At 51.8% G+C, this 228,056-nt stretch overlaps 4 protein-coding genes and 1 long non-coding RNA gene across 9 annotated transcripts; 2 read left to right on the forward strand and 3 right to left on the reverse strand.

Annotated features, from left to right (window-relative positions):
- Nucleotides 1–483: 483 nt before the first annotated feature.
- Nucleotides 484–115,820, reverse strand: TCF7L1 (transcription factor 7 like 1). Of its 2 annotated transcripts, XM_045004750.1 has the most exons (12): nt 115,507–115,818; nt 115,350–115,416; nt 114,594–114,724; nt 29,687–29,770; nt 25,796–25,928; nt 17,742–17,844; nt 11,378–11,461; nt 7,250–7,393; nt 5,864–6,023; nt 4,594–4,701; nt 2,765–2,825; nt 484–1,575 (listed from the first exon to the last, which is right to left on the reverse strand). In XM_045004750.1, the coding sequence occupies exons 1-12, from the start codon at nt 115,699–115,701 to the stop codon at nt 1,139–1,141; spliced, it is 1,707 nt and encodes a 568-aa protein (XP_044860685.1). In that variant the 5' UTR covers nt 115,702–115,818; the 3' UTR covers nt 484–1,138. The 2 variants fall into 2 exon arrangements, with proteins under 2 accessions (XP_044860685.1, XP_044860686.1); XM_045004751.1 differs by lacking the exon at nt 11,378–11,461 and having other exon boundaries at nt 115,507–115,820.
- A 20,176-nt stretch (nt 115,821–135,996) lies between these two features.
- On the reverse strand, nt 135,997–139,911 carry LOC123364482. Of its 2 annotated transcripts, XR_006577125.1 has the most exons (4): nt 138,850–139,911; nt 138,628–138,772; nt 136,922–137,105; nt 135,997–136,299 (listed from the first exon to the last, which is right to left on the reverse strand). It is a non-coding gene; the product is annotated as an uncharacterized LOC123364482 (long non-coding RNA). The 2 variants fall into 2 exon arrangements; XR_006577124.1 differs by having other exon boundaries at nt 138,628–139,911.
- Nucleotides 139,912–140,398: 487 nt separating this feature from the next.
- On the forward strand, nt 140,399–174,785 carry DBNL (drebrin like). Its single transcript, XM_045005072.1, has 14 exons — nt 140,399–140,547; nt 141,572–141,627; nt 147,950–148,062; nt 150,326–150,400; nt 151,420–151,566; nt 152,657–152,734; nt 156,770–156,921; nt 158,964–159,018; nt 159,524–159,598; nt 161,011–161,116; nt 163,604–163,756; nt 168,848–168,975; nt 171,518–171,623; nt 173,102–174,785. The coding sequence occupies exons 1-14, from the start codon at nt 140,465–140,467 to the stop codon at nt 173,239–173,241; spliced, it is 1,467 nt and encodes a 488-aa protein (XP_044861007.1). The 5' UTR covers nt 140,399–140,464; the 3' UTR covers nt 173,242–174,785.
- A 10,311-nt stretch (nt 174,786–185,096) lies between these two features.
- On the forward strand, nt 185,097–197,769 carry LOC123364961 (matrix metalloproteinase-17-like). The gene is made up of 11 exons (XM_045007518.1): nt 185,097–185,426; nt 187,031–187,413; nt 187,892–188,024; nt 188,799–188,964; nt 192,043–192,326; nt 192,426–192,602; nt 193,042–193,132; nt 194,664–194,746; nt 195,620–195,772; nt 196,114–196,371; nt 196,650–197,769. Exons 2-11 carry the CDS (start codon nt 187,228–187,230, stop codon nt 196,937–196,939), a joined length of 1,821 nt encoding a protein of 606 aa, XP_044863453.1. The 5' UTR covers nt 185,097–185,426; nt 187,031–187,227; the 3' UTR covers nt 196,940–197,769.
- Nucleotides 197,770–198,846: 1,077 nt separating this feature from the next.
- CAPG (capping actin protein, gelsolin like) lies at nt 198,847–207,256 on the reverse strand. Of its 3 annotated transcripts, none has more exons than XM_045007525.1 (10): nt 207,041–207,063; nt 205,642–205,676; nt 205,234–205,406; nt 203,943–204,097; nt 203,376–203,543; nt 202,556–202,705; nt 202,262–202,354; nt 201,710–201,842; nt 199,453–199,541; nt 198,847–199,033 (listed from the first exon to the last, which is right to left on the reverse strand). In XM_045007525.1, exons 2-10 carry the CDS (start codon nt 205,662–205,664, stop codon nt 198,968–198,970), a joined length of 1,050 nt encoding a protein of 349 aa, XP_044863460.1. In that variant the 5' UTR covers nt 205,665–205,676; nt 207,041–207,063; the 3' UTR covers nt 198,847–198,967. The 3 variants fall into 3 exon arrangements, with proteins under 3 accessions (XP_044863460.1, XP_044863458.1, XP_044863459.1); XM_045007523.1 differs by lacking the exon at nt 207,041–207,063 and adding an exon at nt 206,090–206,189; XM_045007524.1 differs by lacking the exon at nt 207,041–207,063 and adding an exon at nt 207,131–207,256 and having other exon boundaries at nt 198,848–199,033.
- Between the last annotated feature and the right edge of the window lie 20,800 nt (nt 207,257–228,056).

Raw genomic sequence — 228,056 nt, forward strand, 5'->3', positions numbered from 1 at the left:
CACCAGCAGCCTTCCTAAAAGTGTGCCCCTAACTCCCAGGTGTTTGGAGCATTACTGCCTGCAGATGCCTCCTTCCTAATCAGTGTCTTGTGAGGGGTTCACAGCTGGATTCTTCCTTCCTCCATCTCTGCCAGGCCCTAGAGCAATGGAAGCTTAGCCGGGCTCTTGTGTGGAGAAACCCACTCTAACAGGGTTTAAAGCAGCTGGAGATTGGGATGCAATTCAAGTCCCTAAAATGTCCCCTCTCTGCCAGATAACGAGACATCTATAGGCTGGAGAGGCAAAGATCTCCTGAGGATGGAGAGACTGAATCTCTCAATGTATTTAGTGCACCCTGAGATTCAGATAACCCCCTCGTCCACCTTTCCAAGACAGGTGCTGCTCTCTGTGTTACTGGCTCAAGGGGGAGAAATGCTGGCTGAGGGGATTTGTTTCCCCGGGGAAGGCTCCACATTGAACACGCTCACACAGCAAGTTGCAGCTGCAGTTTTATTTCCTTTGTAAAAACATGATTAGAGGGGGAAATTTCCCCAGAGACTTAACCCTCTCCGCTCCCCGCCCCCCACCAAATAATCATGGGAGGAAATGGGGCAGATTGTGCTGGCATCGTCCTGGCAAGTCACGCTCCCTGCAGGCTGGGGGCAGGAGTCTTGGCTCTCTCCAGGGTGGGGGATGTACGCTCCCTTGGAGGGGGAAGGGTAGCTGGCACTTTTCTGCAGCAGGGGTCCGGCGTTTCTATTTTGTTGCTGGGACTGAGACTCGCCGGGAATGGCTGTTAATGGGGCAGCCCTGCTGGCTGGCTGGTGTATGCTGCCCGGGTGGGCACCGCTCAGAGTTAGCGACAACCACCCTGCAAATGCCAGATAGAGAGGCTCCATCTTTACAAGTCCACGTGGCAGAAGCAGGAACAAACCGCTCGGCCTTGGCTCGCGCGGGGTTTTTGTTTGTTTTTAATAAAAACGGTCTTTAGATTGACTACTGGAAACAGCTCTGAGCATAAAGCACCTTCCTCCAGAGTCCACTTACAAAAGAGTTCAGAAAGGGTCAAATATTGACCAATAATGGTTTGGCTGCTTTTGAATCTCAATTGTGGCTTCAGCAATGTACAGCAGGGGTGGCTGGGGAGGGCAGCTCCTCCTTAGTCAGCTGGCTTGGTGACCAGGGAGAGCGGCTGGGCCTGCAGCACTGCCAGGGCAGCCTGTGGGGAAGGAATGGCAGCCGGAAAGGAAGGCGGCGAGGTCAAGAGAGCCGTGTGGGTCATTGTGGCAAACGGGATGGGTCTGGAGAGAAGAGGCGATGGGCTGCTAAGGCTGGAGGAGGAGGAGGCAGCCTTACTTGACAGAAAAGCAGCTGAATGGAGAGACAGCTGGGCCCTGGCTTCCGGTTTGGTGGTGAGTGAGAGGGGCTGAGCTTGTTCAGAGTGGGTGGCAGCTGGGGCAGCGGGCGATGCCAAGGCTGTTGATGGGGTGGCAGGCGAATCCAACATGCTGCCATGGGAGGAAGCAGGACTATCGCAGGGTTTCTCAATAGGCAGGTACTGCACATATGGCTTTTTACTCTTGGAGGCCAGAGAGCCTGTAAGGGGCAGAAAAGACACCGGTAAGCCACACTGCAAAGACCCTGTCAGCCGGTCCCCAGGGCCTGTGGTTAGGTTTTGTGGATTTGCCCAGGCTTGGAAAACAGCCGGTGGGTGCAAATCCCATCTGCGGTTGGAACCAGATTCATTAACAGACTGTTGTTGCTCATGGGCAATGCTAATTCAATAGCCTGCTCTTATCAGACTCAACATTACATGCGAAAGACCTGTGAATGCACAACACGGGTACAGTTTCACTGCGGGGTTAACTGGGGTGATTGGCACCTGGATGTGAGCAGCCACTCTGCAAAGCCCTGCCCAAGTTAAGTGTCCCCTCACTGGTGCAGCACTCCCCTGTGGGTGTTGCTAAGACGCCTGGGGACACGGGCCTGGTTCTTTGCACTGCGGTCAGCTGAACAGCTCTGTGATTCTGTCCCAGTGAATTGCAGAACGTGTCTGTTCTTCTGGGCACACGGGGAACTGGGGGAGGGCGATGGAGGGCTATCAGCACTAGTGATTTAGCCTGTGTCCTCACTACAAAGTAGGTGGGCTACCAGCCCGAGTGAAAGCCTCACTTAGGCTTAACCCCACGCCCCAGCTGAGCCAGCTAGCCCAGGCTGGAAGCACCACCACACTCAGGTGAGAGGGGTGGGGATGGGGATGGGAACAGGGTTGGGGGCAACCCCACCTAAGAGCCTGAGTTAACGCTGCAGGGAGGCCAGACCTTAAGGTACTTACAACTTGCAGGTTGTCGGGCACTGAACGGTCTGCTACCCAGTCGCACTAATACAGCCACTCTGAGCATGCTGACATGGGGCAAAGAGCAACGTCCTACTGCTACTGCTGACATTTAACATCAGCAGAGTGCAGGGGACCCAGGGGACTGTAACTGTGGCTTTAGTACTTCATACTGTGCACCTCAGTGTGCTTTCACCTAGGGCGTTAAGGTGCCATTTTCCCGAAGCATCTAAATGACTTAGGCTCCTGGATCCCATTGAATTTCAGGGCCATTGAGGCTCCTCAGTCAGTCAGGTGCTTTTGAAAATCATGCTCACTTTCCTGGGCTATAATTATCTAACTGGATGAGGCAGCTAAAGCTGTCAGGGATGGTTGGTGAATTCTCTGCTGGCCCTACGGCCTTTCCTCCCCTCCATATCAGACCACAGGAGGGGAGCAGGCTGTACTTACTCTCCGTGTCCTGGATCTGCTGCTGGGGCTGTTTCTCTCGCTTTCTCTTCTTCTTTTTCCCCTGAAAAAGACCATCCCACTTGCAGCTTTTGTCATTGACTCTCAGTAAACCCCTCAACCCTCTCCACCCTGATCCACGAGAACTCGCAGGGCTCAGGATAAGGACAGGGCACCAAGTGGAACAGCCCCCAGGGCCTGAGCACTGACCAAGCAGTGTGAGAAGCAGCAGGAGGAGGTGACACAATTCATGCAGTTATACCCCCCACTCCATCCACTCATGTCTCACCCACCTGGTGTGTTCTTTACACTAAGCTCCCTGGAGCGGGACCTGTCGTGTGTTATGTGTCTAGTGCAGCAGGGCTCACCCGAGCTGGCACTACTGCAACAGCAGTGTTAATAGACACTGAGGAACAAGACTTCTCTGGAGAAGGGGGCATGAGGCCATACTGCACTTCTGCATTAACCTGGGGCTTATCACTGGGGGCCCTTGAACTCCGAGCCAGGGTCAACCCCAGAAGAGCAGCTTGGTGAGGCTGCTAAATCAGACAGGGACAGGTCAGGAGACCTTGCCTTTGATATGTGCTACTTATTCTGCGTGTACTACTCTGCCCCACGGTACAGCACCAGCCCGGCCTAGATCCGCAGCGTGCACTGCCACAAGTCCCCTTCTGGGTCCTGCTGACCTCAGTCACACGGCTGGGGCAGGGAGAGGGAGGACCACCAAAGCAGGTTCACGGGCAGGATGCAATGGACGGCCCCTGGGGGCCAGTTTTGCCCACTCCAAGGGAAGAATGGGGGCTGCTCTTCTATTGCTAAGTCTGGCATCAGCATTCACAGACCCCTGGTTAGAGGCAGGTCACAGGCTCCCAACCGTGAACATTAGCAGACCCATTAGGTGCCATCTAGCACATCTGCCGGGGGCCAGTCCAGTCCAAGCGTCAATTGCAGCAAGTTTTCTGGCCTAGTGCTGCACAGTCCTTAACGTCACACCTCCCCACCCCAGAAGGGTCTCCCCGATCTGGCACCTGGGGCCAGCTCTAGACAATTCCTAGCTCTGGAGAAGCAGAGACGGGAGAGCTGATGCCTCACGCACAGTTGCACACGTAAGGAGGTCTGATTTCATTTCAACCTCTGTGCAAGAGACAGCAGCACCTCCCCGAAAACCCCACCAGGAGTGTGTCATCACTGTGCAGCTCCTCTAACGGCAGGGCCCTGCTCTGGGCAGTTTGTTCCACCCCTTCATTAAGGCATTTCCCATTTTCTCCTTAGTAGTCCCCTCTTTAGTCCTAGATGGTTATTGCCCATTTTCCCCCCAGCCCGCATTCCTATTAGCACGCTGTAGGTCTGAACAGCTCTCACAGGCCCTCTGTATGTCTAGCACCTGGAAAGAAACGCCTTGGTTTCCAGGAGCCTACTTCTCCCGCAACCCAGCCCTACGTCGGGTGTGCTGTCTTTGTATGAACTTCGACATCTGTTAGCAGGGCATTGCGAACCAAGGGCAGCTGCCTCCAGATGGGGTTACGCAACATCCAGGCGTGGCTCCCCCAAGACACCCAATGACCACCCTGAGACTGGCTAGGGGAGCAGCAGTGTCTCTCATTGCACTGGCCCCAAGTTTCCCATCTCTATTTGGAGACCCTTCGGACCAGATCCTGATTACAGATTCATACATAGACTGACAAGGGCAGGAGGGACCATTACGACCATCTAGTCTGACCACCTGCACAGCACAGTCCACAGACTGTCACCCAGCGAGACCTGCAGTGGAGGGGATAAGTCATTGTGTTGATCTCCCGTTCCTCCAGCAGCTACGTGAGGTGGTAACTTACATAGTTATCCCGCGCAGACCAAGTGGGGTAGAGCTGTGAGTGAAGCTGTCGCTCCTTCCGGGCTAGCTCGTAGTACTTGGCTTGTTCCTCACGTGACAGCGAATGCCACTAGGTAGGAGAAAAGGAGAGCCAGAGCTGAGACTCGCGGGAGGTTACTCCCCACCCTCTGACAAAGGGCTGAACTCACCAGTCTGGGTCCCTTGCCCAAAGCCCAGGTCCCAAAGCTGAGGAAGTGGTCGTTCTCCTCACCAGCTCCTCAGAATTGTGGCAGCAAGACAGTGAAGCTGCTGGGTCACTGTGCTGCACCTCTCAGGAGCAACAGCCCAGAACTGGGGCTCAGTGTGTAACTCAGAGCAGCCTTAGGGGTGTTCTAATGGATGGCAGCCGCCCACAGCCCAGAATAGCTGGGGCACAAGGTGCACTGGCCACGTCCTAGCAGGGCTGCCACCAAGCTGACAGTGCAGCCTACAGTGAGCTCCGTGGGATTCACAGGCAATAGGTGCCCAGGTGCTCAGGCTCCCTGTTTCAATGCTGCTCCCAACCAGGAGCCCCAATCCCTCCAGCTGGTGAGGTGAGAAAACATGCTACACACTGTCTCTATGGCTGGGATCACTCTAGGCAGGACATGGTGCCAGATTTTCCACGGTGTTTAGGTGACAGAGGACATCTGCTCCCCATTTCCCAGGCTGGCCTGGCTGCAGTTAGCTGAGTGGCTATAGCAGGGCTCTACATGGGAGACGCTCAGACACTACAGGGAGGGATGCCAGTAAGAGAACCTGGCTAGGTGGAAAATTGCAGAGAGCTAACAGTGACCCCCTATGGTGGGCCCCACTTACCCCCTTCACATGCTGCTTTTCCTTCTACACTCCCAGCCCCTCAGACTCAGAGGGGATGTGCAAGCGCATATAGGAAACACCTTGGGGGAAGCAGACGGGAGCCTGAGTCGAAGGGGGTTGTCTAATGAGCCCAAGGCCCTGTCTACATTCAAGAGATCTGCAGCAGTGTAGTTCTGGTGCAGCCCCTAGTGCAGACACGCTGCACAGGTCCAAAGCAGGCCCTCCTCCCACCCCAGCCGTACAGGCAGAGGGAGCCAGCCTACCTGACCTAGGTGCTGCGCACCGACTAGGGGTTTGCACTGGCATAATGACTTGGATGTGTTTGCCCCCAGCACTGATTTCTGCAGTGCAGACAGGGTCTGGACTCACCTCTGAATTGGGCCCATGGAGACTAGGGAATGGGGAAGAAAGGACAGAGGAGAAGGCGCCTTTACCCTTCGTCCCAGGATCTGGTTGATGGCCGCGCTCTCCTTCAGCGTACACTCCGCCACCACCTTGGCCCGCATCTCCTTCATGTACAACATGAACGCGTTGAGCGGCTTCTTTATGTGGGGCTTTTTCTCCTCCTCCTTCTTCACACTGCCGGGGGATTTCCTGGAACCATCACAAGGGCCAGTAAAACACCTGCAGCGCCCACTGTTGCCACGCTGCAGAAGAGCTTCCCCTTGCTACACAGCGTGCAGTAGTGTCTCTTTGTAATGACCGCCAGACACCTAGAGCTCTGGGGGACACATCTTATTGGAGAAGGTGACTGCAGACACCCCCCTCCATAGCCTGTCCAGACTATGTCACCCTCTGGTTTTATTCTTCCAGGTGGATTTTACAGCATGTCTTTCACACCGCAGGTAAGATGGAGAGGAGAGAGCGGGGCTGCTTATTGGGAGTGGAAACACAGGGCACATCCCAGGGGATGGCTAGGATTGCAAGGCTGGCAGAGCACAGTAAGGGGAGAAGCTGTATAACATCCCACTGGGCTGTAAGATGGGGAGTGGGAAGGAAAGGCGAATCTAAGAAGGAAGGAAAATGGTGGCAAGGGCAGCGATGGAAAGTCAAAGAAGCAGAAATCCAACAGACAAGGAGTAAGAGGCAAGCAGCTACAGCGTGATCAATGTACCTGTCAGTAATCCACTGGGGAGGGTGGGAACCAGCCACTTAGCAGTAACCAGGGGAACAACAAGGCTGCAAAGCAGTTGCTTAGTTGGTCATGGGTTAACTAGTGGGACATCGCAAAGGAGAGGGCCAGAGAGTTGGCATAAACTCAGCCCATAACCAGGCGTGAGCACAGCCAGGCAGTTACTGAAGAACTCTTCCTTGGCGCTTGCAATGAATTCACATGGAACATCTGCTTCCCAGAAAGTCTAGTGAACAAGCCTTTCTTGTTCCCGTCACCACAGAGCTTGCCTTGCCCAGCTATTGTGTTAAACCAGATGTATAGATTACAAGGGAAGAAGGACCCTCTGTGACCATCTAGTCTGACCTCCTGCATAGCACAGGTGATAGATAGGACTGCCCTGAATTAATTCCTGTTTGAACTAGAGCAGAGCTTTTAGAAAAACCTCCACATTCGTTAACAGGTGAGTTCCAACATAACCCCTAAGTCCTTCTCGCAGTCGTCATTTTCCAGGATGCAATGCCCCAGCCCATACGTGTGGCCTGCATTCTTTGTTCCTAGAAGTGTGACCTTGCTATTTTGAAACACATGTTGCTTGGCTGCATCCAGCTCACCAAGAGATCTAGGCCACTCAGGACACCCAGGACAGATCCCAGTCCCATTTGTCACCTGGCCCATCCAGCTGGAGCTGTGCTGCTCAGTTACTTACGAATTCCCTCCGGGGCTCATGCTGGCCTGCGTGGGCTCCTGTTTGACGATGGGCGAGACGATGGTGGGGTGTGGGATTCCCGAAGGGTGGAGGCCATGCGCGGCAGGCGGGACCATGTGGGGGGAAAACCGACTGGACATCAGACTGCAGCATGGGAAATAGAAAAGCAGGATGCAGATGTTACAAATAAAGGCAACAGCCCCAGCCACACAGTGCGAATCTCTCCCTGTACCCAGCTCCTCACACCCCACCCACAGGCACATGCCCTCCCCCAGGGACTCCTCAACGTCCTACCCCTTGGCCACACCCTTCCCGTGGCAGGAGGCAGATAACCCAGTGTCTACAGATGCTGGACTCCTGGGTGAGAAATGAGTCCAAATAAGACACAGTTAATGCTGGTAGTGCGTGAGACGGGCTGGTGAGGATTAAATCAGCCTCCCTCAATTTAGGGGTCCTGGGTCCCTGCCGGATTCTGAGAGCTTCTAGCTACCCCTGGTAGGATGAATGAAGGTGGTTTTTGGATGCAGAACCTTACCATGCGTACCCAGCCCAAGCCTGGATTATTGTAATGAGCTCTCCATGGGAACGTGCCATCGCTTCAATGCAGAGCACAGGCTCTCCCTCTGCCAACACACACTCCCTGGGAGCTACCAGGTGGGATTTTCATTTTTAAACCCCTAAATGGTTTCGGATCTGCTTACTGAAGATTTGCCTCTCCTCACAAACCATCCTGCCACAGCTGCTATCAGGAACAGAGCTCAAAGGGATTCAAACCATGTGACTACAGAGCACGTGGTGGAGCCCAGGAAAGCATAATTTAGAAAAGCATCAAAAAAAGACATATTGGAATTGGAAAAGGTTCAGAAAAGGGCAACAAAAATGATTAGGGACATGGAACAGCTTCTGTATGAGGACAGATAAATAAGACTGGGACTTTTCAGCTTGGAAAAAAGGGCTAAGGGGAGATGTGACTGAAGTCTATAAAATCATGACTGGTATAGAGAAAGTAGATAAGAAAGTGTTATTTACTACTTCTCATAACACAAGAACTAGGGTCACCAAATGAAATTAATAGGCAGCAGGTTTAAAACAAATAAAAGGAAGTATTTCTTCACACAACACAAAGTCAACCTGTGGAACTCCTTGCCGGAGGATATTGTGAAGGCCAAGACCATAAATGGGTTAAAAAAAGAACTAGATAAGTTCATGGAGGATAGGTCCATCAATGACTATTAGCCAGGATGGGCAGGGATGGTGTCCCTACCCTCTGTTTGCCAGAAGCTGGGAATGGGCGACAGGGGATGGATCACTTGTTGATTCCCTGTTCTCTTCATTCCCTCTGGGGCACCTGCCATTGGCCACTGTCAGCAGACAGGACACTGAGCTAGATGGATCTTTGGTCTGACCCAATATGGCCGTTCTTATGTTTTCCCAATTTGACCCTGCCCAAGCTGAACTATCAGATGTGGAGTAAGAGCCCCTCTGCCAGTGTTTTGCCCTGGGCTACAGCCTTGAAGGTCTGCCAGCTTGCTTGTGTAATAGTGGGGAGCAGTTTGCCCCACAGTGGGCAGTTAGAGTCACCCAGATTCCACCGTCCAGGATGATGTAGTATTGTTCTGTATAGGTTCTGGTACTGCCCTCATCCCCACAGTAACTGCACACCTCTCCGTCACATGAAGGTGTTGTGAAAAAGGCAAATATTGTTCTTGGATATATTAGCAGGAGTATGATATATAAGACACAGGATGTCATCCTTCTGCTCTACTTGGCATTTGTAAGGCCTCATCTGGAGTACTAGGCCCTGTTTTTGGCACTGCACTTTAAGAAAGACGTAGACAAATTGGAGAGAGGCCAGAGGAGAACAACAAAAATTTTTAAGTGATTTAGAAAACCTGATCGATGAGGGAAGCTTGAAAGAATTGGGAATGTTTAGCCTAGAGAAGAGGAGGCGGGACATGATAACTGTCTTCAAATACATAATAGGGTGCAAAGAGGGTGGCGATCAATTGTTCACTGAGGCAGGATAAGAAGTAATCGTCTTCGTTAGCAGCAACGGAGATTTAGGTTCAATATTAGGAAAAGGTTTCTAACTACATGGGGAGTTAGGCTCTGAAACAAGTTACCAAGGGAGGCTGTAGAATCCCCGTCACTGGAGGTTTTTGCAAACAGGTTGGCCAAACACCTGTCAACGATGGGGGTAGGTTTACTTGGTCCATCTCAGCGTGGGAGGAACTCTCAATTTCCCTTCCAGTCCTACAATTCTATGATTAATCAACACGACTAACATCTGTCACGTGAGGCTTGTGCATCCATGATCCAGCTTCTATGACAGCAAATAAAGGATTTCCTGCTCCAGGACTGGTCGGAAATGCTAACACTCATCAGGCCTCCTAGCAATTGCTTGGAGTGACACAAGTAGTGCCCAAAGGCCCCCTGCCTTTGTCTTGGAATTGCAAGTACATTGAATAACTCGTTAAATGGACAGGGACTGGACAGAGGACCGTAGGGCTGTCCAGCTTCTCAAACAAGGTAACAAACAAGCACCTGAAACTCTGACCAGGCACACTGATTCTGTCTGTCACCATCCCCTACTCTGGTTCCAGCTCCATCACGGAGACGTGGACAAAATCCAATGAATTCTCATCCTGCATTACAAGCTGCTGCTGTTTTACTCGTGACCACAAGTTGGAGAGAATCAGAGAGAAAGGTGCACAGGGAAATCAGCCCTTCTTTGTGGATGTGGAGCAGCCACTCACCTGATCCCAAAACATGTTGAGATGCTACAGATGGCCAGTATGGCCACATGAGCACAAAATCTTGTCTAGCCCAAAGTCTCGAGCTCATAGCTTGAATAGAGGATGAAGAAAGAACCAACCTCTTTGATGCTGAGTAAAAGGACTAAGAACCAGACGATCCCACTGGGGGATGTAGGCCTCTCCATATTTAAACTCTTGCGGATGGGATTTTCCAAAAGGCCCAAGTGACACTGACAATCCCACTGCAAAGACAGCAGACTGTTCAGAACACAGCATCACATCCAAGACGGATGATGGTGCTCAACTAGTAATTACGAGACCAAACACAGCGCAAGCTGGGAGCCAGAGCAGAGACGGGTAGGGGAGCAATTAATTTGTGTCGAAGTTCTGACACAAGGTAAGGTAAGGGCAGTGAGCCAACAGTGCCATAAGTGTCTAGTATAAAGTAAGGCAATCATCTTCCAGTGTGTAACATGGATCCAGCAATTTCTTGGCCTTGTTGTGGTGCTTCAGAGAAGGTCTGCAATGCACAGAAGGCAGGCTAGGCAGTCCTTCTCTCTTGGTGCTCTGGGACGGGGAGTGAAGGCCTCGTTCTTAAGGAGAACCCGAAGGCATCTTTCCCAGTTCCCCCAAATCCCAGGTTGGCAAAAAGGGAAGGTAGTGCTCCCCCTCAAAGAATAGCCTTCAGCTAGTCACGCAAGGTATAAATCGTGCTGGTCTTGTGTGCAGAGAGGCATATCTCAACCCCAACTAGTTGTAGGCTTCAGCCACAATGGCTTGAACACAACAAGGCTGGAAAACATGTATTCACTTTTCTTTTTTTCAGTGACACAAGAAACCCCCCACTGAAGCTGCTAAGAAGAAATACTGAGAAGTTTCATCCTGAGAACCTCCAACATGACACCCATCGACGGGCAGAGGAAAGGGGGGCCGCTTGCCACAGAGCAGAGATGCAACCCCTCCCACAGGTAACAGATTTCAGTGGTTTTGAGAGGCACATGGGAGCACTCCTGGCCTCTGAGAGTGGAGACAAATTCACAGGACCCGTCTCTGGGGCCTGCAGGAGCCACTGGACAGGGGCCTTCCCCATTCAGCTTGCGGGCCACAGGGATTCAAGCTGTTAGTTGTTAAGCAGAATTTCGCCTGTTTTCCCCAGCTCTTTGTTCTTCTGCGTTTGTGTCACAGACCTTCCCATTTGCTCAGCACAAATGTTCTTCCAGGAAGACCCCTATTACCACAACCCCTGCCTCTACAGGGAAGGGGGTTTGTCTGCTTGGCACTGGGGGTCTTGTTAAGCTTTTGCACTCTCTAATTCTAATCCCGACTTAACCCTACCCCTGCAAACATCCCTTCTGCTCCAATGTGGACTCACCTGGACATTGAGGCATTCATAGCTAGGGCAGGGTATGGGTGCCTGAATCCCCCAGGAGGAATGGAGTACACTGGCTGTCCTTGCCTAAAATGGACGAGCAAGGGGGAAAAAAAAGTCCTTACTAGAAGCACAAAAGGAAGAAAAACCATCACACACAGGGAAGCCACAAGAACCAGTTCCCCTCTGATTATGTTCTGAAGATGCCTGTCACAGCTCTGTACTTCAGGCTGACTTTTGTACTTAAAGCAGGAGCCCCCCTCTTTGTTAGGTATGCCAAATACAGCAGGTCCTGCACAAAATTAAAGCATTTACTCTTTGAACACAGAATATGTTCTCTGAGAATTTACAAGTAAATCCATTATTTTTTTGAGTTCAAAACAACTTTAAAATGGGTCCTTTAATAACTGAAGCTCCCTCAGTCCTTTTTGAGTGTCTCTTGAATTATCTTAACAATAGAACAACACAAGACTCTTCAAACCTCCCGCACAGTTAAAACTAACTGAAATCTTGTTCATAGGCTACATCTAAAGAATCTGTTTAGGGTTTCTGATCATTTTTTGCCATTATTCTCCACAACGGAAAGTTTCTTCTTAAGCAGAGGCTGCAGAATAATGTTCTACTTCATTCCATGAAGAACTGGCCTTTTGCAAAATGCTACCCATCTCTTACTGGTCTCAATGAGACGGAGAAAAAAGGCTGTCCCTGCTCTGAAAATGCCCTTCTACAAATGGCAACCATCTCCCATTGTTCCTATGGGACTGAGGCCACAGATTGCCCTTAGCAAAGATGACTCCTGTCTCTATCCACCTGTTCATTTCCTCCTCCTGACACCCACAACATAGGGGTTTTACTTTCTCCCCAAAGACACGTTGGCTTCACTCCTACCGGGAACAATGGGAAGTGGTATCTATTTTTAAAAGAGAGCATCTTAACTGAGGGCAACATGGGGCCTTGCTGCCGCTGAGAACAGCTGGATGTGGCCATTTCGAAAGGAAGTAATTCTTCAAGTGTGTGGGGGGTGGGGAGGAGAAGGGGGCCGGAATATATGAGAGAGACAGTTCTGTTCCTTCCCAGCTGCTCTTCATTGCTCTGGTGATGCAAAGCTGCCATAAAGCCAGCTGACCTGGCCTATATGCTCAGGTTGCTTTCTGCTGCTCCAGAACAGCCGAAGGCAGCAACAGCATCCCAGTGACTCTTCCCCTGAAAGTTTACTTATATATGGAAGGCTGATACTGTACATCTTCAAATCATTAGAAATATCACATGGAAATGTTATTTTGGGTTCCTGGCTAGGATTCAGGTATGCAATTTTTAATAAGTTTTTTAAAGACCAAGGAATACCCACAAAATTACATTAAGAGGGAGTCAAGGTTACTCATATCTGTTATTAGCAATTCAGGGTAAAATACATTACAGAGCTGATGTAATGATCACAAAAACAAGCACTCTAAACCCCCCAAAAGTCAAATGCAAGATTAAATTTAAAAGAAAACCAAACATTTTATGGAATAGAAATGCACAGGGATCCCAAACAACCGTATTCTGCCCTGTATGACACAATAAGGAAGAAAGAAAAAAATCTTGTGTCTTTAAATATCAATTTAATCCAATATGGAATCACAAATACTAAAATGCATCATCATAGATGTTACAGGAGGCAATATATAAGAAGGAGGGTTAAAATGGATTTCAAAAAGCAGAGCACTAAAGGTATAAAGATGAAATACTAGAAATTCTATAAGTAAATCAGAAGCAGAAAGCCTATGAGTGGACTGGTGGATCATCAGGGTTTAAAAAGCACAATTAAGGAAGATAAGGGCATTGTTGAGAAGCTAAATGACTTTTTTGCATCAGTGTTGAAGAGAGACCCATCCTGGTCCCGTTCTTGCCTGGTAATACGGATAAAGGTGCTATTAGTGACTGAGGTGTCAGAAGCAGAGGTGCTGAAATAAATTGATAGTTTAAGAAGCAATACGTCACCAGACCCAGATGGTCCATGCGAGAGCTCTGAAGGAGTTAAAGTATGAAGTGGCTGAGCTGCCAGCAAAGTTATGCAATCTCTCATTAAAAGCAGCTACTGTACCAGAGGATTGGAAGGCTGTAAATGTTATACCTGTATTTTAAAAAGGTTCTAAGGGTGATATCTGGGGAATAACAGACCTGTCAGCTGTACATCTGTACCTGGTATATTTGTTGAAACAATAATTAAAAACAGAATAATAAGACGTGGACGAGCATGACATGCTAGGGTCTAACCAACATGGTTTCTCTGAAATAAAATTGTGTCCCACCCACTAAAACTGCGTCTCACTCTTCTGTTGGAATTCTCTAAATGTGTCGATAAAGTAGGGGATAAAGGAGAAGATGACATTTATTTAAACTTTGAAAAAGGCTTCTGACAAAGTCTCTCAAGAGGCTACTACAGAAGCTAAATTGACATGCGGTGAGAGGTAGAACATCGTCATAGATCAAAAACTAGCAGGAGAATAAGCAGGAATAAATGGACCAAAAAAAGGTTAAAAGCAGGGGCGACAAGGCCCTGTATCAGGGCCAGTTTTGCTTAATATATTTATTAATGGCCAGGAAAAGGGGGTGAACAGTGAGGGGGTAAAATCTGTAGATGACAAAAGTATTTGGTTAAATCCAGACAGGACTGTGAGGAACTTCAGATTCAGGTGACTGGGCAACAAGATTTAGTTCAATATTGATAAATGCAAAGTAATACTCATTGAAAGAACACACTTTAATACACCTTACAGAATTCTGTATCAACTCAGAAAAAGACCCTGGGTTTCAGTGTGTGTAACGCAATGGAGAGCTCTGCTCCAGGTGCAGCTGCAGTCACACAAGTAACCAGGATGTTAGGCTGCATAAGGAACGGGATGGAGAATAATATAAAGCCATTACAGACACTAATGGGGCAGCCTCATCTGGATCCTGTGTGCAGCACTGGGCAACCATATGATAAAAGAAGTTGCGGAACTAGAAGGGTTCAGAGAAGGGTGATGAGAATGATTAATGACCTGGTAAAAGCTCTCCTATGAAGAGAAATGGAAATGATTGGCGTTGTTTCCCCACCTCATAACATAAGAACAAGGGGACAGTTCAATAAAACTGAAAGGTGGACAATTCAAAACTGAGGAAAGGGAATACTTTTTCCACATGTGATTAGCCTGTGGAACTCATTACCACGGAAGTCTTCAAGGCCAAGAATTTAGCAAGATAGAAAACGGGATAATTAATTATACAAACATCTTGGGAGGAATAGTAATCTTAGGCTTCAGTTTTAACCCGTTCTTTACAATTAGGGGCTACACTGGGTGGGGGTCAGGCTATCCCAAAACTGCCTACTGTGGGGTCTCTTGCACGTTCCCTGTAATGCATCTGGTGCTGGTCACATTAAAGGACAAGATGCTGGAGTAGATGGACACAAGGCTGATCCAGTTTGGCAACAGCTTTGTATAAAAATATTGCTTGCGCGTGCAGGGGTATAATCAGGAAGGCCAAGGCACAATTGGAGTTGCCGCTAGCCAGGGATGTTAAGAGTAACAAGAAGGGTTTCCTCAGGTATGTTAGCAACAAGAAGAAAGTCAAGGAAAGTGTGGGCCCCTTACTGAATGGGGGAGGCAACCGAGTGACAGAGGATGTGGAAAAAGCTGAAGTACTCAATGCTTTTTTTGCCTCTGTCTTCACAGACAAGGTCAGCTCCCAGACTGCTGCACTGGGCAGCACAGTATGGGGAGGAGGTGAGCAGCCCTCAGTGGTGAAAGAACAGGTTAAGGACTATTTAGAAACCTGGACATGCACAAGTCCATGGGGCCGGATCTAATGCATCCGAGGGTGCTGAGGGAGTTGGCTGATATGATTGCAAAGCCATTGGCTATTATCTTTGAAAACTCGTGGTGATTGGGGGAGGTCCCGGACGATTGGAAAAAGGCAAATATAGTGCCCATCATTAAAAAAGGGAAAAAGAATCTGGAGAACTACAGACCAGTCAGCCTCACCTCAGTCCCTGGAAAAATCAAGGAGCAGGTCCTCAAGGAATCCATTTTGAAGCACTTGGAGGAGAGCAAGATGATCAGGAACAGTCAACACGGATTCACCAAGAGCAAACCATGCCTGACCAACCTGACTGCCTTCTATGATAAGATAACTGGCTCTGTGGATATGGGGAAAGCAGTGGACGCAATATATCTTGACTTTAGCAAAGCTTTTGATACGGTCTCCCACAGTATTCTGGCCAGCAAGTTAAAAAAGTATGGATTGGATGAATGGACTATAAGGTGGATAGAAAGTTAGCTAGATTGTCAGGATCAACTGGTAGTGATCAACAGCTCGATTTCTAGTTGGCAGCCGGTATCAAGCAGAGTGCCCCAAGGGTCGGTGCTGGGGCCGGTTTTGTTTAATATTTTCATTAACGATCTGGAGGATGGTGTGGACTGCGCCCTTAGCAAGTTTGCAGATGACACTAAACTGGGAGGAGTGGTTGATACGCTGGAGGGTAGGGATAGGGTCCAGAGTGACCTAGACAAATCGGAGGATTGTGCCAAAAGAAATCTGATGAGGTTCAACAAAACAAGTGCAGAGTCCCGCACTTTGAATGAAAGAATCCCATGCAGTGCTACAGGCTGGGGACCGACTGGCTAAGCGGCAGTTCTGCAGAAAAGGACCTAGGGGTTACAGTGGACAAGAAGCTGGATATGAGTCAGCAGTGTGCCCTTGTTGCCAAGAAGGCTAATGGCATACTGGGCTGCATTAGTAGGAGCATTGCCAGCAGATCGAGGGATGTGATTATTCCCCTCTATTTGGCACTGGTGAAGCCACATCTGGAGTACTGCATCCAGTTTTGGGGGCCCCCCACTACAGAAAGGATGTGGACAAATTGGAGAGAGTCCAGCAGAGGGCAACGAAAATGATCAGGGGGCTGAAGTATGTGACTTACGAGGAGAGGCTGAGGGAACTGGGCTTATTTAGTCTGCAGAAGAGTGAGGGGGGATTTGATAGCAGCCTTCAACTACCTGAAGGGGGGTTCCAAAGAGGATGGAGCTCGGCTGTTCTCAGTGGTGGCAGATGACAGAACAAGAAGCAATGGTCTCAAGTTGCAGTGCAGGAGGTCTAGATTGGATATTAGGAAAACATTTCACTAGGAGGGTGGTGAAATTTCCATCCTTAGAGATTTTTAAGGCCCATCTTGACAAAGCCCTGGCTGGGATGATTTATTCATAGATTCTAGGACTGGAAGGGACCTCGAGAGGTCATCGAGTCCAGTCCCCTGTCCTCAGGGCAGGACCAAATACTGTCTAGACCATCCCTGATAGACATTTATCTAACTACTCTTAAATATCTCCAGAGATGGAGATTCCACAACCTCCCTAGGCAATTTATTCCAGTGTTTAACCACCCTGACAGTTAGGAACTTTTTCCTAATGTCCAACCTAAACCTCCCTTGCTGCAGTTTAAGCCCATTGCTTCTTGTTCTATCCTTAGAGGCTAAAGTGAACAAGTTTTCTCCCTCCTCTTCATGACACCCTTTTAGATACCTGAAAACTGCTATCATGTCCCCTCTCAGTCTTCTCTTTTCCAAACTAAACAAACCCAATTCTTTCAGCCTTCCTTCAAAGGTCATGTTCTCAATACCTTTAATCATTCTTGTTGCTCTTCTCTGGACCCTCTCCAATTTCTCCACATCTTTCTTGAAATGCGGTGCCCAGAACTGGACACAATACTCCAGTTGAGGCCTAACCACTGCAGAGTAGAGTGGACGAATGACTTCTCGTGTCTTGCTCACAACATTTAGTTGGGGTTGGTCCTGCTTTGAGCAAGAGGTTGGACTAGATGACCTCCTGGGGTCTCTTCCAACCCTAATCTTCTATGATTCTATCACATGGTGTCACTTCAGGGCAGAGTTAAGGTTGTTTGGATAGCCTATCTGCATTTCCAGACCTTATCATGCTTGGATTTCTTTTAAGTTAAAGTTAAACTTGGAATTTCCTGGGTTTCTCATGCTGGTCTGGAGGCTACCCACAAGAGCCCTGTAAGGTATTTGATCCTAAATGACTCGTGCTCTTCACTCTCCAACTATAGGTTAACATAGTTTTTGTTGGTAATATCTCAAAAAAATAGTGATTGTGGAGGTGAGAGGGAACTCAGTGGACACTCCAAGCTTGTGGAACCTGGTCCAATCCACGGCAGGCACAGGGAACAACAGCACGGAGCTGGGAATGGTCCAGCTGCAGCAGCAATTCCGATTCAGTCGGCTGGGAAGGTGCAGAATTCTACGCTTGCAGAGGGAAATCTGCCACTGTAGGTGAGAAGCAGGAGGCGCGAGGAAGGGAAAGGTTATAGGGTGAATCTTGATCCTTACTGTGGTACCAGCCAGCCCAACGCATGAGGGATTTGGCCAACAGCGCCAGGAGACAGCGGGTAATAAGGAGACAGTTCTGAAGGGTGAGGTGGTCGTGGAATTCCTATGATGGGGGAGAAAAAAAACAACAGGCATTAAATCACCGTAATGGCATCCCGGGGTCACAGCTGTCAAGCTAGGCTGCTCACACTCCTGCACTACCTCGCCAGTACACTGAATGCAGGAACCGTGCTCTGTAAAAGGGGGTGCATGCTCCCACACCATGGCGTGGTATTTCTTCCTGGCTAGTCCTGGTACTCTGAGCTGTTATCTCCTGGCAGTCTGCTCAACACAGGGAAATGTTCTTCCCAAAGGGGCCTTCCAGGCAGGATGGCTGAGCACAGAGCTCACTGCAGGAGGAGGAAAGACACCCCCCTACACACACACGTAACAACCTTTAATGCTGCCCAGCCAGGACCTGAGACTCAAAGCTAATACCCAGTTTGCCCCGCTCCCCGCACTGCCTGCCTTGTGCTGGTTACCAGGGAAAGCCAGGGGCATAGGAAGAACATTGGTTCACAGGGTGTGAGCTCTTCATATCAGTTTACTGCAGGACTTGCTGATTTCTACACAAACAAGAAGCCCCATGGCCACAGCCAGGTCTTTACAAGCCCTGCCCTGGACAAGATGCAGGATCAGGCTCCTCTAAGGTGTGGGCGAAGCAGGGAGGGTGAAGTACCCCATAATGGGCAAGCAAGCCTGATGTGTGGGTGAGATGGCAGCAGGGAAAATCCTACTGTCCTGGTTTTGCAGCTGTCAGAGGAGAGAGCACTTGTAGGCACTCCCACATCTGAAGTGTACTGCCGCTCTTCTGGTAAACAGACACGGGACCATCACTTGTCCACCAGAGAGTGCTTTGAGCTGAATGGCATATCCCCTTTGTACTGTCACCAGTGTTCTCTGTCACCTGGAAACAGGCCAGATGTTCGCCAAAGAGAACGGATAAGGGTCTGATGGTAAAAACCATCCCAGGCTGTCTGTTCCCTGTCCAATGCTAGCTGTGTGTTTCAGCCAACATCCTGCAGGCGGTTGGCCTGCATACTGGTGCTTCACTCAACTCCTTCGCTGGGAGTGTTTTCCGACAGGGCGGGGAGAAGCGGAGGAAAGCTGGGAGTGGAACCATGTGTACCACTTCTGGTAGAAAGGCTGTGTCAGGCCAAGCAATCTAGCCAAGGAATCGCCGAATTAACAGCTGGTCCCTCAAAAAGACGGTTACTCACCTGTAGTAACTGTTGTTCTTCGAGATGTGTTGCTCCAATCCATTCCAGTTAGGTGTGCGCGCCGCGCGTGCACAGCATCTCGGAACTTTTTTCCCTAGCAACCCCGGCGGGCCGGCTGGGCGCCCCCTGGAGTGGCGCCGCTATTGCGCTAAATATATACCCCAGCCGGCCCGTCCGCTCCTCAGTTCCTTCTTGCCGGCTACTCCGACAGTGGGGAAGGAGGGCGGGTCTGGAATGGATTGGAGCAACACATCTCGAAGAACAACAGTTACTACAGGTGAGTAACCGTCTTTTCTTCTTCGAGTGATTGCTCCAATGCATTCCAGTTAGGTGATTCCCAAGCCTTACCTAGGCGGTGGGGTCGGAGTGAGACGTGGCGGAGTGTAATACCGCAGAGCCGAAGGCTGCGTCGTCTCGAGACTGCTGCACCAACGCGTAGTGGGAGGCGAAGGTGTGCACCGAAGACCAGGTGGCTGCTCGACAGATGTCCTGGATTGGGACGTTGGCCAGGAAGGCCAGAGATGAGGCGTGTGCCCTCGTCGAGTGTGCAGTGACACGGCCTGGTGGTACACGAGCCAGCTCGTAGCAGGTCCGGATACACGCAGTGACCCAGGAGGAAATCCGCTGGGAGGATATCGCATCTCCCTTCATGCGGTCAGCCACCGCGACGAACAGCTGGGGCGAACGCCGGAAGGACTTAGTCCGCTCAATGTAGAAGGCGAGCGCCCTACGGACGTCGAGCGTATGTAGCTGCTGTTCCCGAGGCGAGGCATGCGGCTTCGGGAAGAATACCGGGAGGAAGATCTCCTGACTGAGATGGAATGCTGACACCACCTTCGGGAGAAAGGCCGGGTGAGGGCGCAGCTGCACCTTGTCCGTATGGAAGACCGTGTACGGCGGATTCGCCGTTAGGGCGCGAAACTCTGAAACTCGCCTCGCTGAAGTAATGGCCACGAGGAAAGCCGTTTTCCACGAGAGGTAGAGCAGGGAGCATGTGGCCAAGGGCTCGAACGGAGGACCCATCAGCTTGGTCAACACGAGGTTCAAGTCCCAGGTCGGGGCAGGGCGCCGCACCGGCGGGTACAAGCGGTCCAAGCCCTTGAGGAAACAGGAAACCATCTGGTTCGAGAAGATGGACCGACCTTCCACGGAGGGACGAAAGGCGGATACCGCTGCCAGATGGACTCTCAAGGAGGAGACCGCCAGACCTTGCTCCTTAAGGTTCCAGAGGTAGTCCAGAATGGTAGGGACCGGTACCAGGAAGGGATTAAGACCTCGGTGATCACACCAGAGAGCAAACCTCTTCCACTTCGCCAGGTAAGTGGAGCGAGTGGAAGGCTTTCTGCTCTCGAGCAGGACCTGTTGAACCGCTGCAGAGCAGTCCCTCTCCGTGTGGGTCAGCCACTCAGGTACCAAGCTGTAAGATGGAGGGACTGCAGGTTCGGATGGTGGAGTCTGCCGAAATCCTGGGTGATGAGGTCCGGCCACAACGGAAGAGGGATGGGCTCCCGAACGGAGAGCTCGAGCAGCAGGGTGTACCAATGCTGCCTCGGCCAGGCCGGCGCGATCAGAATGACGTGGGCCCGGTCTCTCTGAAGCTTCAGGAGCACTCGGTGCACGAGCGGAAAGGGAGGGAAGGCGTAGAGGAGGCGATCCCTCCAGTGATAAAGGAAGGCGTCCGACAGGGAGCCTGGCGAGCGACCCTGGAATGAGCAAAACCGGTGGCACTTCCTGTTGTCTTTGGAGGCGAAGAGGTCTACTTGGGGAAACCCCCACCTCCGGAAGATTGTGTGGACGACATCTGGACGGAGAGACCACTCGTGGGAGAGGAACGACCTGCTGAGATGATCGGCCAGCGCGTTCTGCACTCCCGGAAGAAAGGATGCTTCCAGGTGAATTGAGTGGGTCACGCAGAAGTCCCACAGGAGCATCGCTTCCTTGCAGAGGGGGGAGGAGCGGGCTCCGCCTTGCTTGTTCACATAGAACATCGCGGTGGTGTTGTCCGTGAATACTGTCACACAACGACCTTGGAGGCGGGCGCAGAAGGTGCGACAGGCCAGGCGGATGGCGCGTAGCTCGCGAACGTTGATGTGCAGGGCGAGCTCCTGGACCGACCACAGGCCCTGCGTGTGGAGATCGCCCAGGTGGGCCCCCCAACCGAGCGCTGAGGCGTCCGTGGTCAAAGTAGCGGACGGCCGAGGAGGGTGAAATGGGACTCCCGCACACACGACGTCCGGGTCGAGCCACCAGCGGAGGGACTCGAGGGTCGTCCTGGTGACCGTGACCACCATGTCGATGGGGTCTCGATGAGGGCGGTACACCGACGCGAGCCAAGACTGGAATGGGCGGAGGTGGAGCCGCGCGTATGCTGTGACATACGTGCACGAAGCCATGTGGCCCAGGAGGCGGAGGCAGGAGCGCACCGTCGTGGTTGGGAAGGCGACGAGGTCCCGGATGATGGAGACCATCGTGTGGTGCCGAGCGCGAGGGAGGCAGGCTCTGGCCGTCGTGGAGTCGAGGACCGCTCCGATGAACTCCACCCGCTGCGTTGGAATCAAAGTGGACTTCTCTGTGTTGATGAGAAGACCGAGCCGCTGAAAGAGAGACAGGATCTCTGCCACGTTGCCCATCACAAGTTGCCGGGACTGGCCTCGAACCAGCCAGTCGTCGAGATACGGATAAACGTGCATCTGACGACGTCGGAGGGCTGCGGCGACCACCGCCATGCATTTGGTAAACACCCTCGGGGCTGTGGACAGTCCGAACGGCAACACCGTGAACTGGTAGTGGGTGTCGTTGAGCACAAACCGAAGGTAACGACGATGCGGAGGATAGATCGCAACATGGAAGTAGGCGTCCTTCATGTCGAGGGCGGCAAACCAGTCTCCCGGATCCAGAGAGGGAATGATGGTCCCCAGAGTGACCATGCGAAACTTGGGCTTGAGCAGGTACTTGTTCAGCTCTCGAAGGTCCAGAATAGGACGTAGCCCGCCTTTCGCTTTGGGGATGAGAAAATAACGGGAGTAGAATCCCCTGCCCCTTCTGTCCTGAGGCACTGCCTCTATGGCACCCACGCTCAACAGAGTCTGGACCTCCTGTAGGAGGAATTGCTCGTGAGAGGGGTCCCTGAAGAGGGACAGGGAGGGTGGGTGGGAAGGCGGGGGCGAAACAAATTGCAGGCGGTATCCCGACTGGACTGTCTGGAGCACCCAGTTGTCCGACGTTAACTGGGACCACGCCGAAAAGAAATGGGAAAGGCGATTGTGAAACAGAGGGGAAGGATCCGGTTGGGAGAGTGATGGGCCGTCCTCGAGCGTCCCATCAAAAGGCCTGCTTGGCGCCCTGAGGGGCCTTTGAAGCGGCCTGGCCCTGGTTGCGGCGGTTGCCGGACGGTCGACGGCGATTTTGGGCCGGACGTCGGCTGTTGTAGGGCCGATACCGGGACTGGTAGGCCGGTCGGGAGGGCTGTGGTCTGAAGGGCCTACGCTGCGTCGCCGGCGTATGCATGCCTAACGTGCGTATCGCGATACGGTCGTCCTTTAAAGTTTGGATCCTAGAATCCGTCTTCTCAGAGAACAGCCCTTTAGTGTCAAAGGGGAGGTCCTGCAACGTGTATTGGACCTCCGGCGGCAGGGTGGAAGACTGCAGCCAGGCGATACGCCGCATCGTGACCCCGGAAGCCAAGGTCCTCGTCCCCGAGTCTGCAGCGTCGAGTGCGGCCGAAATAGAGGATCTGGACGATCTTCGTCCCTCCTCCAACATGGCCGCGAACTCCTGTCGGGAGGCTGACGGCAGGAGCTCGGTGAACTTCGCCAGGGATGTCAGGACGTCAAAGACGTACCTGGCGAGGAGGACCATCTGGTTGGCAATCCTCATTTGCAGGCCTCCTGCAGAATAGACCTTTCGGCCCAGCAGGTCCATACGCTTCGCGTCCTTTGACTTGGGCGCGGAAGCCGGTTGACCGTGCCGCTCCCTGTCATTAACCGACTGGACTACCAGGGAGTCCGGGGTCGGATGCATGTACAAGTATTCATAGCCCGTGGGAGGGACAGAGTACTTTCGCTCAACCCCACGGGCTGTAGGGGGCACGGATGCTGGTGTCTGCCAGATAGTGGTGGCGTTCTTTTGCACCGTCCGTACAAACGGAAGTGCAACCCTCACCGGCGTGTCGGCCTCAACCACATTGGTGATAGGGTCCTCGTCCTCGTGCACCTCCTCTATGGGCAAGGCCATTGCCGTCGCCACACGACGAAGGAGGTCTGGTGAGCTCTTACGTCAATTGGCGGAGGCTCCTTAGTTGTTGCACCGGCCACCGCCTCATCAGGCGAGGACGAGGAGGACAACCCTTGGACGACCGGTTCGTCAGAGGGGTTCACCACCTGCCCACCTGAGGGTGCGGGCTGTGTCTGGTCCTGGGATTCCGACGCCACAGCATCCGCTGCCTGTGGCGAAGGGGCCGGTCTGGAAATCGTCGCCTCTGGGGCTCTGCGCTCCGCCGTGGGGGGCCTAGGTGGAAAAGGCACCCCCTGGGCCTCGTACTGGGCCCATGGCACCCAAAAGCCCCACGGTTGTGCCCCTTGAGGATTGTCCCGTGGGGTGGGCGGCAGGAGTCCGTAGCCATGCGTGCCCGAAGCGACCGACTCGGGTCGAGAAGGCCAGGGCGGTGCCGAAGCACTCGCAGAGTGCGCTGCCGAATGGGGCAGTCCGTCCCCGGGAGGCAGAGAAGCGCGAGGTTGCTCCGGCCGGTACCGGGTAGGGGACCTGGAGTAGCGTCCGCCACGGTGCCGGGAGCTCGACCGGTGCCGGGAGCCCGACCGGTGCCGGGAGCCCGACCGGTGCCGGGAGCCCGACCGGTGCCGGGAGCTCGACCGGGATTGAGATCGACAGTGCCACGAACGTGCGCGCGAATCACGGTGCCGGGAGCGGTGCCGGGACGGCGATCTCTGATGGCGCCGACGCGATGGCGACCTGGATCTCGTGCGGCGTCGGGAGTACGACCGGTACCGCGATGACGAGCGGTACCGGGACTGCGACCGGCGTTTTGATGGCGACCGGTACCGCGAAGGTGAGCGGTGCCGAGATCGCGAGCGCCTGGATGGAGACCTGCCGCGGGACCGGGAACGAGACCGGGAGCGACGTCCATGCTGCCTGTCCAGGGACGGTGGCCGGGTCATCCTGGCCGGCTTCCCCGCCGACACGACAGCCCGCACCGGCGGTGCCGGGGGCCGGAGGCCTGGTGCCTCTATCAGCTGGATCAGGTCTCTTGCAGAGGCGAATGTCTCCGGCGTTGATGGTAGCCGGGGCTCAACCGCGGACGGTACCGGGGAGCGTGGCGGTGCCGGACTCGACGGGCCTTGCGGCGCCGGAGTCAAGGGTCCGGTGCACGGTCCGTGCACTGGCGCCGCAGGTGCCGCCGACTGCGCAACCTTTCTTGCAGAGTCCTCAGAGCGGGCCTGCGCTACTGCTTTCGACTGCCTGTGCTTCTTCTTCGGCGAAAGCGAGCGGTGCCGCGACTGCTTAGCCGCCTTCTGTATTGGCGGCGCCGCGGAGGTGGAGCGGCTCGGTGCCGCCGGTGCGCTCTGCACCGAGGCAGTTCGCGGTGCCGGCGCAGATGGTGCCGGTGGTCGAAGCGACGCTTCCATTAAGATCTGCTTTAGACGGATGTCCCGCTCCTTTCGGGTCCGCGGTTTAAAAGTCAGACAGATTGAACACTTGTCCGTTCTATGCCCTTCTCCCAGGCAACGGAGACAGGCGTCGTGCGGGTCTCCGATGGGCATGGGCTTCTGGCACGCCGCGCAGGGCTTAAAGCCCGGTGCCTTGGGCATGAGCCCGCACCGGGTGAGGTAAAAAGGGGAAACCCCCCTTTTTCACCTTATCTATACTAACCAACTATCTAAACTGTTAAACTAACTACAAAAACTAACTATATACAAGAGATACAAACGCTAGGGATCGTGGAGAACGAAGAGCACTCCACAGTTCCAACTGGCCGTCACGGGCGGTAAGAAGGAACTGAGGAGCGGACGGGCCGGCTGGGGTATATATTTAGCGCAATAGCGGCGCCACTCCAGGGGGCGCCCAGCCGGCCCGCCGGGGTTGCTAGGGAAAAAAGTTCCGAGATGCTGTGCACGCGCGGCGCGCACACCTAACTGGAATGCATTGGAGCAATCACTCGAAGAAGAACAGCAGGTTAAACACCCTCATGTGCACATTGGCTGATGAAGGCTGCCCATGCTGTGTCCCGTGAGGCATGGGCAGCCTTCCAGGAATGACATGACTAGGTGGATCCTCTCTGAATGGGAAGTGCTTGACCTAGAAATAAACACTGTATTGTGCCAGGATGGCTTGGTAACTTGCAATCTTCCTGGCTAACCCAGCCAACAGGTACATAGGTACATCCCCTACCAAGTATGTCCTAGCTTCTCTGCATCCTCAGACAAGCTGGGTCTTGCATCTCCCAAAGCCAACTGCTGCTTTAATGAAAGCACAGCCAGGACCACAGATCCCTTTTGAGTAGCTTGTGGGATTTGGTGGGTTTTCCTTTAAAATCTGATGCAGCATCAGTTCACTGTGGATGATGGTCCTTGAGTCAGACAGTTAGTACCAGATGGCATTGCAAGAGTTAGGAAAGTAAAAAAGCCTCTGCAGCAAAGTCACAAATCTGGAAGGGAAACCGCCCAAAGATTTCTATGGTCCTTGCTAGTATCCTAGTACTCTGCCTCATCTGTCCCTGTGTCTGACCGACTCACTCTGGGAACCCCCTTACATGCCAGCTTCTGTACCCCAACAGCTCACCCGTCTTTGGATCGATCTCTGGCGAGAGGTGGGAAGGAGGTGAGCCCGGAGAGAAATGGTCGCTGCTGTACGTGATGAGTGGGGTCAGCGGGTGCATGTGATGCGCGTGCTGCACCACGGGCACTTTGTTCGACTGCAAGAGAAAAGGAAGAAAGCATTTGTACTTGAAAAATAAATGCAGAATCCTCTGCAGAAGGAAACAAAAGAGCAGGGTAGAAAGGGACCCAAGTGACGTAGGAGTCCTCTGTCCAACAGCGATTTAGGGTAAAATTATCAAAGACGGCTAAGTCCCATTTTCAAAGTGAATTAGACATTTAGGGGTCTGAGTCCCATGGATCTTAGGTACTTTTGAAAGTTTTACCCTTGCTGACCTGTAGTTTAGCTGCAGGGATGACACATCCCAGAATTGCTGCCTCTACATCCACCACAATCCCTCGCTGCACCCAGACGGAGGGTTTCATCTCTACAGCACGTTTCCTTTCCTCATATGCTACTGGAATGTTCACTGTGTTTTTGTAAAAAGAGATACTGTGGGATGCTCTGGAGGTCACCTCCCTTCATAGACTCAGCTCTCTGGCATATCAGGTCCTCCATTTCTAAATTTATACCAACCCCAGCTTTCACATAGCCGGAGATCTCCTCCATAGTCTGGATATGCTGTGTCACCCACACAATCTTCACACCAGCAGGCGAGTCACCGAACAGTTCTCACCAACACCACGCTCCCAGCTGTCTGCATTCCTGATCCACTCCTCGATCACGCTGGCCTGTCTGCTTCTCCCAACATAACAACGGCCATACTGGGTCAGACCAAAGGTCCATCTAGCCCAGTATCCTGTCTACTGACAGTGGCCAATGCCAGGTGCCCCAGAGGGAATGAATAGAACTGGTAACCATCAAGTGATCCATCCCGTCACCCATTCCCAGCTTCTGACAGACAGAGGCAAGGGCCACCATCCCTGCCCATCCTGGCTAACAGCCATTGATGGGCCTAACCTCCATGAACTTATCTAGTTCCAACTGTGTCCCCCTGCCCTGAGCGACCCCTCGGTGTGTGAGGAATCATCAGCCTCCACCAGCGTGGTCACAAAGAGGTCCATCCCACCTAGATGCCCCTCCATCATGTGACTGGCTCCCTCAGGCGGAAGATCAGGGATGTTAATTCGGTGGCTTACTCCACAACGTCTTTCTATGCCTCCTCTGTAGACTGTTCCCTCTCTCTGCTCCTCCAGCTCACCAACTGTGCTCTCCAGCTGTTGCACTTGGGCCCTGCAGGCCAGGAGCTGCTCGCTCCGGGTGCATAGCCACTTGGCCACAAGGCAAACAGCTGTTCATTCTGTACTCTGTGCAATTCACTGCGGGCTGGTGGAGCTTACAAATTCAGATGCTTCATCCACAAAGCTTGCAAACACTCCATGAGCTGGCACATGCGCCCTAGCCCATCCTTTACTGCACATGCGCTGTATGTAGTTTTCAAGGGGGCATCTCTGTTAAATATAAAGCAATTCTTTTCAGCCTCGTCCTGCTCTATCTCACAGGAGATCTACATCCAGGCCAAGTTCTCAGGTTTCAGGCGTGACCCTTCCCCTGTAGCCTGCAGAAAAGTGTGACGTTAGTCAGTCTTCTAGAACTCAACACGCCTCGAGGGATTTTACTCAAACGTACAAGAATGAAAAATTCACTTTGGGCAGCGGCCAACCCTGGAAAACGTCAGGCCCAGAGGCAAATGCTTTGCAAAGCTCACAGCGAGTGGGAACCGGGGGTTATAATGACAGCAGTTTTGCAATCTTAGCGATAGAGGATGGAATAAATAAGGGCTGGCAGGGGATGGGGATGAGAAAGGGACCAGAGCAAACACTGCATGGGATGGGGGGAAGCTGACTGAAATACCAGAGTATCTAATCCCTCGTGTGCACTGAGGTTTCCCGTGACAGGTTTTGAATCATGAACTCTCACAGCACAGAGAGAACCAAACAGCCTCAGGAACTAGGTGAGTCTGTCCAGCTGCAGGATTGAAACAACCATCTCTTGAAGGAAGGGCTGGATGCTCCAGAACAAATGGAGACGGGTATTTCTGTATTCCCTCTTGGCTTCCTCCCTAAGAAAATTATTTTGAACACACCTTAAAAGATCACCCGCAAAGGAAAAAATTAACCAGGGCTTGGGTCCTTTTTAACTCCTTTACGATGGTTATAGAATGCCTGAAATGTATCTTTTTTTCCTGCTTGCTTTTTACATTGGAAATACAAGTCTTGTCTGCCCTGGAAGACTCGATGGCCACTGGAGAATTAGTGAAATTGCGACCTCGCAGAAGAAAGGAAACTGGAAGCCGACCAATTGAGAGGCATTAGGAAATACACATCTCATTTGCCTTTGGAGAATCCAATCCTTAGTCCAAGGGATCATGGCCTCAACCCTGCAGTTCCATTTTAGGTAGGCCCATTAAAACTCCTTTAAAACTTAATTTGTTTTTGTTAACCTCCACTTTGTTCCAATGCTTAATGAACAATTCAGGAGGAAAAACCATCTTTGTTAATTTCAGAACCCCGGCTTTCAACAAACAGGTGAGAGTTCACGAGAAAGATCTGATGCCTCACAACAAAATTCTCCAGCAAAACCGGGAGAGACCAAATCTGGTACAACGCTGAGTGTTTAAGAAACACCACCAAACCCTCCCAGGCATCTTCCTGCAGCAAAACCAAGAATAATTACAAAAAATTCCTTTGCAGCCACTAACAGTGATTATTAGTATTTGGCCTGGGCTTGGCAGCTACCTAACATGGAGGGACAGACACACAGAATGGGAGCCTTGCTAAGTGCTGGGAGATGCCGCAGAAAAGACTGTCTGGGAATGCAGTTTATGCCACTCCACCCCATCCCAAGCATGAGCACATGGGAACCCATCCGCCCACTATCCCCACGGGTCTAGGGGCACTGAGGGACCCGAGACCTTAGGCCAAAATGCTCATAACTGGGATGCCTGAAGTTAAGATGCCTTGAACTCATGCAGTACTTCAGCACCAGCATAAAACTGGCCTGATTCTCAAGGGGTTGGAGCACATACAGCCTCCATTAAAGGCAGTGGGAATTGTGCTCTCGCCAGATCTGAAAACCAGGCCTCTTACTTAGGTGCCTAATTTTAGGCCCACAGATTTGAAAACGTCATCCTTAATGTGTCATTGCAACCCTCTATCTGCCTTTATTTGTGACCCACGCTTATCACCTGATATCGCACCAGGTGTAGGCACCCACAGAAACCTCTTCTTTCTCTTCTTGTCTGAAGTCTTGTAGCCATGTTGGTCCCAGGATACAAGAGAGATAAGGTGGGTGTGGCCATATCTTTTATTGGACCAACTTCTGCTGGTGAAGCTCCACTTCGAGCTCCACAGAGCAGAAGAGACTTGTCTTGTCTCTCCTTTTCTCGTCACTCAGAATTGATGCTTACATTTTCACTTCCTGTTTGACATATTCACAGATTCTAAGACCAGAAGGGATTTTTACAGTCATCTGATCTGACCTCCCGTACAGCACAGGTCAAACAATGTCACCCAGCGATCCCGGCATCCAGCCCAAGAACTCCTGGCTGAACGAGAGCACCTCTTTTAGAAAGAGATTCCATATCCCTAGGTTATTGTTCCACTGCTTAATTACTCTCACATAAAACTTTGCTCTTTATGATGTGGTTTCCGGAAGGTGTATATGGTCTGGGGGATATAACAGGAGACACCAAGCTGGGGGAGAGCGTTGGGTGGAGATTCTGCCTGTGATTTGTGCCTGGTCAGGTGGACCAGGTGCAGCTACAGGAAGAAAAAGCAAGCTGTGCATGCAGGGAATCCTCCAGCCAAAGCTGTTCAGGAAAGTTAGTGTACAATCAAGCAGAGAAGCACTTACTAAGTGTGCAGGCGATGGAGATCTGCTGTCTTTCAACGTAGCACCAGCCGGAACGTCAAGAAGCGGCCACTTCATCTGCAGGTACTGGAAGAAACCCAGATTTAAAAGGATGAAACAACTACAACTCTGTAAGGAAAGGGGACTCCCCTAAGCCCAGCTGCTTTCACAAGAGGGAATTGTGTCAGAAGTTTGGCATTTAAAACAATTCTGATACCGCAGGGCCTGTCTCCCGGCTCTGGTCAGTCACTTCCAAGGTCAGTGGAGGGTTACAATAATATAGTAATGCCAAACTATAGTCACACAACAGCCAGCTTTAACCACAGCAGGCCTTGAGGAATTGTGAGTTTGTGAGCGTCTCTTAGCCAGCTCAGCTAGGAGCAGCTGGGAGGCATCAGCATTTTGCACTAGGGTGATACACTTGTCTCACTCAAACCCTCCTCGCCCCCACCAAACAGGCCAAGTCCTCCCAATCAATGACTCAGCCACCCTGTGGAAGGTATGGAAAGGGAGCATCTCTCTGCTGGTGAGCCATCTGCATGGTCCCAGTGCAGAGTGGCATGCACTTGGACATGGGAACTCTAAGCTGCACCCACACCACCTCCCCTTCGTTAATTACACAGCTTGCTCCCTTATCACAATCTACCAGCAACAAGCCCCCTATCCCCCCCAACTAGTTTCCCCTAGCGGATCATTCCACAACCTCCTGCTCTTAAGTAATAGGCTGTGATTAGCTAAGCTCTTGTCACCCTGGGGCTGACAGGATCTAAAGGTCAAGTGTGTATCACCCTACCAGTTATGTTCTCATGTACCATACTGGAGTCACAGGTCTCCACGCACCGTGGAGCTGTATACAACACAGACACCAATTCCCATGTCTGGGAAATTGTTTCACAATCCTCCCAATTACTCCATCTCCTTTAAAGACTGATGTATTTAAGGGCAGCCTGTAAAATCTGCACACAACCCTGCTCCCTGAAAATCTGGCTGGTGACCACGGAAGTGCACCCACTGACCCTCTGCTCAGCAGGCACACGACGCCCTTGGTTGAGTTCTGCAGGAGGCAGTACTACGTGAAGGCTCAGGCATCCTCCGGCAGGGCTGAGCTGAGATAGGGCTGAGCGAATGGTCAGGGAGATTGTGTTCCCGTGGGATCTTGCTGCACTGACTCCTCAAAGCACTGGCATTGTGTCTCGAGGAGTCAAGTAGAGTCCTCCACAGGACTATTTTTTTTAATCCCATTCTCACCCACTCCTGCATTGTTTCTTGCATTTTTATCCTGCTCTGACCCGCAAAGACCTTAAACCTCACAAACCTCACAAGAGAGAGAGTCCGCCATGCTACTAAAAAAACAAACCACCCCCAAAACGCTCAATTAATATACACACACACACAGAGAATTCAGACACAATTTTTACCACTAAAATAATAAAACAAATCTTGCTTAAACCATGTCAAAAACTACTTTAACTCCTGTTATAACAGACTCCAAATCTCTTCTGATCCCTCGCCTAAATTTAAGTATTAAAACCCTAATTTAAGAAAAGAAAAACTGGGGTTTCCAGAGGCAGAACAGGGAATGGAACCCAAGTCTCCTGAGTCCCAGCCCAGTGCTCTGTCCACTAGGCCACACCACCTCCAGCACAGCCAATCCCAAATTCTATAAAATCATGAGTCAGCAGCAGCCCCCCCCTCATGAGATTACCTTAAAAGCCATGAAATTTTAAGATAATGCATTTTAGGCTCTATTTATTTGCCTTCTGGGTGGGTGTTTTTTTGTTTTGTTTTTTGAATCTTAGGGTGCACTGGGGTCACATTTTCAAGCTTTTCTCACCAACCAGGAGAGCCAGAAACGTATTTCTCTTTAAAAAAAACTCCAACAACCTCAAAATGGAGATTCTTATGTATTCACGTGACTCCAGAAGTTGGGGCTTTAAGAAAAACACCAGTCATCATAAGAACTGCAACATGCTTTTTACAGCTGTGTCCAAGGACCAACCCAGAGTTGCTAGGCACTGTACAAACACAAAGTAGTAGATGAGAGTTAGCTACACACAGTTTTTATGAATGGACATGGGCTGTTCACCAGTGTTCCCTGGAGTAGTCACTATTCTGGCTGTGAGTCGTCACCTAGCTCTCATAGCAGCCCCCGGCGACTCGAGAGCCAAAACTATTTCCGGGATCACTTCCAAGTCCTAATAATAATTGCTGTTTGTGATGCTGCTGCTTGACCCTCTCCCCCCAGGGCTCTGGGGACTGATGGCAGCTGCCACTCTGCTGTGGCAGGCATCCAGCTGTTCTGGGTGGGTGTTCTGCCAAGCAGTGAAGACTGCAACATGACAGGTGCTTGTGGCATGAGTGTACAGGAGCAAACCTAGTGATTGTGTGTCTGCCGGAGCAACTGCTGGGCCAGCATTACCAACAGGAGGGTCAATGGCACCACGCCCCGTGCGGATTGGAAAAACACCGCCCTGCATGCTCTCCTGGCCGATGCCTTCCCTCGCTCTCTCTGGGTTTGTGGCCTTCAAGAGAAGGCAGCGTGCCTCGACCATGGGCCAGTCCTCCCAGCACAACCTGAAAAGTCCTCACTCACTTCAGGTAGGTTTACATTTACCTTCCGGGTCGACGCGGTGAGTTCGACTTCTCGGAGTTCGAACTATCGCGTCTGATCTAGACGCAATAGTTCGAACTCCGGAAGCGCTGCGGTCGACTCCGGGACTCCACCACTGCAAATGGCGGTGGCGGAGTCAATGGGGGAGCCGCGGAGTTCGACCCCGCCGCGTCTGGACGGGTGAGTAGGTCGAACTAGGGTACTTCGAATTCAGCTACGCTATTCACGTAGCTGAATTTGCGTACCCTAGTTCGACCCCCCTTCTTAGTGTAGACCAGGCCTTCAGCTGGTCTTAGGTGCCCGTGGTATTCTCACCTGTCACATGGCTCCGGCTCTCCCTGCAAAGCAGGCTCTCACCTGACATGCCTGATCACGTACACTGGAGTTGCATCACAGGCGCATTTAATTTACATGATTTTAACTATACGCGCTCGGCAAAACAAAAAACAAAAAAAGAGAAAAATAACTATTTAAATACTGTACCTGTAGTGCGGGCGACTCCGCCCGCCATTCCACTCAATGAGCGTTTGACTATACGCGATTTTTGCCTTACGCGCTGACTTGAGAACCTAACCCCCCACGTAAGATGCGACTCCCCTGTAAACCTCCATCCCCTGGACCCATGAGCCTAGGAAGCCGACTCCCTGCACAAACAACCCTGTGATCAATCTGCCTCTAGCGAGAAGGGCTAGGCTGATCTCTCACAAGGCCATCGGGTTCACACTCTGGAATGGGCTCTGGCATTCTCCACTTGTTTGGTTTAGCTGATAGAACACAGCTTGTCTCAGGGACGGCAGGGGAAGAGATCATAAATCCAAGTGCTCAGCCAGGGTCTCCCTCTTTTCAGTGCAGATGCCACTTCATTTCCAAGGAGGATGGCCTAATCGTCAGTGGCTATCCTAGGAGTTGAGAGACTCAGTGTCAAGTCTTTACTCTTCCACAGACTCCCTGGGTGACCATGGGCAAGTTACCTAATCTCTCTGTGCTTCAGTTCCCCACCTGCCCAATGGGAACAGCAATTCCCTAGCTCTCGGGGATGTTGTGAGGCTAGATCCATTAAAGGCTGTGAGGTGCTCTGATACTATGGTGACCGGACCAGATAAATACTTTAGGCAGATAGATTCTGATTGCTATAGCCCCAGTTTGATCTCTAACATGACCACAACCCTCCACCATCAGTTTGGTGGGACATGCACTTGAGCTACCAACATATGGAGTACGTTCCAAGGCATTCACTCCTACACACAACACCCTGCTTTCATAGAATATCAGGGTTGGAAGGGACCTCAGGAGGTATCTAGTCCAACCCCCTGCTCAAAGCAGGACCAATCCCTAAACAGATTTTTGCCTCAGATCCCTAAATGGCCCCCTCAAGGACTGAACTCTCAACCCTGGGTTTAGCAGGCCAATGCTCAAACCACTGAGCTATCCCTTCCCCCCTTCACCTTCCTTGACACCCACACATCTCCTCCCGCCTGTTCACAACCCTAGCTCCACCCACGTTGTAACAAGACAGATGAGCGCTGTCTATTGCTTTGCTCTGGTCTATACACGGGGGCTGGCGTCGGGCTGCAGCCTGTTGGTGGGACAGGGCGAGTGAGGAGAGGTTATTGCTGGGAATTTGTAAGCATGTGTCATAATGGCTGGAGAACGAACAGGAATAAGGGCGTGGTTTGCTCATGCCTGGGAAATTCCTTCAGTCACGAATTGATCAGTAGTGATTTTAGGGACATCTGCTGTGGGGTTAAGACAGCATGCCTGGGGTGACTATTGGGGAGAAGGCCTGTGTGGTTCCTGGGGGATGCGACATGGCCAGACAGGTACACTGGGGTGCAGTGTAGTGTGTAGGGTGAATTGTGTCGATAGTTGGTGAGATTTCATTGGTTTTCATCACGCCTGGGGCTAGGATGTGCCTCTGAACAGCCTTAACTGCAAGCTAACAACATTTTCTGGGCTGAATTTCCCAGTTTTTACAATAAGCACAACAGTATATCAACAGGGATGGCTATGCTTGGGGACAGAGCCCGGGGCGTGACCACGGCCCACCCACTTGCATCCAGGCCAACCCAAATCTGAGCAGGGGTGCAGTGCTTCCACAGCAGCCCCGAGCATCACTCGGGCACCTGAAATCCAGGACGGAGCTCTGCGCCCGCCCTTCAGAAAGCTACGCTCTGGCAGCTCTGCCTTGCCATGTTCTGAGCCGCCCCAGCTCGGCAGGTGAAGCCCTGTGCCTGGGGGCACCAGGCTAGGAAGTGGCGCTGGCGGAGAGGCTGAGCTAGCAGAGTCTGTCATTGCCCGTCCACCCGCAAGTCGAGGCCCACCCAAATTTCCACTCCTAGCTACACCACGTTCCACATGCCACCTTCCTGCCCCGTCCCCCACAGAGCTGCATTGCTCCTGAATGTCCCCTCCATTGCTCCATTCCTTAGCACACTCATCCCTGCCAACCTGCCAGACCCCTCCTTCCTCCTCTACAAAACACTCATCTATATATTGCTCCAGAACAGCGTTTCACAGGCGAAGATGGAGGGGGATTAGCCAGCATGGTGAGTGGTAGGGATGTACGGGGACTAGCAGTGCAGTGACAAGACATCCGGCTAATCTGGAGGGGAGAGCAGAATACAGTGCTCTATGTTGGGTGTGGTCTGGGGAACACAAGTGGGGGATTTTGACTTATACGTGGTGCAATAGGGAAGAAGTGCTGGGGGGCCTGGGAGAAGGAAAACACATGAGTTGTGCTCTGATGAGCCACCATAGTTCTCTGTGCTGATGTTCTTACATCCCACTCCTCCACCATGATGCACTCACAAAGCTGATCTCCCCCAAACCCCAATAATCCCCTGCCATCATCCTTTCTCTCTGCTTCTGCTGCCACCTGCTGTGAGGGTGATGGTAGAAACATGGGGTCCTTAGCATGGGATTTTGTGTGCTGAGGTGGGGCTGGGGCTGGCAGGGGCCCTGTGCCGCTTCATCGAGTTGTCAGCACTCAAACAGCATTCCTACACACACAACAGCACTGTCTTGGGGAGTTTTTCATGCCCTTGGGCCGGCTCAGCTGCCTAGGTGCTGGGACTCTGGTCTGTCACCCTTCCCCCAGGCTCCTGCGATGGAGCGAGTCAGCATGCACGCACCCGGTGCTTTGGAAGGGCCAATTTCACAAGCTGGAAACAATTATGAGCCAAATCAGATGGGAGAAAAAAATGTAAAGAGAAAAATGTCAGTGATAATTGGGAACTGCTTAAGAACATTTTTCTAAATGTCCCGAAAAGCCATAATCCCACAATCAAGAACGCTATGATGGTTTTGTTGTTGTTTTTTCAAATTGCCTGACTTAAAAGGGAAGCGAAAGCAGTAATAAAAAAAAAACACAATGCGTAACAAATAAAAAGGACAACAATGTCTGACAAAAGGGGAAGTTGATAGCAAGGAATATAAATTGGAAACTAGGAATTGTAGAAAATTGATAAGGGAAGAAAAAGACACAAAGAGAAATGTATGGTTAGCAGAGTTAAGGACAAAAAGGAGTTTTAAAAAATGTATCAGAAGCAAAAAGAACCCTAAAGATGGAAATGGTAGAATTGTGAATAATAATGTAAAAAAAGCAAAAGTGTTCAATAATATTTCTGTTCTGTATTTGGGGAAAAAACAAACCATGTATTTATTTCATATGATGATATATTTTCCATTCCAACAGTAGATAAGGAGGGTGTTAACAGTAGCTACTAAAGTTACACATTTTAAAATTGGTAGATTCAGATAACTTGCATCAAAGAGTTTAAAAGCGCTTCCCAAGGAGTGTTCTGGACCATTAATGATTTGTAATAAGTCTTGAAACACTGGGGAAGGTCCAGAAGACTGAAAGAGAGCTAATATTGGGCCAATATTTTCAAAGGGTAAATGCGATGATGACCTGGATAATTATAGGCCTGTCAGCCTAACACTGATCCTAGATTAAAATAATGGAGCAGCTGATATGGGACTCGATTAATAAAGAATGAAAGGAGGGTAATATAACTAATGCCAATCAACAATGGTTTATGGAAAACAGATTTTATCAACTAACTTGATTTTTTTAATGAGATTACATGATTTGTTGATAAAAGGAATAGTATTGATGTAATAGACTTTTGTAAGGCATTTGACATGGTATTGCGCAATCTTTTGATTAAGAAACTATAAGATACAAAATCATCCTGGCGCACATTAAATGGGTTAAAATTAGCTAACTGATAGGTCTCAAAAGGTAACTGTAAAAGGGGACTCAAGCAAGCAGTTTTTCTAGGGGCGTCCCCTGGGGATCAATTCTTAGCTCTATGCTATTTAACTTTTTTATCAATGATCTGGAAGAAAACAAAATCATGACTGACAAAGTTTGCAGATAACAAAGATTGGGGGAGTGGTAAATAATGAACAGGACAGCTCACTGATGCTGAGTCATCTGGATCACTTGCTAACCTGGGCACAAACAAATAATATGCTCTTAAATACAGCCAAGGAACAAAGTGTGCAGGCCATATTTACAGGATGGGGGACTCTAAGCTAGGAAGCAGTGACTCAGAGACTCATGGGTCATAGTGGATAATTAGCTGTACATGAGCTCCCAGTGCAAGGCTGTGGTTAAACAGGCTATCGCGATCCTTGGATGTATAAAGGTTATTTTACCCCTCTATTTGGCACTTGGGCAATGGCTACCACAATATTGTATCCAATTCTGGAGTCCACAAGTCAAGAAAGATTTTGATAAACTGCAGAGAGTTCAAAGAAGAGCCACGAGAATGACTAAAAGTGGGGAGGGAGAGCTCAGTGGTTTGAGCATTGGCCTGCTAAACCCAGGGTTGCAAGTTCATTTAGGGATCTGGGGCAAAAATCTGTCTGGGGACTGGTCCTGCTTTGAGCAGGGGGTTGGACTAGATGACCTCCTGAGGTCCCTTCCAACCCTGCTATTCTATAATTCTAAAAGACCAAAAAACCTGCCTTAACATGAGAGACTCAAGGAGCTCAATCTATTTAGCTTACCAAAGACAAGGTTAGAAGGGACTTGATCACAGTCTGCATGTATCTATCTACCTGGGGAACAGAAATGTGATAATCAAGGTCTCTTCAATCTAGTGGACAAAAGCTGGTAGTAATTAACCACTGGAACATCTCAACAAGGGTTGTGGTGGATTCTCCACCACTCTCAATTTTCAAACTTGGATTCTTCTAAAATATATGCTCTAGTTCAGTGATACTCAGGCCTCAGTGGTTCAGGAGCCAAATTAGCGGTCAGCGTTACCCAAAAGAGCCACAGTGGTGTGAATTCATTGTTTCATTTACTATAGTATCATTGATTCATATTTAAGCAGTCTGACAAGGAAAATATTTGGTTTGTTTATACATATAATTCTCAAAGCAAAATGACTGACCAAGTATTATCATTTTATCAACTACAATTGGTTAATAAAATAAGAAAAGCATCCTGACTGGTTAATAATGAAATCATGTTTGAATATCATGTGCTGCAAAGAACCGCAGGAGACACATTAAAGAGCCAGTTGTGGACCGGAAGCCTCAGTCTGAGTATCACTGATCTAGTTCAACCACAGCTATTGGCCTTGAAGCAGGAATGAAAGGAAATCCTATGGCCTGTGTTATGCAGGACACCAGACTAGACAATCACAAGGGTCCCTTCAGGTCTTGGAATCAAGGAAACTACTTCACCTGGCTCAGTCACTGCTCCCCCATCCACACACACAACCCATGTCCTGGCTCTGGTCACCCTGCACATCCCCATGCAACCTCCTCATACCACCCCAAACCCCACTCACCCCTGCTCCCCACATACCCATGTCTCCCCCCACAGTATGGCCCTCACCCTATTGGCTCCCCATCACTGCCTGTGGCACCTGAGAACTAGCAACGAGTCCTCCTTCTCCAGCCTTCCCCCTCAACACCGCCCCCCTTTACTGCTCCACTCTATGAGAGACCCATCTCACTCTCATTCCTTGCAAGAGACCACCTCTCCTCCTGGCTCTCCAGGGTCTCTGTGCTGAGCAGGGCAGGGGCAGCGGAGAACAGATGTGTGACAACTACCATTTTGGCCAACACACTAGGGACTGAACCAGGAACCTCTTAAGCTTAGAGCAGAAGCTGCTACAGCTTGAGCAAAGGACCCAATTTTCCCTAACCGGGGCTGGAAGAGAATTATATCCTCTGTAGTTCAGGCACAGAGGCGGGCCTGTAACATACACTCACCAGTAAGATACAGAGGCAGCTACATAAATACATCTGCTCTTCCTTGCAGAGAATCAATGGCTTACAATGAGTAAAGGGAAATCACCTCTTTTTTTCTTGTTAAACCTGAAAATTTCAAAAACAAAAAAAAACAAAAAAACAAAAACCATCAACCCCAACACCCCTATCTTGTCCCTGAGCTGTTCTGAACAACATGTGTGTGAGAAGCTTAGAGTTTCCAGAGACTGTGCTTCTTGGGCTAGAGAACACACAAAACACCAAAATACCCAGGGGAAATGGCTAAAAGGGGCCTGGACATTTTTGGATTGGCCCTTGAAATGGGAGTGTCTTAACTTTGGAACCTATACTCAACAACTGAAAAGTGAAACAGCAAGCATAAATTAAAATCCTTAAATACAAATCTCATGGCAACCTTTATTACAGAGTTCCCTATTTCCCTAATGTCTCAGCACCACTGGTTTCTGTTCTTTATGTCATGTACTGCTATGCTTGTCTTGCATACTTGGATATAGCTTGGAGACCAAATAAAGGTACATTGTATTGTATTTTTCAGTGGAAGGATAAGTTCGTTTCACCCCAAACAGTTGGATGGAGCATGTCCTGTGAAATACCAGGATTTGGGAATGTGGAGTGGATAAGTTGCAGCTGTGCACTGGAATTTCCCAAACATACAAATCTTCATGATGTAAAACAGCTGGGAGGAAATCCCAGCATGCCATGCTCAGAGACAGGACAACCAATAAGCTAAATGGAAGATTAACCCTCCAGCTTCTTCTTTTGATAGGCAGTGCTGCACAAAGTGCAAATGTATTGTACCATGAGCAGGTTCCACACAGAAATTGCCATGACATACTGAATCTCCTAAAAAGCTCAAGCTAGCAACTGCAAACCCACAGCACGAGCAGGATCAGAAAGATCAGCTTTGCCTCCTCAAATGAGCTGCATGCATCTCTCCACCAGGTCCAATCAGACTAGAACCGAGACTAAAGTGCTGTCCTTTGTCATCCCATCGAGCCCACTGTATGTGCAGCACTGCACACAGGAAAGGTAAGCCCCCGTCACCGACAAACCCCCAGGTAACTCGCCCCCATTTCCCTGACACCTCTCTATCTTTTTTAAGAGGGGTAACGAGGTAAAAGGGGCCTACTTGGTACAAAGAGGCTATTTATGAAAAATCCTCCCCGTTTATTTTTTGAATGATAAAAATTGCACCTTTTGCCCCCAGGGTGTAGGGACAAATATTAAAAGGCAACAATATCAACAATGTGTAAGCCCTCTTCAGCTAAACCACACCAAATACTTGTGTCCTGCCTCCAAGAGGGAACAGACATGCCCTGAAATGGCTCAGGTCCCTTCCAATCTCCCATAAGGACCCTTTGGGTTTAGTCTAACTCTTCTTCCTCCTCCTCCATCGCTCTCATCTGTGGAATCCCACAAGTCTCTATCCTCTCCCCCAAGTTACACACAACCTAGAGGAAGCCATCAGGGCCTGCTGAGACAACACAGGCTGACGCCGGCTTTGGTGAAAGCGTCATCCCAGCAGGACAAGGACAATTCCCAGTTCTGCACGCTCTCCTCGTCAAATGGGGTCTCCCCTTACTTTCAGTTCTGTTGCTCCGGGCAGAAGGGGAGCCCTGAGCCCCTTCCCTTCACACTGGTTCTGGATGGTGGCTTAGGCAGTCTGGAGCTCCCCTTAGGAGGGCAGCCTAGGAAGCTTCCCCACAGTTCACCTTCCTCCCACAGCTGCATCAGCCATGCCCCCTCACTGCCCCCACTTCCTCAAAAAAAACAAGGGAAACACACATCAGAAACACAGTTACCAGAGGGAATAGCGTGAATGCTCAGCACTGCCCTGTGCCCCTCGTGCCCTTCCATGCTGGAAGAGTTTAATTCCCAGAACTCAAGCACTGCCAGCCCAGAGAATGCCGAGTTAAGGGGACACTTCTTACCCAACACAGCCATACCCCCTTAACTCTGCCCCCAGCAAGATGGCAATAGGAATGGGGAATATAACAGCACCTCCCCTCTTCAGCTAAACCTGCCATTGTCCCTGTGCTCAGCACAGCTCCAGCTCAGCTCCCCTAGTCACTCAATCCAACGGGCTGTGCTCTGGTACTGCACTGTGGAGGGCACAAGAGGGAGAACAAACCACACATGACAATGCACCACTGGAAGGTGCTCAGGTACTACTCGGGTGAAAAGGGCAGTACTGGAGCCTGAACAGAACAGAGCTAATAATGTTCACTGCCCTTCTCTAAAGCACCCTCTAACTCTGCTCTCTCTTTTTCCTGAGCTAAGGTGACCACACCTGAACACGGTATTCCAGCTGGGGGCATACCACTGATTAATAATATAATGGCATTTTGATATTTTCAGTTAAAAAAAAAATGTTACGGCACTCCTTATACCCGAACACACTGCTTTTTGAGATTCAGAGGCACATTATTCCATGCAGAAAGCTATGTTGGAAGAACTCTGCTAAGGTTGCAAAGTCAAGTACTCAGAAGTTAGAAAACACCAGAGTTGAGAATAGCTGTGCAACCTTACTTCTGCCCCCTTGTGAGAATAACTTATGATACGGTCTTTAATTATATCACAAAAATTACAACCTACTTTTTCCACAGGAACCCTGGCCTCCTTGGGCACGTAAGATGGACGGTGCTCAGAGAAAGAGGCAATTGTTCAAGTGTTTCTTTTTCTCACATACTAGTAGCATGAGGAGGTGGGAAAAGGAGCAGGAACCCAGTGTCTCAAAGAGCAGTCCTGTGAGCCTAGAGAAGACCAAGTGAAGATCCCACAGGTACGGACTCCTGTCCTGCAGTGGGAAGTGTCTCTTGAGCCCTCTCAAGAATCTGACTGTCATGTCATGGGAAAACACTGTCTGTCCTTGGATCGGTGGGTGAAAAGCAGAGATGGCCACGGGATGCACTTTAATGGAAGTGTGCCAGGCCCTGGTTCCTCAAATGGAGCAGGTAGTCCAGGACAACCTGTATGGAAGAACGCAAGAAAGAGATGCCACGCTCGGATGCCGAGCAGGAAAACCTCGTCCACTTAGCCAGGTAAGTCAGTCTGGTTGAAGGCAATCACGATAATCTGCGCCTGGTCGCTCTTGATCTTTGCCAGGACCCTGCTGATGAGTGTAATCGGAGGGAACATGGACATCTGGCATCCTGATCGTGGCAGGAGCAAAGAGAGCCAAGAGCAAAACCAGTGGCATTTCCTGCTCTGTCTGGTAGCGAACAGGTCCACTTGGGGAGTTCCCAACCTTTGGAAGAGCATATAGGCTACCTCTGGATGGAGCGACCATTCGTGACAAAAAGAGACGTCCCGCAGGGACCTCTACTTCCATTGGTGGTCCAGCATCTTGCTCCCCTGGGTCCTCCTGAACCTGTGGGGTCTTATCCTCCGAAGCGTCGAGCACTGGAGGGGGATGGGATACTGAGGCTACTGGCCTCTCTGAGGCTCCCAACGCCGACCAGGCAGCCTGAGAGTGTTGGGTGAACACCCCCAAGGGTTCCACGGGTACCATGGCGCCGGCTACTGCGTCTGGGGCCATGGGACAGGTTTCAGTGCTGATGATATAGGTGGCACCGCAGGTACCGGGGCTTGTCCCGGAGTCAGGGAGCCTCGCTCCGTGCCGGAGGTATAAACAGAGCGGTCAGTACTGAGCGACCAGGATTGGTGGAGTGGTGGCTCTTGTCCGACCAGTGCCAGTCACTGCGTCCCAAAGCCGATCTATCCGAGCGACATGGGCATCTTGGTCAGGATCTCAGGGAACAACATCGTTCGGTGGATCTGCGTCAGAGACCAGGCGCATGTCTCAGACGTTCTGCGCCAATCTACCGGTGAGGTACACCCAGGGCCGGCTCCGGGGGTTTTTCCACCCCAAGAGCGATCTGCGGCAATTCAGCGGAAGGTCCTTCGCTCCTAGCGGGAGTGAGGGACCCTCCGCTGAATTGCCGAATCCCTGAAAGTGCCGTCCCACTCCTAAGTTGCCGCCCCAAGCACCTGCTTGATAAGCTGGTGCCTGGAGCTGGCACTGGGTACACCTCGAGTCCCTTGACTGGGGACCCCTGTGCGGCAACCAAAGAGGGCTCCGCTGATCCTGCCTCTCTAGTCCTGAGGTGTGATGGCTTCGGGCGGGCAAGCAATAGCAGGATGTCCCTCTCGATGGGGAACGGTGCCGCTGAGGCGGGGAACACACATAGGTGTGGGTTTTCTCCAAGACTGGGTACTGCTAGAACCGGTGTGGGCAGCACCAGTTCACCCAGCAGGCTAACTGCAGAGGGATAAGACACAGGTCTTCTGAGTCCAAGTGCAGTGCTCTATCCTGAGCTGCTTGTAAGGCTTCCGGCATCGATGGCACCTGAAGCTGGCTGAAGCCTGCGCCGCTATCCGGAATCACAGGCTAAGTGTGGGATAGGCTGCACCCGCTCGACTTGAGCTGGGGCCTGACTTCCCGAGGAGGGCGCTGAGCTGCCCGGCATGGGTTGTGGCTCACCCCCAGCCCTCTCCTGTCCCTTACGGTAGGAGACCTTCCCCTCACAGTCTTTTTCGGCTTCTTGACTGGAGCCGTGGAGGGGGACCGGTGTCAGCTCATGGACGGCGCCACTGGAGCGCTGCGCATGGAGGCCGCGGTGCCCGGTGCGGAGTCAGACCCCTGCTCCAGTGCCAGAGTGAGGGCCGACTCCATTGGGAGTGCTCTTAGACGGATATCGTGCTCCTTCTTCGTCCTAGGTTTAAAAGACTTACAGATATGGCATGTGTCACTTACGTATCCCTCTCCTAAGTACCTTAAGCAGCTGGTATGTGGATTGCTGACGGGCATAGGCCATTTGCAGCAATCGCAGGGCTTAAAGCCTGGGGACCGGGGCATGCTCCATCCCCCAGCTGAGTCCCGTTTGGGACTAACCAAGAGTTTGAGAACTACTACTAAGGGTTACTAAGGGTAACTAAGAAACTACTAACTATATACAATTATATTACAGGTTTTCAAAGTTCGCAAGAACAGAGAACAAAACAACGCTAGCCGAAGCAGCAGAAGTTCCAGCACCATCACTGGTGGCAAGAAGGAACTGTAGGTGGGGGAAGCCAGCGGCACCCCTTATACTGTGCCATGCAGGCACCACTCCAGGGGGCGCCACAGCCGGTCCCCTACGGAAACTGCTGAGGGAAAATCTTCTGGCACCAGTGCATGTAGCAAGTACACACCTAATATGGAATGGACATGAGCAAGTACTCCAAGAAGAACTGGTTTGCTCTACCCTTGCACCTTAAAAGAAGAGAAGCCACTTAGACACAGAAGAGAAGAGAGGCCCAATCCCAGACTGTATTTTCCAGGCAGCTAAAAATAATTGCATGGCCCTGAGAGGAAGCTAGAGATCTGCATGCAGGCTGGACTCGCCTGTTGTCCGACAACAATCTATTTGGAGAAGTGCATGTAGGCTCTTTGCAAGCAACAGCAGGACAAAGGGGAGCTCTGTATCAGCCCAGATGAAGCAGAGAAGCAGTGGCACTACCTCAGCGCTTCGTGTTCCCCCTGGAAGGAGCTGTTTGCAAACCCCCAGGCTGCATTCACATTCCTCCCTGGGTGCAGTGAGCAAACATTTTAAAATGTGCAGAGAGCGCTCTGCCAAGAGGAAAGCTCTGGAATCTGGGAGGTTCTGAATTTTTTTCTTCTCTGGGAGGAGGAGAAAGAGTTGGAAAGCGTCCCATGTATTCAGCAGCTTAGGAGAAAGGAAGCAGGGTTTGTGTATGTTCAGCATGGAACAGGAAGAGCGGTTATCTCATTCCTATAAAACACACAAACAGTCCAGAAGGAACCATGAGCAGAAAGTGCGGTGCTCTCCACGGCACACACTGCACGGAGGAGCTGTATGTGCTGCAGAGCTCCGAGCAGAACCCAGCCAAAACTAACAACTCCAGGGCAGACGGGAGTGGGAAAGGCACCAAAGCCCCTTGCAAGGTGACAGCCAAGGGGAACAGTCCATTGGGCAGAAAGGTGTCTGGACAACAGCGAGGATATGCCATTTGGTCCCCAAGTTAGGGGACCTCCCTGGGGATGGGAATGCCACTCCAGCTGCCAGAGCCAATGCGTCCGCATCAGCACCCTGCCCCTCACCAACCTCATCCCCAGAAACTGTGACTTCAGTGCTCCCAGCTCACTACACGCAGGGAGGGCAATGCTCCTCCTCCCCCGCCCCTGGACCTGTCTGGCACTCTCAGCACTCCCTCCATCAGCTCAGTGCTCTGGCTCCACTGGCCCAAGAGCGTGTGTGGCACAATCAGCCCCCCACGACCAAAGCGTGCAACATAAAATGTTCTCACAACACCCTGCACTCCAGAGTATGTAACGTGCAAGGTAGCAACAAGACAGCACCTCCCCCGTTACACATGTACTACTACACCACATCCCCACGGTGACACAAACACGCAACCCGTCACCCACGTGCTCCCCCCTCCAAAATCCCCAGTGACAAACACACAGCCCCAGTCACCCACACTCCCACCTAGCATCCCTGCAGTGACACAAACACACAGCCCCAGTCGCAAATGCTCTCCTGCCCTGAATTCCAGCAGTGACATGAATGTAAAACCCCAGTCTCTCTCTCTCTCTCTCACACACACTCCCATCTCAGATCGACATAAATTCAGGCCCTGGTCCACAGGCACTCCTCTGAATATCCCACATTCTCCGGGAATACCCCTCATACAGGAAAACTCTACACCCAGGTACAGAGCTGTTCTTCCAGCTCTGTGCCCAGAAGCAGGAGGTGTTCCAGCAATGAGGCAGATCTGCACCCTGGCGATTATGCACTCCTGCAAAGCCCGACTAGGACAAGGGCACAACTTAGGGCAGGCCTGAAGACTGGGCAGGCCTGCCCTAGGGGCAGCACCTGCCCACACAGCCTCTGAACTGGGGAAGTCCAAATTGCCTCCTCCTGTCCAATGCAGGGATGAACCTGACCCAAAAACTTCACCAAGCATACACCAGCTATGAGTTCATCCGTCCTGCCAGTCACACCAGCCAGCAGCCCTCACATCTCCCGCTGTGAAATGGTCATTTTGCCATGAAAGCAGCTGGACATGCTGCTTCACTTACTTGTCTAAGTTCCATCCCGCTTTTATAGCGAGAAATCCATTCACTGGGTGTTCAACTGAAGAGGTCCGGTAGGTTTGGCTGAGGCCACTAGATCACATTTCAGAGGGTTTGTTGCAGCACAGGTAACTTACCACATGAAACTAAAATCGGTTTAAGCATGATTTAAACCAGTTTAAGCGCAACCATGCAACTGGTGTAACTGGATCAATTTCAGTTACACTGGGGCAGATTGCCCAATACAGATATGGCCCTAAGTGAGAAAGTACAGCAGCAGTGCATTCAGTGTGCTGCCCACTCACAGCTGTAATGAGCCAGATTTTCTATGGCAAACACCCCCCATCCCAGACCCTTGAGAACAGTGAATGCCACCCCAAACCCTATTGAGAACAACTTAATACTTTTGAAAATCCGGCCCTGTATCTCTCTCTCACTTGACACACTCTAGGGTGACCAGACAGCAAGTGTGAAAAATCGGGATGGGAGGTGGGGGGTAATAGGAGCCTATATAAGAAAAAGACCCAAAAATCGGGACTGTCCCTATAAAATCGGGACATCTGGTCACCCTAACCCACTCATTGCTGATGAACCCAATGTCTGGCAGGGACTGGGGCAGGGATCTGAGCCAAACTCGCTGACGTTCCCTCTGGATAAGACAGAGGCAAGGCTGGTAGGTTGGAAGAGACAGCCTTTAGTTAAGGGTACGTGCCCAGCCTTTGCTCCTAGCACTTGCAGTCTGGGATCTGTGGATCTGCAGTGGCTGTCAGACCATCATGCAAGCGGAGGGAGCAAGGAAACCTTTTTCTAGCTTGAGCAAAAGCGGAGAATGCGACCACCTCTTTTGGAGGAGGGAACCTTCACACGGTTATCCGGGGGCAGCACCTCAAACTGGCACAGACCCTGGTGCTTGCCTGGAGCAGTGCCCCCAACCAGCCCAGAACTGTGAAGACATGAGGGAGGCATAAAGCCTCCGTTACCCCCTGCCCTTGGCAGTGCTGCACACAGTCTCACCCAGGCACAATTTTACAATGTATAGAGAGGGAGGCTTTGCCACCAGTGGATTACAGGGGAGAGAGCGGGGCCCCCAGAGCAGCTGTCTATAAGGGGCTTGTCAGTGAGGGATTCCTTATCCCCATTGTGAAGCCCTATGGGGAAGGACAATACAGCTGCACATTTGGGCCCTCCAGGGAGAGGCGGCCTGGGTTAAGTAGTGAATCCTTGTCCTTTATGTAGAATCAGGGCTGGGAATCTGTAACCAGATCTCACCCTGCAAAGCTCCTAAAAAGGCCAATTGTGGAGGAGGCAGGGAGCCAGGGTCGTCATCTGTACGAGGAGTATGTTTGGTATGCAGCTGGCCCCGTGACCCTGCACCAGCTCTCCGAGCACTGACCTGCAGTACACTCTATGCTCACACTAGAGTAGAAGTAGTTTCCTAAACTGCTGCTTTGATGTTCTCTCCAAACCCAGAGATCAAAGAAGCCGGGCTAGAGTGGGGAAGTCCCTGGATCTGGCTGCTGTACACATCCAATCTGTTTCAAAACATTGAGTGGTGATCTGAGTTCACTCTCCTTTACTGCAGAGTCATTTTAAAGGGAGACGCACAACACCCATCTCCCTGTGGCAGCAGTCACACATCCCACTGGTGAGTCAGCTTTTCGCTGGCAGTGGCTACAGCCGAAACGGCCGCGAACCCACGTGTCCAGAGAAGACATGCAGAAAGCTCTCCCTAGTTTGTCATTTTCCAGATGGTTTACTTACTGAGCTCCCCCCTCCCTTCCTTTCCCCCAGAACACTCCGATCACAAAGGGGGCTTTCTAATCTATTTGGTAAGTGGAGAAGCTGCTGGGGAATGGGGGACGGTGCCTCTAGGAAGGAGGTATAAAGGCTGCTTCTCATTTCAAACAATTTAGAAGGCCGGTGGGGGGAGGTGGTGGGGGGAGGGGAACCCTCTCAAAATATACAAAGAGGGGGATCTAGCTAATGGTTCAGTGGCAATGTGGAAAACTGAACTCCCCCCCGAGCAAGAGACAGTGCCTCTCAGACAGACACTCACTGTACAGCCATGTGCAAAAATGAGTTAATGGCATATTGAAGCTATAAAAGTTTCAAACTAGTTACATTCCAGAGAGATTAGAACAGGCCCTGGTTGCTCGTTACCACCTCCAACGCTCCCCTCCCCAAGGGGAGGGCGCTGAATAGGATTTTAACCATTTCTCTGCCCACATGCTGTTGCACCGCACACACAGCACAATGCACCCTGCTGTCTGCGCATTAACCTGCTATTCACCAGACAGCTTCCCCCTGGCTGGGGATTAACACTCACCAATTCAAACAACCGTCCCGTAGCCCTGCAATCCTGCTCTTGAACAATAGGATGCAGAGAACAGGCCTTGGCCTGCCCTGTGCTGTAATAATCACTCTGCCACTGGCAAGCCAGGCTCTTGCAGGGAGGAAGAGCTCACTGCAAACTTGGGGTGGATGGACACGCTACAGGATTTGTTAATGCCCAATTAGGAACTTTATCGGCCGGATTTCCTGCCCCTTCCGCACACAGGAACAGTGTGAAGTCTTTATCTCAACACAAGATGCTAGACAGACTTTAGCCAGTGCCCTAAAACCAGGAACTTCTCTGGCTCTTCCACAGGGGGAACAACTTTTTAATAGAGAGATCGCCTTGTGGATGTCTTACTCTCATTTGCCATTGGATAACCTCCCCAGGGCAATTACCTAGTGAAAAGTAACACTGAGAAGCATTTCTTGTATTTTTAACACCTTTTAATCTATTAGCAGTTGGAAACAAGTCAGTGCCATGCGACCAGCCAACTCTCTGCAGACCACCAGCAAGCACTGCTTTATACCATGCAAGCCACTCCTTCTGCCCACTTTCCTTCAGGGGCAGGGGCTGTCGCCTGTCAAATTCTAGCGGAACAAGCAAGCCCTTCACGAATAGCATCCATCCTGCACTACTAGCCCTGCGCCCATGGACCTTCCCTCCAAGGGTCGCTTCAAATCACTGACCAATTCCATTGCACACCCTGCTTTCGTTCAATAAAGGCAGCCTTCCAACCATATGCCCTCCCACTCACTTGCCTGCTCCTTCATTGTCTTTCCATTGCAGAACAGTATGGGCAGATTGAGTTACCAAGAGATCTTTGCCCTAGGTGCTGGAGAGGCTGAGCTAATTCTCACTGGAGGCAGGAAAACTTTGAAGGGGCAATAACAGAAATATAGGCAGGAGGTAGTGAGGATTCAAAATCCAAGGAACTTTAGACTAAAGATTAAATTACCATGTCACATTTTCATACTGGGGACCAGGCATATAAGTGTGTGTGGGGGGGGGGGGAGAGAATTACAGCTGGGGACCGATATGTCAACACAAAAGGAGTTTTTTTAGGGAACTTTGGTAAAATTCCATTGGGCTGTTACAAAGTGACTGGAACCGGAAGGTGGGGGAAGGGCTTTTCCATCTGTTTAAGTCCCTCTTTTGACACCCATTGCACACCAAGATCCCTGTAAACTCCCAGAACTCCTGTTTATTTTCAATGTGTATAAGGAGGAAAGTTATTACTGCTAATGATATGAATTGCGAGGATCTCCGCCTGGCATGGAGGCAGTTTTTATTCCCGCTCCTATCCATCTCGCCCCACAAAGCATCATCAAGACTGATGTGAGATAAACTTCCCCAGCCCTCTTTTCCACTGTGCAAGACAGAATTTTGTTTTCTTTTAGCTCGGCATAAAACCTGGATGCAAAATAGCTTTCTGGACTGTATAGTCATCGAGGTACTGGAGAAAGGTCCTAGTTTGCAAGGTTTGTATCATACACACAAAGCTGTAATGAGGGGAAAGATATAGTGATGCCTCTAGTGTGACGAAGTGGGATTTTTATAGTATTTTTTATGAATCCGATGTGTGCCTCGATTTCCCCTATACAGTGCATTTAGTATCCAGTGGGGGGGGGGGGGTGGAGAGAATGGGGGGATTAAGTTTGCTTTCAGGGCAGAGTGGGTGTCACCTCCCTGTTTGGGTGGAATGAAGAGTCATTAATGAGCAGGCTGAAACTGACACATATCAACAAAGAGGGCCAGAGAGACAACATAAGGTCCAATGACCCCTGGATTTCCCCACCTCTCAGGAGGGAAGCTGAGCAAAGACCCCAGTGTGAGAACAAAGGACTGGAGAGGTGTGAGGTGGGTGGTAACAGTTGGCTGCTGGAAGGAGTAGGGGCTCTCACCTGCAGGGATGTGATGAAGGTCAGACAGAGACAGAGCTTGAACAATGGGGTTCACTGCAGCCTGGCTGGGCTCTGGTCTAACAAAAATGGACTTGGGTTGTTCTTTAAACTTCCTTTCTCGAGTCTCCTGAGGGTTGTAATACTTGGGTTTAGTGTGTGGGTGCTGGGTAGTGTTGGTGGCCTGTGCTATACAGGAGATCAGACAAAGTGATCTGGTAGTCCCCTTTGGCCTTAAACCTACGACTTTTTCTTCTGGGGAAGCCCTGGTTTGTAGTTCCTCAGCATCATATGCTCCTCCAGGTTCCTGTGGAGCGAGGTGCTGTAGTTCAGGTTGGGAGAGCTCCCTTACTTTCCCTCTGTTTTTGATAAGTCTCCACCACACCATTTACCTTGCTTCCACTTTTTCGGAGCTTTTTCCACTTTTTCTCTCATTGGGCACATGGTTAGGGATTGCGTTGACCTTTAGATGAGAGGTTGATGTCATGTGTGGTTTGGCTGAACTTTTTGTTTAGGGACATCTCAGTCTGGTTGTCTATGTTGGGGATTTTTGGTGTTCCTTTGGGTTTTTCATTGCATACTTTTGTCCATATAATTCCTTTGGTCGTTGGTGGAGATTTCTGTGGTGTGTGGTTAGCTGATATGGTTTGTTCAGATGCAGGACGCTATGAGCTGACAGACATGGCTGTGGATTGACTGTTAGTGCATCTCATGTTCCTGGCAATGCTCATCATGCTGGTTACTCACGTGGTCTCCCTGGCTGTGTGGTCTGAACCACCAGAACTAAATCAAAGAAAAACAACTAGTAGCTAAGAACAAACACCCTGAATGCTGGTAAGAAAGTGCATCCCAAGAGCCATCCCACAAATGCACAGGGCTGCTCAGGAGCCTCTGAGCTTTTGCTACTGGCTTTGTCACTGTTCCTGCTTGACACCAAAACTGCTCAAGTAGCAAAAAATGCCTGCTTGACAAATGCCTGCTTCCCCTGCTCTCTGACACAGATCTGACCAAAATATTGCAACTGGTTCAACTCCTAGAGCAATGGTGCTCTGCACTGACTCTTTGGCCACTTTCAGACAGAGTTCGAGGTGCTGCAGATAATTCTCAAAGCTCTTAATAGAATGAGATCGAGCTCTCTCACTGACTGCTTACTCCTGGCCATGTCACAGCAACTACTATCAACAGGAACATGAGAACTGAAAACTTTCTTGATAGAGGGCTCTGGGCAGTGGAACTCCTTAATGCCAGCCAGCAGGATGTGTCTGAACTTTGACCACTATTAGAACACAGCAGAATCCCCATCTCTTTTCACAGGCCTCTCCAAGCGAGCTGCTAAATGCCCGGTACCATCCTCCAGAAAGACAGGCACCACTGAGCCCATGTAGGGTATCGGCTAAATTGAGGGAGGGCGGAGAGATTTTACCATTTGGGACAGAGCCAGTGAACCTCATATAGTGTCTGTGATGGCTCCTAGAGACTATGGAGAAAGATTAGTCAGACACTCCCTCCAAGACTACTTTTTAATGCAGCTGTACTTAGGTTGTTCATGTTTATGGCTGGCTGTGCCTAGAGTGATAGGAAAAGGGGGAAGAAGGAAAGGCGAGTGGCATGGGAAAGTGGGGACAGAAGAAACAGAGAAGTCAGAGAAAACAAAGAACATTTATCTGATAGCAATGACAGCACTTCCTGGTTGTGCATTTGTCAGCACTACATTTCACCTGCCATTATACTGCCTATTCAGAGGGACCTAACCAAGCCAGGTGAAATTCCCTTACAGTCCTCTCTGGATTTGACTAATCTGAACACTTAACTTTGTGTCATCTGTAAATGTTTCCACCTTACTGCTCATCCCTTTTTTCCAGATGATGAGTAAAAATACTAACCAAATCCAGCCCTGATACAGAACCTTGAGGCATTTAGCCCCATCTTTTTTCCCATTTATAGGAGTTAATCCCACTTTGACAATTTCTAAAATGAACCCTGTTGTTGCCAGTTGGGAAGGGTAAAGTCCAAAGTCTCCAACCAAAGGCCTTGGCTGTTCTATTCCTTATATTTTCAGTATATGAATTCTGGAATCTGGGTGCTTTAGAGTCACACAGAGTACGTCTATGAGGTGTGCTAGAAACCACAGCAACTCACACATTTTAATTAACATGTTGTTAAATAGCACCTAGTGTAGGTAAAGAGTAAAATTTCACTCAGAAGCCTAATCCTATTGAGTAGAGGAAGGTCTGGTCTACACACAGGCTATGTTACACTACTAGTGCTACAGCTATGCTGCTGTAGCACTGTAGTGTAGACATTTGCTACAGCAACGGAAAATCCCCTACCAATGCAGTAGTAAATCCACCCCCTTGAGAGGCGGTAGCTAGATCGATGGAAGAACTCTTACGTTGACCTAGCGGTGTCTATATGGGGGCTTAGGTCAGCTTAACTATGTCTCAGGTCTTGTCCACACTAGAACTTACTTTGGTATAATTTACGTCGCTCAGGGGTGTGAATAATCCACATCCCTGAGCGACGTCAATTATACCGACCTAAGCGCCGTTGTAGAGAGCACTATGTGGGCAGGAGAGCATCTCCCACCAACACAGCTACCGCCTCTTGTGGGAGGTGAAGTAATTAAACCACGGGGAAAGCTCTCTCATCTTCACCAATGCAGCTGTGCCCTTCCATCAACCTAGCACTGTCTAGACGAGGACTCAGATCGACACAGCTACATTGCTCAGGGGTGTAGATTTTTCACACCCCTGAGTGATGTAGCTGGATCAATCTAATTTTCTAGTGTAGACCTGCCCAATGCATCTTTACACTATTATAACTGCATCCACGGTGTGTGTGTGAGTGAGAGAGAGAGATACCATTGTAACCATATTCCTACAGTTAAAGTGGTACAACATTTGTGTGTAGACTAGGCCGTAGGCGCCCAAGTCACTTTAGGTGCTTTTGAAATTTTATCCCAAGAGAGTCATGTTTAAAAATGTATTAGCTGGTCTGTGGGGAGGGAAGGGCACTGCCTAGCTCAGGGGTCCCCAATGCGGTGCTCATGGGTGCCATGGCGCCCGCCAGGGCATCTGTGTGCACCTGCGTACTGGCCAGTGGCCAAGCATCCGCTGAAATGCTGCTGAAAAGCATCATCATCAAAGAGGCATTGCTGCTGAAATGCTGCTGATTTTCAGCGGGATTTCGGCGGCGACGCCTCTTGACGTTGCCGCTTCTCGCCAGCATTTTGACGGATGTTTGGCTGCCGGCCACGGTCCTCGGTGGCGCCCGCCACCTGGAAAAAGGTTGGGGACCACTGGCCTAGCTGATTAGCCCTTTACTGCTAAAAGCATAAATTGTCGGATCTACTGGGGAAGGCAGAGGGTCCCTTATGGGGCTGTTCCAAAAGAGCTGAGGATAAGATCAGTGTTGTTTGCATGGCAAGATGGGGACAATGCTGAGTGCTGTAGGTTGAGCTGGTCGGGAGGAGAGCTGATTGGGCTTGTCTCCACTAGACTTTTTTCACCTCGTTAAAGTGATTACTGGGTTTGTGGACACGCCCCAAACCTTTGTGCTTTACCTGCAGGATCCCCCCCATCTCAAATCCGCCTTGGCTCAATCTGGAGGAAAGCACATTGTGGTGTGTCTAAGTGCAAGCAAACCCAGAGAGTGGGGCAAAGCTAGAGGCTTCACTCATGGGCTATCTTAGACCTTCCCAACACGGAAGGAACTGCACGAGCATTTCTCTTATGGGAGTTACATGACAGAAGCTTGGGAGCCTAGCAGAGGACTGATAAGAGAGGCTTGCATGTGTACAAATTGGAGAGACCAGAGAAGAGCAACAAAAATGGTAATAAGTTTAGAAAAGCTGAAAAACTATAAGGAACAGTCAAAAAACAGCTGGGCATGTTTTAGTCCTGAGAAAAGAAGACTGAAGGGGCTAATAACAGTCTACAAATATGTAAAGGGCTGTTATATAGAGGACTCAGATCAATTGCTCTCCATGGCCACTGAAGGTAGGTCAAGAAGTAATGCACTTGATCTATAGCAAGGGAGATTTAGATTAGGTATTAGACAATATTTTCTAACTATGAGGATAATTAAGTATTGGAATTGATTATCAAGGGAGGTTTTTAAGACCAAGCTAGACAAAACAGCTGTCAGGGATGGTCTGGGTTTACTTGGTCCTGCCTCAGTGCAGGTGGCCGACCTCTCGAGGTCCCTTAAAGCCCTACATTTCTGTGATTCTGCAATAACCAATGGGGTAGGTGACAGCAAGTCTGGAAGCAAGATTAGAGCTACCTGACAGAGGAACTGCAGTTGTTGATGGACCTGAGAAGTGTTAAAGGAGAACCCTACTTTCAAAGGACACCCCCATTTGTACTGTGGTAGAAACACTGCTGAGGAGTGGGGGAGATCAGGGTTTGTTTGTTCTGTGAGGTTTGCAGGTTTGACTATCTATAGAATTAGGGACAGGTGAGGCAAAAGGAACAGAAGGGAGGGAGAAGAAAAAGAGAAATAAGCACCAACTGTCCCCTCAGGCAGGGGTGGGGGAGTTTGCACACAAACAGAAAACAAGTTGTAGCCCCTAGGCAGCATGTTTTCAAAGGAGAAGGTCTATAACTAGCAGACTCACTTCATACACCAGCTGCCTACCCATGTCTTGCCAGATTCCTAGAGATTACAAACTCCACACTGACAAGTCTGAACTGGCAGGAAAACCTGTCCCCAGTCCCCACTCACACCCCCCACACCCATTATGCATTAGGCTCTCCCACCCCCTCACCCCAACCCCCAGCCACCAGAAGCCTCTTCCCTCCTTTGTCTGTTTACACAGCTGTGAAATTAATTGACAGGTCACCCATTCCCCCTCCCCCATCCCAACTACTCCAAGCCAGAGAGCTACACCAGGTCCAGTCGGCTCTCTGCTAAACATTCCCATATTCCTGGAGGACTCGGCACTCAGGCACAGTCTGCAGTTTATTTGGGATGTAACACTGACAGAACACAGTTTTTTTTCTTTTCTTTTGCAAACACAAGATAACTGTGATTGTTTTACACTATCTACAGCTCCAGCGAGAGATTCTGCCCCCAGGACCCTACGCCACAAACCAAGAATCTGATTTAAAAAAACCCCAAGCAAACCGAAAAAGGGAAACCTTCTCCCAGCTGGACCATGTCCACGAGAATGCGAGCTTCCAAGGCAAAAGCAAAGTCACCAATGTTCCTGAGCAGCCAGATAGTGCTGAAAAGCTGCACCTCAGAGGCAGCTCTTCACCTCTGGTAACTTGTCTAGACTAGGATTTAAGGAGTGTTGTTAGCATGTTTCTGCTAACACAGGCTAACAAACGCATCTGAAAAGTCTAACGAAGACACTGTCTTTAGCATATACTAGGCTGGATGAGATTAAAGGATCGTCTACATGGGAAAATTATACTGGCATAAGCCAAGTTGTGAATGTAAACCTCTATGGTTATGCCAATATAACCTCTTGTGGCCACACATATTCTAGCATAAGGCCCTGTTTACACTTCACCTGCATCTACATTGTGGGTTAGAGTAGCGTAGCTACAGCACCATAGATATGCTGCTATAGCCATGTAGTGTAGACAAGCCCTTGCTGTGTCTTTTTTTGTTTAGTTTATGTAACTTGGGAAGGGGATTAAGCTAAATCCCCAAAAGCCTCTTTTATATAGGAATTAAGGAGTGTCCACATGGGCGGTTACACCAGTATAACTATATTAGCTTAACTTGTCACACTTTCCCATGTGGACAAGGCCTAAGCCTAGAGGGGGAGCCTAGATTTTAGCTAACACATGCTAACATCACACCTAGTCTAGACAATGCCTGAGACTGTAGGGGAGCGAAATAGATTTATTTAAATAGATATGCCCATATCTCCAAGTTCTCCAGAAAGTAGGTGTGCATCCCACCCCCAAGTGTTCTGTCACGGAGGGAACAGGCCCTTGCCCCATATTCATTCCCCCTTCTAGTTTTACAGAGCAGTGAAGAACCTGTATTTTTCCTTGGGTTGGATCAGGTGCAGGGGTTTTCCTGTTCAACCTCATTATTATTTTGAACAGTCCTTGTAGCTTGCGGTGCATTATTCATATACCCAAGCAGTCTGATACCCTACCCTGACCCCAGCACACATATACCGCCCTTTAGTACCGATCGTACTAACTCACCCTTTGCCAACCCCTCTGATCAGAGCTGCAAGCCATGCGACCCAGCAGACCTGTCTGGGCAGAGACAGCATGGCAGAGAAATGCTGCACCACAAGGCCAGAACAAACTCCAGCTAGCCACAACAAACAGGCTGTTACGCCTGCATGCAACACAGAGCCTTGGGAAGCTCGTGAAAGGCAGCTGGGCCTCTCGCCCCCATGGGAAAAGGGAATGAGACCGAACACTGGGGCTGCAAATCCAGGCATACCAGGGTTTAACAGGGTGGTGGCAACAAGTGGGTCAAAGGCCAGCCGGCCGGCCTGCTCTGGTTTCCATGGATATGTGGCCTATTCATACAGTGCACAGAGGGCTCTTCACAGCCACTTACATACAATTGAGCTATTACTCAAAACTCCACAGGGCTGTTTCTGGAGCACAAGACACTAGACAGGGGAGAGTTTAATGGAGTTGATTAAAATCGCTGTTGGGGAATTAGCACTGAACAGAATCAGTCCTAGAAGAGGTCGGGGGAGTCAGACTCACCTCGTCTTGGCATTCAGCAGCAGGGTAAATCCTAGAGCCTGCAGCTGCCCCCCTGCCCCAAAGAGAATCCTTGTCCCCACTGTCACCTCCCCTCCTCCCAAGGGTGATCCTAGATCAGGCCTGCACAACATGCGGCTCACTGTGCGGCCCGTGGGCAAATGGCAGGGTGGGGCTGCTGGGTTCGCCCTCCTCACAGCCCCACGCACCAACTGCCCTAATGGCCAGAACCGCACGTGTCTCCATCTCCTGCTCCCCCTGCCTGGCGTACAGCGGGTGCGTCACTTCCAGGCCCTCTGAGGCGGGAAGTGCTGGGCACGAGGCAGAGCCGGTAAGTGCCAAGGGAGGGGAGGCGCGCCCAGCCTGGGCTCGAGCCACAGCTGGGGGGTGGGGGGTGTGTGTGTGTTGCACCTGCCCTGCCCACTACCCCCTTCCCTGGTCCAGTGACCTTCCCCCTCCCTGGCCCCTATCACACTGCCCCCACCCCCCCGGGCTCCCTGCATCCCCTGTGTTTGTGTGTTGGACAGTCACATCCAGTCCCTTCACACTTCCCCCCTTCCCCCTCCCCTTAGTTCATACCCCCAGAAAATCCCTTCAAACTGTCCCCCTTTTCCCCTCCCCTTATTTCATGGGGGGGATGAGTTATTAAAAAAATTAAAATAATTTAAAAAAATTTGCTTTAATTGAAAAAATACTTAATAAAGTATCCCCTCCCCCAAAAAAACCTTCCTTTTCGGCCCACAGCTGTTTTGGCGGGGCAGCGCTGGGGAAGGAGGGTTTTTCCCGCAGGGCAGGCAGCGCTGGCGGGGGGGGAGAGGGTGTTTCGGCAGGGCTGGGCGGCGCTGGGGGGGTGTTTCAGCCCTCCCTCAGCTGTTTTCTTTGGAGTAATATGGCCCTCGCCGCTTTACGAGTTGCGCAGGCCTGTCCTAGATCATTCATATGCCTTCTCCACTTCCCCAAGTGAAACCCCACCCCTTCCTGGAGAGGTAGGTTCCAGAGCCTATGTCATCCCGAGATCCTTACCTCAGGCCACCATTCCCCAAACTCACCTCCCCAGACAGACTGCAGAGACTATGTCCCGTATGCCCCACCCGATCCCAGACCACTCCCCTCCCACATTCATTTCCTCTCACCTACTTTGCTGGAGAGATTCAACTGCCTGATTCAATCGCCTCTGTCAATCATCCATATCCCTGCCCTCCTAAGAGATTCCAAACCCTACAGCCTCCCACCTCCACCCCAGGGGTATGCCGAAAGGACTGCCATCTCCTTTCCTTTGCTGAGGTTTCACAAAGCCACTCAAAGCTGTGCAAATTTGGCTTGAAATGGGTGTGCTTATTGACAAGCCCGAAGATTCACAATGGTTTTGCATTTGAACAAGTCCACTTTCCCCCTGGCTGAATTTCATTGTGAATCCACAGGCAAAGATCAGGTTTGGCAGAACCAGCTGGGAACCCCTGGAGCAACAGAAATGTGATTGCAAGGCAACAAGTTTATTTTATATGACACAATCAAAGTGACACCAAGAATTAAGGCTGCCTAAGACTCTCCATTCTAAAGCATCAACTTAGTTAGTTGCATAAAGCTTTCTCCAAGCGATCCCTTTTCTGCTGAATTTGGCATGCCAGCTCTCAGCCAGCGTGTGATCTCTTCCTGGAAGTTTCATCAAGAAAGGATTCAAGCATGGAAGGAGTAGAGGGGGAAAAGGGTTTTGGTTTTGTTTTTAATTAAAAATAAAAACAGTTCTAACATCTCAGAGGGAGGGAGTGAAACCCTGACATTTGTCAGTGACATAAGCCATGATTCAGCAAAGTGGTTAAGCACACAGCTTGATTTCAGTAGGACTAATGTTAGGTAAGTCCCATTGAAGGTGAGCTCTTTGGCACAGGGGTCATCTTTTTGTTCTGTGTTTGTACAGCACCTGGCACTATGGGGTCCTGGTCTACAACTAGGGCTCCTGGGTGCTACTGCAACATAAATAATAAAGATAAATGCACATGCTTAAGTGCTTTGCTGGATCAGGGCCACAGTCCCTGGTTTGTAGCTATCCCTTTCAATGCCTGGAGGAAATTAGAATGTGTCTGGTAGAGCTGTATGATTTAAAACGTAACTATGAGCATAGGCACTGAATTATTATAAACAACAAAACTAATCATATCCCTCTATTCTGTTGGCATCACCCATGCCAGTGCATAGAAACAGGGAGAAAAATCTCCACTCAGTTAGACAATGCTTCAGGATTTCACTAGCTGGGCACATCTGCATAAGGAAGCAGTGTGAAATTTCATTTTAATAGGTATGGGATTATGGAATATGATCTGTGAAGGTTCATATGGAAGGAGGTATGGCTGTGAAGGAATCTTGTCTTGTTCCATAAGATGTATCTTTGTTCCTTCATTTTTCCATTCAAAAGAGTAGGAAATTCCATTACAAAACAATCACCATGCATTAGAACTATAGAGGAATGGCAAGGTCAGACAGACTGGTTTTCAAAGTGCTCTAAAATCCACACTCCTTTCAGATAGACCTGAAAATTTCTAGAAACATAGGAATTTCCAGAGTGGAATAGACCCAAGGTCCATCTAGCTCAGTATCCGGTTTCTGACAGTGGCAGCACCAGATGCTTCAGAGGAAGGTTTAAGAACCCCACAGTTAGCAGAACAGGAGTCAGCTGAGGACCCAGGGTAGAGTCTGTGGTGCAAAATTTGAGGTCTTTTGGTTCAGGTTACAAGGTACAACATTCAGACCAGCCTGAAATCTGGTATTCCAGCTAAGGACCTAGAGTACAGTTTGGGCAGTTCGTCTGGTCATGAGGTGTCTCATGATCAATTTTTAATTAACAAAATGCTCTAAAATGCACTTGCAAAGCCCGACTGGCGGACAGTTGTCTGTAGATGAACCATGGTAGCAAGTGGTGCAAATCTGGGCGATTCCCGAGAATAAGAGCCTGTCCTGCAATGACGTATGCTCTAGAGCAGGGGTAGGCAACTTATGGCATGGGTGCCGAAGTCGGCACATGAGCTGATTTTCAATGGCACTCACACTGCCCGGGTCCTGGCCACCGGTCCGGGGGGCTCTGCATTTTAATTTAATTTTAAATGAAGCTTCTTACACATTTAAAAAGCCTTATTTACTTTACATACAACAATAGTTTAGTTATGTTATAGACTTATAAAAAGAGCCCTTCTAAAAACGTTAAAATGTATTACTGGCACATGAAACCTTAAATTAGAGTGAATAAATGAAGATTCGGCACAGCACTTCTGAAAGGTTGCTGACCCCTGCTCTAGAGTCTGGCACTCAAAACTGCTCCGAAGCTCATCCAATATCGGCACCAAGAGCTCGTCTAAAACGCATGCATGAGCTGGGATCCCCTTTTCCTCCAGTGGTGTCACCTGAGTGAAATCCCGGGATCTTCTCCACAGCCTGACTTCTTCCCACAGCTGCCCCTCAGTCATGCCCCCACCTCCTAAAAAAAAAGGAAAATCCACCCCCTAAAAACATAATTACTGTGCAGTGAAGGTTATACAAGCGCTCAGCTCTGTCCTACACTCCCCATACCCTTCCCCAATGTGAGAGTTTAATTCCCAGAACTAAAAGGATGGCAATCAAAAAAACTGTGTTAACACACTTCGCACCCAGCACAGCCACACACCCTTTACTCTACACACACACACACACACACACACCAAAAGGAGGCGGGGGAGGGCTGGGATATAACAGCACCTTCCCTCCCTAAACAAACCTGCCATTGTCTCTCTGCTCAGCACAGCTCCAGCTCAGCTCTCCTCATCAAATAAGGCTATGCTCTGTGCAGCACGATGGATCTGGAAAGATCTTATTGGAGATTGACAGAGGCACAGAGATCCCCTTGAGGAACTTCTTAGGACAGGGATCAAAGATGGCAGAGTTAAGGGTGCATGGTTGTGTTGGGTGCAAAGTGTCACTGTAACGCCACATTTCCTGGTTTGCCAACATTTGAGTTCTGGGCATTAAATTCTCACACTGTGGAAGGGCATGAGGAGCACAGGCCAGCGCTGTGCACCTATGGTTACAGAAGATGTCTGCATATACTTAAATAGATATGGTGCCAGTAGATGGTGCTCCAGAATATGTTCCTAGATTTTGCAGGACAAATACATCATCATCTTCTTGCGCACTGTGCATTCCCCCCTTTGTGCAGCTCTTTACATCAGTTCTTAACACATTGCTAGACGTGAACAAGTTTTTACTGCTTTAATTTTTTGCTGTGGCTGACCTGAGGCATTGAGTCACTTCAGCCAGGGCTGTGAGCACATCTCACTCCATGTTGTGATGGAAGTGCACAAGGATCCCTGTGAAAACTGGAAATTCTTCAGGGCCTCATGGATCAACTGTGAGTGGCTGCAAAACTGGAAGCATGGCAGAGTGGGCACATTGAATACAGCATTGGGCAAGGATTGCTTCCTAGTTAGTCAGCTAACAGATGAAGAAAGAGATGCAATGTAATCTAGGAGAGGTGTATTTTTGATATGTCTGATCAAAATGAAAATGAAATTATCGGTATGCAATTGCAAAGAGGCTGTCCCAGTTAGCCTCTTAATGCAAATCTGCCATACTAACACATGAAATTTATTACAGCTCAAATAGTTTTACGCACCGAAGATAATGACGCCAAGAAACCATACGCTGTGACAGTCAAAGGTGGAACTTCAACGTGTTATTTTACCTACCACAGCGGTGTGCAAGCAAACAAAAACTGAAGGCATTAGAAGCAGTGGAAAAATTTGCATCACAGAGAAAGATAAAAGTGGACTTACTCAAGCAACAGGGCAGTGGTCTACAGAGAGAGGCAAGCACTGCATGTATTAAGGGAGAAACGGGAAAGGAAACAGCCCACATATGGTACCACATGAGCTTACTGAAAATAAATCATTTTGCAGAAGAGTTTGCAAACAGAAGCAACAGCCCACTGCAGCATCTCATCTCCCACTCCACATGGACTCTCCTGCTTTCAGCAAAAGACCTCTGAAGCCAGTAGTAGTGGAAAAGGTAACCGAACAAATTAAACAGCATTTAAAGTTTGTGGGGCCCAACTCATGATTTTTCAACATTTGTGGTTGGCAACAAAGGCATGTGTGCAGAGTAGCACTAAGGCTAGGGTGACCAGATCACAACAGTAAACTATTGGGACATTAGCGCCACCCACAGTCCACCCCTGCTCCTCCCAGGCTCCGCCCCCACTCTGCCCAGGTCCCACCCCCTCCCTGCTTGGTCCCCCCTGCCACCGCGCCCTTCCTCATCCTCTGGCCCGATGCTGGCTTGCTGCGTCCATCCTCAGTCCTGCACCCATTGCTCGCCTCTTCACTCTCGCCGCCCACTGCTTGCCTTTTCACCCCCACCCCCCTGCCTGCCACTCGCCCTACGGCACCAACTTCCCCTCTGCCCAGTGGGTGCTCGCCCACCCCCCATCTCTTCCCACCCCTGCACCACCCTCACCCCGCCCCCATTCCACCCCCTTCCCCACCCCGCCCCTGCCCTGCCTCTTCTCCGCCTCCTCCCCTGAGCACATCACGCCCCCACTCCTCCCCTTCCCTCCCAGAAAGTCCTAAGCGCCACCAAACAGCTGTTAGGTGGCAGGAAGCGCTGGGAGGGAGGGGGAGGAGCAGGGATGCAGCATGCTGGCGGGTGGAGCTTGGCTGCCAGTGGGTGCGGAGAACCCGCTAATTTTTCCCCATGAGTGCTCCAGCCCTGAAGCACCCACAGTCTGGAAGCAGGGGCAACATGAGGGGCGCCTGTATGGACATGTGCAGCAGCGACGTGTACCAATGCTGGCACGGCCACACTGGCGCTATCAATATGACGCAAGCATGATCCCTGTGTATCCTGAGGAGTACCCTGTGGACCATGGGGATTGGAGGGAAGGCGTAAAGCAGGCCGCCTTCCCACGAGAGGAGGAAGGCATCCATTAGAGACCTTGGACTGCGCCCCATGAGGGAGCAAAATCATCGACACTTCCTGTTGTCCTTCGAGGCAAACAGGTCTATCTGGGGATAACCCCAGAGACGGAAGATTAAGCGTGCCACGTCTCGACGAAGGGACCACTCGTGACCATGGAACGAGCGGCTGAGGGCATCCGCCAGGCTGTTCTGCACCCCCGGGAGGTAGGATGACATTAGGTGAATTGCGTTCTGTACGCAAAAGTCCCATAATGCGAGGGCTTCCCGGCACAGGGGAGAGGAGCGTGCACCCCTCTGTTTGTTGATATAGAACATTGCCGAGGTATTGTCCGTGAGGACTGCAACGCACCTGCCCGCCAAATCGAGATTTGAAAGTGAAGCAGGCAAGGCGAATACCCCGTAGCTCCCTGACGCTGATGTGTAGGGAGAGGTCCTATGGGGACCAAAGGCCTTGGGTCCTGAGATTCCCGAGATGCGCCCCCCACCCCAGATCCAACGCGTCTGTCACCAAGGAAAGGGATGGCTGAGGGCTGGTGAAGGGTACTCCCGCACAGACCACCCGCAGGTTGAGCCATCACTGGAGGGAATCCAGCACCGCTCCAGGAAGCGTCACCACCAAGTCCAGTGCATCCCTGGTTGGTCGGTACACAGTCGCTAACCAGGACTGAAGAGGGCGCAGCCTGAGCCTGGCGTGGCTCACCATGTAGTAGCACGCAGCCATATGTCTCAGCAACTTGAGACAGTTTCTCGCTGTGGTGGTCAGGAAATGGCGGAGACCGAGGATGATGTCGGACATGGACCGAAACCTGGCCTCCGGTAGTTATGCTCTGGCTTACGTCAAGTCCAGCCCTACCCCTATTAACTCTATCCATTGGACAGGAGACAGGTAGACTTGGCCTCGTTCAACAGGAGACCGACCTCGAGAAAGGTCTGTCTGATAAAGACCACCTGAGCCTCCACCTGTGCCTTGGAGCAGCCCTTGATGAGCCAATTGTCCAGTAGGGAAACACCTGAATTCCGTGCTTGTGCAGGAAAGCTGCTACAACTGCCATGCACTTTGTGAAGACTTTTGGGGCCACTGACAGGCCGAAAGGCAGGACTGCAAACTGGAGATGGGTGTTGCCCACTACGAACCTGAGATAACGTCCGTGCTGAGGGATTATTGCGATATGGAAGTACGCGTCCTTCAAGTCGAGAGCAGCGTACCAGTCTCCTGGATCCATAGAGGGGATGATGCAGGACAGGGAGACCATACGGAATTTGAGCTTCTTTACGAACTTGTTCAGACGCCTGTAATGTTATTGATATAATCTGGGGCCATACAGATCATTGTTGCAACCATGGTCCTGTAGTGGCACCAAATCTTGTATAATGGAGATCAAATGAGGTGTCTAAGACAAGGTTATGGTTTACTGGTTATGCTGTCTATATGGGTGTATCAATTTTGTAGTTGAAGTTATGAATATTGGCTCTATACTGTCTGTATTTCAAACTTATGCTATGCTTCTGGGAGACTTCCTACACAAGTTGGTGTTAGCTCTGCCTATCCTGCTTGATGGCCCATTAAGGACCATCAGCTATACAACTGACCCACTGAGAGAAAGCAAATACGCCTTGCAACCCAGCAAAGTATGCAGGGACTGGCCCATGTGACTCCAGACTCCATTTTGCTGTAATTTTCCACAGTAAGAACAAAGAGGTGTTCTTACACCTGGAAAAGACTATAAAAGGCTGATGCCTCTCCTCCATCTTGTCTTCAATCCTGTTTCTTACCTCTGGAGGGACTTTGCTACAAACTGAAGCTCTGAACAAAAGGACGGAATGACCCATCCCAGCTGGGGATGTTCCAGAGACTTGATTTGAACCTGCAGTTTATTCTATCACTGCTACAAGCCTGAACCAAGAACTTTGCCATTACTGTATGTAATTGATTCCATTTAACCAATTCTAACTCTCATCTCGATCTTTTTCCTTTTATGAATAAACCTTTAGATTCTAAAGGATTGGCAACAGCATGATTTGTGAGTAAGATCTGAGTTGTATATTGACCTGGGTCTGGGGCTTGATCCTTTGAGATCAAGAGAACCTTTTTTCTTTTACTGGGGTATTGGTTTTCATAACCATTTGTCCCCATAACGAGTGGCACTGGTGGTGATACTGGGAAACTGGAGTGTCTAAGGGAATTGCTTGTGTGACTTGTGGTTAGCCAGTGGGGTGAGACCAAAGTCCTTTTAGTCTGGCTCGCTTGGTTTGCCTTAGAGGTGGAAAAACCCCAGCCTTGGGCTGTAACTGCCCTGTTTAAGCAATTTGTCCTGAATTGGCACTCTCAGTTGGGTCCCGCCAGAACCAGCATCGTTACAACGCTGCAAGTCCAGAATGGGTCTGAGGCCTCCTTTCGCCTTTGGTATTAGGAAAAAACGGGAGTGAAAACCGCTGTCCCTGAGCTCCTGACGAACTTCCTCCACTGTCCCTACTACGAGGAGGAACTGCACTTACTGAATTAGAAGTTGCTCGTGAGAGGGGTCCCTGAAGAGGGATGGGGAGGGGGACTGGTGGGACAGGAGGGAGGAGAATTGGATAGAATATCCCCTCTCTACTATGCGGAGCACCCAACTGTCCAATGTGATTCGGGACCAGGCACGATAGAAGGGGGACAGACGTGACGAAAAGGTAGGGTTGGTAGTATCCAGAGTCCTGACTGGTAGGTCATCCTTGACCACACCATCAAATTTCGGGTCTAGGCCCCGACAGAGGCTGCGGCTGGCTGGACGACTGGCCTGAGGGCTGTTCTTGCCTCCTTCTGACATTTCTGCTTCGCATACGCAAGGGCTCCGGGGTGGTTCGGCCGTGGAGCTGGCTGCGGCCTGAATTGCCTGCGTTGGGTGGCTGGAGTGTGCAAGCCTAGCGAGTGTAAGGTAGCCCTTGAGTCCTTTAGGCTATGGAGCCTCTTGTCCGTCTTCTCGGAGAAGAGCATGGGCCCTTCAAAGGGGAAGTCCTGGATGGTCTGTTGGACCTCTTGTGGAAGGCCTGAGACCTGAAGCCAGATCTGGAAGGCCTGATACCTGAAGCCAGGCTCCCCGCTGCTTGATTAGCCCGGTTGCCAGCATGCGGGAGGCTGCATCCACCACATCCAGGGCCGCTTGGAGGGATACCCGGGAAATTAGCTTCCCCTCCTCTACCAGAGTGGAAAATTCTGTTTGCGATTCTTGGGGAAAGAGTTCAGCGAACTTGGACAAGGCTGAGCACGTGTTATGGCCATACCGGCTCACTATAGCCTGTTCGTTGGCTATACGTAGTTGCAGACGCCCCGTTGAGTACACCTTTCTACCAAAGGGATCCAACTTCTTGGCCTCCCTGTTCTTCGGTGTAGACCCTTGGAACCCCTGACGCTCCCTTTGGTTGGCCGCATCCACAACCAGAGAGTCTGGGGGAGGGTGGGTATATAGGTGCTCATGGCCCGTGGAAGGTACAAAGTAACGCCTCGCTGTCTTTTTGGCCATAGGGGCCAACAAAGCTGGCATCTGCCACAAGGTGTGTGACGTGTCAGCTATCATTTTGATCAATGGTAGGGCAACCCTAGACAGGCCCGAGGGGGCCAGGATGTCCACTATCGGATCTACATCCACATCGATTTCCTCTGCTTGGATCGCCAGGCTCTGAGTGGCACGCTTAAGTAGCTGGTGAAGCACCCAGTTGTCCTCTAGGGCCGGTGCTGCTGAAGATCCCGCAACCGCCTCATCTGGCGAAAAAGAGGAGGAGATCACCTGCAAAGGACCTTCCTCTGTTACCCTCAGCCTCTGCAGGGTTTTGCGGCACACAGTACTCTGGTTGTGTGGCCAGTGCGGATGTAGGATGCGGCACCGCAGCTGGTACCAGGGTCGATGCTGAATGACGAGGCATGCTGGGCGGTGCCTGCGGCGTCGGAAACATGGTCCCCATCGGTGCCGGTGTCTGACTAGATGGTGCCGGGTTCTGTTGTGGCACACTCCTGTTGGACAGCGGTGCCGGTGGTGGAGGCATTTGCGCCGGAGCCACCGACTTCAAGGAGACCTACGCAGACCTGGAGCACGGGCCATGCACCTGTCCCAGGGACTGATGGTAGGCCCAGGGAGTCCAGAACGGCCACTAGGAGGGTGGTTGCCACTGTTGTTGCCACTGCACCGGGTAAGGTCGTTGGCTTGCCTGAGAAGCAGACCTCCTGCTCCTCGATCTACTGGAGCTATAGGATTCCGCCTCTAAGTCTGAGGTCTCCGAATAGAAGGACCAAAGGAGAGCAGTACCCACTGTCGCCAGGGAATGGTGCCGCGAGGCTGGGGAGCGCTCTCTTTGCACCGGTGCGATATCATGGACGGCTTGCCCCTTGATTGGATCAGGGGTCGGGCAGTTTCTGGTGGCTCTTTCCACCGGCGCAGGGAGGCTAGCACTGGGAGGCTTAAGTCAGAGGCCACCTCGAACGCCTCTGGCGATGGGAGAGACACATCCTCGCTGAGGTCTGGGGATCTAGATCGGTCCAGACTTCACTACACCCCCACCGAGGCGGGAGTCAATGAGACGTTGGGAGGGTGCGGTTGTGGCTTGGCTTGTCCCACCGCAGTCGTGGACGCCGCCGGTCTTTTAAGGTTCTGGTGGGGTGATCAGTCCCTCACCAGCCTCTTCTTTTTCGCAGGCACCGGAGATGGTGATCGGTGCTGCACGGAGGCCGATTTTCTATGTCCTGATTCTTTCTGGTGCCGGGGCTTAGATGTCTTAGACTGGGCCTCCTGTCTTGTTAGTGGTGCCGGAGCGCTGCGCACCAAGGATGAGGTGCTGGGCGCCAGATCGGCAGGCTCAGGGTCCGAGTGTGGCTGTAAAGCTGCCTTCATCAGGAGCACTCTGAGTCTCTGCTCTCTGTCCTTAAGAGTCCTGGGACGGAATCCCCTACAGATACTGCAGCGGTCTCTTTGGTAGCTCTCCCCAAGGCACCTCAAGCAGGACAAGTGCGGGTCACTCTTCGGCATAAACTTCCCGCAGTCCGTGCAGAGTTTAAACCTTGGGGACCCAGGCATGCCCCAGCGGGGTGATGAGTACACTGGGTCGGAAGCCCCCCCAACAACTATTAACTATCTACAACTAACACTAACTCTAAACTATGAGAGAGGAAACAACTATATACACTTAGACGAGACACTGCTAGCCTTGCTGCAAGAGCGAGCAAAGTTCCAGCTAGCCGTCACTGGTGGTAAGAAGGAACTGAGAGGGTGGAGGTTTCGGTGGGCCCCTATATAGGGCGCCAAGGAGGTGCCACTCCAGGGGGCGCCAGGGCCGACCCTACGGACGCTGCTAAGGGAAAATCTTCCGGCTGGTGTGTACGCGGCGCACACACACCTGCTTGGAATGCTCATGAACAATCACTCGAAGAAGAATAAAGCTTGTCTGTGCAGAAGACTGAGTGTCCTCTGGGGCTGGTCCCAGACAGTGAAACAAACTCACACAGGAACTAAGGACCTCCTGCTTCAAATGCCAAGCGCGCTTCTCTGACATCAACACACAACAATGTGGCCATATACAACAACTGAAATTAAAACAACAACAAAAACTCTGTTCAAACAAAATGCTTCCACTGCACACACAATTCTTCCACAAGGAGAGGTTGAAAGAATGAACTAACGAGACAACAGATGTTAGTCATATTGCTTAATGCATGACTGAAAGGTACTCAGATGCTCCAGTGATGAGGGTGGTCTAAGAGCCTATATAGAATAGAATTGAAATTAGTCAGTTACCATGCATTAAAAGTAAATAGATACAGGGACAGTAGATGACACTCAAGAATACGTACCATAGTTCCTCAATTTTGTAGAATCGCTAAAACTTTTGTCGTGCAATGCAGTAGCTCTTAGCATATGATCCTCTCAAAGTCAGACCAGATAAGGGACTTGCTTAGTTTTACAGAGTAAGGTCAGCACTATATCTAGGTAGAGCATTTTTCATTAAATGTGTTTTCATCAAAGCCAAAACATTTTGGAGGCATGCTCGTTTGAAAGATTTTGCTTTTCCAATGAAGAAGGAAAATAAATTTCAAAACCTGAAAAGTTGTCACAAAACTGAATTGTTGTCTTCCAGTCACATCTATTCAATACAACAAATGATTCAAGAGATTATTTGATTGGTGTAATTCCCTTCCCTAGCCATAGCAATGCGAGTTCAAACCTCCATGCTTTGGAGCCAGTTCACAATGGGAGGTTACCGTCTTTGTTGACCTAATCCACAACTACAATGTGTGGTGCTTTCTGCACCCCTTTGTGGTGGATATATGCTTATGGCACATTCACAAGCGAAATCGCCCCATTTCAGTACCACAAAGCTCTGGGCAACCCTAATGTTCTTGTCTACCATCTTTATTTCACACATTAGGACCACTCACAGTCATACATTATCAACACTGGCTGCCTGAACTGCTCGCATAAACCCCACGTTCACACTTAAGCAAGTGGTGACCCCATTTCCTCCCATGGTTTGAGCAGCGAAATCTGAAATATGAGTTTTTGTATAAAACCCAAATCATTATTCAAGACTTGTGAAGTAACATCAGGCTTCCAACAACCTTCAAAACATGACGATTCACTCAGCATAACAGACTGTTGGGCTCAATTCTGGTGAGCAAAGATTTTATTTTGGGGGGAGGAAACATAGATAAACACACATGGAAATCTAAAGCTTGTTAAAGTGATGCCTGACTACACTATTCTTCTGAACACATTGTGGGGTATAATTGTGTTCTCATTTGTACATTCACTACAAAACTCAATGCTGCTGATGAACATACTCTATTCACATTTTAAAACATTTCTTCAAGCCTGCAAGCAGACGGACCCAGTAACCCTCCCCCAAGCAAGCTATTTAACATGGATCAACGAAGCACCAAGCGATGTAAATGTCACGTCGCCTCTTTGGGATCAACGTCAATATTTTGGGGAGGGGGAGGGAGGAACTCACCCTCCCTTTGTTTGAGTAACTCTCCATTCATCTCTTGCACGCTCTCCGTTCTAGGGCGATCCATCTCTCGGCATAGGACTGCGTGGGGAACTATTGCCCCAAAAGCTGACTCTGGGAATGAGCACAAAATAGAGATCGTCCACTTCAAACATTTCATTCTCTAGCTAGGCCTCAGAACCCTAATTTGACCACAAAAACCTGGCCTCTGGTGTTTCTGTTATGAGTATCAGATTCCTTCAGCTGGACTTGGCCGTTTACTGCCTGAACAAATTACATTAACAATGCATAGAAATGTATACAGGGCCTTAAATACACTATGGAGCTGGGACCAAAACAAAGGCCTTGGTGTCCTAGCAACTAGCTTTCCCCCCCTCCCCACAGGCTGGGCTTAGGCCCTAGCCATGAATTAAGAGCCATTGAGTTTCGCTCTTTTCTGCAAACAATTAGGGACGGAGAAGTCCCAATTACAGCTGGGATTTACAGCCAAAGAAACAATCTATAAATCACTGCACCCGTCCCCCCTCTTTCCAACCAAGTAATCTCATCCAGATGTTCAGCAGCAACTGCCGAAATGTGTGGTACATTGTTATCCAACAAGACTAAGATTTTCTCTGCAAAATGTCAGGGGCTGAAGCACTAGGACTTCATACAGGCAGAAGAGGCCTTGCCAGCCTCAAATGATCAACTACAACATGTGGCTATGATCAAGTATTTCCCAGCAGGACAGAAGAAGGGCTTGATTTACTTCCACAGGTCGCATCCAATACTCCTGCAGGGATGCACCTTGCTCCTGTTGTGAGGAGAACAGTCATTTATCTTGGTCTCACCAAAACATTCCTCTAATCTAATACCTAAAGATGGGAGCGTTTTGTCCTAATTCATTGATCTATGTTGTTTTGAAATACCAGCAGCCCCGTCTACCTTGAGCCATTCAGAGCAGTCCTCTGACCAATTTACGGCAGCTGCATTTTAGCTCCAGAGTACAGAGTTGGGTCAACTCATTTGAGGCTTTGAAAACCAGCTAACACATTCCGGACAGCTTTAACGGATTTTTGGTCAATTATTTGTTTAAGCTTACATACAGGTTTACATTGCTTTTCCCATCATTTCTGTTCCATAGATTCATAGGTTTAAGGCCAGAAGGGACCATATTATCATCTAGGCTGATCTCTTGCAGAGCCTGGTTCAGAGACCCTCACCCAGTGATTCCTGTATCAAACCCATAATTCCTGCTTAAGTTAGAGCATCTCTTCTAGAAAGAGACACCCAATCCTGATTTAAAGACTTCAAGTGATGGAAAATCCACCACATTGCTGGCTAAGTTGTTCCAATGGCTCATTATCCTCACTGTTAAAAACATGTACCTCTTTTCCAGTCCGAATTTAACTCGATCATCAAGGTATTTGGAGTAAACAAAACCATCTCCCTTTTAAAACAGCCTTCTCTTCCCACTTGTATCTTTCAGTGGTCAGAAACACTAGATTCTGATGTTACAATGAATTACACTGGAAAAAACTGATGTCATAAGCACACCCTACCCTACTTGCATAAAGCACCATGGGATCTTAAATGACCACAAGTCATCAGGACCTTGGCTTGTTAAGATGTCCACTCTGGCAGCAGAGCAGCCCCTTCCCCCAGATATCCTGAGGTATTGCAGTGGTTTAGGTAGACTCTGAGAAACCATCAGCCCCATTTCCTGTAGAATTTTGAAGGTCTCACATTGAAATAACTACACCAAACCTTCCCCCTTCCTACTCTGGTTAGCTTGGGCTAATGGATGACACTGAAAGAACTGGAGAATGGGAGGTGACTAGTGAGAAAAAAGAAAACTTCTGTTTAGCTATGATTATCTTCAGGAGAAAGGAAAACCCAGAGGTACACCCAGTTTCACAGGGTTTGGTAAGATATTTGCACATGGTGTGCTAGTGTGAGGCAGCGCCTTTTAAAACCCTTACTCTGCCCAACACAACAATCTGCATAGTATTACAGGCGCCTCTTACAGAAACAGATCTGGAAGCCGCATGCCCCAGAAATCCTTTCCCCTCCGCCCCTCCTCAAAAAAAGAGAGCCTTAATCCTTCCTTTAGGGACGTTTTCCAGATTGACTGGGCAATAGAGCCTGCTTTGCTGTAACATCCCTTGTCCTGGGACATGGAAAGCATGGGAGTGAGGGTGACAACAGCAAGACCCCGAGGTACCCCACAAAGAAAAGCAACAGCACACCTGCGGTGGAAAACTGGCTCCAGTGTCTTGAGATGATGATGACAACATTTGCCGACTCTTTTCTCCCCTCCCTATTCTAGTCCTTTCAGAGATATTGACCCAGTTTTAGACAAGCTTCAGGTAGATCAATGTTATTGTCTAAACTAGGTTTAAAGCCTTTGATATTGTTTAAACCCAAGCTGAGCCATTGGCTCATCTGGCCGTTAACCCCATGGCAGTGACACAAGAACCTCCTCTCCCACCCATACCTCTGAGCCCACATACCCAAGCAGACATACAGAGCCAGATCAAGGGCAGAAGCTTGGATCTGTGATGGGATGTTAGATGGGACGGGATCTGAGTTATTGCAGAGAATTCTTTCCTGGGTGCTGGCGGGTGAGTCTTGCCCACATGCTCAGGGTTTAACTGATCACCATATTTGGGGTCAGGAAGGAATCTTCCTCCAGGGCAGATTGGCAAAGGCCTTGGAGGTTTTTCGCCTTCCTCTGCAGCGTGGGGCATGAGTCGCTTGCTGGAGGATTCTCTGCAGCTTGAGGTCTTCAAACCACAATTTGGAGACTTCAATAACTCAGACATAGGTTAGGGGTTTGTTATAGAAGTGGATGGGTAGGATTCTGTGGCCTGAGTTGTGCAGGAGGTCAGACTAGATGATCATAATGGTCCCTTCTGACCTTAGAGTCTATGACTGCCTACTCAGAGGGGGCCCATCTGTTTATGAAAGAAGGCCATGCAAGACTTGGCTAAGAATAGGTGAGCCATGTGTCATTACATGCAAGAAGGTGCAACACTCCTTAGTGAGGGAACATTAACTCCAGGGGTCTGAAAATTCCAAGTGCCGTGGAGACAGAAGTATTTAAGAGATCTAGGCCCCAAACCATTTAGGTAATTATATGTCAAAACAAAAACACCTTAGTACTCAGCTGCTAGTGCAGAGCTCAGGTGTCATATGTGCTGCATGAAACAATTCTGCATTAGCTGCAACTCCTGAATGTTTACAGTTGAGAGTGCATTGCACTCATCCACCTGAAGGTGCCAAAACCTTGAGTAACCATGGAAGGGTGTTGCCACATCCACAAGATAATAAAAATACTCTTGGCAACAACTGCAGCCTTGACAATCCAACACCACTGGCATATCCAACAAAACTCCCAGCTGCAAATCTTTGAACTATTGACAAGCACACCCCCTCCCATCTGTGACACTGATACGCCCAGGCATTTCTTCCAGTTGCTTCCTCCACCAAAAAGCATTCTGGATTGAGTTTTATCCAGGCAGTCCCTACCCAACCAGGCTTAAGACACCAATGCCCAGATCCTCAAAGGTATTTAGATACTTAACTCCCATTGGGAGTTAGGCACCTACATACCTTTGAGGTCTGGGCCTAAGTCACTGCACTGTATCACCATGTTTGGGAGAGGTAGAAACATTGAACTGATCCAGCTAATGTCGTCAGCAGCACCACCACCACCAGGAAAAGATCAACCAACACCAGCAGAGCATTCTCCATGCTAGCCCCTGACCTAAAATCACACTGACTGGGGCAAGGATGCCAGAGGAGTCCAAGTACCACCAAAGCTGCTCTGCCACAGCCTTCTCAATAATTTCCCTAATGAGGCCCACTGGAACCAGGACAATAACTGGAAAGCATGTCAACCTCAGAGGATATAGTGCAGGGGGTCTCAAACACGCAGCCTGCGAAGTTATTTTCTGTGGCCCGCGAGATCCTTGCAGCCCCCCCGCTCTCCTCCAGCATTTACCTAGAGCGCCCTCCTCCAGCATTTACCTCCCTGCCTGCCCTGCCCCTGCACCGCTCCAGGAAGCGGACGGAAACTGTGGGAGGAGAGGCGCAGGGGTGTGTGTTCATGTTGCTTCAGGAACCGCCCCCAGCAGCTCCCATTGGCCGCAGTTCCCTGTTCCTGGCCAATGGGAGATGCTGGGAGCGGTGCCTGAAGCAACAGCAACACACACACACACACACCGTGCCCCTGCTCCCCCACGGTCCTGCCACTTCCTGGAGCGGCGCAGGGGCAGGGCGGGCAGGCAGGGAGTCTGCCCTGCCCCTGGTGTGCACCGGGCCAGAGCCCGCCACCCAAACCCTTCCTGCAGTCGAACCCCCTGCCCCAACCCCCTACCACACCCCTCCTGCACCCCAACCCACTGCCCTGAGCCCCCGCCGCACCCCAACGTCCGTCGTACCCTGCACCCTGACCCCCTGCCCTGAGCCCCCTGTTGCACCCCACATTCCTCCTGCACCCCAACCCCCTTCCTTGAGCCACCTGCCGCACCCCTCCTGCCCTGAGCCCCTGCCACACCCCACACCCCTCCTGCACCCCCTGGGGGCAGAGAGGAGACGGAGTTGGGGTGGGGATTTTGGGGAAGGGGTTGGAATGGGGGCAGGGCTTCATGGAAGGGGTGGAGTGGAGGCAGGGCCAAGGGCGATGGGTGGGAGGTGTCAGTAATGTGGTCCTTGGGCCAATGTACTAGTCCTCATGTGGCCCTCGTGGTCATTTGAGTTTGAGACTCCTGATATAGTGTCTTGGACGAGGTCCTGATGGTCCTTTCGAATAGGATGGGATTTGGGATCCACTGCCATTCAACTCCAATAAAGACCCCACATCTCTCTGCTGGTTTTCACTAGTGGCCCAGGTCTAATTCACAGCTGGTAGCATCCACATCCCCCAGCACCTCAGCAAGTATCACCAAAAATCTCAAGCAGAGAAGGTTCAGCATTTATCCCCTAGAACAAAGCATAAAAAATGGTGTCCACTGGAGGTGCAAGAGCGCTTTCGTGCGAGGGGGTCATCATCAGCTCTGTCTATGTAAGGGAGCACACGCTCTGCTCACCTCAGTTCCTTTCCCTAGCCCAGAGTTCTGAAATGAAAAAGGACTCTAAGGCAGACGGGGAGGTGGGTGACGCGGGTGGGCAGCGTCAATGAACAGGAGCAACTCTCAAAGAATGGTTACTGGGAAGTAACCCCTCTTTTCTTATTCCATGGCCTGTGCACATTCCCATTACTGTAGTACACAGACAGCTCAGTCCAGTCCAGAAAAAAAAAAACATGTCTGGATTCTTCACAACATCACCATGTAGCAAAATCACTTCCAGTAATGAGGATTTTGGGGATGCTGATTAAATTTTAAAAATGCAAAAATCCGGCCCGTTTCCTCCAGATGTAAATGTACAGTAAGTGTGTATTTCATTCAGCGTATGGGAGATCATCTTTAGGTATAAAGAGGGACAGTAGTTTAAAATGAGACCATGGGATATTTGTTTGTTCAAAAAGGATTCAATGCCAGAAGGGATTGTTTAATCTAAACATCAAATACTGGTTTTAGCAGAGCAGAGGGGAAAAAAATGAAAACTGAGACTTACTAAAGCCAAAGCTTTCTCATTTCTCTGCAGATGGAGCCAGCCACTAGTAAACTTCTGAATGACAATTATTCCAAGCGTACTTAGAGACTCTCCATTGCCCAACACGGTGTCATTATTTATACCTGTACAAAATAGGTGTAAAATGTTTCCATTCTAATTTAAGCCTTGCCTACCAGGGAAAAAATTTTCAGGATAGCCTAAGATGTGAAAGCAACCCAAGGACCACATCCCAGCCAAGCGCCAAACCTCAGACACTTACAGAGAGGAAAGGTTTTGGTTTTGGTTTTCCCATTGCAACTTAAAACCAGCTGAATGGGTTTTCTCAAACTCTAAAACACAAAAATGTCACCCTGGGAAAGAGACCTGGGAAACATTAATGTAAATGTTTTGGAGACTTCAGAGTCGTGAAAACAAGGAGTTAGAATGGAAACCACTTTGGAGACTCATTTATAGGGGGCACTTCTTGGCATAAATCACTGGGATGATTACATGATCCAAAGACATAATAAGCCACTTGTATCTTTTTTTGGAAGACCAAGAAACACCAGGTGGTGACCCTCAGCAACTACACCAAAGACAAGGCAGCGAGTTACACCCAACTACCCCTCAAGCACATACACCAAACCCTAGACACCAAACACCCCAACATATGGAGACACGGAAGGCTTTGGAACAACTGACTCAGCGAGTGATGAGAGCCTAGGCTGATCCCAGAACACTCGTCAACACTCCACACCAATCCCTTGACTGTCGGGGTTTTCTGGTGATGTGTCAAGCCATCTTTGATTAGCACAGTCATTAAAGGCGACGGCTGGTGTCAGGCCTTAAAGGCTAAGAAATGCAGAGTTCTGAGTTGGCCAGAGCATCCCAATTTGCCCCGTTCCCTTCCCACATCTACCCATCATTCCCCACAACTACCCGTCATTCCCACTGCTTTTCTTGGGCACAGGGGAACAGCATCCACTCAACGTTCCACTGCTCTTTGTCATTTGTCAGCTTCTCCTCGGCTACGGGCAAGTCCCCGCGCTGAAAGTTTTACTGACTGCCCAGTGGCTTTTGTCTGCAGCTTTCAGCTCCTGTCTGTCAACCTGAATGGCTCCATTCATACCCATTCATCCACAGTCAATATCCAAGCCAACTGGATACAATCAGTCGAGAGGGCTCTCCCCCTGCAAACGAAAATCCCACCAGCTCAGCCTGCCTTCAGAAGCCCTTGATTGTTCCCCTTCTCCCCCCCGAACCCTTCCCAGCCCCTGGTTAGCTAGACCAGAAAGGACGTGACATGGAATGACCATTTGGAGGCACAGTCACTTTACAAACCACGTAATGAGGATTTAAGAATGAAGGGCAAAAGGAGCCAGCTCATATTTAAAAACAAATCCAATCTAAGGACTGCTGGGGGGCCTGTGTCTAATGCAGGCCTAACTGGGGCAGGACTTGACCTGGCTGGAGAAATAAAGCAGGCACATTATCTCTCTCCTGCCAGTGCCAACCACCACAAATTTGGTTAAAAGTAGTTCCCAGACCCAAAAATATGTGAATACAAATAAAAATGTGAGAATTATTAGGATTAATTATTTGCACTACCCTAGGACCAAGGAGCCCCAGTCATGGACCAAGGTCCCATTGTGTTAGGAGCTGTACAAACACAGAACAGGAAGATGGTCCCTGCCCCAAGAAGCTTACAATCTAAGTATGAGATAAGAGACAAAAGATGGATGCAGACAGATGGGGAAGTACAAGGAAACAATGAGACAATACTGGTCAGCCTGATAGGCAGTGGGCTCTGTACTCCGGCAGCCTAGCCAAATGGTGTGGCTATTAAAAACACATGAAATTCCACATGGGAGGAGAGGTCGTGGTTCTCGTTTCCCTTGACCATCCATGTAGAAATCCATCCATGTCGACAGCCTGTAGGAATGCTAAGTGGATTATCGATACAGAGGCTACGTGGGTCACCTTCACTCACCTGTACTCTGTGACGATGTGCAGATTACATGCTTTTTTAATGCAACTCCCACTGTGCTATCTGGGTACCCTTTATATGATTTAAATTGGTTCCCGGTTATTCCAAATAAGAGCAACAAAAACACTTTGCCTCTGCCCCTTTAAGAGAGCAAAAGAGATCTGTCTAGCCCAGTGGCTAAATGTATGTCTACACAGCAAAAAAAAAACAAAAAACAAAAAACAAAAAACAAAAAAATCCAAAACCCGTGGCAGAGAGTCTCAGAGCCCAGTCAACTGACTCAGGCTCACGGGGCTCATGCTATAGGGCTAAAAATAGTGGTGTAGACATTTGGGCTTAGGCTGGAACCTGGGCTTTGAGACCCAGAGAGAGGAGAAGGACTCGGAGCACAGACTCCAGCTCAAGCAGGAATGTCTACACAACTATTTTTAGCCCCATAGCACAAGCCAGGTGACCCAAGCTTTGAGACTCACTGCAGCAGGTTTTTTGTTTGTTTGTTGTTGTGGCAAATTGCCAGCACTATTATGATGGGTCTCGCGCTTTCTCTTCTTTTGGGGGGGGCGGGTTCAGGGCGCCATTTCTTGCCCCTGAATTGGAATATTAACTACCCCACTAGTGTCCTAGAGAAGGGGAGTGGAGAGGGAGGGACCTGGGCCCGCCCTCTACTCCAGGTCCCAGCCTAGGGGCCCTAGGGATAGTGGTAAACCACTTGAACTGACGGTTCCTTCCCCTGGGCTACTTCCCTCTCCTGCTCTTCAGCTTGTGGGGGGTCTTCCTGCCCTCCCTCTGCACAAGCCAGGTGCCCCTTACCTAGGGTGTTGGACTTCTTAGCCCACCGCAGCACTTCTCCAAACTTTCCTCTGCTTCCCTTCAAACTGTTCTCTGCTCCAACTCCAATTCTTTGTGCTCCAACTCCTCCAAACTGTTCTCTGCTCCAACACCCATCCTTTCTGCTCCAACTCCCACTTCTGATTGAAGCAGGGGTTTTTATCATGTGACTGACTGCAGGTGCTCTAATTGGCTTCAGGTGCTCTAGTTAATCTATAGCAAACTTTCTTCCCCTTACAGGAAATAAGGCTCCCTTCTAACCCTCTCCTGCTGCCCTCTGGCCATGCTGTATCACACTGTGTAGACGTACCCAAAGAGTCCAGAACTTGGATGAGTTAAAAGCCTGGGCAAGGAGATGCATCTTGCAACTCCTTCTAAACCAGTGGTTCTCAAACTTTTGTACTGGTGACCCCTTTCACATAGCAAGCCTCTGAGTGCGACCCCCCCTTATAAATTAAAACCACTTTTTTATATATTTAACACCATTATAAATGCTGGAGGCAAAGCGGGGTTTGGGGTGGAGGCTAACAGGTCACGACCCCCATGTAATAACCTCGTGACCCCCTGAGGGGTCCCGACCCCCAGTTTGAGAACCCCTGTTCTAATCCATAGTCAGATATAAACTCAAGTATATGTCTGGTAGGAGCAAACTCAAGAGGTGCATGCCCGCTATGCAGAATGCTCCACTCCTACGCTTGGAACAGTCAGTTCCAGAGAAGCATGGATCATATAGCGAGTTGGAGATGAAACGGCAGCTCTTTTAGGGAACGTGTGCCAATTATCTAGGGGTTTGCATAGTGACCAGCACCTTGAATTTCAAACAGCAACCGGCGGAGGAAGCGAAGCCTGGATGTTCAAACCAAAGAGTGTGTGTAGAGTCCTGCTGCGTCAATATCCCTAGAACGTGCTGCAGGGGCATCATTTCCCAGAAAAGCCAGAGTGGCACCTGAACCCGCACCCATGATGCCCCCACTGCTAACAGGAGCAAGAGAGTCATTAAGTCTGCAAGGTGTCTAACTTGGGGTTCACCAGGGGCTGTGAGTGAGGCACCCATCTGAATAGCTCACAGACCATGCTCAGACCCAATGGAAAGATGTGGCGCAGAACTGAGCATGCCTGAATAAGTAACATGCAATGGGGAGGTTTTAAGTCCCAGGGCTAAGCAGCTTGCTGGGAACAGAAGCTCTGTAGCTCCCTCTAAAGGTGAAATGGGAAAATTGAGGGTGTGTTCCGACCTGCTGTCATGTATAATTTGCATATGCTTCAGTGTAGTTTCACAAATACTCAAAGCAGTCTTGTTAGGAGTTCCTTTATGTTCATCTTCAGAACAGTGTTAAAAGTGAGGTGTTACTGCATATATTTGAAAAGACATATTAATCTATAAAGGTTTTTGCAAAAGGAAAGTGGGTCACCCTGACTTTATACACTGTAAGCACAAACTGGGTAGCACAGCTAAAAACACAACAAGCTATAGAAAGGTCTCAGAATTTAGCATTATGTTACAGCTGAATGTGGTGAACTGGAGCCAGTCTGGTCAAGTAGCACCAGGGAACTGGACCTGGTTCTGACGTGGTTGAGAAGCAGCAATGCTTGAACTATAACTTGTAGCCATGGCCCAGAGGAGACTTGGGTAAGCAGGGACACACTGGTCAGAGCATACATCCTATGTTCTTGAGTGCAAGCTAAGCAGAACATTTACAGCCCCTGCACTGCAGCAGGGCCACACAGGAGTTGTGGTGAAGCACTGGAATAGGTTCCCTATAGAGGTGGTGGAATCTTCATCCTTAGAGGTTTTTAAGGCCTGGCTCGACAAAGCCTTGGCTGGGATGATTTAGTTGGGGACTGGTCCTGCTTTAAGCAGGAGGTTGGACTAGATGACCTCCTGAGGTCTCTTCCAATCCTAGTCTTCTATGATTCTATGATGTAGCTGAGACTTTGGTTTGGGGCTTTAGCAAACAGACCATCTGGGGGTTCTGAGTGAGATTGTTAGATGTGCTTTCTAGTGCCTGAAGATCACACTGATGGGTGAAGGAAGGTGCTCTACTGGCAGGGAGTTTCATGCCTGTAGCACTCAAAGCAGTAACTGGGGCAGGGCACAAACCACACTGGCTCAGCCAGACACAGCAACAGTTCTCAGGAGTGGGCACTTTAACCTTTCCTTACTCACCATCTGGCATGCCCTCTCTGAGCGGAGACTGTGTCCAATACTCAGCTGCTGAAAGCCCTGTGAGGGAGACTCCCGCCTGAATATTGCCCTGCCTGCCACACCCTGATGTATGGCAGTCTGAGCCCCACACACCACACCCAACAGGCAACAGCCACATGGATGCAGATGGCTCATGAGGTGGCAGGCTGGAAGCAGGCACCATGAAAGAGAAAATTCAATGAGGGGCCACACTCCATGAAAGCACCCAAGACCAATGCTGCCCTTAGCCCCCCTGACAAACCAACATGCTGGCTCTATTCTATCATCCCTTCCCCCCCTCCCATCCCAGTTGCCCTCCTGGCCACCCAGCCTAATCTAAAGTTAATGCACAGTGCCAACAACTTCCCCCCCCAACCCCAACTCCCCATCTACCCTTTTCATAGAATCACAGAATATCAGGGTTGGAAGAGACCTCAGGAGGTATCTAGTCCAACCCCCTGCTCAAAGCAGGACCAACCCCAACTAAATCATCCCAGCCAGGGCTTTGTCAAGCCTGACCTTAAAAACCTCTAAGAAAGGAGATTCCACCACCTCCCTAGGTAACCCATTCCAGTGCTTCACCACCCTCCTAGTGAAAAAGTTTTTCCTAATATCCAACCTAAACCTCCCTCACTGCAACTTGAGACCATTGCTCCTTGTTCTGTCATCTGCCACCACTGAGAACAGTCTAGATCCAGCCTCTTCAGAACCCCCCTTTCAGGTAGTTGAAAGCAGCTATCAAATCCCCCCTCATTCTTCTCTTCTGCAGACTAAACAATCCCAGTTCCCTCAGCCTCTCCTCGTAAGTCATGTGCTCCAGCCCCCTAATCATTTTTGTTGCCCTCCACTGAACTCTTTCCAATTTTTCCACATCCTTCTTGTAGTGTGGGGCCCAAAACTGGACTCAATACTCCAGATGAGGCCTCACCTATGTCGAATAGAGGGGAATGATCACATTCCTCAATCTGCTGGCAATGTTCCTACTTATACATCCCAAAATGCCGTCAGCCTTCTTGGCAACAAGGGCACACGGTCGACTCATATCCAGCTTTTCATCCACTGTAACCCCTAGGTCCTTTTCTGCAAACAGCTGCCTACAGTTACACTTTCACGGTTATGGGGCTGAATGGCTTATCCAAGTGCTCAGTCCATGTATGGGGGCTTAACACACCTGACCTAAATATGGTAGGGGAAAGGGCAACTTTTGAGACAATGCAGTGCAGTATTTGCATATTGTATGACCATCCAGGTGGTGTTTATATAAATATATCAATACATATTCATATAAAATATGCAAATCGCAGCATAGTATCATCTGCCTATGCGCTCCAGATTACCAAGACAGACCTCTGCAAGAGCAAAAGCAAAGCTCCCCTTATTTCCAGTGACAGGATACCACCCTAGGAGTTTGCATTGCTGTATGGAAAAAACCTGCAATAGAACTGATTGTGACAAACTTCCTGCACTGACCGGTGTCTCCTGTAGCACTGTAAGCATTCTCTGTGCTGATAGGCATCGGGGGTAACACAACACAGATAGTCACGTAGCCGGATTCAGCTTGTGGTCGCTCATGGAGAGTTAGAGTTTGTGGTGATTACTGCAATATGAGCTAGTACCTTGTTTGGGAAGTGCAACTTTAAGTCTTGTGGCCTAGGAGGCCTCAAAAGAGGAAGCGCGATACAGCAGACCTTAGGAGGTCAGCGACTGGGGAGGGTGGAGGGGAATGGATAATTCCCCTTCAATTTGCTAGCCACAAAGCCACCTGCTAACCTCAGTCCCCACCCATTGTTCTGTGGTATGGAGGCCCAATGCTATAAACCGGCTAAGGTCTACAAATGGGAGTCTGACTCATGCAAGCTTCTGCAGGTCTTTGGAGCTGAGCTCATGTCCTGGGAGGTGCTTAAGACGGAGGCTCCCCAGCTAAACTGGGCAGGAAGGGTCACTGGGAAGAGGCCTAGGGGTTAGCAAAGCAGGAGAATAAAACATCCCAGTCATTCCTGCTGCTCCCCACCTCCGAGTGTGTGTGTGTGGGGGGGTCCTGTGGAGAGTAACAAATCCCCTCCCTGCGCCCTCCACCTGTAAGCACTTAATCCTGTAACAGCTTCACAAATGCCCCCCCCACCCCCTCCTTATGAGACGCATTAGGCCTCTCCAGTGAGCCTTAGGTACATATTTCCCCCCCCCCCTTTCATAAGCATTAGTGCACAAGCCTGAATCCACAGCTGCCTATGTTCCCCAGGAGAGGCTAATCAGCAGCTTTCCCAGCTCTGAACCAGATGATCCAAAATACCCTAGGCTGTCCCAGCCATCCCACAGGGAATACAAAGCACCCATACTGCCTCTGCGCCGTGTTCAGAGCATAACCAGAGATCCCGAGGGGATTAGATGCCACCCCACAACTCTCAGGACACAGCGTGCTTAGACCAACCCAACCAATCCCTGCCTATAACACAGTCGACCTCAGACTGATTGCACCAAACTGCCCCTACACTCCCACCCGTGACAGAACTGCCTCAGAGCAGCCCCCCCCCCCCCCCGAGCATCCCCACAACACTGAGGGTACAACCTGTGCGCGCTGACTGGCTCAGAGCAAAGCAGACTGGCCGGCTCCCCGCTCCCAAGGCTGATGGATGTGGCTCCCACCCCACAGCAGAACAGTCAGGGAGCATCCATGATGCATCCCATTCTACTTTGCAGCTCCTCCTTCCCTGCTATCACCAGTGACTCCAAGGAGGAAACAACAGTTTAGTGACCTAATCAACAGCAGCTGCTCAGAATACCAGAAGGATGATGAATGCATGTTAAGTCCCCTTAACAAAACCAAGTCTTACCAGGGTTGCCTGGAGCACTTATTTCATTGCTTTAATTTGTGAATCGTGTTGGAAAAATGGGGTGGAGGGAACCTCCTGTAAGTCTCATTTAGCCAAAAACCTGGGGTAATTAGCCGAATAGCATAATTAAGGAGCCGGCATAAAGGGCCCATTGTGTTCAATGCCCCCAACAGCAAGGAGCACCTCCAAGCACTACACATTTCACTATTCTTTGCAGAGATCAGAGGTTCTGCCCTGGCCTGCCCAGCCAACACCCCCCTCTTCCCCATTCTCCTCTGCAGAGGAACAATGCCCAGGGAGAGAACTCAGAAAACTCCTTGACACAGATCCAGTCCAGGGCTCACACACTTTTCAAGACACACAAGGGCCTGAGGATTGAACAGATGAAAGACGGGCAGAAGGACCCCACTGCCCAGGAGCAACCTGCCTGTGAGGAAGCAAACACTACTTCCTCACACCTGGGTACTGTCCTGGATCCTTCCTGAAGATTTTACCTTATCATAGCAACAGTCAGCTGGTAGGTGTCAGATAAAATGTGACGCCCCACTCTGCCCCAAATCCCCTCTGGCTGCTAGAGGTTAGAAAGAATAGTCTCTTCCTCTACTCCCTGACCCCCGCCGCAACCTTCAGCTATACCATCCTCAATTTTTGATTCTTCTCCAAGGATTGTGAACTTCCATCCTCCAAAAATATTTACACGGACCCAGCAGATATCTGAACGTTTTGGGATACCAGAAACATTAGGCTCCCACTTCAATCAGTGACCGGACACTTAAGTCTTTTGAAAAGTTATGAGAGAAGCAGGGTCCTTCTAATGAAAATTAGGAAACAATATGAAAATTACCAAACCATCCAGAAGCCAAGAGGGGAATTGGAAGGGCTGGGGCCATCAGAGGGAAGAGCATAGATAGTGGGAAGCATCAACAGGCACTGGAGGTTGAAGATGAAGGAGTTGTGAACTGGTAAGGGAAGCTGGCTCGCCAGAGTTTTGAAACTTCTGGATGATGGGCAGGGCAGCTGAGCATGTGGTTCCATTCAAAGCTGGTGAGCTCAGCACATTTTTCAGTCTTTGCAGTGTAAAAAAAATAAACAAACTCCTAGCTCTTATCTAATGCTTTTCATCTATAGATCACAAAGCACTTCACAAAGATCAGCATCACCGTCTCCATATTACAGATGGGGAAACTGAGGCAAAGAGGCAGTGACTTGCCCAAGGTCACCTATTCCCCAGTTCCATTATAGGGCTCATGTCTCATTCTAATTACTAGATGTGAAAGCTGCACATGCATGATTAGTGGTCAGTGATTGCCAAATATCAGTGGTGAGTTTATCAGAATCAACAGGCCTTCATGAAGTTGTAGGAAGCAGCAACGGAATGGACTGAAATAAAGAAAATGGACAATTCTTCCAAAGCAGAATGCACACAACACTGACAGCTGTCAAGAAGTAAGACAGAAAGACTCATGCTCATGTCAAAAAGTGCAGAGAAATCCATTTAAGAATTTGCATAGAATGAAAAATGTATCTGCCCAACTGAAGTGGAAGAGCAGAACACAGCGTTTGAGGGTTTGCAGTCAGGGGACAGGGAAGGGGGGTGGATGGGGCAGAGGTCCCAGGGTGTGTGTGTCAAGGAACGCGGGAGGTTGGATGGGGCAAGAGTCCCGGGGGTGTAGGGGCGGGCCATGACCCCCTTGTGGGGTGAGGAGGGAACCGGTTGTTAAGATTTTGGCAGCTCATCACCGGCCAGGGGGGTGGGCGGCTGAGGAGGTGAGCAGGCGGGCAGTGGCGGGGGGTGAGTATGCGAGCCAAGGAGGGGGGGCTGAGAAGGCGAGCGGGGGGGGCAGGTGAGCTGGGGGAGTGGGGGTCTGAGGAGGCGAGCGGGCGGGGCAGTGGCGGGGGGGCAGGTGAGCCCGGGGGGGGGGGCTGAGGAGGCGAGCAGGGGAGCGGGTGAGCTGGCGGCGAGGGTTGGGGGGGCTGAGGAGGCGAGTGGGGGGCAGGTGAGCCGGCAGCGGGGGAGGGGAGCTGAGGAGAGGAGCTACCAGTCGGTGGCTGACCTGTTCTACTGATCTGGTCTGGCTCCCATCCTCTCTCCAAGGGTTGCAGCTGTCTGGAGGTGCTGCCTTCCAGGCCTTCCTCATTCACACCTCATTCATTCAACAGGGCAATTGATTACAAAGCGGGGGGGGGGGGGGGGGGAAGAGCTTGTAATACTTCTAGCAAGAAGACATTTTTCTTTTACCTTAATTATAATACCTTAGAGGCCCGCTATAACATATTACCAAGGTTTAATACCGCTGTTTCGGCGGGGCGGCGCTGGGGAAGGAGGGTTTGTTTCCGTGGGGCGGGTGGTGCTTGGGGGGGTGGGGCTGGGCGGCGCTGGAGGGGGTTGTTTTTGCAGGACAGGTGGTGCTGGGGGGGTTGTTTCAGGGGGCTGGGCAGTGCTGGGGGGTGTTTTGGAGGGGCTGGGGGGGTTCGGCCTTCAGCTGTTTTCTCTGGAGTAATATGGCCCTCGCCGCTTTATGAGTGTGCAGGCAGGGCTGCCCGGGGGGCGAGGGGGGGCGCAAGTGTGGCAATTTTCCCCGGGCCCCACTGGGGCCCCCATGAGAATATAGTATTCTATAGTAATGCAACTTTTTTTTATGGAAGGGGCCCCCAACATTTCTTTGCCCCAGGCCCCCTGAATCCTCAGGGTGGCCCTGTGTGCAGGCCTGCTGTAAACACTTCCAGGACAGGGACTTTGTTATAAGACGAGAGGCAACAGATGGATACAACACTTAGAGGATCCAGGCCCTCGCCTCTTTCCAAGTTTCAACCAAGCGGGTTAAAATCACACTTGTCTGCTCAATTGATTGGACAGGTGCAACTCTTCCAACCACTGACTGAAATCTGAATTCAGTTCAGTGATGCTATTTCCACAATTTTCTTCCACCTTAATGCTACAGATGTTGATGCAACTTTTTGACAAAACATAGATTTGGATTAGAAATCTGTATCTTCTACCCATGCTATAAGAGGAGAGAAGTCAGGATTACAGTCCATCAAGCACAGTTCAGCCTTTTCCTGTTCTCAGCTAAACCTGTGAACTTTCTGTTTGGGCTCAGTCATGTTGCCTAGGTAATGGAAAGTTTCCATAGATTCTCGTCCTTGGGTGGCTCCAGGCATCATTAATTAGATCAAGCCAGATTTCCAGCAAAACTTTGATGGCCATCTCTGCAGCCTGTAATCTGTCAAATTCCTGCAAAACTTTCTTCAATTGCTTCTGTTAATGTCTAATCTGCCTCTGTAGGGAAATTAAACCAAATTAACCAGAGATATGAATTTAAAGTGCACTAGGGCTTGTGTATACAGGGAAATTAATTTGGATTAAAATGGGGTGTGAATTTAAAACAGAACAGCTATTCCTGATTAATTATTCCTGATTCACTCTCTAAGTGGATGCTTTTATTCTGGAAATGAGAGTGACTTATTCTGAATTAGTTTAATCAAGGCACTTATTCCAGGATAAGAGCATCCACATAGGGAATGAATCAGGAATAGCCATGTTGGAATAACTCCCTGCATAGACAAGCCCTTAGAGTGCCTTAAACCCCTGTTTGGATGCTCTTATTCAGCAGGTGAACGAAGGCCATTCCACTTCTGAATGAGAGCATCCAGATGGAATTTAAGGAACTTTATTCACGTTCTTATTTAATTCAGCTTAACTATTCCTGAGTGTCCCCATTTAGACATGCTCTAAGTGTCATTTGAAAGCGGATTGTTTCCTTGCTTTTCATCAGTGAGGCTAATAGTGGTGGTTTGAAGTATTTCTGAGTTTCTGTAATGTGCATTTAGACCAGGAGTAGTCAGTTATGACAATGATCATGCCCATAGTAGTACAACTTGGTAGTCTTTGTTTTGTTTTGTTTTTTGTCAAGGTCCAAATTTCTTGATCAAGGTATAGTGAAGGCCCAGACTCCAGAGAAAATAATAATTATTATTATAAAAAAACAATGATAATAAGTAAATAAAAAGATTTTGGGGTCCGTTCAAAAGCATCTGGCAGTCCGCATTTGGCTGACGGTCCACTTACAGCAGTGGCTCTCAAACTTTTGTACTGGTGTCCCCTTTCACATAGCCAGCCTCTAAGTGCAACCCCCCCCCCCTTATAAATTAAAAATGCTTGTTTATATATTTAACACCATTATGAATGCTGGAGGCAAAGCGGGGTTTGGGGTGGAGGCTGACAGGTCACGACACCCCAGGTAATAACCTTGCGACCCCCTGAGGGGTCCCGACCCCCAGTTTGAGAACCCCTGACTTATAGACTACCCCTGGTTTAGACTTTTAGTTGTTACTACTTTGTCAGGAAGGTTTAAATAATGTGTTGACAGTCATACATCTGGAGTTTAGGGTGATTGGACCAGAGAATTCCTCGTCTTTGCTGTTACCTCAGACAGCAAAATAAAATAGGAGACACCTCCTCGTTATACTTTTCCCTGCAATCCTTGTTGACATCTTCAGCAAATTGTGACACAATTTTCTTGCAGACATAGAATCCACAGCATTACATAGGAATGCAGTTTTTTCCTGTATGGAGGCTCATAGCCATTGTCGGGTCATTTCTCATGGCTGACAAGTTCTTGCATTGTTGTCAATGTTCATTCTTTTCATTCTTCCTCTCTTACTACACTTGCAGTATCTAGTAGTGGACCTACAGGCCTAAATCTGTCTGGGAGGAGTTTATCAAGGGTGAATTGCTTCTGCTATCTCTCTAAATTGCTCATTTTGTGCTACATTGAGGGCAATGTTAGCATAAAAAGGTTGCATCTGGCTTATCAAGTTCAAGTCTTTACCTTTCAGTTGTTTTTTATGCCATAAGCAGAGTGATCTTTGCTATTTTTGGGTTAAAGATGCTTCAGAATGAAGCTGACATTGAAGTGTTGCAGAACGGGCGGGAACAGGAATTTAAATGGTCATTGTAGCTACTTTTTTGATGACAGCAAACCCACTCATTCCTGATGGCCCCCTGCCCTGGGACCCCTGCCCCATCCAATCCCCCCTTCTCGCTGTCCCCTGACTGCTCCTGGAACCCCAGTCCCTGACTGCCCCCTGCTGCCCCATCAAACCCCCCCTCCTTCTTGACTGCTCCCCTGAGACCCCTGCCCCTGTTCAACCCCCCTGTTCCCTGCCCTCTGACCACCCCGACCCCATCCACCTCCCCCCCAACCACCTCCCCTGCTCCCTGTCCAACTTCCCCCCGCCACTTACCGCGCTGCCTAGAGGTGGCTGGCGGCACTAGAGCCGCACCGCTTGGCTGGAGCCGGGCCACGCCACCGCTGTGCAGTGCCTAGAGCACTGAGTCAGGCCGAACTCGCAGCACCCCCGCTTCCCACGAATCAGCGGTTCGCATGGAAAGCCTGGGAGGGCTGAGAAGCAAGCGGTGGCTTCGCGCTCAGGCCCAGGGAGGCGGAGCGGAGGTGAGCTGGGGCGGGGAGTGGTTCCCTTGCGCTGCTGCTCCCCCCCCCGCCCTCCCCGGGTTACCTGCTGCGGCATGGTAGTATAAGGTCCCGAGTGCGAAGCCGCTGGGCCTGAGCGCAAAGCCGCCGCACCGCTTCTCTGCCCTCCCAGGCTTCCTGCGTGAACCGCTGATTCGCGGGAAGCGGGGGGGGAGAAGCGAGGCGGAGCGTTCAGGGGAGGAGGCGGAGCGGCGGTGAGCTGGGGCCAGCCGCTGGCTCACCTGCCCCCCTGCCACTGCCCATCCGCCTCTTCAGCCCCCCTCCCTCACCCGCCGCTTGCCTACTCCCCCTTTCCCCCCCACCCACCTCCCGCATATTGCGCAGGCCTGGTTTACAGTGTAAGTATATGTTTCTACAGTCCTAGCACAACAGGGCCCGAGCCTTCAGGTACTACTGCAGTACAAATAAATCGTAATGTCCACTTGGCTCCAATCCATCAAAGCATCTTCACATCTGCTTACCTTAACCAGGCAAACAGTCCCACTGAAGACAAAGGTAGAGACAAACTTGTGCTTCAGAGGCTGAACTCACTCAGAGTGGGACTCAACTATTTTCTTGTGTTTTACTAACAGAATTGCAAGCTTTCCATTTTGGATTGTGTGCACCTCTTTATGAAGTTCCCCTCGGCAACAAGGAATGGCAAAACAGGCAACGAGGGGGAATCATAAAGGGTGTTGAAAGAAGCCTACAGCTGAGCATCAGCAGCATTCAGAGAGCAAGGAGAGCTAAATGCAGTGAGGGGAGGAGGGAAAAGTAGCTAGCAAATGGCAAGGGACTGGGAATGCAGCCTTGTAGTATCTGAGGAGGTGTTAGGAGCCAGCAAAGAGAGAGAGCAGCTACCCAGGCAGGAGTAGAACCTTGCAACAAAGGTACCAGAGGGGCCCACATGGCAACCCGGGCAAAACAACTACTCATGCTGAACTGCTTTGCTGGATGGGGGCCTAAGAGAGGACAGGCTTGAGGTAAGGGCCCGCCTACTGAGCATCCTCTGTGGCTGACTCCTTCAAATCCTATCCCAGTGAAAAACAGACAAGGCATTCTTCTGAATACAAGTGTCATAATGGCGTGTGAGGAAGATGCATCTCTGAGATCAATGGTCTCAGTCCAGTTAGGCCTTTACAGATAGCAACCTGCAAAATGAATTGCCAGCCAGGTGTAATATGTTCCTATTGGTCTTTCCTGCCTAAGAGATAGCCACATTCTGACCCAGATGATGCATCCAATGGCCTTCTTGGATAGCCTTAGGTAGAGTACATTACATACTCTAGACATGAGTTGAGTAAAGTCAAGGGTAATTGTGGAGAGAGAAGGATATAGTCTTTTTGGCAGAAGAGATGAAAAATGTGCGAGTCTTCAATGAAGTTGCACAAATGAAAAATTCATCCCTATAACCTGGAATTTAGTTAACAATCCCATAAGAAAAACTGAGTTAAACGAACATTACGATTGTTTGGTTATGCAGGAAATGCCCAAATTAAGGATGAACAGTCAACCGTAACCCTGTTCCCTAGCGTGAATGTTGCATTATGATATGGGATACATTTTTCAAAAGCAACTTAGGCACTTAGAAGCCTAAATCTCATTCAAAGTCAATGGAACCTATGCTTCTAAACGTAAATCTCTTTCAAAAATAGGACTTTAGGAAATTTTACTGCTTGTCTAATTACATAATCCCATACTATTTCTCAAATACATTATATCATGGAACTTTTTCTACAATCTTACAAGTTCATGTTTCTTCTTGTAATATTCTGTTACGCTTACCCTAATTTTATTATCTAATAGTCTAGTATATAGGCATCCATTTGGAGCCAGATCTTGAGAGCTGTTGAGCATCTGAAAGTTCAATTAAATTCAATAGGAATTTGAGGTACTCTGCCCTTCTTTTGACAATTAAAACTTTTATAGAAGTTCTCTTCTCGCCCAGGTCTGCATTTTAAAAAAATGTCTTGGCAACCAGGAATGTATGTGTAAGAGGATATATTTTCTTTTGCAGACAGATACACTTTTATACAGAAGCAGTATGTCAATCTCATTCTCAGACAAATGTATCACTAGGGCAAAAATATGAAAATCTAATGTCATTTAATCTGGGACCACAAACACTAATATACATTAATTGTAACTGTATGGTTGCATGAAGAGGTTAAGCTGTTTGAGTGCCTTAAATGCATTCCCATCTCTTAGTAAGTTTAGATTTCTTTTTTAAAATGCATCTTAACTCTGAAATTCCTGGGATGGTAGTGCTTATTGTAGGGATAATTAAAACATCTTGGTTTTTTTACTCTAAATTTCTAATATGCACTCTCAAATTTACAGTAGAACCTCACAGTTACAAACACTCGAGAATGGAGGTTGTTCGTAACTCTGAACAAAACGTCACAGTTGTTCTTTCAAAAGTTTACAACTGAACATTGACTGAATACAGCTCTGAAACAGAAAAATGCTGCACTTTTTTTTTTTTTAGTAGTTTACATTTAACACAGTACTGTATTTGCTTGTGTGTGTCTCTCTCTGCTGCTGCCTGATTCCATACTTCCAGTTCCAAATGAGGTGTATGGTTAACTGGTCAGTTTGTAACTCTAATGTTCATAACTCTGGAGTTCTACTGTAACTCTATTTAAACACAGCTTTTGTCTGGGAATAGTAAGAGAGACTATCTACCTAGAAAGCTTACATTTACCATGAAGTTTAGATACTCTCTCCCCACACCCTCTCATCTGAAGAGTTAATTACTCAGAGAAAGAGAGAATTTAAGGATCATTCAGTTGAGTACAGCCTTAAAAGTTGTACCAGCATAGTTATGTTGGTTAGGGGGTGTGATTATTATTTTAAAAAAACCAACAACATAGTTACCCTAGTAAAATCCTTCGTGTAGATCAGGGGTCGGCAACCGATGGCTCGCGGCTCGCCAGGGTAAGCACCCTGGCGGGCCGGCCTGGTTTGTTTATCTGCCGCGTCGGCAAGTTCGGCCGATCGCGGCTCCCACTGGCCGCGGTTCGCGGTCCCAGGCCAATGCGGGAGGCAGGAAGCGGCGCGAGCCGAGGGATGTTCTGGCCGCGGCTTCCTGCCTCCCGCATTGGCCTGGGACCGCGAACCGCGGCCAGTGGGAGCCGCGATCGGCCGAACTTGCCGACATGGCAGATAAACAAACCGGGCCGGCCCGCCAGGGTGCTTACCCTGGCGAGCCGCGAGCCACCGGTTGCCGACCCCAGGTGTAGATGCAATTACCCCAGTACAACTATGCCTAGCTGTGAACCACCACAAGCTACACCAGTAGAAGCACTTTTATACTGATCTAACTGCACCTAAACAAGAGGGTTTTGTACGTATAGCTATAACAGCAAACCGTCAGAGTGTAGATAAGGCTCACTTCAAGTTCAGAACTTTAGGAACATTTCTATTTTTGTTAAAGAGACCTGTCCGCTGCACTTGGCCTCCCAAAATGTTTAGCGTGTGAAATTGCAGAGGAAGAAATCCAGACGGTTAGGTGATGGGATGAAACAGATACATTTTAGTCTTCTGGACCCTACATTCTAGTACACTGCTCTAGCCTTGTTTTCCCAAACTACTCAGAGACTCTTCCTTTGTAAAGAACCTATATGACTGTGTGAGAATGTGGGGAGGGAAGGAGGGCTTAAGTATTAGAGGCAGCATTACTGTATTCATCTCTGCCCTTAGCAGGAGAGCATTAAGAATTTCCAACCTAGTGCCCAGCATCCAAAGCAAACATCCCTGCAGCTTGTCTGCACTTCCCTCATCAGAAGGTGGCAAAGCAATGTCTGAGCGCAAAGGCATACGTAACAGAGAAGCAAGGAAATGAAGGCGTATATAACCAGGAAAATGAACACTAGGATTAGCTCCCCCAACTGCCACTCACTCTAGTCTCAACTTGTCCCCTGCAAAACAAGCATCTACTTTGTTCTCCACTTGGAATAAAACAGCAGGTGACGTCCATACTATTCATCACTTGGAGGAGTCCTGTCCTTATTCAGGGATATTGTTCCATTGACGTTGCCATGGCAAAACAAGCAGGCTAATCTATTTTAGCTGTTCAAAAACAAGGAGAGAAAATACCTGAACAATAGAAAAGGCTTTGGAGAGGATGTAACCTGAAGTAACACAAGATGTTAAGCTTGCCAAAGCACCTGGGCTCCTGTGCAGCAGACACCATCTTTCCTCACCAGCAAATGCTAGAGGACTGTACTGCTAAGATCTTCTGCATTCAAGTTACCATAGCCTTAATGTCTCAAAAAACACCACACAGCTATGGTGGGAAGATTTACAGCACTCTCAAAGAAAAACTTGCTACATTATTCCCCACTAAGAAAGCAGCAATGTTAGGCTTACAGAACACAAGCATGCAAAAGCTAGTGCAGGCTTCTGAGCTAAGTTAACCAGAATTAATATTCGCTAAGAACCTTAATTAGGAATTTCTAAACTCCACAGTGTTTCACTTTTATAACTGATGCACACGTATGGCTTTTTGTGAGCAAGCCATAATTTAACATGATGTTCACATTTTCCAGTCGGAAACTTCCTTTAATTACCTTGTCTTTACACCCGTGCATGACGAAGGGCAGTGTCGGGGAGGGAGGTTTCAGTGTGTGCACTGTGGCTCTGAAAGGGGTCTGAATGGGAAGAGAGGAAGGTGATTCCTGTGCTCTGCCACTGTTGTCTAAAGAGGGACTCTCCCTCTCCCATCTCTCTACCCTCTCTTCCCAAGGCCTGTGGCGTCATGTCCCCTCTAAGCTACCTGTGTGTGTTCTCATGACACAGTGCTGCATCCAATGCCCCTATTCACGGTTCTGGTCTCACCATTATTCCTCTGTCTTTAGTATCTTTTGTTTATTGTAAGTGAAGACGGCTGAGAAGCTTGTGGTAATACTGGAGTCCTCCACACCATCCCTGATCAAGACTTCAGGCCAGAGACTGCTGCCTCCCCAGCCCATGATCCGCTTTTGGCCACAGACAAAGATAACACATCAGTGCCAATTCCTTTAACTCCATCAACTGGGTTTGATGCTACTAACTTGCCTGTGAACCACGACAGAGACATGCTGAGTCATGAGCGTCCCTCTCTTCTTTCCTCTAGGAGAGGATCCATAAGGTAGGCTTTAATAACTGCTTCTATGTCCACGGATTCTGTTGCATAGGACACCAGTTTAGTTACCCCTTTGTATGAGAGGCCGAGATGGATTAGGTCAAAATTCTGGCAACACGCAGATCTGTGTTTCATCTGACCCAGGTGGTGCAGCTGATTGGCCTTCCTAGGATCTAGCTGAGACTAGAGCTTGGAGGAAAGCAAGCTGCTAAAACAGAGTTAAGCAGGCTGGTGAAACAATCAGCTGAAGTGATAACTGCCACTGGCTGACGTTCTCTGCCCAGTCCTCTCAACCCACCGCTGCAGGACACAGTGGATGACAGAGACTCTGCGGTACTACTGCAGAGACACTGTGGGATTTGCCCCTTTTTGTAAACAATCTTTGCTAGCCTCAAGATTTTTACTTTTTTTATGTAAGTTTTCAAAAAAATAAGTGAGAAGATGCCAAATTAGCATGGACGGCAGGGAAGTAGGAGGCACTGCAGGCCTCCGGCTTCACCCACCTTGCTTAGTCAAGCTCGCTGCTTGTGTGTCTTGGATCCACTGTCCTAACAGCAAGCAACCTAGATGGCTTCTCTGCCATATCCAACAAGGAGTTTGTAACCTTTCCCCTGAGACTGGAGCCCAACCCAGCTATCCTTGCCTTTATCACCATGGCTCCGTTACAGAGGCATGCTGAGATTACAGCTTAAAAATTCACTCAGAAACTTCAGAAACTGGTGCAGGAAGCGGCCACCCTGTCACATAGTGGTGCTTCTCGCAGGCAGCATGTTGTATAGCTGGGTTCCATGCACTAACTCATGTTCAGGGGCAGTACAATTGTGAATTATAAAACAGGAAAAGTTATATCTACAGAGTTTTTTGACATGTAGGAAGGAGAATTCTTGGGACCCATGACTACTTTCATTAAAAATGCACCTCAAGGGTCACTTCTCTTGATGGTGACCCATGATGATGGAAGCAGCAGGTAAGCAAGCATTTGTGTACCAGCCCAGTGCTAGAATAATAAATGGCTTACAACTCTTAGAGGAGAGGAAAGTGATCAGGAACAGTCAGCATGGATTCACCAAGGGCAAGTCATGCCTGACTAACCTAATTGCCTTCTATGATGAGATAACTGGCTCTGTGGATGTGTTGTTCCTTGACTTTAGCAAAGCTTTTGATATGGTCTCCCACAATATTCTTGCCAGCAAGTTAAAGAAGTATGGGCTGGATGAATGGGACTATAAGGTGGATAGAAAGATGGCTAGATAGTCAGGCGCAACAGGTAGTGATTAACGGCTCCATGTCTAGTTGGCAGCTGGTATCAAGTGGAGTGCCCCAAGGGTCGGTCCTGGGGCCGGTTTTGTTCAATATCTTCATTAATGATCTGGAGGATGGCATGGATTGCACCCTCAGCAAATTTGCAGATGACACTAAACTGGAAGGAGTAGTAGATACGCTGGAGGGTAGGGATAGGATACAGAGAGACCTAGACAAATTAGAGGATTGGGCCAAAAGAAATCTGATGAGGTTCAACAAGGACAAGTGCAGAATCCTGCACTTAGGATGGAAGAATCCCATGCACTGCTACAGACTAGGGACCGAATGGCTAGGAAGCAGTGCTGCAGAAAAGGACCTAGGGGTTACAGTGGACGAGAAGCTGGATATGAGTCGACAGTGTGCCCTAGTTGCCAAGAAGGCTAACGTCATTTTGGGCTGTATAAGTAGAGGCATTGCTAGCAGATCGAGGGACTTGATCATTCCCCTCTATTTGGCATTGGTGAGGCCTCATCTGGAATACTGTGTCCAGTTTTGGGCCCCTCACTGCAAGAAGGATGTGGAAAAATTGGGAAGAGTCCAGTGGAGGGCAACAAAAATTATTAGGGGGCTGGAACACATGACTTATGAGGAGAGGCTGAGGGGACTGGGATTCTTTAGTCTGGAGAAGAGAAGAATGAGGGGGGATTTGATAGCTGCTTTCAACTACCTGAAAGGGGGTTTCAAAGGGGCTGGATCTAGACTGTTCTCAGCAGTACCAGATGACAGAACAAGGAGTAATGGTCTCAAATTGCACTGGGGGAGGTTTAGGTTGGATATTAGGAAAATCTTTTTCACTAGGAGGGTGGTGGTGAAGCACTGGAATGGGTTACCTAGGGAGGTGGTGGAATCTCCTTCCTTAGGAGTTTTTAAGGTCAGGCTTGACAAAGCCCTGGCTGGGGCTGGTCCTGCTTTGAGCAGGGGGTTGGACTAGATGACCTCCTGAGGTCCCTTCCAACCCTGATATGCTATAATTCTAAGTGTTGGCTTTGATCTGCAAAACCCTTGTGGTTTGGGCCTCACGTAACTTAAAAGACTCACTACCTGGTTGCTGAATGCTACAGATGTCCAATCTAGATCGGTTCGCCCTGGCAGTGCATCCTCAGAGGAAGGCCTTTGACTCGAATTCACACCCTCATTTGGCCTGCATTTATCCCGCAAATGTAATGTAACACCCATCGGCATCATCCCTCATTTAATGTGTCACTATGATTTTTCCTAAAAAGCTTAACCTCTCCAATAAACCAAACAGATTGAACTTCTTTAGTCTCTCACTGTAAAGCAGATTTCCCAGACCACAAATCATTCTTGTAGCTCTTCTCTGAACCCGCTCCAGTTTATTATCCACGTCCTCACCAAGCCTGTATACAAAGGTAAGACCACCACCCTGATCCTACTCAACATCCTAGTCATCTATCTAAACATTGTACTGGTTCTCTTATGCACTACGTCACCCAGGAATCTCATTTTCAGTTATTTCTCCATCAGGACCCCTAAGTCCATGTCAGAGCCACTCTGTTCCAAAATACAGCTCCCCAACCTACAAGCATAAATGACATTCCTTGTTCCTAGAACTACAATCTTGCATTTAGTTCAATTGTTCAAATGAGCCCATCCTATGCCAAAGAGACCCAAATCATTCTGCAGAACTGACCCTTTTTTTTTAAACCATTCCACCAATGTATGTCATCTGCAAACACTGCCAGAAGTTTTATATTTTTTTCCAGGCACTGATCAAAGCCAAGAACAGACCCCTGCTCAACCCTCTAGAAACACCTCCTTAAGATGACGATTCTTTTTACATTTACTTTTTGAGATGTATAAATTAGCCAGTTTTTAACCTATTTAAAATTGCCTACACTGATTTTGTATAATGCTGGGGTTTTTTAATTAGAATCTCAAATGCCTTACAGAATATTATGTTAACAGACATTTTTACCAACCAAACTTGTAATCCCATACAATAATTATATCAAGTTCGACAAGACCTGTTTTCCAAAAAAACACATGGACTGACATGAATTATGCTTCCAACTTTTAACACTTTAGTGACTGATTTTGCCTGGGATCAGTGTCAGCCTATAGTTAACTGGGTCAATCCCACCTGCTGTTTTCAACACACAATTGGACACAAAATTAGCTTTTTTTCCCTCAGTCTTCTAGAATTTCCCCAGTATTCCAAGAAAATGGCATTGTGGGATTCTACATTTGCCAACTGGTGATTCTGCAGATGACGCACAAGGAGGAATGCAGAAGACAAACATCAGGGGGCTAAACTATAACAGAAACTACCAGTAATAAGCCAGGTCTGCACACAATGGAAGTTCCCTGAGGCAGGGACCCAGCTGTCTCTAGGCCTGCCCACTGCCAGAAAATTTGTGGTACTCACATTTATTGCAAAAAGCCACCTGGGGTTTTACACCAACAGTGTTTCCTACTGGGGGCTGAGTGACATGAGACACTCCACACTCACTGTCTGCAAATAATTCACACCACCTCAAGTGCAGCAAAGTGACTGGGGGAATCCACCCCCAACACCTTGGTCCTTCTCCAGAGAGGAAATTACGACACCATCTCAGCACACTGGTGTGCAGCAGGGGCTGTGCAACACCAGCACTAGGGGCCTTCAACAATCATGCCATACCTGGACACATTCCACCCAAAAATAACAGGAAAAACACACAGGAATGCCTTGGCCATCTCCAGGGAAAACACAAGCCTCTCACCCTCTACCCAGGTTTAGGCCTCAGGCACAATAGAGTAGAACCTCAAGTTACGAACACCTTGGGAATGGAAGTTGTTCGTAACTGTGACAGGGCCGCCCAGAGGGTGGGGCAAGTAGGGCAATTTGCCCCAGGCCCCGCAGGGGCCCCCACGAGAGTTTTTCAGGGTCCCTGGAGCAGGGTCCTTCACACGCTCCAGGGGCCCCGGAAAACTCTAGCGGGGCCCGGGCCTCTGGAGCTTCTTCCGCTCCGGGTCTTCGGCAGCAATTTGGCGGCGGGGGGGGGGGGCCTTTCGCTCCAGGACCTGCCGCCAAAGTGCCCCCAAGACCCGCGGCGGGGGGTCCTTCTGCCCCGGACCTGCCGCCGAAGTGTCGGGTCTTCGGCAGCAATTCGGCAGCGGTGGGGGGCCCTTCCGCTCCGAGATCCGCCGCCAAAATGAAGACCCCAGGCCCCCTGAATCCTCTGGGCAGCCCTGAACTGTGAACAAAATGTTATGGTGGTTCTTTTAAAAGTTTACAACTGAACATTGGCTTAATTCTACTTTGAAACTTTACTATGCGGAAGAAAAATGCTGCTTTTAACACTCCTTGGGGGAATTCTGCGCCAATGCACATGCGCAGAATTTATGTCCCCCACAGAAAAATGACTTTCTGACAGGGAAGCAAAGGGAAGCCACAAGAGTGGTCATGTGACCCTCCCCAGCAGTATGTTTCAGGTGCCAGGGCAGCTGGCAGAGAGGTAAATCACTATGGGGCAGGGGGCAGGACTGGGGAAGACCCGGCTCCCTGCCCTGCGCCGAGGCTCAGCTGCTAGTCCTGGCTGGGCTAGGGAGGATGGGACTTCCTCTTCCTCTGCACAGCATCCAGGGCTGGGTCAAACCCATCCCCAGATTTCTCCCCCAGATGCAGGAAGCTCTGCAAACTCTCTCCCCCCATACCCTGCTTCCTGCACCCATTGTTCCTCAGATGCAGGAGGAGGGATACCTGTACAGAGAGCTGCTCCCTCATCCACCTAACCCCCGTGCACCCAGACCTCCTCATACCCAGATCCTCCCACCAAGTTTCACCCCCCCCACCCCCTCTTGATGAGCTCTACTCCCCCAGCACTTGGACCCTCCAGTGAGCCCCCACCCACCCATACCCCCCTGCCAAGCTCTATCCCTCCCACATCCAGATCCCCCTGCTGAGCCCCAACCACCTTCACCTGGACCCCCTGCAGAATCCCATTACTGTTGCACCCAGAATCCTCCAACAAGCCCCTGCACATCCAGATCCCCCTGCGCCCGGATCCCCCACTGAGCCGCCCACACCTAGATTGCCCCACACAGAACACCCCACGCTAAGCCCCTCCACACTTGGATCCTGCCTTCCCACACCTAGTGCACCTGGCATGCAGGGCAAAGGGGGGTTCTGGGGCAGGCCCAGTCCTTGAGCTGTGTCAGGGTTGGGTGCAGCCTCCCCGTGTCCAGGGTGGGGGGAGCTGTACAGTGATCTCCCACCTCTGTGCAGCCAGTGGCCTGTGCTCCCCAACGCCAGGCTGGAACCTCCACATTTATTTATCAAATAAAATTTGCAGAATATTAAAATATTGTGTGCAAAAGTTTTAATATTTTGGCACAGAATTTTTAATTTTTTGGCACAGAATACCCCTCAGGGGTATTTTAACCATGTTAATTTAAATGAAACAAGAACAGAAATAGTTTCCTTACCTTGTCAAATCTTTCTTTTTAAACTTTCCCTTTTTTTTAGTAGTTTACATTTAACACAGTACCGTACCATATTTGCCTTTTTTGTGTGTTTCTGATGCTGCTGATTGCGTACTTCTGGTTCCAAATGAGGTGTGTGGTTGACGGGTCAGTTCGTAAAGCTGGTGTTCATAACTCTGAGGTTCTACTGTACTCTTCCCTATGCAAGCTGAGCGACACGCTAGACGTCCCATGCAGGTGCATGGTCCAGGAACCATAATTGGGGACCCAACATCCATTCACTTTTCCTCCATCTGAGGATTTCAGGAGAGCAGGACCTTCTAGTCTAACCATGGGCTATCCAAGACTAGACACTCAAAACCACTCCCGCACTTCCAGGGACTGGAGAGGTTCTTCTGAAGGCTACCATTTCCCTGGGCGTAGGGGTCTGGAATTCAGAAATACTTCTTTTCGACCTCATGGTTTACAACCCCTTTATAGCGGCTGACCTCAGTAATTGCTTCACACCCAGTTCTTGGAGAGAGATGAGCCTCTGCTGCATTGCACTGGAGAAACAAGAAAATGCTCCGTCGTCTTGGAACGCTTGTAGCGCTTTGACAGTTGTTCCTTCAAGTGGGCTGCTCTGTGAATCTCTTGCCAAAATAGAGGGAGAGTCTTGCCTAAAACATCTTGATTGGCAGAAGCAAGCATTCCAATCTAATAACTACTAAATAGACACCTTGTCATTGGTCCTTGCTAAATTCCACAGCCCGCTTAGAGGAGCCTGGCAACATAATGAAAAAGCAGCTTACGCTGAAAGCTAAACAAACAGTATATTCAGCCACAATCTGTATCTCTTTGCAGGACATTTTCAGGGTAGGGAGAAGTGTCCACTGTTTAAGAAAGTAAATGGGCCTTAAAACAATTACAAGTGGCCCATTAGCACAGCTTCCTCTTGTCATTGCAGCCTCTCAAGATGTCAAAAAAGTGCCCAGGGATAAAGGGCTGCTAAATCCACTAGCAGAAACCCCAGGCTGCAGACAGCAGAGTTCTAGTTAACCCGTTTCAAGTCTGGTTACTGCCTTCTTTGAACGCACTCTACAGAGCAGACTTCACGTTTGCTTACAGCTGCATGGAAGTTTGGTGGGAAATACCTGCACCCCAAACTCCACATCCTCAGCCCCGCCCCACCCCAGCGCCCGCACTCCCAGCCAGAGCCCTCACCCCAGGGCCGGCTCCAGGCAGCAGCGCAGCAAGCAGGTGCTTGGGGCGGCCAATGGAAAGGGGTGGCACGTCCAGGTCTTCGGTGGCAGGTCCCTCAGTCCCTCTCAGAGGGAAGGACCTGCTGCCAAAGAATGAAGCGGCGGCGGCAGAGTTGCTGCCGAAACACCGATCGTGGCTTTCTCACCCCCCACCCCATCGCTTGGGGCAGCAAAAAATGCTGGAGCCGGCCCTGCCTCACCCCACCATCTGCCCCAGCCCTGAGCCCTCTCTTACACCGTGAACCCCTCATCCCCCCCCACACCCCAATCCTCTGCCCTAGCCCAGAGCCCCTCCCACACCCCAAACCCCTCTTGCCCAGCCTTACCCCAGAACCCTCACCCCTAGCCAGAGCTCTCATTCCCCCCACTCCGTGCCGCCCAATTGTGCAATATAGGGAAACTGTTAAACACTTAGTGTTTCCAGTCCATTTTGACACTATTTTAAAATATATAGATATTGGCTTACAAGGGGTGGGGGGGAACCTGGATCCATTCTGGGCACCACCAAAAATTATATAAACTTGCCACCCCTGTGCATGGGGAAAAAGCCCCTCTCGCCCATTTCCTCCCACACCCAGCCAGCATGAGGCCTTTGGCAGGGAAAACGGACTGGCCTTCTCAGCAGAATCTAGTCTCACAGGGTGTGGGAGGAAACTGCAATACAGCTCCTCTTCTTCCAAAAAGGCACCGAAAGAAGCAGGCCAGATTTTTCCTCTCCCAGCAAGGAAACATCATGGTTCAATCATGCTGGAAAAATCCACTTCCCCGCTCACCCGCGGCGAGCAGGAATCCTTCCCAGGCAAGGCCAGCAGTTTCTGCAGAATCTCAGCTTACATTTAGGAAAAAACAAAAAAGAAAAAGAAAAAAAAAGTTCCATATCCAGCCCTCCTGGTTGTGAAGAAAACCTCCCAGCCGTGGCTGGAGAGGGTAGGCAATGCAGAGATGGCCGGCTAGTCTGCAGAGACACCCCTGTATTAAGGAATGGGCGGGTGGAGGGGGAAGGGCTGAAGAGCCTGGGGCCCAGCTGGAATGGTGAGTAATAGGTTGCCCTCCAAGGCAGACTGACATCCTTTTGCTATGGAGCAGATTATGAGGGGACCCCAATTACCCGGGCAGTGAGTGCGCGCAGCTGGAGGGGCCAGCCATCCCAGCAGAGGGCTCAGTGGGGAAGAGAGGCTGATTCACTGTTGGGGAGTCTGCCCAACGTTGATTTATTGTGGGGGTGATAGCATTAGTTGGTTTATTTAAGGGCTGCTGGAGGAGGAGGCAGCCCAGCATTAACTGATTTACTGGGAGGGTGTCACTGATTTATCAAGAGGTCTGGGGGAAGGCACCCATTCTCTCACCCCACGCTTCCACATGGTGGGCAGCTTCCACCACTCGACACAAGCTCGGGAGAGAAGCTGAGCAGACAGCCACGAAGTGACTAAGAGGACACTGTCAGCGGTGGATTGATTTGGGGGAATGGGGGACATTGTTCATTTCATCAGGCTACTGGGGTTTAACTGGGCTAGTGCATTTCTATGGGAATTTTACAATTCTAAGCAGTTATACAACTAGCAACATTATTTCTCGTGAAAAGCTCATCCTAGTCTTAACAAGGGCCAGCTGAATTCTGGGGAAGGTTGTCTAGCTACAGAAACCATCTATGAAATCTCGCCAGCATTTACTGACCAGTAAGTGTTCATGTTCCTGGCCTCCAGGTCTACTAAATTCATCACAAGGGACTAGGAAGACACCAACCTCAAGCATTTACTTTAGAGCCCATGAGTGGGCTGTTAAGCAGGGTGAGCTAGCGGACGTGACACTGGACTAGGGTGCAAGACACTTGGCTTCAGTTCCTGGCTCAGTCACAGACTCCCTTGAGGCAAGTTACTTGATCTGCCCTGTGCCTCGGTTCCAATTTGCACCATAGGGGTGGTACATCCCTACCTCACAGGGATATTTGAGAGGATAAAATCCATCATGCTTGCCAGGCACACAGATACTAGTGATGACAACCACAAAAGTATTTAGACAGAACAGTCCATCAGCCCACTGCTATCTTCCAGTCATGCTTTCCTTACACTGCAGGAATGCACTCATCCAGAAAGCAGCATACCCACACAATAGCATTGGCTGCTTTAGAGAGTCACTGGTTTAAGACCAGCTTCTTTCTTCACCTCCAGCCCGATGATGTCAATCATTCCTTGTCCATGCACAGGCATCCATGCACCCAAATCACATTCTTACAGTCTTTAGTAACATGGAAAAAAAGCCATCCCAGAGTTCACTCACTCCTCATAAACCATTACATGAGTTCTGTGCATTTATTAGGTAGAGAAGCAGCTGCAACTCATCCCATCGAGCACCGTTCCACTGCTGGTCTGAAGTCAGAATGTATCTCAAGAGTCAGGGGTTGAAGCAGCTACAGTAAATATGAGAACATAACAAAAGAGCAATCCAAAATATAAAACAGACTTTCAACCTAAGTTAGAAAAAAGAAGATACTCTGGAGACAAAAGAGGCAGGTTCCGGCCTTGTCAACGTCCACACAACTTTCAAAGAGCTGAATACATTACAAAAAAAGTTGAAGCAAGCAAATCCAGTTCTCCCAAACATACCAGGGAACCTAAACAGGGACTTAGTCAGTCCCTCAGCTAGGATCAGCTAGGCAGAATTGCTTGTGACTTTTGCAAAGGAACTTACCCTTGGAATGAACTTTTTCCTCTCTTTTCTTTTTAATTACTATTCATCCCAAGTCTGCCCAGAGCAAAGCTCAAATCTTCTCTATGCAGAGTCTTCTGGGAATTCCATAACATATTTTAACAGTAACAATTACACCTCCCCAATCGAAGGAGAAAGAAATAGCACCAGGATGGAAAAGGTACCACAACTCAGGACTACAACTGAGCAAATACCTGATTTTGCAGTTTGGCCTCTGAACCAAAAAGTCCAAAAAGATTGTTTCAAACCAAACTGCATTCTTTTTTTCAGTTTCACTTGTTCAGGTCGAGGTGAAACCACATTTCCAAAATGAAAAGTTTTGTTTAAAAATAAATTGTCCAAAACACAACCACCCATTCGACCTTTTTGGGGAAAAAAAAAACCCCACTTTCCTCATTTTTCATTTGGCTGAAGCTATTCGTCAGATTCAACCTGAATTCAAGAATAGTTTCAGTTGCCCTGACACTGCATTTTTTCAGCAAATTTACTAGTTGCCAAAAAAATTCCACACAGCTCTACTCGCCCTTTTGAGCCCCTCTCCACCTTCTTGTTCTAGGGAGCCTGATTCTAGCACTGCCTACAGGGGGAGGGATAGCTCAGTGGTTTGAGCATTGGCCTGATAAACCCAGTTCAATCCTTGAGGGGGCCACTTAGGGATCTGGGGCAAAAATTGGTCCTGCTAGTGAAGGCAGGGGGCTGGACTCGATGACCTTTCAAGGTCCCTTCCAGTTCTAGGCAATTGGTATATCTCCAATTATTACAAAAAAGCCAAATAAAAACAAAAAACAAGAACCTATTTTAAGAAAATGTTAGGGTTGTAAAGTCAAGCACTCCCAAGTCAGCAAATACTAGAATTACGATTGCCTGTCCAACATAAATTCAGCCCCCTGGTACATACGCATTATGATCCAGTCTTTCATTGCATGATCATATGCTATTTTTTCCACAGAACTTCTGCCTCACTGAGTGCTGAATGGTTAGTTATTTAATAGTCTTTATATCCTCACTGTTAACTGTGTGGCCTTAGGCCGTATTTACTGCACACCATCCAAAACCTGCACTGCATACAGAATTCATGTCCTCATGGGCTTTCCCATCATTGCCATATCTCAGTGCTTCACAAACATTCATCAATCTCCCTTCACAACACTCCTGTGAGAACACTTGGTATTATCCCCCATTTCATAGATGGCGATTGGCGGGCCAGAGACACTAAAGGCAAAATTAATAAAAGTTCCTGCTCATTTTGGGACACCTGTTTGTTTTTTAATATCCTCAGAATTTTTATAGCATGTTCCAAGCACAGCTCCCATTGACTTCAGATGCAGTTATAAGTATTCAAAATTTGTGCAAATCAGATCCAGGGGACTTTAGCTGAGCACCCAGAAAACAAGGTGACCACTAACTGTGCAAAGTTTGGTTTCAGCAACTTGCCCAGAATCACATAGAAACTTGATGGCAAAGGCAGGGATACAATCCAGCCTCCAAGGCAGTGTTCAATTGCCTTAACCATGAAACCATCCTCTCTTCCTGTAATCTCCTGCCTCATCCACCAAACATCTTCCAACTTATGCAACAAATGAGGCAGTGGTCCTACAGAAACACTCTCCTTAGCTGCACCTGTTTCATCCCCAGAACAGGTTCATCTATGCACTGAACAGAGGTCCTTTTCGCCCCCTTTGGGGATCCATCCAGAATATGGGGACCAAATAGATCTGTGCACTGAATGAGACAAAGATTCTATGGAAAAATAGTAGGGGATGAGGTATTTGAAGACTGGTCAAAATGTTAAGAACTAGGTGCAACCAGTGCCTAAACTAAGGCTTCTAAGTCTGGATTTAGGCACCCAAGGATAAGATTTAGAAGCCTACATTATTTAGGAGCATAAGTTTAATTGAAGTCAATGGGACTCGTGCCCCTAAGACACTTACCTGAAATGTGAAATTTTTCAAAAGCACCTAAAAATTTCAGACTGCATCACAAAACACACACACACACACACACACACACACACACACACACAGGGGAGGGTGGGACTTTAAACCTGGAATTTCCTGCATTTGTAGTACCTAATTTTGCTACCTTAATTTTCTTGTAAGTTTGTTTGTATGTAATTTCCTAGGTTTTTAACAAATTAAACTAAAAAGAAAGAAAGAAAGAAATCCTGTCTTGAGGAACAAATATTGATGAATCAACAGCAGCATTGGAAACTTCAGATCTGCAGCATTGGAAACTTCAGATCTGCAACACAGACCACTTTGCTTGAGTTAAAAGGATAACTGGTAACAGTAGTAGGCTGTTATCCTCGATGCTGGATGAGCCACTAGACAGGATGAGCCACGTTTTGCCAATGTGCTTCATAACTATTGGCTGACAGCAGAGGAATGCTGGCACTCAGGAGTCCCAAATTCTATTCCAAGTTCTGGAGAAGAGTGTTCTCTAGTAGCTTCAAACCCTTCTGCCCTGGCACCTCCTCCCCTCTGCTCCTATCCACCCATAAACCTGCCCCTGTCCTTATCCTTCTTTGCTCCTCAGCCCTCTGCATCCCTCCTTCTCTTCCACACTGCTTGGGCACCAGCAGGAGGGAGCACAGGAGAGTCTCCCTATTCTCAGCACCAGGGCTTGGTGCCACAGAGGGCCTCAGCAGGCAGGAGAAGCAACTGAAGGGAATGTCCTGCTCAGCCCCTTCTGCCCTAAAATAGAGCATGCTCAGTACACATGCAATGCTCTGAAAACATAGCTGCCAAACGCAGAGAACTCAGACAGATTTTGATGGAATTTCACAGGGACAGCATGAGGCGCTTCTGTGGCCCCAGGACAAGCCCTCTGTCAAAATTCAAGCCTCTTCCCCAAAGCACAGACACATCAGGGCTTCTCAATGAAACGGCTGAAAAACATTTTTTAGCACTCCCAACACAACATATTTTCCCAAATATCATTATCAGAAGCACCTGAAACATTTTTTAATGAAATTAAGAAAAAAAATCAGCCTGAGGCATGGAAAATTTCAGCTTGAATAATTAATATTTGGCTTATTAATTATAAAGCCTGCTTATAATTAAAAACAGGCTTTTACAATGGAAACCATGAGGAAACCTTAGCTCTAAAAGCTGCTGCCAGCTCTACCTATAATGCAAGGTCAGGCCACCTCACAGCACATGAGCTATTGAGTTTGAGCAAAAACTGGTGTAAAGCATTGCAATCAAATGAATGACTGTCTTTAACCATCAGTATGTCTCCTAAGGGTGACAATAACCTGGCTCAGCAATTACAATGCACTCTGCAATTACTTTTTTATTTAATTTAGATTTTTTAATTTTATTTAAATTACAATAAGTCTATCTTTTAAAAAATAAATCTGTTAAAAATTAAATCTGAATTTAAAACAAAATATGTTAAGGACTAAAAAATTATAATCTCTTACGACATCTAAATACAAAACGTTGAATCCATGAACTCTGTCAAGAGTTTTGAGTTAAAGGCTGCTTTTCTATATAAAGAATCAGGGGGAAAACATCTAACTTTTGAAGTCCAGCTTTACAAATATGGCACAATAGGTCATGCACTGTATTATGGGATTGTTCTGGTTAATAAAAATAAATTGTATACGCTGTTCTGTGTGTTTAGTTAAATTTAAAATCCTAATGCAGCCTGATACAAATCATGAGCAAAAAGTTAATTATCTAGTAAATAAGCAATATATCATTTGTCATTTTCTAACACACTAAAAATGTTTAATTAATAATCTGAAAACAATTATATAACTGCTTAAATAAATGTATATAGTTATAGCGTATCTTAAGCAGCAAAAAGATGTACCAAATCTAGTGTGAAGGCTCTATTTAGCTGCAAATCAACATTGCTTCAATGGTGATATCAACCAATGAGAATGCACCTTTCTTCGAAAATAACCGAAGTACAAACGGAAAAAGCTGATTACAACTGACGATTTAAATCAAGGCTCTGCACTTGTTGATTTAATCATGATTTAAATTGCTGATTTAAATCAATCCAGCCTGCCACACTGAAGGAGATATTTCGTTTTGGAAGTAACCAGCTACTGGTCTAGCTGGGCATCTTCCTGCAGAAAACCTCAAACTTGCCCTCTTCAGTGACTGGACATTTACGCCTGATCTACACAGGACTTTTCTGGGAACTCTCCCATTGATTCACTAACCCCTGTGCAGCTTCTGGTGGCATTATCAGAGAAACCAAGGCTTAGGAATTCATCTGTGTTTTTACACTAGTGCTGCCATTGTTCCGACCAATCGAGAAGTTGCACAAGTGATGGGTCTTTTTGCAATAGCATATTGAGTGATTTGTATATAATCACTGCCTAGAGAGAACATCCATACTCAGAGTCACATTGCACTGGTTCTCCCTATAACTGGATATTAGAAGACAACTCATCATACTTACCCAAGAAACTAGGCCTGTATTGGTAGCATGATGCACAGTAATATGACAGTTTCATATGCCACCATGTCTTTTATACAAACTGTATCCCAAAATATCTTAAAGTTAAATGCAGTTAGAAAGCAATATTAGAAACAGCACCAGCATAATTATGGCCCACATTGCACATGAAATATTTTCCAGTAGTGTGTGCATGACAATCCTGACAGAGACGTTGAACTCTCTCAACTCCTGATCTAAGAATCATGTACTATATAAGTATGCAAGGCAAAGTTATGGATGCCATTGGAAATATAGAGGAGGTATGTGATTAGCAGTAAGGGTTTTTTTCTGATGAATAAGTACATAATAGACATCGACCCAGGGTCAGAGTGAAAATGGTAGATAGAACCTTAACTCCAAGTTTCCTGGAGTTAAATGGAATAGCAGACAGACCCAGCTTTTTATCTTCTTATTTGTTAAATACAGCACATAAAATGATGTATCAGTAAGAGGCTGATTTTTCCTTCAGAAATAAAAATATCAGAAAGGTCAAATCTGTAAGGTTTAAAAAAAAAAAGGCAGGAGACGACAACCCCGCCACCCCAATTTTTTCCCCTTTGCAACCCCATGCTTAGAATGGAACTGAGAGGTTCTCTTAAATGTGAGTTCATTGAGGGGAGGGAAGTACCCAATGGAACTAAAATGTTAACAGGAGTGGAAGTCTGCATTCCAAATGCAGCTGCAATCATCAGCTGTCCTGTTTGGTACAAAATGAACTACGAGGCCTGAAAAAGGCATCCAACCTCCCAAGTACCACAGAGAGCAGAGATGTAAGAAAGCTAAGTCAAGTAGCGTACCCCCCAAGAACCTACCGAACTTTTACCTAAAGTATTACTAATCATGTTTATTACAGAAGGGCCTACAGGCCAACCAGAAATGGGGCCCCGCTGTTGTAGAATTTAACTATTCTAGTTTTAAAAGTGAGAAGTGATAGGTCTTCTACCCTCTCCCTGAGATGACTCCACAAGGCAGAACATCTTGTCAGGATGGCTTTCCTGATATTTGTTATGTTCATGGCATGTACATAGAGAGGTTAGATACAAACATCTAATGCTATTTCTGGAAGGTTGCAGTGTAACACGACTTCATTGGAATCCAGAACCTTAACATGAGAACAAAAACAGAGAGAAAGAAAGCAGGCTGCTCCCTAAAGCAGGTAGGCACAACTCCTCCCACCTTGCTCTAGGCTGTCGCTTTGCAGACTGATTGCACAAAACCCATATTGCATGCTTCTGCAGAGCCTCGAAGTCTGCAAGCAGGACCAGGAAATTCCTTACACTTAATATGACAGCTTGTCATTTAAAGTTTTCAGTGCATCACAGTATTCCTTTACTTAATTTCATACCATTGTTCCCAGTTCTGTTCTCTATGTATTGTCCTAAATAATTGCTCCCTATCCGCAGCAGGTTGGAGAGGAAATATTCATTGGCTCTTACACTCCTTAATTATCTCACAACCAACCTATACATATTTGGCTCTTTTAATCTCTACACAGTCAATCCCTCCAGCACCTAGATACCATCATTATAGGAATCATATAGAAACACAAGACAGACAGACCAATCCTGATCATTTTTGTGGCTCTTCTCTGATCCCCAACAAGTCCGTCAATATCTTTCTCATAATGTGATGCCTCAACAATGAATGTCATTCATATATGGGAGCTGCTAGTTCCCTATCTAGAGATAATGTCTCTGCAGCCACAGCCCAAAACTGCATTGCCGATACTTAGGGCTCTGGAAACTCATTTTTAATTTGCTGCCCATCATTACTCCAAGAATCTTTTTCTAGCATCTTCTTCCCATTGAGTATCTGTTTCCAAACTCCCACACCCACGCCACAGCCCAGAAAGATTAATTACATATTTCCAAGATGAATCTCAATTTGTCCCCATATGGATCCATTCAAAACAGCTGCTAAAACCTTAAGGGGCCTGATCGCATCACCCCTTCCATTCCATCCACTGTCCCCCACCCCTTCTGCATTGCATCCAATATAAGCTTCTTGTACTTATCTGTAAGTCCATTCCCAGTAGCCCTGCCCTACCTTTCCACACTGTTACCTTGCTGCTTTGTCAACCTTACACTCCATCAATAACAGTTAACCTCTATCATGCATGGGCCTGTTTCTCCCACAATCACCTTTGAGCACCCCTCCCCATGCTTCCCTTATACCTGGAACATCCTCTCTCTCTCAAAAAAAAAAATAAAATAAAATCCATAAAGCCCCACCCTCCTTCAAGTCTCATTTTAAGACTCATTTCTACTGTGATACCCACAAAACATCGACAGATGATAATGGTCAGTCAAGACTAGGGCTATCCCTTTATTTGTTTCAATTACTAAAACCCTCTCTACGCCAAAAGATGCTACTGTTCCTATTACCCTCTCCTCCATCTCCCTCCTTCCCATTTGCTCAGTTCACCTGTTGAATCTTGTCTTAAACTAAGCTTTTCAGGATGAGGACAGTGATAATCTGCCTGTACAGTGCCTAGCACAGTGGCTGGGGCCTCTAGGCAGTACTATAACAGTTTGGGATTTTAAGGCCAGAAGGAACCATTAAGATCACCTAGTCTGACCTCCTGCTTAACAACGGCCATCAAATTTCACCAAGTGGTTCCTGTACCAACTTCACAAGTTCTGACTGACCTGTAGCATATCTTTTAGAAAGACACTCAAACCTGATTTTAAGATGTCAAATGATACACAATCCACTACAACCCTAGGAAAACTGTTGCAAAACTAAGTTAGCATCACCCCTAAAAATGCACACTTTACCTCCTGTTTGAATTTGTCTAGCTTCTATTTCCTGCTGTTGGATTTTTTTTATGCTTTTGTCTGCTGGAATAACAAGTCCTCCACATATCCTCTCCTTGGATAGGTAATTTAGACTGCGATCAAATTGCTTCTTAACCTTCTGTTTGATAGGATAAATAGACTGAACTTCATAAGTCTCTCCATGTAAGGCAGATTGTCCAGTCCTTAGATCCTCTTGTAGCTCTTCCCTGAACACTCTCCAAATTTTCAGCACCTTCTTTGAAGTGTGGTTACCAGAACTGGACACAACACTCTAGTAATGATCTCACCTCTGGTGTATACATAGATACACCACCTCATTGTTCCCCTACTTATGCATCCCAGGATAGCATTAGCCCTCTCAGGCCTGGTCTACACTGGGGTGGAGGAATGGATCCAAGTTATGCAACTTCAGCTACGTCAAAAACATAGCTGAAGGTGACGTACTTACATCTACTTACCGTGGTGTCTTCACTGTGATAAGTCGACGGCTGACGCTCTCCCGTTGACTCCGCCTGCGCCTCTTGCCCTACTGGAGTATTGGAGTCGACGGGAGCGCACTCGGCGGTCGATTTATCGCATCTAGACAAGCTACAGCATCACACTGGGAGCTCAAGTTCATTTGGTGATTCACCATCACCCCAAGTCTGTTGCAGAATCACTGCTCTCTAAGATACAGTTCCCATCCTGTAAGCATGATGTACTTTCTTTGTCCCTAGATGTATGATCATGCATTTGGCTGAATTGTATTTGACTGTGTCAAGCTTATCAAAAAATCCAGATCACTCTGTATCAGTGGCCTGCCCTCATCATCATTTACTGCCCGCCAATATTAGTGACATTTGCAAACTTTACATGAAATTTTATATTTTCTTCCAGATATTTGAAAAAAATATCCTCAACCCAATCCTATATAAGTAGTCCCTCCTGAACCCCATCAGAATACCCCCATTCAATTATTATTCCCCATTAACAAATATGTCTTGAGATCCGTCAATCTGTTTTTAAACACATGTGTTGCACTGGTTTTGAACAATGCTAGTTTTCAAATGCCTAAAAGAAGGCCAAGCATATTACATCAACATAGTTACTGTTATCAACCACTTGTAGTCCCACTAAAAAATTTTTATCAAGTTAGCTGAATACCTCTTTTCCAAGTAGCCCTGTTTACCAGCCTTAGTTATGTGACCATCTCTTAGTTCTTTTTTGATTGAGTCACATTCCGCTGTTCCATTATTTTGTCTGAGATCGATGTCAGGCTAACAGGTCTATAATTACCCAGGTTATCCTGTTTACCCTTTTAAAAAATATGGACACATTAGCTCGCTTCTGGTCCTCTTGAATTTCCCCAGTATTCCAAGATATATTAAATAAAAATATTAATTTTATGCCTATGTTTCTAATCTTACTCGGTCCCTTTTAATTATTTCTTAGTCCTCGCTGGTATTTGCAATTCCGTCCAATCAAATATCATCTGTGAAATTTATTAATACAAATAACGGTGACAAACTGCAACTATAACCTTTACCCATCACACAACTGTCTGCCACATAGGCATATTTGTATAATCATGCCCTCGAGGCAAGTACAGTCTAGCTGTTAAGATCTAAACAAAAGGCCAAAAGTTCTAATGCCTAATTATCGGTAACTGTATAATTAAAATACAGTTATGTCATACGGCTGAATGCAGTATTGACCCGTGTTAATGAACAAACAACCAAATGGCTAATAATTCAAACATCATTTAACACTAAATGACTGTTCAAGCCAGCTGGTTTTAGATAACATATTTTAGAGATAGGTGTAAACAAGCTAGCATTAATTTAAGTCACAGCTTAAAGGAACTGTATCTTGTTCTATGTTCTCTTTGTAGGAATGCAAGTAAAATCCTCCTATCAATAATTTAGCAAAGGCAAGTGTGAATAATGGATTCATTAAAAACTGGCCAAACAGTGGACGTCACTAAAAGGATTTTGTTTCACAGCAATAAAACATACAAGAATCGAGAAGCCTTCCATGCTAACTAACCCTATTAGTTTAGAGCATTATTTGTACAAGTCCTCGTGCCAGTTGCTTTCAGGCATACAAGGAAACAAGCCATCCATGCCCCAGGTATGTTTTAATGCCACAAGTGAATAGAGCAGCTTCCAGTTGCTGAAAAGCACAATGACAGCAGAATTAACCAGTTCTGCTGGGAAAGTTTCTCAGGCTTTCCTTAATCATTATTAAGAGCCAATCAGGCATCACATTTATCTTGTTCAGGCCCTTCACCTTAAAAAGACAAAAGTTCCAGAATTAAATCAGAAGCCCCCAGGGGTCACTGATCATTGATAAGGTGTGCACCTCACCAAGGAAAGGAAAATAATAGGTTCCTGTTTGGGGATAAGCATGCAGACAGGGAACCTCTAATGGCCACCGGAACACAATGAGCTCCTGAGGGCAGTGGAGGATTTGGGGATGGGGCATTGGTTTGTGTTCTGGGGAATTCCAATTTGCTCTCATTTGCACTCTGTCTAACGCTTGGTCAATTTGCTTAATCACTTCTTTAAACGATGGAGAGACAGACAATGTCAGCCCATTAACAGCTTTAAAAAGTCTAAGAGATCCCTTTAAATGAGAAAAGCAGGGCAAACACAAGAAAACCATGGTCGGGTTTCAAAGGTTTACACATGTAACAGGGCTCCCCACTGGATTCTTTAATTTAGTTTTCATCCAGAATTTACATTCAAGTTTTAAACTACAGGAGTCAGAAATCAAACAGCTTGCACGTTTCTTTTGCATAGAACTTAAAGTTATTGCAGAATCGACTGCTCCACCCCAGCAGATAAGAGCTGTGGGTCTTGCTCTGAAACTAGTTAAGTAAAACAAATACACCACCAAGTGAGAATCTTGGATTTTCCCCTCAAATATCCATTAAAGAGATACTGTCAAGTCAAGTCTATCCCTTATTTTTTGTGCTGTGTGGTAAAAAAAATAAAAAGTTTTTACAAAACTCAGATCCAAGAAAAACGACTCCATGAAATTACAAAACACACACCATGGCCCTGACCCTGCAATTTGTCACACACAGGCAGACTGCTGTGTCCACATGGGCCGCCCCCATTAAATACAATGGGGGTCTGCGCAGGAAAACAAATCCATGTATGAGCAACAAATCGCAGCACTGGAGCCTTAATTAAAAAAAAAAAAAACGTTCCTGAGCAATGTTTGTAACCCAAGCATCAGAGCATAGTACTAATGCATTAACATTTGTATTACAATAGCCCCCAAGGGGCCCAAGCAGGACTGGGGCTTCTTAACATTGAGCAGGATACAGAGGCCCCAATCCTGCAATCAGCTCAGCACAGGATTCCCTGTGTCATCTCAGTGAAGTCACTAGGTCTCTGCACAGGCATATAGGTCTGCCCGTGCCCATTCAATTGGAGGATTGGGACCACAGAGTGAAAAAATGGGCCTCACCCGCAATGAAACCGTGAGCAAAACTGACTAGAAACTGCGTGTCAGCAAGTGAAAGGGGGCTTGTTTTCACCTTCCAAGTTGGGAGAAATGCAAAATGTGAACAAACAGCATCAAAGAACGAAAATTAGATTTGATATTCTGGAGTTCTAGTTTCATAATCTAAGGTGATATTAGTCAAACTAGGGTGTGTGTGTTTGTTTGAAACCCTACAAACAGAGCCTTTAGTGGGGTTCTACAAGGATATTACGGTCTGCCTGCATCAGCTTGAATGATCAACCCAGGAAGGAGAAAGAATGGATCAGGGAGCAAAACTCTGTCACTTTCCTCATCCCTGCCAATTCTTTGAGAGGTCTCGCTTTGCGAAGGGAAACAGATGAACCCCATGGAAAGGAATGAGGATCAGAAAAACCGCCCAACTCATCTCTTCAGCTTCCAAACAAAAAAAAATCTAACTTCACCACGGGGGCAGTTTTCCCCAGCACTCATATTATTAGATCCATAGGATGAAAATGCTGCCCCAAGCTAATTTACAAAAGATGGTTTTTATGCAATCAATGCCACAAACAAGAGTCAGAGCAGCCATTTCTACTCCGCAAGACAGCAAAAGTCCCCCGCTCCCTGACCACATACCATCAGGGGTCTCTCCTCAGCTAGGGTGAAAGGACAGCTGAACAGTGTCTGTGGGGAGAAAGGGGGTCTGGTGACAGCAGAGGGGCCAAACCAAAGTGAGCAGCACTTACTGTGCGAGCACCGCCAGGGGACAGGGCTCCGTTGGGCAGGTAGGGGCTGCCCAGCTCTGGGATCATCAGGAAGGGGTAACCTGGATATGGGGGCCCCTTAAAGAAACCTCCATCTTGCTGTCTTCTCACTACTGGGGAGAAAAGAAAAGGCTCAGCCAGGGGCATTCAGAGGGGTGGGTCTGGGAGCAGGCCAAGAGCAGTCCGGGAGTGGGAAGATGGTAGACGCGGCTGAAGTTGTTAACACAAGGGTGGAGAGACGGGGACTAGGTCTTCACTGCAGAGTTAACTCCAGTTAGCTACACTCAGGTTACTCCCCTAACTCAGGGAGCACGGGGTGGGAAAGCAGGGCGGCGGAGGAGAGGGTCTGAGGGCGGGCGGGCGGCGGCCACGGACGAAGAAAACAAAGAGGTTAAAAGTCTTGCTAAGCGCCTGCGAGTATCCGAAGGATGTAAACACCAAGGAGCGCTGCACGGCTGGGGGAGCCTCCAGGCCGGGACCGATCTGGGCAGGGATCTGAGGGACCCTTCCCGTCCCAGGCGAACTCCCAGGGGCGCCCCCGCCCCGAGAGGGGGATACGGGGGAAGGGAGAGGGGGCGGAGGGTGGCGCGCTGGGGGAGGCGGCGGTGAGGTGGAGGGAAGGGGCTCAAGCGGGCAGGGAGTGGGGGGCTGTGGGGCAGAAGGGAGCAGGAGGGGTGGGAAAGGGGCACCAGAAGGAAGCACCAGAGGGAGGCTTGGGGCTGGGGAAGGGGTCGGTACCTTCGGCGAGATAGTCCCGCGGCTTCTGGAAACTTTCGCGGGGCTGCGGCGGCGGCGGCCGCTCCGCCTGCGGGGGAGACACAAAGGGGAGAGGGGTGAGCGCTGCCCCGAGCCCCGGCCCGGCCCCTCACCTCCAGCCCCCGGCCCGGCCCCTCACCTCCGAGTCGGAGCCCGAGGCGCTGGCGCGGCGGTTCTCGGACTCGTGGACCAGCGAGGACTTGAGCTCGTCCAGGTCCCCGTGGGCCGAGCCGCGCCCCGCGCCCTTGTCCTGCTCGTCGCCCTCGTCCTGGAAGGGGATCAGCTCGTCCGGGGCGCCCAGGTCGTCGCCGCCCGCGGGCGGTAGCTGGGGCATGGTGCGCCCGGCCCGCCCAACTTCGACGCGCGGCGCCGGCCGAGTGCGGAGCGGGCTGCGGGCGGGCAGCGGGCGCGGCGCTGCTGCCTCCCTCCCCGCTCCCTCCGCCGGCGGGGCCGGCCCCTCGCTCGCTCGCTCGCTCCCCGCCGCCCGGGGAGGGTCGGGAGTGCGGGCGGGAGGGTGGAGCTCCCGCTGCAAGCTGACACCGGCCGGAGCGGGGCGGGCCGGGCCGGGCCCCCCAGCTCCCCTCACAGCCCCGCCCCCCCGGGCCGGGACCCCCCAGCTCCCCTCACAGCCCCCGGGCCAGGACCCCCCAGCTCCCCTCACAGCCCCGCCCCCCCTGGCCCGGGACGCCAGCGTCTCACAACCCCCGGGCCGGGACCCCCCCAGCTCCCCTCACAGAGCCCCGCCCCCCCCCGGGCCGGGACCCCCCCCAGCTCCCCTCACAGCCCCACCCCCCCGGGCCGGGACCCCAGCGCCTCACAGCCCCCGGGCCAGGACCCCCCAGCTCCCCTCACAGCCCCCCCCAGTCCCGCCCCCAGGCAGGACCCCAGCTCTTCACACAGCCCCACCCACCAGGGCTGGGACCCCCAGGTCCTCACATAGCCCCCCACAACCCTGGACCCTACGGCTGGGACTGGACCCTCGACTCCGCTTACAGCCCCCCACAGCCCAACCACACCTGGCTGGGACCCCCAGCTCCTAGCACAGCCCCGCACCCCTAGGGCTGGGACTCCAAGCTCCTCACAAAGCCCCCCACATCTCTGCTCCCTGCACTGCTCCCTCCAGTGGCCCCTGATACTAACACACACAGCCCTGCAAATTGTACCCCCCCACTGCCCTGTCCCCCCACACTGCTACCCACAACTCCTGCAAGTGCCCCTGTACTGCTACTGATCCCCCAGCATTGCTTCCCCCAAGTCCTACAAGTGCCTCCCCAACATTGCTACCACCACCCCCCATTCCTATAAGTGCCCTCCACCCAGCAGATTATCTTCTGCAAATGCCCCTTCTTGCCTGCACCAATTTAACCCTCCCTGCACACCTCCTCCCTCCCCCTGTCCTGCAGAGCTCCTGCAGCCAAGCATACTCATCCCAATCCCTGCACTCCTAGCTGCCTACAAATGTCTCCTCTCCCATGCCAGCTCCTCTTATTACTCCCCAAGACACCCCCTACCAGTGTTCTCTCCCTGCCCAGCTATCCCCCTCACATAGCCCCTGCGAGTGTCACCTTCTGGCTAGCACTTCTACCACTTTCCCCCCCACGCCACACACACACACAAAGCTCCTGCAAGTGTCCTTCCCCACACCTCACTACTACCCGCTGCTTGTGCCCCCTTTCCAGCACTTCTCTAGGTCTGTTCCTCCCCTGCACAACTCACACCTCTCAGATGTACTGGATTTTGCAGCATGTTCAACATTTAGGCTGAATCAGGCTGTCTCTGCCACAAAGGCAGGCCACCGCTCAACCTGTAACCTACCACAATGTACGCTGTGCTAGAACCCACGTATCCATGAATCCCAAACTATTGGGCGAAACAGTCGATGTGCTATAGCTTTTGACACAGTCCCACAAACCATTCTCATAAGCAAACTAGGGAAATACAGTCTAGAATAAATTACTATACGATGGGTGCACAACTGATTGAAAGACCATACTCAAAGAGCAGTTATCAATGGTTCGCTGTCAAACTGGGAAGGCATGGGGTTCCACAGGGATCAGTCCTGGGCCTAGTACTATTTAATATTTTAATTAATTACTTGGATAATGGTGTGGAGCGTATGCTTATAAAATATGCAGATGACACCACCCTGGGAGGGGTTGCAAGCACTTTGGAGGACAGGGATAGAACTGAAAAGAACCTTGATAAGTTGGAGAATTGGTCTGAATTCAACAAGATGAAATTAAATAAAGACAAGTGCACTTAGGAAGGGAAAATCAAATGCAGAACTATAAAATGGGGAATAACTGGCTAGGTGGTAGTATGGCTGGAAAGGATCGGGGGGGTTACAGTGGATCACAAATGGAATATGAGTCAGCAATCTGATGCAGCTGCAAAAGAGGCACATTATTCTGGGGTGTATTAACTGGAATGTAGCATGTAAGACATGGGAGGTAACTGTCCCACTCTTCTTGGCACGGGTGAGGGCTCAGCTGGAGTACGGTGTCCAATTCTGGGCACCACGCTTTGGGAAAATGTGGACAAATTGGAGAGAGTCCAGAGGAGGGCAACAAACATGATCTCATGTTTAGAAAATCTGACCTATGAGGAAAGGTTAAAAACACTGGGCATGTTTAGTTTTGAGGGACTCAGACTGATAACAGTCTTCAAATATGTTAAGGGCTATTATAAAGAGGACGGTGGCCAATGGTTCTATATGGCCACTGAAGGTAGGACAAAAGTCAGCAGCAAGAAAGGTTTAGGTTAGATAGTAGGAAAAAAATGTCTAAGAGTAGTTAAGCTCTGGAATAGGAAAGATGTTGCAGAAGGTAACTTCAGGCAGAGGTAGGACAAGAACCCAGGTCTGTAATAGGATAACTCCAAGATTTAGCCACGCAGTATTTAAATGTGCTTTGGTTACATAGCCATAGGAATTGCCAGACTGGATCAGACTCATGATCCATCTAGTCTAGTATCTTGGCTCTGACAGGGACCAGGACCATATTCTGCAGAGGAAAGTGCAAGGCACAGTTGAAAGATGTGGTGTAATCTGACCTCCAGGAAAGCCTGGTTCCTGATCTCCCAAAGCAATAGAGATGAGTTTGAACCTTGAAACATGAGGTTGGATATCTCTTCCAAAACTCTTAGTTTGCATTAACTGTTATAACTCTTGATGTTGTTATCCATATAAACGTCCAATCCACCTTTGAATCTTATTAAATTCTTGGCACCCATGATATCCTGTGTCAGTGAGTTCCACAGTCTAGTGATGGTTTGAGTGAAAAGTATTTGCTCAGTTTTTAATGTGTTGCCTTTCAGTGTCTATTGTTTCCCTCCAATGTGCATTACTTTTCATCTATCAACATAGAACTTCATCTGCCATCACGTTACCCATTCACCTAATTTGGTTTGGTCTCTCTGAATTTCCTGATTCTGACTAACCTAAATAACTTTGTGTCAGCTGCAGATTTTGCTACCTCACTTGCTAAATAATAAGTATATTAAACAAAACTGGACCTAATACAGTACCTTGTGGTCCCTGCTATTAACCTTTTGCCAGGATGAAAATTGGCCATTTGTTCCTACTCTTCGTTTCCTCTCTCCTAGCCAGTTTTTGATCCATGACAAAAGTTTTCTTTTCATCCCATGATGACATAGCCTCTTCTGAAGTACTTTGTCAAAGGTCTTTTGAAAGTCTAAATACATTACGTCAGTGGTTTTCCTTTACCTGACTTCTAACAGATTATTTATATCCCCATAGCGCCTAGATGCCCAGTCATGGACCATGGTGCCAGATGCTGGACCAGCACTGAACAAAAAAGCAGTCCCTGCTCCGAAGAGCTGACAATCTAAAAAAATTTCCCTTTACAGAAACCACATTGGTTAGACTCTATCATATCATAATCTTCCAGGTGTTTTATTCCTCTAATTTTAATTATAATTTCAGCAAGATTATCAGATACAGATATATGGTTTACTAGTCTGTCATTCCCCAGCTCCCCCCAGAGCCTTTTTTAAATACAGGGACAGTAGAACCTCAGAGTTACAAATACCAGAGTTACGAACTAACCAGTCAACCACACACCTCATTTGGAACCGGAAGTACGCAATCAGGCAGCAGCAGAGACGAAATAAAAAAAAAAAGCATATACAGTACAATACTGTGTTAAACACAAATTACTAAAAAAAAAAGGGAAAGCAGCATTTTTTTTCTGCATAGTAAAGTTTCAAAGCTGTATTAAGTCAACGTTCAATTGTAAACTTTTGAAAGGACCACCAGAACGTTTTCTTCAGAGTAATGAACATTTCAGAGCTATGAACAACCTCCATAACTCTGAGGTTCTACTGTACAACATTTACCATCCTCCAGTCCTCTGGTACAGTAGCTGTTTTTATGTGCTATCACATATCTTTGCTAGCAGCTCAGCCACTTCATACTTGAACTCCTTCAGACCGTACAGCTGGATCATCTGGGCCTGGTGATTTGTTACTTCAAAATAACAATTTGTTCCAGCACCACCTCTTCTTCTGACACTTCAATACAGCACCTCATCGAACCACTTCACTACTGTGCCAGAATCAGGGCTAGACTCTTGGAATCCTGATCTCCAAGATTATACTGCTGTCTAGCAAACAGTTCGATAATCCACTGGTAAAGTGTGTGTCAAGTCCACCTCTAGTGGCTGGTCCCCATAAATGACAATTACTCATGTATGAAGCAGTAGTGCATTGTGCTGGGGACTGGAAGCACAGAGCTCAAGGCCTGAAATAACCCATGGAGGGGAGCTGTCATAGTTGGCTAGACTATAAGTTGTTTTCCCAGTTTTCTTTTTTTAAAAGAAACAGGTTTATAATTGTCACAGGGAGAAGATATCCTTTAAAAACGGGGTTTATAATTAAAATAAAATTACAATCAGTTAATTAGGGCATGAGGACAACCAAACCCACGTGTTCCACCTATATTAGTTCCTTTTCATACATTACAATTGCTGGTGTCACATACTGGCAGGGTGGAAGGTTGAGAGGTATGCTCGGCCTCCCCCTACCACGGAAGTTAATGATGATCTCTGCATGGGTATTCCATAGTCCCATTGACCTATGCAAATTACCACCTCACTCTGTGCTTCAGCTCCCCAATCTGTAAATGAGGGATAATAACACCTCCCTACCTCACATGGGTATTGAGAGGATAAATACATTAAAAATTGCAAAGCATTTTGAGATCCACCGATGAAATGCATTATATGAGAGCTATATGCAGTGTTGTAGCCATGTCAGTCCTAGCACATTAGGAGACAAGAGGGTGGGGTGGGGGGGGTGAGGTAATATCTTCACCAACAGAAGTTGGTCTGTAGTGCAGTGGTCACCCCGCTCCTGCCCTGAAGGGCATAAAACATCCCTGGGAGAGGGCTGCAGTTGAGAAAAGCCAGACTGCCTGGGGGAAGCAGCCACAGGTGGGGCCACACCCCAATCAGACCACAGCTGGCCCTATAAGAGGGCTGAGGGCCAGAGCCTGAGATGGCCACTCTCTCTAGCTCCCTAGAAAGAGAAGGACCTGGCTGCCTGGGAAGCTGAGGTGGGTACCTAGGGTGGAGCAGTGCTGGGGAAGGGCAGAGGGAGCTGGGGAACTCCAGCCTAGAAAAGCTGCAGGCTGAGTTAAGGGCCCACAAAGGGTACTGGGGCTGCAGAGGGGCAGCCCAGAGACAGGCAGAGGCAGCTGGTCCAACCGCCCTTGCTGATGAGTGGTTTATAGCTGCTGTCTGCCCTAGGGAGCAGGGGCTAGATGGTGACTGGCAGTAGCCCCTGAGGCAAGGTAGGGAAAGAGGGTTGGGGGTTCCCTTAGGTGTGGAGACCCAGAATATAGGTTACTGTGGGAGGGTAGAATCTGGACAGAGAGGGGCACCGGGGTCTGGGAGGGACATGGGACCAGCGGCAGGTGAGACACTGGCCTGCAGAGGGTGCTCCAGGCTGGAAGAGCTAATTCCCAGGATGACCACCCGGAGGTTCTGTGCTGGTGAGTTGTCGTCCTGCCACATGGTCTAATAAAATAAATTACCGCACCCACTATGTCGCTCTATATAAGAGCTAGGCATTATTATTATTATTTATTTATAATTCTTAGACACTGCTGAGTTCCCTACACAAATGTCAGAACTAGTATTGGTCAATTTAAGGTAAATATATTTAATGGAAATTTTACAAAATGGTTTGTTCTACATTGTTCATTTCTTGACAAAAAAATTGAAATTAAATTTTTCAATAACATTAATTTTTATTTTGGTGGGAAATGTCCCACTTTCTCTATTTTTTTTCCTCCTTTTTTTACCCAGGTGAATAAAAGCAGTGTTGGGTTTTTAAAGTGAAAGGAAAGTGGATTTTCTCCCACAATCATGAAACAAAGAGTTTCAGATTTTTTTTTGCTTTGCTTCAAAATCTGAAAAAATTAACTTTTTTTTCCACAAAATGTTACTGAACCCTCAATGGAAAAAAATAATTGAAATAACTTCAACCAGTTCTCGTCATAATCAAAATAGACCAGTGGCCTAATTCTTCCTACTTCCCCAAATCAATGGGGACTTTGGCTTTTTTTCCCTCCTTCTCTCTTGTCTTCTCCTCTTTCTACTTTACTATTATCATTTTGTTATTTTAACTGGGGTAGTGCCTGTGAGCCAAGGTTGCCAGAACCTTTGTAGAAGTAGGGGGGAGGAGGCCAAGGCCAAAATGCCCCCTCCATCTCTGCACCTGGCTGCTCCAACGGTGAGCCGGTTGCCCTCTCTTCTGATGCCACAGTAGCCCCTAGTGGGTGAAAGGTGTAATTGCAGCGCCTCCCTGACAATGTATTATTCTGAAGGGGGCAGAGAGGAGTTTGCGGGGGACATTAATTCTGCACTAATGTTTTGTTTGTTAAAAAGGTGGGGCGTAGCTGAGCCCCACTTGTGGGTCAGGAGCCCATTGTGGTAGGCACTGTACAAACAGAACAAATAGATGGTCCTTGCCCCGAAGACCTGACAATGTAAATAGAAGAGAGAAAACACAAGAGGGACAGAGACAGATGCGTGAGTACAAGGAAACAATGAGACTATTGGTCACCATGCTAGACAGTGGTCTCAGTATTTGCCAGATTTCTACTCCTTGATTGCTGGTTCGATTGTGGTTGTGGAAGCTGAAGAAATAATTTAACACTTTGTTCTGAACACAGTGAGCTTGGTGGTCATCCCTCCCTCCTATGGGAGGGATTTCCAGCCTGTTGTGCAGTCATGCACCATTCTCCTTCAGAACGTACAGTTTCATAGTTTTGAGGAACTTGGCTCTCAAGAGGCGCAGCCATGGAAAAATGGAGGCTCTGTGAGGTATCTTGGGCTAATTCCACTAAGGATCTTGAAGAGTAATAAGAGATCTTGATCTATTATTCTATATTGAGCTGTCAGAGACAGCCAGTGCCAGGAGGATGCATTCTTTGTGGCTACAAATGACACTTGTATAACAGGGCTGGTTCAAGGTTGAAATAATTTTCCATTGGAAAATGCTGATTGGATGGAATCTAAACATTCTGCAGGGACATGTCAATTCCGCTCAAAATTTTGATGGAAAACAGGTAGGCAGACTGCCCAGCGCCACTAGCTGCCTGCCTCACAAGCTGTCTGGCTGCTCACCTGGTGCATGGGCGGGTGGGCTGCCCAACTCCACGAGCAGCTGGGCAGGTGGGCTGCCTTGTTCCCTGGCTGCCCAACCAGCTTGCCAGCTGCCAGTTAGGCTTCCTACCGGACTGGTTGGAAGCTAACTCAGAATCCCAGCTCTAATTCTGCAAAAAAATTAGAAATGTCTCATTTTTGTGCCTATTCTGGATAAAACAAAATTTACAATTTCAGATTTTTCTGTGGAACATGAATTCTGGGTCCTGACCAGCTCTGCTGTAGGAAGTCTGGGATCATGCCTAGGTGTAACCACTGAAAGAGTAATGTAGGCAGGAGGTCACAAAGGCTACATCTCTGAGGCTGGATTTCTGTGTGAAAAGATGGGGCACAGTTTGCTGTCCAGTTCCAAATGGAAAATGAAGTTTTAGCAGCTATGGCTATTGGCGCATCCAGCATCACTTAGATCCAGAACAATTCTTTGCACCAATCTGACCATCTGTGGGCAGGCACCCTGAGTAGAGGGTGAGGTGGTGGTGGTTTCTAAGTCCTCAAAACGTTAGTGGCAACTTCACCTCCAACTTTGCCCTGGTTCTGCATCAGTCCCTGTCTTTCAGCCTGGAGCTCAGCTAGACAGCTGGGAGATGGTGCTGTTTACTGTGGAGATGCCGGAGATGTAGAGTTGGATGTCATCTGCATTTGGGACCAAGACTTCACCCAAGTGCTTCATGTAGGTGGTTAGGACAGGCGGGAAAGAATTAAGCATGGTGGGGCTTTGGAGGTGAGCAGTAGAGGCAGAGAAGTAGTTACTTATCATCATTTCCTGAGAACACCCTTTGTCTCTGAAGCAGAAAAATAGGATGGCACAAGGAGACCCATGCTATACATATGGGCATCCTACCCTGACATACCTCACTGCCTTCTCCATTCACATAAACAGAATAGCCATGCATATCACATCAGCAAAGTTACTTTGGTCATCCCGACTTGTCCTGTGAAATAATTGTTTGTTTCACAAGAGCTATTTCCCAAGAGACTACCTAGATTGGAATTAGTTTGGTGAATATCAGAAAAAAAAAATTGTGGCCTTTGATGCCTTGATTTTTTTTCAGGAAAGTTTCATGATTTTTTGGGGGGTCTGACCATGATTTTTGAACTTTTGGGACTGACAGTTTTGTCAGTGACAGGGGGAAACTGGCTAGGTGTCCATCCCACTCTACCATCGGAAAGTCAAAGGGACTTAGAATCCAAGTCCTAGGTGCTTTTGAAATTTTGACCCATTGTGCCTATGGGCTATCTGCACCTGACTAAGGGAGAACCAGCAGAGATGCCATGATCATATTATGAGTTCCTGCAATCAGTAAAGTGGGTGGGGCTCACCTTGTGGGCAGAGTTCAGAAGAATACCACACTCACACTCACACACAGAAAGTCTAGTGGGAATTTTCTCATTCTTTATAAATATAAGATGCTCTGAAAGTTTAAATTGGCGTGGCACAGGAAACTCAGCGCAGGCCCATAAAGTTTACTGTGGTGCAAAAGCTTCTAGCAGTTTGGGTAGAAAATATTATGCACTGGCCAGATAAAGTTTGAGTTTTCACCAGCCTGGTAGGAGTTGGTGTAGGAAGCATCATGCAGTGTACAGGGAACTTTTCCCTTAGCAACTTTGCTGACAGGGCCTTCTAATTTGGACATTCCTCTCTGTCTCAGCCAAATCTGTGGGCGGGAAAGTAAAGAAAACTTGCTAACAGCAGAAAGAAGGTGACAAGGAGAACTAAGGCATTTTTTACCTGCAAAAGTCATGTTGGAATAGTTTGTCAATTTAAGTACAGCCATAAAACTGCACTGGCTGTGTGTTCACACTGACACATTTAAAACACTTGTATATGTAACCTTGTGTCAAATGGAGCCCGTTGCGCTGTTTCTAGGTATCCTCTCCCTAGCACCTGCTGCTGTCTCTGTACCCAGCACAACTCCAAATCAGAACTTGCCTACCCGACCCTCCCTGTGATCTGCAAAGCACTGTCAATGCAGGGAGCGATCGCTACTGGGGGCACAGACCACGCTGGACCAGAGATCTCTGACATGTAACATAAAGCTGGGGCTCCCGACCAAGCCAAAATGGGAGACTGAGGCATGGAGACTCACACCAACCAACCACAGGGGCCAGAGGAGAAAGAAACTCCAGGAGAAGTCAGCCCTTGACCAGGACTCCCATTTTCTTCAGTTTGGGCCCTGAACAATTTCTCCATCCCTGGCTAGTATTTTTCTTCAGCTGCCTCATTCCTTGCTTCCCTGTACATTCCATTCTGCCTGGCAGCAGGTGACTCCAGTCCTCCTGGAGACTCTGACTCCTGGGGTTGGCACTTGTTCCTGCCCCCTTCTACGTAGCAGCAGCCCCTAGGAGGAGGGGACCTCCTTATTTTCAGCTGCTTTTCCAGGCCTCCAGGCTCCTCTTTGCAGTGAAGAGCTCAGACACCTATAGAAGCAGTTGGAAATGAAACACCACACCCCTGGGTGAGTCGTCAATAGTGAACATTGAACCTGGGACCCCTGAATCTTAAAGAATGCTCCACTCCTGCCTGACCTGAAAGACACTGCTCTGGTACCCAAGGCTAAGGCAGGCTGCTCAACCTCTACCCATGTCAGTCACTTCTAGAGGGAGACACAGCGCCACAGGGAGTCAAGTGTCCGTTTCAGAAATTCAAGACAGCTCAGGGCAAGAGTTCCATGGCCCACCTATGGCACATGGGGCGATCATTTGGGAGCCATTGCTGCAATGGGATTTGATTGGGGTGCAGAGAAAGGTGAGGTGTTTCACAGCCATGTCAAAGAGGACCTGCCATATCTCTTTGTCCATTTTACCAATCAGCTTCAACAGCCAATACAATCTTGGTTAACAAACAGCACAGACAAAATTCAAAAGTAAACAATAATTCCCCCAAATGTCCTCTGATCACTTGGGCTCCTACATTAGAAAATCAGACAGTGACCCCCTATTCCTTAAAACAGTGGCAAAATAAAGCAACACCTTGAGTACAGAGGTGCAAGATGCATTCATGTTAATGCACAGTGAAATACCACAACACAGCATTATAGTGAAAATCAGGGGGGACAGACTCCACCATCTGATTGCCTAGACCCTCACCCCTCTGCCCTTTATTCACAATATTGTGATCCAAAAAAAGCTTGAGCTTCCATATCAAAGCAAACATTTTCTCGCCTGCAGTAGATATAGGTTTTGAAATGGAAAGTTCTGACCTAATGAAGCTGGCTGATCGAAAGCTCAAACTCTTTTTGTGTGCACCTATGTAGCTCAAGATATATCAGGGAAAATATATGTCGGGGGAGTGCCATGTAACTCCCATATTCATCATTTCTATATAATTGTGATATTTCACATAAAGCATGCCATGTGAGGTATTAGGGGAAAGGTTATGATCTGCTGAAAGCCATTGTTCTATCTAGATATGTGTATCATTAATGCATATGAAGTTATGAGATTGTGTTGTATGGCTGTCACTAAAATATGCTGTGGGTTTGGGAGGCGCCCAGATACTAGCTCTCCAGAGACAATGACAAGGGAGGTAACCAACACCCAGGTGGGTGCTGAACAGACATCACCAGCCATTGTCCAGCAAGGGAGCTACAATTTAGTGACTCACTGGGACAAGGCCACACCAGAGAAATTGCTCAACCTTTCCTGGGGACATAGCAATGTCCACCAGACATGCCTGCACTTTTGTTCTCCAAGCACAGGGTATAAAACATAACACAGTGGCCACGTGCTTTGCCTTTCTCCTGCCCCCACCTATGCTGACACTGAGAAGACTGAAGACTCCAACAGGAGACTGGCCCAGGTTTCAAGGGTGAAACCTGTGTACTATGAACTGGAATATCCGGTGGGGTAAGAAAACTGCTTAATCTAGATTGTGCCAAGTCTAATAGGGTTGAGAGTTTAGACTGCGTGCTTATATTTTCTTTTGGTAACTAACTCTGATTTTTTGCCTATCATTTATAATCACTTAAAATTTATCTTTTGTAGTCAAACTTGTTTTGCTGTTTATCTTTACCAATGAGTTTGCCTAAAGTGTTTGGTAAGCTGGTCTATATCCACTTTCCATTGATGAAGAAGTGGTGAACCAATTAATAAATCTGCATTGCTCGTCTTGAGCAGTGCAAGATGGTATATTCCTGAAGTACAAGGCTGGGAGCTGGGGGCGATTCGGGTGGTGCCCTTCTCTGTGATTCACGAGTGGCTCTGGGAGCAATCATGCAATCGAGCTGGGTGTGGGGCTCCACATATGGCTGTGCTGAGTGATCACAGCACCTGGAGGGGTTTGCTGCTTGTCACTAGCAAAGCATTGTGAGAGACAGCCCAGGCTGTGGAGTTAAGGGGGCACAGTGGTCCCACAGTCCCAGGCTGCATCCTGGGGATCCTGGCACAATAGTTTTTACTTAAATGTGATGGATGCTTCAGATGCTTCCCTGTTTTTATCAGTTACTGACACAAATGTAACTATCAGTGTTTGGCAGAAGGAGGCAGAAGCCACAGGTGAAAATGTACGTGGAATATGGAACACTGAAACAATCTTCAAAGATGGCTCACATTTTCTTCCCAAAATTATTTTCATCAATGAAAGATGTTTATCACAGAGATCCATCTCATTGGAACAAACCATCAAGGGAAGTGGTGGATTCGCCATTTTGTGATGTCCTCAAATCAGTGGGTGCCTTTCTGGAAGATGCTTTAGCCAGATAAAAGCTACTGGGCCCAATGCAGGGGTAACTCGGTGAAATTCTATAGCCTGGGCTATTCAGGAGGTCAGACTATGATCTCGGTCCCTTCTGGCCTTAAAATCTATCAATCTGAGTCCTCTAGACACTAAGAAAAGGTCCAACATACTAACATTACATGAGAAGAATACAGGAATTATCAGACTGGATCAGACCCAAGATCCATCTAGTGCACTATTCTGCCTCTGACACTCTGGCACTAGATCTTACAGACAAAGGTGCAGGGACAACCTGGTGCCTGGAAAATTGCTTCCCAACCCTTATTAGGGTTTAAATTCCTTCTAAAACTCTTGTTGCAGTTTGTAATCCTTCCTACTATAACTCTGAATAGTCTCATTAGCCATAGAAATGGCCATTTTAAAAATCCTATGAACTCTTGACCTCTGTGTTATCTTGTGGCAGTGAGTTCCGCAGTCTAATTTTGCATTGTGTGGAAAAAGTATTTCCTTTAACTAGTTTTGAACTAGACAGCTTTCCATTTCATTGACCATCCCCTTGTTCTTGTGTTATGAGTCAGGGAGATCTGGAGCACTTGATCTTCCTTCCCTAGATCTGCCATTATTTTGTATGTCTTTATCAGGTCTCTTCTTCTGTGCCTTCTCTCTAATGTTAACAGTCTCAATAATTTTCAGCATTCTTCAATAAGGTGTTTTTCCCATGATTAATTTCATAGATTTATATATTACAAAGTAAAGGGCCATTAAAACACTGGCACAATTTACCAAGGCCTGTGGTGGATTCTCCATCACTGGAAATCTTAAATCAAGATGGGGTGTTCTTCTCAAAGATCTGCTCTAGGTCAAACAGGAATTAATTCCAGGAAGTCCTACGGGTTGCGTTAGACAGGAGGTCAGACTTAATAATCATAATGATCCTTTTTGGTCTTAAAGGTACTTCCAAATGTTCTGGGAAGCCCAATCCTCGGCAGATGCTGGTTGTATTATAGCTTCCCCTGACAGATACCCAAAGTTTATTTCTCTTTTATACTTTGGAAATATTTGTCTCGTTTAGCAAGTCAATAAAATACTGTTGAATTGCATTGTTTGGAATCTCTCTCTCTTTCCAAGTCAGAATAGTGACCCTTCCTGTCCCTTCTCCATGGAGTGGATACTCCAGACCCACAATTCTGGAAGTCCTGAAGTCAAATGGCTCATAGATGCTGGGGAGAAGGTGTCATGTTTACAGGTTTTTCCCTTCCTGAGGTGTGAATCTGCTACTTGCTTACTGTATGTCTGAAACAGGGACACAACTAACACGCTTCATTTCATCCATCTCTGATCTGCCTGTGGATGGAAACTGTAGTCCCGCTGCCCTCCATTGTGCTCCACCCTGCATCAAGTATGTCCCCAGAATCTAGCTGTTAGGAGCTGGAGTTGCAGAGATTGCCTGGATTTGGGTTGGGACAGGTGTCCTCAGGTGAGCAGTGATGTGGAAACCTTTGGGGCTGCATGAAGCATGCCAGAGCTTGCAGAAAGAGTCATTCACAAATGCTGCAAACACAGCAGAGATCCAGAGCCAACGCATTGTAGCACCCTGGAGGAAAGCAGTGGTAGCAGGCTCCTGGCAGCTGGCTCACTCGCTGTCTCTCTGCTGGGACCACACCTGAAACAGGCGCCAGAGACATCCCAGAACATACGTGGCACTTCCCCAGGAGCGCTGGGGAGCTGGAGACATTAGGCTGGCCTCCTACACTGCAGTGCTCAGAGTGTGATGAAACAAGTCAGGGAATTCCTGGGACTTACAGCCAGGTCTGAGCGGGGAAGCAGAGCCCAGAGGAGATGGCAAAGCCTGAAGGGAAGTATAGCTGTTTCAGCACCGTCAAACCCAGCCATCCACAAATCATCTGTCAGGAGCAAGGGCCAGCAGCTAGCCTGGTTCCCTGCTTGCTTAACCTCCCAGACAGTTTAAGGAGGGCAGCTGGCCCCAATTTAGCCTCCTGAGTGGCCCAACCTCCTGATTGGCTGAAGGGATCAGCAGACCGGCTCTTAAGGCGAGCATCACAGTGCTGGCTGTTCAAAGCATTTGCCCATGGCTGTGATAGCTTCTGTGCCCGCTTTTTCCAGCCTTGGACCCAGCCCTGCTCCTGCCTGCCTCACTCCAGGTAACCTGGCTCTGGTTCCTGATTTCTGCCTCCAGTTCTCACCCTGATTCATGCTCCAGCCACTAGGCACGACTGCCCATGTCCCAGTCCTTGCAAAAGTTCCCCTGAAGGCCCCCCCACCACTAAAATGCCACCAAAGACCCGGACCGCTGCCAGGGCTCACAGGGCCTGGGGCAAATTGCCCCACTTGCGTGTGTTTTCCCCCCTGCAGCCCTGGCACATTCTAATTTTAAAAGTGATTACCTTTTAAGTAATAACATGTAAATGCTTATTTTGGCTTAAATTGGGGCATTAAATGACTGCTTGCAGACCCAGGCTTTCGTATTTAAAAACATAAGTCTCTAGAGAGAGACGTCCGCATATAACCCAATCAACTTTGGAGAAATCTTCCACCAAAATGGAAGTTGATCAGAAAAGCTGCTTGGCAGTTGAAGCAGATGAGAAAAAGAAGTGATCAGCCCAGATAGAAGGTGCCCTGAACCTTTTTGCCAGAATGTAGCTTGAGAACAGAGAGACGATGAGAATTCAGATTCCATGGGGTGGATTCAGCTGGTTGAGATGTGAAGCACACCCCAAATGCTGAACTTCACCATCAGGTTTTAAGTTATTAAATGCTAAAACAGGTTGGTACTTCAGGCTACCCTAAGGTCTTGGGAGTTCTGATCCTTGGGAAGTTCACAGAGGTGCTGAGAGTTTTCCTGCTCTGTGGCTCACCTAGTGTGCTCTATTACACCTGCCAGCACCTCTCCTATGCACAGTAAGGCCTTGGGAGTGGCACACTTCTCCTGGGGACTGTCTAACACATGCCCGGAATGCTGAGGGGGGTGAGGAGAGGACCCCCCAGTGACATTTCAGATGCACTTCTCCAGGCTCTTGCACTTCTGGCTGACAGACACACAGAGGGCATCAGGTTCTCTGTGCATGGAGCAGTACTTGGAACTTGGACAGTGGGAAGTCTTAGGGGAGCACACCCAAACGCACAGACAGATGTGCACATTCATAGATTTCAAGGCCAGAAGGGAGCACTGTGATCATATTGTCTGACCTCCTGTCTAGCATAGGTCAGAGACCTTCCCCCAAAGAATTCCTAGAACAGACCCTTTAGAAAATCAAAGAAGCACTTGGAGAGCCCTAGGCCTAACCTGGCGAGCCTTGTCTGGGACAAGCCTCATCCATCACAGCATTTCTGGTTGGTAACCCACCTGTTACGCTAGTGGCTGCACTTCCTGGCTTACACATGTCATAATTTCAAAGTGATTTGTTCCCCTTTCATTGTCATTTAACCCAATGGGATCCAGGCCACGGCCACCTTTTGCTCCTCTGCCCCCACATCTGCAGGTGCCAGTGTGCCCTTTGGGAAGCGTTGCCCTGAACCACTGCTTCTAGATGTCAGGAAAGGAGAGTGACGCAGGAGATGCCCTGAATCCTGACTATGCAGCAGAGCCAAGCACAGAGCCCTAACGCTGCCAGGCAGTGAATGAGACACCCCTGGGAAAGTTTCCTATCTGTTCCTCCAGAGATGGCCCACGTTCACCGAATGGAGCAGGAGATGCTCTGCAGTCAGGGGGGTTCATGCCTTGGCCAAGCCAATCATCAGCTCATGATTGTGACACGTTCCTGGACAGGCTGGGCTTCTTCCCTCTCCTGAGCTCATCTCTGATATTTTTTTTTTTCCGGGGTGGAGGGAGGATCATATTTTTAGCTGTTATTTGTCTCAGTCGCATCCAAACTCGAAGGTTGAAGCCATCAAGAAAAAGCATTTGGCGCTAGTGCTGGTGTCAGGAGCTGCTTTTGATTGACAAATGGGGGGTCCCTGTGGAGCTCATTAAACTCGACCTCAGCCCTCCCCCAGGAGGCCTCAACACAAGACTGATCAGCTTGAGTTTAGACCCCTGTTACTCTGCCATTAGAATACGCTCGCTCCTCCGCTGATGAGTTGACTGTGCCAGTGTTTTCTGCAGCATTAATTCCGTTTGGAGGCACAGATGCTTTTCCTGCTAATGATGAGCTGCAGCACAGGGTCAGCAGGAAGGTGGGTCAGTCAGCGCTGGAGGACCCCCCAGGCACCTGACAGCGTGATTATTCATGAAGGCCTTCCTGCCTGCAGACACTTTCCTGCCTCCTCTCTGCTCCCATCCCCAGTTACAGTTGTTTCCTCTGGCTTGCTTGGGCAGTCCTGGAAGAAAAGGCCGCTGCCACAAAGTGAAACTTGTTTTCTTCAGAGCCTACAACTTGCCTGTGCTGCAGAGATAGATCAAACACTGAGCGGGCCCAACGCCTGATGTTGGGGCTGGCAGGAGAGAGAGTGATGGGGCACGAGCCAAACGACAGGGGAAAGATCTGGGGACATGCCTAAAGATGGGGATGTGCAAATGGGCTGGATAGAAGCTGTGGCCATAGAGAGAGGGGCCCTTCGCCCATTTCCAGAGCGGAGAGTAGCCAGCTGAAGCACAGGCAGACAAGGTGTGGGCAGGGGCAGCCTGGGAGCCTCAAGTACAGCGCTCACAAATGCACACCCTCTCACATATGTATGCACACCACATGGGGTACAAGGGGGGACAGAAGGCATGTGGCAATTGGGTCCGGGTTTCAGACAGACCTTGGGGGCTCTGAGGGGAGTAATAAGCAGTATGTGGAGGGGGAGACCAAGGAAGAGGGAGCATTGCTCAACCTGCTTGTACTGAGACAGGCAGGTGAGGAAGGGACACAGCAAAGACATCGCTGGAATCAGTCTGTTGCCTCCACGTGCCTCTTCTCTAGCATAATGGGCACTGGTCAGTTTTAGGTGTGCAGTAGAAATTACCATATGTAAATGGTTCATTAGCACATGAATTGGGACAGGTGGCTTCATGGCCTTGCAGCCATGCACATGCTGTGCCTACAATCTCCCGAACCTCCTCTGCTATTGTAGATGCATTCCTGGGTGCCCCCAGATTCACTGCCAAAGCAGTGTCCACAAAACGTCTGGCTGAGAGCATGGAAAGCCAATTCCCAACCACAGCAGGGGCTGCTCCCCATCTATTCAGGTGAATAACGGCTAGATAAAGCCTTGTCTGTACTGGGATTGCTTGCACTGGGGTCACTGACCCAATGTCAGTGCAAATCCCTAACAAAGCCGCGCTGTTGTAATAATGATACCAGGCTTTTAGCTGCAGAGCTCAGATCATGGTTCAGAGGAGCTCCGTATCATCATTGCCATTTTACAGATTTGGGAACTGAGGCACAGAGAGGAGCTGTGACTAGCCCCTGATGACCCAGCAGGTCAGATGATGTCTCCATCCATGTTTGGGGGGCAGCTGAAGAAGAGAAATTGCTGCGATCTTCCAGACAGCACCAGAGATGCTGTCAGAGCCTCCTTCAAATGCAAGCAGCTATCGCATGGCACAGCTAAACCCTCTCAGAGGAGGAAGATACAGGGGAGAGTACTCAAGGAAATCCCCTTCCTCCACCCTTTTCCTGCAGCCCCTCTAAGAAAGCGCAGCGCTCTGACTCAAGGAAGCCTCTCCCACTCATCCATCAGTGGAGACAGATGCTAAGCAGGCCTTTATTCCATAAGCCTCAGGCCCAGCAGCCGTGGAAACAAAAGCTTTTGCACTCCCTCTAGATGTGAAGTGGAAGAACTGAGGGAGTCTCCTACCTGCTGCCTACACGGCTCTCTGGCACCCCTTGTGGGCCAATGGGGAAAACAGGGGTCCCTGTGCCTTGCGGGCAGGCGGGATTTGCATATACCCCATGGGACTTGCATAATGTACCCCAAACTGCACAATCCAGACCATCTCCTGGCCCAAGAGCTCAGGCTCTAGGCCTGCTGCTTCCAGCTCGTGCCCCGGCAGTAGGGGCTCTCCCAGCGTGCCATTCCCATCTTCCTATGAGAGGAGAGCTGCAAGTAAAGGTGGGATTTTCTGCCAATCGGGGCTCTGGCAGTGAACCAGCCAGCTCCTTCACTGGCCCAGCAGCAGAGCTGGGAAGGCTGGCCGTATGGAGTGGAGGACACACACCAGCAGGTACAAACAAATGTACACTTCCACTTCAATGGCCTCGTAGGTACAGTTTCTGGCAGCTCCTCCAGGGACGGGCACCAGGGCTCCTTGCTTCCTTCCTTAATAATATGTGAATAAACCCCACCCCATAGCAGCTGTCTCCGATTGTTCTGAAGCCACCACTGTCCCAGCGGGAGGAGGAGGAACTGCACTGGGAACCTCAGTCCCATTTCCAAGCTTGTCAGCAGAAAGAACGTGTCTTTTCATGCAGCCATCACAGCCAGCTTGTCTGGCACGGATTATGGCCTGGAAACATTCTCAAGCACCCCTGCCCTTTAGAGAACTTAGCCCCTTCTGCACAGAGATGGGGCTAGTTAGCCTGCTTTGGCACCACTCCTCCCACCTCAGGAGCCTGTGAAGGGCTCTTTGCTGAGCAAGGAAAGGGTGGGCAGTGGACAGGCCAGGGAGGAGTGGGCAGTTTGGGGGAAGGTGCAGGGTGATACTTCCAAAGACATCATCCCCTCCAAGGATCAAGGCATGGCATGGAGGCATAGGTTCTGGGCCTCCTAGGCCTTGAGTGGGATGCTTGGCTTATGACCTCATTCCCTAAAGGAATGAGGTAGACCTTTGGAACACAAAACCAGAAACATGTACTACACCAATTAGCCAGCAGGCACCATCCTTCCCCTTCAAAGCAATTGGTAAGTCAGGCACGAGGCAAGACTTAAAGGTATTCAACCTATCAGCCTCTGCAAGAGCAGGGGGAGGATTTGAACTCAGGACCTTCAGCATCCACAGCAAGGGTGAAACCTCAGCACCAGAAAGTTTCTTCCTGTCTAGCCCTTCCCCTCTCCTGTGGAGGAGCTTGTGCATTTTTAGGCAGGCAGCATAATTTCCCAAGTATAATTTTGCACAAGGGGCACGTGCCATCTCTAATACTTAAGCCAGACTCACTCACAGACACCGGTATTCGGAAAACAAACACCAGGTAAGAACAGGATCTGTGGGGGTCCAGCCTTCATGGCACCCACCATGAGCCCTTGAAGAAGGTATGGAGCAACCCCACCTCCATCATTAGCATTTGAGCCCTAAGCCTCCAGCATTCTAGCACAGCTTCTGCCGCTAAAGTAGCAAAGTTAGTGTGATCAGCTAGCCGCAGGAGAAAGCTTTACTCCTTCCCCAGCGGCTCTGCTCCCAAAAGTTCTTGTGCTGTTCCAGGAGATGGAAGAGCTTTTGCTCATAGTGATGATCTCAAAAAGGGATGTGGGCCATTGAAGCCACATGCTGATCTGTGCAGGGAGGAGCCCGGCTCCAGCGCTTCCTTGCCATCACAACTCCTCTAGCAGGAGTAGTGGACTGCCAGTGCACAGTATGCTGCAGAGAGGCGCTGGGACTGAGTGCATATACAGGGCTAGAATATTTGGGATGGGGCGGGGAGGCTGTTGTGATGCCCAAATCCAGCTATACTACCCAAGCCACAGATGAGAAACGGCAATTTTCAGCAGTTTATAACTTGGACAAATCTGAAGGGAGTTTCATGAGGCTAGCAGAATGTACCTCCCTGGCCCCAGGGCCATCCCTACTGAAGGTCAAAGGCCTGCTGCCAACAACAGAGCTGTACGACCTTTTAAATTTTTTTTTTTAAATTGCAATAATCTTGCATAACGAAAAGTGTTAGGCAGATTAAATATAGGGGCTGATGCCAGCTCCCCTTGTGTCTGTGAAGAGACTCACACACCACTGGCACTAAATAATAATAATTAATAGGTACTCACCAGGCCAGGCTTAATTAAGTTTCCCAATTCCTTATGAAACCCTGCATGGCATTATTGTGATACTGTTGCCACCTAGTGGCTACTCCGAACATTGCAACATTCGAATAATTAATACATAGCTATTATATAGTGCTTTGCATAAATAGATATAAAAACACTTTAGAAAGGTCAGTATCATTATCTCCGTTTTACAGATGGGGAAACTGAGGCATGGGAGAGTGAAGTGCTGTGTCTAAGGTTACCCAGTAGCAGGGCCAGGAACAGTTCCCGACTCCCAGATCAGTGCTGTAACCACTAAGCAACACTGTGGTGGCAAAGGAATGATACACAAATAATGTAAATACAAATATTATATTATATTATTATTATTATTTGAACCTCATTGTTCTAGGTGGTTACAAATCCAGAACAAAGAGACAGTCCCCTGGGACTAATGTTTAGAGCCAAAGTTTATGAAAAGTCCAAAGGGATACTGTCAAAACATAATACGTTGAACAGAGAGAAAGAAACAAGGCTGGGGGAAGGGAAATGGTTGGATATGAAAGCATCTTGATTTCCTGCCAGTACTATGCTTCCCGGCCTTGGTCTCTACAGCAGACAGTTACATGCCCCTTGGACAGCAGCGGGTTAGGATATTAACACACAGAATCAGCTGTGAAACAAAGCGAGACATGAGCAGGGTCACAACGCCCAAACATTCAAAAACCATGAGTTAGGCCCCAAAACTCATGAGATTGACTTAAAAATAACATTCTGATTATTTGCTTTCTGATTTTTGAACCTTCAGGTTCACATTTTCAAGCTTTTCTCGGCCACTACAGGGGATAGAAGCTTACTTGTTATGTAAATTAAGGCTGAGATTCTCATGTGATAACCTGACTCTAGGAGCTGGGGCTTTAAGAGAAACACAAGATATTTCAAGGTTCATGATAAAATCATGAGCTTGTAACACTGCAAGGAGCATTCTCTAAGTAGGGGCTGGTCCATGGGGAAGTTATTCCAGAACAAAGTGGGGGTGTGAATTTAAAGTGTAAAGAGCTATTCCAGAATACCTCCTTGTTGGATGTTCATATTCCAGAATAAGAGGTTCACATAGGGAGGTATTGCAGACTAGCGTACTCCACAATAGCTATTCAGGTCAATTTCCCCATGCAAACATTCCCTAAATTGGGAATGCTGAACATCTGGGGCAGATTGGCCGCTGGAGTCGGAAGATGATCTTTAATTGCATTGAGCTCATATTCTGGTGCAGCGGATGCGGGGAGGCAAGGTACCTGAGGGGAGGAGACCGTGAGGCAGGGGGTTGGAGCAAACATGATCAGCTCAGGACAGAGGTAGACCAGTCAAACTGTGGAAGATATTATCGGTGTTCATACTCCTGCAATTGCTCTGCAGCTTCAATTTTTGGTTGGCTCAGGCTGGCTCCTCTGTGCTGGTTCTTTCCCAAAGGCCATATAGCTGGAGATGGGAAGAAATGCTGCATGGGTCCTAGCGCTGCCAGAGGAGGGGTCTCCCCTGTACAGTTCTTCTTGGTAGGAGGGGTGGCCCTGACTGGGCTCCATTTTACCCTCCCATGCAGTAGTACTTGCTTAAGCTGCTCTGACAGCTTCAGTTTCTGGCTGGCTCCTCCCTGCGGTTTATTCTCCTAGCCCACATTGCTGGGGAGAGTGGAGGCACTGCAGGGCTCCCAATGCCCCCAGGGAGAAGGTCAATGAGATTTCTAGGCTATGTCTACACGGAATGCTACACCAGACTCTGAATCTGACTCAGGTTTGAGCCCGAGTCCCCCTTCTGTCCACACACAAATCAGACTGACTCAGGTCAGCAAGCACTCAGGACCTGGGTTCTAGGATGCTGCTAGGGGGTGGGTCAGAGCCTGAATCCTGCTATGACTTGGGTCCAGGCCCTGTCATTTTGCAGTGTGGACACAGCTCAAGCTGCAGACTTGAGTCAGAAGGTCTGTGTAGTGCACTACAGTTGAGTTAACATGGCCATGAGACCTGGGTCCAGCAATTGTAAGCCCAGGTTTACAATGCAGCGTGGATGCTCAAGCATGAGCTTGGAAACACGGAATCTCCAGACCCGGGTTTACAATGCAGTGTAGACATACCTGAAGAAGCCAGCCCCAAGCAACAGCAACCCCACACCTTTTCCAAATACTGATTTCAGAACCCGATGCACAAAAGCCTAAATAACAGGAGTGATTAAAACCAGACTTGCCAGCAGTTCTGATTTGGCCAGGACTTCCCCTTATATCCGTCCAGGACTGTCTCTTCCTGGGACAACACCCTGGTGCCCCTATGGGAGCACACAGGGGTCTGAGAGGGCAGGTGAGGCAGTGCGCTGAGGTGGTAGGGGAGCTGGGGCTGACGGGTGTTAGCCAGGTGTGTGTGGGGGAGCCTGAAAGGAAGCTAACTGGGGTGCATGGTGGGCAGGGCCGCCCAGAGGGGGGGCAACTGGGGCAATTTGCCCCGGGCCCCATAGGAGCCCTGCGAGCCCTGGCCTGGCAGCGGTCCGGGTCTTCGGCAGCATTTTGGCGGCGGGGGGCCCTTCAGTGCTGCCGAAGACGCGGAGCGACTGAAGGGCCCCCCGCCGCCGAAGACCCGGACCGCCGCCGGGTGAGTACAAGCGCCGCAGCTCCCCCGCTTTGCCCCAGGTCCCCTGAATCCTCTGGGCCAGGGCCGGCTCCGGGGTAAAAAAAAAAAAAAAAAAGCCGCGATCGCAATCAGTGGCAGCTCCACCGCGCCGCTTTGTTCTTCGGCAGTAATTCGGCGACAGGTCCTTCCCTCCGAGAGGGACCGAGGGACCTGCTGCCGAATTGCCGCTGAAGAGGCCGACGTGCCGCCCCTTCCCCTTGGCCGCCCTAAGCACCTGCTTGCTGAGCTGGTGCCTGGAGCCGGCCCTGCTCTGGGCGGCCCTGGTGGTAGGTCACAGAAGGCATTTGTTGGGAGGAGACTGGTGCCAGGACTGCATCCCTTACCTGAAAAAGGTGTTGCTGCTGCTCCTCTCTGCCTGGGATTCAGAGAAGTTGCCTGGCTTTTTTTCCTGCAGCCCCATGCAGACTGAAGGTGTAATTGTAGTTGTGTGCCCGCTGCCTTCCTGTGGCCCAGCTGGTTCAGGTGATACTAAAAGAAACCAAGCAAAGACATGTAATGAATAACCACAGCTTCCAGCAGTCACAGGTGGGCTGGGGTAATGTTACCGAGTTTGGATCCCTCGGCTGGGGTCAATGCCCTGTTGCTTTGGCGGCTCCAAGGTTCCTCACTCTCCACTCTCATTTCCCATCCAGAAAAGCAACGAATGGCTGCAGTGCGGTAAGGAAAGTCCAGCAGGGCTAGCTTGCAGGCATGTGGGTGCCAGGAGACAGCAAGCTGCTTATGAGCTAAGTCTGCTTCCCTCTCCTCTCCAGTCAAACAACCAGGAGTCCTGCCTATAAGGCCACATGCTAGTTCCTCAACTGGGGCGGCAGGAGAATCAGAGTGCTGAGGAGCCTGCGTACACGAGTGCTAAAGAAACTATATTATCACAGGGACTATGTGTCTGCCCGAGTCTGGGACAAAGATGTGACTCCATGTAGCAGACCTGCCAGCCCCAGGAGTCAGCCCCCAAAAAGCATGAGGGTTTTTTTTTTAAGTTATATTTTTTTGGTTTGTTTTTTGATTTCTTTTAACTCTCCCCTCTCCCCCGACTCCCCACCTCACCCTGGTGTGTGGGATGAGTAATTTTGCCAACTCCCTCAGTGTGGGGATACTGGCCCCCGAAGTAGGAGCTCTCCCAGCTGCCTGATAGCATGGAGCTTCCAGCTGCTCACCAACCCCAACATACTAATTCATCCCCCAGTACCCACATCAATCATGACCATCTCTCAGCCTCACCTCAGTTAGGGTTGGGGGTGTGGTGTTGTGGGTGTCTGGGAGATTGTTGTGGGTGTGTAGGGGGTGTCTGGGGGTATAGGAGTGAAGTGTCTGGGGATGGTGTAGGGGGTGTGGTGTTGGGGGTGACTGGAAGGTATAGGGGGTGTCTGTGGGGGGCAGGGGGATATTGAGGGGGTGTCAGGGGGTATAGGAATGAGGTGCCTGGGGATGGTGTGGGGGTTGTGGTGCTGGAGGATGTGTGGGTGTCTGGGGGTGTAGGAATGAGGTGTCTGGTGATGATATGGGGGTGTGGTGCAGGAGGTGTCTGTTGAGGGGCTGGGGGATGTTGCAGGGGTGTGGAGTTGGGGGATGTTGTGGAGGTGTAGGAATGAGGTGTCTGGGGATGGTGTTGGGGGCTGTTGCATGAGGTGTCTGGGGATGGTGTGTGGGGTCTAGGGGGTGTCTGTGGGGGGACAGAGGGATGTTTTGGGAGGGATGTAGGAATGAGGTATGTGGGGACGGATTGGGAGTATCTGTGGGGGATGTTGCAGGGGGTGTCTGTGGGGTGGATGTGGCAGGGGTGTCTGTGGGGGGATGTGATGGGGGCTGTCTGTGGGGTAATGTCTGGGCTGTCTGTGGGGGGGATGTGGCAGGGGTGTCTGTGGGGGGATGTGATGGGGGCTGTCTGTGGGGTAATGTCTGGGCTGTCTGTGGGGGGGATGTGACGGGGAGCTGAGGGGGGGTGTCTGGGGTGTGTGTGTGTGTCTGGGAGGTCTGTGGGGGGTGTCTGGGTGTGTGGGTGATGGGGAGCTGTGCGCGGGTGTCTGGGGGTTTCTGGGGGTGTGTGTGTGACGGGGGGTGTCTGGTTGCTCGGGGCCGCCCCGCGGCTTTGCCCGCCCCCCCGGCCCCTCCCCATCGCGGCGCGGCCGGGAGGAGCCGGAAGGCGGAGGTGGAGGCGGCTCCATGGCGCTGAACCTGAGCAGGAACGGGCCGGCGCTGCAGGAGGCCTATGGCCGGGTGGTGGCCGCGGGGAGCCCGACCGACTGGTGAGGGGCCGGGCCCCCTTCCCCTCTCCTCCCCCTCCCCCACTCTGCCCCCCCCGGGACCGGCCCCGCCCCCGCCCCCATCCACCCCCCCACGGCCCCCACTCTGCCCCCCCCCGGGACCGGCCCCGCCCCCATCCACCCCCACGCTGCCCCCTCCCCCTCCTCCTGCCGGGCCCCCCACTGCTGGGGACCGGCCCCACCCCCATTCACACCCTCCCCCCGCTGGGTCCCCTCCCCCACGGCCCCCACTCTGTCCCCCTCCCCGCCCCCACCCAGTCCGCCGGGTCTCCCTTCCCCCGCCAGCCCCCCCCCCTTCTCGGCTCTGTCCCTCCTTCTGTCCTCCATCCATCCCCACTGCTGGGGACTGGCTCTGCCCCCCAATCCAGCCCACTGCCCCCCGACTGGCTCTGTGCCACTCCCTCCTGGGCTCCCCCTCCCTGGGACCAGCCCTGTCCCCGCCGGGCCCCCCACTCTCGGGGACTGGGCCCGTCCCCTTGTACCATCCCCCCACCCCAGCAGGACTGGAACCTCCCCAGAAACCCTCCCCCCAGCTCAGAATGGTTCACTTCCTCTTCCCTTGCGGTAGGGCATGGGGTGAGGGTGATGGAGATGCAGATGGGGGGTGGGCTTGCTGGGGCAGGGTGTGGCTGTGGGGCCTCAGGGCAAGGGAGGCACGTGAGGGTCACATTAGCATAGATGGCACTGGGGCCATGCTGGTTGGGGTGGCCTGGCACCAGCTGTGGGTTAGTGGTTGGAGAAGGATTTGTGTTTGCGCAAGCAAGTGGGTTGGTGTAGGAGACGAGTGGTGGGGAAGTGGATGGCTGCCAGGATAACACAAGAGGGGATGGGATGTAGTGAGGAGTGTATGGCACCTGGGATGACATATGAAGAAGGGAGTGACACAGTCAGGATGGGGCTAGCATCTGCTCTGGGGAGATGGGAGAGGGGCTGCAGCAGGAGGCTAGGCTGGTGAGGAATAATGGTGCATTGGTTACTAAAATGTCACCCCTACGCTTTATTTCAGGGCTTTGTTTACCTACGAAGGCAACAGTAATGACCTGCGAGTGGCTGGCACTGGAGGTGAGTGCTGGGGCAGCTGTGCCTGTCTGGGGTCAGGATGGGTCCTTGGTTGCTGTGTGCGTGCATAGAGGGTGGTATGGTTTAGCTTGACATGGTCGTGATGTCTGTTCCGCTTCGTTACCCGGTGCTGGCTGTTGGTGTCCTGTGTTTGTATGGAATAGCTCTGGGGATGGAGATTCTGCCTCTTCTTTCACCCCAGTTGCTTAACAAAGGACATCCCTTTCTGGGGCTGTGATCTCAGCCCGTTACTGCTTGCTCGGACTCATGGAAGACGTTGTGAAGAGTCCTGGATTAGACCCCGGGACACATACTATGGGAGATAAGGTGAAAATGCACCTTAGCTTTTTCAGTGATCCAGTAACAGTGCCTGGTGGTGATGCTTTTTCAATGAAGAGGTGCAATGTAAAAGCAGAAAGAGTGGCGGTTGGTAGGGGACTGTGATGTCACGTGTAACATGAAGGGAAGTTTCAATCACTCTCAAAACAGCCTTGGCTCATTTTCTTTTCCTTCCCCTTTTGTGTGGGTTTTTCTGTTGTTTTTTTTTTGTTTTGTTTTTTTAAAAGCAACTTGAATTTTAACACAACTAGGGTTAATGCAACGGAAAGGTAGCACAGCCACACACCCTGAAGTCAAGGTGACTTGTGACAATAATTCTGACTTACTGTCCATATAGAGTATTTTCTGATTTGGGTTTCCCCTTTACATGTAACACTTAATATCTTGCTGATTTCCACATGAAAACATACTAATTTACAGCTGAGAGTGCTAAACTGTAGGTCCCACCAACACACATCTTAAAAGCAAGGAAATTAGTATTTGTATCATTTCGTCTGTTTTCCATTCATCAGTTTCCTTTCCCAACCTCATATTTTCCTTTCACATCCCCTGTATCACCACACACAGCAGCTAACAGGCACCCTTGAATGCCAACCATGTTCACTGGTTATACGTTTATGTGACTAACACAGGGTTGGTGTGACCTTGAGAAATTGTCTTGTACGTAGCTCTGTGTGTGGTTTTGAATTGGCGGCAAAATGAAGGGCAGTGTCGCTCTGCAAATGGTAGCTGAAGGATGGTTTTTTGGTCGTCTTCAGGAAACCCGTGAAGGGGTGATGTGTGGCTGTTCGTGATGGTTCCCGGTGTAGTATTTTTTTGTAGACATTGCAGAACTAAAATCTGCCTTGATGTCGTGTGTTTATGGTTAGCGTGAAGACTATATATGGCTGCCCAGGATGCGAGCGGAGGTATAAGGGCCATGGCGGTCAAAGAGAGGCATTTGAAGTTGAGAGTAAGTGGAGCGTAGATAGTGTGTTGAATGATAGAGCCGCTTATTTACCCTGCTTTTTAAAGTTCATGCAACTAGGAACCTTAATTCCAAATTAATAAGTATTTTTGTTTCAGGCATTGGACAGGTTTGTAATAAACATGTGTATCGTTGATAGTTATTCACATGGCTAACTAGCAACGTGGCCTCTGCTGATTGGGGCCTTGATATCTCCTATGCCCTCTGCAGAGCTGCGCTCCTTGCCTGTGTTTTCTCACACGGGCTCACCCCATGCAGCCCTGCTCCCTCCCATGCCACCCTACTTGTCTACCACAATCAGATTTTAAACATTGGCACATTAGATGCATTCACGCCCCTGAGGCCCTAGGAGATCCGTAGCAGTCCAGTCAAGCAAGCATCCTCCAGTCTGCCAAACTAGGACTCCCCTCTGGAGAACAGCAGATTTGTCTCAGGGAGAAACTGCTCAGCTGGTAACTGCAATTCTTCCTCTCCTTGTCCCTGCCTGGTCAGTGATAGCAATAGGGGCAGGAAGAGAGGGATACTTGTAGCTGGAGGTCCCGCAGTAGAGGAGCTAAGAGCTCTTCACTCAGCTTCTCCCACCCACAGCTGAGCTCCTGAGTGAGAGAAATCTTTCAGACTGGGAATCTCCTCCAGAGGTTTAACTGCTAGGGAGGGACATAGGTAAAGGAAGGAGCCAAGGAATTTGGCAGCAGGGCTGAGCTGCCAGGACACTCCTAGACCCCACTTTTCCAAGCCCGATTTTCGGATACCCTAATTTTAGGGGTCTCCCCATCCCATTAAATTGCCTTCCAGACAGAAGGATAATTATCTTCATTTCAGTGAGTGAAAATATTCGTAAGGCAAAGGACATAATGTTCTATTTGGAATGGGGCTAAGGGAGTAGGGCCTCCGGAACGGAGGACCTGGAAGGTCACTTCTTAGCCTGGCTCTCCCTCTCTGCTCTACAGCACCACTGCCAGCCTTTGTGCTTGGCTCCCGTCATGTCTCTGCCCCAACCCAAATAGCTGAATTTTTGGGCCTAGGCTGCACCCACATCTTCACTGATTTAGTTAGGCTCACAGTTGATGAACCCCAGGGTGCTCTCTGTAGCTCCTTCTTACTAACAAGGCTAAGATATGGTGGGAGAAGACGGAAGCTGAAATCCAGACTCGAGATTGGAACTCTCCTACAGAGGCAGCTTGACCCCTGTTGCTTTGAAAATGGAAGTTGCTGACGAAGCTGAGTGGCTCTGTTGGCTTTCCTTGCCTGATGACATAAGGTGGTTACAACTCGTACTTTTGATTTTTAAAAGGTCAGCGGTGTTCTGGATCTGAGATGTTATCAGAGTGTATGAAAAGTTTGGTGGTTGTGGGGACGAGGGTTGTGTGTCAAGAGGAAACCCCCCAGAAGTGAGATTGTCAAGACAGCTGCAAAAGGGAGAATTTCTAAACTTTTCTTCTGCACAAGCTAGTGAGTAAAAACATGTTCTGAAAACATCACATGGAAAATTTATTTGTCATCTTAAATGACTGGGCTAAATTTGGAGACTGAGTAGAACTATTTAATTGTGGGGAAAATAGGGATTTTAGTCCTGCTTCAAGTGCAAATCTAAATGCAACCTTCATTCTGGAATTGCTACCAATGCCTGATGATTAATATGCAACTCATACATTTTGTGGTGGCTAAATGTGGTTGAGTCAACACTGCAGGAGGAACCTTCGATGGTGAAATTTTACTGACATGTGAGCACTTGATTACTACTCCAGTATTAATGTTGTACTCATGCAGGGCTGTCCCGGGGGGGGGGGGGGGTCAAGTGGGGCAATTTGCCCCGGGCCCCACAGGAGCCCCCACGAGAATATAATAGTCTATAATATTGCAACTTTTTTTTATGGAAGGGGCCCCCTAAATTGCTTTGCCCCAGGTCCCCTGAATCCTCTGGGTGGCCCTGTACTCATGGTAGTTTTTAGCATTTAATTATAGGTGGAGAGGTATTGTGGGTAATGTTGCACTTTCTATTCTAAGTCCCTCTTGTCACACTCTCATCCCTTTCAACTTCCGGGCTGAGATATTCAAGGCTTGGCCACTGCCTGAGGGTGAATTTTCTTTTTCCTTTTAAAGTTTGAATATCAGCTGTTGGTGGGAGGGGGAATGCGCGTTCCCCATGATGTAACTTCTTGACAAGAATTTTTTTGAGGAGCCGTACACACGCAACAGCTAGGAGCGGGGAAACTGAAGTTGAAATTTGGCAGGGAAGGCCTTTGCGAGTCCTGTGAAAATGAGCTTTGAAAACCTTGTGCTGCACAAGCTCAGTTGAATTTCGCCCACATTCCTGCTAACCTCATAAAATGGGAAGTTGAAGAAGACCAGCCTGACCCCACATGTGCAGCTAAGTCAGCCCTGCATGTGGTCTTTGTAAGGTGAACAGGGAACAAGGGACAGTTCCAATGCATAGAAGGACGCCCTGCTTTGATGCACCTTAGGAGCTTTGGTGCTGAGAGGCTTCTTCCTGGTGGCCTCCGGTAAGCGTGTTGGGTGTTCTGCTGGGGTCTAGGCCAGTAGTTCGGATGCTCAAAATTCTCTTGAGGCTGGTGCCTGGATATTAAGATGCCAGATATTAAGTAGCACTGTTAATGAAGCAGGAAGGCTGCACGCAAAAGCCAGAAAAGGACAAAGTTAATGTTGCCCACGTAGTCTTAACTCCACCTCTTTGTGCGTAAACTGCATTCTGGCACTGTTCAGTTAGTCCAGACCATCTCTCAAATGATATAGCATAGGCTCATCCCATCTTTTTACTGCAACTGTGGGTCCATGTGTAACATCCGTAGCGCTGCTCTGTGTATGGCAGTCTGCAGTTTTTGGCAGTGTATGGCAGACATAGCAGTTTTTTATAGGAAAAGTACCTAGCAAACTCTTCTTACACAACAGAGTGACCATAGTAATGGTGAAAATCTGAAGTGTATAGAAACCACCTACGTTTGCATCGAATTTAACTGCATAGTGGAGTGTCTTGTGCCCTGTTACACCTACAAATCACACTGCTGTGGGTGCTGCTGGCTGACAAGAAACCGGTTGTGCTGACCAGACACCTGTGCAGGGAGCTTGGGGGAAGCTGGCTTTCCTGTTTGTGTGTGTGTGTGCATGTTCTCTTATTTTGAGCTTGCTGCTAAAATGAAATGGGAGGAAGGAACACGCAGCTGGAGACTTTGTCAAGCTGGTCTAGTTTCAGGTTACACAGGAGCCCCTTCAATAAGCCACATCCAAAGAGGTGACCAGTGTTCGTTCCTGAGCCTCTGTTCCTGCCACGTTTGCTTATGCATATTACTTTAAGGAATCTGGATCCCATTGGAATCAATGATAACTCCCATTGACTTTAATGGGACCAGGATGTGCCCATTACTGTTTCAATACAACTTCATGTACAAACTTGTGTGTAGAGTTTAGAGCCATCTGCTACTGCTTTGAAAACAGTCACTGTATTGAAATATTTAATTACAATGAAGTGCCTTGGAATATATGTCCATTTATGGTAAGAGTGGTTTTCATTTGACATACTTTTTATTTTAGACCCTGTAGGAATCTGGCCTCTTTCCAGGTGAAATGTGAAGGGATGTTTTTAAGGATGCCAGGGCTCTGAAGAGGTCCTGCCTCTTCCATATGATCCATAAAATTGCAAACTGTAGCAGAGCTGTGTGGATTTGTTGGTTTAGGTGGAGGCCTCTAACCAGGAGCTGAGTTTGTTCTGACTGCTCATGGCCAAGCAGTAGGAGACATCTCCCCATCTCTCCAAGGGCTGAGTTTCAGGAGTGGGGACTGTACACATCCACAGATAGGACTCTCATCGGGGGCTGTGCTTGATCTGTGTGTCCATGTGCGCTGATGGAGGACTCACACCGGCCGGTGATCTGTTCTCTTCAAGAGAGTAGGAAGTCTTGCCATAGTGTCTAGTGGAGATTGGGGCATGAACAAGAGTGAGCTGGCTGAAGCTGGGCCTGGACAGGACTGAGGTGAAGATGGTGGGTTGGGGGAATCAGCTGGAGGAGATGGTGGAAGTAATATCGGCCTCTTTGATTGGAGGAGTACTTCCGCCATTCATTAATGGTGTTTGCAGCTTAGGGGTGACTCTCGGCCCCAAGTTGCTGTTTGATGATTTCAGCAGTAACCCAGTCAGCTTTTTACCATCTGTGTTTGGCTAGGAGGTTGGTCCTTTTCTTTCTGATGTTGTTCAGGCCTTTGTCATCTTGGTGAGGCTATTATCGTGCGCGCTATGTGGGGCTGCACCTTAGAGCCATTCTGCTGGGAACAAGTGACAGCAGTGCTGTAGGGTCAGCTCTGGCTGCCCATTGGTCTTAGGGTGGCGCTCAAGATGTTGGTGATGACCGCTAAAGCTCTAAGTGGCCTGGAACTGGCCTCCCTGAGGAATCTCCCCTCTCCCAGGCCATACTGCCACAGCTGTGGTCAGCGGGAGTGCTCAAACTGGATCCCCCTCATTATAGAAGAGAGAGGTGGCTGGCAAGGTGTTCTCTGTGAGGGCTCCAGGACTCTGGAACTTGCTCTCCCGCCTTGGTCTGAAAAAGCCCAACTCTGACTTTCAGGGCACACTGCAAGAGACACCTGCTTGGCAAGGCTCTGGAGGAAAAGCTCAGGGTCTTCCTAGATGATGAAAGCTGGCTTCCCTCCCGAGTTCCTGTGGAACTGGTTTCAGCCTTGCTGAGGTTTAATTGTATTTGTTGCGTGGTTATGTTAGGGTGCCTGGGGCCTTGGGTATAGATGTCTTTAGTATTTTTTATAACCTCATTTGGTAGGAATAAGCAACAGAAGCAGACAAACTCTCAGGTCCCGTTTTCATGGACACATCACTGTTGATGAAGGCTGCTGACAATTGAGTTTTATTTTCTCAACAGTTTGTTTCTTAGTTGGATGTTTTTCTGTGGGGCGCTCACGGTAATTTTTCCTCTTCTCAAGACTGAGATGGTTGGATCAATCTCACTCTGCTTATCTCTCTCCCTTTCTCCCTCTGTGGAAATAACTGTACAGATGGCGGCCTGGAGGAGCTGGTGGAGGAGCTCAACAGTGGTAAGGTGATGTACGCTTTCTGTCGGGTAAAGGATCCCAACTCTGGCCTTCCCAAGTATGTCATCATCAATTGGGTAAGTAGAGATGGACTGTTTCTGTTAGAATGTGGAGCCTTAGGTACATGTTTGATTCTCTCTCTAGGTGGGAAAGGATACACCCTTGAACCAGAGCTGCCAGCATCTAGAAAGCTAAGGCTGCGATTATGTCATGGAATCCGTGACTTCCATTGACCTCTGTGACATCTCCTGCCCTGAGGCTGGAGCTCCCAGCCAACCCTCCTCCGCAGCTCCTGCCCTGCTGGGGGGGACCCTGCAGCTCTCCTGCTGCAGCAGGTGGCTGGGGAGACCCCACAGGCAGGGGGAACCCAGAGCTTCTACTCACTGCAGCGGTGGGGGGACCCGAGGGCCCCAGCAGCAGTGGGTGCTGAATCTGCCTCCCCATTTTGTCACGGATATTTTTAGTAATAAGTCAGGGACAGGTCACGGGCTTCTGTGAATTTTTGTTTATTGCCCGTGACCTGTCCCTGACTTATTACTAAAAATATCCGTGATACAAACTTTGCCTAATAGATAGCTAATGCTTGGAATGCCTTCGGGGCCAGAGTGACACTCCCTGAAAAACACATGCAAATCTCTAGTGCACTGCAAAATGCGAAGAATTCAGATGAACAAAATGGGGAGATGTTCCTAGGCCTTCTGAGGTGTTCTCTTCTTGTTAAGAGGATAAGAACTGACATACTAGGTCAAACCAATGGTCCTTTTAGCCCATTATCGTCTCTCCAACAGTGGCCAGTACCAGAGCTTCAGGGGGAGTGTACAGAACAGGGCAGTTGTCATGATCCACCCATCTTCCCCTCCCCATTTCTGGCAGTCAGAGATTTAGGGACATCCAGAACATGGGATGCATCTCTGACCTTCTTGGCTAATAGCCACTGATGGACCTGTCCTCCATGAACTTATCCAGTTCTTTTTTTAACACAGTTATACTTTGGTCGTCACGGCACAGTTCCACAGGTTAATTGTATGTTGTGTGAAAAAGTATTTCCTCTTTATTGTATTAAACCTGCTGCCTGCTAATTTCATGGGGTGACCTCTGTTTTTTGTATTTTGGGAAAGGGAAAATAACACTTCCCTATTCATTTTTTCCCCCACACCATTCATGATTTTATAGACCTTCTATCATTGCTCCCCCCTTAATTATCTCTCTTTAAGCTAAACAGTCCTAATATTTTTAGTGTCTCCTCGTATGGAAGCCGTTCCATACCCTCGATCATCTTTGTTGCCCTTCACTGAACCTTGTCCATTTCAACTATATCCTTTTGAGATGGGCTGACCAGAAGTGGACACAGTATTCAAGGTGTAGGCACATCATGGATTATTATGGTAGTTAAACTAGCAGTAAATATTATTGGGTTATTTAGGTTAAGGTTATTAAGGCTGTAAATATCTTGAAAATAACCTCTCTAGAGCGTTACAGCTAGAATAAAATGTTTGAAAGTGAGGAAAACTTGGAGTTGAGATTCCACAAACAGAGCATGCACGGCGCTGTTCTTTATTCTGTATAGGTTGTTGTACTGCGCTCGTATCTGAGCGCCTTCCAGCAGTACAGTGGAAGCCATGTGACGACATGTCTGCCACGTGTTGTTTGTTCTCTCAACCCTCTCGCCGGGGGAGAAGCCTGTGCAGTGGAGTGTCTTGTTTTGGGAGGGTTTTAGATTTTTTGAAATGTACGTGTTGCTTTGTATTGATGTTAGAAGGCCGGTCAAAGAAAGTGCCTGCGCTTGCAGCAGAAGGTGGTGAGTTTTGTGATGGTCTCTAGTGCAGATAAACCCACCAATCCGTGTGTGTTACAGGTCCCCTCTGGGCCTGATCCAGGGGAAGATGCAAGTCTGTTTCAGCCTCACCTTTGGCACCTTGGCTGTTGGACTCAAGCTGTAGCAGCTCCTGCTTTCAGCCGTTGAGGTTCTCAGTTCAATCCCTGGTGTGTCAGCTAAGAAGGCAGCCAGGTTTACAGGCCCAGTGTCCAGAAGTAGGATCCTGTTCTTGAGGAACCAGGCACTGGTGGCTCTTGAGAGGGTTAGCAGAGAGGGGATCTGCCACTTGGATGCTTACTTTACATTTATCTCTTACATTCCTCTCCTTCGCTTTAAGTAATGCTGCTAGAGCTTTGCCTTTGCAGCATCTCTTCCCCTCAGTCTGGCTCCACCTCACCCTAGCATGGGTGATAGCTGTGATGTCCTGTTTCAAGGAGCCATGTGGGGGAAGGAGCCCTTGTCTGAGTTGAGTGCTACACAGTCCTTGAGATGAGGTTCTAGGTACTGATGTTTTCTCTTTGCAGACTGGCGAAGGCGTGAATGATGTGAGAAAGGGAGCTTGTGCCAACCATGTCAGCACCATAGCAAACTTCTTAAAGGTACAGGCATGTTTTTATGATGGTCTCCCTCGACCCTCCCTTTGCTCTTGTTTGACCTCCCTATTATTCCAGATCTGCAACCCTGGCTTTTTGCCCTTCCTGCTGGGAAAGGCCCGAGGGAGGTACAGCAAGTATTTCAGGGTTCTGGCCACTCCATATTTACAGCCTGGGATCTTCCCAGGTGAGCATGGGCTTCTCCTGGAACAGAAACACAGCAGAATGCCACAGCAGGGTGTGTGTTAAAATGGTGATGGCACTCAGCTGAGTCCCCTTAACCACCTGTGAAGTGAACCTGTTGAGCATCCCGTAGGGGCTTGTTGCTGGTAGACACGTTCTTCTAAGTTTCTTTGAGAACCAATATGTTTTAGGGGGTTTTCCTGATGAAAAATAGTTCCTGATGGAAAAAGAGACCACACGGGAGGGGAGAGCTACAAACACCCTTTCTCTCTTACGTTGTGGATATTTACCTGTTAGATTAACAGTTCTCCCTCATATCTGGCAGCCCTTTGAGCTGCAATTTGTGGGCAAATGGCTTCTTTAGACCCTGCTTTCAGTGCAGTAACGTGTCATGACTCCTTCTGCCCTCTCTCTTTCAGTCCCTTGACCTTGGGGTTCCTTAATCCTTGCTGTTTTAGATTCAGTATTGAGTCCAGAAACTTGTGGCTCAGGTCTCTAAAGTGAAAGTTCAGGTCAGCCCAGCATCCTCTTCAGGAGCTCGAGGAGAATGGGTGACAGCAGCAGCCTGACCATGCCACTTCACACTCCATGAAGTGTGGGACCAGATCCTAATGACTCCCTTTGCCTCTCCCTTCCTTCCCCTCTGTGGGGGTCGTACAAAAGGCAGCCAGAGGGATTGGAGGCCTCTGTTCCCATAGGAAGTGTTTGCCCTGCACGTGCAGTGGTGAAATCAGGCCATTCTGCTCTCGGGCGGCAGTGTGTGTCTTTGGGCAGAAGGATGTCGTCCTTTAGCCCTTGGAGTCAAGTTTCTCCTAACTGTGCTGCTCTTTTTCTCTGCCCAGGGCGCCCATGTGACGATAAATGCTCGGGCGGAGGAGGATGTGGAACCTGACTCAATCATGGAGAAAGTTGCCAAGGCTTCCGGCGCAAACTACAACTTCCATAAAGAAAGTAGCAGGTTCCAGGATTCAGGCCCTCAGACGCCAGTGGTGAGTTCCTGGGACCTTTCTAAGTAACCTTTGCACCCCTGGGCTGCAGGGACAGCAGGGATCTAGCTACCAGTGTCTCAGCTATGCGGCAAGTAGGGCTGCTCAACTCTGATCCTGGTGTGCCGGCTGATCCTGGTGTGAAGGTGGACTTGTCCTGAAGCTAGCTGTGGTATTCTTCGTGGCCTCACCCTCTATATCTCAGAACTTCTTTCTCTGGAGCTGATGGCTAGTGCCGGGATGAAATGAGAGACCAGCCTCAGTGTATTGTCTGTAGTGACTCCAAAGCAACAACATTGGAATTTCTAAAGCACCCCTCCCAAGATGTTAGAGTTCACGTGTGTCAGCCCACAACAATTAGCGTAAGAGCAAATTCTTTTCAGTTTCAAACATCGATTTTTGTGCTCTCACTTTTCAAACACTGCACAGGCATCAGTTCATCTGAACACTAGAAAAGATCCACACTCAGTACGTCAGGGTCAGGTTGCTGACCGTCTCAGCTTGGTCACTGAATGGTATTTTCTTGATCATCTTTATCATCCGTGTCTTGGTGCTGTTTCATTGCTATTTGTGTCTGTCTTCCTTTCTCTTGTTATTGAAGATCCTTTGCTGATCTTGTGATGAGCTATCAGCTTCTTAGCTTCTGCCACATGGCGGGGGGTGGGGGAGGAAGGACCTATTCTTCAAATATCTATATATTTACCGCTGTCTTTTTCCTTTTGGGTAATTTCCCTCCCTTATCCTGCCAGTTTTGTCTGTCTCTAAAATGCAGCTCTCAGATTACAACTTCCTGTCTCTCTCTGGGCCAGACTTCAGGGTCTGGCTCATGTGGTGTCATAAACTGGCTTTCAACATTCCATTGGACTTTCCCTTTCCAGGGCCCTCTCCAAGGTTGGGGGAATGTGGAGACACATGGCCAATTGTACAGAAGCAGGCACTTAATGGTCCCGTTGAACAGTTCTGGGCGCACTATCCTGGGAGGGGAACCTGAAAGATGCTGGGCTGTATTGCCAGTCTGCTGCAATTTTCTGACAACTAGATCCTGATTATATACAGACTGCCTCAGCTGTGTGCTTCTCTTGTCCACCTCCAGAGTTCTGTCTACCAGAAGACAAACGCCATGTCTGAAATCAAGAGGGTCGGTAAAGATAACTTCTGGGCCAAAGCAGAGGTGAGTCCCCGAGTATTGGATTGGTGAGGGAGGCTTGATTTGGGTAAGGTGTTTAGATTTAACCTGAGCTTTTTTGTCACTAACTACCTCTTCCTCCCCTTCCTAAGGCTGGGTTTTGCTGACTACTGGATAATGGATTCGTGTCATGGGAAGGGTTTGTTCTGTTTTAGTGGGGGTGGCTGCTTCCAGCTGCTATAGAAGTGTCTGGAAAAAGTATTGGGGACAGTCCTGACTCTCGCATGTCCTGCCGGGTTTGTGAGCAGAAGTCCTGATATTTCTTCATGTACCCGAAATACAGGAGTGAGGGCTGGAAGGAAATTGTGCTTCAGGTGAAAATTAACTGGAGACATGTAAGTTTTCATATCTAGGCAGCTCATCTCTGTGTCACTGTCCCTCAGTGCCTGTGTAGATTCTTATTTGGTCCTCATCTCAGAACACCTGAAAGCTTCCAAAATAACAATAAGCTCTGTTCTTCTTTCCCAGCCTTTTGAATCATTGGCTTGAGGGGTGTGTGTGTGCGGGTGGGTGTATGTAAAGAACTTACTGAGGGGAAGCCGAATCAAGGAAGGGTTCTGAATATACCGAGTTCTGAATATACTGAGGTTTGTGGTCTTTTCCCTCTTGTTGCAGTGAGTTCCATAGTCTGGTCTAGCTCCGGCGAGAGTCTTGGCTCCTGCCCTCTTGAGACTCCCACTGATGATCGGCAGGTTCACGGTTGAAGTGGGGTGTAGCTGTTGTGGGAAGTCATGGCTGTGGAGGGGAAGGTGTCTCTCGGGGAAATAGGTCAGATCCCAAGAGGGCTGTGACTAGGGAACCGGTGTGCTGAGTGGAATGCTGCGGCAGGTTTGGTTAAGTAGTCAGGCCGCTGTGGTCCTTAACGGGTGTTTGACTCATCCCTGGATCTAAATCCTGAGCTGTGACAATGAAGCCTGCAGGCCCCGGATGAGAGCATTTCCGTGGCCAGGGCTGTGTTGATGGGACAGTCTCCCCGCCAGTCCCAGCAGGAAGTGGGCATGTTTTGTCCCACTGCCTGTTGGGGCATGCGGTAGCACAGAGGAGTCTGAAAGGAGCCCTAGGTCGCAGACCAAGCTAACAATCTGAGGGCAGGTGCCCTTGACAGCGGGTGATGTTACAAAGGAAGCAAGTTCTCCAGAGTGCTCCCCAATGCCCGGTCTGGCTTGGGCTCATCTTGGCCATCTGCTCTTTCGATTTTGACTAGGCACTGAGAGAGCAAGGCAGTGGTGCTGCTCTGTTTGACATGGAGAACGTCTGGAGCAGGGAGTTGTACTTGTCCTGCTGGCACTCAGGCCCATGTAATCTCAGCAGCCCCCCAATGGCTTCCTGTAGGTGGGGGAGAGGGCAAAGCCTTGTGGGGCTCCACTGATGAGGGTGTTGGAGGAAGGGTTCCCCATAAGGACCCTCTGAGTTCAGTCTGAGAGGAAGGACTGGAACCACTTCAGGTCATTTCCGTTCCCTCCTGCAGCCTCTTGGATACATGACAGGCGCATTTGGTGATGGATGCTATGAGATGCTGCGGAGATGCTATGAGATGCTGCGGAGAGGGGCAGCAGGATGTGAGGCTGGCTGTGGATAGGTTAGGCCATCTACCAGAGCAGCCAGTGCTGTCTCCGAGCCCCAGCCTGGAGGCATCCAGGGTACTGCCATGTAGGGTGGGGTTGCAAGTCTCTTGTGTATTAGCTGCTCAGGGCAGGTTTAGAAATCAGGCTAGTTAAATCTGCATGCATACCAAGTATAAACCAGCCATGAGCCTGCGCTGCCTAGGAGCAGGAGGTTAAACACTGGGGACAAGTGATGGTTTCTTCGGTCCTGGCCAGACAGAGGAAGGATGGTCCAATGGGTAGGCAATCGCACTAGGTCTTGAAGACCGCGCTTCCATTCCCTGCTCTGCCACAGACTTCTTTTGAGTGTCCCAAAGGAAATCACTTAGCCGCTGTGTGCCTCGTCTGTAGGATAGGGACTATAGCCCTGCCTTACCTCATGGGGGGGGTGGGGAGGGGGGAGAGAGAGAGAGGTTAAATGTATTGGAGGTTATCAGGTGTGCAGATAATGTGGTGATGGTGGCCGGATAAGTACCTGAGTGATTTAGTTAACAGGGTTGATGAGGTTAAAGGTTAGCCTCATGAAGGGAGGTGGTGATAATCTTTGTTGGGGGGGGGGGCGTGACTGTGACATGGACACTCTTGCAAACCTCCCACCATTATTAACTTCACCCACGTTCAGTGCTGGGAGCTCCGTGAGTTGTCAGCACCTGCAGATACTGTTAACACCACCTGCATTCAGCTGTTCTGAACAATGCTAATGGCTCCTATGGGTGTTGACAACCCATCTGCCCCAGAGAGCTTCCAGTGATACCTGTAGTGGGGTTGAGCCAGTGTTAGCAAAGGAAGGTTGGTTTGGGGGAATGTTCTCTAGTGTGGACACCCTGGAAGCAAGAGTCTGTTTCCCAATCCTTTTTAATAGTCAGTAGTACTTGTGTTGATGGCCAGTTGATCTGAAGGTAACAAGGTTCTTGTCCCAGAATCAGGCTACACAGAACTAAAATCAATGAGTTCAATATCACGTAGGGACACTCACACTGAGGGCAAAGCAAAGCCATGACAATTTTTATTAAAATAAGGAATAAAACCAGAAAAGCTCCAAGCCACAATAATAGATAGGAATAATCCAGTACTGGGGATATCTGTGGTATAATTTGTTGCATAAGCTCTTACATTTACATATTGCACCCTTCCGCGAGGACCTGCTGGTAAGAGACAAAGAACCAGCCCTGCCTCTGGCATGTCAAATGAGTCCGATGGTCCAGGTTCCTCAGTGCTCCAGACTGATGGTAGATAACAATAAATCCAAAGGGGCAAATGGAAAGCACTCTCCCTACACAGTAGTTTGCCCTATTATAGAGCTTGAGCACCATCATGAATATTCATGCTAATACTCAGCCTGCCATGCCCAAATCTAACTTTTTCACCCTCATCATATTGGGGTGCACTTATCCTATAGGTAAGGCTATGTTTTAGTCACAGGTATTTTTAGTAAAAGTCATGGACAGATCTCAGGCAATAAACAAAGAATCACGGCCCCGTGACCTATCCATGACTTTTACTAAAAATACCTGTGACTAAATCTCACCTGCTGGGAGGGGGGCGCTCCTGAAGACTGCTGCTGGGGGGAGGGGTGGGGGACGGTCCAGGGCCATGCGGCCACCACCGCTGGTCCCAGACCGCTGCTCCAGGGCAGCACCAAAATTCACGGAGGTCACGGAAAGTCATGGAAGCCATGATTTCCGTGACCTCCGTGAATGATTCGCAGCCTTACCGATAGGTTAACAAAATAATCCTTATTATCATACCTGTCCCTTTGTTCTCAAGCAGTTTTGTGATTATCACTTCCGTGTTCCTGTGGTTACTGGTTACCGTTAGGTTCCAACTCCTGCTATTTAGCCAGTTATTCCTAGTTCCCCAAAAGCTAAGAGTAATTGTCAGGCCATTTATCTATGACAAGGGTAATGGGCCTACTTTACTTGACTAGACTTATGCTAACTTGCTTATGCTAATGTCTTACAGGCCTCAGGCCTGTAGGTTCCTTGTGTTACAGCTGACTACGATAAAGGCTAAGCCAGCCCTCTGGGCTACAGGTCCCAGTTTCTGTTCTCTGTTCCCATCCGGAAGGGGAGGGCTCGGTCTCAGGGCATGGCCCTGATCACTGTCAGGGCTTCTGTGACTTGTGCTTACATGAGCAAGCAAGGTCTTTGAGGGAGGATTCTGTGTTTCCGGGTCTGCCCTCCATGTGGAGTCCGTGGAGCCCTCCCAGGAGTGTGCGAGGTGATGTTAGAGCAACCAGGGCTGCACACACTCCAACTGACGGTGCTCCCGGCTGTAGTGGACAACACAATAACCAGCTGTAAATCTCTCGTGATGGTTGGTGATTAAAGTACGAAGACATGATGAGAAGAGAGCTTTGGGGATTTTTCTCCGGTGCTGGCAGCTTTAACCAGACTTGGCACGCTCCTGTCCTTAGAAAGACGAGGAGAACCGCCGGCTGGAGGAGAAGAGGAGGGCGGACGAGGAGCGGCAGCGACTGGACAAAGAGCACCAGGAGCGGGAGCGGCAGGAAGCAGCCGGGCGTGAGCGAAGGTTTAAAGAGAGATCCAGTGAGATTGATGCTCAGAAGTGAGTCTCTTATTTGCACTGAGAAGCTCTAATAGCTTCCTTGCCTTATTCCAGGGTTCTGTCTGGTCTCCTTCCCTCTGACCCAGGGGCTGCTTTATTCTCTCCCTCCCCCCAGCACCACATGCCATCAGGCTAGCAATCCCACGCTGCAGAGCATAGGACCCAGGAGCAAGGACCTATGTAGGGAATGCTCCACCCTCACCTCAGAAGACCGTCCCAGTGCCCTTCCAGCCAGATCTCTGGCATCTCTCCTAAACGTCTCCTTCACTGCACCAGTCTCCCCATTCGTGTCAGCGGAGAGGGGAAGTGTGTGGCCCAGTGGGTTTCAGGGAGTGGCAGACTTGCTCTGTCTGCACACAACAACGTGAGCTCTCAGTTAAAGTTCCTTCAGCGCATTTCCAGGTGGAGAAGGTGCCTTCTCCACAGCCAAGCTACAAGCTCAGCTTGTTGAGCAACTTCAGCTGCCCCATCCCTTTGCCTTCTTCACCCTGGAACTGCCTCCTCCCTCAAACAACCCTCTCAGACTCGAGAGAGGAGCCCCAGCGAACAGACCTTGCCCAGTCCATTGGACCAGGGCTCCAATTGACGCAACCATAAGCCCAGCCTTAGAGGTGACTCTCTCTCATCTTTATATGTAACCTTACGGCCATCCATGGTATTGCGCAGCGCAGCACAACCACAGTGGTGTCTATGCCCAGGCTCTTTCTGTGTTGGTAGCTGGCAATACGTCTGCTGCTCCAGCACGCGTGCAGATCACAATTCTGTAGCTGCTGCCTGAAAACAAATGCTAGGTGTTGAAACCATGGCTGAAAACACAGCTCACCCGTTCACAGACGGTTTCCCGAATGCTACAGTAGCACCTCTTGCATCCATTTGCAGTCTGACACGGTCCCACATTTAGGGATGTTCCCCTCCCCTGCAAATACACTCACCTACAGCTCTAGGACATTGCAGTTTCTCAAGGCCACACGATATAAACAGCAAATGTGGCCGGAGCTGAAGGGTGCCTGTTGGTTGCAGTGCAGGGCAGACAAGGTAGCTGAGGGTTGAGATGGGGCTTAGGGGCTGTGGAGCAATGTAACTGCTTATTTCCACACTCTTTGGGGTCTGTGTTGGTGGATCCTGCAGTCTGGCAACCTTGACTATGTTAACACTTTTGGTGTGAGGCTGTAGTATGTTTGGGGGTGTTTTGTAGCTCCTCCTAACGAGAGCGAGCCTTGCCCCCTGCTTGGTGTATGACCGGGAGTCTCGTTGGTCCTGTGCCCCCAGCAGCTGTATGAGTAGCCACACCAGAGACACCCTAGAGCCAGCAAGGAGCATGATAGACTGGCAGGGAGCAAGCCCATCCCCAAAGCCATGCACTGATAGAGCCATGCACATGACAGAGCTGGGTGGGAGGAGGCAGGGGGGTGAACAGCCCCCCAGTTTGTCTGCCCAGCCCCTCTGGGCAGGGAGTTCTTTCCCCCACCTCTGAAGGGTGTGTTGGGGGGGAAGGGTCCCATGGTGATGCATGAAAAGTGATCAGAGAAGCTGGAGTGGCCACCTCTCCTTGCTACTGCCCCACAGTCCCCACCTACGTGACTCCGATAGTGGGGTGGAGCTGACACACCTATCCTGATCTCCACCCTCACCCCCGATATTAAGCCAGAACCTTGGGGAATGCTTCACCTTCCCTCCCACTCCTGGAGCTGGCCGTAGGGGCCCCTGCGCTGCAGTCTCTGTGCCCCACAGGCTCGGCTGCCAGGCGCTTGCTGCTGCCATGAGGAAGTCTGGGAATGGGTAGGTGGGAGTCCTTCCTTGTGAACGCTATGGCAAGGGTGGGGATTGTTCATATGACAGATGGGAGCCCCTAAAGCACCAATTTTAGGGGAAGGGGTGAGGGCAGCACCCTGTTGCAAGGTTGGCCTGTGCCAGGGCCCTATGCAGTTTGCAGCAGCAGAGAGCCAGGGAGCTCCGCCCAGCTGGGCTGCTTGGCACCAGGGGCAGAGCGAGCAACTCAGCCTGGTTATTATTTAACTCCAGTTTGTTATTTATAATGGCAGGAAATTCCAGCAGCAGCAGGATACCCAGAGCAGGGACAAGGAGAAGCAGCAATGGGTGAGTTTTGACAGTCGCCGTCCCTTCGACCTCTTATTCGTGACTCTTGCAGAAATCTGGGGAGGGGGCAGAGTCTCCTAGAATAGTGCAGTGTGGACTGCGTCTTGGGGAGCTCCAGACAGACAGATGCCCATGAGCAATGTTGTACCTAGACAGGCTAAAGCAGTGTCAGGGCTTTCCTTGTGGAATGTTTGTAGGGGTCAGGAATGACTTGTCCAACACCTGCAGAACTGTCCGTCTGGCCAGGTGCATTGGACAGAGAGTGGCTTTGTGAGAGCATCAGCTGTTGGCCCCTCTCATAGGCAGGTTCCAAAGCCTGGCAAACTGGGTGTGTCCAGAATTTTGTTGTCTGGCTCTGTAATGACCATCCTTCCAATGCTGCTTCTCATTCCTGTCCCCCTGGAGCCAGGGGAAGCCACGTTTCAGGGCGGGGTTTGGCATGGGGGCTGGGTGAGAGATCCTTGTCTCTGAGGCTGCGAGAGCAAAGGGTTGTCTTGTGCCACAGAAGGAGCAGGAAGAAGAGCATCAGGCCACCCAGCGGAGGGGCCTCCGGAGGAGTGAGTCTGTGGAGAAAGCTCAGGTACGTGCGAGGAGGAGCTCCCATGATCTGCTGCCAGCACCAATAGCCATGGCTGCGCCAGCCGGGCCCACGGGCATCCATGGCTGGGCAGTGCGCTCCTTTTCCTGCCGCTTCGAAGTGCACATGGAATGAACTGACCCTCGCGGTAACCCTTCCTTTGTTCCCTTCCCCTCAGAGGTGCTGGGGACGCGGCACGGACTATTCAGAGGCAGCAGTCGCATGTATTGCCTCGCCTGCCTGGTCCTTCAGCTGGGTGCTTGTCTCCTGGGGGCTTTGAGTTACTTTCTGAGGCCCACATGGCTGGCTGTGGGTCTCCTGAGAGCTGGTTGGCCTGTTCCCTGACTTGTTGTGGGCTGTGGGTCGTCTGAGGGGCGTGGACTCCTATCTGCCTCCACACACCTCATGGCCATGCTTCTCTTGGTGTCATGGGTGCTTGTCCCTGATGCTCTTGGGGGCTGAGGAGCTTTTGCTGCCCTCCCCCAGCCTAGCCTGTGGGTGCAGGGGCTTGCTCCAGGCCTCCAGTGATGGCTGCTGGTCTCCTGAGGGCTGTGGTTGTTTGTCCTAGTGGCTGGGTCTTGTTCTTCCCACAACTTCCCTGTATTTCTGTGAAGGGGAGGGAAAAAGAGGGTGAAATTTAGGCTTCCAAGTTTAGTTCCCAGTCATAAGTGAGGCCCATCTGTTGCTCCTGTGGAGCTCCCTAATAGAGGACTTCAACAGAACAAGTGAGAGGCTCCATGTGCCATGGTGGTGGTACCTTGTTCTCCAGCTGCCTGTTTCATGCAGGCAGAGGGCCGGTGCTGAGAAGGAATCACAGGGCAAAGTGGTAATGTAGGCCTTGGTGCCACCAGAGGGTTGTGACTACGTCCCATGATACCACCATATCCATTCTACCAGAGGCCTTGTCGAGTCCAAGTCCAGAAGAGGACCATTGTGATCACAGTCTGATCTGTGTCACACAGGCCAGAGAAGGTCCCCATAATAATTCCTAGAGCAGATCTGTTAGAAAAATATCCAGTCTTGATTTAATAACGTGCAGTGATGGAGACTCCACCACGACCCTGGGTAAATTGTTCCAGTGGTTAATTACTCTGTTGAAAACGCACACAGCACAGTAACAGCGATGAAATCCCAGCCCCTCTAGGACTTGGAGCTGATGAGTACAAGTGACCTCTCAGCACTGACTTGTAGGTACATCCTGAAGCGATTGAACAGAACCATTCTAAAGCTGTTCCAGGCAGGTGGGTGAGCGATATTCAGGGATCTAGGAAATGGGATGGGTTCTTACCTTGAAAACCAAACCATCTGCCAGCATTGTGTATTGCAGAGCCAGGTGACAGAATTGATTATCCAACCGTGGGAATAATGGCTTGTGTCTTATGTGGATGCGTGTGTGTGCTCTTTTTTCCTCACAGGAAGCGGCATCGCTGATAGCGCAAAGATCAGTGAACCCACGGGACATCTTCAAACAGAAGGAGAGGTCTATGCCCTCAGAAACAGCAGCCTTCGGTTCCCAACCAGGTATAAAGCAAGAGTGGAACATCGGCAGAGAGAACAGTGCTGGCTGATAGCCTGCTCAGGGGTTATAAAGCGCCTCAGGAAAGGCACTGTCAATGCCATGTTAACATACAGCTTACAGGTAAATACACAGGGAATGTGTGATATGAAGGTGTTCTCAGCATGTGTTTGGGATAGGCATGCTATTCCCCAGTGCCAGAGGCAGCAGTGCGTTACAGTGTTGATAAAACTCCTATCACACCACCATGTGATTTGCCTTATAGGTGGAGCAATGCCTAGAGATAAGTTTGTCAAACACTTCCTATTATAAGCCTCTCCTTTTCAGCAGCTAATAACTTCACCCAGCCGGTGAGGCTGAGATTTTCCATGCTTGTCTCTGCTGTCTCCTGGATTTTTTTTTAATGATTCAGCAAAAATAGGTTTGTGAATGTTAAGTCTAGAAGGTACCCTTGAGATCAGCTAGTCTGACTTCCATGATTTTCAGTAGTTTCATCACCTCAATTTGAACCAGGGACCTTCAGTGCAGGGGCAGCTCTAGCTTTTTGCCGCCCCAAGCATGGCAGGCAGGCTGCCTTCGGCGGCTTGCCTGCGGGAGGTCCGCCGGTCCCGCGGCTTTGGCATATGTGCCACCGAATTGCCACCGAATCCGTGGGACCAGCGGACCTCCCGCAGGCAAGCCGCCTAAAGCTGCCTGACTGCCGCCCTCGCAGGGACCGGCAGGGCACCCCCCTGCAGCTTGCCGCCCCAGGCACGTGCTTGGTGCGCTGGTGCCTGGAGCCGCCGCTGCTTCAGCGCCACATGGGAAGACCACTTAAAAGGAGGGATGGTGGTGTAAATAGGGTACTAGGATGGAAGAATTAGGTTCAATCCCTGCTTTGCCGCAGACTCCATGTATGGCCATGGGTAAATAAGCAAGCAGTAGCTTAGTGGAGCAGTGGAAAATGTCTTGCTTTGTGTTCCAAGGGGCTGAACGTTCAGAAATATTGCTGCTGTTTTTGAGCACAAGAGGCAGGAAAAACAGATGCTTCTGCCTATGGTTAGACATTTTCCATCTGATTCTTTGAACAACTCTGGCATCTCCAGGTTTTGCAGTAGGTACTTGAAATTTGACAGAAGATAGTCCTGATGTAAAAGAGGTGCCTTTGCTGTCCTAAAAATCAAGTTGGCCAAACCTGGTGATTAGTCCCAGGAAATTGTCATTTGCATATGCATGTTAGTATTGGCTCAAGACTTAATTTACTGAACATTCTGTCTGCACCGGGCATGCTCCAAAGCCTCGCTCAGTTAAACAGCGACTCGCTTGCACCCTCCCTGCAAAATACCCTTTAGCCTGACAGCGCGCTGTGTTGGAAGCCAGGCGAGTGGTAGTTCAAATCTCACCTCCCACTGACTGCTTTTATTGTTGCTTTGTGCTTCGCAACCCTTATTGTGGCCCACATGGTCATATCTGGCAGAGAAGGGAACAGAACCGAGGTCTCTTAACATGAGACCCGAGTCTTATTCACTTAGCCACACTGCCTCCCTCAAATAACATGGCTGTATACTTGACTAGGTTGTAACCTCCACCACTGCTGTAACATTTCCTTCCCAGAGCCAGGATTTGAACCTAAGACCCTTGATACTCCACGCTCCACTGCTGTCTAGCAGAATTGTGCACTGTGTCGGGCAGTGTGTGTAACATCCCCCTCTAGTGGTGGACACAGATGGTAACTGCTGCCTGTGGCTAGCTTCTATTCCTTTAGCTCAGGGGATAGAGGACTTTCCTACAGAACTGAGGGTCAAAGCCTGCTGATAACCTATGGCTGGAGTCTTTGTGGTTCCACACGAGGGCACTTTTGTTTTTGCAGTTTTCTCTTAGAACCTAGGAAACGTCATACGGAAAAATAAGCTAAAAGAACGTTCTTACCTTTGCCAAGTCGAGCACTCAGAAGTTAGACCGTGCCAGAATGGAGGTTGTCTGTGCATCCTTCATTTGGCCTCCTTGTGCATATGCATTATGGTAGTCATTCATTACTTGCACACATGCAATTTCTTCCAAAAGGACACCTGCCTCGTTTAGTGCACAGGATGGACAGCAGCTGAAGCAGGTTTGGGTAGTGAATCATGAGGCTGTTGTACATAAGATCCTCCTGCCTCGCATTCTGCCTTTTGCTGTAACAGTGTAGCAGGGGATATAGAAAGTGATAGGATGCTCTTGTGGCAGTCCCTGGACGGGGACTCAGGAATACTAGGCAATAAGACTGTGTCTCGGACAGTAAATCCCCCAGATCTCGGGGGCAGATCAGCTGAGCGAGAAGGTGCCGTTTCTCCCAAGTCACTTTTCAGAGCAGTGCCACACTGGAACAGTTGGTTCCGACTGCTATAGCCACTTCGAAAGGGGTGAGCGCAGAGATGGTGGAGCGAAGAGTAGGTACTTCCCATTTGTACTCTTCTCTGAACAGCTCGCTTGCTTGATGTGCCTAGTGTGTTTCTCGCTTCCGTCCTTCCTAGGCAAACTACGGAGCCCCTTCCTGCAGAAGGAGAGCAGCCCTGTCCACGCACCGGCCTCCCCAGTCCACTCAGCTGCCCAGGCCTTTCATCCACCCTCCCTTGTCCATCCCTCTGCTCGAGAGACGCCTCCAGCCTCTCCGGTTCCTGGCTCAGGTGTGTTGCTTTACCTTCCCCATCAGGTCACTAGGCAGGGGCTCTGGAACAATTTGTATAGTGGGGGTGCTGAGAGCCATTGAACCAAACTGTGAACCCTGTATAGGATGGAAACCACTTCAAGCCAGGGGGTGTGGAAGCCCCCCTAGTTCCACCAGGGGACAGCTTTCACTTTGGCTCTCGGAGCAGATCTGCCAGCTATTGTGGCTTCTGCAGTAGTTCAAGATATTTTTAAGGTTGTCATGGCTTAGTTTCATTCTGTCTTCACATGCCCATAACTTTGTGAAAAATTCTCCTTTGGGCCAGAAACTGTGCCTGCTGTATCTCAGGCCAGGAGTGACTTTGTTTGCTAAGTTTGAAGACGGTCCTTTCAGCTCTTGGTGTTGTTGGAGAGTGGGGAATAATCCAGCTTCTCAGCATTATGTCTTTTTTGCTCACCAATAACTCCAATGGCTGGACTCCAAACTGTGCATGTGAATGGCCTTTATGAGCCAGCAGGCTTTCGTGGGGAAGAGATGCATAAAAATCTAAAAGCAGGCATACTTGAGAGCGCTTGTCTGAACCTGCTCAGTTAGCAGGGCCCAGTTTATGTATTTAAGTGTGTTAGGTGCTTTTCAGATGCGCTAGATGTATCTCTGCACTGGAGAACTTGCAATGGAAGGGTCTAGTCCTGCAAATGCCACTAGACATCCACCAGCAGCCCCACAGGTCTTAGCAGCGAAGCTTAAAACAAGGAATTAAGTAAAAACATGCAGGTGGCTCCTTTTCCTTTATTTTCTTTTAAAAAGAAAACAAGGATACAACATGTTTTAAATCAACAGAAACACAACGTTTATGTTGCGTGTTCAGATACAAAATCGAGAGAATGCAAAAGGGAAGGATCTCTCACGGTAACGCAAACTCCCGTGCATTGCAGATATGTAAGATTATTGTTTTTATTTCTAGTTAGGCTATTTAATATGATCTAAATGTCACAGTACATTCAACATGGATGAGTTCTGTGTTTGTACAGCACCTTGCACACTGGGGTCATGGGCTATGATTTTGCTCTGCTTAATCTACCTGGGTTGTAGAGGTGCTGGTTGCAACTCCTTAATTAAAGTGACACCCAGGCTTATTATGACACCCTCTTCCCTCTCCAAATTATTTTTACTGTGGAGTACAACATTCCTTTTATTTCCTTTGTGTACTGTTACAAGGTTATGCTTCCTGGAGGACAGAGTGCTTAAAGGTTGAAGTGCTGAAATTCACCCATTTTTAATTTACTCGTGGAGAACGTCTTCTATTTTTTAAAGCTGAAAAAGGATACTTCTGGGTTTTCTTTCAAATTGTCCCAAAAACGCATTCTCTGGGACCCAGCATAGAAAGGTTCCATCCCAAGAGGTTCAAGGGGGGCTGGGGAACTTGGTATATCAGTATAACCACCTTGCAAAATTCATAAGAACATATTGGAAATGGAAAAGGTTCAGAAAAGGGCAACAAAAATGATTATGGTTATGGAACAGCTTCCATATGAGGAGAGATTAAAAAGACTGGGACTTTTCAGCCTGAAAAAGGGACAACTAAGAGGGGATATGACAGAGGTGTATAAAATCATGACTGGTGTGGAGACAGTCAATAAGGACGTCTGATTTACTCCTTCTCATAACACACAAACTAGGGGTCACCCAATGAAATTAATAGGCAGCAGGTTTAAAACAAACAAAAAGAAGTATTTTTTCACACAATGCACAGTCAACCTGTGGAACTCCCTGCCAGAGGACACTGTGAAGGCCAAGACTATAACAGGATTTTAAAAAGAACTAGATAAGTGCATGGAGGGTAGGTCCAACAATGGCTATTAGCCAGGATGGGCAGGGATGGTGTCCCTAGCCCCTGTTTGCCAGAAGCTGGGAATGGGCGACGGGATGGATCACTTGATGATTCCCTGTTCTGTTCATTCCCTCTGGGGCACCTGCCATTTGCCACTGTCAGAAGACAGGATACTGGGCTAGATGGACCTTTGGTCTGACCCAGTATGGCCGTTCTTATGTCCACTACTCCAAATGCTGTAATAAAATACAAGTCTCTGTGTGCTTGGTCTATGTGGCCTGTTGAATAGTGCACTGGGCTGGGACTTGAGAGATCTGGGTTCTATTCCCATCTCTACTACTTGTCTACTGTGTGAATGTGGGTATGTCACTGCCCTGTTCTGTGGCTCAGTTTCCCCATCTGTAAAATGGGGATAATAATATTGCCCCCCCCCCATGAACTTTGAGGTCTAGTGCTGGAAGAGTTCAGGTTTACTGTTGTTATTCTGCACCAGGGCTTTGGTGATAAGGAAGCAGACACTGGGCCTGATCCCTGGCTTACAGCAAAACTACCAGAGGCTTAATTTTCTGAGACATCACATCCCCTTTATAACAGTGTCCTCAGGAACCAAGTGTTTTGACTGTTCAGAGTGGTAGGGAAGCCTGGCAGTGTCCTTGCTGCAGAGAGCTTCCTACCAGGGGCAGCGTGGACATATAGGGCAAACTTATTCATGGATCCAGCCTTCTCTGACCCCGGTCCTGCTTTGTTTCTGGTTTCCGTGCACGCCTCTTTGAGTTGCAAATGGCCTTTCCTCCAACTAGCCGATGCTCTGCAGCAGTGAAGCAGCCCCTTCCCGGTGTGAGGTTCCATCTCCAGCGTGCTGCCCTGTCGCTGCTTGGCTCTGCTAAATATTCAGCAGCCACATTGCAGTGAAGTTCTCTTTGCTGCGTCTCTTCCTCTTCCAGTACCCGGTCCCAGCATCTGCTACCTTCACCCCATTTTCTCCCTTAGTTCTGAGAGGATTGGTGCCTTCTCACAGGCAGCCCTGCAGCGATTCAGTGGAGACATGGTTTGGATGGTGCCACTAGCCTAGGCTTAGGGCTGGTGACAGGTTCTCTCCGCCAGCTTCTTTCCTTTAGAAACAAACGTAAATGCACCCAGACACAAACCACCAGAGCCCCTGCAGGCGGGGCAGGCGCTGCACAAAGCAGGTCTAGCTCAGGTGGTTGGGTTTAGTGTGTGGGTGCGGGGTGGTGCTAGTGGCCTGTGCTAGACAGGAGGTCAGACTACATGATCTGCTGGTCCCTTCTGGGCTTAAACTCTATGACTCTAAAGCGACCAGCTTCTGTATTTCAAGGAACATGAGACCATAGCAGGTTCTGTACTACATCTCAGCTTTCTCCCTGCTAGAGGTGAAACCGGGTTGCAACTGGTTTGTATTCATGCATTCCCCACTAGGGGTCACTGTTGTGCTGAGGAGAGATTTAGACCTAACCCTAAACTTGGTCCGGCTCAGGGCTAACCTGCAAGCAGCGACATCCCACTAGCAATCCATCTCCTGGATTGTGTCGTTCCCATCTCTGTCTGGGATTGTAAGGGGAGGCAAGCAGTGTTGTCCTGGGCTCTGCATAGGAAAGGATAGTCCCTGACAAGCAGAAGGTGTGGGAAGAAGACAGACAAGGGGAATAGTGATGAGCGCAGGTGGCTACCTAGACTGGTTGTGTGCACAATCTGCAGGGTCGAGTGTGGGGGCTGGGTTGGTAATAAGATGTCTGGCCTTAGCCTGGCCATTGTGCATTGGTGATGTCCCATGGGCCCCAGGGGAGAAGTGCATCTCGGGAGGGTTTTGAAGGCGGACGCAGCCTTAGTTTGGGGAGGGAAGCCCAGTTAATGTCTCTGTGACCTCATCCTGTCCTTCCACCAGAGCAGCTGTAACATCCGTCATGTCTTATACTGCCTGCGTAGTTTCTCCGTTGCTGCTGACCCCTCTAGCAGGTGTCTCTTCCTATCTGAGTGCTCCCTAGCCTGTCAGCTTCCAATCAGCCTCTAGTTTAAATAAACCCCCTTGCCTCTTCCAGTGCCTGATTTGGTTAAGATGGAGCATGTCCCCTCTAAATAGGCTCTCCCCTCCCCCCCCCCAAAGTTCTTCATCCAATAAACTTAACCTCTCCTCTCAACATCGTCTTCCACCCCTTGAGATTCTGGAGCCCCCCGTCTAACTGGCCCTGCGTATGGAACCAGAATTATTTTGAGAAGGTCACAGCAGAGCACTTGAACTTTAAGCTGCCTCTGTAATCATCTAAACTTTGCTTCCAGGAGTTTTCTTGTCATTCCTTACATCGACACAGCCTTCTCCCTAGCACCCTCTAGAGCCTTGAAATGTCCCCCTAATGACCCTGTTTGCACGCAGTTTAGCTGTAGGAGCAGACAAGAACAAACCGTGTTCGGCAAACACGATTGCTGACAACCCCAGTACACCACACCTGCATTTCATCAGGTAGACTTGGCCTAAAGGTTTAGATGTCTCACGAGACCCACCACCCTTGTTCCTGGTGAGGAAGTCCCACAGTGGCTCTGACCATTTCCACTCTCCCAGCTGTCTAGGCAGACTGGATACAATAGTAGAAAATGCTGCGTAAGGGCCCATGCTTGCATGGCCCTGGGAGAGCGGCTGGAGGGTCTGATAAAGCTTGTCCATTCTCCATTGTCTCCAATCTACCAAAAAAAAAATTTGCTAAAATCATTACTCTCCTGCTGCTCCAGCTCCATCGCCCCTCTCCTCTAACTTCTCCTGGGCTCTAACGCAAGCTCCTTGTGTTCATCTCTGTGGCCCAATGTGATCTTACCCACCCATTCTCAGGTCTCCTCTCTTCCTTCTTGCTCCCTGTCTTCCTATTACTGGAGCTGGTTAGGAAGTGATCCCCCGCAGCCCCTTACAATTTTTTTTTGACAGTGTGGGATGAAAACTGGAAAATTTTGACAAATGGATTTTTTGGCAACATTTTCCATTGAGGGGGGAGCTGTTTTCCATAGCAAATAAGTGTTAACAGCTCAACCTCTCTCTTCAATACTCAGAGGGATGGAAGGAGCCCGTAGGCTGTCAACCCTGATGCACTGATCATTTCCTCCAGGTCCCCCCCTTCTGCATACCCACTTCTGATCGTGATCTGGTACCTCCTCAGCCTCTGACTGCGGGTCAGAGCTTGGTTCAGAAAGCTGTCCGGCACATGGCTCTGACGGGAGGGAGGGACCAGTGTGTGAGGGGATTGACACCGCAAGGTATTCTGGGTTTCTTTCCAGGTGACGCTGCTGTGCAGGACACCAGGTACAGTCCAGTCCCCCTGGTGTCCCAGCCGCAAGTGGAAGAGGATGCTCTGTATGAGGAACCCCCTGATGAGTCGGCTGTCTATGAAGAGCCCCCCACTCAGGTGGGTTTCGTTACGGAAACAGGGCTGTTTGGCTCAATCTGTTTAACACCAAGAAGATTGAGATGACTAGATCACGGCCTAAAAGTACCTACAGGGGGCTAAGTTCCCTCTAAGGCAGGGGTCGGCAACCGGTGGCTCGCGGCTCACCAGGGTAAGCACCCTGGCGGGCCGGCCCGGTTTGTTTATCTGCCGCGTCGGCAAGTTCGGCCGATCGCGGCTCCCACTGGCCGCGGTTCGCGGTCCCAGGCCAATGCGGGAGGCAGGAAGCCGCAACCAGAACATCCCTCGGCTCGCGCCGCTTCCTGCCTCCCGCATTGGCCTGGGACCGCGAACCGCGGCCAGTGGGAGCCGCGATCGGCCGAACTTGCCAACGCGGCAGATAAACAAACCGGGCCGGCCCGCCAGGGTGCTTACCCTGGCGAGCCGCGAGCCACCGGTTGCCGACCCCTGCTCTAAGGTGTGTGTCTGCGTGGCCGTGCAGGAGACCACCAAGGGCCACGCACCTATCTCCCCCAGCTCCGGGTCTGTGGCACAGCAAGGAGAGATGCCTCTCCCGCCCCCCCCTCTGCCCCAGCAGCGGGGAAAGGCCCCTCTCTCCTAGCCCCAGAGCTACTGTGGTGGGGGGAGAGAGCTGGAGGGAATCCTCTCTGCCTGCTGCCGCTCGGGGGCAGCCTGCACCCCAGACCCCTTGGCCAGAGCCCACATCTCCAGTTGGAGCCCTCACTCCCCTGCACTCCACCTCTCTGCCCAAGCCCTGAGCCCCCTCCCGCACCCTGAACCCCTCATCCCTGGCCCCACCTCAGACCCTGCACCCCCAGCCAGAGCCCTCACCTCCTGCACCCCAGCTCTGAGTCTCCTCCCACACGCCGAACCCTTTGGCCCCACCCCCGCCATCTCCATATTGGTGCACATAGCAAAATTCATTCCACACATGGATGGGAAAAATTGGAGGGAAGAGATCTGTCAGTAGAGAGCTCTGTAACCTAGCAGACAAAAGTCAAGTCTAGCAAGATCCCAGGGATGGGAGTTAAAACTTCAGATAAATAACTGGAAATATGGCACAAATGTTGTAATAGTGGGAGTAACAACCCACCTAGGGATGTGGTGGATTCTCCATCACCTCTGATCGTCAATCAAGAATAAATCCCTTTTTCTTAACACTCTTAAAGCTCAAGTCAGGAATCTCTTGGTGACATTCTCTGGTCTGTGATTTGCAAATCAGGTACCTGCTGGCCTGTAGAGTTACAAAAGTCACTTCTTAAAGGTTTTGTTATTTGTTTCTAAGCTTTTCTGGGTGGAGTCATGTATAAAGATTTGTTTTCTGTTGATTGGGGTTAAATTCTTTCCAGGCTTGGGTTTAGCAGCAGATGATTCCTAATTTGTGGTAGTTTTTCCACCCACATAGTGTGAATGTTTTTTAGTTTAAAGCATCAACCTGTAGTTGCACAGGGTGGGTTGATAAACGTTGCATAGATTAGTATCGACAAGCTTAGTGTATGAGGCTGGAGTGCTCTCCCCATGGGCAGTATCAGCCCAGATCAAACTTCCTTTTTCTTGTGTTGCAATCCCTCTTTGCACAGTTTGAATGTCTGTGCTTCTGATACTGCCCTTTAAACTGCAAGGGTCATCTCCTTTGCGTTTGGCACTAGTGCTTGTTTAGAAACATGGAGTCGATTTTTATGATTCCTGCATTATTTTTGGCATCTGGTCCATATTTTGTTGAGGTTTTTACAGATTTTGTAGTTCAGTGTAACCTAGTTTGATCTATCCAGGGTACTGCTCTGCCCTCCCGTGGGGTAGTATCTCAGCACCTCACAATCGCTACTGGATTTATCTATCCTGACAACACCCCGTGAGGTAGGGCAGTGCTATGATCCGTGTTGTCCAGGCCCACAATGAGACTCAGGGTCCCTTCCAGCCATGCAATTCTATAATTCTGTAACAAGTGACTTGTCCAGGGTCATGCTGGGAGTCTGATCTCTGACATCCCAGGCTAGTGCCCTAAACCCTGGGTCATGCTGCCTCTCTGATTTGTGTCAGGATGGGATAAAGCGGCTGTGGTCCAACAAGCATAGCCATCAGTGCCTTTCTGTTGTTGTCAGGTTGGTCATTGAGCAGTCAGTTACAATGCTGCCCTATGGGGAGGTGAAAGAAAATCTGCCTGTGGAGAACCCTCTTGTTCTTCTGTTGGGGAGACCAATATTTGAATGTTTGTGTGTGTGCTGTTCACACTGTTACAGGGGTGTTTGTTCGCATGGGGTGGTCTGGTCTGTGTCCTCGTAACACAGTCGTTATAACAGGACTGCAGTTCGTGAACAGACTGCTACCAACATTCCAATCGTGGACGAGAGAGGATCGTGGAAAGTGCCGAGTAAAGGATCTATGCGTGGTACGGGGTTGTTTGCCTTGTTTGGAATGGTGGAAAAGAGCTAGGTTGTGCCACATTGACAGAGGTCTTGACAGCTGGGTTTCCCATGGCACTCCAACAGCAAATGCAAACTCGTTCACGTTTAACACTGTCTATTTCCGTTTGCCTTCAAAGGAACAGCTTGAAGATGCCAAATATGAATATGCTGTTGAGTACCAGCAAAGGCCAGACTTGGAGGGGAAAGGGTTATGTGCCCGAGCGCTGTACGACTATCAGGCTGGTATGTGGCTCCTTTATTTCTCTGTAATCTTGGGAATTGACAGCCCTGTGGTCTCAATGTCACACACATTCCCACCCCAGTGCCTCTAAGTGTGCACATACTCACCTGAATTAAGGGGTAGCCCGGGAAAGTCCCCCCCGGCTCCTGTGCAGTGATGCAGATCCAGACGGGTGATCGAGCCTGGCGTACTTCAAAGAACAGCAGTGCAGCGAAGTAACTTCCTTTGGCGATCAGTCGCCATACACAGCTGTGAGTGCAGTGCAGCCTTGTTGTGCAACAGCATCTTTCATGCAGCCTGGATCAAAAAATGATGCAGTATTTGATGCCATCCCCTCCACTTCCTGGACTCCCTACCCCTCTTACCTTCCTGGGATCTCTCCTTTGGCTCCTTTCCCTCTGCCTCCAAGCACGCTGGACCAGATTCTCACCTTGTGTAAATCCTAGTAGCTTAGTGAAAGTCAATGAACTTATGACATTTTGATGATCTAACCCATCATTTTCTGCTACCCTTAAAATATGGTTCTGGTCTGAAAAGTGACTGTCAGGCTGGCACCATAACAAAGAGGAAAGCACCCAAAGGCTCCTAAGTGAGTCAGGTGCTTTTGAAAATGTTACCTCTAATCCCTGCTTTAAATACAAATCACCATGCAGCCATGGCAGCTTCACAGATACGGGGCTTCCAGATTCATTGACCACGGAAAGCAATTCTAGATAACATAGCAAGAGCAGGGAAAACGAATCCACAGTCAGTCTGCGTTTTGACAGCGGATTCCAAACAAAACCTCTGACGTGTTTCATAAAACTTTCAAGGCCCCTCATGACCTATCCGCACCTGACCTAGCGTCTCTTATTCAGTATCAAAAGGTTGGTTCCCACGTCCGGTCGGCCCTTGATCCCAGCCTCCATCGCCCACTGGTTACATTTTCAAACAAGCCCTGTGTGTGCCTTCTCCTACGCTGCCCCTCAGGTTGGGAGACGCTCCCCATAAACACAGGCAAAACTCCCTCATCCACCTTCAAATCCCTCCTTAAAATTCTGCTTTGCTGTTATGCCTGCTGAATACTTGACAATGGTTAAAGCTGCTGGTCTGCTAAGACTGCTGTTGGCCACATTGTCTCATTGTTTCCTTGTGCTTCCCATCAGTCGCCATCTGTGGTTTCCTGTCTTCTTATCGTTCGATAGTCAGCTCTTCAGGGCAGGGACTGTTATTATTCCGTCTGTACAGTGCCTAGCATGTTGGGATCCTGCTCCAGGACTAGGGCTCCGAGGAGCTACAGTAATACAAATAACAATGTTTCCCGCAGATGAATTTTGTGCAGGGCACCAAAAATGCCATTAAAGGGGAAGAGCAACCTTAGGCACCCAAGGGGTTTAGGGATGGAGAGCTTTCAGTTGTGACCAGGTGTCCCTGTCTCTTCCCCAATAGCTTGTGTGACATCAGCTAGCTTCTGACCTTCCCCTGCTCTGTCTCTTTCCAGCTGATGACACGGAGATCTCCTTTGACCCTGAGAACATCATCACCAACATCGAGATGATCGATGAAGGCTGGTGGCGTGGCAACGGCCCAGACGGCCACTTCGGCATGTTCCCTGCCAACTACGTGGAATTGATAGAATAAGCAGCCTCCGGGGGAAGGAGGATGGGGAGCAGTTACCCCTAAAAGTGGCTTGATGAAATCTGATTCTTCAACGTTTAAATGGTGTGGCTTTTAAGGTGTGACGTGCCATCGCCCTGCTCCCCTGGCCCCAGGGCAGAATCCAGCGGTGCTCTGTTGCCCTCTTCCCCTCCAGCTTAGCTGATACTTCTTGGTGAAGGTTTGAAATGAGCTGTGGCCATTTGCATAACTTACCTACACGTTTCACTCAACAGCTGAAACCTTTTAAGGGGGAGGAACGGATGACTCCTCCCTACCAGGCATTCAGGAAACAAGCCCCTCACTTCAGAACAGGTGTCTCTCATGGAGGAAAAGGGCCCCCTCGGCCAGATCCGCGAGGGAATGGTAATCAGACGGGCTCCGATTTAGCATTCCGTGTGGCTCAGTAACCAGCGTGGATCTGTCACTGCAGGGTTAATGCTGCAAAGACCGACACCAAGCAGTCGGGCAATGCCCAAGTTAGCCTTCTATTAGCAACACCGTCTCCCTGTGCATGCGCGATTAAATTATATGTCCTACAGTCTAGCCAGTGCGGCTGCACAGGTGGCCTGAGGTCCAGTTACCGTTGCTCATAGAATCCTGATTTTTGCATTACCTGCTATCTCTGGGGCTTCAGCTCGCAAACTGCCCATTGTACTGCAGTAAGGTTTGCATTTAGCTTCCACTACCTTTGAGGTGGGAATGAAAAGGATGAATCCCTGTGGCAACTGAACACTATGGAGCTGTGCAGCTGCATGTCATGCTGTTGCAGCATCTTGCACAGTTCCTTTGGAGCAGTGGTCAGTTATGGAACTCGGGTAAGGATATTTATCATGCATGCATATGACCAATATTTCATTTTCCAATAAGTCCTCTCAGCCTCTCCCGGAGGGTTTTCCTCACCGGGGATTAGCAATGGGTGCACAGTAACACTTTCTATTAGCCATGGGGACCCAGGGTGGCGTAGATTTCTTAAAGTACGCAAAGTTGTCTTTTCCCCAAAGGACAGTCTTCTGGGAAATTGAGCCAAGCAAACCTAGGGATTTGTAATGAACCCCATCTCCTTAATCACGGTGTTCCCTGCCTTATATATAATCCAGTAACTATCACTGTGCCCTGGAAACATGGGGATCCTAACTCAGCTATTCCTACCCTCCCTCTTTCCTACTACAAGTTTTCCTCCCTTATGTTGCTTTAACAAACAAACATGGTTCGAAAGATGCTGGAGCCCTTATTCCTCAGCTCTGACTTGCCCCCTTGCCAGCTGCTCCCTCTCCCTGCAGCTGCAGAGAGAATGTCCTGGCTTCTCCAGCCCCAACGCCTCCCACCCCAGGACCCTTCAGCTGCAGTGAGAACTACTCCAAGCCGTTTCTGTGCCGTGTGGGCGCCGAAAGCTGTGTGTTGCATTCCTTCCCGTCTGCTCATCCTGCCTCACCAGCCATGTGGGCTTGTGTCTGTGTGGACTTTCTCTCTCTCTCTCATCTTTTCCCTTTGGAGTGCTGATGGAAACAATAAAGGGCTTTTCTGTGGTGATGGCTGCAGTCGGTCACTGGGGGTGTCACTGACCTTTAGAGTTGGTGGTTTTGGGGTTCATCAGTGTGTTGGGGCTTCGATTGCACCCTCCCTTCTGTTCTGGTCAAAACCTCCAGCTGGACGGTGGAGGCTTTGCATTTGGATATGGGCGTGGGGCAGGCAGAGCCTGTGGTGTTTAATCAACAGAGTTTGAATCTTAAGAACTTGTGGCCATCTGAAATGCCTTGCTCTTGTCACGTAGCCTCCTGGGCTTGGCCCATCCTTGGAAATGTTTGTGCTGTCTGCCTCAGCCCCTGCTGTTTAGGCTGGACTCCGTAGAGCATCTCCAGCAGTGGGTGCATGCATTTGTACCCGCTTAGATTGCCAGCTGCTTGACTCTCAGGCTGTCTCGGAAATCCCTGACACAAACCATAATGATGTGACCGCCTGGGCCTATTGCAGCACCTTGCTCTTGTCCAGTATTTCTCTTACTTGCATAGAATAGCTCTGGGGAAAGGTGTCTCCCTCATCATCCTCTGCGGGGAAGACTGATGGAAAGAAGTCATTCAGCAGCAGTGTGGCCTAGGGGGATAGAGCACTGCATTGCACTGGGACTCAGCAGACCTGTGTCCTATTCCTGGCTCTGCAGGTAGCCTGCTGGGTGAACTTGGGAAGGCACTTCTCTGCTCCGTGCCTCAGTTTCCCCATGAACAAGGCATCAAGATTGGCATCTTTGCTCCAGGGGTTGGGGGAATGAGATGAGACAAAAGCTGCTCTGCAGGCTAGGGTGGAGATGGATGGTGCTTCAATGGGACTGGTGGTGCAATGGGAGAAGTGGCAAAGTGGAGGCGATTGTGGGATGGAGGGAGTTAATCCGAGGAAGGGAGGAGGAAAGGCTGCTGTGGATGGAGGTTATGAAAGGCCAGGGACGGTGAGCAGTGTAAAAGGGAACGGAATGGCTACCAAAAGGGAGGTCAGAGTTTCAGAGAGGTCTGTTGGCTTAACTTTTCATTTCTGTGGTTATGTGGCTTCAAATCAGGGTTGGTACATACATAATATGCCAGGTTGCTTCACAATGCATGGTGTGTGTGTGTTTCTATGCATACACCCAAAACAGCCAATTTCCCAAAGCCGAAAACAACTTTTGAGCAAAATCAATTGAGAGGAAAATGTTTGAACAACAAAGTTGAACAAGAATTGGGAATTAAAAAAATACTTGGCTAGTTGCTCAGAAGACCACAATTGCGTAATCCTGAAAGGTTTGTTTTGTTAAAAAATCATCCTGGGAAAGCACCAATAATAAGCTACATCTAACTAAACAAATGGAAAAAAGGGGAAACATTGCAGTGAACATAAATGAGCAGTTATTAAATGTATAACCCAAGTCATATGAGAAGCTGAAGCCACCTGTGAACAAGCTTGTGGCTGGCAGGGGTAGCACAAGAACATGGGACAGTCAATTAAACTGAAAGGTGGGAAATTCAAAACTAGTAAGAGGAAATACATTTTCAAGCTGCATGATTAGGCTGTGGAACTCACTGCCACAGGATGTTATTGGGTTCAAGAATTTAGCTGTATTTGGTAAGAGATTGGACATTTATATGGCTAATGGGAACAGGTAGAATGAATGCTAACTCGAGAAGTTCTTTGAGTAGTGTTCCTGTGGGTGCACCAGGGGCACATGTGCCTCAAGTCCTTGACTGGAGACTTTGTTAGCAGTGGCCATTGGGCCTGCGCATGCACTCTACAGCTTCATGCAATGCATTGAAGGCGTAGGATTGTGGGTGAACCGCCATCCTCAGTTCCTTCTCTACTGCTTTGGCAGGGGACAGAGCTCTATCGTGTCCCCCTTGTTTCGCTAGGTTCATGTTGGTTGTTTTTACTATAGAATTAGATAGTCGTGAGAGGATGATGGAGCATTCCCTTGCACCTACTTTGGAACTGTGTCAAGAGATCCCCTCGTACCTCTATCTCTGGACAGATCCAGTGCCTCTTCGACTCCAGCCCAGGTCTCCCGTAAGAAGGGGAAGGCTGCGAAGAAAAGGAGTTTGGTCTCCCACCACCAGGAGCTGGCTCTCCAAAGGCCCTAATCTCCTGCTATGGGGTCAGAGATGTTGACCTCTTGGGTTGGGACTGGGGAGGCACAAGACACTTCTTCCTCCGGTACCAGCAGAGCTGGGAGATCCTGGAGCGCTCTGGAGAAGCACGGCTCCAGCAGGCCCAGCACATACACTTGTCTAGAATGACGTTGTCTACATCAGACTTGCCATTGGTGCCTTCTCACTTGGCAGCTTCGGTACCAGGCAAATCAAAGCTCCACACACCTTTGTCCCCAGCACTGCCACACTCCAGATCGACGGTACCGCCCCCATGAGCTGCTGCATGGGTACTGCAGGAAGTCCCCTGCTTCAGGGTCTTAGACGAGCCGGACTCCTCACTGCTTATGGATACTGAACGAGTCTCAGCGCCGAGACCCCAGCCTCCAAATTACCACAGCTTCCTGGTGCCATAGGATTCTCTGCCTTTTTCTTCTAGGAACTCCCCGCCCCCTTCATTGAATGTCTTCTCCTCCTTCCTTGCCCTCCTCCAATCAATCTCCTCTATATCAGTGCAGGAGCCCATTACTTTGACAAGGATCCTCCTGCACAACAGGGATGGTGAGAGCAGCTCTGAGTGCCATCCCTCCTCCTATGTGGCACCCTCCCCCCAAAGGGCCAGACTGAGACCCTTGGGCTGCAGAGTCCCAGCCATTTGTCAGACCTCTGGCCCCATTGCAGAGAGGCTATAGGGTTGTGCAGTCCCCTCTACCAAACCCCCAGCATGAGGAGACCTTTGAAGAACAGCAGACTAGGGCGGCTAAAGAGGCCACCCCTCAAACCCATCTCGAAGAAGAGGTTTCTCAGACTGGGCAGTCACTGTACTTCGATGTGTCCCCCTCTGGGTGCTCCGCTCCCCACCCTCCTTCCCCCCTGCTTTAGACTGTTCTTCATGGGACGTCCGCCTGCAGAAGGACCTGAGCAAGTGGCCTGCGCAGCCCTGTCTTCCCTGAATGGACACTGCTAATGGAAGATCTCCCAGCCAGGGCTCAAGAGGTACATGCGCCCCGCAAAATAAATCACCCCCAGGGAGACCCATCTCAGAGAGTTACAGTTACTGCCCAGCGTGAGGAACCTCGTCATGGGGGGTGGGGCATTCTATTTTCATACTTCCCTGCTCCAAGTAATTTCTATTAGGGATCAGGATGAGACTGAGGTTGGGGGACAGATTATCCCCCATCTGCTATTCTGGTGTTTCCTGCACTTTTCTCTGAGGCATCTGATGGGCTGTGGTCAGGACACAGGCTGGGTGGTCCCTGGGCCGCTCCAGGCTGGTAACTCCCAGAGGAAAAGGCAATGCAAACAAAGTTTTTAAAACTATATTGGGAGCAAAACAAGCGCTGGCGGTAGGCTAGGTCCATGGCCAGAGGGAGAGAATAGAAATGCCGGTGAGTTCATGACAGAAGGCACCAGCCTGGTCTTTACACTGGGGTTGGCTGTGTCTTTCTAAGATCTCTGCTCTGACGCCACCAGGCATTATGGGTTCTGTGGCTGGTGGGATGCAGGGGGACTGGGTGGAGGTCCAGGATGCCCCCTTCTGGCCCTTATACTATCTAGGTGGATGGATCTGTGTTCCTATCTGGAATCAGCAGCGATCCAGGCAGCCCTCAACGTCTCTCCGTCAACATCTCCGCTCTGGCACCTGCTACGTGGCTGCTGCATCTCAATGTGGCTACTGCACCTACTCCTGGAGCTGCTGAGCAGGCAGCCCAGGCTGGCTCCCTCACCTTAGGGCAGGTGCCACTGTGGCTTCCTGCCCCTGGCAGCAACACCTGTCACCCTGGGGCAGAGTGGCCCTTGTGAACTGCCGGGAGAGACGGGGCAGAGGGGCTGGGGGACAAAGAGAAAACTGTGAAGCCAACAAGCAGGGAGAGAAAATGTTGCCTGCACACACGGGGAGGAGCAGCCTGTGGCCTATACCCAGATCTGGGCTCTGCCAGGCTTCCACTCCTGGCTCTGCCCCGGCTCACCCCCTGACCCTAGGCAAGTCACAACCCCACCTAGTGCCTCAGTTTCCCCTCCTTACTGGGGATAACACTGGGTGGGCTCCTGCGTGGGTGAGAGCAGGGTCAGGGGATGTGTTAGCAGGAATTGGGCTGAATGGGGCAGAGACGCTCGCTTGGCATCTGTGACGCAGACCCCAGTGGGAATCATAGTCTTCATCACACACACCCTCAGTCCCTTCCCCAGGGACCCACCAAGAAATGCCATTATCCTGGCATGACAGGACCCCCTGCCCTCAGCCCAGAGCCTCGTTATGGCTGCAGATTGCCAGAGTGATGGGGGGTTTCAGATCTGCGGCTGGGCAATTGCTCATTTATTCATTTCTCTCCCTTCCTCCCTCCCCCCTCCCATTACAGTCACTCTGCTGCCCCTCGCCCTGTGCTAGGCCCCAGCATGGCCTTCCTCCCCCCATGCTCCAGCCTGTGGCCGTGGGGCCGTAGGCAAGATTGGAAGCCGTTGGCCCCCCGGGCCTTTCAGCTAGACTCAGCCAAGGATGCGCAGGTGGGAGTGGGTCAGTCCCTGTGAGCTGGTACGCGGGGGTGGCAGCAGCTGGCGTGGGATTGAGTTAACGGGGTCAGGCAGACACAGCAGGGAGAGCAAGCGAGAGAGCAAGATGGATAATCGGATTGCGGCCTGGCCCTCCATTTCATTTCCTCCGCCCCAGCCCGGGTAGCCCTTCCCCAGGGACCCCCAGCCAGCCACAGAGAGGCCATTAGGTGAATAGCAGTGCTGGGGCTGGGCTCGGCTGTCTCTGCCCAGCCCCTCCTCCCCCTTTCATTACAGGGAATGCAATGCTGCTAGGAGTGTCCAGGCCTTAGCCCCAGAGGCCAACGCCCCCCCCCGTTTATCCCCAGGGGCCTGGCTCCTGGCCACCCTGAGAACGGGGCAATCAGCGCACTGGGGTTACGCAGCTCCCCAAGGCTGGGGACTGGCACGGCCCCACACAGCCCGAGGGCTGGCTTTCCCTGCTAGCTGGGAGGCTTGGGGGGTGGGTCTCAGGAACTCAGGGGTAGGATCTGGGCTAAGACAAAGGGGTGGCAGTGTGCCCCCCTCCTAGGCAGAGCCTGCGGGGCCCAGCACTGACTCCAGTGCCAGGTAGGACGGTCCGGCTCTGCCCCAATGGGCTCTGTGGGGCTTTGCAGGGGCATAGAGTCTGCCCTGGCCGTGCCCCCTCCAGGCCCTTCCTTCTGTCCCGCTCTGCTCCACCTCCTGTGCTCAGGGCTGCTGGAGCAGCAGTGTGGAGCTGGTGGGCTGGGCTCTGCCTGCCCAGCAGACGGTGTTTGCGCCTCCTGCCATCCCCGGCACAAAGGGGCCTCAGGGCAGCTCTCGGCCTGCACCCCCGGTTAGTGCTTCTCAGGCTGCCGGTGACCCTGCACCCTGTGGCCCTGACATGGGACCTCCCCCCATGCTTTGAGGGTGTGTGTGGGGGCGCCCAGGCTGCCTGGCTTGGCCTCCCCCACAGGGAGGGGCCCCCCTCAACCAGGCGGCCCCTAACGTGCTTCCAGCCACTGCGGGTGTCAGTTTGTGCTGCTGCAGGGTGGGCTGGCTGGCGCCCGCGCGGCCCCAATCCTCTTATAGGGATGAAATGGCATAATCCGGCAGGGGCATGGCGTCCCCCTCCCCCATGCAGGGGTTCAAACATCTGGAAAGCCACGGCACTCCCATAGCAAAGCCTGGGGGGATTCTCCTGGGCGGGGAGGGAGCTGGCAGCCTGGCTCCACCTCTGCTTCCCCTCCCGGCAAGGCACACTGGGCAGGAGCTGAGGCCAGACGCAGCTCGTTGCAGCCGTGGCCACTGCATCCTTGCAGGCAGAACCTGCCCAGCCAGGCACCCCCCAGCCCAACGTCTTTCTGACCAACAGCTGGTGGCTCTGCTGCTGGAGACTGCGGCCCCCCTGGGTCCCCACACATCCCTCTGCAGCATCCCCAAACCACCCACCAGAGATTTCTGGCCCCAAATCTCCTGCCCTGGGATGAACTCGGGGCTTGGAGCAGCTTTATCCAGTGGTGTTATTACTGTGTCCCCCGCCCCCACGGTAACCCTAGCCGGGATTTTCATCTGGCTTTCCTCATCCCAAACTGTCATAACCTTGCCTAATCGCCGTTACTGTTCAGCTCCCTGTCTGCCCACGCTGCCGCCCAGCCTGGCCCCGGCCCCGGCCCTGTTGGCCTTCACATACATCCAGTGCCCCCTCCTCTCCCTGCTGCTCCTCACGTATCCCTGCTGCCCCCTCATCTCCCTGTCACCCCCCATGTATTCCTGCCACCCCCTGCTCTCCCTGCCATCCCCTCCCGTATCCCTGCTGCCCCCTCCTCTCCCTGCCACCCCCATGTATTCCTGCCACCCCCTGCTCTCCCTGTTGCCCTTCCTCTCCCTGACACCCCCTCACATATCCCTGCTGCCCCCTCCTCTCCCTGCCGCCCCTCACCTATTCCTGCTGCCCCCTCCTCTCCCTGTCACCCCCTCACGTATCCCCACCACCCCCTCCTCTTCCTGCCCCCCTCACATAGCTCCAGTGCCCCCTTCTCTCCCTGCTGCCATATCACATATCCCTGCTGCCCCCTCCACTCCCTGCCACTCCTCACATGTCCCTGCTGCCCCCGTACCTCTCTCTCCTTGACATGACACCCCTCTGCCTTCCCCTCCCTTGTCTCCCTGCCATACCTGCTGCCTTTGCTCTACCTCCCCTCCACCCCATGCCCTCATACTTGCACCCCGGCCCCTTTCTCTCACCTCTCCCAGGAGACAATGGGGCCTGCTCCATCCCTTAGGTGCCACCTGCAACCACGCTAGCTAAACCACTCGCTACTGCGTGTGTGGACGGTTTGAAGCTGGCTCGGCTCCGTCCGGCTCACGTTGGTAACCTCCGGCAGGAGCAAAGCTCTGCAAGCAGGGTATCTGTGAGCGGTGTGTCTGTGCTAGGATATGCATTGCCCTAGCACCTGTGGGGTGGGGGTATCATAACAGGAGGGGGTGTATCGTAACTGGCGGGGGGATTGTACCAAGGGGCAGCGGGCCAAGGGGAAGAGGAGGAGAATGAGAAGCGTAGAGCAGGGAAAGAAAAAGAAAGCAAGGGAAAGAAGTGCCTGCTGGGAGATACAGCCCAGCAGCTGTTCTGGTCCAGGTCCAGGCTGCCACCCCCGCAAGCTCCCCCCACCCCATCCCCTTCTTTGTTCCTGGCGGCCTGGACATTTCGGATCAGTGCCAGTGCCAGGAGCAGCCTCAGAGCCAGATCGCTGACCTGCTGCTTTCAAATGGGTCACATGTAGGGATCTTCCATTTTGGGCCTCCATTAGCTCCCTCCGGAGCCCCCTGTCCAGGGGAAAACCCCTCACTGCTCCCCCATGAACCCCCTGTCCTGGGGAAAACCCACCCTGCTCCCCCCTGTGTCCCCTGCCCCAGGGAAAACCCACCCTGCCCTGGAGAGAACCCCCCCACTGCTCCCCCATGAGTCCCCTGCCCCGGGGAAAAACCCCTCACTGCTCCCCTATGAGCTCCCTGCCCTGGGGGAAAACCCCCACTGCTCTCCCCTGTGCCCCCTGTCCTGGGAAAACCCCTCACTGCTCCCCTATGAGCTCCCTGCCCTGGAGAAAACCCCTCACTGCTCCCCCCTGTGCCCCGTGCCCTGGGGAAATCCCCCCACTGCTCCCCCCTGTGCCCCCTGCCCCAGGAAACTCCCCCCACTGCCTCCCCCTGTGCCCCCTGCCCCAGGGAAAACCCCTCACTGCTCCCCCCCATGTCCCTTGCCCCGGGGAAACCCCCCACTGCTCCCCCCAGTGCCACCTGCCCCAGGGAAAACCCCCCACCGCTCCCCCATGAGCCCTCTGCCCTGGGGAAAAACCCCCACTGCTCTCCCCTGTGCCCCCTGCCCTGGGAAAACCCCTCACTGCTCCCCCCTGTGCCCCCTGCCCTGGGGAAATCCCCCCACTGCTCCCCCCTGTGCCCCCTGCCCCGGGGAAACCCCCCACTGCCTCCCCCTGTGCCCCCTGCCCCAGGGAAACCCCCCCACTGCTCCCCCATGAGCCCTCTGCCCTGGAGGGACCCCCCATTTTTCCTTGGTGGTGGCCTCCTCCCTGGAGAAACCCCCTATCCTGGATGGGGCAGGGAAGAGCCTTTTCCGGTTTCCATGACACTCAGTTGAGGTTGATTTTTTGTTGAGTTGTTTTTTACGGAAATCCCCAGCAAGACACAAGGCCCCCATAGTCCACGTAACCAGGGGAACGACCTCCAGCCCAGCTGGGCAGAAGGCGCCTGGGAGCAGATTAATGGCTGCATTGTTGGCTTCCTTTGTTCCTGTGCAGAAACTGGTGGGACTCCGCTCGACCCCCAGGGCCCAATATAGCAGCCCTGAAGCCTGGGCTTCCTGAGTCACAGGACCCCCGTGCAGCCTCTTGCAGGGTCCCCAAACGTTACAATTGCTGGGGTCCACTCAACAGGGCCGGAGAGGTGCCCCCATGGCGTGTGGGAGAAGCTATAGGGACTGTCCTCATTTCATCTGGGAGCTGGCATGGGAAGGGGAGGAGGAGGGCAGGGACCAGGCAGCCTGACAGTGCCAAGTGCAGAGACAAGGAATTGTTCAATCCTCTCCCAAGGGGGAATCCGTTCCCATTAGTGTAAGTAGCTGGGGGCTAGGGAGTTGCCATCACTCACAGCGGGAATGTGCCCTTGAGCACAGAGCAGGACAGAATCATCCCCACTCCCCAGCCATCTCCCCTTCAGATCAGGATCTCCGGGCTAGGATGGGTTCACACTTGGATCTGAGCGACACCACAACTGCTCTCTGTCCCAGCCAGCCCCAAATCGTGGGTCAGCCAGCAAAACTATCACTGGATTGGCTCAAAACACAGGCAACTTAAAAAAAATAATCACTACGTGTCGGTGTCTTTCTATTGGCTGTCGGGTTACGCACTTGTCGGGGTCAAACTTCCCTCTGCAATCCGGAGAGCTAGGAACTTCTTTTAAAAAAGGAAAGCTGAGATTCCCATGTGGCCACCTGACTCCAAGAGCTGGGGCTTGAAGAGAGTGAAACTGGCCATCAAATCAGGCAAGGCAGGAGCTCTGCCTCCTAGAGGGACAAGTGGATATTGTAGAGTTTCCCCAGCCCTCACTGGGATTCTCCAACAGCAACCTGCCTGGGCAGAGGTGGACGAATGCTTTCCAACCCCCACAGCCGTGTTTCTCCCCATTTCACAGATTTCCAGGCCAGCAGGGACCACTGAGATCATGCAGTTTGAGCTCCTGCATAACCCAGGCCGGAGACCCTCCCCAGTGGCTGCTGCATCTGACTCACCAACTCTTGGATGAGGTAGAGTGGCTCTTTTAGAAGGAGACCTCCAGTCTCGATACAAGCTCGGGGTCTGCGAGCTCTCTGAATAAGGAGGCCAGACTTTCCTGGGGCAGTGCCTCTCCTCACAGCTCAGAAGCCCAGCCAGAGAATCCTAGACTCCTGCGAATGGGAAGGGACCCCCAGTGGGACATGGGCAACCCCCCACAAGCACAGCATTGACTTTGTTGTCTCGTAACTCATCCCCGATCAAGAAGCTCCAGTCAGAGCCTTGTGTTTCCCCAGCGAGGCCAAATCCACCCCCTCCTTCGGGAACTTGTCCCCTCACACAAGGTGCAGTCAGAGCTGTTAAGATTTCTTAAGGCTCCAGCTAGATTTCCTCTGCTCGCTCTGGCAAAAGCTGGTGTCTCAGGTGAGACTCACTGCATCTTGCCAGCACAGGGCCCCCACTTCTCCCCAACAGGGACTCCCCACTGTCACCCTACAGCCTTCTCCAGGCCTAACTGAGGCCCCAGGACTGCTGGAGCAATTTGTAGAGTGGGGGTGCAGACAGCCACTGAACCCCACTGTAAACCCTGCCTATGACAAAAAGCACTTCAAGCCAGGGGGTGCTGCTGCACCCCTAGTTCTAGCATCTACGCCAGGACCCCACCCAGGCCTCCACTGCTCACTGCCCTGGGTTTCTGGGTGTTTAGACAGCTGTGTCTTCATGTCCTCGCCCTCCTGGCTAGTATCCAGATGTACCCACACCTGCACACACGATGGCTCCTCGCTGGGGTCTGCTGCAAGCAGGTGACCCGCCCTGGCTGGCCCCGTTGGGTGTGCAGCGGGTTTGGGCTAGGGGGCAGCCCCAGGCCCGGGAGCGGTGCCGCACGGAGAGAAGCCAGGGGGGAGTGTCCCTTTAAGCCGTTCCCGGACACTCCCTTCCTCCCAGCCGGCTCTCGCCCTCCCCCGCGCTGGCGAGTGGCTGGTGCGGGACAGAGAGTCCCGGGATGAGCCTCAGCCCCGGGGAGGGACGCAGCGCTGGGGCAGAGACCGGGCTCGGCCCGGGGCAATCCCAGCCGGAGCGGAGCTGAGAGGGGGAAGCCGAGCCCCTGGCAGCGGGGCGCGGACCGGTTCCAAACGCCGCCCGCGGGCGCAGGGGGCGCGGCCCCGGGGAAGGCGCCTGCGGGGCTTGGCCGATTGGGGAAGGGTAACCGCAGCAGGCAGCGAGCGGAGCGGGACCCTGCCCACGGGGGCGCCCCGGGGGAGCCCGGCTGCAGCCTCGGGACCAGGTGAGTGAGGGAGGGGAGGGCAGCGGGGCGAGGGGGGGGGAGGACACATGCCCAGGCACAGAGGGACCCTCCAACCCCTTCCCCACCCCGGCAGAGCGATACCCCCTGCGCCCCGCCTACGACCCTCCCTCCGTGGCAGTGACAGAGCAACCCTGCTCCCTATCTCTTGCTGCATGTCCGTACAGCGCCTGGCACAGCTCTGTAACAGGACAGTCTGTCATGAGACGTAGCAACTGAGAGTACGAAACTGTCCGCAAGCCCCCAACCTGAGAACCGCCATGTTAGCCAATGACCACACCCCCACATGTCCTTCCTTCCTTAGATGCAGCTGTGTCTGGGGTGGAGCCTCACAGCCCTTTCCCCATGTACAGCAGCGGGGGAGGTGTCAGAACTTCAGTTTTGGAAGCCGGCTCCTCCTGCAGCACCAGGAAGTGGGGGTGCCAGAACTAGGGGTGCTGCCACACCCCCTGCCTTGATGTGGTTTCCATCCTATACAGAGTTTACAGTTTGGATCAATGGCTCTAAGCCCCCCTGCCTCTACTCCCAGGCTGAAGGGCCTCCCCCCCTGCGGTGCAGCACCCCCCATCACTTTGTGGGGGCACTAGGGCCAGTGCTGACTCAGAGGGGAGAGCGCCAGCGCTATGTATTATTCCTAATGAGTCACCCGTGCCCCCTAGCCCAGCACTGTGGCAGTAGGGTCAGCGCCAACTCCAAGGGGAGAGTGCCCATTCCTGAGTCACCCCCACTGCTCCCCGGGAGTGAGGGACCAGCTCCCATTCCTGGACCAACACAACCCAGCCCTGCTGCATCTGGGATGCCCGGCACATCACTCGGCCCACGTTGCAGCGTGGGGTGGTGGGGTATGCCAGGAGCTGGGCAGGCAGGCCTGGTGGGCTGGAGGCTGAATGCAGGAATTGAGGCTGTCCTGGGATGACAAGCCGGCTTCCTGCCCAATTACAAGCTTGGGGTTTCTTCCTGTCAAAAGGGGGTAGAAAGCAAGGCCAGTTGTGGAGGTCTCTCAGCCTTGGAGGGGGGTGTCCCCAGCTCGGGGAAAGTGTCCTGGAGTTTGCAGAGGCGGGTGGCAGTAGGGAGGGGCCCTGGTGGAATGCAGCACCTGTTCTAGTTACACCCCATTTCCCCCCCATTCCAAACGGGCAAGTACCACGCTGGGGACGCTGGAGGTGGGGTGTCCCGTGTGCCGGCCTGTGGAGTCTCCCGCACCCTCTGCAGTGGCAGCTGCCTCTGTGGGCTGGTGTCACGTACTTGGCATCTCCCAGGCCTGGCTGTCAATGTGCAGCATGGCCCCGGACTAGCAATTCTACCTGTGCCAGCTCACTAGCCCCCCCGCTGGGCTGCTGCTGGTGCCACTCGCTGTCGTGGTGCCTGGCTGCGCTCTTGGTTTGGGGTCCCAGTGCCCTATTGCTTCCACGGGCTCATCATGTCTGGGCAAATCCCACACGGAGCCGGTCCTGACACCTGCGTTCCCCAGGGCTGGCTTTGCTGCCTACTCAATCTCACATCACTGGAGCTCAGGCATGGTCCCTGGACACTCCCTGGCTGAGCAGGGCTCTCAGCTGTGTCTTTCTGTGTCATCTCCGATGCAGGAGTGGAGGCCAGGCTGTAGCTGTAGAGATGTCGGTGTCCTGGATCCCGATGCCCATGCCGAGGCTCCAGGCAGCAGGGATTCCAGCTCCCCGGCCCAGACTCGGCAGATAAAGCTGCTGAGATTGGGAGCTTCAAGGATCCCCTGTTGCGGATCAGGGCTCTCTGCCCTGCAGACCAGGCCCGGTGCGGGAGGTGCATGGAGGCTGGAGAAGCGCCTCTGCCTGGCAAACACCCCATGGAGCAGCAGCGCCGCCCAGAGCTCAGGCGAGAGACGACAGCATCCCCCGTCTTGGCACAGGTGGTACTGATGCTCTTGCTGCTAGCACTGTCCACCAGTGCCCGTCCTGTGCCCACCCCAGCAGATGAGAGCGAGGAGGTTGTGGTGAGTCCCACATAGCCATGCGTATGGGACTGGGGGGGGCCTAATTTGTCCTCTTGATAACGTTCACTTGCCCTCTGCTTTCCCCCCCCTTCCCCAACCTCCAGCTACCCGAGCGGTGGGGGAGGAAAGGGGTGTGAAGGCCAGGATCTCTCCCATCCCGCCCCCACAGCTCTGCTGGTGCCCCTCAGTCCCGACCCGCAGCCCCCTGTTGTCCCAGGCCTGAGCACATCACGTCAGCGTGGACGTGACGGGTGGACAAATGGGCATTGCTGTCTTGAGTCAAGTTTCAAACCCGGGCTGGGAAGGGGGTGGGGCCTTTGCTCTCCCCAGGGAGTTGGTCACTGAGGGGAGACGTTTCTGGGGTTCCCAGCTCAGCCAGTCTGTCTCAGGTGGGGCCCCAGAGCCAGTGTCTCCAAGAAGCTGAGCGGGCTGGGTGCTTGCGACGGTGTCACTCTCCCGTGTTTGTGCCCCTTGCCAGGCCTGGCTGATGCAGTATGGCTACCTCCCCGCCGCTGATCCCATCACCGGCCAGCTCCAGACCTGGGAAGCGGTGACCAGCGCCATCCGGGTGATGCAGCGCTTCGCGGGCATCCCTGAGACTGGGATCCCAGGTATGCAGAGCCAGCACCTGCCTGCAGCCCCTAGTCCCTCCATTGTCCCTGCCTGCAGCCCCCACCCCCTCTGTCATCCCTGCCTGCAGCCCCCCATCACCTGTGACAACCTGCAGTGCTCCAGCCCAACCATCACCCACACTACACCCTGCCTTGGCCCCTGCCGGCAGCACCTGGACCCCACATTGTCCCTTACGGGCTCCCCTACTGGTTCTCTCATATCCATCTGCTGGTCTCCGCCAGCCCCTCCTGTGTCTGTCAACCTGCTCCCGTCTGCATGGCAACCCCTCTGCATCAGCCCATCCCTGCCCCCAGCGGCTACCCACCCTGCTCTGCTAAGGGAACCCCTGAATTCCATCTGTCTGGTTTGGGATCCACTTCTCAGGGGGGAGACTCTGGCTCCTTTAACCCTCCCCTGCCACGCTGCCCTGTCGGCCCAGATGCCGTCCATGGGCCCCCTGCCTGGATGTTGAGGGAAAGCAGGAAAGCAGGCTCAGCAGGACCCCTGTGCCCCAACTTGTGAGCCAGCCAGTGCCCCCCTTCACACCAGCCCAGGGCTCTGCCATAGCTACACGGTGCCCCTTCGGGGGCTCTGGGGGTCCAGGTGGGTGCAGAGTGGGCTCTCCCCTAAGGCTGTTCTGCAAGAGGCGGTCTGCCTGCAGGGCTCGCTTCACCCCCAGCTGAGAACTGACAGCTCGCTGCACCGCTGCGTCCCAAGCGGCGCTCTGACCTGCTGGCCGGTGATGCGCCTGTGTTTCCCTCTGCGTTGCCCAGACGATGCCACGCTGGGGCTGATCCGGATGCCACGCTGCTCGCTGCCTGACGTGCTCCCGGAAAAGCTGCCCGAGAGGAAGAATGGGAGGCTGTGGCGGAAGAGGAGGAAAAGTCGGGGCAGGCGGAGCGCAGGCCTGGCTTGGACCAAGAGGAACATCTCCTGGAAGTAGGTATCAACCCGCCTGGCAGTCATCAGATACCTGCTCCCCAAATGGCCTTGGATGTGAGGCCAGTGCAGCCCCATCAGGGCACCTTGGAGCAAACCTCATGGCTAGGCACCCAGGGCATTCCAGTGCCATTGGGTGTAACCCGTCCGGGCTGCTCAGAGACACGCTGAGCAAAGTGTGTTAATCGGGGATTGGCTAAATAAACCCCTCCCGCTCTCCTAGCCCTAATCCAGCTCTGTCCAAACTCTCACACGTCGGTAATGAAATTAACAAGGGATCCAAAAGGCTGAGCTACTGAACGGGGGTTTTAAACCTGCCTCTAACACAAGATACACACCTGGATACCCCACACCCAGAGGAAAAGTGGACAGTTAGGAAGTAACAGATACCCAAATAGCAGTGGCTAGAGAATGGGGAAGGGAGCATGGACAAAACGTGTATAAAGCAGCCAGGCCAAGTTGTGTTTTTCAGGGTTAAAGGAAATTGGCTAATCAATCCACTGCATTCACTAGCAATTAGTGTGGGGGAAGTTGAGAATGGGGAGGGGAGGTGGGAGGGGGTACAAGCCAGCTGGAACAAAGCAAACCTGGGGACCGAGTCCTCTGAAAGAGGTAGGAACATCATCTGGCAGGTAGAGAGACCATCAGCTCTTGGTTGCAGCGGCTGCCTTGGCTTTTAGTTCTGTGTTTGTGCAGCGCCTGGCATGGGGGGGGTCTGGTTCATGACCAGGGCTCCCAGGCGCTGCCACTCGACAAATAACGACATCGCTGCCCTGCGCAAAATACCGACCCATGCGTCAAGAGGAAAACCCCACTGCCCGGTAAGCAGCAAAGCATCGGTGTCTGAGCACTGAGGGCACGTACCAGAGAACAACAAGGGTTTGTCTGCAGAACCCTGCCACAGCTCCACTCCCTCTGAGGGACAGGCAGCAATAAGGCCCTGGGCCTGCAGCAGTCTGCCCGGGGTGGACCCTGGGCCTATGCAGAACCCCGTTTGGAGCAGGGCTACACATGGAGAGGGAGGTGAGGGCACGAGCCAGAGATTTCGGCATCCTGGGTTCAATTCCCTGCCCTGCCACAGACTCCCTGTGAGACCTTGGGCTGGTCGCTTTGCTGCTCTGTGCCTCAGTTTCCCACCTGCACAGTGTGGGTAACAGCCCTAGGGGTGTTGTGAGGCTAAATCCATTGACAGACGTGAATCGCTCACAGGCTGCGGGGATGGGGGCTGTCACGGACTCCCAGATCGTGCCCGCTCTTGGCCCCAAACAGTCCCTGGGGGGATCCCCCTTCAGTGAGACAGCCCTTCTCAAGTGTCCACTCTCTCCCGAGGGTTAAGCCCTTCCACCTCCTAGAGCTGCACCTCTCTGAGCCTTAGCACGTCTGTCTCTCGCCGTGGGTCCCCTCAGGGAGTCCCCTCGCTCTGGATCCCCGCGGTCTCCACTCCCAGAGGAAATAATGCAACCCTGTTCTCTAGAGCGGAGCGACTCTCAGCCAGCGTAACACAGGAGGGTTTATTGAGCGTCTTAACACAGCACAGGAAACTCTCAGGGCCTCAGGCCTGGCCTCCCTCAGCACAGTACATGCAAGTCTCCCCTGCATCCAGGTGGGCTCTGCCTGCTCCCCGTCTCCAGCTCAGAGCCCCCCGCTTCCCAGCTGGGCATCTGATATCCCCTACCCCCAAATCCTGCCTCTGTCCTTTGTCTTCTGTCCAAGTAAACAGGGTCGCCTGGGCCTCCTCTCCTTTCAGCCGTCCTCTGGCCCCCTCTGGCTGGAACCGGCTGGTCAGGTCACCAGGGTCCTCTCTCCCCAGCCCATTGTCTTCCCACTGGCCAGAAACCGGCTGTAGTGTCCGAGCTGGGCCTCCTGGGCACCAGGTCACCAGTCGCTGGGGTATCCATTCACCAGACCATTGGCCGGGGTCCCAAGTTCCGTCCCTGGTCCTCTGTAACAACAAACTCCCTCTCCCATCCCCTCGTTAAACCAGTAACACCCAGGGAAACTGAGTCCCACCCCCTCTGCACACAAACCATTGAAAAAAACAAGAAAATCCCCTACTTCATCACAAGGGCCACAGAAGTACCATGGCTGAACAGCTGCGTAGGGAGTTGGCACCAGATTTTCCAAACTCCTTGGTGCCCAGGAGCCCCCATTATTGGGGGCAACGGGGGGGCTTTTCCATTGTCCTGAATGGGAGCTGTGGGGTGTGAGCTTCTTTGAAGACATGGCTGCATGGGAGGTGGCAGAACCGGCCCTGCAGGTGCGTCAGATATCTGTGCTGCCTCGCCCGGGGGCAGCGCTCGCTGGATTTGCTGTGCAGGCCATAAGAGGACCCGGGGTCGCAGGTCCCTTGGTTACAGCCCTCTCAGATTGTGTGAGCGAAGCAGGGCCAGGCTGAGGTTAGCACTCGGAGGGGAGCCCTGGCCCTGGCAGGTGTAGTAGGGCAGCGTCTTCCCCTGGAATAATGTCAGAGTGTAACACTAGGGGGTGCTGACGTGCCACTGCCGGGGTGACCAGTTTGGTCACCAGTGATCCCATGGGGATTGCAGGCGCCAGGCTGATCAAGCCGTGACAGCAGAACCTGGAGGTTGCAGGTGATGCTGAAGTGGGAACTGGGGGAGCCGGGAGACAATGCAAAGGGTCTCAGGGAGTTTAGACACGCAGGCAGGAGCTGACAACCAGCACAGTATCGCATGGAGACGTGCAGACTGGCCTGCCCAGCAGTGCCCGTAGAAGCTCTGATTGGAAAACCAAGGGCTTTGATCCGCAAGAATCCACGCTGGTTTCCCCACATGCCCCTTGCTGTAGCCCTGGGGTTTCCCTATTAAATACCAAAGACCCGAATGGACCCAGGAAAATGGAGATAGTGACACATGGGCTACTGCTCATATTAGGGGGTTAGCTTGACTCCAGAGCTGGGGGGGGGGGGGTTGGGGAGCCCAGGGCTAGATTAGCAGGGGCTGTGGGTCAGTGAGGGGCACAGATTCCTCTCCCCCAGCCGGTTCGTGGCTCTGCCTGTTTCCTGACCGTGGGCCTGGCCCCGGTCCCCACGGGCCCCTCTGTTGGCGCTCCGCCTGGCAGGGTGAAGACGTACCCGCGGGAGGCACGGCTCAGCCGGGAGACCATCCGTGTTCTCATGCACTACGCGCTGAAGGTGTGGAGTGAGGCCGCCCCGCTCACCTTCCACGAGGTGGGCGGGCCCAGAGCTGACGTCTCGGTGGAGTTCCTGCACCTGGACCACCAGGACGGCTACCCTTTCGATGGGCCGGGGGGCATGGTGGCCCACGCCTTCTTCCCCGGGGACCCCCAGCGCGCCGGCCACGTGCACTTTGACAGCGATGAAGACTGGACCTTCCGCTCTCCAGGTGGGCCCTGGGACAAAGGGAGCTCCCTGTCCGGGCAGAGGCTGCCTGCCTCTTCCCTCACTAATGCCAGGCTCCTCACTCCCCTGTCCCCCCTTGCAGATGACTATGGGACAGATCTCTTTGCTGTGGCCGTGCATGAGTTTGGTCACAGCCTGGGCCTGGCGCACTCACCCTCCAAGCGCTCCATCATGCGCCCGTATTACCAGGGCCCGGTGGGCGACCCACTGCAGTACCAGCTCCAGGCTGATGACTGCATGGACATCCAGAGGCTCTACGGTATGGCCTGGCGGGGCGGGACTGGGGTGGGAGCCCTCTCTGCCTGGCTCTAATGCCAGGCTGTGTCTCCGGGATGGTCTCCAAGCCAGAGTCTGGATTCTGTGCCCAGCTGTTGCAAACAAGCCTCTGAAAGAGGACTAGCACCGGTGGGGTGGCCAATCCGGCAAGCCTGTGTCCCATGCACCGAGTGAGTCAGCGCTCAGTGTCAGCCAGCTAGCGCTGGATGAGCTGAACTTGGAGCTCGTTTTTGGGGTACACTGCCATCTCATGGCCCCAGTGTGGATAAAGCAGCTGTTGGGGTGGGGTTCGGAGCGGCTGCTGCCCGGAGAGGCTGCGCTGACCCACAGCTTGTTGTGTGGGGCTGAGAGCTGGCTCGCTGCAGGATGTGGCGGCTGGACTGTGGGGAGGCTGATGGTCACATGCTCTCACCCGCATCCAGGGAGCCGTGTTCTGCATTCCACAGAGAAGCCAGAGGCATCGTCGCTGCTCCCAGACCCGCCATCCCTGCCCCGCGACTTCCCTGCCTTGAGGTGAGCCGAGACCATCCCTTTCCCCTCCCCACCCTGCACTCAGACCCAAGGAGCATCAATGCCCCTTCCCCCGGGTGTGGGCCTGGCCTGGCTGGGATCCCCAGGGGTCAGCTAGCGGGTTCTGTGGTGTCTCCAGTTCATTCAGAACTGGGGAACCCCTGGTTCCAGGCCTGTGTGCTGAGCGGCCCCTGGCTGAATCCAGAGCCAGGTGAATGGGCAGCACGCTGGCAAATGAAAGTCCGTGTCGGCACGTGCCACAGACACCTAGCAGGGTCCTGGGTTAAAAGCATCCCCTCGGGAAAGGGAACCTGGGCACCCATCTCAGAGGGGTTCAGAGCGGGGTCAGGAAAAGGATCCAGGGCTGGAGACGTTCTCCTCTGAAGTGGGACTGAAACGACGGGGGAGGTCTCCCATAGAAAGGGACGAATGAGAGAGGGCAGGATAAATGCACCTAAAATCACAGCTGGTTTAGAGGAGGAAGAGCAAGGGCGTCTGTTCTCATAGAGCAGGGGGGCCCAGCCTGGGGCTCTGGAACCACATGCGGCTCTTCAGAAGTTAACATGTGGCTCCTTGTCTAGGCACCGACTCCGGGGCTGGAGCTACAGGCACCAACTTTCCAATGTGCCGGGGGGTGCCCACTGCTCAACCCCTGGCTCTGCCATGGGCCCAGCCCCCACTCCCCCCTTCCCGCCCCTCGCTCCTCCCCTTCTCCCCCAGAGCCGCCTGCACATCACGAAACAGCTGATCGGGAGGTGTGGGGAGGGAGGGGGAGGCGCTGATCAGAGGGGCTGCCTGTGGGCGGGAGGCACTGGGAGTGGCGGGGTGGGAGCTGATGGGGGGCTGCTGACATATTACTGTGGCTCTTTGGCAATGTACATTGGTAAATTCTGGCTCCTTCTCAGGGTCAGGTTGGCCACCCCTGTCCTAGAGCAGGGGGACGTTCAGTGGAATTGAAAGGTGGGGAATTCAGCCCTGCTGTGGGGGAAAAACGCTTTCACACAGTGTGATGACCCTGTGGAACTCATTGCCACAAGATGTCAGTGAGGCCAAGAACTCAGCTGGAATCCAGCAGGGACTGGGTGTTCCTGTGGATAAACTGGACTCTCAGGAGTTATCACAGTTAAGGATGATAACATTTTTGGAAGGCCTCATATACATGCCCATCTCTAACTACTGGAGACCTAAAGTGGGGGACAGATTGTCCCCCACCTGCAACTGCGGGATTCCTACACCTCAGGACACTGGGCTAGATGGACCTTGGGTCTGACTCTGTCTGGCAAACCTAGTCCCCTGTGGGGTTTGTAGTCATGCTGTCAGGTGGGAGTGGGGCTAGCGAGGTGCAGAGCACGTGTGGGGCCCTGTGGGGCGACCCGATGCAGGTACAGTCTCAGCCCCAGGCTCTCTGCCAGGCTGGGGGTATTTCCATGGCTCTGCCTGCGGGCAGAGGTTTCTGCCCAGCCCCCGGGCACCATGGGAGGACAGGAGGGGAGCCAACTGTGTGCTGCTGACGCGCTCCCCGCTTCCGTGGCAGGTCGGAGAAGGAGTTCCCGGATCGCTGCTCCTCCAGCATTGATGCCGTCGCCCAGATCCGCGGGGAAACCTTCTTTTTCAAAGGTCTGTCCCTGCATGTGGGGGGTCGGCCCATTTCACTCTGTGTGGGACTGGCTGGCTCCCTCTGTCCCATGGCGGGAAGGGGACCCTGGCGCCTGTAGGACCAGCTGCCTCTTTGCCCTGTGGCGGGGAGCAGCTCCTCAGGTGAAAGCTGAGGGCTGGGCCTGTAGGGGCACAACCTCCAGCAGGGGGCACGCTCCAAGGCTGGGGGGCAGCGCTGCCTGGGTGGGATGTGGATGGGGTGCTGTGGGGAAGGCATCCTGGCGAGTGTGGGGAGAGACAGGGTGGAGGTTCTCTTGTGTCCCTGCCCTCCCCGCCCATGCTGCCAGACCTGCCCCTTCCCTCCCTGTTCTCTCGGGGCCCCCAGCCCTCGCCCCGTGGGGCCCCCGGCCTGGCTGCTGTGCCAATAGCCCCATATGCCTGGCAGCCCTGTGCTGTCTCCATGCCCCAGGCCTTCCACAGCTCCCAGATGTAGGCAGGAAAAGGCTCCTTGTCTCTCAGCTCCAGGGGGCGGCCCCTCCTCATCGTGCCCCTGGCTTGGGAGAGGCTTTTCCTAAGGGGCAAGGGGCTGTCAGGGGGGGCAGGGGGCTGAGTCTGTCCCTGGCCGAGAGGCTCTGCTCAGCCACCCTAGCAGCCCTGCAGCTGCCCCCACGTAACACCCGTGCTCGAGGGGCTGCGCCAGATTCCACTCTGGGCGCTGGCCGTGCCTGGCCAAACCATGCCCGGCCTGGGGCCCAGCTCTCACCTGGGTCCCTCAGCGCTGCACTGCTGGGGGCTTTCCTTGAATGGGGGGCCCAGCTGTGGCATCCGCTCTCCCAGACTGATGCCGCTGGGCACAGGGGGCAGCCACTAACCTCCTGTCTCCCCCCTGGCCAGGTCAGTACTTCTGGCGTCTGACCCACGGCCGGCACCTCACCTCCCTGCGCCCCGCCCTGAGTGCGGCTTTCTGGCGAGGCCTGCCCAGCAGCCTGGGCAAAGTGGACGCTGTTTACGAGAGGCACACGGACCATCGGATCCTCTTCTTCAGTGGTGAGAGCTGGGGGCACGGGGCAGCAAGAGTGACGGGGACCGCAGGGCCAGAGGGGGCATGGTGAGGAGCCGTCCTGCACCCTGGGGGTAGAACGCACCTTCATGCCGCCCTTGCAGGCCCAGCCACCCCCTGGCAGCCCACATTGGGTACCCTTGGGTGGGGCTGCAAGACCACCACAAATGATCCCCCTGCATCTCATCTTCTCCTGGGGTTCAGAGCTGAGCAGAGAGGCCTCTGCAGGGGAATGGGGCGGGTCCCCCAGCTGTCTCCTGTGCCCCGGCTGCTCCCTTCAGCGCCAGGCTGCCTGGCACCTGCTCACCACCCCCCCTCTCTCCCCCAGGGCCCCTCTACTGGGTGTTTAAGGACAACGGTGTGGAGGAGGGGTATCCGCGCCCCGTCACGGACTTCGGCCTGCCCCAGGGGGGAGTGGACGCCGCCTTCTCGTGGCCTCACGACCGGAAAACTTACTTCTTCAAGGGTGGGCTGCAGTGGTCCTACGACGAGGCTGCGGGGCGCATGGACGAGCGGTCTCCCACCCACACCACACTCGGGGGGCAGCTCCCCACCCCCGTGGACGACATGCTGAGTGGGAGTGACGGTGAGTCGCCCCCCTCGCTCCGGCCCCCTGCCTCGTGGTGATTTAGCCCCTCAGTTCCTGCGTATGAAAGGGGACCCCCCTGTGTCCCATGGAGACTCCCCAACCTGTCGCTCTGCCCTCCCCCCGCAGTAAAGGGTACACCCCTGTGCCCTGTAGACTCCCTGCTCTATCTCCACCCCCCAGTTCCTGCGTGTTAAAGGGGACCCCTTGTGCCCTCTCCCCCAGCCTTTAGCCGCTCGCAGAGCCCTGATGTGCTCGTGATGCCTGTCTCCCCGCAGGAGAGGTCTACGCCTTCAAGGGCAGGCAGTACTGGAAGTTGGAGCGGCACAGCCTCAAGCTGGAGACGGGTTACCCTCGCTCCATTGCCAGGGACTGGCTGGACTGCACCGGGGAGCTCTACCCACCGCTGAGTGCCCCCACCAGCCCCCCCACGGGAGCCAAGCTGCAGCCGGACTGGCGGGGCCCCCCGCTGGAGGTGGAGCGTTGCGTGTGCCCCAGCTCGGCCTCACCTGCCACGCTCAGTTGGACGCTGGCAGCGCTGCTGCTGCTGCTGCGGGGGCTTGGCTAGGCTGCCAGCCGGGGCCGCTCACGCCCTGCAGACTAACTCTGGAGGCAGCAGGCCAGGCCAGAGTGCTGATGGGGGACCCCTCATCCCAGAAAGGTCGGCCCTGCAGGCTGGGTACCAGTGCAGGGAATCTGCAGAGGTTTGAGGCCTGGGCAGCCTGAATACCCACGAGTCAGGACTTTCCCAGGGACAACCCGCAGTGCTCTGTCTGTGGGCAGCGGCATGGGACGGGTCCCCACGTGAGTGGCCAGGATGGGCTTGGCCAGCCTGTCCTGTGCTCGCTAACTGTCTGCTGGGGCAGGAGCATAGGCCACCTCCTTTCGCTTCGGGAAAGGGACAAGGACTAACGGCCTCCAGCCCCCCATGGCTGGGCAGGAGGGCGCTTGGATGGGCCGGTGCCAGCCAGGGCCTGGCCTCAGTGCCACAGCCCTGTGTCCTGCGGGTGTCAGGGGGCCGGGTGATGGGCCCTCCGTGATCCACTTGCTATGATGCCAGCTCTTGCCGCGGGGCCCCAGCTCTCTGTCACCCTTACTTCCCCCTCCATTACCCCAGCGCTGTCCCCTCAACTTCTGTGTCCCCATCTCCCTGACCCCCCACACTCTCTGACGATTGCCCCAGCTCCTCCCCTCTACACTCCACCTTGCCTCAGGTCCCTCCAGCGCTGACATGGGCGGGGGGGAGGAGCAGGAGGGGAGGGGAGGGGTGGATGCTCCACTCCATCTTAGCATGCAGACCAGGAAGCTAAATTATATGCCAGGTGCCCCGGGGCCTGTGGCCTGGGCCTGCCCCACGCCCTGCCAGCTCCCAGCCAGCCCTGTGCTCTGGTGGTGGCGGTCAGCCATGTCCCCCCGGCAGCAAAAGTCCTGCCCCGCGAGCACTGCTAGCCCCCTCCTCCCTTCCCTCCCGCTTCCTCTGGGGCCTTCTCCGAGTCCCATGAAGCCGTTGGCCCCACTGCGGCGCTGGGCAAACAGCCCCACTGTGCCCAAATGACCCAGGAGCCCCGAGCAGCTGCTGCTGCCCGGCCCTTCACCCTGCTGCCCAGAGAGGATTTCCTTCCCCTGGCCCTCCTGTGGGGTGGCAGGTCAAAGGGGCCCCGGGGACTATATCTGCTCAGTGCTTCTCTTGCCCGGCTCGAGCCCTGCTGGGCCAGTGCGTTCACACCCCCGTCCACGTCCCCGGGGCTGCCCTCCGGCCTGGGGGCAGAGGTGAGGCCGGCCACAGCCGCATGAGGCCCAGAGAGGGAGCAGCTTCCAGCCAGCACTTCTGGTAGAACCAGGCTTGTGCCCCAGGCTATGAGTCCCTGGCCCCATAGCAAGGCTCCCCGCTCTGAAGCACTGGCCCTGTTCAGAGACAGGCCCCCAGGCTGCAAGGGGCAGCTCTAGAGCAGGGAGCCCTATGGCCTCCGGTCGCTGGCTCCAGCCCTGGGCAGCCTCCCACAGCAACAGAATGTAGCCGGACTCCGCTAAACCCTGCCCCAACTCCCGCATGAGCTCCCCAGGGCCCGGCCTCTCTCTCCATCCCCTGCCTTAGCCTGGATCTGCTGAGCGGCCGTGGCCTCCCGCAGTCCCCACCTTGCAGGATCTCTCTGGCATGCGGCTGCCAAACCCTGCTCAGCCTCTGCCCAGCCAGGAGATGCTATGTTAGCTCCTTCAGCGTCAGTGCCTGGGAGACGCCCCCGGCCATCCGATCCCTCGCTTGGTGACCCTCGTTCCCCACGTCCCTCCCCGTGGACGGCTGTCGCGTCTCAGGTCTGGACTGGCGCACATGCTCCCGGAGGCCAGGAGCTGCCATCGCTGCTTGGCGCTGGGGCTGAGGGGGAAAATGGCGCCGTGCCCGGTTCCGGGCCCTGCCCTTCCAAATCTCTCTCCACCCCCACACGAGGGCAGAGCAAAGGCCGCTGCCGCCCCGGTCGAAGGGAGGAGGCAGACGGGTCCCCGCGCAGGACATTTAATGAGATGCCTGGTGGCTACAGAGCGGAGGGTAGGCCTGGAGACAAAGCAGCGCTGGGCAGCCTCGGGGCAGGCCCCGGGTTCACTTCCAGCTCGCGAAGAACTGCTTGAAGAGGGGACTCTCACGGCCCTGGGGCAGGATCTCCACCTGCAGCCGACAGGGGGACAGAGACTGGTGAGGTGGGGAGAATCCTGTGCTCCTAGCATGAGGTGGGGGGCATGGTGGGGTCCCAAAGACACCCCCCTTGCGTGGGAGAGATCTGCCTTGGGGTGAAGGGCCCTGGGAACCATCTCTGTGCTCTCTGTGGGGGGGAAGCCAGGCTGGGGCGGAGAGCCAGGCAAAGGCCCAGAGACACCCAGAGATGTCCTGATTTTATAGGGACAGTCCCGATATTATGGGCTTTTTCTGATATTGGCACCTATTACCCCCCCCACACACACACACACTCTGTCCCAATTTTTCACCCTTGGTATCTGGTCACCCTACTGGCAGGGAGCCCCCCATCACCTCCCCATTTCCCTTCCCCACCCCCCCCAGGAGCCCGCCAGGGCCCTGTGTTCACTCACCTGGGTCTTTGGGGAGTACTTCATACGGGAGATGAAATCCTCAGCCACTTTCAGGGCTGCCTCCCGTTCCTGCTGGTTGGCTTTGCGACCTGGGCGGGAGGGAGGGAAGCGTCAGGGCAGCCGATCCCCCGCACAGAGGGGACAAGTCTGGGGGGACAGGGCTGAGTGCTCCGCTGAGCACCCCTGGCACTGGGGGAGGTTCCCAGGGTCCAGTGCTAACCCTGGGCAGAGTGACTGTGGGGCAGATGCAGACGGCAGGGCCTGGGATGGAGAACAGGCCAGGTGGGAAGGAGCTCCTGGGGGAGGGAGCAGGGCCAGGCCAGGGCTGGCAGGATCCCTGTGTGCAGATCACCCTGGCTCCCTTGCTGGGGACTCAGCCCAGGGGCTCAAACCGCAGTGGGGTTGCTCAGCCGAAGCAGGAAGCCCAAGAGGGCGGAGGGCTGCTATTGGGGAACCCCCATGCAGGCAGAGGGCAGGGGAAGTTGGCAGCATGGCTGGGCAGTGAGAACACAGCTGCGGTGCCTCCATTTGTCCCCCACCACCGGGCCGTGAGCTCTGGCCAGTAGGGGGATCAGCCCCGCCAGCCATGGGGGCAGAGCTCGGGGCACAGAGAGAGCGGGAAATGCCCTTGTGTGGCCCGTCTGGTGTGGAGTCTGCTTCCCGAGGGAGGTGGTGGGGAATAAGCAGGGCACTAGGCCTGGGGAGGGGAAGAAAGCGGGGAGTCTCCTGCCCCGTTCTGGGGAATTCCTACCCACCGGAGCCCCGAGACACGGAGAGGGGCTTTCAGACCTCCGGGGCCTGGGGAGGGAAGATGGGTCAGTGGGGGAGGAGGGTGGTCCCCGAGTTCCCTTGGGCACCAAGCATGGAACGGAGAAGGCTGCCAGCTGTCCTGACAGCAGAGACAGGCAGGGCCTGGCGTGGCAGGGCCTGGCGTGGGGCAGGGCCGCCCAGAGGGGGGGGCAAGTGGGGCAATTTGCCCCAGGCCCTGCAGGGGCCCCCACAAGAGTTTTTCAGGGCCCCTGGAGCGGGGTCTTTCACTCGCTCCGGGGGCCCCGGAAAACTGCTGCTTCCGCTCTGGGTCTTCGGCGGCAGTTTGGCGGTGGGAAGACCCCAAACCCCCTGAATCCTCTGGGCGGCCCTGGTGTGGGGGCAGCCATGAGGGGACCCTGGGTGAAACAGTTTCTGCTCAGCCAGGCAGGTGCAGACTGGGAGCTTTCACCAGCCAGCAGGGCGGTCCCGCATGCACAACCAGGCAGGGGTGTTACCGCGCAGGCAGCGCACACAAGGGACTGCCAGAGGCCTGCCCGGGGACTGGGTGTGATGTTCCCGCAGTGCTGACTGTAGTGCACTGGGCGATGCATGGCCCTATGCAGGGAGCACTGGCCAAGAGCCGAAAGCTACACGGTGACGCCTGAGACAGTGACCCTCCCTGTGGGCCAGGTGCCATCGCTGACTTGTGAGAACGGCCGCCATTTTCCAGAGCAACGAGGCCCAGATCCTGAATGGAATTCCAGCCCCTAACTCCCATTGACTGCAGTGAGTTAGGTGCCTAAATCCCTTTGCGGATCTAGCCGGGGGGCGGGGAGGAGCTTCACTTGGCTCTGTACCCCACTCCACATTTTCAGGAGCCACTGAAAACCCAGCCCCCTTGAAAGGTAGCTCCAGAGGGGACCCTAAGGTGGCTTTTCAAAGCCTTGGCTGTTGGCGGTGGGCGCGGGCTACACCTCGGAGGGGAAGATGGCAGAGAGGCTACGCCAGCTCTGGATGAGGGCTCAGTGGGGAGCTCATGGGCAGGACGGCAGGGAAATCCCGGCCCAACCCTTCCTAGAGACAGCGGAACCTGCAAGAGACAAGGGGCTCGGCCACCTGGATCCCTACGGGATGGCTGGGTAAGGTCCTGCAGCAGCACCTGTGCTCTGCCCTGCAGGCCGCTGGGTGCTCCCCTGCCTGGTGCCCCCTGTCACAGTGCATTAAAGCCAGCTGTGTGTACACTGAAAGCTGCTGCTGCTGCTTGCCACAGGGGAAAGGGGTGTTCTGCAAAGGGGAAGGGAGGTGGGGCTGGGTGGGGGGTGAAGGGGAGGAGAGGTGGGGCTGGGGGCACTGCAGGTGGGAATGGGGATGGGGTGAATGGGAGGAGAGGTGGGGCTGGGGCACCCCCCAAATGAGGTTCACTGGTACCACCCAGGCTGTGCGTCTCTGCCCACCCCGCAGAGCCAGCTGGCCCCCTGCAGGAGGGCCTGGGCCCGGGGGCTGTTACCTTTCCACACATAGATCTTGCCGCACTGGCCGTTGTCCAGGATGAAGCAGTCGTCGGTGCAGAGCAGGCCCTGGCTGAAGGGGCTGCTCCCGGACACCTTGGTTAGGTTCATCTTCCCCGTCGCGTCCGACACCTGCCGGGGACAAGGAGAGGTGGATCCCTTCAGCGCCTGCTCCCTTATGCTGCCGAACTCAGCCCAGGGAGCCGCCCCCTGCTCCACACCCCCTCACCCAGCACTCAGCCCTGCTCCATGGCCCCCCCAGCCTGCAGCTCCTAGCCCCTCCCCAGCCCTAAGCCTGCACCACGCCCCTCCACCCCCACAGCCTCAGCCCTGCTCCCCAGCCTGCACCATAGCCCCCACCACCAGAGCCTGCAGCCCCAGCCCCTCCCAAGCCCCCAGCCCTGCTCCCCAGCTCCAAGCCCCCACCCCCACAGCCGGCAGCCCTAGACCCTCCCCACTTCAGCCCCAGCCCTGCTGTGTCCAGGCTGTGGCGGGGTGTCCTGCCCATGGTGGCACAGGAGCTCTGAAGATGGGGCGGGGTAAGACTTTGCCTTATAGAGAGCAGCTGCCCCCGCGTTCTTCTGATCTGCCGTGACGTCCTCCTCGGGGCTGCCCTGCCTCAGAGTGGGCTTGGGACCCAGCACCTAGGGAAAGGGGAAATCCGTCAGACCCAGCGCCACCCTCCCCACCCCCCGTCTCCAGCCCGTTCCCTCTGCCCCCAAGCTGGGCTTCATCCCCTGCCCTGTCCCCAATCCCAGCCCCAACCCCCATGCCCCGAGCCCTCCCTGGATCCGCCCTGGCAGGACCAGAGCAACAAGGGCCCCGCCAGCCCTGCCCGGCCAGACCTGGATCATCTCGGGCGGCTCCTCCCCGTCAGACACGATCTCCACCCGGGCCTTGCCCTGCCGCTCACTGTCCCGGATGGCCAGCGCCAGGTCCCGGGCCTTGTTGCGCTCCAGGATGTTGGATGTCTCCCCGCACCACGTGTAGATGGTCTGAGAGGAGAGAGGGGCATGCATGGAAATCCACCTGCCCGCCAGTGCCCGGCCTACCTACCTCACCCCCCGCCTGCCAACCTCCCTGCTACCCACCTAGCAATGCCAATGCCGCCACCCGCCAGCGCCCGGCCTACCTACCTCACCCCCCGCCTGCCAACCTCCCTGCTACCCACCTAGCAATGCCAATGCCACCACCCGCCAGCGCCTGGCCTACCTACCTCACCCCCCCACTTGCCAACCTCCCTGCTACCCACCTAGCAATGCCAATGCTGCCACCCGCCAGCGCCCGGCCTACCTACCTCACCCCCCGCCTGCCAACCTCCCTGCTACCCACCTAGCAATGTCAACGCTGCCAGCGCCTGGCCTACCTACCTCACCCCCCCGGCTTGCCAACCTCTCTGCTACCCACCTAGCAATGCCAACGCCGCCATCTGCCAGCGCCTCTGCCCGCCTGCCCCATGCACACCCAGCCCCTGCACACTGGCCAGTCCATCCCCAACCCTGGGACTAATGCACCCACTACTCACCCTAGCTGACCCCCCTCCACCCCCGGGTGCTAATGCACCCCCCTCCCCGGCCAATACACCTGGCTGTGAATACAGACATATGCCACCATGCACAGCCAGGCCTGTGTCTGCCCATGCCCCTGCCCCCGGTGCGGTCTTACATCGCCCAGGTCCAGGATGAAGCAGTCCCCAGTGTTGTAGCTGGCCCAGCTCAGCTCCCGCTCGGTGGCCCGGATGTTTTTCTTGCCCTTTACTTGGTAGAGTTTGCGGATGGGCCCAGAGCCCTGGCTGGACTGGGTTTTGTGAAAGGCGGACTCCACACCGCCCTCCTGAGGGGCAGAGACAGAGGGGGACCCTGAGCACCAGCCGGGCGGGGAGCACGGGGACTAGCTGGGAGGGGGGGCAGATGGAGCAGGTCAGGATTGGGGTGGGGAGGGGAGGCGGGGGCTGACCCATGGCAAAGGGAGCAGGTTGAGGGGTCAAGGGGGGGAAGCAGGGCAGGCCTGGGGTGATGGTGAGGGGTCAGACAGGTCAGGCCAGGGTTGGGTGTTGGGGAGGGGTGAGGCCGGGGTTGGGGGGGGTCAGATGGGGCAGGCTGGGGTTGGGGGGGTCAGGCTGGAGCTGGGGAGGGGTCAGGCAGGTCAGGCAGGTCAGGCTGGGGAGGGTCAGACAGGGCAGGCCGGGGCTGGGGGGCAGTTGGGGATCTGGGGTGGGCTCCTCCCCGGTACCTGGTACTTGATGCCGCGGGGGAAGTACTCCATGAAGACGTCGGACTCGTTGCCCTGCACCTCGCGGTGCTGGATGGGCCGCTCGCCCAGCAGGGTGTTAAGGTGGGTGGAGAGCACGGCGCAGGCCCCCTGCTCGTCCCGTGAGGAGCTCTGGCCTGGGTGCGGCAGGGGAGGAAGAGCAACGGCTGAGCTGCCACCCGGCTTGCAGGGCCCCCGGAAACGGGGCCAAGGTTTGCCAGGTGTCCAGTTTTTGACCAGAACACCCGGTCGAAAAGGGACCTTGGTGGCTCTGGTCAGCACCGCTGACCGGGCTGTTAGAAGTCTGGTTGGTGTGGGGCTGGCAGGCTTCCTACCCGGTGGGACGGCCACGGGGGCTCTGTGTGCTGCTCCCGCCCTGAGCACCAGCTCCACAGCTCCCATTGGCCAGGAACTGCGGCCAATGAGAGTTGCAGGGCTGGGGCCAGTGCGCAGAGCCCCCTTGCCGCCACTCCGTCTAGGAGCTGGAGGGACATGTCGCTGCTTCCCGGGAGCCACCTGAGGTCAGCACCGCCTGGAGCCCACACCCCGAACCTCCTCCCGCCACCTCAAACCCCTGCCCCAGCCTGGTGAAAACGAGGGAGCGAGTGAGGGTGGGCGAGAGTGAGCGATGGAATGAGCGGGGGCGGGGCCTCAGAGAAGGGGCGGGGCCTCGGGGCAGGGCAGGGGTGTTCGGTTTTCTGCCATTAGAACATTGGCTACTCTGACGGTGCCCCGTGGCACCAGGACAGGCTGCGCTGTGGGCTGGGGTGGGCTGATGTGCTCAGCAGAGAGCCCGAGGAGCCTGAAGTCTCCTCACCCCATAACGGGAGCTCCCGGGGGGGAAGGGGGCTGGCAGTGCCATGCCAGGGAGTGCGGTTAGGGCAGGGAGCAGAGCCTGAGCACAGGGCCCCTTGCTTGGCCCTGGCTGGCCTCTCACACCCCTGCTAGCCCAGAAGGGCAGCTCCAGGCCCTGGCTCGGAGCTCAGACCCTGGTCTCTGCCAGCCAGGGCGCTGTCCCCTATGGTGTGCGCGGAAGGGGCGGGGCAGCCCCAGCTCTCGGCTCAGGCCGCCAGCTCACCGGCACTGTCAGGGGAACCTTGCCCCAGCTCATGAGGCGGCAAATCTCCCTTCCTCAGCGGGGCGGGCATGGCCCAGGGTGCCGGCAGCCTCAGCTGGGTCATGGCGCCAGCACCCTGCTTCTCCCCTCCAGGCTGCCTCACCCCACAGGGCTGGCCGGGAGCCCGCACCGCCATGCCGGAGAGCCGGCCCTTACCGATCCAGATGTGCAGGTTGGCTTGCTCCTCCGGCCCGTTGTGCAGGACCAGGTAGGAGTCCCCCGAGTAGAAGATGCCCTTGGACTCTGCCGGCACCGGGACCGGCTTCATCTTCTCCACCCGCCAGATGTGCAGGCCCGGCTGGTTCACCGAGGCATCAAAGGGGGAGCCGCTGCCGTAGTGAAAAGGGGCTAGGGTGAATCCGGAGAAGGGTTTGGGGGCTGGGGAGGAGGGACTGAGGGTGGTAGGGGCAGGATGGGGGTAAATCCAGTTTGGGATGGGTATGGGGGAGGGGCTGGGGGTAACTCCAGGGGATGGGGAGGGGTTGTGGAAAATCCAGGTGAGGAGGAGTTAAAGGTAAATCCAGGGGGTGGGGTTGGGGAGACTTGGGGTGACTGGCTCGGTACCTTTTGGGGATCGCCGTGTACATGGTGCCAGGGCCCTGGGGAGAGAGAGGAGCTGGTTAGCATTAGGGCCGGGCACAGCCTGGCTCCCTGGCCAGGAGGTGCCCGCCATACCGGTGGGCAAGGGCTCCTGCCCCGTGGCTGGGCTGGGGGCCACGGGCCCCTCCCGGCCTGCACACTGAGAAGGTAACAGAACTGGTTTGGCTGCTGCTGAGTCATCCCCAGCCAGGCAGAGGAAGGAGGAGGTGGGGCCGGGCGTGTGGGTGCAGGGACCCCCCTGTCGGGGTGGGCGCTGGCCCAGAGAAAGCAGCCCCACCCCTTCCCCCCAGCGCTGGCCATGGTGAGGCGGGGCTGGGTGTGCTGTGTGTTATTCCCTGGGGGGTCTGACATCCTTTCACACTCTCTGTTACTTCACAGCCCACTGTGGTCAATCATGTGTAGCATTTCTCACCCGCCTCCCTGCCAGCCCCAGCTGCCCTTGGGGGGCCACTGCCCAGCTCTGCTCCGAAGGCTTGTTTATCTCCCAGCCATTTGCCGCCTCAGCACACATCCTGCCAAGAGAAGCCGTCTGCCAGCCCGAGAATCGGCTCCCCACACCCTCTCCCCCCAGCACCCCTGCCACCTGGTGCCCTCTGCATGGCCCAGCTGATCCCTGCTGACCCCTTGGGTCCCTCCTGAGCTGGATTCGAACCTGGGGCCCTTGGCTTTATGCCCAGCCCTGAGCTGCACAGCCTGAGAGCTAGTGGCTGCCTGCAGCCACCCGAAGGGCGCGGATGCCAGGCTCACCACTAAATCCCCGCTCATCTGATGAGGTGGCGCAGCCTGGCCTGCAGTGCAAAGCGCTGCATTGCTGACAACGGGGGTGGCCGAGCCCCGGAGCCCTGGCCAAGCCCTGCTCAGGGCTGGCCGAGCCGCCTGCCTGACAGTGCCGCCCCGGCAGTGATGGATCCTGCCCTCATTGCAAGCCAGGCCAACCGCCCCCAAACCCGGGCGCGTCCCTGCAGCTGGCCCCCTTGCCGGCAGCCTCAGCACAGGGTAGAACTGTCCGGGGACCGACTTCCCATCCCGCCTAGTGCTGCCAGCCCCCCTGGATTATGTCATGGGACGAAACCTCCAGGAATACAGCCAGCTCGAACTGGCAACTCAAGTCTCTCCAGACAGGGACAAGGCCCAGTGGGGGACGCTTGCCCTGATCCTGCCTGGCCTGGGGGAGTCAGGCTCCAGTGCTGAGCACCCTGTAGATGACAGAGGAGGGGGCACACACCGGAGAGGCATCTGCCCGGGGAGTCAGCTAGAGGCAGCTAACTGAACAGACAAGCCAGGCTGTCAGGAAACACCTCTGCCCGGATAAGCCAGCCCTGATCCCCTGCTTGGGTCCCAGCCTCGCACAAGAAGGGCTCACCCCCTCACGCTCAATTACTGCACCACAACTGGAAGGTTTCCCCTTGCCTAACGAGGCCTGCGACAAACAGGAAGGAACAAAGTTACTCACCGGGGAGTCGTCAGCCTCTACTGCAAAACCTTAAACTGCAGGAGTTTAAAATCAGATTTCCTGGGAGGGGCCATTCCTCGCCCACACCCTGTTCCTCTCCAGCAACTCGCTTCTCTGTGGCTGCAGGAGAGAAAGAATCAGGCGCTGCTGGGCCAGTGACTCATCTGACTCCTGACCTGCCCCCCAGCCTGCCAGTGCCCGTGCTGGGCGTAAGGAGACCCAGCAATTGGCAGCTCATTCGCTTTTCATTAGTGTTATTGTTATAAGCACTTGCCTGGCTTAGTATTTTACTCATTTTAAAAACGGTTTAAAAAAGATCTGAAAATACAGCCCAGCGAAGCTAAGTTACATGCTTCAGCCCCGGCCAGAGGGGCCCAGGGCAATGGCCCTGCTTCCCACCTCCTAACGCAGGCCCTCCACTTGCAACCCTGCCTAAACCCGTCCCGCAACCTTCCTGAGGGTCGCGACCCCCAAGTTGAGAAACACTTTCGAACGACAACCGTTGTGCAATGATGTGATTGGTGACTTTGCATCGAAAAAGGGCTGGCGACGTTGCTTTTAATGAAGGCCAGTATTTCTTCCCAATACTGTTCAGTTCATTGAACGTGGACTGGATAACAAGTTTATTAGTGTGTGTTGTTGTCATGGAGTCCCCAGGCGATGCTCTGGAACTGCGCCCCACAAAGCCAGTCAGGACTTTGGGGAGCCTCCTCTCCCATGGAGCAGACTGTCTTCAGGGCAAGAAGCTCACACAGCTTCACCTCCTGGGTCTGTCCTGGGAGCATTCAGCATATGCCCTTCCGTGTGCTTCCCACAGCGAGTCTGCGCAGGCGGGGTCCTGGGGAAGCCACAGGGACCTGCACCCCCACTTCGCAGTCAGATGTGACTCTCAGCCAGCCAGTAAAACAGAGGTTTATTAGATGACAGGAACATGGTCTAAAACAGAGTTTGTAGGTCCAGCGAACGGGATCCCCCTGCCGGGTCCATTCTGGAGCCCAGCGAGGCAGACCCCCACGTTTGCCCTCACTCCTCGTCCCCAGCTAGCTCCAAACTGAAACCCCCTCCAGCCTCTCCTTTCTGGCCTTTGTCTCTTTCCCAGGCCAGGAGGTCACCTGATCTCTTTGTTCACCTTTAGCTATTCCCTTGCAGGGTGAAGGGCCCCGGCCATTTGTTGCTAGGATACAGAGTGTTGGCCATTTATGCACACTGGAGACTTAAGAAATGCATAGGGGAAACTGAGGCACCCACACAGTATTCAGAAGAAACATTAAGAACAGTCCCACTTCGTCACAGTTGTGTGTTGGGGAGGGGGAATATTCCTGCTCTGGGCCCTCAATGGGCTCGTACCGTCTTTGCATCCTGCTATTCCAGTCCTGAGCTCCACCTCCAACGCTGCCAGTGCCCCTCACTCCTGACCCGCAGCCCCCTGCTAGCCCAGCCCTGTCACCACCCTTATCTCTGCTGCAGCACCTGATGCTGTATATAAACTAGGGCAGAAGATCGAGTCCTGCTGGAGCAGATGGAGCTGGAGAGGAGTGTCCGTGCGCTGGGCAGACATGCAAAGAGCAGGGAAACAAGCCACAAGAGGAAGGAGGTTTAATAAATGAAGGAGACTGTGGCCTTGGGCACAGGACCACGATCTGGCGGGATGGTTTTCATAGCTCAGCAGAGAAAATAGAGGAGTTAAAAGGGGCTGGAGAGGGGAGGGGTGGGATGTGGTGTTGATTGTGCCAGGGAACTGGAACTGAATCCCAAAGAGCGAGAGGCTCCCTTCTCTGAGGGAAGGAGGATCCAAGGAGAGTGCCATGGGCGCTGGCCACCCAGCCCCCATTGGGTAGAAGGGATGGAAATGACGCAGTTCTGAAACCAGAGGCTGTGCTGGTGCGGGAGGTTAATTCCCCAGATAAGCTATCTGCTGGGTAATCGGTGCTGCCAGACATGTGTCACGCTAGAGCTCCTTGAGTGCTGTGCATAGTAGCTTTGTGATCCCAACGATAAAGGCCCTACCCAGAGCAGATGCCCTGCTGGGTCTAAACTGAGAGGCTGTGACTATGGCTTCACTTCAGAAAAGGTGTTTTTTACACCGGGATAATGAACTCGATGCAAAATCCTGGAGACAAGGATCCGGAGCGGAGACCACCTCGATGGAGCTAGTCAAAGTGAACCCCAGTGGGAGGGATACAGGCCCATTATTTATCTCCCCACCAGTCTGCGTCATCTGCAAACTTCACCAGCAATGACTGCATATTTCCTTGCAGATGACTGATAAAGATATGGAACCGCATTGGCCCAAGAACAGATCGCTGAAGAACCCTGCCTAGAAACACCCTCTGGGATGACGATTCCCCACTAACCATTCCATGTTGAGCTCTATCAGTTAGCCAGTTTTTATCCCACGGATTAGGTCCCATAACGATTCAGCATTGTGCTACTTTTTCATCAGAACATTGTGCAGCACTGATGCCCTACAGAAATCCAAATACATTATTATTTACTGTTTACAGTATGGTAGCATCTTGGATCCCCCAGTCACAGACCAGGACCCCATTGTGCCAGGCGCTGTACAAACACAGGCCAACAAGACCGTCCTCGCCCCCAAAGAAACTAATCTAAGTAAAACTAACATATCTAAGTATTTATGTCAACACAGTTACTATTATCAACCCGACTTGTGATCTCATTAGGGTGACCAGACGTCCCGATTTTATCGGGACTGTCCCGATATTTGCTTGTTTGTCCCGCGTCCCGACCAATGTTAGGTCGGGACACTGGACAAACAAGCAAAGGCTCCGGAGCCCGAAGGGCTCGCGCCCTCCCCTGCCCCGACTCCACCCCCTCCTTCCCCCATTGGATCCTTCCCCAAATCCTCGCCCCCATCCCCGCCCCCTCACTGCCCCATTGTCTCCCTCTCCAAATCCCCGCCTCTTTCCAAGCATGCCATGCCCAGGAGACTCAGGGGAGTGCGGGGCCAGGGTGAGTGTGAGTCTGGCCTGGCCCCGAGCAGGCAGGACTCGGGCGCGGTACCTGGAGGGAGAGTAGGGGGGCGGCCCGTGGGGCTAGGTGGCGGCTGTTCTCCCCACCTGGGCAGGGGACTCGGGAGCAGCCGCTGCTGCAGCTCCCACTGCTGCGGGGGGAGGAAGTGACCAAGCACGTGGCGCTCGGCGGCTGCGGCTTTGGTGCCCGGGCCCGAACCCCCCGAGCCCGGGCCTGCTGCGGGGCAGCGCGCACACTGCGCTCAGCCCCTGGCCAGTCGCGTCTGGGCTGGCTGCCCAGCTGGTGCAATCCCGTGGCGGAGGCATCGGCAGCCCAGTCCCGTTCGTTCCCCTGCAGGACCCGAGCGGGATGCGGGGGGCTGGGGCCTGCTGCCCCCACTCCGAGGCCGCCCGCAGGATTGCACCAGCTGGGCAGCCAGCCCAGACGCGAGTGGCCAGGGGCTGGGTATGCGCAGCGTGCACGCTGGGTCCCCGCAGCAGGCCCGGGCTCGGGGGTTCATGGGCGCCAGAGCCGCAGCTGCCGAGCTTGGCCAGCGGCCGCTTCCTCCCCCCGCGGCAGTGGGAGCTGCAGCAGCGGCTGCTCCCGAGTCCTGCTGCCCAGGTGGGGAGAACAGCCGCTGCCTGGCCCCGCAGGCCACCCCGTACTCTCCCTCCAGATACCGCGCCTGAGTCCTGCCTGCTTGTGGCCAGGCTGGACTCACACTCACCCCGGCCCCGTGCTCCCCTGAGTCTCCCGGGCCTCCCTCCAGCGCTTGCGGAGGGAGGAGGAATCGGGGGTGGGGGATTTTTTTTTTTTTGCTCTGCCGCCATTTTTTCCCCCTCTGCCCTCGCCCCGCCCCCCCGCGTCCCGATATTTGACCTGGGTGATCTGGTCACCCTAGATCTCATCAAAGAATGACCACAAGTTTATTTAACAATCCCTATTCTCCATAAGCCATGCTCATTTGCATTAACGGCGCTGCCTCCCTGCTGGTGGGCGAGGGGTGAATGGTGCATTGCAGAGAAAACTGGTCCATTACTGAGTGATGAGAGGACGCCGATCCAAGCATAACCCTGGCCAGCTGGACAAGAACTACTCTGGCCACAACCCGTTCTTTCATAGTCAAGGGTCCTCAGTTTTTGAACTGTCTCCTTCCCAGGGTGCATAGGCTGCCCTCCACCTCCCTCCCTTCCTCACAGCTGCCTTTCAAAAATACCTCCTCCATCTGGTCATCTCACTCAGCCCCTGCTGCAATGAATGGGACAGTCCCACAGAGATTAAGCCCACAAGGGCCCATTAGCTACACCTGTACTGAGCCCAAAGTCTCTCGTTAGATGAAAGCTTTTCAGTCCATTGGAGTTGCATGCTGGAGACAGAGACCAGGAGAGTCCCAGCTGCCCCCAGTGCTGGAGAAACTGCTCAGGGAAGATGTGCCCGGACGATCCCGGCAGGCAAACCATGCCCCATGCCGCAGAGGAAGGCAAGCCCCGCCCCCCTCAGAGCTCTTGTCTCAGGCTCTTTGCAGACTCTGGCAGGTGCTTCGGCATCACAGCCAAACCAGCTCAAGACGGAGGATTTTGAAATGAAAGCTGAGATTCTGGAGCACAATGGAAGGGAATGTCTGCCTCCTCGCCCCAGCTAGCGCTTCCTGAGCTCTTGCCCCGGGGCCGTGCCCCGGCTTTGGCAAACACTGGCTGGAAGGAGAGCTGAGTACATAGTTGGGGGGAAAACAGAAACTGTCTGTAAATGCGCGAAGGGTTGAATCAGCTTGGAGGGAGGGGGACTCTATAGGGCAGCAAAAGGGAGAGGGAAGGGGTGCTAAAGCAAGTGAGCAGAACATCATGTCAGACTTTTCACAAAGCCATCGCCCTACATCTGGCCTCTTGGCCCCCAGCCTCAAGGGAAACCTGCCCAGCGCTTTCGAAAGGCAAACCTGGGAGCTGGCATTCATAATGTTGCTAGACAAACCCATGGCCTGAGCAGAGACACCAGATTACAACAATCTATAACCCACTAACGACCCACCCCCGCTGTCTTCCCCCTTTTTCTTCCCCCCCTATGACTGGACGGGTGCTAATGGACCACCTCACCTTGAATGGTCCCTTGAAATATGTATTAACTCCTTATGCTAAATCAGGGATCGGCAACCTTTCAGAAGTGCTGTGCCGAGTCTTCATTTATTCACTCTAATTTAAGGTTGCGTGTGCCAGTAATACATGTTAACGTTTTTAGAAGGGCTCTTTCTATAAGTCTATAATATATAACTAAACTAGTGTTGTATGTAAAGTAAATAAGGTTTTTAAAATGGTTAAGAAGCTTCATTTAAAATTACATTAAAATGAATAGCCCCCCAGACCGGTGGCCAGGACCCTGGCAGTGTGAGTGCCACTGAAAATCAGCTCGCGTGCTGCCTTCGGCACGTGTGCCATAGGTTGCCTACCCCTATGCTAAACCATCTGTTCCACCTTGTGCGTAACTGGCATTCGGAGCACCTTTCCCAGGCCCAAGGAGGAGCTCTGGGCAGTGCCAATGCTTGTCCCTCTCATCTGCAGAGGTCAGTCCAACAAAGGAGATTTTGGCTATCTCATCTCCTCGGGGCACACCCCCGTTCTCAAGCCTCACACGTCAGCACCCCCTGCCCCAGACTGGAACCTCTCTCCTGCCCCTAGCAGGCCCCCCAGCTGGAGTGAGGCATCAGCCCATGAGCTCCCCTGGAAAAGGAAGCCCAAAGCAATGATGCCGACGCTTCCCCTTCAGGGCCACAGGGTGTCGCCCTCCCTTCACGGAGAGCAGTGGGGCAGAGCCGGGGAGCTGTGCTGGGATCAGGGGAGGGACTGCAAGTGGGCTGGGGGTGGATGGGGGAGCGTTGGGGGGAATCAGGGAGTCTCTGGGGTGGGATAGGAGGGGGATGGGGAGGCTCTGGGGGTGGGATGGGGGAGGGTGGGGGGATCAGGGAGTGTCTGGGAGGATGCGGGGAGGGATGGGGGGACGGGGAGGCTCTGGGAGGATGGGAGGAGGGATGGGGGAATGGGGAGGCTCTGGGAAGATGTGGGAGGCTTTGGGGGGGAGGGTTCCGGGGACCAGAGAGTCTCTGGGGTGGGATAGGAGGGGGATGGGGAGGCTCTGGGGGTGGGATGGGGAAAGTTCTGGGGGAGAGTTGGGGGGATCAGGGAGTCTCTGGGATGATGGGGGAATGGGGAGGCTCTGGGGGGGAAGGACTGGGGGGGCTCAGGGGGAGGCATTGCTGGATTCCCCTTTGTGGCTTGGCAGTCATGGTCAGTTGGTTTCCTCATGACTCTGTCTGCATTTGCAGAGGGAGTTTCCGTCTGTAGTGCTGCAGCAGGCAGGTCTAGGGCCGGCTCCAGACCCCAGCGCGCCAAGCGCGCGCTTCGGGCGGCATTTTGCTGGGAGGGCGGCAGGCGGCTCCGGCGGATCTCCCGCAGAAATGCCTGCAGAGGGTCCGCTGGTCCCACGGCTCCGGTGGAGCATCCGCCGGATGCGGGAGGTCCACCAGAGCCGTGGGACCAGCGGACCCTCCGCAGGCACGTCTGTAAGAGGTCCCCCGGAGCTGCGGGACCGGCGACCGCCAGAGCGCCCCCCGCAGCGTGCCGCCCTGCTTGGGGCGGTGGAATTCCTAGAGCCGCCCCTGGGCAGGTCCCTCACGCTTGTTCCATTCCTTGTCCCAGAGCCCAGGGCGGGGTGCTGGGTGGCTGCTCACACCCAGCCCCCTCTGTGCACACCTGGGGTTTGAGGAGCGCTGAGAAATCATGGCCAGGGGAAAGATTCCTCAGTAAGACCAGGGAGCGCAAATACCAAAAATACCACAAGAAATGTCTCACTTTGCAAATATATCAGCAAAGGACAGAGCAAAAGATTTTCCTGGAGAAGTATTTGCAGACAGAGGAAAACACTTTTGCAAAATGTGTAACATTGTTCTTGACCATGAGCAGAAATCAGCTGTTGCAAACCATCTGAACAAATCACAGAAGCCTTTAACAAGAAAGTAAGATTTGCAAGGAGAATCTCATAAAATACACCAAAATTTTACCCTGTTTCAACACAACTATTGCACAACAAGAGTGGTTAGATGTTATCTGTAATTGGATCTGAACGTGGGTCAGTGAAAATATACTACCATCTAAAATAGACTGCCCTCTGTTCTGACAGTTTCTTAACCCTCAAGTCAAGAATGGTGGTGCAATTCCAGGAAGTTACCAGCCACAGATGTCTGCAACTGTGAGCAAAATAAACTTAAGGACAAAATGGAGGAGGTCTTCATTTTGATGAAATGACTGATGATGAAGAAGGCTGCTACACACTTCACAATTGCATTGCATGGTTTGCAGCATTGGTGAAAGACAGCCCCGGAAAGGTGTGCTTTTATCTTGCTAACATCCAGAAAACAAATCACAGCTCTGCATCTCAAGCTGTCGTTTAAATGGCGCACAGTTACAAAATTGCTTACAACAATGTGGTAACGTACAACATACATGAAAAAAGCTTTCATTTCTGGACTGTCTGGACTGTTTCCCTGTAGCATCCATATTACATGCCTTGCCCACATAATCAATATGGTGGGAGAAAGTTTTCATAAGCGCTTTGAGAATGTCAGTGCATTTTCACAACACATGTTCTGTACTTCAGAGGGCAAGAAAATGAGGTACTTAAATTATCTCAGGAAAAAAGTTCCCAGGACAGCAATGGCACCAGAGCCAGTAGCAGCTAAATGGCCCGGCTCTCTTTTTTGCTGCTCAGTACCGCGCAAAACTACTCTGAATATTATCACAGCGTAGTTGAAGAAGAAATATGTGTTTATGGCATCTCAGCACCCCATAGGCAGGGCCGGCTCCAGGCACCAGCATTCCAAGCTGGTGCTTGGGGCTGCATTCTGCAGGGGGCGGCAGTCCCTGTTGTTTTGCCCCCAAGCAGCGCACCGAATTGCCGCCGCGGACAGCGGGGGCAGTCCGTGTGCCCTTAGGGCGGCTCGCGCGTTTCCGCGGTGGTGGCAATTCAGCGGCAGCTTCTATGTTTAGCTGTCCGCGACGGCAATTCGATGCGCTGCTTGGGGCGGCGAAAACTGTAGAGCCGGCCCTGCCCATAGGTTGCAGGTGCTTAAAAGAACGTTGTCAGATGAGGCCCAGTGTTTAATGCGGAAGATTGGGGTGCATTTTATCGCTGAGATCTGCAAGCCAATCCTTGAACGAATGGGTACGTTTGCAAGCCAGAAACTATGCATTCTCTTTGCTTTTGAGAAATTGAAGAGCGTTTTCTTTTTCTTGAGACTTGTGCTCAGTTTTCAGAGGATGCCGGTCAAAAGCTTCTCAAGGCTGAAGATGTCAATAATATTGTAACCACTGATCCTGGCATGAATTTGGTGCATCTATGTCGAACTGCTATTGACAATTAATCTGCAAAGCTAATAAAATGCAGCGGTGATACTCAGAGGAGTGGGCAATCTGCTATCAAATCCCTTCAGTGGGTACGACTTGTCAATCCCAGAGGAGTTCTTGTGATGACACACATCAAAGAGGATTACGCTTCAGTTCCTTGCTTTGGTGACATTCCCGACGAGTTTGCTTTGTGCACTGACGAGGCGGCACCCGACGCGATCCAGGGAAATGGATTCGCGATTTGGCTGCCAGGGAAAGTGGACATTGATTTGTTTTGGTCTTTGACAGCTAATCATCTCGTCATTTGACAAAGCCAGCTTTGAGACACACAAATGCAGGAACCAACGCAGCTTACGCAGAGCATAGCAGCTTGCTGCGTAATCTTGTCCTGTCCCACCAAAGTCGTTCTCTTTCAGACGCTAAACGGAAGGAGCTGGCGTTCCTTTAGTTTAATCTTGGAATTTAAAAATACCTGATATTAAAAAATAATTTGTCTTCCCTTCCTCTTTCTATTTGGTTTCAACTTTCTGAGTTTCAGTTATTTAAAACAAAGGTATTATTTCTGCTGATGTTTTCATCTCTGGTGTGAAAGAAAGACACGCTATAATTGTGCAATTACCTGGCATATATTTGTGCAGCACAAGAACTTACAGTGGTCCTTTGTTTCATTTTCTTTCCAGGGCAGGACAACTTCTGTAGCACTCATGCACCGGTTCCCTCCGCTGCGTCACAGAGAACCACAAGCCCGTGGTCTTAGACACGGTGAGTTCTCAGATGAGTTCTCTTCTTTCCAACGCCTGCAAAGTGTGATGCACGACGGATGGCTCTCCAGGTGCAGAGCCCCGCTGCCAGAGACGGGAGGGTTTAGGCAAGAGAGCGCAGAGCTTGTTGCATTAGATGCAAGCCCGTGACTGGCAATTTGCAGAGGGATTTATCTGTTGTCTCTAGGTGTTCCTGAGAGAAGGTGGGGGAGGTAATAGCTTTTATTGGACCGACGTCTGCTGGTGAGAGAGACAAGCTTTTGAGCCACAAAGAGCTCTTCTTCAGGGCTGGGAAAGATACTTCGCGTGTGCCTAGCATTCCCAGATGCTGAGGATGATTCGTCTCCTCCTCTGCCCTCATTTCTGTGCCAAGCGGGCCTGGGTGCACTAGCTCCCTGAGCGCGGGGCTGTGGGGAGCCCTGCGTGTGACCTCAGGAGTGTGGCATTCAGGCCCCCAAACTCAGCCCTGATCAGTGCTCAGCTCTGGTACCGCAAAGCTGGTGCCAAAATGTGATGGGGGAAGGACAGACGGGGAGGGCGGGTCAGCATTTGCCACGTTGGCTGTGACATGGGTGGTGGGTGTGGCACATCCCAGCTGGACACTTGGCACAGGACATCGGCACTGACACCCAGGTTCAGTGCATCACCCTCTTCCTAGGCGCCTGGGGTAAAGGATGGGAGTTGGGTAGAATCCCCCAGACTCAGGGATTATCCTTGGGGCTCACGCTGTCCCCCCGTTTTATTGCTTGAGAGTGACTGTCACAGGGTGTCTGGCCCCTTTCTGGGAGATGGCCCCAGCCCCGCCTGCAGCACTGTTAGCTCACCTCCCCTGGTCATGTGACTGGTGGGTCATGTGACCCAGCCCACTCCCTTATCTAGCCCAGAGGCCAGGGGAGAAAGCAGAGGGGTGGTGGCAGATGGCTGCAGAAGCAGCAGAGAGCAAGCAGGGACCCTGAGCTAGCAGGGGAGGAGAGGACTCCAGTGTGGTGGGGCTAAGACAGGAGGCCAGACCCCAGGAAAAGCCCAGGGGGTTGCTGCTGGAGAGCAGGAAGAGGGAAGATGCTCAAGGTGGTTTCTGGACCCAGCCGTGGACTGGGGTGAGGACTCTTTGGTTTCTGTTGTACCTGGGCTCCCAGCTGGTGGGGAGAGCTGCCTGTAGAGCCCAGCAGGGCCAGAAGGAGGCTGAACTCTGAGAATGACCAGGACCAAGGGTTGAGCCATGCAAATCTCCGAGAGAGATGGGAAAACCCAGGTGAGGGGAAACTGAGGCAGGGCTGCTGCAGGGCCTCCCCAGGCTGCTCTGGAGGGGACGACCCTGCTACAGCGACTCTGATGATTGGAGAATGTGTCTGTGCAGCTCATGACTCCTGGTGGATGCTGTGAAGTGGTGGCTGTGAAAATTGCTGTAGCAGGAGGTCCCAAAGTCACCATGTATCCATCATGGGTGGCAGGGCCCTGCGAGACCAGGGAGTTTGGAACTCAGGGTAAAGCACCTTGGGGCAAGGGGAGACACTGTTTCCTCCTGCTGTGGAAAGGACTGGGGAGGTGGAGTGAGTGGAAGTGCCCCGAGCAGCAGCACAAAGGGTACATCTGCACCATGCTGCCGCCCTGGCTGTGCCAATGTAACCCTGTAGCGTGGAGGCGGCCTGCAGTGGCGGAAGGTAGGTCACACGCTGGGACGGCGGCGTCCTGCTCCCGTCACAGCAATCCGGCTCGGTGACAGCGGGGTCCATGCCTGGGGCAGGGCGAGTGAACTGAACTGATTGCACCAAGCCACGCCTCGCCCCACTGCACGGGGTTAGGGAGGACTCACCCCTATGCCTCAGGCCCAGTACGTTTGAGGGGTTATTTACTCCCTCAGACCCAGGGAGGGGAGCGGGGTGACTGGCTCCTCCCAGCCCTAATGTCCTCCAACCCCCAGAAAGGAAGCACCTCTGCCAGCCAGGCCTCGCCTGCCAAACCCAGACGCAGCCCCAGGCTCTGGGCGGCTGCGGCACATGCCTCGGCTCTTAGTCACAGGAGAAGTTGAGCCTGGTCCCTGGCAGCTTTCAGAGCTCCAAGCGCTTCCAGCTGCTGCCCCAGAGGGCTGGCTGGAGAAACAGCAACTGCAGAGCCCACTGCACTGGCCTGGTCGGAGAGACCCCGGGGAGAGGCCTGTGACCGTGGCTGGAGGGACCGAGCGGCTGGCCAAGGGGCAGAGGCGCACGGGGGCGGCAAAGCAGCTGTGGGGAGGCTAGTCAGGATGCAGCATGTGGGGGAATCCGGGTTACGGAGTGGCCCATGGGGAGGGTGGGGGAGGATCTGGGGCACAGAGCAACCCAGGGTGGATCCAGAGAGTGGAGCAGCCTGCAGGAGGGGGTCTGAAGTGCAGAGCAATCCAGGGTGCCGTGACCCTTGTGGGGATTTGGGGTGTGGATCAGCCCAGGGAGATTTGGGGTGCAGAGCAGCCCCTGGGGGATCCAGGCTGTGGAGGTGCTCGGTGTGGGGGGATCCAGGGTACAGAGTCAGCCATATAGGGATCCGGGGTGCAGAAGGGCCCATGAGAGAAGGTCTCCAGAGACATTGGCCTGGCTTATGGCACAGGGGCGTCCTCTCCTGTGAAAGCCAAGCTGAGACCTGGTCCCATTAGCCACACCCAGTCACTGGGCTCTGACCTGGGGTGGGGGTGGCTCCCTGCCCCCAGCCAGCCTTAGGGGCACTGGTGGGCAGGAGCGAGCTGCAGGTGGGCAGAGGCCACCCCACTGGTTGAGACCCAGAGAAATACCCCCCACCCCGTGAGGCTCTGGCATGAGCCCTTGGAATGGTGTCATCCTTGAGCAGATGGAGGGCAAGGAGGGCCTCTGTCCTCAATGCCCGAGCCCAGCCTCAGGCAGGATGTGAGAGACAAGGGATGCAGGAGAAGCCCAGATCCTCCAGCCTGCCACATGGCCCCTGGAGTCCCAGCTTTGGGCTGAAGGCAAGTCCCGTGGGGAGACCCACTTCTCCAGCAGGCTGGGAATGCACCAGGCAGGCCTGGCTCATCTGCAGCTGCACCCCTGGCTTTCGTGTGCTCCGGGCACAACGGCCAGCAGTCTTGATCAGAAGCAGCCCTGAGTCCTGAGTGAGAGACGCAGCGGGGGCAGTGTTCAGCGGCAGGGGCGAAGAGCTGCCAGTGGCATGGGGGCATGGGAGCCGTCTGCTCCTACCATGGCTCAGGGCTGGGGAGCTGCCCATCTGGAAGGGATCGGCTTCTGTCTGGTGCTGGGAGTGGGGGGGAGGGAAGGGAACACCCCCTGTTCCCATGCAGGTTGTGGGGGAGTGGCTGGCTCTGGGGGCTCAGGGAAACAGGACACTGCAGGGCCGGGCTCCAGCTCCTCTGGGCTCCCTCCTCAGGAGCACCAGGGGCCACTCTGGAGCAAAAGAACCAGGATTCCCAGCACCTGGGCCAGATGAGTCTGGGCCATCGTTGGTATCTGGTGTGAGAGGAACCCCAGGACTGTTAACTCAGCCCCTCCTTGATGAGGCTGGGATCTCGCTAGGAGCCAGAGGTCTCCAGGGGTTGCCGGCAGCAGCCCAGACCCTCAGCTGCCCAGCACAGTGGAGCATTCAGGTGAGGGTCTCCCTTCTGCCCATTCACTGCCTGTGCCCAACGGTCTCCTGGGCCAAAGGCCGGGAGAGGAACAACGGGCTCATCGGCAAGGCCCACAGGACTCTGGGGGTGGTCTCAGCTCTGCCAGCAGCTCCCTGGGCTACCCCTGGGCATGGCACCAGCAGGTAGGGCTCAAACATGCCTCTGGTTTTGGGTGCCCTCCTCTTAAGCCCCTCAGGCCAGATCCTCCAACACCACTGAGCCGCTGCAGCTTCCCCTGCCCTCCACCGGCATCGCAATCCTCCGGCCCCAGGGGTTTCAAGGTGGGCACCCAAAACTGTGCCCCATCTTCCCCAAGAGCAGAGGCCCAGGGGTTGTCTGAGGTCCACTGGAGGGCCCAGTGGTGGAGACTGAAGAGCCAAGTGCCTGCTGCCATGCTCCAGGGCCCAATGTTGGGTAGGGTGTCTGCCCCATTGGGGCGTGGCGGTGCCTGGCACCCAGCACTCTCTCCTGTTGGGGCCCAAGGGACAAGTCAGCCTGGTTTCCTCCTGCAGCAGCAGCCTGAGGAGCTGGGGGGTGAATCTCGCTGCCTGCCCAGCGGGCTCCCTGCGCTGGATGCAGAGGCAACCCGGTGCACTGTGCCCCTGGCCCCCGCAGGACCAGTGCTTCCACTCTGCTTTCTGAGCTGTGTTAGCTCTGCCCTGCGGCCCTCCTGGAGCCAGCTGTGCGCTTGGCCCGGAGTCCAGGCTGCCGCCGCCCCTGCAGGGACCTGATTCCACTCCTAACATTTTCCATTCCCTGAAAAGAACCATGTTTGCACGTGACCCCAGCTCCCCTCTGGGGCCAGCGGGGTCCCTGGAGCAATGAGCTCGCACAGAGCATGGCCCTGGCATGGCTCCCACAGGGACTGCAAAGCCAGGTGGGGAGGGAAGCCAGTTCGCTAATTGCTGCTTGTGCCCTCGGGGCCAGCGCCCCCATGGAGCAGCCGGAGAAACTGGCACCTGGCTATTAACACTTTCCTTCCCTCCAAAAACCATTCCTCTTTCTCACATCTCCCAGGATGGCCCCTCTCTTGGGGTACATGGTCCCTCCCTTCACAGACAAGGTCAGCTCCCAGACAGCTGCACTCTGCAGCACGGTATGGGGAGGAGGTGACCAGCTCTCTGTGGAGAAAGACGTAGTTCGGGACTATTTAGAAAAGCTGGATGAGCACAAGTCCATGGGGCCGGATGCGCTGCATCCGAGGGTGCTAAAGGAGTTGGCCGATGAGATTGCAGAGCCATTGGCCATTATCTTTGAAAAATCATGGCGATCGGGGAGGTCCCGGATGACTGGAAAAAAGCTAATGTAGTGCCCATCTTTAAAAAAGGGAAGAAGGAAGATCCAGGGAACTACAGGCCAGTCAGTCTCACCTCAGTCCCTGGAAAAATCATGGAACAGGTCCTCAAGGAATCAATTCTGAACCACTTAAAGGAGGGGAAAGTGATCAGGAACAGTCAGCATGGATTCACCAAGGGCAAATCATGCCTGACTAACCTAATTGCCTTCTATGATGAGATAACCGGCTCTGTGGATGAGGGGAAAGCAGTGGATGTGCTATTTCTGGACTTTAGCAAAGCTTTTGATACAGTCTCCCACAGTATTCTTGCCAGCAAGTTAAAGAAGTATGGGCTGGATGAATGGATGGTAAGGTGGATAGAAAACTGGCTAGATGGTCGGGCTCAACGTGTAGTGATCAATGGTTCCATGTCTAGTTGGCAGCCGGTATCAAGTGGAATGCCCCAAGGGTCGGTGCTGGGGCCGGTTTTGTTTAATATTTTCATTAACGATCTGGAGGATGGTGTGGACTGCACCCTTAGCAAGTTTGCAGATGACACTAAACTGGGAGGAGTGGTTGATACGCTGGAGGGTAGGGATAGGATACAGAGGGACCTAGACAAATTAGAGGATTGGGCCAAAAGAAATATGATGAGGTTCAACAAGGACAAGTGCAGAGTCCTGCACTTAGGACGGAAGAATCCCATGCACTGCTACAGACTAAGGACCGAATGGCTGGGCAGCAGATCTGCAGAAAAGGACCTAGGGGTTACGGTGGACGAAAAGCTGAATATGAGTCAACAGTGTGCCCTTGTTTCCAAGAAGGCTAATGGCATTTTGGGTTGTATAAATAGGGGCATTTCCAGCAGATCGAGGGATGTGATCATTCCCCTCTATTCAGCACTGGTGAGGCCTCATTTGGAGTACTGTGTCCAGTTTTGGGCCCCACACTACAAGAAGGATGTGGATAAATTGGAGAGAGTCCAGCGGAGGGCAACAAAAATGATTAGGGGGCTGGAGCACCTGACTTATGAGGAGAGGCTGAGGGAACTGGGATTGTTTAGCCTGCAAAAGAGAAGAATGAGGGGGGATTTGATAGCTGCTTTCAACTACCTGAAAGGGGGTTCCAAAGAGGACAGATCTAGACTGTTCTCAGTGGTACCTGATGACAGAACAAGGAGTAATGGTCTCAAATTGCACTGGGGGAGGTTTAGGTTGGATATTAGGAAAAACTTTTTCACTAGTAGGGTGGTGAAGAACTGTAATGGGTTACCTAGGGTAGGGAGGTGGTGGAATCTCCTTCCTTAGAGGTTTTTAAGGTCAGGCTTGACAAAGCCCTGGCTGGGATGATTTAGTTGGGTTTGGTCCTGCTTTGAGCAGGGGGTTGGACTAGATACCTCCTGAGGTCCCTTCCAATCCTGATATTCTATGATTCTATGATTCCTCCGGGGTACCTGACTCCTCTCCATTGTCCTTGGTTCAACATACAGTTCAGATCAGGTGCCCACCTGTCACCTCTTGAACCTGGCTTGTTTCCCTCTTCTCCCCTGCCTTGCGGGACATTCTCAGGCTAGGAACCTGCCAATACTCAAACCCAGCAGCAGGAGACGCTCAGGTTTAGATTAAAGCTAGCTCAGGTGTGTCTACATAAGCTGCCATCACCCTCTCTGATAGCAGCATAGACATATCCTCGGTGTCCCTCGGAACGCACCTGAGTCTGAAGCCAAGTTCAGGGCCAACTTCCCATGACAGCTGACCCCTAGGTGAAGGCTGTCGCTTGAACTCTCCCCCTTCCGGCTCTCCCTCCGGCTCAAACCGGTGATGACCAAGGGAACGTGGAAGCTAGTATTTCAAGTGATTGTGGGGCCAAAAGTTACATCACTGTCTGCAGCAATGTGGTTTTAATCAGAGCCCCTTGTTTACTCAGATCTCCGTTAGGAGCAGCTGTGAGCAAAGCACAGGCTGACTGGGTTTTCTGGCTCTGCCACCGACCTGCTGGATGATTCTGGCCGGGTCAAGTCCCTGCTCTGTGCCTCAGTTTCCCAACCTGTCAATGGCTATAACACCACCTTGCTCCTCTTGTCAGGAGATCTCAATGCGCTTTACAAAGGAGGACACTCTCGTTATCCCCATTGTTCAGATGGGAAAATTGAGGCACAGGATCATTCATGGGCTTTGCCCCCCAGTTCAGCTCTGGGTGAAACCATGGAACGTTTCAGAGTGGTAGCCGTGTTAGTCTGTATCAGCAAAGACAACGAGGAGATACCATCAAACTGGACACCATCAAATTAGGCCTGAATAAAGACTGGGATTAGATGGGTCACTACAAAAACTAGTTTCCCTCTGCTGCTATTCACACCTTCTTGTCAACTGTTTGAAATGGGCCACTTTGATTGCATTGGCCTCCTTAGCACTACAAAAGTGATTTTCCCACCCTTGGTATTCACCCCTTCTTGTCAACTGTTGAGAATAGGCCACTTCCACCTTAATTGGGTTGTCTCATTAGCACTGATCTCCCACTTGGTAAGGCAACTCCCATCTTTTCATGTGCTGTGTATTTATACCTCCTTACTGTATTTTTCACTCCATGCATCTGATGAAGTGGGTTTTAGCCCACAAAAGCTTATGCCCAAATAAATTTGTTAGTCTCTAAAGTGCCACAAGGATCCTCGTTTTTTCACACAACGTTTGTGAATGAAAATCCATGCGACAGTGACGATTAGATGATGTATTTATTTACTGCCTGGTTTTGCAAAGTTTCTCACTCCCCAGGATTTGGACTTTCCCTGAAATTCCAGGATGACGGAAAGGTCGACACAGCGAGGGCTACCAACAAAAATTGGAAAAGCATCTTTCTGGGACAGCGCTGACCGGGAGGACACTTCCGGACCTGCTGCTTGACGGATGAAGCTCAGAGGTAGGATTCAAAAGATGCTGAATTCTCTTCCATTGATGGGCCTGACCAGCAATTTACAATCACACTGCTCTGTACAATGAGCCCGGAGCCTGAAGCCAGGAAAAATCACTGTCCTTGTTTCACAGCCGAGGTAGTAGACAGGTCTGGCTCTTGCTTCTGAGGCCACGGGTTCAAATCCCCGCGGGGTTGGGGAAAAAAATGCTGTCCCTGTTGTCTTCAAGAGCTTGGCTGGCAGCTCAGTTCCTGTGGCAATCTGTAGGGTGCTGGTTTGATTCTGGCTTGATGGTTACCCAGCCAAGCAAGAGTAGACCCCACTGCTCCTTAGATTGGGGGTGGGGAAGCAGCATTCACAAATGTGTGTGGCTGATCTCTCCCAACGCTGACCGATATTTGGAGTGAAATTTCATCCACAATTTTTGACATTCAGAAAAAAAATAAAATAACACTAGCACCATGATCTCAGTCGGGGCCAAACGTCCTGTGAACGCCCGCAGTGGGAGGTCACTGTGACGGAGTGGGGATTTGCTGTAATATCTTGTATGAATGCTGTCTGTGCCTCAGTTTCCCCTATGTGGCAATGCAGCCCATAGGGGGAACTGAGGCAGTTGCCATACAAATAATTACAGAAAATTCCCACTCCGTCTTCTTACATTGGAAACCAGCCCAACGAAGCGCTGTGTGTGTCAGTCAGGGAGTCTCAGGGCTGGCTGCTGTGAGCACACTCTTCCAAAGGAAACATGCCAAATCCTCTTTATGCAGCAAGTTCACCAGCGGGTCTCAGCCATAGGAACAAGACAGACTGAGCTCGCTCCTCTGGAACCGTGCAAATCCTTCCACGCGGCTGTCCAAATGCACACGTGCGGCGAGGGCTGAGCACCACCAACACGCTCGGCAGTCACAGGGCCCAGGTCGTGGCCCCTTGCGAAATCAGGCCCAGTGCCCCCAGCAGGTGGCCATAACCCCAGACTCACCTGTTTCTTTCGGTTCCAGCTGGGCAGGCGATAAACGTGTGCCGAGGACCACCTGTTGAAAGTATGTGGCCTCCTTTCCCCCTGCAGCGTCTGGATGGTCCAGACCCTCGGTTTCAGCTCAGAGCATCCTTTGTGCCAGGAGGAGACAGGCTGGTCCCCAGAGAGCATGGAGTGACTCCAACCAGACCTTGCACCAGGCCCTGGTCCTCCGTGGGCGGCTTCTTAAGGATTCAAACAGACAGAGCCAGGACGTCCTCTCCCCTCCCTCCCCTTCCCCTTTTGGCTCCAGGCAGGCCGGGGAACGGGGCTGCCAGCCGCACCCAGAGAGCCTTCTGGACTCTGCCTCGAGCCGTTCGTACTGCACAGAGGAGGCCCTGACTCCTGGCGACGCTGCTGATTGCTTTAGCTGCCGCTTGCACTTGGCGCTGGGGTCCCCCCTGGGGTGGGAAGGGACCGTTTTTTCGATATCCTGCTGATATCAGCCAGGCCCAGCCTGCTCCCTGGCAGGGGCCCACGGAGGAATTCTCTGGCCAGCACGTGGAGCCCTAGGAAATGTGTCATTTCTCTTCCCCGCAGAGCCAGCGGCTTGTTCTGCCCAGCCAGGTGCTCAGAGAGCATGGGGCCGACATGCGTCAGGCAGCACAGCTGCTCCCCAGAGCCACCCCAGCTGGTGTAGACTGCTTGGCGCTCTCCCGCTCTCCAGGGCGCTGGCCAGCTCCTGTGCAGCTGTGCCCCGCTTGGGGGGGTCTCGGCAACACCATTGTTGCGCCAGGGTAGTCCCAGCAGGGGGGCAGCACCCCCACAAGCACCTCTGCCTCTCGCAGGCAGCATCCCACGTCAGCCCCTGAGACGTGCTGCAGGAGGAGGGAACTGGGGTCTGCCCCATGCAGTGGTGCTAACCCCACAGCGCTGCTCTCGCTGACTGGCACCTAGCAGCATCCGGCCCCATTCCCTCCCCAGTGTGGTCAATGGGAGAGGGATTCCAGATCCCTCTCTATGGAGGAGAGGGGATTCCCCATTGTTCTAGAGGAGAGACAGCACCGTGACTCCTGTGGGGGCACTAGGCACTCTGAACCCTGGCCCCTATGGGGGTGCTGGGCATATTGCAACACCCCCAGAAGATGAAGCCCTGCCACTGAATCAGTCTGAACGACCAGCCGTGGTTCATTCTCTCCCCAGCCATGGAGGAACCTGCCTCTGCTCCTTGGCCCCTGACAGGAAATCCAACAGCTGCCCCCAGCCCACTCCCCACTCAACACCTGTGCAGGCTGGGGTGGCCGGCAGGGCCTGGTGGAGGCAGCGAATCAAATGGGGAAGGAAAGGAGGGAGAGAGCAGCAATACTGGTTGCTAGATGGGTTTCACCTGGAGGGATCTGGGAGCGCCGGGATGGAGGGGCAGGGCCAGTGGAGGGGGGGTCCCCCAGGCTCCGCAGTGTGTGGGGGTTCTCCATGGTCTGCTCCTCCAGCATCAGTGGAGAAGTGTCTGATTTGTCACATCATGCTGCAGGCCCGGGAGGCCGAACGCTGCGCATTGTTCCCCACAGAGGCAGGTGAGGGAGAGTCTGACAGGCGGCTTAGAGAGATGCATGAACCGGGTTGCGACCCCTCCATCAGCAGCCTAGAGCTGCCAGTCCTCCTCCGGGAGACGCTTCGCAGCAACCCATTCGAGGGCAGCGCCTTCCGACCGCGGCCGGAGGGCAGTAGGGACAGGGGAGAGCGGTACCCTTGGGGCGAAGGATTGAGCAGAGAGAGCTGGCTGGGGGTGGAATTCCTGACTACTCCAGCCCCTTTTCCCCCAGGAAGACCCACCATGTCTGGACATCTCCCTGAGTGGCCCCCTGTGTGTGTGCCTAGGAGGCCTTCGCTGTGCGAGGTGAGTGCTGGGTGGGCCAGTGTTGTGGCTCCTTGGCTCTGTGGGGAAGGGCGCTCCCAGGTGGTGGCAGGAACTGCTCTCCTGGAACTGGGCCACCAGGAGGCTGAATGGCTGAGCCGGGGCAGCGCCGCCGCTGTGGTGTGTGGCCGGCGTAGGGCAGGGGGTGCCGTGGTAGGGAGCCCGGGGGAGGCAGTTCCCAAAGGCAATTGCGGGCAGGCCCCACCCAGCCCAGGTGTGCTCTCTAGTGCCTGCTGGCCAGTCGCTGGTTCCCAGGCTCCCTCCCTGCCCCGGGGGATGTGGGTAATGCCCCATCAGCTGCTCGACAGCCTGGGTCAGTGGGGAGAGAACCCCTCCTGACCGTGCAGCCGGGGCTCACAGAGCTGGGCTCCAGGGGGCGCAGATCACACAGATCACATGGCCACAGCTGGCGCCAGCTGCTGAGCAGAACACATGGCTGCCCTGCTTGGGGAATGCCCCCCTCTGCCCTGCCTCCTTGACGGGCAAGCAGCCAATCAGAGCCCATGCAGAAAGCAGGCTGAGCCCCCCCCCCCCCCCCCCCCCGAGCCAACATCACGGTCACAGGAGGGGAGGGGGAAGCTGAAAGAGCCCAGCCATTCAGGGTGGTGGCGCCCCTCCTTCCTTCACCCCTCCACATATTAACCTTTATGATGACACTTGAGTGAAATAGTATCATTGTCTATATGTCTCTTTGAAGGTTGTAATAAACTGTATATGAACTGTTTAATGGATACATTGCACTATGCTAATTGCCAGGATGGTTGGGAGACAGAAGATTAAGCTTATTCTCTCAGGCCAAGAGGCTGCTGGAAAGTGTATAAAAACCCTTGGACACCATCCTGTTTGATCTCAGATCTGCTTTGGGTTTCAAGAGGGGGAAACCTTAAGCCATGAGGATTGAGATCCCCAGTCACTGACTGGAGTCACCCTGAATATGGACATTGGACTATAACCTATGGACTATTTCTAAAGGTCTTTTGGCAACTACGAGCTCATCTCTGCTATGCATCTGAACCTCAAGAATTGAATTCAAGTCTGTATTTATATTGATCTTTTAACCAACACTCACTCTCTTTTCTTTTTAAATAAATTTTAGTTTAGTTAATAAGAATTGGCTGTAAGCACGGATTTTGGGTCA

This window comes from Mauremys mutica, chromosome 2 (genome assembly GCF_020497125.1).
Source record: "Mauremys mutica isolate MM-2020 ecotype Southern chromosome 2, ASM2049712v1, whole genome shotgun sequence".
In the NCBI taxonomy this organism is placed as follows: domain Eukaryota; kingdom Metazoa; phylum Chordata; order Testudines; family Geoemydidae; genus Mauremys; species Mauremys mutica.

Coding starts and splice junctions, on each gene's coding strand:
- LOC123364961 (XM_045007518.1), top strand. CDS start 187,228: ATGGAGGCTGGAGAAGCGCCTCTGCCTGGCAAACACCCCATGGAGCAG. Junction 192,603..193,041: donor GGACATCCAGAGGCTCTACG/GTATGGCCTGGC, acceptor ACCCGCATCCAG/GGAGCCGTGTTCTGCATTCC. Junction 196,372..196,649: donor CATGCTGAGTGGGAGTGACG/GTGAGTCGCCCC, acceptor GTCTCCCCGCAG/GAGAGGTCTACGCCTTCAAG.
- TCF7L1 (XM_045004750.1), bottom strand. CDS start 115,701: ATGCCCCAGCTACCGCCCGCGGGCGGCGACGACCTGGGCGCCCCGGAC. Junction 114,725..115,349: donor GCGGGACTATCTCGCCGAAG/GTACCGACCCCT, acceptor TTTTCTCCCCAG/TAGTGAGAAGACAGCAAGAT. Junction 11,462..17,741: donor TTGGGCTGGCTGGTACCACA/GTAAGGATCAAG, acceptor CGTCCATTTTAG/GCAAGGACAGCCAGTGTACT.
- DBNL (XM_045005072.1), top strand. CDS start 140,465: ATGGCGCTGAACCTGAGCAGGAACGGGCCGGCGCTGCAGGAGGCCTAT. Junction 150,401..151,419: donor CCATAGCAAACTTCTTAAAG/GTACAGGCATGT, acceptor TTCTCTGCCCAG/GGCGCCCATGTGACGATAAA. Junction 151,567..152,656: donor CAGGCCCTCAGACGCCAGTG/GTGAGTTCCTGG, acceptor GTCCACCTCCAG/AGTTCTGTCTACCAGAAGAC.
- CAPG (XM_045007523.1), bottom strand. CDS start 206,188: ATGTGTGCTGAGGCGGCAAATGGCTGGGAGATAAACAAGCCTTCGGAG. Junction 205,407..205,641: donor TACACGGCGATCCCCAAAAG/GTACCGAGCCAG, acceptor TCACTACGGCAG/CGGCTCCCCCTTTGATGCCT. Junction 199,034..199,452: donor AGTACTCCCCAAAGACCCAG/GTGAGTGAACAC, acceptor TGTCGGCTGCAG/GTGGAGATCCTGCCCCAGGG.